Source organism: Prinia subflava, chromosome Z (assembly GCF_021018805.1).
Source record: "Prinia subflava isolate CZ2003 ecotype Zambia chromosome Z, Cam_Psub_1.2, whole genome shotgun sequence".
NCBI classification, from domain to species: domain Eukaryota; kingdom Metazoa; phylum Chordata; class Aves; order Passeriformes; family Cisticolidae; genus Prinia; species Prinia subflava.
Window position 1 is genome coordinate 8,971,306 of NC_086283.1, and position 270,922 is coordinate 9,242,227.

The 270,922-nt window shown below is 38.8% G+C and overlaps 7 protein-coding genes and 6 long non-coding RNA genes across 18 annotated transcripts in view; 8 read left to right on the forward strand and 5 right to left on the reverse strand.

The window, feature by feature from the left end:
- LOC134564612 (uncharacterized) overlaps positions 1 to 10,233 on the forward strand; it is a 10,392-nt gene extending 159 nt beyond the window's left edge. The window contains exons 1-3 of one of the 2 annotated variants that reach the window (XR_010083582.1): positions 1 to 32; positions 4,614 to 4,688; positions 10,136 to 10,233. The exon at positions 1 to 32 is cut by the window's left edge and continues 138 nt beyond it. This is a non-coding gene — a long non-coding RNA (uncharacterized LOC134564612). The remainder of the gene's footprint in view (positions 33 to 4,613; positions 4,689 to 10,135) is intronic. The other variant, XR_010083583.1, reaches the window with a different exon arrangement.
- A 17,117-nt stretch (positions 10,234 to 27,350) lies between these two features.
- Positions 27,351 to 30,115, reverse strand: LOC134563651 (uncharacterized). The gene is made up of 3 exons (XR_010083403.1): positions 29,341 to 30,115; positions 28,491 to 28,553; positions 27,351 to 27,434 (listed from the first exon to the last, which is right to left on the reverse strand). It is a non-coding gene; the product is annotated as an uncharacterized LOC134563651 (long non-coding RNA).
- A 347-nt stretch (positions 30,116 to 30,462) lies between these two features.
- On the reverse strand, positions 30,463 to 51,861 carry LOC134564457 (uncharacterized). Of its 2 annotated transcripts, XR_010083568.1 has the most exons (5): positions 51,728 to 51,861; positions 51,458 to 51,531; positions 32,702 to 32,821; positions 32,168 to 32,259; positions 30,463 to 31,590 (listed from the first exon to the last, which is right to left on the reverse strand). It is a non-coding gene; the product is annotated as an uncharacterized LOC134564457 (long non-coding RNA). The 2 variants fall into 2 exon arrangements; XR_010083567.1 differs by lacking the exon at positions 51,728 to 51,861 and having other exon boundaries at positions 51,458 to 51,588.
- On the forward strand, positions 51,559 to 86,767 carry TACR3 (tachykinin receptor 3). The gene is made up of 5 exons (XM_063423318.1): positions 51,559 to 52,034; positions 63,919 to 64,107; positions 65,820 to 65,970; positions 83,316 to 83,512; positions 86,393 to 86,767. Exons 1-5 carry the CDS (start codon positions 51,559 to 51,561, stop codon positions 86,706 to 86,708), a joined length of 1,329 nt encoding a protein of 442 aa, XP_063279388.1. The 3' UTR covers positions 86,709 to 86,767.
- LOC134564458 (uncharacterized) lies at positions 51,893 to 130,068 on the reverse strand. 2 transcript variants are annotated; one of them, XR_010083570.1, is made up of 3 exons: positions 129,932 to 130,068; positions 65,796 to 65,903; positions 51,893 to 52,024 (listed from the first exon to the last, which is right to left on the reverse strand). It is a non-coding gene; the product is annotated as an uncharacterized LOC134564458 (long non-coding RNA). The 2 variants fall into 2 exon arrangements; XR_010083569.1 differs by having other exon boundaries at positions 129,908 to 130,068.
- Positions 130,069 to 130,870: 802 nt separating this feature from the next.
- On the forward strand, positions 130,871 to 138,155 carry LOC134564225 (radial spoke head protein 6 homolog A-like). The gene is made up of 6 exons (XM_063422957.1): positions 130,871 to 131,628; positions 132,093 to 132,327; positions 133,967 to 134,716; positions 135,885 to 136,026; positions 136,868 to 136,985; positions 137,592 to 138,155. The coding sequence occupies exons 1-6, from the start codon at positions 131,396 to 131,398 to the stop codon at positions 137,809 to 137,811; spliced, it is 1,698 nt and encodes a 565-aa protein (XP_063279027.1). The 5' UTR covers positions 130,871 to 131,395; the 3' UTR covers positions 137,812 to 138,155.
- Positions 138,156 to 138,875: 720 nt separating this feature from the next.
- CENPE (centromere protein E) lies at positions 138,876 to 176,162 on the forward strand. Its single transcript, XM_063424031.1, has 41 exons — positions 138,876 to 139,071; positions 139,223 to 139,314; positions 140,197 to 140,286; positions 140,368 to 140,486; positions 141,510 to 141,629; positions 142,565 to 142,646; positions 142,845 to 142,912; positions 142,994 to 143,065; positions 144,563 to 144,614; positions 145,393 to 145,480; positions 145,662 to 145,788; positions 146,436 to 146,555; positions 147,605 to 147,763; positions 148,134 to 148,278; positions 149,273 to 149,367; positions 149,681 to 149,737; positions 149,818 to 149,985; positions 151,911 to 151,985; positions 152,236 to 152,358; positions 152,706 to 152,840; positions 153,448 to 153,625; positions 154,087 to 154,241; positions 155,704 to 156,018; positions 156,811 to 157,122; positions 157,307 to 157,465; positions 157,946 to 158,155; positions 158,699 to 158,992; positions 159,099 to 159,257; positions 160,040 to 160,282; positions 161,150 to 161,350; positions 161,426 to 161,572; positions 164,128 to 164,340; positions 165,553 to 165,762; positions 166,263 to 166,472; positions 167,560 to 167,781; positions 168,424 to 168,627; positions 169,207 to 169,319; positions 169,820 to 169,917; positions 170,477 to 170,636; positions 171,045 to 171,307; positions 172,127 to 176,162. The coding sequence occupies exons 1-41, from the start codon at positions 139,016 to 139,018 to the stop codon at positions 172,222 to 172,224; spliced, it is 6,207 nt and encodes a 2,068-aa protein (XP_063280101.1). The 5' UTR covers positions 138,876 to 139,015; the 3' UTR covers positions 172,225 to 176,162.
- A 132-nt stretch (positions 176,163 to 176,294) lies between these two features.
- BDH2 (3-hydroxybutyrate dehydrogenase 2) lies at positions 176,295 to 189,503 on the forward strand. The gene is made up of 10 exons (XM_063424029.1): positions 176,295 to 176,407; positions 177,771 to 177,851; positions 179,322 to 179,400; positions 181,347 to 181,443; positions 181,980 to 182,088; positions 183,264 to 183,324; positions 183,992 to 184,105; positions 184,584 to 184,642; positions 185,349 to 185,441; positions 187,155 to 189,503. The coding sequence occupies exons 2-10, from the start codon at positions 177,780 to 177,782 to the stop codon at positions 187,206 to 187,208; spliced, it is 738 nt and encodes a 245-aa protein (XP_063280099.1). The 5' UTR covers positions 176,295 to 176,407; positions 177,771 to 177,779; the 3' UTR covers positions 187,209 to 189,503.
- LOC134564816 (uncharacterized) lies at positions 188,756 to 199,646 on the reverse strand. Its single transcript, XR_010083660.1, has 3 exons — positions 199,564 to 199,646; positions 199,410 to 199,478; positions 188,756 to 188,811 (listed from the first exon to the last, which is right to left on the reverse strand). It is a non-coding gene; the product is annotated as an uncharacterized LOC134564816 (long non-coding RNA).
- Positions 199,647 to 199,677: 31 nt separating this feature from the next.
- LOC134564812 (sodium/hydrogen exchanger 9B2-like) lies at positions 199,678 to 215,897 on the forward strand. 2 transcript variants are annotated; one of them, XM_063424026.1, is made up of 12 exons: positions 199,678 to 199,813; positions 201,282 to 201,381; positions 202,524 to 202,707; positions 204,058 to 204,228; positions 206,837 to 206,979; positions 208,733 to 208,860; positions 209,769 to 209,944; positions 210,475 to 210,581; positions 211,753 to 211,902; positions 214,135 to 214,243; positions 214,401 to 214,537; positions 215,493 to 215,897. In XM_063424026.1, exons 2-12 carry the CDS (start codon positions 201,292 to 201,294, stop codon positions 215,730 to 215,732), a joined length of 1,635 nt encoding a protein of 544 aa, XP_063280096.1. In that variant the 5' UTR covers positions 199,678 to 199,813; positions 201,282 to 201,291; the 3' UTR covers positions 215,733 to 215,897. The 2 variants fall into 2 exon arrangements, with proteins under 2 accessions (XP_063280096.1, XP_063280097.1); XM_063424027.1 differs by having other exon boundaries at positions 202,527 to 202,707.
- Positions 215,898 to 221,155: 5,258 nt separating this feature from the next.
- CISD2 (CDGSH iron sulfur domain 2) lies at positions 221,156 to 228,588 on the reverse strand. The gene is made up of 3 exons (XM_063424030.1): positions 228,414 to 228,588; positions 223,264 to 223,475; positions 221,156 to 222,236 (listed from the first exon to the last, which is right to left on the reverse strand). Exons 1-3 carry the CDS (start codon positions 228,514 to 228,516, stop codon positions 222,147 to 222,149), a joined length of 405 nt encoding a protein of 134 aa, XP_063280100.1. The 5' UTR covers positions 228,517 to 228,588; the 3' UTR covers positions 221,156 to 222,146.
- A 536-nt stretch (positions 228,589 to 229,124) lies between these two features.
- On the forward strand, positions 229,125 to 240,050 carry LOC134563832 (uncharacterized). Of its 2 annotated transcripts, none has more exons than XR_010083428.1 (4): positions 229,125 to 229,258; positions 229,703 to 229,769; positions 229,977 to 230,102; positions 234,741 to 240,050. It is a non-coding gene; the product is annotated as an uncharacterized LOC134563832 (long non-coding RNA). The 2 variants fall into 2 exon arrangements; XR_010083429.1 differs by lacking the exon at positions 234,741 to 240,050 and adding an exon at positions 231,605 to 231,846.
- Positions 240,051 to 242,629: 2,579 nt separating this feature from the next.
- Positions 242,630 to 265,035, forward strand: UBE2D3 (ubiquitin conjugating enzyme E2 D3). The gene is made up of 7 exons (XM_063422157.1): positions 242,630 to 243,306; positions 257,516 to 257,579; positions 257,665 to 257,696; positions 260,104 to 260,181; positions 261,017 to 261,122; positions 262,472 to 262,565; positions 264,159 to 265,035. The coding sequence occupies exons 1-7, from the start codon at positions 243,283 to 243,285 to the stop codon at positions 264,202 to 264,204; spliced, it is 444 nt and encodes a 147-aa protein (XP_063278227.1). The 5' UTR covers positions 242,630 to 243,282; the 3' UTR covers positions 264,205 to 265,035.
- Positions 265,036 to 270,922: the final 5,887 nt, after the last annotated feature.

Consider the following 270,922-nt stretch of genomic DNA (forward strand, 5'->3'; position numbering starts at 1 on the left):
TTCTGCCAAGAAGCCTAGAAACTTGCTAATCGGTTGGTATTAATGAGTGAAACGTGAGTAACACAAATTCAGATGTGTATGATTCTTCTTCCCCATCCATTCTTGCTTTTGCATTGAAACAGTGACCTTATGCAGGTTCTACCTTCCCAGCTTTTCTTTATCCATGCTGAGACAACAGGTACTTTTTAAAACATTTCCTGAAGTTTATTGTCATTAAGTTACCAGCAGAAGCACCTACCAAAATGTGGCACTGCAAGCTAACACCTCAAAGAACACTCCACAGGTTATGAAAGAAGTGAAACAAGTATGCAGTGACATTTAAAGAACAGTAACACTTTCCCCCCACACTTTTTGCACCATCCTTTGCATGATGAAATATACTTTGAGCCTGAAGAAGTCTACGACACAGCTCTGAGACCTACCATATATGATTTCCTGTGATCATAATTTCGTCTAGGTATACAAAGGTGTTATAAACGTTTAGCCAATTCCAAATTAATAAATGATTTTATTAATTTTCAAGAATTGACAAACAAAATTTAGGTTCAGCCAACACTCAGAAGTTCAGTGTCGAGTCCTGGGATTGGCACTGGGTGAACCTTAGCTATGACCTCTAGCGCACTGTAACTCCCCCGTTCACAAATTCAGTCTTTTTCTTAATCTGCCCAACCCCTCCAAAGGTGTTTCATCCCTTCCCTGACATTCATTGAATGCTTTACTAATGTTCTGGCCTCTCGGTACTGCTTCGCTTATACCTTGTATCACAATGTTTCTTAAATCACTCATATTTCGTGGATTATCCTCAGTCTGGGCACTCCAATCTCGGTTTTGACTGGGCCATTTTATACTTCCTGGTGAGGCCTGGGGATTTTGGCACTCCCATTCCCTTATCCCAGCCTGTCTGATCAACTCCCTTTCCTCATGGTTGAATAATGATCATAAGATTGCCGTTATATCATCATAGGTATAGACACTTGTGCCCAGGAATTCATCAAGCCTATCCGCGACTCCCAAGGGATCGTTCATCATTCTTCCCATTTCTTTCTTAAAAGCTCTTACATCTGCAGTATTAACGGGCACGTTCACGTACACAATAATGCCGGGGGCAGTTGGCACTTCCCTTAAGGGAAGTAGGTTGTTGTGCCAGTCTTCCTCATTCTCGCTTTCTTCCTCACTAGCTTTCTTCCCTTTTTGCCGTGACCTCCTGACTGGGGATGTGGCAGCTGGTTTAGATGAGTCAGTGCATGTGCGTGGGCTGGGGCTGGGAAGAGAGGCCAAGTCCCTCTCGGGAGGCGGTTCTTCTGAGGGTGGGAGAGTTCCGGGCTGTGGAGGGGGCATTAGCAGAGTTTGGAATTCCACTTGTGGAATCTGACTCTCAAGCAGCGGCACCGAGGCTGCCATTGGAGGAGCCTTTGCTGCCTGCAAGGATCGGGGTGGGTCTCCTGCAGATGCAGGGGTGTTGCAGTGCAGATTTGGGGGGGTCCTCGGGGGGTTTCCCCGGGGGGCCCCCCCAGGCCCTATGTTCACTGGTATTTGCATGCAGACAGGCAAGGAGACTTCAGATGGCTGGTGAGGTGCTGTTTAGATGAGGATTTAATTGGAGTCAGACTCTAGGAAGGCAGCATGGTTACTCAGGGAGAGGGGGAAGGAGGGGGAGAGAGGGAAGGAGAGAGGGAAGGGGAGAGCGGCAGAGCCTCCAGAGGCCTGCGGAGCAAGAGGGAAAGCCCCCTCCTTCTGCACCCTTAACAGGGAGATTGGAAGTGGGCGCGGATTGATTCTCGGGCCAATGGGATTAGAGATACACGATATTGCAGGGGAGGTTACAGACTTGGGATAAACCATACACTTTCCAGGCGTGAGACAGAGCAAACCATTTCAATAAAATGCAATTCCACACCGGGAGAGGGACTGGGGTTTTTGCAGGTGAGGGTGTGAGTATTGAGTATGGTGGAGGGAAGTTATCTAAGGGATCCCATGTGTCCCCCTGGGTAGTTTCCATCGGGTACAGCCTAATGTTTGTGCTCTCCCATATCTGGGCATACTCATACTCCTTGTACTCCCTCTTTTCTTTGTTCTTCACATATGCACATGAAGCCTGACAAGTCCATTGCTCAAATGTACAGAACACAGACCAAGTTACATGCTTCCTTATTTCCTTCCCTCCCCAGACCTCCATGCAAAAATGTGTCATCTTTTCCTCAGATTTTCTCTTCCTTGCAGGACACTCCTGCCAACACTCCAGCAACCATCCCAGTGGACTTCCCCATGGGATCTCAGGAATGCCCTCATTAGTGGTTTCTCCCAAGGGATTTTCCTGAACCTTACTTTGGTAGAACCCCATTTCACCTATTCTGCTGTGAAGAGGGTTCATTCCTGTCTTGAATGAAACTATATTTTATTCAGTATCCTATTTTCCCAAGTCGCAACTTGGTATTGCCGGATTACTAGCCCAGCAGGGGACCGACCATTGGGGTTTTGTCTGGCTATGGGCTCTCAATTTCCTAGTGTTTCCTGGACCTTACCTGGTCTCAGGCTAAAAGGTTTATCAGTCCTGAACTCCTAAGGACATTCCCTTCCCTTTTAGCCTCCAGGGACCGATTTACCCAACCCACCAAGGTTCGGCGTTTCACATGAACAGACAGCACTCACTTCTCCTTCAGCCTACCACGTTCCTCACAGAACAATGGAACTGCGACCCAGGGTCCCCACTTGTGATAATATCACGTCTCATTCACACCTGGTCTCTCCCCACTCAACCACACAGCACTCACAGTTCCTCTTTTCTTGTGTGGATTCTTCGTGCACATAGAATTTTACAAGTGAAAATTTACCGCGGTTTCCCGAAGATCCCTTCCCTGGGTCTTCTCTGAGTTCCTGAGAGCCCCCCAAGCTAGCTTTTATCCTAACCCCTTTGATTGTGGCTTAGATTTGATTAGTTCGGTGGCCAGTTGGTCTTGTGAATTCTCCCCATTCCGCCAAGCCGCTGAATCAGTGGGGTGCCTCCTGGATGGAAAAAGGGGGACCACAGACCCCAAAAACTGGCCTCACGTTGGGCACCAAAATTGTTATAAATGTTTAGCCAATTCCAAATTAATAAATGATTCCAAATTAATTTTGAAGAATTGACAAACAATATTTAGGGTCAGCCAACAATCCAAAGTTCAGTGTCGAGTCCCAGGATTGGCACTGGATGAACGGGGGAGTTACAGTGCACTAGAGGTCATAGCTAAGGTTCACCCAGTGCCAATCCCGGGACTCGACACTGAACTTCCAATTGTTGGCTGAACCTAAATTTTGTTTGTCAGTTCTTGAAAATTAATAAAATCATTTAGTAATTTGGAATTATTTAAACATTTATAACAAAGGCAACTTGTCATTGATAAATTACATGTAAGCATTTCTGTTAATTACTATATGATCCTTGCACAAATAAAAAGAACAAAACCAAAAATAAAACAAAGTCAGTCTCCTCTCTTCTCCAGCACATTCCTATCCAGATGTGTCTAGATTTTCTGTGCTTCTGTTTCACATGATATAAGAGGGCCTTTGTTAAAGAGAAACTTCCAGCAAAACAGCAGTTCCTATCTTGTACTATGCCTCTCTGCCCTTCTCCACACTGCCACTGGATCAAAGCAAGTCACTTAGTTTTGGATTACTTTCAAAAACAAGACAGGTCTTTACTGATATCCTTCTCAAGTATTGTTTGCTTGCTCCCCAGGTTTAACTGTTACTTCCACTCCCCTCCATCCTCTCACACCCCCAGGGTGCCAGTATAAAGGGTCACCATGGAAACAGCTCACAGGGAGATGCTTGTGCTAATTGTCAAAGATATCCTGATTTTTATTAATCTCACACAATCATTTGGCACTTCAAAATTTATCAGCAACACACTACCCTACAGCAATAACTCCAGTTTGTACTCCCATAGCGCCAGCATCCTCAGGACATATGCTGATTTGGTTTTGAAGAGCTGGGGACACTTTGGCAGTTGAGGAGTCACCACCAGTGAGAGAAATGCTGAGATAAATGAACTGACAAGAGCTCTGTATGGCTGCCTGTCTCTCAGACAGCAAATTAAATCTGGATTGGGACAAACAAGATCTCAACACTCAGCATGTTCTACTTTGTGTTTGAGCTACTTCTTCAGCAGAGGAGCCTAACCTTACTCTTGATACAGCAATTTGATATGCTAATTTTTAGCCATATATTTCCCCTTAAAAGAGAAGAAAATAGACGTTTACATGATGTTAGATACAAAGAAAAAATGAGAGCAAAATTCAGTGTTTTTCTACCTATAATTCCAATTTACCCTTCCACATTCACTCATTTTATACCAGTAGCTGACAAATACAGAACAACATGGTGACTGTTTTATTTGTTGTAGACTTTCACAGTGATGGACAGCCACACCAAGTACATGGGGGACAAAAATGACAGCCTAAGGATGCTCTAATACTGCACTGAAAACAGTGTGTAAAAGTTATCTTCCACCTACTATTTGTTCTCTATTTGCTTCTACATACAATCAGTGGTTCCCAAGAATTTTTAATTTCTTGTAAAAGCAACTTATTAATTAACAGTATCATTTTAAAATGACATCTCTGTGCTTCCAGATGTTCTGGCCACATGACAAGAAAAGCTCTGGGTGTCAGAAGGCCATGTTCTGATTGCAGACCAACACACCACACGTGAGCATATTCCAATCATTCAAATTTTTGCCAATTTGTTTTTCCTCAGACATAATGGAAATCCTAACTGATCACTTATCATTTCAAAATTATTCTATGTATTATGTATGATTTAGGTTTTGAATAAATGGGAATTAAATGTCATAAGATCAACTATCACTCCTCATTTAGAAACCAGTAAAAATTCATTTTGCCCTTTTCTGAAATTAAAAGTAGGTTCCCTTCAACTCATCACCATTGTGCAGTTTTCAAAGTCTGTTTCTCTTCTTTTTGTTTTTGATTTGTTATTATGTACTGATGGTGGCACTAAGAGATGTTGCAGGCTGAAAGTCCATTGTCATTTATCTTGCGCACTGCTTGGAGACAGCTACATTTCTTACTGAACTAGTGAGTATAAATGGCACTATAAATAGACAGCAAATCCTTCAAATATTTTACTGCTTTGGGGCAGTCTAATAGAAAGTCAAATGCTTTTGTTCTTTTTGTCATTTCACTGTTGATGTAGGAATCTTTTCCATCAGATCATGCAGTAACTGTCACAGAGGGGAAATATTGTCTTCAAATATTTTAATATCATGATTATAATGATAATGAGCTGCAATCCCTACATAAATCTTTATCCAAAGAAATGGGAATATTACATACTTATTTTCTGTAAAGAGAAAGTCAAATCTACACATAGTTTGTCCCATTTTTCTCACAAGTATGAGCACAGCTATATATCTGACTACTTGGTGAAGCAGTTTGCACCTGCTTTATAGTCACAGCATGGTAAAGATGGATTTACTCACCTTTTGTAACTGCTTGTTGTCAGAGCTGTTTGTTGTCAGAGCTAGCTTTCTGTCCGGGAGGGCAGACCTGCTCATCATATTCTAGATCCACTCCCACTGGCAGGAGAAGGGACAGTTAGTTTTAACATGTTTCAGCTGTGAAGGAAATGAATGTCTAGGCTCATGCATGAATCTGTCCTTCCAGCATCCACCCAAGAAAGATGGAAATTTTATTGCTGTTGTCAGATCTGTTCCACACCAGCTGCTCTCAGCTCTGTGCACAGCCCAAATGCAACATGGCTCTGAGTGGAGCCTGCAGGTTAGTCTTATTTGCCTCTTGCCCAGTGCTCCTGCAACACTTTATTCCACTCTGTTACTGTCCCTCTGGCCATCTCCTCCTCCTTCCACTGCCCAGAGGCTGGGGAGCAACTTGTAACTCTCATTTGTCAGGAGGAGGAAGCTTTTCCTGAGAAAGACAGGCAGAGGTTGTCTCCAGGAAACAACAAGGTGCAACACACTAATTTAGTGAATGGAATTGCAAATAGAAGGGATGGCAGAGGAGACCATTCAGGTGAAGATTACCAGGGAGCAATGACAGGCCTTGCCTGGCTGATAAGTACTTAATTGATTTGCATATACACTGATGTTACTATTATTACACTACTATTACTGATATCTTCTGAATGAAAAAATACTAGAGTTAGGAATTCAGCAATTGAGAAATTTCAAGAGTTAGTTTTGAGAGCTCTTCTACTAATAGTGTAATAATCCTAACAATGACACTTACAAATTCTATAGGTTCTAACAATGCTGACTGTTATCTTTATTTATAAGAGATATGAACTGAAATAATAAAATCGGAGCATGAGGTTTAGCTTATATTTGAAGTAAAGGCTCCAGGTGACTGCAAATGAAGCAAGAAACAGAAGTGTTCCACAACAGGTTATAGCAAAACAAGGAAAAAACTCCAGACCCCTGAGAAAAGCTCCCTCCCCTCTTGTGCTCTTTATTTAGACTGGTAAATTCTCACTCAAGCTCTCTGTTCCCTCTAAGTTGGCCACAAACATTCACCAGGTTTAGTGGGAGTAGAATCCATTTCAGCTTCCCAGTCAAACAGGTGACCCTTTTTACTGTGTCCTGTGCTTGGGACCTGCAGGTACTATTGGAAAACACACTGAAAAAGTGGGTGAATATACTGTTATCCATAATGGGGGGCCAAGACATAAAAGAAGCTTAAGCAGCTACCAAAGAACACAATACATATTTAATTGGGACACCACCAGCAGTCCAGTCAGCAACAAGGACAGCTTTTCAAAACTCCTGTAGGTTAGTGGTCCATTTTCCTTCATAGTTACATAAACCATAGTGATTTAATCCCATACAATCAAGTAAAAACCTATTTTATTTTTTTCTCACTAAGGAAGAGGTTAAAATTAAGCTCTTTTGGTGGATGTCAAAGAGCAACTAAAAAGTACACAATCTTATTTTTTCATCATCAAAATGTGACGATGGTTATGATTACTAATTGGCAATATTTCGTGTTGTTATGGGATAAAAACCTGTTTTATCACCACTTTATTCCCATTTATATTTAGCAACTTTATAGAAAAATGCTCCCATTCCCCAGAAATTTAAGCTCTCATACTTGGGGGAGCAATTGTTATAAGTTTCACTGGTTATCAGTATTTCTGAGGTTAAAGATGTTAAGCAGAACTCTATTTTGACATTTCTATATTATTATCCTTATGCAACTTTATGTAAAAAACACAAGTTACCTCTAGAGGAGGAACTGTAAAGCTACTTCTTCTATTCCTTGCAAGTATGGTAAAAGCCTTTTTTTCTTTAGGAATGGTACAGCCTGCTCTCACTAACATACTTGTTGAATAAGTAATTTTCAGCTCAAGGAGAACAAGTGAAAGCAATTTCAACTCAGGCAGCCACACTATGGTAAAATACACTCATGTGGCTAGTGTATCACAAGGACTGAAAAGATTACAGCTGTTCTTGAATAGTTAGGAGACTTGGGTATCAGTTTGGACTTGTCTGTCTGAGACATTTAGGGTATATTTAGGGGTTTTTTAATTGAATGGGGGTAGTGCAGAGACAAGATGCAGAGCAGCCTCATCTCTTGCCACTTGCAAATTAAACTTCTCTAGGAAAAATTGCAGGGGAGGATTTGACCTCAGAGAATTTGTACCAAAAAATAAACAGGAAAATCCTGAGCTGAGTGTAACCTTACTTTTTTTCAGAACAGTTCACACAGTTGTGTAGTTGGGGTCTGCTTTCACACACACGAAAAACAAGAATTTCTGTGTTTGCCCTCCTCTTGTGTTTGCAATGGACAATTTAATATAACCCCTAAATAAAACCATATAAGAGTGAGAAAAACTACCTTACAACACCTTAGTCATTACATATCAGAAATCTACTAGAGTATATATTTAAAAGGACATTTACTTTAGACATTAAAGGAAGAAAATATAGTGGGGAATGTATAACATTGATTTAAAAAGTTGACTGATAATGTTAACCAAATTTCAATTAAATAAGCATTGAAAATACAGAACTCCACATATAAATAAAAAATACTGGAGTCATTAGGTATTATCCACTGTTTTGTAAGTAGTACTTCTCAAAGCTGTTTTACCACATGTGGTGAGGAATGAAACTGGATTTGACAACTAAATTTATATTCTGAGACAACATTATTGATAACAGATAAGATTGGCACATTATGTATCTTCACAAGAAAAGGACAAGAAAATATATTCAAAAGTTTAAGCAAGGAAAATTCTGCCTACATAAATGGAAAAACAAAATTCATTTTGTTGATGGTCAGACTCTGGATTACAGCCCAGAGAAACTGCATTCAAAACTCAACTAGACAAAGCACTGGGCACTTCCCTTGTAATTTAAAGTTTATTGGATTGCACAGGGGGTTAGACTAGATGCTTAAAAATTTCTAATCTTCCAAAGTATGTCCTAGTGCTAAATATTAATGTTTACATTCGGAAAAACTACTTAGTGTTTCTTTACATCTACACCCACGTACACAATTTCACAGTCCTATCCCAGAGACTGACAAGTTAAATTATAAATGCAAATACTAATGTTTATATTTGGAAACATATCCATACAAATTTAAAAGATCAGTGTGGCAAAAACTACACAGGATTAATTAGTTCTGTCTTTACATAACTATTTGGTTTAAATCCAGTGTTTTTCTTCCTAGATTAAGAAAAGTAAGACCTGAGGAAACACAAAACAGCACATTATATTTCAATATTTTTCTTTCTGCCTTTTCTAATTCACAATTATTATTACAAAAGTCATAGAAGAAGATAAAAGAACTACAGACAAGAAAAAGAATTTCTTCAAGGTCTGAATATTTTAAAGTAAAGCAAAACAAACCAGGAGGGAACACAAATAAGGCATTTGCAAATAAGTCATTTACAGTGTCTTTTAGATCTTTCCACGGAAAGTTTTTAGAATGGGCTCTCTCTCTGAGGTAATGTCAGCTGAGCAGAAGCCCTCCTTTCTAGACAGCCTTACACTGAAATTAATTATTTCCTAAACCGTCTAAAACAACAAAACCAAACTCCTCCCTTCATTGGACATCAATAAATCTGCTGCTTAGGTGGAAGTAAGTTTTCATGGGAATAACAGATACTCCTGAGTAAGGATGTGGCCATGCGGTTTAGTTCCTCATGTAAACCACAGTAAAGATTTATTGCTGTGGTAGCTATAGGTGTTTAAAAATCAGCACAAGCAGCAAAACCTAGTTTGGAAATTGTATGACATGTTAAAAAAATTCTCCCAGGGTAAAGAATAGTAAAAAGATTACATTATACATGGCAGAATGGACCAACACAAGGGAAGGCGGAAAGAAGGAAGTAGCTGCAAATTAAAGCTACATCACACAGAAAATTAATCTTCCCTTTTCTTATGAGCAGCTTTCATGTTTACAGCTACAGATGCAAAATGAAAGACAAAAGCAAACAATTTCTAGAAAATTAAATAGCCAACATGAAAACAGTCCACAAGTATTTATGAATGTTTATATAAATAATACATGAAATGGCAAAGCAGGTGATAAGAATGATTAATAGCACAATCAACTAATTAAAACAAATCACCTGTAGTTTTGGCCCTCTCATTTACATTCATCATTAGAACAACTGAAATAATATTGCTTTCAAAAATAATGCAAGAATATAGTCTGAATTATCTCTGAATGAGGTATGTGTTTTATTACTTTAAAAAATTTTTAAAATTAAATCATGTACATGGTATATAAATCACTTGAGTTATTATTTTAAAAAGGGAAGGTATTATACTTTTTCAGTGAAGAATTGTTCTCACATTCTAGACCTTCTTATATTACCCAGAATGCATAATCTTGCTAATAGGTCTTGCTACTGTATATCTCTCCATTCAACATTTAAAGTTCCACAATCAAAAAAAACCCTTTGGTATTACCTAAATAAGTATTATGCACATGACTGAGTTCTTGCAAGACTAGGACAATACAACAAACTTGAGCAATGAGGTAGAAGATTCCCTTCTGTAGAAGGGAATCCCTTCTACAGGAATACAAACAGTACTATGTATTTGAGTCCAGTCCCTGCGTGAATGTTGCTATTTCCAAAGATGCTCATTGAAATTCTCTGGAATCAGACTGGAGCAACAGGATCCTCTTGAGGATGATTCAGCATCATTGAAGCACCACAGCCTGGAAGTGCTAACTCTCATTTGGCTGCACAGAGAGCTTAGACGACCAATTCGGATGTAGAAATCCACCTTTCAGGTACCTGAAATCAAATGAGATTATCTTTGCTGGCCACAGCTACATAAATAAGCAGACGATCTCTTTACATCTTATTTTGTAACAGGCAATTTTGGTTTTTACCCATGCATATGTAAGATTCCACATGAGTAAGGTACTTCCCCTCTCCTGTGCTACATGACCTGCATTAAGCAAGCATTCTTGAGAGACACTTCTGCTACCAGCTAGCTCTGTGATTGTTTAATTTTTGATGGAAAATTGGCTATTGGTATTGACACCTGGCACCACATGACTTATGCTTAATAGGTCACAGAGAAAAAGTAAGGAAAGCATTAATATAAAGTTTAGCACCTGAATCACTGACAGTACTCAAGATATCACTCTATTAAAGTGTTAAGAACCAGCTGAATGCAGCTTAAGCCTCTGGTCATATCAATTCTTTTACTCTCACCACACAGATCTTGTCAGTCATTCCGTACTCTGCCCCATTTTCCAACCAGGCATAAAGGAAAAGCATGAAGAAACCACCAGAAGAAACAAAACCAGCCACTATCAAATATCTCCAATTTTGCTTTCCTGCTAAACTCCCTTATGCCCCTCCCTAGATTATCTATTTGCTGTTGCATGGGTGAATTGCACTGCAGAGCTGATGAGGACAAAAAGTCTTAATATGGCATTGTGTACAGTTTGTCTCCTACAGTTTTCAAGCAGCTGGAAAGGACTGACCAGAGTGTTTATGCATGATTAGCAAAGTATTTTCATGTCAATGTGTGCTGCAATGTTTGCATAAACATTTTACCTCTCAAAAGTATAAGAAGGTAAGCCCCTTTTCAGCATGAGCACGGTTGTGTTTGCACACGATATTTTCAATTGCAGGGACTGCGCAGAAACAATTCATGAACTTACTATGAAATTCAGTTTTAGTAACTAAATTCATGACTAAAAGTTTACTTCTGTTTAGGAACTAGACACATATTATTTCTGTTTGAATTGGATAAAGGCAAGGTTGGAACTGGACAATCTTCCAGAACCCTTCCAACCCAAACCATTCTGTAATTCTAGCAAATATTTCAACAGCAGAAATATTTCACAGTATTTTTATTTTTTCCTTTTAGGAAATAAAAATGCTATAAACATTTGAAATTAATTCCCCCCACAGGATGTAGAAAACAGGACATCATCCTGTAAGTTGTTAAAATAAAAGTTACTTTTCCATAGATTATAATGCAATTGTGCTTGTTTCATGCTTTATGGAACAATGGTTCATATAATAGTATGTGCAGTGAAGAGATGACTTCTTTTTAGTATCCAGTTGATCTAGAGATACTGCAGATGAATTAAACTGGTTTAGATTTACACCAAAATAATAAAGGAGCTTACATGGATTCAGTATTATAAAAGCTCCAGCCATTATTTCTGGTGTTAATTAGACACAATCAGTTAAATACACCATTGTAATTACATCTAAAATTAGCTCAAACCCTGCAGGGAGTCTTGTAAACTTGTCATTGTGTCGAGTTGAAAGCATTTACAGCATTCAGAATTTCATTCAAATCTTCTTGACTATTTTAGGAATGTAAAACTGAATGCAAGAGCAGAATGGATTCAATCCAAACACCAGCCAAACTTCAGTTCTCAAGATCTTCATTGATATAAAAAATTGCTTTAAAAATAGTTCAGAATATCAAGCAGACAGGATATTTCGTCCTTCAAATAACTCTGCAATGGATCTAATTTTAAGGTAAGCGATACCTACTGGAGACCCATACACTGAAATAACGTTACAATTCCATTTATCTGAAATGTTTGGAAGGTACATGGGCATTGTTAGAAATCACTTTAGACTACCCCTGCCAGCTGGCAAGAGAAGAGAGTACAGTGTTGATCAGACCACGTGAAACTTTGTTCAATACACCCTTAAACTTTGTTTTTTGAAGTGCAGATGCTAGAGACTGGCAGCACATTAGGGAAAAGTATTTAAAACGAGTTCTCTTACTTTTAGCAATAACTCCACAGTTATTCATACATGAATACATATAAGCAGGTAAATAGAGTGTATTTGCAACAGCAGCTTCAACCTTAAGAAAAAAATAAAAGGTGTGTGCAGAAAAGAGAACTGATAAGTGATTTTATTATTATTTATTCATATTACAGTATGTTTTTCTTCATGCCTAATACCAAGGTCAACTGTGTTGTTGAAATGTGTGCAGCATTTAAAGAACTGTTTACGTCTATAGATCCAAGATAGCCAGGACATTCTCCTGGGACAAAATATAAATGTCACTTTAGTTAGACAGCTTTCTCGCCCTCAGTACTTTTTCATTTTCTAATGCAGATGAATAGTGGTGAATAACTGAACTCTTCTTAAAAACAGTGTATTATATTAAAGGAAAAAAAATTGACATAATTTAATCTCAATTTTAACATTGATTTCCTGAGGAAATTATAAAATTTGTATCTACAATATAAATGAAAAAGGGGGACAAATTACATATATCTGAAAAATGGTTTCATGAAATGCTCTGTACATGCAAAACCCAAATGGCCTCTGGCATTAGTGGAAATTAAATGCAGAGATCTCGGTTTCTCTTCCATTTTTCACTGTACCATCTACTTTTGTAGCAACCCAATCCTGCAGACGGGTTTCATCCTGCAGGCATGATTGCACATAACTCTCAGAAATGGAGTGTGGCGTACATTTTACAGCAGGTAACAGAAAAAGGAGAGGGGCAAGATAAGCTATTTAGAAATCATAAGACGACCAAAATTTGTGTGACAAGTGTTCATCTGAGTTATCTAATTCCCTCCACCATGTTGGTTCAAGAAATGTATCTTTACTTGATGTAAAAATATGCAAGGCAGTTTGAAATTAAACAATTTCCTGTTCCTTTGCACAGAAATAGAAACAGGAGGAAAAACTTCTTAATTCAAAGCTAGCAAGTGCTCTCAGCATTGCAACTTAGTCAAGTTTAGAAGAAATGTAACACCTAGAGTATCAACAGCACTGCTAAGGTATAGGTGCTAAGCAATTTTTCTAACAGGAAGAAAAGTAACAATCAGTTCAGCAGAAATCAAAACCAGATTTATCCAATAATTAGCTGGAAAGCTGGTAGGTGTCAGTATGTGGTTTATTACTTTGTAACTGAGGACATTGCATGTCTAATAAATACATTGAATTAAAAGTTCATCAAAATATTTGTCTATGTAAAACCGGAAGATGCTAACCTTAGAGACTTCAGGCAGAAATTTTACTGGCAGCTTTTTAGAATCTTGACACGTGAATGAATTCAAACCAGAGGAAAAACAACAGCTGAGCTTTCTGTTTAAGCAGCAGCAAGCTTACTGACCTTGTAAAATGTCAGTAAGTGCAGAGATTACTTCATGCACTAGTAGTCCCATAATTTTGTTTTCACTCCCATCTTGTAAAGTTCACATCTCCTCTTAATGCTCTCCCAAGATCCCACATGCATGATCTAAGGGCCTGCAGACACGGACGTGCCAGGACAGAACTACAGCAACAACCATGTCAAAGATCATGGAAACTACAGTGAATATTCTCATTACATTTGTTACAGTCTAGAGATCTGAGTTACCACAAGAAATCTGTATCAAGGGAAGGCCTTGGGAAGGCCAAGGGAAGGCCACTTGCACAGTGATAGCCTCACCCAACATTCAGCTATTCTGACAGCAGGCAACAGCAAATGCCTAAGAAAGATCGTAAGGAAACAAAGGTATTTATCCTTCTCCATATAGTCATCTGGTCACATAAATCACTTGTAGTGCAAGAAATTCATACAGTCATGGAAAGACTTTGGTTGGAAGGGACCTGAAAGATCATCTAGTGAACTTCATTCATAAATTCTGGGGTTTGAGGTAATATCTTTATCATTTATCAGCTCTTGACATCAGGTCAACAGCTCTTTTTCATCTACAAAGCTTTCTACTTGTTTTTCTGCATCCACATAAATATTGGTATTTACAACACGTTGCAGCAGAGCTCTCCAGTTTCACTATATAAGGCAAAAAGAAATTTCCCTGCTTTTTTTAGTCAATCACTTTGTAATTTCATTTTATAATCCTGATTCCTTGGAAGCAAAACTAATACTTGAATGACAAACCATAAAGTAATTAATTATTCCCTCTTCATCTCTTCCATGCATTCTTATCACCTTTCCCTTCTGTTTTCCCTTTCCAGACAGAAAATTCCTGGCCTTTTGCTCTTCTCTCATTCCTGTGGTCCTTAATGGTCTTTGTATCCCAGACACATGGAGTGAGGAGGTCCTATCTGTATCGCAGCACAGGATCCTTAGTTAAAATGGTAAGCTCAGAAGAAATTAGGCACAATTTCACTAGCACCCCATGTCCATTTGTTGGAAGTATCCCTAGGGTGTAACTATTAATTGTTTGCTCAAATAGAAGTTTTTTGATTAAGCAAACACTGGGCCTGCAGCACCTTCAGGGCCGGATAGTGTCTTTATCTGCCATGCAGGGTAAATTGTAACTTTTCAGCACAGACAGAACAAACATTTATGAATGGCAGGTAACCATCTAACAGCAGTGCTGCTTGTTCACCTTCCATGATTGTCATTTCATGGAGTTATCATCCTGAGACCAGTGGTAAAGGAAAATGCTTGGGGTGATATTTATTCCTAAGCTTAAAGAAACTAGACAGTCTTCATTTTCCCTCTTACATATTCAGCTCTTCCCTGTGCTCCACCCTTTTTCAAATCAGTGCACAGTTCACTCCCCACTGAGGAATCCACTCCTCTGTACTCAGCAGGACCGACCTCCTGGGTCACTCACAGCGGGCATTCACACGCAGTTACCTTGGCAAGGGAGGGAGGAAAGGGTCTGACAAGGAACAGAAAGAATCATTTCCTCTAACAGCTCAGCTTTCGGCAGCTTAAGTGTGCTTTCTGATCACTAGGAATTTTTAATGAAATATACAACTCATGGAATACAGAGCATATTCTCTACTGGCTACTACTGCTGAGTAGATTGGAAAGCTACAGACAGAACATACCCACAACATTCAGGCAGATCTCTTGGTTGTCTGACCAGAGTGGACTGTCCTTGAAAAATCAATTGGGTCTTTAGGGATTTTATTCCAATCTCCCCATGGATCTTTAATGGACACTTGAGATATCTTTAGAGATTTGGACTCCATCAGAGAAACAATTCTCCCTCCTTTCCCCATACACCCAGTCTTTGTTTGAAACACCCGATTGTAGAGACTTATTTTTGCAGTGTTTCAGAGGATTGGAATGTCACAAACTCTGCTCCAGTACACAGCAATAAGGAGGTGGAAGTGTGGAATGCCAGATCAGAATATTGATCCCTCTAAACCTCTGCTCCTTCTCTGATTAACAGCAGATTTTTGTTTGTCTGTGTGAAAACTTCCCTACATGGGTAGAAATGGGTTTTTTATCCACTAACTGGAAAGTGAGATATACCCTAATCAAATGCTGCCTACAGCTAACAAAAATATTTTCACCCTCAACTTTTTCAACCTTCTCACTACTGGACTGATTTTTAAATACATGTTGTGTTTGACACTAATATTCATTAATTTTCTGTACACATACTTCATTCTAGATTTCACCTAAATTTAATTGCAGAGTATCATATAAAAAGAGAATACTAATTTTTTCTTGATGATTCTGGAAGTAATCTTACATCTAAGCTATTAAAAATTAGTGAATCTTCTGTTCAAATAAAACTTAACCTCATAATAGTAAACAGTTGAATTTTTCTCTTAAACCAAAAGTATACTGAGGCAATCACTGTTTCAGCAAAGTTTTCATTTCAGGAAATTCAGTCTGATTATCAATGAAAATATAGCCGATCACAGCCCTTTATTCCCACTCCAGTAAAACCTTTTCATTCTTTCCATTTCAAAAAAAACCAGAAGCTTTGCAAACACACAACAGTTCATGCTAAGAGATTTGAGAAAACACACACACAAGAGGACAAGAAATTTTAGCACAGAATTTACAGTCTATCATTTGAACCACTGAGTGTGCCATTTCTATCAGATGAGTCACCACTTAGTGTTCAGCTCACTTTAGCGCAGTTAATTTTTGTAAATGAAGATCATATTATATTAAGAAACTAGGACATGTACAATAATATTTCACATCATTTTAGGAAGGACCACCAGAGTTAACCTGAATTTTACCAGCTTTGTTTTTTGTTTTGAAAGTCCTAGGGACATAATGCCACAAGGTTTTCTCACTGTAGCAATACAGACGGATTTGATGAAAAATAAGCTTATGAACTGCAACAAAGCACTGTGCCATAATTCTGCCAAAGAATAAAGGACACTTGTGCTGTTACACAGGACTAAAAAGAAATTAGTTTTCCTAGGATATTGTCTATATCACATGCTTTTAAGTTCATCCAAAAAAGTAGAATGTTCTTTGCATGACAAGAATTGATAGGCATTCATCACAGCTATGCTATTTCATTCAAAATAAAGCATACTATTCCTCAAGCAATATTAAGAGCCCATAAACCATGAGCTTTTTTCCAAGTTTAATAATTCACAGAATCACTAGGTTGGAAGAGACCTTTAAGGTCATCAAGCCCAACTCATGCCCTAACACCTCAACTAAACCACAGCACAGAGTGCCACTTGCAATATTCTTTTAAACACATCGAGGGATGATGACTCAACCACCTCCCTGGGCAGACTATTCCAGTACTTTATTACTCTTTCCATGAAAAAGCTTTTCCCAATATCCAACCTGTATTTCCCTTGGCACAGCTTGAGGCTGTGTCCTCTCGTTCTGTCAGCTGCTGCCTGGAGAAAGACACCAACCCCCACCTGGCTACAGCCACCTTTCAGGAAGTTGTAGAGTGATAAGGTCATCTCTGAGTTTCCTTTTCTCCAGGCTAAACAACCCCAGCTCCCTCAGCCGTTCCTCACAGGATTTGTGTTCCAAGCCCCTCACCAGCCTCATTGCCACCTCTGGATGTGCTCAAGCATCTCAACGTCCTCCCCAGACTGAGGCCCAGAAATGGACACAGCACTCACCAGTGCTGCGTACAGGGGAAGAATGACCTCCCTGTCAGAGAACCCATCTGCAGTAGGACTCCTGAAGGTAGAAGAGCAACGAGTACCTGTTGCCACCTCGACAGTGCATCGCCGGCAGTATCGAACGAATCGAGATGCTGTGATCCCCATCCACAAGTTGATTCAAGAGTTAGAGAGCCAAGGGGTGGTCAGCAAAACCCACTCACCCTTCAACAGTCCCATCTGGCCTGTGCGTAAATCTGAAGGAGAATGGAGATTGACCGTGGATTACCGTGCTTTGAATGAAGTGACTCCACTGCTGAGCGCCGCTGTGCCAGACATGCTGGAACTCCAGTACGAGCTGGAGTCCAAAGCAGCGAAGTGGTACGCCACAATCAACATCGCTAATGTGTTTTTCTCCATTCCTCTGGCTGCAGAATGCAGGCCTCAGTTTGCTTTCACCTGGAGGGGCGTGCAGTACACCTGGAACCGACTGCCCCAGGGTTGGCAGCACAGTCCCACCATCTGCCATGGACTGATCCAGGCTGCACTGGAAAAGGGTGAGACTCTGGAACACCTACAGTACATTGATGACATCATTGTGTGGGGGAACACGGCAAGGGAAGTGTTTGAGAAAGAAGAGAAGATCATCCAGATTCTCCTGGAAGCTGGTTTTGCCATCAAAAAGAGCAAAGTCAAGGGACCTGCCAAGGAGATCCAGTTCCTGGGAGTAAAGCGGGAAGGTGGGAGGCGTCAGATTCCCATTGAGGTCATCAATAAGATCACTGCGATGTCTCCACCGACCAGCAAGAAAGAAACGCAAGCTTTCCTGGGTGCCATAGGCTTTTGGAGAACGCACATTCCTGAGTACAGCCAGATTGTGAGCAGGCAGAGGCAGACCCATCTGTGGGATTGTTTTTGCTCAAGGACCCAGTTATACTTGGTGGGTAATGCAGAAAGATGGAGAAATCTGTTGTGTGCCACAGGGAAACATAATCTTAAGTGAGAATTGTGTATAAGGTTTCATTGTGTATGTATCTATATATATATATAGTTTATTGATTTGGATATGGTACAGATGATAATAGAATAAGGGGTGGATAATGTCTTGGGTTGAAAAATGTAATCAAAAATGTGTATTCTATTTTCATCTGTTGAAATCCATTGGGAGCTATTGCTCTTCTCTCCTGCTCCAGCCATCCTACTCCCCCAGCCATCCTCCTCCAAGGGACATCACCTGTGAATGGGCCATTTAAGGCCTCTCACATGACTGACAACATTACCTCATTCCATTGTGAGATGCTCCAGTCAGTGGGAGGAGCCAAAGCCTTTTCACCAGCATAAAACCTGCAATCCCAAACACTAATTCAGCCGGTTTTCTACTGAATTCTTGGAGGAAGACTAGACCCATCTCACCAGGACCATCTCTATTCCACAGAACAACATCTGTTACTCCAGGAAGACTTATTTGGGCTTCCAACACCCTGACAACAGGGTGTCAGGTCGTATCTCTGACTCTGTCAGGGTTTTCCAGGACTTTTGTTTGTTTGCTTACTAGGGTTTTTTTGTTTGTTTGTTTGTTTGGGTTGTTTTTTGTTTTTGTTTGTTTGTTTGTTTGTTTGTTTTGTTCTACTGTATTTGTATTTTTCTTTTTTTTAAATATTCCTAGTAATGAACTGTTTTTCCTATTCCCATATTTTTGCCTGAAAGCTCCTAATTGCAAAATTGCAATAATTTGGAGGGAGGGGGTTTTTACATTCTCCATTCCAAGGGAAACTTCAGTTTTCCCTGACAGATACCTGTCTTTCCAAACCATTTAACAAAAAATTGGTGTCTGTTACATCCCCCTGGGGAAATGGTTTCTTCTCCCTCAGGGACCCCTGGAACTCCTGTCATGTAGTCTGACCCTTCCTTCCCCTTCTGACCCCATTGGCTGTGTGCCAGCTCGCCCCTCCCTCAGAAATCCTGAGAAAAAGGACCCCTGTCCCCCGGGAGCTCTCTCTCTCTCCTGGGACACCAACCTGGAATAAAGCAGCAAAAAGGGTGAGAGCCTCTTTTGAATCCTTTTCCTGTCTTTCTTGATATAATCCTCCTAGGCCTGAGAAGGGCTGAGCCAGCTGAGACCCTTTGAGGGAAATAGGTTTGTATCAGTTGACGCCCAAGTGGGTGTAAATATAGAAACCCATGCGGAGCTGGAGACCTTTCAGGGTCTTATAAGCTTTTTGGGAAGTTCAATTACCCTAGCCACTTTGGCCACATGTTGTTGCTATAGGTGGGTAGGGATAAGCTCGTAGCTTGTGGTTGCCCAGCCACGAGTGAGCTAAAAGACAGGACCTTCAGTTGCTTCTGACTCAGCATATGATACCACGGACCAGGTAAAGACCTCCGTTTGATCGGTACCGCAAACTGGGGGGGCGTAATTTTACCTTTGCTAGTAGCAGCGGGTGGATTTTAGGACCCTGCGGCGGGGATTTTTTTTCTTTTTTTTTTCTTTCGTTTCTGATTGCCGCAGCCCGCGGACCCGTGGGGCGGCTCCGCACAAGGAGCCCTGCTTTTCGGGGAAACCCCGGCCCGGGCACGTATCCCATCGGCCAAGCAAGGCTGCGGGGACCCCCCGGTGCCACCGGGGCTGGAGAAACGGCGCGAATACGCGACCACAGCCCCCGAGTTTTCCCCGCCTGTTCTCTCTGGTTATAGGAGACACAGGAGTTACATACAGCTGACTGTAGCAGCTGGAGGCTGGATTTTGAGCTAATAGCTTTCAATAATATCGAATCATGGGCATACAGCTATCAGCTCCTCAAAAGAGTATATTAAAACAACTCCAGGACCTTTTAATTAACGTTAAAATTTCCAAAAGGCTGCAAAAACGTTTCGTTCACTGGTTAGAACATGAATTTACTGAAGCTGAATTGCTGCAGATAGATACAGTTCCCTTTTGGGATCACGTGGGTACTGTGATCACAAATAAAGTCCAAAATAATGATCACGCCGCTTCTGTATTTATCCCAATATTTTTGCAAGCTCGTAAACATCTTGTAGAGTTAAGCAAACCCAGCCAGGAGCAAAAACTTACCCCATGTAATCCCCCCTCTGATCCACCTTTATACCCGGGTTTACCTTTGTCCCGGGATCCTTTTAACAAAGCCAGTTTCTCTCCCCATGATCTCGGCGGGGGGGCAGGGGCGGCCCGGGACTTCTGCGAGGCTGCAGAGCCCCTGGGAGACCCTCTCCACGTGGCAGATAATAATGGCGGCTGCCATGTGCCCCGACCATCCCCCCACAACCCCTTCTCCCCCCTACCCCCTCCCCCTGCCCCCGCCCCCACCCCATACCCCTGTGCCAACCCCTGCTGGTCTCCGGCAGCCCCACCCCACCCCTCCTCCCCCTGCCTCCCTCCCGGCTGTTGCGGCGGCTCAGAGGGGGCCGGCCCCTCCTCCCCATGCCTCCCCGGCAGCAGGGAGAGGGCCGCCCCCCCCACCCTGCACGGCCACGGCGGGGGGTATGATTGCCACACGGCGGGGGGAGGGGGACAGCCTGGGTTGCCCAGCCAGCACGGACAGAGCATGCCTTTCCTTCCCCACCCCCAAGGGACTGCAAACGCTGTAACCCCGGTGTCCCCAGACACGGGGGGACTGGCAGCAGTTTCCAGACCCTTGGCAAATGCAGACGAACACATTTTCTCTGTCGCTCCGGTTACATATGTAGGTAGGAGGCAAGGTTCTAGGCAATACCAGCCACTCTCCTACCAAGACAAGAAAGAGCTATGCAAAGTACAACGTGAGTTTGGCAGGGACACCCCCATCTTTAAAGGGATGTTTAGAGCCACATTTGATTCTAATGAAATGGTCCCTAATGATATTAAAGACTTATTCAGATGTCTGTTATCTCCCTCAGAGTATGATCTGTGGGACAATATGTGGAAAAGAGCTTTAAGAACACTTTTACAGGAGCTTCAGCAAAACCCTAATATGGCTAAGGACACTGAAAATAATGATATTACATTTGAACATCTGTGTGGTGAAGGTGCCTGGGCTTGCCCCGAAAAACAAACCCGAGTATTATCCAAACCAATTTTACTTAGGATTAGCAATGTTGCAGAGAAAATGTTTTATCAGCTACCATCCAGGGAAGGGAAAGGAAGTTATGTCAATATTAAACAATTTGCTACGGAGAATTTCTTACAGTTTGTTGATCGTCTGAGGACACAGGTGGAACACCAAATACCAGATCCCGTGGTGCAGGCAGAGCTGATCAAAGAGATGGCTCAAAGAAATGCTAATGAGACCTGTCGTAGAATTATCCTCACTCTACCCTTGGACCCTCCACCTACTCTGTCCCAGATGATAGAAGCTTGTTCCAGACGGGCAGAAATGTTCTGCACATCTGAAAGACATCCTGGAACAACACACCCACAGCATACAGCCCCTGCTGGACCACACCCCAGCAGGCAACAGATGCCACCAGACCAGCTGCAGCGCATCATCTGCCTCCGCTGCAGGAAACCAGGACACTTCACCAGATCCTGCCCCCAGACGCAGAAGCAGAAGAAATCCCACAAACAAAAAAACTGAATTTACAGCGCGTGCCCGCTGTTGATGCTACAACGCGCAAAGATATAAATATAGCGGGACTCACATTGGCAAAAGCTTCTCTCTTAAAGAAAAAGAGGGGGGAGGGCAGGTCACGGGGTGTGGAGGTGCAGAAAAATGTAAATGTTAAATGCTCAACTAACAAGGTTTGGCAGCCACTTGGCCGTTTTAGACTTGTAACTACCAAAGGTTTCCATTTCAGATCTACTGAGTGGATGGTTATAACAGTTGACCTGTCTAACATCTCACAGGACCTGACGGTTTACCACATGGGATTGGACAGTGAGTATTTTGTTATTGGGGACACGGCACACACACCCTTGGAAATTGAGATAGCTCCCATGACCATAAAAGGAAAAATAATAGGCCTCATGTTGTTGGCTCGTTGTACACACCCACCCTTTTATCTGGTAGCGGGGCAAATTCTTGCCCAAGCCATACCGGTTCCAGCAGAAATCACAGCAGACGGTAAATCACCAGAGGTCTACTGGACAGAGGTGGTGGGGGAACCTAAACCCTCTATGATGTGCAACATTACTTGTGGGTCAGAGCGCCTCCTAGTGGCAGGAGTGCTCGACACGGGAGCTCAGGTTACCGTACTGCCACAAAGCATGTGGCCTTCGAACTGGGAATTAGAGCCGGTGGCAGGCAAACTTCAGGGCATAGGAGGAATCTCAATGGCAAGGATTTCGAAAAACGTGGTGCAAATTGAGGGACCTGATGGAAAGGTGGCGAATGTCCGTCCTTTCGTAGCAGATTATAACGCCCCACTGTGGGGGAGGGACACCATGTCTCAGTGGGGAGTCCAATTGGTCATTCCTAAAACACCCCAGGATTTTTGCAAGTAGCCACTGTGGAGCGCCCTACCCATAAGTGGTTGGAAAACACCCCCAGATGGGTAGCACAGTGGCCTTTGAGTAAAGAAAAGCTCAAGGCGCTGGAAAAGCTCGTGGAAGAGCAATTGGCTCAGGGACATATTGTGGAGACAACAAGCCCCTGGAATTTCCCGATCTTTGTGATAAAGAAACCGGGAAAGGACAAGTGGAGGTTGCTCCATGATCTAAGAGAAATTAATAAAATAGTAGAAGACATGGGACCCCTCCAACCAGGGATGCCCACTCCAACAATGCTCCCCCGAGATTGGAAATTGGCTGTCTTAGACATCAAGGACTGTTTTTTCCAAATTCCATTGCACCCTGAAGATGCCCCTAGGTTTGCCTTCTCAGTTCCCACTGTCAATAGACAGGCCCCAATGAAACGTTATCACTGGAGGGTCCTTCCCCAGGGTCTCAAATCGAGTCCTTTCATATGCCAACAATATGTAGCCTCATTACTGTCTCCAATACGCGCACAGAGAAAAGAAGCCATCATCCTTCACTACATGGATGATGTGCTAGTGTGTGGCCCCAATGACTCTATACTCCAACACACGCTTGACCTAGTGGTTAAAGTTTTAACCTCTGCTGGATTTCAATTACAGGAGGACAAGGTTCAAAGGATGCCACCTTGGAAATACCTGGGCTTGCAAATCAGTGCAAGGACTGTTGTTCCACAGAGCTTAGAAATTGGTTGCAATCCAAAAACTCTAGCAGATCTCCACTCCCTGTGTGGGTCTTTGAATTGGGTAAGACCCTGGCTAGGCCTCACAAATCAAGATCTAGAACCCCTCTTCAATTTATTGAAGGGGGAGAAGGAGCTGACGTCTCCCAGGGAGCTGACCCCAGAGGCGAAGACAGCAATCGAAAAGGTACAAAAAGCCTTGTCAGAGAGACAGGCTCACCGGTGTGAGCCAAAGGTGCCTTTCCAGTTCATTGTTCTAGGAAAACTGCCACACCTGCATGGTTTGATCTTTCAATGGATCGAGGAAGAGAGAGATTCACTGTTGATAATAGAGTGGGTTTTCCTCTCCCACCAAAGATCCAAGACCATCACAGAGCCACAGGAGCTGATAGCGCAGCTGATTCGGAAGGCCAGGGTAAGATTGTGTGAATTGGCAGGTTGTGACTTTGCATGCATTCACCTCCCGGTCAGACTTTCAGAGGAGGGAAAGAACTCTCCTGAGAGATTGACCAAAGAGATGTTTGAGCATTTGCTGCAGAGCAATGCCAGTCTCCAACTATCTCTGGACAGCTACAGGGGACAAATAGCAGTCCATGCCCCGTCCCACAAGTTGTTCAATGAGGAATTCCACCTCATTCCTCATGAGAAAAGGAGTCGGAGACCACTCAAAGCTCTCACAGTCTTCACAGACGCATCGGGGGCTTCGAACAAGTCCGTCATGACTTGGAGGAACCCACGGACTCAGCATTGGGAAGCTGATGTTGAGTTTGTGGAGGGATCCCCCCAAGTGGCTGAACTGGCCGCAGTGGTAAGAGCTTTTGAGAAGTTCTCAGAACCAATCAATTTGGTAACTGACTCTGCCTATGTGGTGGGAGTAGTGTCCAGAGCGGAGCAGGCTGTGCTCAAAGAAATAGAGAATGAACATCTCTTCAGGTTGCTTTCAAAGCTAATCTATTTGGTTTCTCATCGACAGCACCCGTTTTACGTGATGCATGTGAGGTCACACACTGATTTGCCAGGTGAGATCGCAGAGGGGAATCGCCAGGCAGACTCCCTTGCTGCACCAGTTGAAAAGGCACAACTCCCTGATGTCTTCCAGCAGGCAAAACTGAGTCACCAACATTACCATCAAAATGTGCCAGCCCTGATCCGACAATTCCAGCTAACACGGAGCCAGGCTCGAGCCATTGTAGGTACCTGTCCGAACTGCCAGCTCCAGGTCATGCCATCGATAGGCATGGGGGTTAACCCCAGAGGCCTGGGCAGCTGTGAGGTATGGCAAACAGACATCACACACATTCCTAGTTTTGGTCGCCTCAAATATGTTCATGTGAGCATTGACACATATTCAGGTGCAGTGTATGCCTCTGCCCACGCAGGAGAAAAATCCATACATGCGAAGCAGCACCTAGTGCAAGCCTTTGCAGTGTTGGGAATTCCAAAAACAATCAAAACTGATAACGGCCCAGGGTATGTGTCCAAGGAGTTCCTAGAATTTGTCCAGCAGTGGGGAGTGGAGCATAAAACTGGCATCCCTCACTCCCCCACAGGTCAAGCTGTGATCGAGCGTGCACACCAGACGCTCAAACAGGTTCTGGCTAGGCAGAACTCCTCGGTTTCGTGGATGACACCACAGCAGAAGCTCTGCAAAGCCATGTTCACCATCAATTTTCTGAACTGTTCATTTGAAAACATGAGTCCACCTGTGGTACATCATTTTAATAGTGGTGATCAGTTTAAATTGTCTCAGCGTCCACCGGTTTTGATTAGGGATCCTGAAACTTGGGAAACCAGAGGTCCCTATGAGCTGGTGACCTGGGGTCGTGGCTATGCATGTGTGGCTACTCCCTCAGGCCCTCGGTGGATTCCCCAGAAGTGGGTGAAACCTTTTGTCCCCAAAAATCCAGCTCCAGCAGAAGGGGACGAGAAGCAAGTGACTGATGCTTCGAAGAGAAGACGCCGCCGGATGGAAGAGAAAGAACCTCCTTAGAGGTGGATTCCTTCTGGCAGAAACAGGAACCTTTTAACATGTTTTAAAAATGTTTATTTTTCCCTTCCAGAGAAAACCTACCTCCCACTCAACCCTATGATGAACCCCATCCAAGTTGTCATCCTGCTAATGCTGAACAGTCTGGCAGCTGCATGGATCATCCCTCAACCACGTCAGAACGTCTGGGTAACCCTGGCACAGACGCTTCAGCAGGAAAACATATGTTTGTCCACTGCAGCAGCTAAGAACCCTATGTCTACCTGTCTGGTAGGAATTCCTTTGCAGGCTGGAGAATTTCCAGCAGGCTTGGACAAATACAAGTCTAACGAAATTCCAGAGGCACACACCCCACAACCAGACAAAGATCATCAGAAGCAAGGTGTGTTCGCCATGAACCCCTTAGCGGAATGGGTGCAGGGTTTGCCCAGGGTAGCTCATGAACCCCAGGAGTTAGAACTATTGGGTTCCTCCCCTGCCACATACTGCATCCATTTCTCTATCATCCCAATACCCCGTAACACTGACGAGTACCACCTTATAAAGCAGTTCCGGGGAGAATTTACTGCAAAGAGGTGGTGTCATAATATAAGCCACATTGCACCAGACAACCCATCCCACTCCAAACCCAGAAGCCTCCCTAGAGGATTGTTCTTGGTTTGTGGGGATCGGGCATGGGCAGGAATTCCATCCTGGCTTTTCGGAGGGCCATGTACCATAGGGCGATTGTCCGTGTTGACACCCAACCAAACTTTAATTCGTGAATGGACACACAAAAACAAATCGGCTGACAAAATTCAAAAAAGGAGTGCTGACAATTTGGACCCAAATTGTAATTCAGACATTTTTCATTGGGCAAAGTCAAAAAGAGTTGCTGTATCCCTGTTTCTTCCGTGGGTAGCAGCAGCCAAAGCTCTAGGTGAATTGGGCCACCTAGAGTGCTGGGTGGTCAAGCAGGCTAATTTAACATCCATCGCCATCAGCTCCCTCCTAGAAGACGAGGAGATTACCAGACAGGCCACCATCCAGAACCGTGCTGCGATCGATTATCTCTTGCTATTGCATGGACATGAATGCCAGGAATTTGAAGGACTCTGTTGCATGAATTTGTCCTCAAAGGCTCCAAACATCCATGCTGCCCTCCGAAGCATGAACAACATGATCAGACAAGTGAAGCAAGAATCAGAAGATTGGATCAAGGAACTGTTCAAGGGCTGGGGATTCACTGGGTGGTGGATTTCTGTAGTCAAAACAATTTTGTTACTTTTTGTTATCCTTTTCCTTGTAACCATAGCATTCGGGATCCTACGCTGTTTGATTTTCAAGGCTATTAATGGCCTCATATCTTCTACCTCAGAAGTCAACCATATAGAGTTGGCAAATCTAAAGCGGTCCGGTCTCCCTACCAACCATAAGTGGTGGGAAACCCACACTCCGTGTTAAACAGAATTTGAGAATTTCTCTCTGTATCTTTTTAAACAAAAAAAAGGAGGAGATGTTACATCCCCCTGGGGAAATGGTTTCTTCTCCCTCAGGGACCCCTGGAACTCCTGTCATGTAGTCTGACCCTTCCTTCCCCTTCTGACCCCATTGGCTGTGTGCCAGCTCGCCCCTCCCTCAGAAATCCTGAGAAAAAGGACCCCTGTCCCCCGGGAGCTCTCTCTCTCTCCTGGGACACCAACCTGGAATAAAGCAGCAAAAAGGGTGAGAGCCTCTTTTGAATCCTTTTCCTGTCTTTCTTGATATAATCCTCCTAGGCCTGAGAAGGGCTGAGCTAGCTGAGACCCTTTGAGGGAAATAGGTTTATATCAGGTGTCTAATTGTTTTATGGACTACATGGACTCTGTAACCACTTCTGTGAACCCTGGGAGGTAAAGAGGAAGATTTGCAATGGTGAGCATCACTTACTGAGTTTAGATAAAGTGTGCCTTCAGGTTTAAGAAGGTTTAGTGAGAAAATGGAACTAACCATAAAATGTCAGACAAAAGGTCTGTCTAGGTGAGTATACTGTACTTAGTAACACCAGTAGAGGATTCCTAGGGAAAAATAGAAAGAAAATGAGAATTTTATTTCCCAAGAATTGACACCTAGCTTTTAGTTTTTTAATTCTTAAATTTCCTGACCACAGTTGACATCTTTCTTTTAATAGCCCAGATTATTTTTTCTTCTATTAATGTATCCAATCAGTTCTGAACACCAAAAAACTTCAGTATCTGCAATAGCCTGTGGCAAGGAATTACATAGCTTAGCTCTGTATATGGGATCTTTTTCCTTTGTTTATTTTCAACCTGCCATAAGCAATTTCAACACATGTACATCAGTATTAGAGTAGCTATGCAGAACAGTCCTGACAGCTTAATTTTTTTTTTGCCAAAATTCTCAAAATTCACCCCTATTTTATGCACTTTTGAATTTACCAGCACAAAATGGAGTGGCACTGAATGGTTTCCAGAGACTTTGAAGTGCCTATATTTTGTTATGTCTCTGATAATAAATTGTTCTGTGTTGTCACATCAGTGCCGTACAAAGAGTTCCCTACCCTAGATGCTGTTGGATGGTACATCAGCTTTGAGTGGGTTATCTGTGCAGCATCTCTGTAAGCCATCATTTCCTACCACGTTTCTGTCCACTGAGATCTCCTTTGTTAAAACACTTTTCATGTGAGTCTCTTCCCACTTGCATATGTGAGTTTTATGTAAAGCATTGCTGAGATCCTCCTCAGCTATATAAATTGCGTCCTCTTTTGTTTTTGCTGACATTCACCTTTTTCTTATCAATTTGTGTTTTCCTAAAATTAACATTTTATTATCTGCTTCAACTAATGTGAGCACCTCTTTCATCAATTCAGTAATACCTTCAGATTTCATTAAGCTATTATCAATACACTCTCTGAGTGCTTACAGAAGGAACATTTAATAAAACTGTTCCTAATACTAATTTCCAGGCAGATTGATGTCTCTTGCTGCCTGTTACATTAACTGCTCTAGCAAGCTTATTACTACAGCCCTATTCAAGCTAGTTCATACTCAGTTTCAGCTAAGATTTTATAGGAATTTCAATAAAATACCAAGCACTGAATGTTTTATCCCTACCTTCTGTCCATCTTTTATAATTTTGTCAAGAAGTAATAGAATTTCTATTGGCAAGGTACAATCCTGTGTATGAAAGGATGCAAAACAATGGTTATTTTCAGTTTACAGAAGAACTATTAGACATATTGAGTGCGATATTTTTCACATGCTGAAACACACGGAAAAGCAGTACCTCAGAAAATCTGTTGAAGGGTAACATATCATTCCTGTCTAGATCTTGAAATGTCTTGCCTAAGCCTAAATGTTAGACCAACTAAACCTAAAACAGCCTTAAAGCTAATTTAGTTTAATCAATATACACAATTGACTAACAGCCTTATGCATCAATTGCACATGAACTGCAATTTCACATTTATCTCTTAACAAATAAACTGATACAGAACAGCATTGAACCATAATAGGTGACTCGTGTAGCTATGAACCTATGTCATGACAATACTTTAAAATTCTGCTATAATTGTAATAACATTGTCAGCTACTCTTTGCCCTTTCTCATCTCTATTGTGCATACATATCTAATCCTTCCCTTCCTTTCCTAGGATCAACCATCTGATTTGTGCACTCCTGGGTCAGACACACCCCAGCTGCCTGATGTCCATTCATCTGAGTTCTCTTCTTTCATGGCAGATTAATTCCATCAACCCGTTTAGTGGAAGAGAACCCATTACCACTCATAAACCAACTAGTTTTCTTGTCAGTTTTGATCTCATATATCAGATTCCACTGTCTTGCAATACCTAGTTTCCTCATTTGTACGTAACCATATAAAACCTCTTTCTACCTTCAGAGTGAATGTTCACATAAAGAGGAATTATCTACAGGAAATTTTGTGTAAAAAGGTTCCACTCACTCTTGATAGCTCAGAAGTCCTCAGGTCCCTTCAGAGCATCAAATTGATGATCCAGTGGAGATCCATGGAGATTTGAGTCCATCCAATAGGGTGAGATGGAGATTGCAGACCACTTCAGTTAGGCTTCAACCCTTATCTCTAACCCTACCCTCCACACTAGTCCCTCAGTCCAATTCTCTTCACTAATCCCAGAAGCAAGCCCCCTACATCTTGTAATTCCTGAATCGTATTCTCATGCACTAACCTCCTGGCTATGACCCAATTCTGTAACTCAAAATCATGTCTGTTTGGCCATTTGGAGGCGGAATAAGTGCATGGATTTTGAGATCACGGGGAAATCCCTGCTGCCCAATTAATTTTTACACAAAATGGCCTTACTCTCTTTGGGTGTGTGAATTGTGATGTAGGGCTCAGGTCACTTTTCCTACATTGCAGAAGAAGTGGGATCCCAGAATTTAATTTCTCAAACCGAAGTAAATGTTTCCAGATCTTAGCTTTCAGTCTGTCACATGGGATTATACTATCTCTACTTATTCTATGTTGATGGAAAAGAAGGCATGACTGAGTTCAGTGTTACAGAAAAAAGCAATATGTTCGGGAAACATAGCTGCTAATCCCACTATAATACACTCAGCTTGCAGTCAGTGATTAACACAGATGTGGATGAAGTGATATATGAAGTGGATAATGTTATATGTGAAATTCATATGGCTTATTTTAATTTTTTTATATAGTCTGGCTTGTGATGTGAAATAATTATAAAGAACTAGTTGTTCTTTCCAAAACTCTGCATCTACTTCATTGCCAAAAAATATTCTTTCCCCCTTCTAAAGGATTTGAACTTCAAAGTATAATTTGAAATAAAATTATATAGTGTAAAAATGTGTAATAAAATAAAATACGTAAAAAATATAACAGTTAATGGACAGTGCTCTTAACATAGGGAGCTACCTAAGTCAAGAAATAGCCCAGTCATGGGACATCTGCCAAGAGAGTGGATCAAGAGTCCTCATAGAAAATTGATTGTCTTGTTATTTAAAGTAATAAGCAAACTTTGTGGGTTTTTTTTTTCTTTTAAATCCACTGGCTCATTAATCCAAGAAGAATTTCTAATACTGCTCCTGTAACTCTAAGTTTATGTTCTTTCAGTGGCTACAACTTTAAAAGACAAGAAAAATCTGAAGGGGCATATAGGAGATATGCAGATATGGTGCTTAGGGACATGGTTTAGTGGCAAAACTGGAAGGTCTGATTAAAGGGTTAGATTCAATGATCTTAGAGGTCTTTTCCAACCTCAACAATTCTATGTTCTCACTAGCAAAGTTAGATCATTTTCGCAGTAACTTTCATATTGATTTTGAGAGTTACAGGGCTCACAGGGGAAATTTTCAAATGTTTTGCAGAAGATGGCTTTGGAAAATATGTCATTTTGCCTAAGCTGTTTACTCAAAATCTCTAGAATTTCATGATGCAGAACAATGCCGTGAAATTCGGCAGCATTTGTGGCTGTCTATAGCTTCTTAGGGTCCCAGGTCCCACATGCTCCTTAAACATTTGACTGAATTTGACAATGAATGTATCCAAATATTGTCCCAGAACTTTTCAGTTGTTACTCCTGGCTGCATCAAATTACTGAGACTGATAATACAATATCTTAGAAGAAAGCTCTCATTCCTCATATAGGAATCAACATAATACAAATGCAAATGAGCCATACAAGTAGAAGAGGCAATTGGACAGATGGAAATCAGGCCACAAATCACAGAAGAATCAAGGATTTCAGTCTGAAAGGACGGAAGTCATTAAAATGTTTGAAAAACAGTGCATAGGCTTTGAGAAGGGTAACAAAAGAGGCAACAGTTTGATCGGGCAGGGAACAAAAGCAAGGGCAAAACAGGGACATTAAGAGGGATGTTGTGGATTTAACAATCTCACAGATGACTTGTTGGTGGAGGATACTACAAACTGCAATCCTGACTGGAAGACAAGAACAGACTTTTTTGAGGGGGTATACCTAGGTAACGGGACCACCAGTAGGAGTGGTCAATGGAACAAATATCTGTAGTAGGTTACAGAGGATGTAGTTGCAGTTACTGGAGTGAAACTGAATATTTTTCAAAAAAATGTAGTCCTGTCTTGGAGAGAGCTCATCTCCTTTCTTGAATAAATTCCTGGGTAGAACTCAGTCATTTGAGATACTCTGAAGAAGAACAGAACAGTTAATCACAACTCTTCCATCTGGCCTCCTGGCTATTAGGAGAAAAAAAAAAAAAAAAAGAGTATGAATAGTGCCAATAAGAATTAAATGTTTTTTCCAAAGCATTACAAGGAACAGCAAAAGGCTGAAACATACTTAGAAAGCAAAAAAATCTTGTAAATGGTTCATTGGGAAACATCAATTAACACCACCCTTTGAACATACTTTGGCTGTATTTATAAAAGTATCAGCAATTAGATTTTAACAGCAATATGGACTATTACCAAAATATTAACATCTAATAAGTACTGATCACAGCAGGAATTTTCTGTTGCCGTAATTACTCAAGTAAAGATTATTAGCGCTGCTTCCTCCCAGCTAAAACATCAAAGCATCTTTTACTTAATTTCATTTGCTTCATACACTAGTAAGTGTCAGCATCTTAATTAATTTTAATTTATCCATTTCTTTGTCCAATTTTTAATTTTTAAATTGCTCTTTCTTTCTTTCCACAAATTTATGCCATATCATCCCAACTACACATGTTGTTAAATCTCAGAACAGCAATGCATGCAGCTACAGAGTGCTAAAGACAGAAAGTGTGAGAAAATATGAAAATTTCATTCTTACTCAGTCTCTCTGGGCCACCTGTCAACCACTGCAATTTTCCCCTCTTATATCAGGTCAGTTTTAGATCCAAAGATTGTTTTGGTTCTTGAAGTCTGAAAGGCACAAATATGTAGTTAACGTCATGGACTGATGATTGAATTGAAACTGTAGTTTATTTGGCCTCTGGGTGAGGGCAAAATTTTTTTTGTAAAAAACCTTTTTTTTTTCACTCTGCTGAAGGTGGTGGTGTTAGTTTACTTCAGGAACAACCATTTAAATATTTTTTGAGCTCTTCAGCAAGTGACATCTTTGGAGGAATTATTCTCTGTGTGAGATGTTTCAGTCTTGACACTTGCAAGGGTTCAGTTGCATGCTTACTTAAAAGAAAGAAAAATCCATAGTGCTGCTACAGACCAGGACAGATGCAGGGGGAAAAAAAAAGGATTATTCAATAATGGCACTCATTTTTTCCTTCTTATTCTAACACAAACTCATTTATTAAAAAAAAAAAAAAAAAAAAAAGTTGGTTCAAAATCTGTTATCAAATCTAAATACCTGAAATTGCATGTGAAAATGCAGGAAATGTCAGAAATGCTGCTAGTCTTTCTGGGGTTGTCAAGGGTGGTGAAGACTTACTCTTCTCAGTGGTCAAGTAGAATGAATCACTGTCTGCAGCTGGGATTATACAAAATAAAACAAGATATAAGCTAACTTTTTTGATTTGAAAGAAAATCAATTCTAACAAAAAATTAGTTCTCACATGTAGGCAGCATGGCAAATACAAGGTGAGCGGTGTCATTTATTTAGAATGGGAATTTATGAATTCCTCAAAATATTTTTTGTCTTCATGGTAATGATCATGCACAGTAATTCCTTGAGAACACACATAAAGCACAAGAACAAGAAGGTGTCAGAAGAAATTAGGTGCATCTTTCATGAGTTTGCATAGCTTTCTGTGCATCCACATCACTTTCTGGGACATCAGTCCTCAATTTTGCACAGAAATATGTATGTAACTGGGTATTTTATCAAATCTTATAATATATTTTCCTTCCTGCTCAATCATGTTCCAGTCCTAGGGAGCAAACACTTCAAAAGGTGTATTCTCCAGCTACCAAAATATATATTCAATACATCCAGGGCTGACCATTCTCTTTCAAGACCTCAACACATACTAAGACACTAACCTGTTGCATTTCAACTTCTTCCATCCCAACCAACACTTCTTTCTGTGATACATATTAAACTGAGCATTGAATGAAACACAGAGGTGAACACTGAGGTGTCTGATACAGATCGTTCAAACAAGTGCTCTTATCTCTGGGTCACAGGCTCATCCTGTTCCAGGTTTGCTTTTTCTTCAGTTCTTTAGTGGACACTGGCCCAGTTTCAACAGAAGAAGTGGAAGTCCAGAGCAGCATCATGATCCAGACTTTTAGAAAGCTGGAGACAGGCTTAATTCACCACAGCTCCCAGGAAGATACAGGATTTCACAGCAATTGCACACTGTGTAGATTAGGACTCTTAGCCAGCTGGCTAGTACGTGATCAGCACTAACAGCAATGACACTGACTGAAAAGCATAAATTCTGCTACTGAAATAGAAATTAGAAACATTGCTTATCATACACTAGCTCTCAGGATAATATTTTGGGTTGTAGATCCAAGTAGAAAAGGTTATTTCTCTGATGTTATAAAGTAGTTGTATAATGTCTACAGAGACACAACTCCATACACTCCCTACTTACAACTCTTAGAATTACTTTTGTGCCCTCCCTGCTCTTATTAAGAACTTTCAAGACCTATTTGTACTTTTAACCACAAATCACATTTGCACTTGATGCAAATGATATTTGCATCATGTAGCTGCTTTTGTTGACCCTTGCAATAGTGTCATGGAAATGCACAACAAATCTTTAAAATCATATTTGCAATAATTTTGGACTAGCTAGAGTAGGAACCTTCAATTCTTCTCGACTGGAGAAGTAGATGAAATAACCACCTTATTTTTACTTGTATAAAGAGCATTACAAATGCAGTACCTTTTGTTACTGAAACTATTTCTAAATCTAGTCGTTTGAATATCAAAGCATTGTATAAATTACCAGACACACTCACTTTAAAAAGCTCACCATCCATTGCCTTTGACCCTTCAAAAATGAGTAAATAAAACTGAGATGCAGAGGCAGGCATAAATTAAGAGACCAATTAAATTTTTACAGCACCCAAAAGGTAAAAAGGGATGAATTGAATACCCTCTGAATGGAAAATAAAAATGTTCCCATTAAGGGAATATATACATTCAGTATTTTTTAAGAATAAAAACCACAGCTAATCATCATAAATAGAATAACAAGATATTATAAAGTAAACTGAACAGAAAGGTCTCAGCACCAGAAAGGAGACACTTCTGGTGGGATTTTTGCAGAAAAATCTGTAGAATAAGAAAGGATTCAGTTAATCAATTATATTTAAATTTCACATAGTTTTTCCCTTTAAGAGACAAAAATGCAAGCACTGTGCAGCTATCACACAAAACCAGCTAGTGCATGTGAGCATTTATTTCATGCAGAGAATGACTTTTGTCTGCAGCAGGCATGGGAGTAGAGTGCACATCACACTCTGTTCTAGGAATTGTTACAATAGAGCCTTCATGCTCTCCCTTGAAAGGAAACCAAGACACAAGAAGAGATGGTGCTGATGTAACTCTTTTAACAGAATACTTCAGGAATAGTGGGAGGTTTGGGGGTTTGTTTGTTTGTTAGTTCAGCTTTGATACTGAGCATAGACAAAAAAAATGTCCAAGAGAAGTAACTGCAAATGGTGAAGTTTTCAATACTACACTGGACTCCCAATGTAGTCAACAAATTTGAGACCACTCTATTCTTACATACTTGCTTAATGTGGATTGCTTATACTCTTTCCCCTCTTCTTGAACATCAAGCTGCTCAGCAGGTACCCATTTACTTACCTGGCAGCTCTTACATTGCTCACCCTTTTCCATTTCCTTACCTCCAGACCAGAGCTAAGGACCTATCACCTTCCACTGACAAAAGCAGCAAAACTCATCCTGATCTTTGCCAGAATAAGGGCTGGATGCAAATTAACAGACAGTTATTCAGCTGTAGTTCATTCCAAAGGAACTGCATGAAAAATGGTAGTGAACAGAAAAGGGACCTGGTCTCATAATAACAGTGTACTCTCAGGAGCTTAGTAGGGCACTTAGGAATCAGAAGACCACTGATTGCAGCTTTTTCTTTTCACTTATCCCTCACAACCGTCTTTTATCCATCCTTATGGCTGTTCACAAGGCTGTGGTGTAGTGTGGATTGGTGGTAAGGGTTAAGCAGGATGCCTAAGGTAGCACCTCTGAATTATCTCCAGGCTGTGATTCCTTAACTCCTTAGCAGCACCGACAGCTGTCTTGTGCTGTGCTTCAAATTCCCCTGTTCCTTTTTCAACTTATTTACTGGGAACTTCTCAGCCAATCAACTCAAGGAATGAAAGCCTGTCACTTCAGCCATAACTGCAACACACTGTGTTGTTTCCTTTGGCTAACAATGACAGGGACGGAAATTATTTTAAATTCAGTTTATCTCTTAAATTATAAAAAGGTATTTTATTGCCATTTCCACTTCCATTCCAAGTTTCCAAATCCTACCTCAGCATTTGTTGTTAGTTGTATTTCTCTAAACAAGTCTTACAAAAATTTCTGCAAGTAGATGCATAAGCTGTGTTTGCACAGATCCCCACCCAACAAACACAAGTGATCATCTTTGGAGCTGAAATAAGGGCCAATTCTAGCAATGTATTTGATGACTTATAACCACAGCATGGCAGAAACAAGGTGAAGAGCTACCATCATTTCATCCCCTCAAAGAAAAAGAGCTTCATAAATCATTCTTCAACTCTGTCTTCAAACCAGGAAATTTTAATAATTTATACAGCTATGTGTGGTAGCCACAGTTGGCAGTTCAGCATGACTTCATTTGCATTAGTTACCAAATATTAAATATAATTTTTTCTGTCCAGTAGTTTAACTCATTGCTTTTCTGCACTGCCCTCTATTTCTCCTTAATTATGTATCTGTGGAGACAGAAACGCAGCTCTCATTTGATCCTGTGATAGCCTGTATTTGGTCTGTAATGTGTGGCTTCAAATGCAAGACACAAGCTCTTTTCTTTAAATACAATAGTATCTTCTGAAATTTTTTGTCTTGAACATGAAAGGGAGCAAAACCATTGCCCAGGCAGTGATTGCTAAAAGTCTAAGTTCCTGTTATCTTGATTGGACACGTATATGGACAGCTGCTATTCCAAGAAAGATATTTCTTTCCAAAAATCTTGAAAGTTTCTGTATTCCAAAAACTTGCAAGAATTCTTTAAATGTACAGTGAACTGCAAATATTTTTAGTCTGTAAGAAATCATTGTAACTTTTAAAAATTCATGCTTTAAAAAAAAGGGGTTTACTTTAATTTCCTGCCATTTTCTGTGATTAATTTAAGAAAATGTAAAGTTTGACACTACTTATTCAGTGTCAAACTTTTTATGGCCCTGAAATTTAAGGGAGTTTAGTGTTCTTCCATTATCTTTGTTTAGAGCAAACTGAAGTAAAAACTAGGCTTCACAAACAATAGAAATAGAAGTGATCAGAGATCAACGATTCAGATACTGTAGGGATCTCATAATCGGAATTTTATGCCTTTCATGTCGTGTACAGAGATGTGGAGAGAGGCCTTAGGAGAGATAAATGCATTGTACAATAAAAGTTAAAATCAAATTTCTATCACTATTGCCACCAGCCTAGGTCTGAGCTTTCCAAGCTGAGGTTTCTGTCTAGTCTCCCCATGGTGCTCTAACATGGGGCTGTTCCAGCCACATTGGTAAAAGAAAGGTGAGCAAAGGACAGACTTCAACACTCTACCTGACAAAACATGTCAGATAAATAACTTCAGACAAGCAAGGCAAATGTTCCCATGTGCACACAAAGATTCTTTGCTCAGCCCACACACCCAAATTTCCTGTTCAGTCCCACAAGTTTCACAGAAAGGCTTTGGGTGCTCACTGATATTGCTGTCTTTGAGTAAAACAGGCAGCTGAATATTCTTAATACTCCCTCATGGTAACACCATGAGGGCAAAAGACACCCCATGCTCTTGAAGCACAAGTCTAGGTCACAACCATTTTGTGTGGCTTTGACATAAGAACTAATGCTTTGACACTGGAACTAATGCTATTAAACTTTCTTGTATATGACTACTAAAAATGCTGGAACTAAGAGACATCTGACTGATGGCATATCTATACAGGAAAAATTATCTCTGCTAAGAAAATTACAGAGGAAGAAGGAAATTACATAGCACAGTGATATCTAGGAAATCTAAATAAGAAGTTGCTGCACATAACAGACTGGCCAAGTCACAGAGGCACTCTGCTAACCTTGATAGAACAAACACACCAGAACACAACACCTTAAAAAGCCTCTTTAAAGCGGTGATTTTTTTATCAAACATTAAATGTGGGGTGATAAAAATTCTGAAACATAGTGACTAAAATGGAATGGATTGGGATGAAATGAGAAGCAGTGAAATGGACCAAACCTTGCCAAATTGATCCTCATTGAAGTCACAAGATGTCATTTTCTTTCATGAAATGAAGGCTTTCCTTTCATGAAAGGAAATGAAACCTTGAAATCAGAGAAGAAAATCTAACAAGCACTCTGGAAAGGAGACATGATGAAATAAAATGCAATTTTAAAAAAAAGAAAATTGTGAAAAGGAGTGACTACAACCAAATGGATTGCCATGAAAGGAGCTTCAATGAAAAGAACCAACACTTGCCAAATTATACTTATTGAAATCTTGAAATCAGGGGACAAAGTCAAACGAAAAAACAGGAGAAGAAATTGATGAAAGGAAATGCTGGGGGAAAAAAATATGCACTGAAATGGAAACAGTAAAAGGGAAAGGGGTGACATGAAGTGCAGGGAAATGGACCCTTGCTGAATTGATCCTCATTTAAATGGCAAGATTTTACTCCCTTTCATGAAAGGAAATAAAATCTTGAAATCAGGGAACAAAGTCAAATGAAAAGACAGAAGAAGAAATTGATGAAAGGAAATTGTTTTTAAAAACCCCCATACAAGTAACATCCAACTGGGCTTACTCTATCAGTAGCTACTCCAGGCAGTCTGAGTAAAATGGATGATTTAAGAACTTAGTATTTTCTCTTTGTTAAAGTCAGTTTCCTTAAATATTTCTTCAGTGATCCATTTTCTCTCACTCACTTCCAGCATGTATTAAAATTTCTTTAGTCATGATGCTTAGAATGGTTCTGTGTTACAGTCTGTTCTGTACTATTACAACAGCTGGCAGAAGAGATGAGCAACAAAGCTCTGTTAGAGTAAGTTTCCATAGCAGTATTTCTCACAACAGGAACAGATGAGAAATGGGATGATGCAGGCTCCATATGCTTCCCTTTAAGCAGAACTGGAAATGGAGATAGGTAAGAAATTGTAACCAAAAGTCCCAAATTGCAGGGATTTCTATTCAGCCTCTATCAAGAAGCAACGGCTGTCAAAACGATTATTTCAGTACTCTGAAGCAACAATGTGAACTGGCTGATGAATTTACCTTTGAGCAGACATTGTGACTCCCAAGCTATTCGTCTGTATTAGAAAGTCTGGCCTTTCAGCCATTTTTCCAAGACAACAAGATTATTTGTACCATTTTAACAATTAATACTTACGGAAACTGCTATTACTCATAAAGAAAAAATTCACAGGGTTTCTATTATAGTCTCTCTATATAATGAAAATATTGGGAAAAAGAATTGGTTTTCCTCCCTAAATGACATGGAAAAGTCGTTAGCCTGAAGAAAATGAATCCTACGAAACCCAGTGTGAGATGGGTTGGGTCCATGCCTGAGACAAGTCATTGCTTTTGTTAATACAATGATTCATGTGTAATAATAACAGTGAGCACTTGCACACTGTTTATATCCATATTTTCCAAAAAGCTTTGTAAACATTAGTCACTTATGTTACAGAACAAGCATCCAAAGGAAGTAATTATTAGATAAATGCCTGAAGAACACAACCTAGAGGTATTTTCTTTAACCTTTTCTCATGCTTTGACTTTCAGATACTTCTAACATAAATCTCTGCTGGAAAATCATTCAGATAATTACTGTGAATTACTGTTTACAAGTTTATTTTTTTACTTCAGCTGCAGAAGTGAGCCATTTAAAAGACAGTCTGTCTTACTCCTTTCCAAAAAATCTTCCTATGAACTAGTCGTTGCATTTAAACACCGTGAAAGGACAAGTAATGTGTGGCTTTTTGAAAGGTGGCTGTTCTTCATTCAGAATGCTGTTGCTGTCCTAGATGGCCTGTACACCATGGTAAACTTCATTAAAAACAAAACAGCTTGTTTCTGCTCTGTATTTCTCACAGCTTTCAGGCAGCTATTTTGAAAATAATTGTATTTAGAGAAAATTAATATTGCCAGCTTTTACAAAAGAGAATAAGTACCTTGACTAACATTTAATAAAAGTCTGACTTATATGAATAAGAGCTTGGTGGTGGAAGGTCCTTCTTTGAAATTAATTCTGCTATTTTTGCAGAGATTTGCTTTACTGGACAACAGCTATACAGTGAGCTCTGTCCTTCGTGCTTCTATATATCCGTCAGCTTCCTCCTAAAGCCTAGAACCTTTACATTTCCTTCTCTCTAATTAACACCATTCTTACAGGTGTCTGGGAAGAGCTGGAAGTGCCGCCTGCAGCAAGGGTGTGCCACACACAAGTCACTGTAAGAGCAACAGTGAGCCCTCCTAGACTGCATGACTTACTCATGGATGTCCATATCAGAGGCTTTGAAAGGAAGGCCTAGGGTGTGTTTTCCCAAGGTGTAAAAACAGACTAAAAAACCCAGAATATTTCATCACTAAAAATGCAATACTCAGTCTTCTAAGACCCTGTACCTCAACTTAGATGCTTTTGAGATTATCTGAATCACTGCTAATGATTTTGTTAATTCCAGGCAAGGGCTCCAGAGCAGTTCCTTACACATGTTTGTTAGCTTCCACTGGACTAGCTGGGCTGATAAAGGGCTCACTTCAGTTGCTCTAAATCAAAATTCAGACCCAAATGCCTGAAATGAATGCCATTACTGAACTGCAAATACTGCCACTCTTTTGAAAATATCACTAGCTCTTCTTAGTGTTTGAAAATACATCATTTCCTCTCTTCAGTGTTTTCCATTGACTCCCCCAACATCTCTTGCAAAATGTCAGCATTCTTCTTCAATGACAGTGTATATTTTTTACAGTGTTTGATGTCTTATTGCTGTATTACTTAATTGATTGTTTTCTTAAAAAGAAACTGTATTGACCTTTAAGAATTAGGTATGACAGACATAAATGTAAACAGCCTCCTGCCCTTCTGAAGCAAATGCTATTTTTTGCCCTTGTCATTTAGGCTGCCTTCAGTTTTCTTTTGTCAGTATAATTCTTAGATTCTTATCCAAAGAGAATAACAGTTACGCTGTCAGGCTGGCACAGACTTTATTTCGCAGATACAAGGCAAATTAAAAGATTAAATTAATCAACCAGCTTGATTATCATAGAATCATAAAATTAGAAAATATCTCTAATACCAAGTCCAGTTGTTAACCTAGCACCACTAAGTTACCAGTAAGCCATGTCCCTAAGTGCCACATCTACCTGTCTTGCAAATACTTACAGAGTTAGCAGTTAGGGATTCCACCATTTCCCTGGGCAACCCGTACCAATGCTTGAAGAAATTTTTCTTAATATCAAACCTAAACCTCCGCTTCTTCAAGTTGAGACCATGTCCTCTTGTCAGGTTGCTTGTTACTTGGGAGAAGATAATGACCCCCACCCATCTACAACCTCTTTCAGGCAGCTGTAGAGTGACACAACTCATTCTCTCTAGGCTAAACACACCTCCAGCTCCCTCAGCCAGTCCTCCCAGGACTTGTGCTCCAGACCCTTCCCCAGCTCCATTGCCTTTCTCTGGACATGCTTCAGCCCCTCAGTGCCCTTGTAGTCAGGACATATATACACATACATATATATATATGTGTGTGTATATATATATATATATATATGTATGCATGGTAGCACATTTACATGGGATTTGGAGCTAGGGGTGGTAACAATTTATAATGACAAAATACATCTCAAATGTACCTAGGAGTCTATGATTCCACCACAGACAAAAGCCACAGAGTATATATAGCAGAAAAGATGATGTCAGTTTTCTGTGCTGGGAGATGATTTCCTGGATTAGATGATTAATTGCATTAGGAAAGCATCTTGCAAAAAGACAAAGCCTGTGGGACAAAGAGCCATTCTGACAGGAAAGAGCTCTGCACAAAGGTGACAACATACATTGATTAGCATATCAATATGAATTTGTCAGTCATATAAACCTGCAGTGCCAGGTTGCGCTTTGCTTTACAAAAAGAACAGTTTGCTCTTTTCAAACAAGAGGTGACAGCAGTGAATAACACAGTTGATGCTCCAGATTGATGGCAGTTGTGGTGCAGGAGTTGCAACTGGATAAAGAAAATCCCTTTTTTATGTCCATATTATCAAAATACTATTTCCTGACATTATGACTTTGGGCTGCTGGTAAAGAGATGCCACAAGCTGGATGGTATGCAAAAAAACCAGCCTCCGGTGTACAGCCATGAAAAATTCCAATCTGTACTCTGGTCCTGAATCAAGACAAAAATATCAACACAGAGCTGGAGATTTTTTTCCCACATGGAAATTCTCAAAAGTTTAGATTAAAAAAAAATCAAAACCAAACAATAAAAACCCCACCCTAATGCAAAATGCTTTGCAGTATTTCATAAAAGAAAAAAATTTCAGAGTCTGCAAATCGAATGCTTTCATTTGAAGTCTGGAGACATGAGAAGCATCTGGACTTTGTGTTAATGGAGGATGAATAAAATTCTGCTGCTGAAAGACAGGGGTCTAAACAAGGCTGCTCTGTGGTGACAGATAAAACTGCATCCATCGCTAGGGGTGCCTGTCGAAATCCATCATTATACAAGCCTTAATATAACCACAGAAAAAAGCAGTGTTTCAGTCTTTCCTCCTCTCCCTCATCCCCCAAACAATTTGGTTCAATTTCCTATTATCTTCAATGCTTTCCTTCCAGTCACCTATTCCAATCTGCTATTCAGTGATTTTTCTATAACTCTTTAGTCCTTCCTTTGGATTCTTTTTCTCCAGTTTTCTCTCTTTTTGTAGTGAATGTAAATTGGTTGTAGTGGCTGTCATTGTCTGTTTCCACAGGCTCAGACCCCAATTGCCCCTTACTTTTCCTTTCTGGGCATCCCACACACTAACTCAGTAAGGAATAAGAACATGAAGGAAAAACACTGCTTTGCAGCAGGGAACATTAATTCATCTTTCTAAGACAGCAATATTTCATTAGGGCAATGCTGGAATTTGTATGCCAGCCCAAGATTTCTCTATCTTTATCATCCATAAAAGAAAATGCGTGTTCTACAGCCCCTTTCTACACCAGATAAATCTGGAAATGAATCCATTAGATAACACTCTGAATACATGAAGCCCGACAAAAGAAATTAGTTTCTTCAGCCTACAAATGCTACCTCTGCACATAATTCCTACCACTACAAATTCTATTTGATAAAATTAGATTATTTGAACAATTTAGGGAGACAACAAACATTTTATCAACACCCACCATCTGGTTTTAAAGGAGCAGAAGATTTATAAAATAGTTCCAATCCCCAGTGCTTGCTACATGAGAACAAATTATTTTCCAACAATAGCCTGAAGGGAATGTAAGAGATTTAATCGAATTTTTTTTTTCTGTCTGCCTTAGGAAAGGTAAGGAAGACTTATATTTTAATTTTTACAATTCCAGTTCCCTGACCTGCTTTCACAGTCTTTTCATCAGCTACTCTGTTATAACAGCCAGTGCATCAGGCAAGTGTAGCTGCATCTGTCTTCTACAGTGAGGCTCAGTTTGTAAGTTTGTAATTCCATAGAACTCATTTTCATTTGTCACTTTTTGGAGTCAAACATCTTGTTCAACCATAAGACACAAAAATTATCTTCAAAACATCCTTTGTCTGTATTTGTTCACATGAAAAGGGGTGTGCACATGTGTGAAAAATTCAGGCTGTGAACATCTTCCTTTGCTGTTTACCTAGACAGGGAAAGCTGTTCATCTTTGAAAGAAATCCAGTAAAGCTAGAAAGCATTTTTAGCAAGATATTGCTAGCTGCTGCCAACCCTAAATGAACGGTATTTTTTAAAGAGAAAAGTGTTGTTGCCATATTAATATGGTTCGAGAAATCGCCAGAGGATCAAATACTATCACTGTTAACACAATGACACATCACAGGTGTAGACACACTGTCAATCCACCTGCCTTGAATCTGGGATCAGGAAAGCAGTAGCAAGGCTATCTGCTAGTTTTTTTATCATTTCCACATAAAAGCTGTTTTTTAGTTCCAAAACCAGCAACGAGAATCAGGAGTGGCTTGTTACTCGAGAATTAATAAAAATAATCTTAAAAGAACAGGACAATAGAAATGATCATAAAGAACAAGATAAAAATCTAAGCACCTTCTATGATGTTAAAAATTTATTAGTCATCAAATCTAAATGCTAATTCTTGGAGCCAAATTAATAAGACACATTCTTTATAAATTATATTTAGTTACTACATTTTGCTTTCATGCCTTTCCCTCCCTCTTTGCTACTGCTTGTTCAAAACTCATCTAGTGATATATGTCATATCCACAAAAAATAAATTAGCCTAAGTAATTTCACCTCAGAAAATTAATTGCCTTCTTTTCTGTTGCCTTACAATACCTCTGGAACTTGCTGAATTATTGAGAAAGGTTAGGTCACTTGAACTCTTGTTCTCACTTAAATAATTGCTTTCAATATGAATATAGAAAATCGAATTAATAGGAACTTCTTTGTAAATATATGTCATAGCAGAAATAAAATAGTGCAATGGTTTACAGAAAAGGTGCAAGAGACTGAATGACTTCTTGAAGCCACAAATTGAATTTCACTGATATGGCAGTAGTTGCTTTTCCTTTCATTCCAATTCCAAAGGAAGAAGAAAGGTCACATGACAGAGAAACAGAATCTTAATATTAGTGAGAAGAAAAAAAAAATGCTTTGCAACAGATAACCTTTCACTAAAAAATACTAGTTCTTAAGACACGATAATTTCAGTAATAGGGCCTCAAAAAGTTTACATAGGTGATTCATAGGGGATTTTGGACTAATGAATGAATTATTTCACTGAACACCAACTAAGTAGCAGAACTTTTGGCTTAAGAAACTGTATAGATTAGAAATAGAAGGTCTGTGATTAAATGTCATAAGAACACCATAATCCTTGTGCATCAGTTTTGACCGTCATTTCTTTTCCACTGACAGTCACACAGGCAAATGCACAAGACATGACAAAACATTCTCACCATTTAGGCCTCAACAGTGGTTTAGGACGTGGAAAAGCCAAGATCAGCTCTCCTTTCCACTTTTATCTCAGACGAAAAAAGTGGATTCTAAAAAAGGCAGGGCACAAATCAGATTACAACATGTAGAACAGGACACAAGTGGTTTTGCACATTTGAGAGAACAGCTGAGAATATTTTCATTTTATCCTTTATTTCCCATGCAAAATATATATATTTCAAGACAAAAGTTTGGTATGTTGTCAAAGGCTCCCTCCTATATTTATTACACATTGGCAGATACAGCTTTTCTAAATTATCATGAGCCGACCACAAAAGCAATTGCAAAATCCACTTTACACTGATCCTGCTCTAGTACATAGAATGTCAAATAATTTTTGGTCAAAAGTCATAAGAACATAGTAACATCACATGTAAATTTGTACTTTTTTCCTTTTTTTATTGTACAACAAAGAGCAGACAACTATTTCTATGCTGACAGAATACAATTTCATACAAACATTTCAATTAGTCTTCTAAAGTAGATGAGATGATATTTTTTAGAAATACTGTCTAGATAGTGTTTTAAATCTGTGAATTACGTGTAGTGCTTTATATGAAGACCAAGCCATAAAAAATTTATTTTAGTTAAGGAAAAAAAAAATAGAGAATATTCTCTTAATTCCACAATGATAAGATAATATGTCCTGTTATTAAAAAGCCAAGTCAAAAAGCCTATCTGTTTTACTTTTCAGGTAACAGTGAAACACAGATGCGTCACTGATGCTCTATAAATAACATGGGTAGAGCTATTGGAAAATCTTATTTTCTGATTTTCCTCAGCACTGAATTACTGCAGTTCCATTCATGCCTTGCTCGAGACCTCAAAACATGCATTTTATTATGTAAGAGTATGTATGTAAATTTATTATATGCAATATATGTGTACAACTGAGCTTCAAGAGTCAGAAAAGTCACCAATAAAATCCCTCTTAATTTGGATGTTTGTAAGGAAACAAGTTGCTGGAAAGAGCCCCATAGGAGAAAGAGGAAATGGTTTTGCCAGTAGGTGTCTTTTTGATTGACTTCACTGGACTTGCAATTTCAGGTGGCTACAGCAGCTACCCATTAATTTCAAGGCTGTAGGTTCTGAATCTTCAAGATCCAATTGAACGCATTATGACTTATGTATAATTCTGTGGTTAAATGTAACTTTTAAAGAGGTTATTAAAGCAATGGGCAAATGTATTCAGTGCACACAGAGAAGTCAGTTGCTAATTCAGCTCACCTATAACACTAGACAGGCACTTGAGAGGTTGGAGAAAGATGAAAAGGAAGAGGTGCCTGGATTTACAATTGCAAATAAATTGTCTCCCACAAGAGAAAATAGAGAACTTACAGCACCTAGGAAAAAAAGTATCAGTGAAAGTTCCCCACTAATTTGTGTCAAGGACTGTCACAAAGAATGCAGGAGAAAACAATAACAGCAAGAAAGATGACTAATCACAATAACCCAAGAAAATGTTTATTATACCATGGTCCATTTCACTTTGCCTTTATCTCCTCTGCAGGTATACTGCTGTCAGGTAGAAGAAGCCCTTGAATCAATCACTTCATTTCTTCCACAAAAATTGCTAGTATCACACTTTGTATAATGTATTTTCCTCTCAAAGTCCTAGCTGACCAGGAAAGCAAATGAATAAGAATTACTTTTCACAGAATGACTGTGCCCTACAAATTACATTTTGGCACAGGCACCTCACCATGCCAGCAATTTAGCACCTTCAGTCATGTCCTATGTGTAGCAGCTAAAGAACAGAGCCATAAGATATGCTGATGACAATGGAAAACACATAAAATCTAGACCTTCAGGAGGATCAGAAGATCAAACTCTCGACGGCTGAAGAAATCCTTCACTGAAAAAGAAAAACATTTTCTTATACAACATAATTTGCGAGTATTATCCGAAATTCAAAACAGTCATAATTTCTATTTACTGCTTGTTTCTCACAACTCATCTCTAGATACATTGCATTTTAGTTTATTTTAAAACTAGTTCCAGTGAAGTTGCATCTCAGCATCATATTCCAGAAGAAAACTTGTCTCTAATCAGTTCTTTGGCTCTGATTTTCCTCACCCTTTTGTCCCCTCTAGCCCTGATGAAGAGCCACACACTATATTTCTGGTTTTGGTCTTTCCCCTTTTCTGCAACATTACTTGCATGATTTTGAAGGCTGCTAAATATCCTACTGTGTAATTAGCAGTTGGTGACAGGAATAAGACTTTTGCACTGATAGACAATTATCAGAAAACAAGTTCAAACGGAGTTTTCCAGCTGTGTTTTAAGCTCCACAAATAAAAGCTAATTGTTCAGAATCTAGGTGTTTTGGCACTGTCATGACAGCAGCACAGTGTAAACATACAGCCATGACAAATAGGACAGTGCTGAGCATCTTTACACTGCATAAATTCTGCTGCCCTAGCTAAACCTTTTCATGACTGACTGATGAATGGGAGCTATCAAAGCTGAAGAATAGAAAGAGCTCTGGCTGAAGGATCATTTCCAGCTGGGCACTGGAGGAAGAAGGCAGGGAAAGAGGTTATTAGGCTAAGGCTAGAGGATCGGCCTTATGAAAGATCTCTATGATGCAGTTATTGCTTATACTAAATAGAGATACTATCTATGCAGGCTGCTATTTTATCACAAATCCCGCTTGTCCAATAATGATGATATTGTCTCTCATTCCCATAGCACACAGAAAAATTTATTGGAAGAACAATTTCCAACAAAAACCTCAAGTGCACCAGAACATCTGTAGAAAATTAAATCATAATCTCATAAATAGCTAAGAAAAAAATAACTTCTAAATTTACCTTCTAGTCAAGATGCTAAGTCAGGAGCTTAGCTTCTGCTCTGGCTAAGTAGGAGCCAGCTAAGATGGAACTGTGAAAAAATAGCTTCAAACTATATAACACAAAGGAAGAAGTAGAGACAGTCACAGTTACTTTTCTGTTCACACTTCGAATATTTCTTTTAGATTTCCCAGTGTTTCTGTAAAGCTGAGAATGGGGAGCTGCTAACAGTGACAAGTTTAACTACAGTTTAAAAGTACAACATGATTTTACACAAGCACAAAGTAGCAGTCAGTGGAAAAACAAAGGAGCAAATGAGCATCAGGAAATAGCAGATGACCAGAAGTCACTCTACAATTGGGTAGCCTTACAGAGTGGAAAATTAAACATTCCCACTGCAAATATGCATAAGCTGGAATGGCCAAAGGTTAACATAAGAAATCACAGACCTGTAACAGTTCTGGAAGAGAACACCATCAGAGTTACCCTCTATTGTCTATAAAAGACTGAGACAGATCTTTGTCTTTTGTACTCCTTTGCATGAGGTACATCCTAGTCAGGCAGATTATGCTGCTCAGAAGTTATTAATACAAATGTTTTCACCAAAATTTCGGTGGAACTTTTTTGAGAAACTCAATGCTGATGGCCTTCAGCTGATTAAACTTCAATCAGTACATGTGTGGTCAATACAAATTTTGATGGAGAAACACAGCTAACATCACTATATATGTGAATTTCCTCTATAGATAAGATCCAATTAGTGACTGGCTACCTAATATCTTTTCTTATTTAGTTAAGTTAAATGCTAGCAAGGCAGATCACCCCATATTTTTTGCTGTAGCCCGTCTTTGGATGTAGGAGAATTTGGTTTTGTTCCAGCCGATTGTACCAAACTACTTCTCTGTGGTTTCAGTAAGAATGAAAGCAAGAACACAGAGAATTTATTCTAGCAAATTTTTACAGTCATCTCCAAAAGGAGTCATAAATATTCTCCACAGGAGACTCATCCAGCTGGCCAACACGTGTCCTGTGCTGTTCAGTTTCCCACTTCTCAAAACAAAACAACTCCAGATACTCAGCCACCTCTTCTGCCAGTTTCAGATACATGCTGTAGGCTGATACCATCCACCTTATTGAGCAAATGACTAATAAAAAATCTAAGTTGTCCTTTTTTGCTAATAGTACGCCACAGTTTTTCTTCTCATGTAGGGGGGAGAGGGGCTGGGGAAGACCATAATGTATAAAAATTTCCCTAGAGGGATGGCTTATTTCCTCAGGGCACCTCTGAGTAAGACAGTAAGTAAGACACAATCAATGGCAGCTTGATTTCTATTCTGCAAAGCTGACACTCCTATGTTGGTGGCCTGGCTGACATTTCACAAACACAGACTACAAAAAACTTCCTGTTTTGTGTTTAAAGTAAGTCTGAAGGACTCAGTTCACCTACACTTCTGCAAGAATAAGTAGATGTTGCCTTGTACTATCTTCTCATATTGTGACTACAAATGAGACTAGAATTGAGAACAAATTCCCCTGGGGGCACGTAGATGATTAGAGAAAGACACATGGGAGTGGTCTCTCCTGAACACCTGGCGTGCAATGGCAAACGATTTTTCATGACAAAGCTAAAACAAGCTTCATTCTAGAACAAGAACTTAGACTTTTGCTTTCAAACTCAAAATCCAGCCCCTAGTTTGCAGTACTACTGGATATTGCACATTTTTCAGGGAAATCTGAGACAGAATTTACACATGTAACCAGAATGCTATTCTATGAACTATTGCAAGTGGTTCAAACACAGATACTTTATACATATATATATATATATGTATATATATATATATATGTATAAAACTTCCCCCTATACAGGGGAAGTTACTACAGTGCTCTACAGGACTCTGCTCCTGTTTGTTTGCACTCTACTGCACACTTGTCAGTAGTGTGTGCTAGAAATAAGATACCTGTGTCTCTGCTGAAATGAAGGAAAAAGAATAATAGACCTGAGGCTGGGAGAGCTGGATGGAAGCAAGTAGGTGGGACACTTGCGCAACTGGTGTGGAAATGTAAAAAACACATCAACTTAGTAAAAGGATAAAATCTGGAGTTCCTAGTTTGGGAACAAAGGTGGAAAGGTATAGGGGACAGGGCTGGGTTTGTATTCTCTGGCTTACGGGCATATAAAAATCTTGAGGGAACTACTGCAATCAAAAGTTGAGTATCCACCTCTTCACTATAACTAGTCAGTCCATTGTTCCTTGCTCTTTGGTACCACCATTTGGATTTTTTTTATCTCTCAAACCCACAGAGGTTGTCTACCATGCCCTTCTTCAGGCTCGTGTCTCAGGAAGAGGAAGAAAGAGGAGGCAGGTAGAAGACTTAGAATTCAAAATGGAACAGTGGGATTATCTCCAGTGACTTTCCTGTTACAAGTATCTGCAGTGCATGAGTGGGTTCTAGACATGCTATAACACCAGGTGATTTACAGCAAAGCTTCTGTTGTTTTGAGCAAAGCTTCTAAGCCTGATGTGGGCAGCTGCTCAAGCTAGGGTAAGTTGGTAAAAGGTCATATAGAAACAGCCACAATTACGGTCATTCGAATTAAAACTGCAGTGAAGACCTGACAACTAAAGTGCAGGCACTGCTTCCATTGGGTAAATACATCAGGGAAGAAGAGTACACAGGAATATTTGATTTTTGTTTGAAGCTTTTGTTTAAAAAGTACTGACTGTGTCATTGCTGATAGGGACATTGAATAGCTCCCACTGCTGTGATACAATTGAAACCTCTGCTGATGACAAGTACTAGCTCTAAATTGTTGAAACATGAAAGATTGGCACTAAAATACATTTTACCCCTTAAGACTACAGCCTATTGAATAACAAAGGTTTGTTAGTTGAAGTCCCTTGCAATCAATCCTTGCATAAAACATGCATTCCTAATGCCAGCTGTTGTTAACATATTAACAAGAAAACTGATTTTGGATGTGAAGACTTCGAGTGTTAAATTTCCTCATTTACCCTTTTGTACCATTATAGAAATCACTGCATATTAAAATATTGGTTGCTCAGAATAATAATACTACTACCCGTGAAATAAATGCAAATCAGGAAGAAGAACTAAAATACTTTTTTCAAAGACACAAAGAAAACAAACCCCTAATATTTTGTCCATAACTAGGGACATGAATGTTTAGGGCTGCATACTGTTTCAGTAAAAATCAGTAACTGCTGAATGTGCAAATGGCTTTATAAATGTTTCTTGATATCAATTACATATTACAGAATGAAAAGTGAAATTAGAGAGCAGCAGAATGTATTTGTTTGTCTGAAAGAGTCACTATTCTAATGCTGTAGGTAACAGAATGGTTTAAAGGAAAGTGTCTACTAAATGAGAAGAGAGAAGCAGAAAAAGCAACTCAGAATTGATCCAGAATAAATTCATCTGGAATGAGCTTCAATAAAAAAGGCAGCCTCAGTCCTGGGAATTTCAACTAAGCCAGCTGATTAGCCCTGCAAACACAGGGCAAAAAGACAATTTAAAAAAGGAAGCACAACAATGAAACTTAAAGACAACACAAAACAAATCTCTCAACATAAATGAGATGAGAATTCATCTTTCCTGTGATGCTTTCCACAGCTCCTGAAAGTGCCTGCTGCTGGCAACGAATGAAAAACAAGGGGAGGGAGAGCAGAGGAAAAGAGGTGTTAGCTTACCAGCCGATGGAGCTTATCGCTCCACTCCCTTTGTGACGCTGGGAACTCACAAGCCTATAAAATGTGCCTTGGCTCTCAGTCCCCTTCTCCTTGAGCAAAATCAAAAGCAAGAGGCTGTACAGAGGAGAAATAGGATGCTGTTCTGCTCCGAGGTACCTCTCCTGACATGTCTGTTAGAGCATTTCTAACAGTTTGAACAGCATAGCCAAAGATTTTTTTTCTAACAGAGTTCCCCTTCCCAGTACCTGCTGTGCTGCCTTACCTCCCCTTTTATTCCTATCTGTTGCTGGGGATTTTGGAGGGTTGGGAGAGGGAGGTGGGAGAAGTACATCATTCCTGGAAGAGAGGAGAGAAACACCCAAGATGACTTCGGTCCCCACAGCCAAGTGGAACATAAGCATGAGCAGCAGGTGGAATATGAGCCTTGCTGAAGCAGGCGATCCCTGGGGACAAGCTCTGGAAGCACCAGCTGCAAATGCTTCTGCCCCTGTAGCCTCCTCAGCAGGCAACTTCTCCAATCAGTTCGTACAACCTTCCTGGCGCATTGCCCTGTGGTCTCTGGCTTATGGTGGTGTGGTGGCAGTGGCTGTTTTTGGAAATCTTATTGTCATCTGGATTATCCTGGCTCACAAGCGCATGAGGACAGTGACAAATTACTTCCTGGTGAATCTGGCCTTCTCTGATGCCTCCATGGCTGCTTTCAATACTCTCATCAATTTCATCTATGCGCTGCACAGTGAGTGGTACTTTGGAGAGGCTTACTGCCGCTTCCACAACTTCTTCCCAATCACAGCTGTCTTCGCCAGCATCTACTCCATGACAGCGATCGCTGTGGACAGGTGAGAAAAGAGAAAAGTTTAGGGGTGAGAGATTCAGATCAGATTCTCTGCCAAAATAGAAATACAAAGACAACATTCATAGTGATGAAAGGCAAAAACCTCAGTAATTCATTCATTGTGCTCCTCTGCAGTTCTTTAGGATCTCTCCCTAACACACTTTTTCTCCTAGTCTTTGGTCTTTCTCCTTCAGTTTTCCATTGTTTTTATTCTTCTGCTTTCTTTTATAACAAACATTTCCTCTCTCTATTTGACTTCAGCTGCTATCTGTGCTCCATCTTTCAATAGTTATTCTGTACCAGCAACTCAGGCTTTTGCCTCCCACTGTGAAAACAGGCTCTCTCTCAGCCAGTCCTCTAATACATATTCATAAGAAGTTGTAGAGAGTGTATGTAAAGGGAGTGAATTTCAAATTTCCCTCTTCTCTGTATTTCTGCAGATGGCAGAGGCATTTGCCTCCTCTTCAGAAATCACTTCAGACCCTGTTTTTAATAGCTTTTCTCACAGTCAGCTCTGAGATGCTTTGTTCCTGCTGATTTTAACTAATGAGACTACTCATATTGCCATCTGTGCATATCTGGAGGTCTAGTAAGAACATAGTTTCAAAGTGCTCAGATTATTTCTGATTTCTTGAAGCAAAATAAAGCTTTGTGACTGTCAACGAAAAAAAGGTCAGGGAACAACTTTACTTTTGTACTCCTGACAATAATGGAATAGGACAGATGTAGCATCCGTACAGCAAAGAGGAGATGTAGGTGCTGGGTTTCCTACACAGATGCATTGACGGACTCTGTTTCTCAGAGAGCGCTGTGAGTATCCCCTGGAAAATGTTTCTTTCTTTATTATTGTTTTCACGTTTGCTGTGCTGGAGAGATAACTTACAGATTTTTTTTTAGAAATAAAGACTGATTCGTATTTCAGATCTTTTATGCCTTTTATCAATGCACTCTCTAAATTCCTTATCAAATTACTCACTAAATTCCTTTCTACATATTCAAATCCCCGTATACATCTTTGCTGAATTGACTTGTCAGAACTGCAGTATTTTTAAGCGATGGTAGTTAAGATTTTATAAGGTTCAATCCACCTTCTGAATTGTTATTTCTCATTTCCAGATACAAAGATTGGGAAATCTTGTGCCTTTTGTGCTTGTGGACAAGTTCATAATACTACTTTTCTGTTTGCCCTACTAATTGCAAATTTTTGGTGGCATTCTCAGCTAGGTGCATTTCTGTTCTGTAAAGCTAGAAATGAAAGAGCAAATGAGATTCTTGGCAACTCTTGTACTTTTCTGCTCCGTGGATGGGAGAAGACATGAGGAAATCAGGACATTTTCCTCCTGCCAGTGATGTATCTCCTCAACTGTTAATCCCCATTAAAAATTGAGAAGATAATGTAACACCAGTGCTACTACCTTTGACCAGGCAAAGACTTTTTTATTGTCTTTTTGAGTTTCACTAAGATTCTCATCTAGCTTGAGAATTTCAGAAACATAAAGGAGCTTTTGTTGAAGTCTTTAACAGCGCTGCGTATTTAATAATTAACAAGTCATTAGCTGAGCAGTTAATTGGATGCCCTGAGTAATGTTTTATTTCATTTTTCCTGACAAAATTAGGCACAGAGATGTAATACTACTTTGGCAGTTTCTAAATTTATGCTAGGAAACTGGGAACAAAAGTGAATACAGTTCCTTAGGAATCCAAACTGCATTTCCAGAGTGAGAGAAAATAGCTCTGCTCCACACTGACTGAAGTGCAATGGACAGATACATATTGGAAATGTATGTATCTTGGTTTAGCAATGCAAAATGTTGGTGCTCAGAAGTGAGTAAATAACTACTGTTATTCACTCTGATCTAGTTCTTGGCTGAAAATCCCCTGAAGAAATCACAATTTGCACCCTATCACAATCCTCCAAGTTCACCTGCCTCTAAAGGCAAATTAAAATCTTCCCAATGAACAATGCCATGGCTGTGTTTAGGTGAGCTCTCTGTAATATCATACAGCATCATGTAAAATAAATGAAAGACCAGTCTATCCCTCCTTCCCTATTCTCACTGCTGTTCCTTTTCCTTTTATACCAAATCACACCTGATGCATTCAGTGCCTTTAAACATTCCCTGGCTACCTCTGCAAAACATTTCTACCAAGCTGAGGAAACCTAAGAGTCAAAATAGATCCCAAGGGATGTATAGACTGCGCTATTTCAGAGCAAAGATCTGCCGGGTATTTTGAAACTTTGGTGCCCATTTGCCTTTCATAAAAGTTCAGCCATTTTAACCTAGTAAACTCATTCTTTAAATTAAAAAACAAACAAACAAACAAACAAGCAGAAAAAAAAAAAAACCAAAAAACCACACCACCACCAACAAAAGCTACAAATTAGGATAAAGTTGCTGAGGGGACTGGAATGATGGGATCAGATGATTTTCCTTTAGAAATAGTTACCATCCCAAAATACTAAAGGTCATGGGCTGTAAGTTACTAAAAAGTATGCTGCAATATGCTCCACTGGTTGCTTTAGAGCATCCAAGTGTTCATAGAACATATATGCATGACTGTGAACCTGAGCAGTGGTCATGGGCAATACATGTTTCCTTTCACATCTGATTCTGTAGGACATTCTAAGTTGTGTGAACTGTGAGATTACTGGACTGACACAGAGTTTTGTGCACTAGGCACTCACTGCAGTGAGGGTGAGCTGCATCTGGAGCTGAGGATGAAAGTATCTGAGACTGGATATGCTGGTCATTGAACACAGACTCAAATTTATGTGGGTTTATTCAACTTCTGACCATCCCTTCCTGGTGCTTTTTGTTGTTTGGGGTTTTCTTTCCCCTTGCTTCATCGGCATTCATTTCTGCATTCTCCTGTAGCTTGTGCTGCACAGTTCCACAGTTACATTGCTTCCAGTGCAACAATTCCTTTAGCTATGTGACGGGCATAAACTGGTAAATGCTCCAGGATAAACTGAATAGGAGATAATTATGGAGCCAATATGCCCTTGCCACTGACCAGTGCATGACCATAAAGGGTCCATCCATGATCATAAACTCCATCTGTGATCATGGCAGTAGAGTGTGTGACTGCAGTACAGTTCTTGGACATATTAATGAGAGTAAATTACGCAGAATTTATGACACACAGACAGTGATGTCCTTTCCTATCAGACCTTCACATGCAAAGAAGGTGGTTAAGATATGCCAGTACTTAATTGCTTTGGTCCACTGCCCTGCCCTCCTTGTCATCCCATTCACTTCTATCGTTTTCACTTGATTTCGAAATTTTTCGGTTTTTATCTTTACGATTTTGTTTCTTTATTTTCTTCTCCTCTTTACTTACATTTCTTCCCTGATTTCAGGATTTGAATTTGAGTAGTTTTGGCAAGGTTTGGTCCTTTTCACTGCCCCTCATTTCATCTCAGTCTATTTGGTTGTAATCATATGCACAGGTTATGACCCTGCTGTAGTCATATGTTAGCAGTGTCAGCAGAAGATGCAGATCAAGAAGGTCTGTTGGTAGTTGTACCCTTGAACATGAGCTTGGCACCAAGTGTTTTGTGCTTGGCTCGTCTGTGAATGCAGGAGGCTGAAGCAGTGAGAGACGGGAAACCTGCATAGCCTAGCCAGCTGCCAAACCTGGCACAGAGCTCAGCTCAAACAGAACTGCAGCCTTTGGCCCCGCTCTCATTCCTTTTCCCTCACATGTAGATGTCCCAAAGAAAATAGTTTTCAAGTAAAAGAAGTCAGAATTTGCACTGAAGACTTGTGAGAGAGAGATGAATATCAGAAGAAAAAACAAAAAAGGAGATGGAGTCTTTTCAGGTTTCTTGTGCTTCACAGCCTAGAGGCCTCCCCCTCATACCTAAGAATATTTTCACTAGAAGAAATAAATAGCATTTATGTCTGCTTTTTTTTTCCATAAGATGCCACTTTACTGTTAGCTGGCTTTTCCTAAAGCATCTGGTACCTCATAACCACAGAAAACACTACCTCCCATACCCCTACTACCACACTGAAGTGCAATACAGTGTTTTTTTCAAACTAATGGATGACTTCAAAATCACAGCTTCGGGAATCAGCCTTGGTCGCTGCATATCACGAAGGGAAAAAATGCAAGATATGCTTTAAGAAATTATCACTATTTCTATTCTTACTTTGCCAGTCAAACTATAGAATTCAAAGAGGAAATCCCTTCCCCATTTCTCCATCTTCCTCAGAGAGTATTTGAAGATGAAGCACATCTTATTTGTGGGTTCCAGCATCTGGGCTGGCCCTCTGAAAAGTACTAGTTGTCCGAAGTGGAGAGGAAGTTCAACAGGAGGGCATTAAGGGTTCAAATATCAAGAGCTGAAACACAAAGGACTATATCATCTGGGGTTCTAAAGATATTTTTTGGATTTGACAATTCTCTTTCTTTCTCTCTTAGTCAAGAGGTGAAATAGTTTCTACAGAACATTTTGATGCAATAGCTACACGATTCAGCATGCAGAGGCCTAGGAAAAATAATCTTTTTCTTGCAATGGTACAATTTGATAGTGATTGGGCAACAAGACAGGACTTTTTTGCAGTATTGGTCAAAATCCATGTCAGAGTTACATTATTAATAATATACTGGGACAGTCTGGGAAAAAATACAGGCATAACAGTTATTTTTTCCTTTTTGTTTTGTACTGAGTAAGTATCCTATTTAAAAAGCTACTTTCAAAAGGTGCTGTAAAAAAAAGAGGTTGATACACTGATACCTTGAGAAATATAAGCAACATTTACAATAGCAACAAGCCTCCAGACCTTTTGTTCCAGACAGGAAATATCCAGTAAGTTTGAACCTTATATTCAAACAAGAAGTTCATTTAGAGAGAGTCTTAGCCTTGAATACATACTCTTACTTACAATTTAATGAGTTTTTTGGGGAGAGAGGTTGGTTTTATTTTCTTAAATATTATTGCCTAAATGCATGATTTTCTGACTAGTTTACAAGCCAGGAGAGAAAGTTGTATTATTCATTTATTTGTGTTTCCCTAAAATAAAATTATTTCAAAATAACTGCAGAAACAAGAATGAAGCTATCTAGATGAGTCTAGCAGAAACATAGACACTAACAGTGGTTTTATGCAGCTGGAGCTGTTTCTACAGACTTTGCACTGATACTGGTCCTTGATAGCCCAGATAGATGATATTAAAAGAAAAAAAAGAAAAAAAAAAAAAAGAAAAGAAAAAAAAAAAAAAAAAAAAAAAAAAACAAAAAAAAAAAACAAAACAAAACAAAACAAAACAACAAACACACACCACCAGAAACCTTTCTGTCAGGGGAAGTCAGTTAGTCTATCATTTTATGAGACAGATCGAAGAAAAGTCTTATCCCTTTTCTATCAATATTTATAAGTATAGAATACATTGCATAAAATCAATTACATACTCATAAAAATCTAGCCCATTGTCAGTTCCTAGATCCTCCTTGCGTAGAAAGCACTGTTTATGAGAGCTCAGCCATCCTAAAGATTTTCAATACAACTGGTTTTAGGTTTTAGTTAAAAGGTACTTGTAAGCAAGGCATTGGAAGCTACTCCTGATTTCAGAAAAATGTCAGTGTTTCCTCCTGCTCAAAGCACAAATAGCCATTCACTCAGAGCAACACACAGTCTTCTAGGTAAATCAAGGCCAAGCTATACCATTGGGATATTGCCCACTGATCTCTCAAAGGTACCATGTGTTTATCTGTCATATTGTCACACACTTCCTTTACGGCTTTAGCTTTAAGGTGAACACTGCACCATGGACCCTTCAGGGCACCAAAACCAGTCTCTCTCAACAGTCAGTTATAGTCCTACAGAAATGCCCACAGCCACTCTTCCTGCAGAGAAAGTCAGACTAAATAAATTAATACAAACCAGTCCCACAAGAGAAGAAGGAGCCTTGCTCTAGTAGGTACCAGATAGAAATTAAAGAGTATAAAACTTAATGATTTGGTTTTCATCATTAAAAAAATGCCTTTAAAATCTCAGTTCATTCCATCACCTTTAGTCTACTCAGTATAGCTTACCTTTTGGAGGATTTTCCAGAGCAATGTTCTAAACAAGGGCAGGCAATCATAACTTAGGGAATTTCACTAAGTTTTTTAAATACCAGTTGATTCTAAATACAAAGTCTTACAATCAGCTTCTGTCTTGAGGGAATAACAGTTTCTGTGTATTGTTGAAGAAGCATGCTCTGTTGTCTCCTGTTGACAAGCCACTTACATGCAAGCACTACAATTTTTCTGTCAGTCTGTTCCTTTGTCAAGTTCCAATTTCCTGTTACAATCTGGGATGATTACATTTTGCCCCGTGTGAGTTTATAAACACATTGTAAACAGGTGAAACAAATCAGTTAGGATGATTAAAGGCTTCCAACTGTGTCTCCAGGTGTGCATTTGTAGGATCCAATTTTGAACATCATTTTTTTTTAATAACATCTTGTGTATTTTTGCCACAATTTTCTAAATGGTGTGTTAAAAATGAAAGGTTTTCCTGGCTGTATTAGCCAGTGTATGCTATTTTACAAAAAGCCAAATTAGGTTTATTTTTTTATTTTTCTATTGTTGAGGCCATAATGCAAACACTTTGTAAGCTTTTATAATATGTAGCAGTTATTTGGCTCATATCACTTGAAAACTGTAAGAGAGATACACGATTATGCTGCCATTAAAACTACTGGCTTAAAGAGTTTATCAGTGTTATTTAAAAAAGGACTGTCTCTATTTTTGTTTCAGAGAAAACAGGTTTTCTTGATCTGGTGAACCTAAGACACGAGAAGAAAAGAGTCTAAATTGTAGACTCCAGACAAACAGAGCAGTTCAAAATGGAACTGGATCTATTCTGACCCCAGCAGCTAAGAAAAGAGTGCAGCAGCAAGTACACCATGGTGCACCAGCCATTATATCATGCAGCCTGAATGATTTCTCATCAAGCTCAGTGGAAAGACTTGCTGACTTCAGTAACAATCAGTTAGGGACAAAGATTAACACAAGATAAAGCTGTAAGAGAAGTGATGACAGAGGGATGTCATATGGTCACAAACCCCAAAATCATGTGCTAATGATGTGCATATGAGACTGAAGTGCTACCTAAAAATGCTTTAGAGTCATACACAGAAGAACATGGTGCAGTTGCTGAGCAATCCACATTCTTGGAAGTGCTGGCTTAAGTGTCTACCTACTCATATTTCCATTCCTGCACTTCTAAATGTGCATATTCCATCTTATAATTATCTTCCAAGTATAAATGTTTTATTGGGTGGGGTAATCAGGATTTTTGCTTTTGATAATTTAGTATAATGAGTTCATTCTTTTCAGCTGTATATTTTTTACATTTCAGATGTATATTTTACATCCCTGCCTTGTTGTGTGGAATTAGCTATCTGTGGCACTATCAGCAGCTCCCACTAGAGTGAGAAAGCATTAGAAGCCCCATCTTTAAATCAAACCACCTCAGTGGGAGTTCAGAGCCCTTTATTCAGCAGGGAGTCACACTGCTCAAGCCTAGTAACAGACTAAACAGTGAATGTCCAAAGACTGTAAAGCAAATTGGCACAGCACCCCACTGAAGAAATGTCTGTGTGGCTCCAGAATGCTTTTCAGGAGTGTAACAAGCCTTCAGCTGCTTGTAGCCATTAGAAATCCTTCTTCAGCTCAAATGCCTACCATCTTTTACTGTCCCTGGAGATGAGGTATATAAGGTCTGTGTATAAATATCACAGAAAATGGTGAACCTATGAGAGCTTCCACATTTCTCACTGGCTTCAGAACAACTGCATAAATTTTGGGCACTACAACATTAAAAAGGCAGTAATCTATCTAGAGAGCATCTAGAGGAGGATCACAAGGCTGGTGAAGGGTCTGGAAGGGAAGCTTTATGAGGAGTGGCTGAGGTCACTTGGCTTGTTCAGCCTAGAGAAAATGAAACTGAGGGGAGACCTCACTGCAGTCTTTAACATCCTCATAAGGGAAAGCAGAAGGACAGGCAGTGATTTCTTCACTCTCCTGACCAGTGACAGGACAGTATGACCACGGGAACAGCATGAAGCTGAGTCAGGGGAGGTTTAGGTCAGGTATCAAGAAAAGATTTTTCACCCAGAAGGTGTCTGGGCATGGGAACAGGCTCCCCAAGGAAGAGGGCAGAGCACCACCCTGTCTCAGTTCATGAAGCGTTTGGGCAATGCTCTCAGGCACATGGCGTGATTCTTGGGATGTCCTGTGAAGGACCAGGAGTTGGACTCAATGATCTGTATAAGTCACTTCCAACTCAGCTTTTTCTATGATTCTATGATGAAATTCAGACCACTTGAAAGAACTGTGGAACAGCAGAACAGGCTGTAAGACAGACCACATTGGAACATCCAAGAGGTCCTGCTGTTCCGCTTGCATCCTGTTTATGGTTGGCTGATTACAGAGAGAAAAACTCTCTAGGAATTCTCTCCCACAGACTTGCAGAGGCAGAAGAGCTTGCCACCACATAGCCACACTGCCAAAATATTCTGGTTTCATGCCAGTTCTACTTACTTTGGAGAATCTCTGGTACGCTTGGGCTGATTTTTGTCATGTCTTTTGCTCTTACATAACTCCCAGTTTCCTTTCTTAGTCTCCCCTCTCTCAACACAATTTCTATATGCTGTTATTCTACAATTCTCATTTCTTTGCTTCTCCTATTATTTTCTCATTTTTCTCTTTTCACTTCTATTTCTTCATTCAGCAAACTCCTTCCCAGTCTCAGCTCTTTTACTAGATCCTGTATCTCATCATGCTCCCTTTCACTCCTGGCCTACTCAGACATTCTTGTTATTTCTACACCATGTTCAGCACCATTCAGTGCACAATTCAGACAACATGTCTACTCTTCCCCCTTGTAACTGGCGTTTTGCCATGCTTAATATATGTAAGGATATCACACAGAGTAAAAATATCAGCCATAATGACAGAGCTACACCATGAAACATGATAGACAGTTGTCAGCCATGGGGAATTGTAATATACAGGGGCAATATGCTCATCATACAATATCCCACCCTTAGACTCCTTACGTCACTGATTTTCTGAGCACCACCTAAGCATGGAACCTCTAGCCTGTGCTAGCAGGAGCTTTCATTCCTGCTGGAAACACCCTTGCTGAATTGAGAGAGATCAAAAGCCAGAGCAAATTGAAAAATTAGCTACTGCTACTTCAGATTGAGCCTAAAGAGATAGACAAACTATCCTTTGATACTTGTAATGGCATGATAACATTTACAGCAAACAAAATCATAAGCAGGAGCGTGTCTGTCTCCTTTGCAAATGACAGCTAACAGTGCAGGAGGAACTCAACTATTTTCAAGACTTCTTTTCACTACAGAGATATCATCAAGATTGTGTTCAAATATGGAGGTGGTTTTTGACCTGCAACGAAGGGTCATTCTACATTTTCTACTTTACTTACTTGTGGCAATGACAGCTTCTCTAAGAAAATGCTACCAAACATGTATGACAAATCTGAGTGAATGTAATGATTGCAGTTATAAAGCAATCTCTCACTATGTTAATTAAGCAATTTTATTTCTAAGAAAAGCCACTTAGAGAACTTATGCAACATACTGTAATTATTAGTGTACTGGCAAAGTAGAATAAATTAGATTTGTTATCAAAGGCTCTGTAACAGAGCTGTCAATAGTCTCTTCAGCTAAATCTATCTTGCACAAAGGTATTATTAAGGGAATAGTCAAAGTTCCTCTACTTCCTTCCCATTTTGCTTGTTAGAATGACTGCTTGCTACATATTTGCAATCGATCTTGTGCCATGGCTAAGCTGTTGGCTTATCACTCAAATTTGAGCTTGAAAGATAAATAGCCTGCTTTTCATCTGATCCTTGTCCCTTGACTTATCTTACTCAGACAATTGTTAAAATTTCCATCAGCACAGCTGTATGAGTCATTTCACCCAAACAATCCATGCCTTTAAAGGGCAGACGGGGAGATAAAACAACCAAATTTTATCTTAGGCAACAAGAGCTACTGTTGGTATCTACTGGGAGTAAGAATAATATAACTGGGAATAAGAATAATGTGAATGTAATAGAAATTTGACAATAGCACATAAAATAATAGCAATGTGCAAGCTGTAGAAAAGTAACAATTTGAAGGAATAATTCCAGGCTAGGAGGAGATGCCTTAAGAGTCTCACAAGCATGTGAAAATGATTATTTGTTTACAGCTCATCACTTACTACAAGTAAAGATCACCAAACCTTTGGACAGTGCTTGGCAGTCCACACAAGACAGCTCAATTTGAAAGAACTCATGACTACAAACTTGTCTTTACCAAGTGGTACTTACTCTTTGGAGGAGAAAGGAGCTAAGTGGTAGAGGGCAACAATCCAAGTGCTGTTCTCCAGAAACAGAAGACACCCAGCACTCAAATAAAACTATTTCATAATATGTAATACCAAAAGCACCACTTTAGCCAAAATAAAAAACCAAAAGGCACGTGACAGAGAGGGGAACTAATTCTTACTCTGTGAATAAAAAATATAGAAGTCCAGTAAAAACAAAAAAATGGACAAGCTTGAAATTCTAGATTTGAAAATTGATGATTCAGAACTGAGGCTGTTTTAGATCACTCCTTGTTTCTGATAACATTCAGATGTTTTAACATATTAGGGCAGTTATCATGTCAACTAGAGAAAACATAGCACTGTTATGACCAATGTTGGATTTGTCACATATTTATCATTAACTATAAACAGGGTTAGCTTTCTAAAACAAACATTTGTTCTGTAATTACTCATCTGTCAAGTATAAAATTTCAAAAAAAAATAAGACTATCTTGAGTGAAATTTGTGTACTACGGGTACATAAAGGTAAATAAGGATGAAGAAAACTCTTGAACAAATTCTTATCAGGAACATTATCTCACAAATATTGTCTCATGGCTAATGTCTGTACCTAAAAATCTTGGGCAAGTCTGCCAAGAACCTATATGTGTACTGTAACAATTAAAATATATCAGTCCTTCTTTAATTTGAAATTAGTACAAGTATTTCAATTGCAGCAAACACAATATATTCATCAAAAAATGATTGATAAAAATTTTGTCTCCCTTGTTCCTTTTCTCTATAACAGAGGTAAAAAGACAGAAAACAAGACTTATTTTTCTGTTACTGTCTGTCTAGATGCTTTCTCTCGTTGCTTTTTTTTTTTTTTCCCCCTAAGCTTTTACATGACTTAAACTTTTTGATTATTTTTTTGCATGTTCTTCTAAAGTTACCAGCATATATGAATTGGCAATGCAATGATGGGACAGCACAAAGAATGCTCTCCTACCTGGGAGCACGGGAACTGAAAAGGCAAATGAGATGTTTTCTTGCTTTGTGCCTCTATTTCCCTTGGTGCTTTTACCAATTCTAATCTGGCTCTTCTCTCAGTCTCTGCATGAATCAGTTGCTTTGGCGTTCCGAAATAAATGCATGTGGATTTATCAGGTTCTTGTACTTTGGGACAGATGACTAACAGTCCTGACAGCTTGGCTGTAAATTTTTCTATTAGAAATAAATGCTGTATTACCCAGCAGAGTAACAGATGATCCAACTGCATTGTTGCTTTTCAGTCAGGCCATACAGTAACAGAACTCTTAGCAAAATAGTTTCTCTACTGATATACATACGATTAACTGGGTGTCCCATGGCTGCAAAATAATACCCATTGAACCTTCTTCCAGCACTGCCTTCATTTGAGCTGAACCACACAAAGAGCACAGTGACATCACAACTGCAGGAAAACAAACATCTGCTTTTCTCCTTCTCTTTTATCCTAAGCTTTAGCTGATTCTAGATATATACGAATCCCTGAAGAGCTCTTACACAGAGGTTTTTGCTTTCTTTTACAGATATATGGCCATTATTGATCCCTTGAAACCTAGGCTCTCTGCAACTGCTACCAAGGTGGTCATTGTGAGCATATGGATTTTGGCATTCCTGTTGGCCTTTCCCCAGTGCCTATACTCCATAACCAAGGTGATGCCTGGGAGAACTCTGTGCTATGTAGCATGGCCAGGTGGTCCAAAACAGCATTTTACGTAAGCCTTTGTTCTTTTAAACTTGTGCATGGTGGTGTCTAGACTTGCAATGGACTCGGCAAAATCTCTAATGTTGTGCAGATACTCTACACACAGAATAACTAACAGCCTTAAACACTGAGAAATGAAGAGCCAGTTTTCCAAGTAAGGATGATAAAGATATTATTGTGATAAACAGAACAAATTTATTCTCTTCCACATCTCTGAGTGTGCTCCCTCCTGTGCTGCACATTGCTCCACCTAAGATGGCTACTTCGATACAGACAGAGATGGTCAGAAATGGGAACATAACACGCAATTCAAAGCAAGCTTCCTCTTTATCCTAGCCAGGAACATAAGGATTTCTAGTGTCTGCTTAGAAGTATTTAGGTTGGAAAAGACCTCTAAGGTCATCAAGTCTAACCACTAACCTTACACTACCAAGTACACTACTAAGCATCACATCTATATGTTTTAAATACATCTAGGGATGGTGAATGAATTGCTCCTCTGGGCAGCCTGTACCAATGCTTGACAACACTTCTCATGAAAAAGAATTCCTAATATTCAGTCTAAAAGTCCCCTGGCACAGGCTGAAGCCATTTCTTTGCTTGTTACTAGGAAAAAGAGACAAACACCCACCTCGCTACAATCTCCTTTCAGGTAATCGTACAGAATGAGAAGACCCTAAGCAGATATTTTTCTCTAGATCTCTTCGTGGGAGGGCTGGATTTTGTCACTTCATTCTGTTATACTACCACAATTACTTATGTTAGATATTAGTTCCAAAGAAAAAACTGGTTAACCTGCAACTAGTTCCACTTTCTGAAAGTAAGAATAGCAGTCAATTAAATTAAATATATCCTGTTCGTCCCTCTGGTAGAATTAGGTGTAAGTGGCTACTTAGACATCCATCCTTTCATGTCTTCACTGACATTTAAGAAAAACATTGTGTTCAAGGGTGAAAGCCTGTGTAACCATCTAGAATCCAACTTGACCTTTTGCTCTTTTTGAGGCAGGTGAAAGAAGTCCTGGTCATATGCAATTTTTATCACTTTAGGAGCTGCACACAGACATTTCTCTTTAGGGCAGGAAGGTCACACTTAGTGACAGCTAGAGATTCTTCACTGATCATTCCCCAGGATTTTATCTGAAGTTGGCATTTAACCAGGAACTAACAGGAGGCAAAAGAAATTATCTTTTTTCCCAGTGCTTACATCAGCAGTGGTGACTATACTGCACACAGACTAAAGATCTGTGTTTTCTATATGCAGCAAATCCGCCATATAAAGAACAGTGGGTGACAGGACTCTTATCAGGGTCTTTGCATCAATATATCATTAAAATACTTATTTTCCTCTTTCATTTACGGTCCAGACTAGAGCTCCAAATGCCTAGCTTGCCCTCATGATACATGGCTGTGCAATTAAATCAATTAATCAGCTAGTTATGGCCCTTATTCTGTAGTCACTAATCTTGGTTACTATAGAGTAAGTCATAATGTATACTAGTGCGGGTTCAGCATTAGACACCCCACAAAGCACATGTATTAAAATGTACATAAATTTACAGTGCAGTTTAAGACTTTCAAAAAGACAGTGAAAACACTAAGGACTAGCCAGTTAATATAAAACATACTTTGTGCTGAAGCAGCAATCTTGACTTCTAGTAGCCCATTCCATTGGTATAGCTCCTCTGAAAGCACTTACCTCTTTAATATCTTTTCATTGCAGGTATCATGTTATTGTGATTGTGCTGGTCTACTGCTTTCCACTGCTTGTCATGGGCATCACTTATTCCATGGTGGGAATTACCCTCTGGGGAGGAGAAATACCAGGTGACACATCCAACAAATATCATGAGCAGCTCAAAGCTAAGAGAAAGGTACTGTTCCAGTAAATCCTTCTAAGTGAATACTTATAAAATCATCTGCAATTGTGTTGCAATGTATCACAGTAAATCCTTTCAGAAACACCAAATCACTTGAAATAGCAGTAATGAGAGATGTGCTTCAAATATAAAATTTGATTAAGTTGACAAGTTGTCTTCTCTGTTCACTGGCTGTTCTTTTCATAACTTTAATGCTTGTCAGTAAATAAAGGAAACATTTAGGTTTTAACTTCTTACTCCACACGTAACAGCACTGCTATGTGGAGACTACAGCAAAAAGTTTAGCCTTCACACGAGTTAAGACACTGAGTTTTGAACAATGGGCTAGCAAACCACTAGCTCTTGTCAGGTAAGATTTTCATCCTACTGAAACAAAAGTGAATCTTGCTGTAATTTCCATGCATATTTGAGATAAGTACTGATTAGCCTGTTTGTAATAAATAAATTAGATTTTTAAACAAGAACTTTTTTGTGAGAAATGCAAACAAGTTTTCTCAGATATTTTCTTTCAATCTCTTTCACCGTAGGTATTGCTTAAATTAACTAGACTTGGGATTGCTTATGAACTGCATATTTGACTATCTCCAGTTCAGTTTTCCTAATGTTGCAGTGCAATGAAGGTTTCTTTCATATAACATTATTTTTCTTAACCTAACTTTTCTTATTTAATAAGGCAGGCTTCTGCTTTTATTTCTGACATTTTTTACACTAAAATGTATTTAACCTTTCAGATTTGAAAAAAATGATACCCTAATATGAACTTCTAATTCACAATGATGAGCACATTTTCAATTGCTCAGTTTGCTTCCTGATAGTATGTTTGAAGAGTGGAATATGCTACTGTGCTGCAGCAATAGCAGAGTGGGGCATTTTGGGTCCTAACACAACATGGCATCTACTGCAAACTCTGGAGAACACTAACATCTCCATTTCTTTCAGGACACTACAGAAATCACTTTCTGTAACAGACACAATTTGCAAAAACAAATGTGGAAGGAAAATAATTGAATTATTGCAGAACCAGAACATGCCAGAACCTCAGGACCTGTTATCATAATGACTAAGTAAAATAACCATTTTGTGACATAGAAACTAGAAGTCTCTGAAGAGAAAATCTGGCTTTTACTATATGAAATAGAGGGCCCAATTAAATCCTTGAATACTTCAAAAATAGTACCTGTTTAGAATTCTAAATATATACAACAGACAAGGAAGAGCATCCTTAATTAAAGGATTTTAAATGTGAGAGTACAGGAATGCATACCATCAAGACATGCAACAAGGGAATTAAATTATGTGCAGATATATTATAACTGCGTCAGTGACTTTATGGTTAGAGTACCATGACAGCACTTTAGCTACACTGCTGTGCTCTCCAACGGGATTTATGAAATAACTGGTATTTAGAAAGATGAATCATAATTGGTTATTCATGGAGAGGAACTAACAGACTGGAATCCAAATAAAGCCATAACTCAGCCTGCCTCTGATAATAGAGCTAGTGCTTTGCCCTTTTCAGGCAAAGAAATAATCTGGTTTTCTTACTATTTAGTATATAGGTATCTAGACACATGGAAAATCTGTGCACTTATAATGAAGAAGAAATATAAAATAGCTGACTACGTTTCATATCGCACAATGTTACAGGGCAAAGGTGTCTGATTAGGGATGTTAGAAATGGTATTTAATATTAAGAAGGTAGTGAAAAGTCCTTGTAAGACCTTTAAAAGAAACAATGTTTGCCAACAAAAGATTTGAAGCTTGAGAAAGTTGTCAGTAGTTCAACAGATAGTCTCATAATTCCATATATATATGATTGGGCAATACAGTCCTGAATCCTCCTGTAAGCAACATTGAGGGACAAAGGATTCAAAGAATTTCACAATGGACACTGTAGGTTGGACAACACAAAGTCATGCTTAGTATCTTTAAGGTCAAAGACAAAATATTTATTTTTTTGGCAAACAGACAGCTAAAGTATCTCAGGGACTGATCCAGTGACCCATTTAAATCTGCCTGACACCAGTCTTTAGACCTTCTGAACATTTGCTGCATGTGGGGACTTTGCAGCTATTATCCCTTCTTCTTAAAGCTCCTGGCATAAGACTGACTGATGTTCAGCTGAACATCATTTATTCTCCAGCAATTCCTATTTGCACAATATGGAATTATAGTCTCAATGGTGTCATACATAAAAAGTTTATACAAGTTTCTCATGATGTTATTATAAGATTTATCAGGTCAAAACATTTTTTATATTCACTGCAAATATTTGCTTTCAGATGTTGTCTCCATACCCTGCTTTTGCTATCTAACAAGTCCCAATCACTCTTTCAGCTTTACTTAACCCATAAGAGGGAATAATCCTGTACTGCAAATAAAATCAGTTAGTATTATTTTTATCAAGAGATACAGTTTTGATACAACAGTTTTCTGAAAAAAAAGAACATTTATCTCAACAGAAAGAGCTATTGCCTGGCCACAATGGGAAGAATACAGAGAAATAAAAATGTTCTCCTTAACTTTTATATTTCCTTTACTGTTCCTTTTACTTATGCCTCTTAACTTCGTGATAATATGTCATCACGCATATCTTTCAGTAATTTTCATTCCTCCACACTTATGCTTCTGCCTGTATCTTCTGCTTCTCCTAACACAGCTTGAGGTGTCATCTCAACTTCATTTAGCAATGGAGATTGATTAAAAGTCACATTGTTTCAATTTTTTTCTCTCAAATTTGCATATAAAACAAGAAAAAAGCCCCATATGTTTGCTAGCGAATCACAGTCTCTGTGAGAACTCCTGTATGAACACTTAACACATATTTCTCTGGTTTGTTTTCTTTTTCTTTCCACTCCCTTTCATAGATCTAGAGAAGGTCCAAGTAAGGGCAGCTAAAAATGATCAAAGGACTTGTGAAGAAATTAAAATGGCCTGAACTTTTTAGTTTGGAGACAAGGAGACCAAGGGACAAGATGTCAGCGTTTAGAGAAAGGTGGTGGATAAAGTGACTGAAGAACTGTTGGTGACCAAATCCTGAAATACAAGAACTAATAGGAAAGCAGCACAAGGCTTCTGGAAGAGTGAGCACTTTAAGAAAGGGTAATTTAAAAGTCGTTAAAGGGCATCTGAGATGTTCTCCTGCCAGATGCTTATGATCTCAGAGGATTCAGAAAGGTTTTAGGCAAATTAACAATAAATTCATAAATTATAGAGATTTTAAGGTTGGAAAAGACCTCAAAGATCAACAAGTCCAAACTCTGACCGGTCTCCACTGTCAACTAGACCACAACACTAAGTGCCTTGTCCATTCATTTCTTGAAAACTTTCAGATTTAGTGATTCCATCACTTCCCTGGGCAGACTTTTCCAATGGCTGATAACCCTTTCAGTGAAGAAATGCTTCCTGCTGTCCAAAAATTCTCCCTAATGTCCAAATAGACACTGAAAGAATCAGAGATGCACTCCTCTCTAACACAATCTTGGATGCTGGGGCAGTAATAGTAAAATAGACGATGGAAAATGGCCAGGTTCATGGGATTTCCATAAACAGCAACTCCTACTGCCTCTGAGACAGAATAGTAGAATAGATGGGCAGCTGTCTGATTCAGAAGGAACTGTCCTATGTCTTTATGCTCCTGTTTTTACATAGCAGTACAGCTATAAAAATACTCCTGACTCCTCACTGGCTTTCAGTGCAACTAAAAATGCAGATTTTCCTTTTTTCCTTACCACACATGAACAAATGACATGAAAATACATTAATATATATTTTATACCACACTTTACAAAGCAAAGCACTAATTAGAAATAATGACCCTTTTGCTGTCATTAAAAGGGGTAGCCAAGCAGGTCAGACCAAAAAAAAAAATTAATTGTTTCACCATGGAGTCATTTATTGCAGAGCAGAGGCACAAAAAAAAAAAAAAAAAAAAAAAAAAAAAAAGGCAAGAGAGTCAAAGCCTGAAACATTCCAGTATGGCATCAAAATTCTTGAAATACCATATTAATTATCGGCTGACACAGATTTGAAAAAACAAGACTATACTCACAATATAAAGCTTATTCAACATAAATAGGTGATGAGAATATTACACTATGAACTTATGAACTCACGAATCAGACAATAACCAATAATTAACTCTGAAATCAAAGATACTTCTAGTTAACAAGCAACCACTAAGTCTAGACAAACTAGGGTTACAGATTGCTCCATTCATAAAACCTTTTGTGAAAGTTTGCGTCCAGCCATGTAAAACAAAATGTTTTGACACTCTAGGTTCAAGGGTTTGTCTTACATGTGACTTCCTACACCATCTTGAAACTTCACTTTTATCCTACATATTTATTCAGACTTCTTCAAGATTGAAAAGCAATTGCTTCCTCATGGGACTGCATAAAGACATGGTAAGTTTAAAATCTTCCCAGTTATTTAAGCAATCCACCTTCTCCTGGCTTATCCCAGCATGAGAACCAGCACTGCAATCTCCACTTTATTTATATACTATATGCCATTTTCAAAATGGCATAAGGGAATAGGAATTTAATACAGCAGAAAGTAAATATAACTTGATTGTCCTAAATTCAATTAAAACCACTCCCTGCAATCAACTACTCTACAAAAATTTGTACTTCAGACTTCAAGGGAAAGCCAAATATTCACAGTTCATGCCCTTACCTATACTGAATCACCACCTGTGACTTTGTTTTAACAAGTGAGACAGTATAAAAAACACAGAATTTTTTGGTCTTTTTTTCAGGTAATGGTTTGCCAAGGCAGCACATATGTCAAAATATTCACTAGACACATTTAGGTGTGCAAAGAGAACCAAATCGTGTATCACACTGTGTGCAGGGTGAAGGCATCTGAACCACAGATCACTCCAACCCCAACCTGCTATGCAACAGCAGACTGCTGAAGAGAACTTGTATTGCCACTGTGCCTTTCCCATTATTTATTTATTCATGGGGCATGAGCGTTTCCATCTTGAAGATTAGTTTGTGCTTGTGCACCACAGAAATGGCTGCCACGGTGGTGTCGGGGCACTTTGCTTGCACTGACCAGGTGTCCACTCCAGAATGGTGCAAACATACACAAAGGGCCATGGGCACTTTCCCCTGGGAAGGCACGTCTTCCCTTTAGCTGATCTTACATTTCTGGGGGTGATATCTGAAACAACCTGCCCATCCTGTTGTGCAGTAATGAGGTGCAGAAGCTCAGTTTTCTATGAATACTCCAGCCAAAAATAGGGGCCTGTATAATGTTTTGGTCCATTGATACTCATCTTCTGTAAATGGGTCTACTCTTCAAACTTGCGGAAACTGACAATGAAAACAAAATGTAAAACAGAATAAATACTGGAACAGAACTAACGTAGAAGATTAGGCTGGAGAAATAAACACTATTTTAAGAAGAGGTGATCTCACTGATCTAACAGTCAGAGCACTACGGCTTATATTTTAATGTGTGGGTGGCTGTATTGCTTGACTAGCTGAAATTTCATACAGCTAACAGCTAAATTATCATTTATCCAGAATGCTGATGCTTTGTGAGCACCTTGCTGGCCAAGGCTCTAGTGTGATTGAAAACCACAGATGTACTTCGGTGCAGCCACACTCACAAATTTAGCAACCATTGTTCAGCACATTGAAAAAGAAAAAAGACTTAGTCATACAAGGTTGGAGAACAACTTACGCTGGCTAGCACCACTTCTGTGCACTCCACTGCTCTGTTATCAGCCAACAATCAAGAGAAACAGAGATGCTTTTTAAAGAATTACATAGAAATGTCCTCTGATTAATTCCTCACGCAACTGAAGGTGTAACAAAAATACCAAAGTGGCAGCTTGCTATGCTCATACACTGTGTTTCCTCTATGTGAAATACAAAGAAGTGTCTGAAAGTTTCTGAAGTGATTAATCTGACTTTATGATTTCATACTTTTAATTCAGTCTCCTCTGAAGTTATAATTACGTAGTCATATATCTCAGAATTTGTGGAACTACTTTAGACATTAAATCTTTTTGAAAATTTTCATATCAATGAGTCACAGAAAGTTTTAAACATCAACTTTATCTGTGGTTGTGTTCGACAATGTCACATTTCTTACCTAATATAAAGAAAAAAATAGAAGAAGGAATTCTCAGATGGTTTTAAAGGCTCTTCAGAAACAAACTTGGTTGCCAGACAGTGGAAGATGTTGAACTGTGTCCAGTGCTTTCTCCACTTACTCACTGAGTGTCAGTTTGTGTCTTTCAATTTTAAAATATTAAATGAAAACAGGACAGGAACCAGCCTTCAGGCCTGTCACCACAGATACAAGAGGAATTCTGTTAGAGTTATTATCTTAAACCTCCATCTTCTAAAAAATCTCACCAATCCTAGAGTTCAGTTTTCCAGGCTAAATTTCTTTATAGACAGCTCTATCTATTATTTTCAGTGAGCTTAATTAATTACTTCACATGTCTCACTGGCATCACCTCTACAGATGTTTTTATGTCCATTTCTTCTTTCAGTCTTTGTTTCCATTTGTTACATAAATGAGACAAGTGCTTCTGATCTTCTTTTACATAACACCTTTATATAACATCTTTATGCAACAAGTGACCAAAACCAGACAAGGAATGCCAGCAATGTAGTGTCATCATGGTCCTTCACAGGGTTAACTCCCTGTTCTCACTGAGAATGCTGCATCTGGAACATACTAATATCTCATTTTTTTCTTCAATTAAACAATGACCTGGTCATGCTAAAATGAGTCAATAACATCTGCCTCCTCTTCATTTGTTCACAACAGGCAAACAGATTCACAGCAGATAATTTTATTAGTCCTTATCTGAGCAAACAGCAGAATTTTTCTGAGTATGATCCTACCTATGGAAGTGCAGTATAAAACAACCCATCAAAACTACACAGTACCAGTCCAGCAGTTCCTATCTGCTCTGTGATATCTGTCACTGCCACCTCCCCATCTAGGGACAGAACCACTACTGGTACCATATAAAGTATACGGCCAGCACTGTGAAACTGCATTTGTGCTCCCACAGTTGTTCCACATTCCCGTTCTTTCTCTGCATTGCTTCTAGAGCAGCTCAGAAGTGTCTTGTCATCAAACTTATCTGACATACCTTTATTCTGCTGTGAAAAACTCCTCAGCAAATACACTAAATGAGGCAGATCTCAAGACTGATACTTAGAGAATACATGCCAGATTGTAGGAAGATTAGTATTAAATACTTTCTAATAAAAATATTTTTTCTCTCAACTACCTTTCCAGTGCAAAGTGTTTCCCAAATCATGCTCAGCAGTGAAACGTAACAGGTAAGATCACTTACAAAAATTAATAAATAAAGATAGGTTTCCTCCCATTCTTCTTCAGGGTACCTCTTACTATGATATCCTTAACTCTGACTATTTATGGGAAATATAAAATAGCCTTGTTAATACGGTAGGTGCAAACCAATCCTAATGAAGCTAGAGCCTGACTTCACAAACTGCTACACGTGCCTAAAATTGGGGTTGTAACCCTGTAGATGGAGTTAGTTACATAAGGAGATGTGGCATGATGCTAGTACACTTCCCACAGAGCACAGATGTGCACTTACCCTGCCTGCTGCTCTTCTGCACGGCTCTGCATGTGTGAGTGTGAGTCAGGACTGGCCATTAAGAAGGTTACTGGACCAGACTGCAGATGTTAGCGCTCCACTAACATTGTGAGCAGGTATTCCACAACCATAAAGACAAATACCCTGCCAGACTCACCCAATTGCTGTTAACACAGCATACAAAGTTTCTACCTGCAAGTAATTGCTGTTACAGCTAAAAGTTTGCAGAATAGGATTTTTTTAAGCTTATTTTTCTCTTAAGTTTAAGAAAAACCTCAGAAGGGTAATGAGGGTCAGGGTAGCATATGAGTATCTTTCTGGTGAAAATACCAGCAGAATAAGATACATTTCCTATTTTGATCAGTAATACATGCCCATAGTTATCAAAAATCTCCACAAGAATGCAAAGTACTGACTGGAAAGACTGATTTGGGAATTTTCATTTGCCATTAATTAAGTTCTTGCACAATCATCACTTTAATTACAATGTATGAGCCCCTCCCTAAGCGCATAGACACAAAGAGGCACCTTTTTTCCAGTAGGATTAGACAGAATAACCAATCATCTTTGGTTTTAAGTTTTTAAAAGTTCTGTTAAACTCTATTACTGAGTATAAGGACTGAAAACTGACTGAAAAGATATGGAATGAGCAATTACTAATAAGTAATTACTAACGTTGTGAATAATGATTTTTATTTCACAGTCTCACTCTTCACATGCTTAGAAATTGCCTATGGAAAGATTGGGGCAAGAGGTACAGGGGAATTACTGTCATTGCATGTTAAATCAAAAATATTTTTTACAGAGCTATCTTATCATCTTAGAACTTCAGAAAAGAAAGGAATCACCTATCTTCCTTTTCAGGATTATTTTTATAGCAATTTGTTGTCTTTTTAATGATCTCCATAATTTTGAACAAGATTTCCTACTGAAGTAAAAATAAAGTCAGATCTCCTCCTGATCATTCTCTGAATATGACTGACACAGTGAAATATAACAAAATCACTGGAAGCTGCTCTTCTCTGCTCTCTATCTCCAAATAGCTACAGAACACTCAGCAGCAGTACCAGCTTCCATTCATTGCCTCAAGTTCCTAAAACTCAGCTATGAACTGTGAACAAACACATCTTTCCACACCCATCGTCCACGCTTCAAGCTGCAATCACAGGGAAGTAAAAGAAGAGTAAATACTAAAAATGGCTTAATACTGTGCATAAACCTTGCCAGTTTAAGTATTTACTGACTAACTGATGGAAGATTTCTCGTCAATAGTTTTTTACAGAACAGCTAGCAACATCTCCAGGTCAGGTACGAATTTAAGAGACTGGTTCTGCATGGTCAGGGATCGGGCTCAGAACTGTGCACTTACAGTTGCTGTGATGTTTTTCCTTGTTGTTTTTAAATTTCTGGTCATAGTTGGCAGAAAATTGATATGAAACACAAAATACAGGCACATTCCTAGGGCAAAAATCTCTGCTTACTATTGCCTCATATTTTTAAGAATGGAAGTAACATTAGGTTAACAGACAAAAAATTTCAACAGTGCTTCACTCCATTGTTAGTGAGTTCAGTCAGTGTGTTTCAAATTCATTGATGAACTCAACTATACATGTTCATTAATAATAAAATCAAGATACCTACAAGAAAGACAAATAAAAGCCAAGTGTCTCTTTTTTAACATTTAGATTTTCAGCATGGAGATTATTATCTCTATGTTTTAAACTATGGAGTTGGGTTTTTTAAGACAGACTTCATTTTCTCTGTGCAGTTCTCCCCAAGTTCAGTTTTGGGACCTGACCCTCCAGACCGATAACCTTAAAATCCCACATTCAGGAAAAAGTGTGTTAAGTTGTATGCAAATTTTTTTACCAGAATATAAAGAAACATTGGAAACTTCAAAAGGTCTTTTGGTGTATCATCTGATTTGCAGTCAAAGTTATCCCATTACATATTCTAAATTATGATCACATGAATAGTCCTGTGTGTGCATGGGTGTGTAAATATATATATGTGTGTGTGTATATATATATATATACACACATACATATATACACAGATAGGAGAGAGTGCATAAGAAGCCCCTTCCTCCTTGAATCCCTCTAGGGAAGTCATGAACAAATTAATTTTAGCATGAGTTTCCAGTTTGCTGAGCTTTCTGGAATACTGCCAAGCATCCATGTGGTGAAAAGCCCAGGAAATCTGATGCAGATCACTCATTTTGGAAGACTGCAAAGCCAAGACCTGTATATTCAGCAGAACAGAACTGCAGTTCCAGTATTACACTTTAACACACTTTTGCATTTATTATAGGCTGCTTTTCAAGTCAAAACACAGCTTCAGCACAGCTTTTTTCTGAGTTAAAGCAGAAATCTACAAACTGATATACAGAGGTGTGTCTATGTTATGTCTATTAATGCCTTCATCTAACAAATCTAATCCTTTAACTCAAGCATCTAATTCCTTAGAAGTTCTTGTATTGCAACACTGTAAATAACCTATTCAAAGCACCTTTATTTCATTACTCACTTTCTGGGGCGGATAGAAGTAGAGTTTTTTTTTTCCAGGTTTTAAAGCAGGTTTCCTAGGAAACAGTTTCAGCCACCCTGGCATGGGTCAGCTTATACCTCATTCCATGAATTAGGATATCACAGGAGCATCAAGCCAGTGCAATAATGACCAATGTGCTGACCATTATGGCCAAGTCATGTGGATACTTTAATACTTGACGAAATGCCTGTCTGTACAAAAGTAGAGGCTGCAAGGAGAATGACACTCCTGATACTTTTCATCAATAACTGACCAGAGCATGTACCACTTTTTATCGACCAAGTATTTCCAAAATGTTCTGTATGTGAATTACAAGTCTGCTTCTAATAAATTCACAACCTTGTACAGTCCTTTGAAGAATGACAAAAAAGATGTAGGTGCATGAAATGCAAAATATAAACCTCAGCATCACTGACTACAGCAGTTTCCTTTGATATCAATTTAAATGAAAATAGACTGGGAACAATATTGAAAATTTTTGCCTTTTTTTTTTTCTTAGGTGGTAATAAACATTTTTTCTTCAAACTTTGAAAGGGAAGATGCTACTACCACTGCAAATGAATAATTATGATGCCAATTTAAAAATAGCTTTAACTGTGGTTTTTTTTTTTTTCAGAATTTAGCCATGCAATTTAAACAAGTACAGTCCAGAAATAATTCATAGTTCTTTTCTTATCAACAGAAAAGAGAAGAAAGAAGTTTTCAAAATATGTAGTAAACAATCTGCACTCTTTCCCATTATTTTCTTATGCCAAAATTCTAGAGAAATATGGTAAACATTCAAATGGCTTCTAATTATATAAATCACTTATTTAATTCCCCTAGGTGAATAAGCTGGAAATGAAACATTTCAAAAAGTAGTGTTTCCATGTGAAATAAGAGCCTGTGCTCCTATTTTGAAGATAACCAAAGGTACCTCTCTCATTTTAGGTTCAGGAGGACAGTTCTCATTATAAGGAGCCCACGTAAAGTAAAACACAGCTAGGATGGTATGCAACTTTAGCATAATTCATCATAGCATTAGTTGTTTATTGCAGTGTGCAATATATACGATCTATTTTTCAAAAGAGAACATTCACTAATGCCATTCCTTCAGAAGTCTTATATGGAAAATGAATTTAAACATTGAAAATGAATTTAAACAATCCTATAACCAGGATTAAAGGTTCCAGAACACTTTCAGAATTGTGTCAGAAAGTGGACTTCAGATTTAATGTCCCTTATTAGCAAAACGAAAGAAGATATATTATTTTATTTCTCCACACACCAAATCTCATATTGGTTGGGGGCATGGAAATGAATTATGCCCCATCATTCATTCCAAGTAACAAAGGAAAGTATTATAAAATAAGTGGTGGTATGAATCCTAAGTATAAAAGCACTAGATCAGCTTTTTCACTTTTTTTCAGAACTAGATCTCAGGTGGATAATCATGCCCAGTAATGCCAATCCCACAACAGCCATTCAGAGTCATTTTCTAAAGAACAAATTTCTTATGCTACTCAATGCTTAAGAGCAAGACAATGACACAAGGCCACCTACCTTTACTCATCCAGCTTATAGAAAAAACCTCTTAGTCTGGGCAGAAGACACCAGCATACTACCTAATATCCAACAATCTCTTGTGAGAAATCTCTTCTTAGGTAAAGTAACATAAAATTTGTGGAAACTTTTCCTCGTTGTCCCCAGTCAGATGCCTATGAAATGATACATTCTCAAGGAAAATAAAACTTGGAGCAAAATATTTACCCATTTTTGCAATGGAACAGATATTTCTTGACATGTTGAGAGAAACTCAAAGTCACTGTCAAACCTGTCTTCTATGCAACTTTGGGGAAACATCATTTAAAAATGGCAGTAGCCAAGATCACTCATAAAAAATGTCAGAATTGCTTTGGTTTGAGGGGAGCTTCACATTTTAGTATTTGGAAGAAACAAACTAATTAAAAACTACTTCACACTAGAAGATAATATATTTTTGAACTTTAGAGCTTAACTAACAAAGCAAATTATTATGAATTCTATTTGCAACAAGAGATTATGCAAGCCAAAATGAAAAACAATTTCTTTCAAATAACTGAGAAAAACTGATGGAAAGTGTAAATCAGAAGACTAAAATTATCTGGAGCATTGGAATTGGCAAATATCTTACCTGGCTGAAAGACTTCCAAGCTCTCTCATACCTTCTCCTCCTAAATGTGCATCTCCTTCAACTATTAAGAATCTATCCCTTCCTATGGGCTGAAAGAATATGGAAAATCCCTGAGTTTGTCAACTCAGGCACTTGGTACCCTAGAAGTCCATTCTGTCTCTGTACTATTGCCAGTAGAATTACCTTTGAATCTTAATTTTCTTGCAGAAGAGAGACGGTTTACTCCAGATAAGCATTGTGGAGGAACAAAGTCATATTGGTGTTCCTTTCTCTCTGGTGCTTCATGCATAAGTATGTCTCCAGGACTCAGAAGTAGATTTACTGGCTGCATCCTAACATGCTGGGAGGAACACTTTCTGAAATGTTAGTGTGGCATTTTACTTTTCCCAAAAGAGCACAGAGCAAAAGTTATGATTTCAGGGATTATCTGTAAACTGGGTTTGAGCTGTATTCGTGAATAAATAACATCCAGGAGAGGGTAAACAAAGACATTCTTACACTCCGTGGGTTCTTAAATCATTTGCTTCTCATTTATTTCTGCATAACACCCAGGAGTAAAAGTTCTGCAAGTAATTAAATTGTTCCGTGTGATATAAGTGCAAATGAAATCAAAAGCCAAATTCCTGTACTTGCAGAAGCAGCAGTATCAAAGATGACTTAGAAAAGCAACAAGGAACTGCAGAGAAGATTGAAAAGGAAATGATTGCATGGTCCAAGTCTTAGGTATTGCTGGCGAATCAATGTCTTGCAATTTGAATTGCTATATTCCTCCAGCAGCAACTGAGTCTCTCAGAAAAGTATGTTATTCCCAAACTTTCAAGAGCTGCTCTCAATGCTACATCTTAAATCAGACCACTTTTCTAGCTATTCTTCATGCAAAATAAAAACAGGATGGAAAAATAAATGTACTTGGTGGTTTTTCTGAGTGTAGCAGAATCTGTTAGCTCCTTTTCACTTTTACTGTTCCAAATGTTTCACAGTAAATTTGCAAACTCCAATTCCAGTGAATTTACATCGGTTTTAAATAATTTTATTTTCTCATTATATCCATTAATGAAAGAATGCCTCTTATTCAGACAGAAGAGGATTTAATGGAATGGACAAGACCATGAAACACATAAATTAACTTTCTTTACTAGACATAGTTTTTCTTAGGCATAGGCAGCACTGTATCAATATCAGCAGAACAGGTTGATGAAAATCAATGTATAAAATAAATACTTTGATTTTCCATTTACATATCTAGCCTCAAGGTTGATATCTTGCATGAAGGCTGCACAACTGGGAGACTCAGTGCAACTCATTTAACAAAAATACTGCCTAGAACAGAAAAACCCTCTTTCCTCCAGACATGCTGCCTACAATACACACAGAGGGAGATTGAACAGAACACCAGGGGAAGACGGTGCCTGCCACTGAGATAAAAGATTTTCACTGCAATTCACATTTTGGAAAGCTCATGGTGAAATGGTGGCAGGAACAGAGCTAGACTTTAAGCTAAGCAACTGAATTCACTTTCTTGCTTTAGAAATGTTTCCTAATACACAAGAGCAAGCCCTCATTAATGAATTCTATGCAACTTAGAACAGAAAGAAAAGCAACTGAAAAATGGTAGTAACTCAAAAAAGTCAAATAGAATAAATTTATCAAAAATAACTTTTTTTCAGTCACAGGCTTAAGTAGTCAAAAAACAACCCCAACACTGAAGCTGTCATTTATACTCTGCAGTTGGACCTCTAAAGTGTCACTGGGGTTTCTTTAGTGAAACATCACAATGTACTGGGAAAAGACAATCATGTTTTTATGGTAAATTCATACTGGGCATTTTTCATTTATTTTCTCTGTTCTTTACAGGCACTTGTTCATCAGAATTTATTCCAAGTAAATTCAAGGTACCCTGGGTTTATAGGTCTTGAAGTCACTTTCTGTTCATAGTTACTGATATAATCAAGAAATGAAACTTTATACTGTAAAGACCAACATTACAGACAAGAACCACAGATATGAACTGCAAGCTATGGCCTTGCATAGTGCGTGCCTCTCTCTGAAAGGAAAAAGGACATTGGGAATAATCTTCCTTTTCCTCTGAGTCTTTTTTTTTCCTCCATTTCTGCCAGCACAGTCTTTGTTAGATGATGAAATGAGAACAGATGAGGTCTTTTTGATTCCTCTCATGACTTCTGCATTTGACTTCAAATTTAACCTTAATTACCCTGTGTTTCCAATAATTTTACACCACGTAGACTTGCAATATCTCACTTATCTTCTCCTAGGAAATATTTCAATAAGTGCACTGTACTATATAAATACTCAAAATGACATGCAAATATGAATGATTAAGAATGTAATGTGCATCACTGTCTGTCATTCAAGTGACTTGTTACTTTACAAATTAAATCAAACACTAATGTCCATCTAAAATCACCTGTAGCTTGTTGTCTAGTTTGACTATTTGCTTCAGAAATTTCTGCTTTCAGGATGATGATGACTTAATATTTAATCATAGACTTCCAGAGAGACATAGCAACAAAAAAATAGCTTATACTAATATCACTCTTTTAAAAGATGAGTATTTTGTTTTAAATAGGAGTAATCTTGCAGGAACAGATGCAGTTCTCTGGAGGTGATTTGGTATTTTTCGTTTCAAAACATAAAAAAAGTCAAACCATTCAAAATTAGAATTGAATTGCCTGAAATTTTGACAAGAAAAATGGTAGATTTTCTTTGCAAGGTAGAAGCTAGTTTCGGATTTCTGGTCCTTTGAACAAAACCTGAAATATTGTATTTAATAGTAATTTAAACTGAAATTTCATTCCTTCAGGGTTAATTTTTGCAGCAGCTGAACTCCAAAACCTATTTTTTGTACAGCTTGTAAAGGTTTACTATCTTTAGGAGACCTTTAAGTAGACTGGCAGCACTGCTTGCTTTGCCTTTCAAGATAGAACAGAAAACTAGACAATGAGCATTTGGATGTCAGAAAAAAGACAGGCAATATTCTTTTGGAAAAAAATTAACAAAATTGAGTATACCAAACCGGCAACCCGGACTCTTTCTGTGATTTCCAGCATCTCTGGGGCCTGAGTGACACGGTGTTCAACCAGATTAAGCTACATTAGTTGCTGGGAAGCTCTACTATTTTGGTCCTTAAGCTCTGAACAGATTAAATGTACACTGTAAATACAGATTTACCTGTTAACACTTTGAAAATCTGGAAAAAAACCCCTTTCACTCAGTACCTATGATATTCCAGTGATGACTAATTCTAGGAACAATTTCTCATGCACAGCTGGTACTGCAAGACTTGCTAATTAAATATGACGGTAAGTAATTAGACTCTCAAGTGTTCTGAAATTACAGAAGTCCTGAAAGGTGCTAAGGTAACGCTTATCATTCCTGACAGATCTATAAAAACACAGCAACAAGCAAAGTGCACCTGTAAATCAATGACAGGAGCTTAACTACCATAGTAAAACTATGGAGTTAAGGCTTCTATCTATACAATGTGTGGGAGATAGAGGTGTAAGTCCCCAGCAGAACAGTGGACCTTATGTCGAAAGCAGTGAAATAGTGATGCCATTTACTCAAAGACTGTGATTTGACAACATATTTTTCTGCATCACTTCACATACATAGTTTAGTCCAGAAGTGTCTGTCCACATAAAATCATAACCTCTTCACCCCACTCCAAAATAAAAGCATATATATAGTCCCATAAACTTTTATATATGCCCAGATGTACATGTGAAAGGTAAAAGTGATACTGTTTTTGGTGTGTTGCCTTCCTTTATAATTATACTGCTCTTCCTGATCACAGGATGATTTATAGTTAACTGATAAAAAGTGCTTCAGAAGAACTAACTATTATTAATGTTGTATATGTGGCCAGATGCCTCTTTTTTACCTTTAAGTGATGATCAGTGTATATGTATCAGCAATAGTAAGTATTCTTATAAACAAATCCTTGAACATTACAGTCCCATCCAGCAGAAAAGATTGCTGCCGGCTACTAAATGAAAAATTGTTTTACGTTTCCCATAGGAAGATGTAATGCAAATTAAGGAGGACACCATAACATTTATATGTTAAATGATTTAATCATGTTAGTTGGAATTTATAAAAACATTAACCAAAGACATGTAAATATGGCAAATTTCAGCTCTTTTCCAGGGATTTTCCCCCTGGTAACAGTATGAAATGGCACCTTGTACAGAGAAAATAAAGGAACTATTCATAGAGATCCCTGTTATTCCTCAGTATTCACAAGTACAAATGAACAAGAGACTTCCAACATAGATCTATCATGTCTAGTTTCACTTTAGCTACCAAGGGAAAACCTGTGGTGTACACATGTGATGTGTTGTGCTGAAAATGGTAGCTGGACTAGTATTTGACATAGTTGAAAAGAGAAAGATGGGAGTGAAAATTTTGCATGAGTTGCAAGGTTTCTTCAAGGTTGTCTTTGGAGCACAAAGCAGAGCTCCTCTTTATTTGTACTTACTGGAAATGATAGTAGCTAACAGATGTTGTGATGCCTGCAGAAAACAACAAATAAGGATCACCAGCCAAGGGAATTGTTAGACTCTGAAATCATATAGGATGCTGCAGTTGTTCATTTCCTACAACCTAGGGTTACTCAAATCACATCTAAAAACACTTGCAGACTACAGTAAAAGTAGAAACCAAGGTCAATAAAATGAGGTGTCCAAATAAAACACTCTGTAACCTTGTGCCATGATTAGATGTACAGAAATGAAGGGATATTTTAGATAGCCAAACATAAGTAATCAAATACATTATTTGCAAAGATCATTACAAATAAAGTCAGGGAAAATTTTCATGCTATTTTTCTTAGGAAAAAGATGGTCTCCAGTCAAGATAGAAATAACTAAGAGAGTCAGATTAAAAGGAAAAACTACATAAAAGCATATTCAGTTTTCCTTTGACTAACCGTAAAAGTTAATTACAAGAAAGTTATTAATGGATGGTGAAATGCTAGTCCAAATAAAAAAGGCTAAATATCATTATTACTTCTTTCAGGTGGTAAAAATGATGATTGTGGTTGTGCTGACGTTTGCTATCTGCTGGCTGCCCTACCACATTTACTTCATAGTTACTGGGATCTATCAACAATTAAATCGGTGGAAATACATCCAGCAAATCTATTTAGCCAGCTTTTGGCTTGCCATGAGCTCTACAATGTACAATCCCATTATCTACTGCTGTCTTAATAAGAGGTAAGAGCTGGTCATGAAATGAGGTGCGTAACTACACCAAGAACATAAATTGCTTAAATGGAAAAAAGGAAGACATAGAATTTTTACTTAAATAATTTTCAGTTAGTGGGAAAGAAAACAAAATGTAAACAAACAAACAAACCACAAAAAGCAAACAACAACAAAAAAACACCAAAAAAGCCCCACAAACCCTTTCTTTAGTACTTGAAAAAAATCCCCCAAACCCTAAAGGTCAACTTACAGTAAATATTTTGGTCTACTTAAAATTTCAGAGCAAAATTCAGTTTTCAGAAACCAGTCCTTCCCATGTCCACCTGCAAAATTTAAAAAACTATAGCATTTTAATGTTTTCTAGTTTGCAAAATATTAAAATAAAGAAGTTAGTAATTAGTGATATAGACTGCAAGCTGTATGTTCAGTAATTGTAGCCCCAATTTTGTTTTGCTGGAAGAACGTAATATAAAATGTGATTTACTGTGTTTTGTATATCTCAGTATTAAATTTCTACTGTGCTCCAAGATCTGCAACAGGCTGATAAATACTATACAAATGTTTATATTCTCATTACCTAATACTAAATTACAGTATTGTTATACATTATGCTCTGAATTTCAAAGGCTCTGCATCTATTGAGTTTGGTGATATTTTACAGATACTTGCTAGTTTGAGACTACTGCATTGCAGAATGGACTCAGGTCTTTAATTTCAACTCACAGGGCCAGGATCTAAACAAACATCATCCTGGCCATCCTATTTGCCAGTATTTCTTCTAGCATATTGAATAAAGATCACCAAGAACAATCAATTACTTCACAAACTCAGTCAGTATGAATCAGTATTGAATAAGTAATCTTAAATATTATTTCAAATCTCTTTTGACTCAGCAGCCAGTGCCAAGTGTCATTACTACAAAACTTCATACCAACAGTGAAAGGTATTTCCAAACCCCCACCAAAGATCATGCAGTACCTGACAAAAGGAGCCTAATCAAAAGTGAAGTGAACAAATCCTAACGAGTTTTTATTGGTGTGAAAACACTGGCGTCTTCCTCCTTGATGAGGATAACTTATGACAATTAACATTCATGATCTTTTCAAAAGACAAGGTAATGGCTAAACTCATAGACCCTTCTGCCTCTTTTCATCATTTACAACTGTTTAAAGATGAGGTAAAGTTTTAGCATGCCAGAACAAAACCATAACTCAAATGGCAAATTTTCCATTAATTTCAATGGAAACCAGATTTCAGTAAGTGTCCAGTGTCTGCAAAATCAGAGGCAATGAAGAACGAGGCTTCATATTTTTCAATTACCACCATTAAACTTCTAAACCAATCCCATTTTCTTCAAAAACTTTTTATGGCACAGTTACAAAAGTCTTCATAAAAAATAATATCTCTGATGTGGCTTACGTTGACATTTGCAAACTGCAAAATTAAATATGTGGATTAAAGAATACAGACAAAGAAAAATTAGTATTTTGAGACATGCTAAAGGTCACCTTGTTCAGAATTTGATGTAAGAATGAAAGCCTGAGTTTTCTTATAATTAACTTCCATATTGAAATGAAGATACCAGAATGTCTGCTTCCTTTTCATTAAGTAGGAAAATAGAGCTGGTTGCTGGGAGTCAGATCAATTCATGCCTCTGCTGGATCTAGTATCAGACAGAGTTAGAACATCTATCCCCAGCCTCATCTTCCAGGCTAATTAGGATTATACATATCTACACAAAGAAAGCATTATTTCAAGATGAAGAAAATACATGCTCTGAATTAAAAGAGGATGGAAGGTGCCAAGAAAAGTAATTGAGTTTAAAGATATTTTGGTTTTACTGTTCCTATGACTAAATTCATTTCCATCAGAGGTACTTTCAGTATTTTTCCAAAATATGGACTGTATGTAAACAGAATGCTGAATAGCAACCTACCTGCTTGGTCATCATTGTGTGAGAACTCCATGGCAAACTTAAACATTTGAGGAAGGAAAAGTCACTATTTTGAGATTCATTAACTTTAACTGAACATGTTATCTGAATTTTTACCTGCACTCATCACTGTGGTAGTTGATTGCTCCAAAAAATTTACAGACAGGATAAACAACAGAGCTGATTTTTAAAATAAAACAAGAGAAGCAAGACAAGTGAGAAAGTCAGGTAAGCTTTAGGTCTAGGAAAAAAGGTGTTCTTTTTCCAGCTATACACAGATACATAGGGAATTGCTTTTCTAATATATTAAACTTCTATTCTGAAAATGCAAACACACAAAAATTAACAATGGCCTTTATGGTGAATCCCTGCTTCCGTATGAGTATTTCAAATACTGATGCTCTAAAGCTTCAAAATGCCTTTTTGTATATTGCTTGCATTCAGATTTCAACTTTCTAAAATCCTCTTAATTATTAAAAAATATTTTTCCAAATATTTTACATGAACAATTAGTCATTATATCATTCCTGTATAAGCATCTCTGTTGGAGAGAAACACAGAAGGGATACTGAAATTTGGAAACTGGGGTGGTATTTTAGAGAGAAGAATGTTGCAAAGTTTGTTGCTGAAAGAAGATGAAAATACAGGTGCAGATGTTATTAGAGGTCAAATCAAAACAATTTCTATGAAGATATTTCTATGAAAGGTGATGTTTGTTTACTTTGCACAGGCAAAGGACAGGAAATTCATTAAAAGGAAAATACCACTGTTAAAATGCAGGGAAAGCATATAGAAAATGAGAAGTCAAAATGAGTTCATTTTGGCTGACTTCATTACATCCAGGCCTAGGGACAGGATAATTGGCCACGTCAGTGTCCTGCCAGCACTGTGTATGTTTTCAGATGAAGGCCTGGCTCTCTCAAGCACAGGCTTTCACCAGGCGTTTTTCCTCCTAGGTTCCGAGCTGGCTTCAAGCGAGCTTTCCGCTGGTGCCCCTTCATTGAGGTGTCCAGTTACGACGAGCTGGAGCTGAAGGCAGCCAGGTTTCACCCCACCCGGCAAAGCAGCCTCTATGCTGTGTCCAGGATGGACTCCAGCATGACAGTGGTGCTCGACACTAATGATGGAGACAGCCTGCACGCCAGCCAGAAGAAAAGAGCACCTCCAAGGGACCTGAACTTCAATGGTTGTTCACAGAGGAATTCCAAGACTGTCTCCACAGCCTCAAGCCTCATCAGTTCACTGCACACATCAGCAGATGTTTATTCCTAAACATTTTGCACTGCTAGACGGGCAACACTGGACAATATTCCCCTACTTTGGAATTTAGTATTCATACCACAGGAAAGCAAAAAAAATTCCACTAACAGACCCTAGCTATAAATATTGTGAGACTTGGGGATCTCTTACTTCTTTTGCTTTGGAGAGAAAGAGAAATTTGAAGACATATTTATGTCTCAGTCCAAAAGCATAGCTGCACCTTATGCACAACAATGTTTGTAGGGATTATCCAAAATAAACCAATGGCATAAACAACTTTGTTTCGGTTGTCTCTGACCTATGGCATTTATGTTTGACTTACTTAAATGTAACAGGCTCCTTTACTTATTGAAGCAGAAATGTACAGTGATTTCCATTATGAGTGTATTAATTCTACAGTAATAAAATTACATGAGATTTGATTATAAAAATGCATTTATAATGAACATCTAAATGAGCCCCAAGTCTATTAAGCTGTTTTATAATTTAGCCACATTCCCAGACAAATAGATAAAATTAAGTTCACGTGACTTCAGTTCAGCTCTGTCTGCAAATATATATGAAAACAGGAGAACATGACAAAGAGACTAAGTTAAATTCTAAAATTTGCATATTAGTAAACATTAGACTCTAATGGGATCTGTACTTCCAGGGGAATATATTGCATTGATGAATGTCTCATAGCTTTGCCTCTTAGTACTAAGCGTAAGGTCTGTCTCTAGTGACCTTAACAGAACCTTTCTGATTGACTTCAGAAAGGCCAAAAGATTTTAGAGTGTAGATTGTTACATGAAAAAAATACCACTGTGGCAATGGACTCCTCTCTGTAGAAGATAACAAAACAAGATTCATGATGAAAAACTTCCACTTGAAAAAAGATTGGGGCTCTTTTCACAAATTTTCCATAGCTTGATATATATAAAAATACTCCTGGTGCCTGCCTCTGAAAATATGCTAGGCATTCTTACACAGACATGTTCCAACTGAATTCAGACAAAATCCACTGTTGCAGAGAAAGCTGAATGTAACAAAAAAAAAGACCCAGAGAGCAGCCTTTGTTTTAGTTAAATGACTGTGTCAGTTGCACAGATAGACTGATTATATGAATGTTTGTTGCCAAACAGTTAAAAACACAAGAAAAAGAGTGTGAATGTCTTCCTAAGTTAGCCAAACCAGCACAGGACAGTTTATATCTGGCTGAACCCAACACAGTACCAAAGTTGAGCAAATGATAAAGCGATGTTTGAAGAGAGAGAGGCTTGAGCAGGCTTAATCCATGTTCCTTCCCAATAACTGGAGATCAGCATTGTGACTGTGAGTATATAAAATTAGTCTAGTAAAACAAGAATCATAGTTGTATTGTGATTTATGTAGTCAATTGTTATGTTCTGCTAAGTGTAACTTGTACTTGTATAGTGATTTCAGTGTGCTGTGGTATCAGTTACTAAATCAAAATCCTGCATAAGATAAAACATCCTCAAATACACAAACCTGATACATTAAACTCTCCATGTATGAAATAACTAAAGAACCTGGTCATAGAGTATTGTATTTTTATAAAAATGTATCACAATTCCAGACTCACACTTTTTCTATCTATGGCCTGATCTTAAATCCACTGAAACAAAGAGCTCCATTCATTAAAGACTTTCCTTTTAAATGTCAGTCTATGCCTGTCAACAGTCTGTTTCTCTAAAAAAACAGGTGTTTTCCAGCATTGTAATTGTTATACTCTCACTTCTCCTTGTTTGTTTTTGTTAAAAAGAGTGTAGTAATCCAGCAAGTGACATGCAATGCCTATAAAATACTTCTAAATTTTTTTCCACTGATATACTCTGTTTTAAGAACTTAAAAATCATCACAGGTTTTCAACAACTCTGTTGAGAAGATTGAAACTTCTTGGAGTCTGAGCCCAGACTCTCAGACCCCTTTGAGTTTCCTTGGGACTCTGGCCTGATGGCAACTTAATTGGAGAGAGACAGCTTTGATCCATTGTCTGAAAAGTAAATTTAATAATACAAAAATAACAAAAAATGATGTGTCCACTGTATTGCAGTGAACTGAATCAAAGCAGTACAAGGGGCAAAAGGCATGAGGCCAAAGGTAGAGTCTAGGGTCAGACAGGGGTACTTATGCACCCAGTGTGGGTGGGGAGTTAAGGTGGGTCTGAGGAAAAGGTCCAATGGGGGACAACCATTAAGAATATTAAAATTCTTGCACCAAAAATCAACATATGATAACACAGAGAACTGAGAATTTTTTAGTAACAATTTGCATAGAGAGCATGTCAATAAGCCTTTTGCTTATGGTACTGAGAACGGGATTTCCTAAGGCATTTTCCCAGGGTTTTCTTTTTTCCTGGGGAAACTGCCCTCTACAGAAGAACCAGGATAGCCACACACAAACAAAAAATGACTCTAAGTATATTTGTCTGATAGTGATGCACTACAAACACATACTGTGAAGTCCTCTGTCTGCTCGTGTACAACTTCTGAGAAACATACATAGAGAAAATGTATAGTTGTTAAATAAACAGTCTTTTCTAACTATGGCTATTACAAAATAAGTGTTGATATATTTATTGTTTTTAAATGTAGAGTATAAATTTGAAAAAGCTGTATCTGAAAATACAGTAGCATAAATGTATAAAATATCTTCATGTAACTTTTAGGATTCTTGACTGACAAATATCAAGAAAGCAATGGTGGCTTCCTCACACTAATACCTCTAGTGAAACAATTTCACTTTAAGTGTTTTATGATATGACCTCCTGGACAAGTAATTCATTGATAATATCTATATTTTGGTCGGCTAGAGGTATCTAAAACACCTTTACCATTCCTGTAGCTCTTCTTTGAAGTTACAGGATTTTCCTGTATAACAAATGAAGAAATCTGTGCCTGTAATCACAGCATTGCTTTAATAAAACATTACAATGATAGATAGTGCAAATCCACCTCTGTGTCTCTGCTCCCAAGAACATGCAGGGTTACACAGTTTAGTTGCACATCAAAAACTGTGACTGACAGCAGCTTCTATATGAATTTATGAACAAACATTTTCAGCAAGTGGCCTGGTCACTATAAAATTCCTTATAGGCCTCCTGACACCCCTCACTGAGGGTAGAGGAAATCAGGTCACCCTCAGTTTGTGTCAATAAGACTGCTCAAAGTAGTAGCAGGCATGCCGAGCATGTGCTCTTGTGTGATTGCTGGTGCAGCACTGTGGCTGTCTCCTGTCTGCAACCTTCAACCCACATTCTTTAATTCTGCTAGGAGTGAGTTAAGGAAAACAGACAGATACAGAGCTAGCTTCTTACTGAGAAGGGTACAATAATACTCCAAAACAGCTGCAATTAAACAGCATCAGGATAGGTCTTCCGATCTTGAAATCTTCTGAAATGTTATTCCTTTTCAGTATAACAGTTCGGAGTACTTCAGCCCAGGCTCCTGATGGAGTCTGCCTCTAAAACATATGTGTAATGAAGAGATATCATTGCTCCCTGAACTGCCATTTTGCAGGGAGTTTTCCTTGGTAGAGAACAGGTTTAACTTCCTCATCACCAAAGACAGGATAATCAGCATCAGTTTACTCTGTCATTCCCATTCCCTTAACATTGGCTAAACTTGCAAAAAAAAAAAAAGAACAAAACAAAACCACAAACCGACCAACCAACCAAAACCCACCAAAAAAAACAAAACAAAACAAAACAAAACAAAAAAAACCTCAAAAAAACCCAAACAAAAAAAAAGCCAAACAAAAAAACCAACAAAAACAAACAAAAAAAAACCCACGAAAAAAAAACCAAACAAAACACCACAAAGAAACCAACTTATAAAGCTAAACACAACTCTTTAAACAATGAAAAAAAGCCCTTCAATTCTTGTCTCAAGTCTCTGTGGCGATGGCATTCTCCTCCCAACACTCTTCCTTGGAACCACTCTACAACCTCAGGAACCACCACTGGGCCTTGGCCTTTGTGTGTTGAGTTGGGTGGTCAAGTTTCCCTCAACCATAAGGGAACTCTTGCACGGTTAAGCTGGGAACATCTCTGGGATGAAGGACAAGAGCACAGTCTCAGTCCCCCACTTACAGTCTTAGAACTTTCCCTGAACCATAACCCAAGACGAATAATACCATTATGGCTCGAGTTTTGAAAACAATTTGAAATTGTATTAGAAACAATTTGGAATGGTTTTGGAAACTGCAGTGATTACTGAACTGAGGACAGCCCTTTTACAAATTACATCTTGCTACCCTAAAAATGGGAGTCCTAAATGAGGCCCTTCGAGCTTCCCTGGCCTTCAGTGGGATGTGCCAGAATCTCCCTTTAGTAGGATGGTTCTCAGAGCTTGCAAACTCTCATGTTTGTGAGAAAGCTGATGACAGGACATAGGCTAATAAAGTTTTATTCCTTGAGCTTCAACCCTCATCTGCTGAGAAAAGCCAAGGCACTCGGCACAGGTATTTGACTGAAATCAGAGGGAATTTTTCTCATGTACTTCTGTACACACATTGTGTCTTCATTGTGTCTGTGTGCGTGCAGGTTTGTGAATTGATTAAATTGATTTATCTATAGCAAGTATAGCATAAATACTTAAATCTCAGAATGATAATTAAGTAACTGCTACAATTTTAGTCAATTTTATTGAATTACTTTATAAATGCTGAATTAGTCAATTGATTAAGTACTACTTAAATCCTTTAAACATGAAAAGTTGATCAGGTCTAAGGCTAAGTTTGTTAATGGGGTCCACTCTGAACCTTGTGACTCTATGGGAAGATCTTTCTTACCCTTTGCATCCTTATCACTTGCATCCCTGGTCTCCATGTGAATCATTCCAGTGATTTTATGCCAATATTCTTTTGTATGCTTCATTTACATAGTAAATAATAGAGCAAACGCTGCCACTGAACTTTGTTGCACTTTCACTTTCACTATTAAAACTTCTGTCAATACCTGTGACAGTGATTCTTTAAACTACCTAAACCACCCAATTGTGACAAATTAGCATAGTCAGCAGAAGAGTAAATCAGGATTTGCGACAGTCTTCAACATAAAAGCATGATCTTGAGAGGAAAAATGAAATCCAAGCAAGCTCAGGGTACTCAGACAGGATGCATTTAGGAGACTGCAGCCTGGATCTGTTTGGCAGGAATCCCTTGACAGCCTTCCTTCCAGTTCACATACAACACATTGTCAAGGTTGGAAGGCATTGGCAGACCTGCACAGCCTGAGCTATTTAGAGCGTGTTTACATCTAGTAACTAAATGTGTCACTGAGGAAGGTCATTGATCAATACCAACATATATTTTCAGAAATAATGTACAGAATGAACTGATAAAGAAAAGGAGAGCAAACTAGGGTTTAGAAGTTGATGCTTTTTTATCTAAATAAAAGCATCCTGGTATTTTGGAAGTGAGTGTTTCTCCTTTAATACCGGGGAATTCTTTTCACACCAGTGAAGAAGAACCTATTTCACTGATACAAATTTCACAACCTTTCAGGCTGTGCCCACCAGGATACAGAATTTAGAGAAACTCTTGTTCCTTCTGCATTTATTTCATGGCTTTTGAAGTGCCTATTTCAAGTAGAAATTTACTCCTGAACTTTTTCCTCTAATTCAAGATCAGTTTAAATTTAGAATCCCAAATACTATGGGCTGTTTGTTAAAGAATACCTCCAAAGATTGCTTCAGAAGATGCAGGAGATACTGCTAAGGATATACCACTGTTTACACATGTCTTGCAAGTTCACTGTATTAAATAATGCATTCAGTTCAATTTCTGTCTTCCTATTCGTGAGCAGATTCAAGCGGTTCTACGTGCATAAATCAAAACAATCTGTTGAGACTAGTCAAAGATAATTCTTTAACAGCCCATGAGCCATTGCTGTGGGTATTTAAATACAAATTGTATTTAGATGGTTTCATATATTACATGAGATATAGTAACTGGCTAATTGAATGGCTTCTCTCCCATCTACAAAACTGAAACATGCCATTGTATTACAACTGGAATCAGATTTCCCAAAGCAAAGGGTTAAGCTTACCTTTGGAACAATACCTGTGACAGTGATTCTTTAAGCTACCTAAACCACTCAATTGTGACAAATTAGCATAGTCAGGAGAACACAAGGATATATTGCTGAAACACACACTTCTAAGTCAGGTGTTAAAGCACACCCTAATGTTACTCAATAAGGACTAAAAAATGAAGCACTACATACCACAGTGTCACATACATAACCAAACCTGTCTGTTATGAATACTCTCTAACAGCCTCTGGAATCACTATTCCTAAGTTTCACAACAATGAGTGATGCAAACAGAAAAAGGGACACCAGGAATAACTGCATGAACTGTACTTCACAAGCACTTACTATGAAAATTCAAGCTGCCCAGCTTGCTTGGATTTACATGCTTTAGATTTAAAAAAACCCCAAACAAACAAACAACGTATTCAGTAGGCATTCAGCAATTAAATCCTAAAAATCTGCCAACACTTGAAATGCTCAGCAGCTCTTCTACAATACTGCCCACAAATTCATATGCAAATGAAAGTAACAAATCAAGCCTGTAGATACTATATGCATCAATACTTCAGGACTTCAGGCAAGCTCCTTCTTGAATGCAAGGGGAAATCTTCCTGGACAGCATCTCCAGATTTGCAGAGATTCTGCCAGATGAGGTCTGACCAAGGACAGGGAAATGTTCCAGCATCAAAGGACTTGACAGAGGAGTCCAGCCAGCAGCTCTTTTCCTGTTTGTAGTACTGAAGTCTGTATCTTGTATGAGAACTGAAAAACTTACAGCAGACAGCAACACCTCTAAGACCAAAGCTTAGCCTTGACCTGAAGCTCTACTCAGTAGGACCTTACACTAGGCAAAGTAAGCTTTTATTCAAAAGTGTGTTCGAACACTTCCACAGCCTTCCTTCATTTGGTTGAGTTTGGAACCTTGAAAATATTTAGACAAATGCATCATCAAGAAGGCATGGGCCAGGTGAGGTGGCCCACCCGGAGCAGCTCTCCTGAGGATTGGCAACTTCAACAAGGCAGAAAAGTGATCATAGAAGCATTATGATCCTCACTTCCAATCCAATGCATGCCCTGCACCACAGCACCCTCACGGCTACCAAGTCATGAGACTGCTGTTACCCAGCCACAGGCTAATGTGTATGGCCTAGCAGGACCAGTACTAACAGAGGAAGGAGAAAGCAGCCAAACAGCTTGCCCCTGGTCCCAAAACTTTTTATAGCTTGTTAGACATGTAATCACCCTAAAACTACTAGGATGTAGACATACTTCAGAACTAGCAGAAGATAAGCTTAGGTACGAAAAAGAGCACAGACATATCACTGCTGCAAAACAAGTAGCTCACTTCATAGGCAGTAATAAATATTTCAAGACAGCTTTGGTCAAGCATGCTATAAAGGGGAAGAAATTGCACAGGTAAGGAATTTTATCCCTACAAAGACTTGTCTGTATTTGCTCCTTTAGAAGCCAGGAAAACTATTCTTGTTGAAATACGCACTTCTGCTAAGTCAGATGTTAAAGCACACCCTTATGTTACTCAGTAAGGACATGAAAAATGAAACACTCCATACCACAGACTGAAACTGTCCTTTATGTCCAGTCTTCAGGCTTTCCTATGCTACTATACAGCTTTGTGCTTAGTTGTATATGCAACAAAAGCACTTGGTACATCTTTCCACATGAAAATCATTAAGAACTGCATTGAGAAACAGGCAAATATGCACAAACATAAGAAGCACTACAGAAATCCTAGAAAAATCAGCTACCTGCATATTCCCAGACTACATTCCAATACAGAGAAAATATCAGAAGCAGTTCTGGAGCAGAAATGAAAGAAGAAAGTCAGAATTTGTGATCTGGTGTCAGTGTTTTCCACGAATTAACTGGCTGCCTCTCTGTAGTAGAAATGCAATTTGTTTACAACAAAAAGAAAAAAGAAAGCTATTCATGTCTTATGGTTACTGGGGAGGAAAGTGGGAATATAAATGATCTTTCTAGTTACTGCAACCAATTCAATATAGTCTATAGAGCATTTTTAATTTGTTTTTTAAGGTTCATATGAAGATTTTACAACCTTCTGCTTGCCTGGATGAATATGTAGTCCAGTTTGCAAAAGGAGATTAATTTTTTTTCCCAAACAGATTGTTAACAAGAATATATTTACTCTTCCATATGCTTTTCTTATCTAGTTTTCAGCTATTAGAAAAAATTAATTAATTTAAAAATGGCAACTTATTATACTACCAAAATAACAGAAAAACAACCATTAGCTAGTCCACAAAAATCCATTAGCTAGTCCACAAAGAACACCAGAAAGCCCTAAACAGAGGCAAAATACTAAACTGTTTTGCATTTTTTTTCTCCATCTGCATTCACTTTTTTGCTTAAATTTAAAGTGGATCTTGAGCCAGCAAAAATTAAGATGATTCTTTCTCCAGTGACTTTCTGTCAAAAACACTAACCATCCGAAACATTTGAAAGTTTAATTTCATAAAGATTCTTTTGCTATTCCAATCGTACCAAGAAGACCTATATGGCATTACCTGAAAAAATATAAACAGAGCAGCTGGCTAGCATAATTTATATGACACATATTCAATAGCAATAATGATTCTTTTACAAAACAAGTTTATCATATTTCAAGTATTATCTCTCATGCTTTTGGAATTTCACTCCATTTTCCCCCAATATGTCTCCATAGATGGAATTTAGAGATTCCATATCTGTGGCAGTGCATTTAATAGGTTTATTTGATTTCCTACATTTGTTGTAATAAACCCAGTTCTATGTACCCTACCCCCCCCTAATTAATATTCCTTTGTCTCCCTCAGTTGCCTTAATTTATGCGTGCACCTATTACATTATGTAACTTTCAGTTATCTGTCTATCACCTTTCCCGCCTTATGTAAACCCATCCCACATATTCTGGATGGGTCTCTGTTATCTTTACCTACTGATGTAATACCCTAGATACAAACCCTAATTAGGTTTGCTGTAGCTTTACCACTCCCTTTATCCCTCCCCTAAGCTTGCTGTACAAAACCCACTGCCAGAGCCCTAATCTTGGTTCTTGGGGTCTTGCCTTTCAGTTGCCAATATCCTTAATAAACCTCTTTAGCTTACCCCAAGACCCGTCTCGTCTCCACTCCATCTCTGCACCCGAGATAGACACTGCAAGAACTTTGGAGTCCCTGGGTGGGGAGGTGAGAGCTCCCCAGGGGGAAGGTGTCGCACCCCTTGCTGCTGTGCGCCCTGGGACAGAGAAGAATCACACACTGCGACACATATCACTGTTCTAAAAGATCAGATTTTCTATCAGTTTCAGTTTCTTGTTGATTCAAACATTCTGTTAATGGTAAACAGAATGGTAGAATAATAAGGAATTCCAAGTATGGCTGTGATAGTAGGAAAAGGTGTAAGGCTGATGTGAGAGCAATATCTTGGCAGTTTTGACCCTGAATGTACAGCATTTGCATAAAATGGGACTCAGAATAAGTAATAACTGCAGTCACAATAGAGCAGAAATTCTGTAAAATCATAACTATGTTGAAGAGGGAGAAAATACTCCGACACACAAAAAAGGAGGAGCTGGTTCCTACTGAATGCATAGCATTCAAGATAAGAGAGACTGTGAGGACACAAAGGAATTTCTATTCAATTCTCAGCTTGAGGAACAATTTCAGCAAACAATTCACCATATGTTTGTGAAAAAGTATTTCCCTGTCTCCCCAGAGAATGTGAGTGCCTGTGTGTAACCAAGTCTCTACATCTTTACACAGTGGACAGTAATGATTCTTGGTTCCCATTTCCAGACTTGTGATACACAATACTCTTGTATCCTGATTAACAAATTAATAAGATGCAGTGCAAGATATCTTTGAAGATCTAGATAACACATTTTCAAAACAAATAGAAAGAAAACTTTTCAAATACTGCCACAGGAATGACTGACAAACTTTTTTAGAAAGTAATTTTACTACCAAATAAAAAATGCTTGAGAACAGTTACAAGAAACCTACACAGCAGTAGTGGCTACAGGACAAAAAAAACGGTAACTCTCAACCAAGAAATAACTTGTGTCATTCACAGCATATTTAGCATTCACACATGTTTAGCTTGCACTTAAGCATGTATATAGCAAAAAAAAAAAAAAAAAAAAAGAAAAAGAGAGTTCTGTCCATAGATACTTTTGTTGCTGGCAGGAAGGTTTGTGAAGGTATCTTCCAAAACTGTAGTACTAGAGAACTGATTGGAATGGAAAAGAACAAAAAAAAAAAAAAAAAAACAAACCACCAAACAAACAAACAAACAAACCACCACAATTAATTGAGCAGGATTTGTTCTCCAAAGAGAGGATTCAATCATTGCCAAAAGATTAGTTCAGTTAATGAGGAGGTGAGGGAATGGAGATAAGCATAAAAGCCATGGAGCAGCAAACACAAGGTTAAGACAGTTCAAATAGCTCTGTTGTCCAAGGTCAAATTAATAGTTCCCAAGTCACTGCTCCTGTCAGCCTGGGATAGCCACTGTCTGAATCTTCTCATAGTTACATTCTAAGTTCCATTAAATCCCAAGGATTTTCTTTCTCCCAATTAAAGAAACATCTTTCAGACATGAGAGACAGAACAAGTCATCTTTTATACGTAAATCTGGTGTTTGCCCTAGTCATTCAATTGAGTGCACTTTTTTTCCTGCATGGTTATTAAAAATGTCCCCTCTCTATATTTCTTGTATCATCTTTAAACATGGATTTCTACTTCAGAGGTTACTTGCCTCTTGGTCAGTTTGGTAGGCTTTTGTGCACTAACCACTGAAAAAGAGTACAACGTAGAAAATAATTTTGGTAAGTCAGTTCACTGCATGAGTAGTAACCAGTGCTGTGAATGTCATTCTCAGACTCACTGGCTACTTATTTATTCTTGACAACCTGCTTGCTTTTGACAACCAAAAGCTGGACTATTTTTAAAAACCAATTAATTGTCTGCTAGAAAACCCTGTTGGTGTGCCAGTGCTATACATAACCCTGTTTGTTCCTAGATCTCTCAGTTCAGCATGTAAGGCCTCCATAGGGCTTATACCCCTCAAAAACATAGTATGGAGAAAAGATAGCAGATTTAGAGCACAGGCAGGACTACAGTGAGATCAAGAGCTACCTACCAGGAGCTGGCAGAGCAGAAATGGGTAAAAGATGAGGAAATGGGATTGGAATGGAGATTGCTGGTGAATGGCACTGTATGAGTGCACAGGTATATCACAAATTACATAAGAAAACTGCAGCAGGAGTTGACAAGCACAGCCGGAGCAGCTGAGCGCTGCCAGGACACACGGGGCAAATGTTCCTTGAGCTCTTGCTCATCAGTGCAAGATACAATTTGTGTTGCCAAGCACCGAGGCTTTGCAGTGCCTTGAGTTACTGTGGTATCTGCTTCTGTCACCACAAACCACACACGGAACACAGGAAGAGGTTGCTGCCTTCTGGCATCACACGAGGCTGGCACTGCAGCTCCCTGTCAGCACTGTGCTGATATTACAGCGACGCACAGAACAAAACCCGTAATATCGTTTTGCAATCCTTACATGCCACTTGGCTTCACAAAACCCATCCTGTTTACATTTCCTTAGAGAACAGTTTGTAAGCTGGTGACACTCCCATCTTCCTTACACAAAACCTATTTTGATGTATTTGAGCACTGAATTTGACCTGTACCCTTGTCTCAGGCTACTTTTTTCTTTACAAAATTTCAGTAACTACTTTACTAGGTCTGTTCCACATCATAGCACAATCTGCCTACGTGTTTCTTGTCTGCTTCACAGCTTAGTTCCTGGATTAAACTTCCTAGAGAACTAAACAAAAGGGGGTTTTTTTTTCCCTCTTATGACCTGATAGAAGTATTTACATTGCAGACTTATGCATGCTCAAGGAATCAGTATTGGTATATTATTATTCTGAATGAATACAGACATTTACAGCAGAGATAGATGTTCAGCAATTTGTCTGCAAAAAGATTCTAAGAAAGAAAAACAGTAAAGAAATTACTTTATATGACTTCTGAATAATGCACAGGAAAAAGAATGCTATAAAACATCTCCATGAAAATAAATAATTTCCATAGCTTTAAAGCCACTTTTCAGGAAAAACACATTTTCACTGACAAAAAATTATCAAGTTCTGTCCTGTCCTTGTTCTAGAATCCCCGTGGCACCAAAAAATGGAACAAATGCATTAACTTAAGAAAAATTTCTCCAGGAAACACCATCTTCCAGCACTGAAAAGGCAGAATTTAGTTGCAATGCTTTTATAATTTAAATGATGAAGAAATCTGAACCTCCACTAGGCTGGTAAAAGAGATAAAGTTTCAAATATTGAAGTCAACATGAAGTCAAAAATTAAGTCTGCCTTTAGGCTCATCATAGCACAGCACAAGAGATAAAGATTTTTTTTTTTTGTCAAAAAGTCTGCTTAAACAGAGACTGCACTAAGAAAATTGTGCTTTCACCAGTTGCTACATCAAGTCTTCCAGACAAAGGAGCAGAGGATAATTGCAAAAGTAAAAACAACAGAAACCTCTTCCTCTCAACAGACTGCAGAAAAGATCCTGGCAACAAACATGATAAAATTTCACATGGAATAATTGAATATAGCATAAATAATGAGCTGAAAATTAAAATGCACCTTACGTGAGGAGCCCATAGTAGTATACTCCAAAGAGGAAGATTACTTGCTCTGCATTCTGCAATACTGAAAAATCCTTCTGTAAGTGATGCTCATCAAAATAGAAGCCATCTTCAATTAACACAAAGACTCCCTGTTACTATAAAAATATCATTGTTTCACCCTCAGAAATAACAAAGTGGTAGTGCTGTAGACACATCTGTTTCAGGATTCTGTGAGTGTGCAATCTGGCCACAAAGGAATGCATATATCTAAAGTCTGTAAGATTCTTGGTACAATAACATAAACATAGTGCAACTTCTTATTTTACACTGGAGAACAATGCACTATTCTCCAGCAAATTTCCACTTATAACCAAATCACTACAATGAAAACTCCCACACACAGCAATGGATGGACTACATGATCTTAGGGAACTTCTCCAACTTAAATTATTCTATGATTCTATATCAATTTTTAATCAAAACCTCCTGATAGTTCCATTCTGTTGATTCTAATGAGATAACAAGGGTTCTATTTTACTATTCCCTGGACAATTATGTAATACAGTCTAAATCAATAGATGCTTTGAAAAGAGACACTATCATCACACTCTGTTATCCCTGGAAGCCACTTCTGGGTAGACACAGTTTTATGTTAGCATTAAAGGGGGCAAGGAAAACTTGACTTAAATACACCATTGCTAAATAAAGAAGAAAACTACTCTGTCTTCTGGAATATGAGCTCCTCTCCTTCTCAGGGGAGATTTTAAGATTGCCACTAAATTAGATCAGTTGGTAACTCAGCTACTCGAATTAAGATATTATCATTCTGCCTTCTTCCTGATTAATTCTGGTGAGATCTGAAAAAACTTTGTTTGAACAGCCATAATTTTCTTTGCATACATTACCTTTGAAAATCATTCAGCACAGTTGCTTATGAACAATTTAAATCTCACCTCCAGACTATAATTTTAAATTTGATGATTAAAAAAATCTTACCTTTAATCCTTTTGATTAATTTACTGTCAAGTTGAGTTTTATTATTCAAAATATAATTTTCAGCTTTGATGAATTAGTGTCTAAAGGCTGAATTGATACACTTCTATTCAAAAGCAGTTCAGAAAAAAAATTCCTATCCAACAGCAGTAAAACTGTTGCTATTATACTATCCAAAATCTGTAGCCTGCCTCTCAGCTTTATGAGGATTTTATCTATTCCCACTTTCTTACATGCTCAATCTTTCTTAGTTCTTACAGATGCAAATAAAACAAAAAGCTTCACTTTTTGTTCTATTTGCATTGTAAGAACTCACTACAATTTCTCATGAACTCACTGCCATTTCTTATGAAGGGACTCCTTGCTGAAGTTAATCAGTGTCTCCTGAGCAGTTACTGTGTTACCAGTGTAGACTTCAACCAGCCCACCATGTTCTCTTCTATGCTGAAGTAACCTGAAGAATAAAATTAAAGCAGAAGTGGGTGTACAAGTGCAAGAAAAATTAAAGAAAGAAGAAAAGGCTTTTTGTATTAAGCTAGTTATTAATAAATATTAATAATTATTAATACATAGTAATACAATTCTCCTCAATGGATTTGAGATGTGAGCAGGCTCTGTATTTATTTTGAAAGTCTATAGGCCACATGCCTTCTGTTAGGATCCACATACAGGCACTAATTCAAACCTCTGTCTATAAAGATAGTTGATCTCCCAGCCTTTCCTTGTATTTACACTCAGTTAAATGAATTCTTTTCACAGACTAAATTTATTGCCAGTGGGAAGCAATGCTGCCTGTACTACTAGCAACGCTCCTGTTGCCCAGTTAGGCAGCAACAATAAATCACATAACATAACTCTACTCATAATTACTAAGCTTTAGCAGGTAAAGTTCATTGACAAGGTAAAATTTGGTGCTACTGTGAGTTTCAGCTAAGCCGCTGTACTATCAGTCCAAGAACTGTCCTTACTCAGTGGAAAAGCTAGAAGAACAAACAATAACTCAGGGTGAAATTTGACATAAATCAGCAAGTAGACCTTAAGACACAAAGCTGTATTTTAAAGAGACCTTCAAATGTCAGTACAAATGACCAGAGTCTTGGCTTCTAAGGATTTGACTAACAGGGCTGCAAACAGTGGAATAATCATTAGCTTTTGTGTTTCAGCACCTGCTCCTTGTAGACCTGGTAACAAAAAAAAGGTCTATTCCTTCACAAATATGTTGAGCAAGAGTCAATTAGAAGATGATAACCCCGGATATCATCACTTGAGCTGCCAAACTAAGAATTAATTACAATTGTACATCTGTTTTGAACTCAAGAAAAGCAGAGCATTCAAAAGTCTCTCATTTAATGACTTTAACTCAAGCCCTTTTTTCATTGTAAAAGGTGAAAATAAGAAATGGGATTCCCTTCGGCTTCATATGGAGTGCTGCAAGAAAACTCTCCTTAGATATTTTGTAAATCTGCAATATTATCAGTCCTGTACTGTCCAGTAAATTAGCAGTAATTAAGCAGCTACACTAGTCCTAGAGGCTGACATGTCACTAAGGCTGTAATTGAGCACCTTCTATCATGAAGCCATTGTTTAATAGTTACAGATTCAGGCAGAGAATATTACACCAGTGACTCACATCCTGAAGAATTATGCCTAATCACAAGGATCAGACAGTTGTTTAAATAAAGACTACACTCATCAAAAAATATCCACTTACGTGGAATAGAATGTAATAATTCATTTAGCAATAATTCATTTAGCAATTTTGTCCTTTTGCATTCAAACACTCCATTACATCTTGAATTAGAATGGACAGTTGTTCTTCGTACGCAGTAGAACTATGGTATTTTAACTGTACGGCTAAGCTTTCAGCCCTCGCTCCAGCCTTCATGAAAGAAAAGTAGCTTGATAGACAGGCATGAAACTTTTCCTTAACACAATGGCACCCAAACTACCTAAAAGGAAAAAATGTATGCATGCAATATCAAAAACCATGAGAAGGAAAGGAGATTTAACATTTCTTGAGACAGTAGATACAAAGAAAAATGTTTCTTAAGCATCGTCCCTCTCCCCCTCCTCAAACCCAAGTTCAGGGAATTCTAATGACAAGAAAATGCACATTTCCCTTTCTTTGTGCATTCTTTCAAGTTTTAATGCTGGGAGAATATATGTGCTAAAGCTTTTTCTTCAGAAGTAAAGAAGAAATAATGGACAAATAGATGCAGAAAGACAGCAGAGAACCAACCAGTTGGCTATAATCTATGTCCTTGCATGTGATACCATGCTGGGGCATTTAGTTAAGGATTTAGATCAAGGCTGTCTTTATCCAGAAGAAAGGCCAAATTCCTACCCAGAATGCTCAGGCATGAGGAATTGTAGCATTTCTTTCATTTTAATTTTATGTTCTTCTAAATCACCTGTCTTTTATAAATGTTCTGCCTCAAACTGTCAGCATTACATTGCAGCAAAAATAAAGTGACTTGTTACTGACCTGTTATCTTTGAAGTTCCAGAATGTCAAGAAGGGCTGAAAAATGGATTTTATGACATCCATTTCCCTTCTGTGAGAACAGATCAGACTCCTCTGATTTATTGATTCTTTTTTCCAACAAACCAATCATCATCTAACTTATCTGCTCATAAATCAGTTCATGACTGTTTCACATTACTATCCACATATGAGGAAAAATGTCTTTTAAGAAATAATAACAAAAATAATTTAAAATGTGTATCGCACAAACCACAAAACTGTTTAGCTGAAGAAAAGTAGAAACTGAGTAAGAACAGAATAAAGAAAAAAACCAACTAGGAATTAATTTATATATGCAAACCCCAGAAAAACAGATTTCAACTCTAAATCAAAATGACAAATCTGAATTATTTCTATGTTGATATAAACTTTAACTACTGAATCTTAGGTATTTAAATGGCAACTCAATATAACATAACTTCAACCATAGCTTGTTGCTGTTGAGATTGAGTAGTTCATTCTACACAGCAGCATAGGGAACACCAGACAGCTTGAGCTTACAAGGGTTTTTCCAGGTGACTAGTGACAATTTGCTAATCTTTTTTGATAAGTAACCCTTCATCGGTTACATGTAGTGCATTTGAGAATAATTGAGATGACTAAGGTTCACAGTGTTTAAAAACCCAGCAACAGGTCTAGACTAAAACTATTTTTTTTGTTTCAATTTTCATACTTGCATTCATCTGATAAATTTTGCAAAAGTTCATTACATAGCTCAAAGAAATTCCTCCTTACTCTCAAAAGGTTTCACAGTTTCACTTGTGACAACCATTACTTTGCCAGCTTTGCATGTGACAGCAAGGTTCCCTGCATGATCATATTTTTCAGGATTTTAGTTGCTCTGTTACCTAGATGGGCCTTTTCAATAGTAGAACATTACAGTTTGCCCAAAGTTTTAATTACTCTGGTACTGTTAATTGAATTATTGAATCCCCAGGCATTCCACAAAGCCAGGCTCCATTTTCACCACCCTATTCCATCAATCTTTTTAATAATCTCTTCTATCTGGATTACTTTTTCCATTTTGCCATTTCCTCTGTCATCTTACTTTACTCTCACATCACTGTAATTTTTCACCCTATCATCAGTACTGGTAATATCATTGTCATTTATAAACATTACAGGAATAAAAATTACTCCTCATCTCGTGCTGAGACTGCTGCTTATTTTCCATTGTTATTACCTTATGATATTTAAAAAAAATCTTATGATGACAGTCATGATTAGGCCTTACCATTATAAATGAGTTGTCTAGAACTTTATCACAACTTAATTTTACACTTTATACCCAACTGACATGAATAATTAGCTCATCATTCAAGGAACATGGTCCGCAGTGTCCAAGGGAAGTAAGTGCCAAGAAAGCAAACCTCAGCTGTCATCACAAACCATGAAACCCAACATTATACATTATGCTTTTAACTTTTCTAATCCAGATTCCTTTTGTATACTATTACCCTGTTCCTACTTTAATGAATTTCTGCATTAATTGTCACAGTGCAATATTGTGCTGTTTGTGTCTCAAAACTCAAGTTCACACAGAGACATACGTCTCAAAGCAATATTAAGTAAGTTTGCTGATAACACTAAATTGGGAGGAGCTGTTGACTGTCTTAAGAGAGGAGAGACCCTGCAGAACAACCTTGAGAAATTAGAGAGATGGACAACCAGCAAGTGTTTGAGGTTTAAAAAGGGCAAATGTCAGATTCTGCAGCTGGGACAGGGCAACCCTGGTGGTGTGTATAGACAGAGGAAGGAGAGGCTGGAGAGCAGTGCCGCAGAAAGGGACCTGGCAGTCCTGGTTGGTGGAGTACTGAACATGAGTCATTGTGCCCTGGCAGTCAGGAGAGCCAAGCAGGCTCTGCAGGGATCAGACACAGCACTGCCAGCCAGGCAAGGGAAGGGATTGCCCCGCTCTGCTCTGCACTGGAGCAGCCTCACCTTCAGAACTGTGTGCAGTTTGGGGCTCCACAACATAAAGAAAGATACTAAACTATGAGAGAGCCTACAAAGAAGGGCCATAAGGAGGGTGAAGGGTTTGGAGGGGAAGCCATATGAGGAGCAGCTGGGGTCACTTGGCTTGTTCGGCCAGGAGGAGACTGAGGGGAAGTAGAGGGGCAGACACTGATCTCTTAAGTCTTGTGACCAGGGACAGGACCTGAGGGAATGGCCTGAAGCTGTGTCAGGGGAGTTTTAGGTCACATATCAGGAAAAGATCCTTCACTCACAGGGTGATTGGGCACTGAATCAGCCTCCCTAGGGAAGTAGGCACAGCCTGTCCAAGTTCAAGATGTGTTTGGATAATGCTCCCAGCCACATGGCGTGACTCTTGGAGTGTCCTGTGCAGGGCTAGGAGTGGGACTCGATCTTGTGGGCACCTTCCAACTCTGCATATTCTGTGTTTCTATGGTGAGTTGCACTGGAGTCTTTATCCACTTTCTTTTCCATAGCAATGCTCACGCTAATTTTATATGCAAAATCTATGTTCTGTCTTTTCTGTAAGAAAAATATCAATCGAAGAGAATGGCCTCTCCAGTAAGTAATATGCAATTAGCCCAAACACACCCAATGCCTCTGTTAAAAGGTTGTAGTAATATACATCAGATATTGCTTCATTGCATTTCATTAGAATATTGCATTTCATTAAAAGATTACTTCCATTGAGGTATTTACTTACACTCAGTATGTGAAGATAAACATAGACCAAGCTGCTAGAACACATCATTGACAGAATGATTGCTTCAATCATTAGTTTAGTTCACAGACTCCATAGCTTCAGGCTAGAAGTTCCTTCTCATTACACCTGTGTTCATAACAAATCAGAAAATATTTACCCCTACACTTCCACAGGAAATATTAGTTTACACTACATGAACAAAATTTGTAGCAAGTAAGTTCATTACCATAGATTCAGACTGGAATTAGAAAATTGTCTAGCAACATTTCCCACAAAACAATATTCTGCAATGCAGAAGAGAAGTGCTCTTTGCCTTTAATTACTATTCCATGGGGTTACGTTGCTACCTGCTTTTTTATTGGCCTGTCCACAAAGTATAAACTATAGACAGGGAAGAAAATATTCCTCTTCCCTCAATGTCACACAATGCACCCGGCAGCATTCACAACACTGCTATACAGTTAGCATGCAGCAGCAGCCAACCAGGTATAAGAAGCTTTTCTGGTAACCATTTAGACAGTCTTTGAGCTACATGGACATGTTGGCAATCCAGAAACTGATGCATTTTTTCTTTCTCTCTATACACAGCTTTATATGTATTGACATCAATTACCCATTCCAGGAAATGCAGGATAAGACCACTGCAATGGATCTATCATATGTCAGGTCTTTTTTCACTCTGGCAAGCAACTGACAACGCTTCGTATAAATCCAGGTTTATTGTAAAAAGTGTGTTAGCCACTGATGAAAAACTTGGACTGCAATTAAAGTTTCTTCTATCCTTTCAAGATGGACTCTTGACTACTCATCTTCAATTGTTGCTTCATATCATGGTTGGTTTTCAACAGTTTTTCTCCTAGTAATTTATTTCTCCTAGTATTTATTATTTCTCCTACTATCCTAGTGAGGAACATCTAGAGAGCTGTCAACACTAAGTGCTGAAGAAGCAGCAAGCCTAAAGCCAGATCCTGTGCTTTGTCTGTAGGATGATATGAACAATCTTCAGCAACAGAATTTGAAAAGTGACCATAAGCCTACTACACAAAGGTAGGGATGGGCAGGGTTTCATTCCAAGAAATAGGGCTTGTGGAAAACAATTTATCCTTTTTTCTTGCAAACAAATAGTCAAGAGGTTAAAGGGAAGTGGCAAAAAAGGATTAATTCTTTTTTTTGCTTACTTAATCTCCTTCAGTCTACTGACCAGCTTCTGTATACTCTTCATGAAGAACTTGGATCTGCTCCAGGTTAAAAGAGACTAAAGGCATATAAAGTTAATACAAATCAGATAATTTCATTCAGAACTAACCAAAGCAAGAGACAAACAAGGAGCCTTAAAAGTTTTGATCATTACCTAATAAACACTTAGCTTCAGGTTTCAATAATTTAGTGTACTTGGTATCAAGGTGATGGACCCAGAAGTTAATGGGACTTAGAAAAAGGAATCCATTGGCTAGGTGGGACACAAGTTCAAGTTTTAGACTTCTTAGGACTTCTTTTTTGCCTTTGAACAAGTAATTTCTGATTTTACCCTTCGCTGGTATTTAAAAGCAAAAATTCTAACAGGAACTTGAAATGCTTCAGAGGACTAACAAAAGCTGAGACTTCTCAGCCAGTGTCCAAAATTACAGCATTCTATCTGTTATCTGTAAACAGAGGAGGACTGAGCTTGTCTACTTTGTAGCTCAAATGTCAGCTCAAGGTTTTTCCAGTACCACATGGCTTGGTGCGATCTGTTTAGAGTATTGTTACTCTTATTTTTTTGGTTGGGTGTGAGAAATTAATGACTGAGAAGTAAAAGAATCTGAATTTCATTTCATGTTCTCCAGCCATACAAGAAAGACCTGCATCCATAATTATTACAGGGAATATATATGTCTATATCCCCAGTACATTTTTATCAAAGAAATTATTTCTTAAGAAAAAAAGGCAACAAAATAAACATTTCAGGGAAGAAGACACACAACAGGTGCTACATATAAAATCATGACATTTTCCTTTCAAAGATCTAAATTCTACATTCATATATATATAATTTGGGAAATGGTAGCATTCAACAGAACATATCAATTTAGGCAATGACATCTCAAAATAAATGTTACAGATGTAAGATTGCTACAGCTATTTGGAGGAATAGCCATCGAAAGACCAAAGTGTGCCTTTAGGACTCAGGAGATCTTGTTATAATTCCCTCTTTAGTCAGAGGCTCTCTGTAAACAGATATGTAAAATTATTTAGATAATCAAAATTAATAGAATGAAGACATTTAAAAGCATCTCAGCTTCAGTGCCTCATTTTTTCAGTGCTCTGTCTGTCATCTAAGCATTTTCCTATTTCACCAGTGTCGGGAAGGAATAAATATATCGGAGTGAAAAGTGTTCATATCATTGTGAATGCATTATTTTTATGTATAATAGTAGGAATACACATTATAAATAATTTGGAGTCTAATACATATTTCAGTGCAGAGGAAATAGCAATTAGAGCCTTACTGTGAAACACTGTAGGCAGACAAATCACAACATGGTTCTCTATTAAAGAGCTCACGGTGCCACATGCTGATCCTACCATTGGTTATGCACAGCCATAACTCTAAGAACATAAGTAGCCCATTGACTGATTTATGACTCCAATAAGTGTTTCTGCAATCAAACCCAAACTATTTGATGACAGGCAACAAGTGGATTACCATCCAGACATGGAAAAATAATTTCTGAATCATTTCTGAGCTGAAGCACATGAATAAAATCCCCTTTAAAACGTTTTAATTTGGATTTCCCAAAAGACTACAAAGTATCTATGCACCCACATTTTGATTTAACAGGATTCTAGTAACTAACAGTCTCAAAAATGCAATCACACAACTTTCTAGCACAGAAGCTAATTATCAAAAATATTGCTAATTGTGACTCTTATGCTATGCAGTCAAAAAGAGTTCTAATGATTTGTATTGCTTTGTCTGCACAGAAGCAATGAAGGAAAGAAGATGCCATGTTGCATCTATGAGTATGAAAGGAGAACTACAGCACTCCCAGCTATTCATCCATAGACAAGCTCTGCTCTCCAGGACATAATGCTTCATAGGGACTTGTCTGCTGACACTTTGTTGACACCAATATAACCTTTATGCTCCCTAGCTGATGCTCAGATATCAAAGCCTAGCAGATCTCATAATGAGGGAAGAGGCTAGGAGTTTCTTTAGTAAGTTACTGCTCTGTAGTCATTAAAATGGTGCAATCCCTAATTTTCAGAGATAGCTTTTTCAGTAAGACCATTCTAAAACTAAAATACGTTCACATCATATAAACTACAGTCAGTTATTTTTCATAAAATTTTAAATGCCTAGATGTTTTAGCACTTGTCACAGGGAAGTATTAGTGTATTTGTTCTGTGTCTGATAATGCTTCAGAGACAACACAAGAAATTCCATAACACACAATTATCGAGTAGTATCCATGTACAGATGCTTACTTCAGGTTAGTTTATGTCATCAAGCATTAGGTTTTGAATTTAAACCAATTCAACTGGTCTTCCTACAGCTTTTCATTACCAGCCCCATATGACTCACTTTCTCCACCTTTTCAAAATAGCGTTTACACAAAGCCTTAACTCAGCCTATCACATTGAGCCATTTCCTTGCTTTCCTTCCTGTCTTTCAAGTCAGCATTTAATAGTAATTCATTCAAAATACATCCTTATTTTTTGTTCCACTGAACAGAACAGAACTACCCCAAAAATAAGACTTCCAGACCTACATCTTCAAATCTGGTACTTTTGAAATAAAAGCTTACTCAACTTCTGTTGCAAGATGAAACCAGTTTGTGTATAAGATGACCCATTGAAGATGCTTTCATTTATAATTTTCATACAGCTGCTGTTTTTTGTGTAGACCATTATTCTTCTGTTCCTATAGTATTTACTTCCCAAATTACCTCTTCTCAATTAAAAAAAGTTACTGAGCTATAAGGAACCAGGGATGGAGAATCATCATACATCTGAATATACTACTTTAAGGGTGCATTTCTATAAAAAATAAGAGAACAATTAAATGTAAATAGCTTACTTCAGAGTTGTTAAGTGCCTTGACAACATGAACACACCAAGCCTTCCTTTTCCTATATTATCCCTCTCCCTGTTCGGCAATTTTAATCTACAGACAGCTACAGAACCACATCAATGTGCAGTGTAGTCACTGGGGTGGCTGCTTAGGCCAGTAGAGAGGATCCCAGAGCTTTGGCTTCAGGAGTCTCAGATGATTCAGGACGAACCTCCCTGGAGTTCATTCTCATGGCTTATGCTACACCAAGAGCTGCAGCTCAGTGAATCCAGTGTCTGCTTTACTGGGACACCAATTAAGCACAATCCTTTACTTACCCAAACCTTGCTGGGACTGACATGTTTGTTCTGTTACCCATATCAAAAACAGGGCTGAGATCTTTGAGTGCCTGTGGCTAACAGCCCCTCAGATTCCCTAGCAGGATGCTTAAGTTGAGGAAAATACTGCCATATGCAGAGCACAGAATTTTAGGGCACTCAGCAGAGGGAGTGTAGTTAGGAATGGGGCTCCACATCTCTGAAAGAAATTCAGCATGGAGAACCCTGCAGCTGCCTTAGGATTGATAAAAGACTAGAAACTCATGGAGAGACCATTCTCTTTCAACCTCAGGTTAAAAAAATCTTTATGCATTTAAGTGGCAACAACTTAAATGTTGCTATGTTTTAATATGTTAAAATAATTACACCCAATAGCATCAAATGTATATAAGATTGATAAGACAGCAAGTTTACCACTTCAAAAGTATTCACAATAGTTTTTCCAAAGAACTTTCTTGAAGACATTATGAATTAAATATGTTTACAGATGAAAAGTGTCAGAAAGCAAAATCGAACAGAAAGATTATAAAATAAATAGCAAAATAAAGTTCTACCAAGTACAGCTAATGGAATCTCATTATTTATTGCATAATTTTTATCAGATTTTTGAGCTTTCTAGAGGGCAAACAGAAACCACTATCAGATCTGCATGTTTCAGAGAGCTCATTGTTTAATTCAGAGCTGATTTCTACTACTTGTAATTATTCCATCCAAAAACCTCAGTAACATGTACATTTTCTGGAAATACTGAGTTCTTAATATGCTTCCCCCTCTTCCAGGCAGGAAGAAAACCATGAGCTTCAGTAATGATTTATGTGTAATGATCTTGCTCCATTTCAAATTTACTCCTTGCAATTAGCTCTAATAAACCTTGCCTTCCAGTAAGATCAAACCATGGTCAGCTCCAATTTCTGTCTGCTATCCAACCTCCCTTAGTGTGAACACTTAAAATTCCAGAAACACTTAAAATTCCATCCCTGCTCAGTGACCAAGTGAGAAATGGGTTATACAAGGCCACAAAAACTGTAACTGAAAAGTAATTCAGTACTAACATTGCCAAATAATAACTTACAAAGACCAACACAAAACTTCCACCTTGTTTTATCCATGGTCAAATACAAATAAACACAGAAATATATTTTAGCTGCCTGCTGGCACACCACAGTCAATAACATACCACTGTGCATAACATTCAACACATACTCTGGAGAAAACAGTGCCAAGCTCCACCCAAGTACTTGGCATAATCTGAGTGCTGTGTTGTTCAAGCTGAACTGAGACTTAAAAATGTGAGAGAAAAGTCTGCTAGTTTTTAAACACTTCATTTTCTTTGCATATTTATTAAAGTCAAGATGTGTTAGGTAGTCATTCAAATGTGGAAATGAAATATGCAAGAAAACCTGAGCAGCAGAGTAGGTGAACTCTGCTTTGACATGCCCTTGTCTTAGAACACATCATGCTGAGAAATGCAGATTGCTTTTATTTAGCTCAAAACTGATAAATCTGGTAAATAGGGGATGCAATTCCCATTTCTTACACAAAGTAAGACTAAATTGAAAAAAATCACAGGCCAAAATTGTGTATTAGCTTTATGTTCATGCTTCAAAGCATAATACAACCTGAAGCTGACAGTGCTTATTTGACATACTGTTAATGTGTCCAGGGGAGCACAGAAAAATATATTATTATATTGATTTTTCAAAATATGGTAAATATCTGCCCACTCTGAAAAACTTAAATTCATGTGGCATTTTAAGTGCTGGAAAACAGTGTTCTGCTCTCTCCCCCTCATTACTGCAAGGGACTTCACAAAGACAACATAAAGGAAAAGACTAACCTTTCATGAGTCTAGGTCAAAGCTTACTAAACTCTCACAATCTTTTACTGCAAACTCCACAGGGATATCTTTAGAAAGCCAAGAAACAGCAATAAAGCCATTTTCCCAAGTCACTGATAGTCAAACACAACAGCATTGTGAAAGAAAACAGAAAATCAGACTCTCTGGCTGAATAGAAATGCCTGAGTTTAACACCACTTTAGCACAACTACTGACATCTCTTATTCTTTGCTTTCAGTGGCATGCAATATTTTAAAGAACCTGAGCCAAGGATAATGACAAAATGCTGTCACACCAATCACATCTTGGCAGGAAGTCTTCACACCTTTTCTTATCAACTTAGCCCAAATTCTTGGCATCCTTTCTCACAGGCTCTTTTATATTACACTTTTCAGCTTGTCCACTATAATTATAAAGAACCATCACAGCTACAAGCTCCAGCTGAAGGTCTCATTTAGATCTATTTGATTTACACCACCACTGGACATGAATTCACTAATAGCAGAGATGAGAAAGCAGCTCATGTTGATTACATGTTTGTAATCATCAGTACTAACTGTATCTTGCAATACTTCCATGTTCCAAGGCAAGTTAACACCACAGATACGACTTAGCAACACTTTTATCATGTGTGGAGCCCAAAAATACATAGCTATGAGAAAGCAGCAAAGCAACACTTTTGCTTCTAAGCTACATGTATAGAGAAGAAAGTACTAATAAATTTTAAAGGTTCTAATCTACAGACAACAACAACAACAACAACAACAACAACAACAAAAAAACCAAAAAAACAAAAAAACCAAAAAAAAACCCCCCAAAAAAACCAAAAAAAAAACACACAACAAAAAAAAACCCAAAACACACAACACAACCCCTCCAAACCCCTGTTGTGTATGTATGTGTTCTTTTGATAAGATGCATTTCTAAACTTGAAGTTTTGATCAAATATCCTGTCAGCTTTACACAAGATTATTCGGCAAGTACAGAGCCTGAAAGCTGACAGTAGATAAAAAAATATCAGCATTATTTCATATTTTACTGCACTTCTGAGAAAACTCAATTTGTATCTTCCTTGCCTGCAAACTACCAAAACCTACAAGCTTTTTCAGGAGACTCAGCCTGGGAAAGAAAATATTCTTTTTTAGAGTAGTAGTATACTTTGGTGGTGGGGCAGGGAAGAAAGTGATTATAAGTGTGTTATTTTGAAGGTTTTTTATTCCTACCTAAATTCTAGTCAAAACTAGGTTCCAATTTGCTAGCAATTAGGAAATTTAGGATATTTTTTCCTTCCCTTTCTTCCTCCCCAAGACACTATGTGGCTAGTTTTCTTCATGCTTCCAAGTCCTCAGCTGGGTGACTATGCTATGCCAAGTAAACTGCACATACACATTTTATGCAACTCAAAAGCAGGGAGGTGACATATCTTCCCTATTCTGTAGGATAAAATTAAATACAATGTATAGCGTATAATGGATAACTAGTAAAATTTCCCTACAGCATTTCTATCACAACACAAGGAACAACAAAAACAACGATCAAGAATTGACCACAACTCCTGGTAACACAGGAAATATGTTACTTTAGGCCTTATTTGGATAGGTAAACTAGCAACCAAATACTGTTTACATTTTTTGAAGAATAAGCAGTTTCAGCAAAAGGGCTGGTTTATTTACAAAAGGGAAGGAAAGAGTAAAAGCTACACAAACAAAATGAGGCAGTCACTGGAGAATGACCTTATTTGGTCTAGTGTTCTTCATGACCACGCTAGTGAAACACTCAAAACCTATATTCATGGTGGTACATTATCCATTCATTGCAGCACACTGCTTCAGTGGAATTATTTTCATGCTTAAATCTGAGTGAGGAGATGTCTGACTGAACTCTCATTAGCTGACATTCTACCTGCTCTCTGGACAGTTCTGCTCACATTCAGCCGATTGTGGTATGTGTAGCTGTGTGGCTGCTGTTTCCAACCATAGGCTGTGTATTCCTGAATGAGGGTTGTTAGCTCAGACTCAGAGCCACACTCATTGAAGGATACTGCTTTGGACAGCTTGAAGGGCACATGGGGTGAGATTATATCTGCAGGTAAATAACACCATGGACAGAGTATTATGTTAGATTAAGACCAGAGATCTGGCAGATCGAAACTCTAGTTTTCATACTTCTTGCCCCACAGGCAAAACTGTACATACATCTAGAATTTATAGATGTATAGCCTTCCTTAGGAGTCTTGGAAAGTTACTGATCACTCTTAGGACAAAACTCATGATGGTCTTAACTTTCTTGTTGGAAATACTAACCAACTCTTTGGCTATAATTTATACTTTTTGAAATTGCTACCTATCAGTTAGTGTTCAGTGCTGCTCCGTGTTATCAGAACTGCAGCCTTAGCCTATGAGGAGCATTACAACAGAGATATATAACCTAATGTATCTCATATTGGAGATACATTAAGGAGAGCTCATATAAGGAGAGCTGCCAGAAGAATGATAAGCTTATGAACTGTTTGACTAAACAATCACCATGATCCACCACCACTAAAAAACTGCTTATGTAGTTTAGAGTGAATTTGAACCTGGAAGGATCTGCCACAACACTTCATCTAAATTAAGGAGACAACATAATGCACACATGCAAAGATTCTGGCATTAGGAAAAAAAAAAGTCAAGAGGTTTAATTTAGCAAAAATTTTGAAATCATACAGCAATTAATCAAGATAATTAAGGAACTGAAAGACTGCATTTGTGAATCTCAGGAAAACTTAAAAAATTAGTTTCTTTCAGCTGGCATTCTAAGAAATCCAGTGCATTCATAAAGAAAGTCCGGATCCACAATATAAAAAGAACATGTCCAAGAAAAAGGCTCAGAAGTAGAGTGTGCAGAGAAAGAAGTTAAATTATAGGTGTAAAAAAAATCACAGCAGCCACCTAATGATGCTAGTGCCATTTCTTGGTGTGACTTTTAGGTTAATGTCCCACACGTGCAGAGAACTGAGAAAAGCAGTTCAAAACGTACCTTGTACCAAGCCCAAGCAATAACTGTGCTTTTTTCCACCTCTGAAATTCCCCGTGAAGTCTCATGGGGACTTCTCATGACAGAGAAAAGAAGATACATTAAATAGATTTTTAATTATAGGGAGAGGGTGCTTTCTTCTATACTGATCTTCTGTCAGTGTTCTTTCATTCTACACCAATTCAGAATCAGAATCAGTTCTTGGCCATGCCAGAGCTGACTGTAAGGAATACAAATTGAATTCATTGCTGAGATTCATAGGCACAGATGGGGCCTGACATTTTAAAGGCAAAATGAAAGTTAAGTGCGTTCAAGTGTAAAGGCTTCAGGACAAGCTTAGATTTCACCTTAGACCCCAAACACCCATGAAAGATACAGCAAAAACCTCTTCTCTGCAGCTGGGCTTGGGCTCTAAACTGTGCTGAGAGACTGACACAGATAACAGAAAATAACCACATCATTCAAACTCAAAGCAATTGAAAATGTTAAAAGCCAGATATTATCTAAGCAGAGGACAGCTGTGGACCAAAGAAAGGAAGACCAAGATGGAATCATCAAATGAATTCTCACATAATAGTGGTACAAATAAATAACATCTGGCCACCCACATCTCTAAGTTTTGTGGACGAAAAACATTTTCTGTTGTGGTGTGGGTTTTTGCTTTGAGTTTCCAGGCCAGCTTTCTATTTCATTTGTTTGATATGATTTAAATTATGCTTTGTGACATGCAGCTTGTCTCACCTAGACTCATGCTCCCCCATTCCTAGAGACAGGCACTGTCCTTCATTTGTATCAGTTTGTTCTATTTTTAGGTTCCATACCTTAATTATTATGCATACTGTTATATGTCAATACTTTTACTTGTCAGCTGGCCACTCCCTAGAAGTCTCCCCATTGGCCCTCAAGCATTTATCCCTTCCCTAATTCCCTCCTTTCCCAGTTGTCAATCCCCTGTAGCCCTGCCCCTGTTTCTAGAACCTTCCCTGCCAATTTCCATTTTGCTTGATATATCATTTGCTGTCCTGTATTGTTCCCCTCCCTTTGTTATCCCCATTGGATCTAGTTCTGTATTCCCCGCCTTAGACTCCTCCCTACATGTACCCTCATTGGTTGTTTGCTTTGTTTCGCCCCTTCTATAAAACCCACAGCCAGAGCCCTAATCTTGGTTCTTGGGGTTCAGCTCTTAGGCTTTGTTCTTCAGTTGCTCACACCTTTAATAAACCTCCTCAGTTTACCCCAAGACCCATCTCATCTCTGCTTCATCTCTGCGCCCCAGAAGCGATCGCTGAGAGCATCGGAGTCCCTGGGTGGGGAGGTGAGAGCTCCCCAGGGGGAAGGTGTCGCACCCCTTGCTGCTGTGCGCCCTGGGACACATCAGAAGCACACACAGCAACAATTTTCTTCCCCAGTACTCTCCCCAGAAAGAATAGGGTTCATATCTTTTAATGCTTCTTTTATGTTCTGTGACAGTATTCAATACTTGTACAGACAAACCCAAGGATCCTCAATATTGGATTAAGGGATTTTGTGCAGTGGGTTTTGCAACTAGTTTCATTTTCTCATTCCTATTATACCAGTATTTGCCAAGCTGAAGTGGGCTGGAGGCAAGTTCGATTTCCATCTCTGTTCAGGGGAGTGATTAAATTTAGTTGATGCTGAGAAAACGAAATTCAGTGTGATGAACGTAGCAAGACTTGGCTTGCAAGCCTGTGAGACAGGATTAGTACCACAAGGAAAGCATAGTTACCGAAATACCTGCAGAAAATACTGGGACTTACACTTATAAATAGAGAGGAAAAAAGCAGGAAGGAAATGAAAATTTAATTTTTTTGAAAAACCCAAAACAAAAAAATACAACAGCAAAACCAAAACACTATCACCTCAAGACTTACGCACATTAAACGCGATTTTGTATTTCAATACCAAAGAACATTCCAGTAAAATTTTAGTTTCATGAGAATCCCCTTTAATTTTGAGACGGTTTGGAATTCATTTTGAGGTTTGGATTGTGTGGCTACTATGCACCTTTTAACAGAAGTGAAATGAAACCTAAGTGAGTTCCACTGATTCAGCACCAAACACAGGATTGATTTACTCCTGGCAATAAGACTTCAAATGGCTGCCTCTGTTAGGAAGAACTATTCAAACATTTGCATGTGGCAAACTGGAATAATGTTTCCTAGAAACTGACACCTTCTCACCAACTGAAACAGCAGGCATCTCTTCCCTCAAGGAGATCAATGAACACTTCAAAATTAACCGTTGCACAAAAAGGACAGTTTCTATTCATACAGCCAATTGAACACCTTATTTGGGAGTTTTATATTAGTTACATATATATATATATATATATATGTATGTATTTCGTCACTTAATTAGATCAACTGAGAGCACCACATTGTCAAGACTGGCAAAAAATGTATTGACCCCATACAGTTGTGCTTATATAGTACAGCACAACTATATTCCAAAGTTTTCACTATTTTTACTATTTAGAAAGAGTATGGTGTCATCATAGGAACATACTATTATCCTTCCTGTCAGAATGAAGGATCAGAATGTACTTTCCAAAACTGAATCAAACATATGGAAAGAAGGGATTTTTTAAATCCTGCTTTTCCTCAAGAAGGAAAACACAAAGGTGTTTTGGGATTTTTTTTGGCTTTTTTCTTTTTTAAGAAAGCAAGCAGATCCTCTAGTGTTAAAGTCTGTTACTTTGAGTAAAAGCTAAGGAATAAAACAGGTCCAAAACTATTTGATTCAATTTTCATTAACTGTTAATTTTGAAAGCCTTTTCAATTTTGAATTAGGAAAAAATATAATAACAATAATATTAAAATTCTATAATATATAACTATATTTTAATTAAGCTGAACTACTCATAACAACTATGTCAGATACCAGCATATTAATATCAAGAAAATAACCATGTTCATCACAAACTGCACAGAACCATTTCTATTTAAAAGCATGTTAATTTGATAAATTACCATCCACAATATGTGTGTGGATTCATGTGTGCTTTAAAGAATGATCATATCCACAACTAATTTATTAGTTTACTGGTTTAAGTAATTTGACTAGTAAAACTGCACTCCTGCATGGCCCACCTACCTAAAGCAGCATTACGTTTTGTCTTTTCATTTACTCATTATAGCAAATTCTCTTGGTATGGGAAAAAACAATTAGCAGAGAAAAGAGTTCAGTTCAGCTGCTCTTTCCAGATGGTTAATGTTAATATCAGCACATTGATGTTATCTGCTCTTCACATAAGACTCAAGACTTAGACTTGAAGGTGCTCGAAACATTGACCATCAATCAACCATAAATCAATTCTTGCTACCATTTTGAGAATCTCGCACTCAAGATTAAACCCATTTCACCTGAAACTAACAGATGAGTGACAGAAATCATACCTATCAAATATATAAATACTTATATATATAAATACATATATAAAATATCTTCTACAACAGAAGTCATATTAAGCGATTTCCTGCCATAATTACACAACTACAATTCAAGAAAATGCCCCATGCTAACACACATGCCAGTTGGCCCAGCAGCTGTTGTAAGAATGAATTCCTACCTTCTAGAGATAAAATGTGGGCTGGTGTTCCTATCTGTGGGCAAATTACCATCAAAAAATAAAGCAAACTCACCTCTAATCACAAGATAAAACTACTTAATGACAAAAGGATAAGAGCTCCTTGGATTTGCACACACAGAGTCATCTGAGAAATAATGTTTGTTCTTGTAGCTCCCCAAAAAGCTACAGAGTTTTCCTAACTGCCCTCTATATGAAGTTCAGAAGTACATCTCTGAACAAATGTCTTTAATTTCTACAATTCATCCTATTGGAAAAGAATAAAATATTTCAACAGTGAATTCTTTAATTATAAACAGCACCACCACTCAGATCTTTCTCTCCTTATTTTGTCTCACCTGTGTCTCATCAGATGGAATATAGATTTGTTGGGGGTTAGATTTGGGGTTTTTTTCTTCTCACAGAATTTTTTCCCGTAAGTTTCCAAGAAGCCTTGATGACTACTTAGTCAGAACAAAAGGAGTACTTGAGGGATATGGCAGCACAAGGCTACACCTATTGTTTTTGAGTCCCTGGGAGTGTCCCTCAGAGGGGAGAGATGATGAGCTTTGGGAAAGGCAAAAAGACAGATCTGGGGGAGGGGGAGGCACTCTTGCTCTCAGCGCCGAGGAGGACGGTCAGGCTGCCCTCTACCTCTGTCTCATACTGGGAAATCTATCGTCATCTGCTCCTGTACCCGGGAATCCTGAACTCGCTTTCTCCAGCCTCCCCCCACCGCCGCTGATTCTTTGGAGCTTTGAAGCTCTCCTGCTACTCTGTAGCCCTGCACTGCCCAGCCCTGCCGGGACACCCCTGCTGCTCCAGCTGCCAGCGCAGAGCTCCTCATCTCATCCACCAGCCCGGGACTTTCCTTCCTTCCAGCTCGGCCTCTCGGAGCCCTGCAGGGGCACCCAGATCAAACTGCTCTGGGCTTTTGTAAAAGAAAGCCCTCAAGGTTCTTGGTTCTGTTTATTATTGATGCTGTAGTTGTTGTTTGTTTGTCGTTTTGTCATATATACTAGTAAAGAACTGTTATTCCTACCCCCATACCTCTGTCTGAAAGCTCCTTTAATTTTTTTTTAATTGGAATAATTTGGAGGGAGGGGATTTGAATTCTCCATCTCTAGGGAGGTCCTGCCCCCTTCCTAGCAGATATCTGTCTTTCAAACCAAGACAGATTATATGCCATAAATAATGTCTCAGGTAACATAAAGAAGTCTCTTCTGCTTTTCCCAAGAGATTGAGTGAAGTGTCCACTGGTGACGTTTTTACAGCACAAGCATTTGTGACATTGAACTAGACAGTGAGCAGATGCTGCCCTGGTGACCACTATTTACAAGTTGGTGAAGGACAGAAAACATTTAATTTCAGATTTGCTTTCAAGTTACAAAACTCATTCAGTCAGAGTAGAATCAGACAACGTTTTGAATTCTAGAACTAGAGCTAAGTCTTCTACAAGGCTTCACTCTGTTTGGAGATGCAAATCTCTTGGCTAAAAATCTAGACTAAATAAAAACTGATATGTAAAAAGCTATAAAATAAAGGCTGACATAATATCCATAACAAGTAAACATTCTCACACATAGCTATTCCCTGTTATATTTACTCCTGTGGATATTAAATGAAGATTGAATACTTCCAAGCAGCTGATTTGTGGGGTTTGAGTTTTGGGAATCAAATAATTTATTTACTGTGCATTTGTTAAAATATTTTCCACTCTTTCCCTAAAGGTATTAGCAGAAAAGTCTTTCAAGATTTTCCTTTCAAAGGTCCTTCTTCATAGATGAGATGTAAAAGCTCCTTTAGGACAAGTATTTGCTACACAGAAACTAATGAACTATTATTTAACTTCATCCTAAGTGTCAGAAGCCTAAAGCAACAAGGCTTAATTAAGATGATGTGTGCCTCAAGTCTTCTCTCAGAAAACTGGTGAATCACAGCAGATTCTCCTCATTGCCAGATATATGCACAGAACCATCTGAACACATCTGTTATAAATACATGAATGGCATGAAGTCTCCTGCTGTTAATTCAAATTGATTACTTGTTAAACACATTTAATTGAGGCAGAAAGGAGCTTAACTGATGTTTACATAAATATATTTAAAATAATGGAGAAAAAGTACTTGTGGCATTTAAGGAGAGATTGAAGAACTGTTTGAACAACAGATCTTATATGTGTTCAAATGCAACACATGAAATAACCATAAGAAAATTAATGTTTCCTTTTATCTTCTACTCTTGTGTACCTAATGATTTAACAGATTTCAAGGTTTGAATAATATAAACTAGACATGGTAGATCCTTTATTGTTTCTGACAACAAATAAATTATATTCCTTCATCAAGCAATGACTGCTTCTAAACCCTATTACTTTACTCTACAGGCTGTTTACAGAAACAAATGCATTACTGGACAAAACTTATGCTCCTGAAAGTACATTACACCTAACCAGAGAAATGTTTTCTATAAATTTTATGTTCTGTGTTCATTGCCTTCTATTGAATCTCAGAACCAGAAGGACTCTAGCCAGCTGAAACTGGAAGACTGCAAACGTTCAGCAAGAGTCAAATGAGGTCTTTTTTAATTTTTGTAATCTCACCGTGATTTTGCCTTGATCCCTCTGAGCTAGATCATGGGAAACCTACCAGAAAAGTCTCAGCTTCCTCTCTGGTAATTGTTTATGCAGAAAACTCTGATTGAGGAAATCCATTTTAGGCACACAGCTATTGTCACTGCAACCCCAACCACTTTCAGGAATGTCACCTCTACAAGCAAAATAACTATTGCCTTTATCTGCTGACTTTAGGCATGGCATTTCAATGTCTTCTGGAATATTATTAGTCAAATCTGTTTGCCTTCCCTGAGACTTAATCTACTTGTTGATTAGTAAAAACACCCATCACCTTGACACTTTAATCTCATCTGCTCATCTCAAAACACTCTTGATCCTTCACTTTGGAATTAAAATAGATAGAGGAAGTTGTAAGGGAAAAAGATAGCAAGATAGTATTAAGAATTCCATAGATACCACAAGAGAGATTTTCATCTACCAATGGGATTTTATGGATTGAAATAGAGTTGTTGTGATTCAAACCTGTTGAAAATAGCCTTCTAATTACAATTGTGTCCATTTAGAAATTATTATGGCTATTTCTCTGCCTCTCACTATCTTTGTCCAAAATAAAATGTAAAAATTCATTTCAGTTACAAATTATTTAAATACAGTATCTTCAAACAGTGGCACATCTACTCTTTTTTGCTAAAAAGTGCTCTTCTTTTGTCCCCATAATTCAGGTAGCAATTTCTTTATAACTAAACTAGAATGAAAACAGCCAAACTCTCTGAATGATTTTTCTATTAACACTGGACCAAAAATCTCAAATCAGGGCAAAAGGTAATTTGTGACCTTACTGCACTTACTACAAGAAGAGATGAAAGAGGACAAACTCTATAACACAGTAACTGAGCTCTCCCTAGCAGGAAATTAATTATTAAACTTCCATTCCTCTCCCGACACACCCCAGGTGAATAGACCCGAAGTTACATGCTCTCAGACTCACTCAAGGGCAAGTTCCACAATTAGGAAGAGGAGATGGAAGATAGTTATTGGTAAATGAATTTATAGCACATGCTCAGGGGAAATGAACAGCGTATCAGCTGCAGATGGAAGATACACCTAAGTCAATATAAGCAGCTTTCAAGAAATGCCTAGGACCACAACTGGAAAAGGGAGCAGAGGTAAGGCTTGGGAAGGAAATACAACTTCTGGAAGAGATCCAGAATTTTAGAAACTACACTGTTTCCCAAAAATAAGATACATGTCAAGTTTTGCCATTGCTGTGTCTCGATCCTTATTATATTTGGATTTCCATGTTTCTCATAATACAGCCAGAAACCTGCAAAAATGTTAGGATTAAGAGACATAAAATTCGAAGCACTAATACTTGTATTTAGAAGTCTTTTTCACCCCATTTTTGCTGTACTTCAGTATTAAGCGAACAAAGAGAAAGGCAACATGAACTATACAATTTCAAACTGGACCTGATTTTCTTTTTGAAGCACAATGTCAAAATAATCTAATTCTGTTATTGCTTAGTTATCAAATGTTAACTTTCTGATCACAAAATTATTTAATACACAGAGTGAAAGGCTGATTAAGAATATATGGCAAGAATTGCTCAATTAATAATCATACAGAGATCAATAAAAAATCCGTACCTCATTCAAATAAGTTTTGAACTCTGGACTACTTATTAAAAGAAACTTTAAGTCCCTAAGATCTCAGGCTGAGGAAATGCCTCTTAAAAACAGGTAGAGCACTCACAAACCTGGTAATGAAACCAATTGGATGCTATTTTAATCTCCACAGAAAGAAGAATATTAATACACTGTGTCTTCAGGTGCTGAGTAAGCTAATTCAGAGTCATATGGTGCATAATGAAACCTGTTAACTCAGAATTCCACAGCCATGATATTATTCTGAATACAAATAATGAAGTGTCTAAACCTATTCACAAAGGTTTTGATGCTTGCCTCAAAGCAGCAGGTAAAGCAGTACCTCACAACACTCAGTAGTACTTATTAAAAATAATCTCAACCTAAATCACCAATTATCATGAATTGTCAAGAACAATGGAAATGGAACGCAGGTAGCAGGCATGTTAAAACTACTGGAAGTTTTCCTGTTATGATTTCTTTTCATCTGTAAATACACCACCTTGTAATTAAGAGGCTTGGTTTTCATCTTTTAAACTCTAAGCATTATTCTTATTGCTTCACACTTATTTGTAACTGTGCAAAAAGTAAGGGTTTTTTTAAATGCATGAGCTTAGTATTTCCTTCTGTGAAATACTATAAATGAGAAAAATGTAACACAGATTCAGCCAAGATTTTGAGCCATAACTATCTCTCTGAGATAACCAAATAACTCTACAAGGCAGATTGGCCCTCTGGATGAAATCATGGTCACTTCAGGAAGCAAACCACTGTAGGACTAAGAGATGGTGTGACTAAGAGATGGTGCTTGGACCAAAATTCCTTACAGAGAAGTATAAGCTCTATTGTGAATTATTTTAGTGCCTGGACTTTTTGCTCTCTGTGTTTTCTCCTTACAGTTATGACTGTATCCTGGAGAACCACTGTTGGCTGTGAAGTATTAGCACTCATTGTTTTCATCTTTTCACTAACGGAACTGGGATTGCATATGAAGACACTCATACCTGTAGCCCAAGGTCATGGTTTTGCTTTATCAAAGATGAAGAGAAAAACTTAGAATATTAAGCTAGGAAAAGGATACCAGAATTTTGTAGTGTACATAGGTCCCCTCAGACAGATTCAGCTCCCTTGTTCAGACGAGAGGAATATGGGTTGAGTCTTAGCCTGAAGGGAGTTGAATTCAGATCTCTCCCCTACTGAGATCTACCCAGGGAAATATAACGGGTTTGTGCCCCAGCATCTGTTCTTCAGGAAACAAGCCCTACTCATTTCTTTGGATAGTAAAGGAAAAGGCAAAAAGTTGCCTTCTCCTTCAGTAGATCAATAAATTTGGAGTCTGAAACAGATAATCATGACTCCTCTTAGTTATAAATGTTAAAACCTGAAGAGGTGCATAATTTATAGCATATGATGACAGAATTTCCCAATCATTCTCCTAAGCAAGCCTTGCTCAATGCATGGGTTGTAATGTCTTTTTAAATTCCAAACATTTTACCCCATGCACATTTACTCCAAGCATCAGAGTTCTCAATCTTACTCCAGACAGCTATAAGTGAAATACTGAAGCTTAATACTTAGTACATACGTATGGGCACATTTTCAGATACTCTTAACATTTTCTTACCTAGAAACAATTTTTTTTTCATATTTTGACAAAGGAATGCAAAAAAAGATTATGGTTTAATATGAATGCTTTGAACACTTATTAACTCTGACAGCTGAAGAAGCTGTTTTCATCAACAAAGCATAGATGGAAACAAGTTTCAAATGCAGGTGAGCAAGATACTGTCTAGAATTGTTCTATAGATATTTTGTAAGAAAAGCACAGACTAATTGAGTCTGTTGTACTATCTAAAGTCACATTATATGTAAAACAAGATGGAAAGTCAAGATATTGCAAAGTTAATACTTAAGTAAGGAGAAACATCTCTGAGACACTTCATAGGTAGTCCCATTTACTTCCCTTAAACATAGTATTTTGAATGGTGATGCAAACTTTTGCTTTGTTTATCTTGTGCTTTTCATAGAGGAGAAAAAGGACATGGTGACTAAGCAACTAACTACAAATAAGAGCTCTATTCAACACAATAACAAGGAAAAGAAATAAGAAAACAAAATCAGTTTTCAAGTAATCATGTTTGTTACTAGGAGAAGATTGTTTACAGGAAGTGCTATAAGTCTGGAAAAAAGAAAATGGGACTATATTGTCTGCAACAATGTATACTGATCATAGACATCAAATTTACAATGAAAGAGTGCTTGAACTTGTAGAAAGTATTTCCAGATGAAATGACTGATCTAATGGCATTTCATGAAAGCTCAAGTAGAGAGATGGATTTTTCTTTATTGGAAATCAAAGTGAACTTTATAGGTTTACTTCCCCTTTACGCTTAGAGAATTATTTCCAGTTAAGAATGCAGTTGCATTATTAACTCAGTGGATACAATTTAAACACACTATTTTGAGTATACTATCCTCAAACATGTCCATTATTACATATCACACAGTCAAAACACCATAATATAGGACAGCTTGATTGGGTGGTGCTGAAAAACAACCTGGCCTGAAAACCTGAATTTTGTACAAGTCATATTCAGTAGCATGAATTTCATTGCAGAACTGAAATATCAAAATGGATTTTTGAGTAGAATTTCATATTCATGGAGTCTAACATGGCAAGCTCCCCCTGTACAGAATTAGGTTGAACTTACATATACGACTAATACTAGCAAGACACTTAAACCTCTTCTATATGTCCCTAAATTCCACAAAACTCCATAGCCACTCCCAGTTTCTAATGGAAACAATCTACACTTTTGAAGGATTTTGATTTTAGAATATTTGTTTGATAAATAGCAAAGAATATTCTTCTATCCTTCTCCTAACTATTTGAAAGGGGACAGTGTCAGGACTGTATAGGATTATCTATTTCTGCACGTTTTAGTTTTGGTAAAATACTGCTGAATCATTATACCCGGTTTTACACTGCTGCTGCAGACCAGAGGGCTTACCATAGTAGGGGGGAAAATGAAAGAATCCATTCTCTCTACAATGAAAGTGCTGTGACACACACAGCTAGGGAAACCCAAAATAAGGACTGAAACGTTTAATCATCTTCAAGTACTTGCACTTGCTCAGCTTCATGTAAAAATAAAACCTTTATATATATATAATCATGTGAATCGAATGCAGTAGCTAATAAATATAAAAGATGACCCTCAGAAATACAGCAAAAGTTCCAGATCTGCAAAGTAAAAAAGCGAACCTCACTTCTAGTAATGACAATAAATCATTGCTCCATTTTAACTGCTATTTCATTGACTCTTCACTGAAACAAAATCCCCAAGAATTTCTACAATGAAGAAAACCTCTGCTAACCCATCCCCCCAAAAAGGAGAAATTTACATGCACGGCCAGGAGAAAACAAGCCTGGTAGGGTTTCACAAGCCTTCAACCAGCCCGAGCAGAGGAGGGTATTTGACCCTAATTCTACCACACCACTGCTGCCAGGAAACTCTGCTGCAGCAAAGATCCTATACTCCCGTAGTCCGGTTTTGCACTGTTGAAACTCAACAATCAGGATCTATACTGCTCTGAGGAACAGATTTGGTGGCTTCAACATGACCCACAGGTTCAGTTGATGAGAATAGTGCTGCAACACACAATTATGCATAGTCAGAACTTTTTGTGGGAAGACCCCATCCCACCAAGACATTCAGATTCCTCTGCACACCAGTTGCCGAAAACATGTAGCAGAAGCTGAGTTTGCTGTATGTGGATCCAAAACAGGTCCATTTGAACCTTGTATCACATCTTTAATGTGCTAGCAAGAATCACTCTACCTTTCTTCCGAGCCCAGAAAGTGTCACACAACTCCAAAATCTGCAGTTGTGATCTAAGAGACTTGTAGGATATGGATAGTTCTGAGCACCAGCACAAAGCACCTCAGCTGGCAGTGGCTAAACTCAGCATTTACTTAAAAGGCACACAGCTGCCACATCCTCTTGGCCAGAAAATTCAGCTTTTTTCTTTTAAGTATCAAATGCCTCTGATAGTATTGGCAGGTAAGAAATGATATATCAACATCAATGAAAAATATTATAAATTAGAGATACAGCACCCAGGAAGCACTAATCCTGCTGTCATGTGCAATTTTGAGCCAGTTACACAGTGACCAAAGCCAGAGAAATACCATCACCTCCAGTAATGGAAATCACACACACAAAGACATTACATTCCAGAGTCTAAAAAATGATTAGCTTCAATTTTCTGTGCTTCTCCTAACAAACATACCATGTCACTGTAGTAACATAGTTTGAACAAAAGCTTAGTTTACAATAAAGCTTTAGAACTCAGATTACCAGGTGATAAAAAAACTTCTCCCCCTTGAAACTTTACTGGTCCATGCCAATGCTACTGCCACTGCACCATTACCTGTAACTCACGGTGATTTTCTGAACTCAGGGAATATAAAATACCGAATTTGCACATCAGGATGCAAAGTCATGCTCCACATTAACCACAGAAACTCTCCACCATAAGTCAGAATTAAAACCAGTTTGTCTCCCAGCATATATCCTTGCATACGTCAAAACATGAAAATGAAATGACAAAGGACCTAACCTCACTTTCACAGAAGTCAGTAGCAAAGCTCCTGCTGACTTCAATAAGAGCAAAAGACAGCACTAGATCTCTAAATATCATTATTATTTCCTTCAGAGCACCAAACACATTTCCTATCAGTCCCCTGCAGAAGGATGATGGTCTCTCAGCTTTCCAATAATATTGCCACATACAGAAAAGCATCTCAGACTGCCAGTGCTAATCTAATGTCTATGACCACCTGAGGAATACAGTTTGACTTCAGCATACAGCCCAAAGAAGAGGAAAGAATCAATCTCCCTAAGGGAGAAGAAAAATGCCTGCAGTAATGACTCAGTGAAAACTTTGAAACCGACAGAAAAAACTCTGCCATATTTTCAAAACATGTATGACTATCTCTTCTTCTCTGCACAATAAACAGTGGAGACTCAGGAAACAATTTTTGCTTTTATATAAACAGTAACTTCCTTAGATGTTTAGCAGGAAATCACTATCAGAAGTTACATATAAAGAAGAGCCTTTGACCAGATGGAAAGGTATTTCATGAAAATGATGCAGAAATACATTTTTATCCTCTTTGGGTTTAAAAAATTAATAAAAGTGGAAACCCCACTACACAATTAAAAACACTTACTGTATGTTTAACCAACCATAGAAACTGCATGAGGTATTTTTGGAACTGCAGAAGAACTGAATGTTGCTGGCTTCTGAACTGAATATATTTATGAAAAAGAGATTTAAAAGTATTTATGTAGTTAATAGTCTTTTAACAAGAATTAACAATGGTAGCATGACAAAATCTGTACGTTTCAAGTATCTTTCCTTTTGAAGTCATTTGGAGGCAGTCAGAGCAAGCATTAAGTATTTAATCCATAAACACAATGTAAAGGAAAAGCTAAAGATTATCTTCAGACCCTCAGGAACTGAAGTCTTGACCTCAGCATACAGTTTGAAACCATAGCCATAGGAAATCCAACGAGAACCTAGTGCTTATGCCCTCCTCTTAAGAGAGCTGCCAGCACACCTGCAACTACTTGATGGAACAAGCTCTGAGCAGAAAGCAACAACAGCTGCTTCCTATTGTATAGGCTGAAATTAAGTTAAATTTGCCTTTCCAGCTACACAGGAGAGACCAGCTTCACCTCATTAGTTACAGGTGCTACTTAACTGGTCTAAAGATGAAGGCATTCTTCTAGGAAGACACACATGAGACCTGAATCTGTGCTTTCCAATTCAATACTTGTTTGCAAAGAAATCAATAGAGCACAGAAGGATTATCAGCTGGAAAGGGAAGCTTTCTTCATGTTGCCTTCCCAGTGCAAAACTCACATGTTCAAAATTCACAAATGAACTTGTATAGAAGTGCAACAGGTGTCCAGTTCTGTATGCAACATTTTATATCATCTTTGGATCTCCAGTTCAAAGCCAGCAACAGGTAGTTCAGTTAAAAATGAAAAAAAAAATCATAATAAAAAGCTACTGAAAAGTAGACCTGATTCCACAGGACAAGAAACAATTCACAGCAGAGACAAGGCAAACCTCCTTTGAAAGGTAAAACATTAATACTTTAGTTACTGTTCAGCTTATTAACCCATGTTACTGGGAACGATCAGAGTATGATTATGCTGCAATATTGCACATATCCATTTCCTACTTTGATGATCATAGCACCTTGGTGAAGCATCCTTCTGCACTGACGTATTATTTGTCCTGAGCCCTTGCACATTTTACGTGTGTGTTAACTTAACTGCAATATAGGTGCCTCCAGTTTTCTCTCTTTGCTGAATAAAATTGAAAAGACAAAGCACTTGCCCTTTTGCCTCGAGCAGCTACTTCACTCAACACACAAGCAGAAAGTTAACTTAGTTCATACAGTTTTAATGGAAATGAATTACTAAACAAGCAATTTTCCCTCCAAATATGAGATACAGAAATCAAATGAAAGGGAATCCACAAGTAATTTGCAAGTACTGTATCGCCCTCTGCAGTCAATGGGTAAGTTCTGCAAAATTAACCTGGGCACATTCCTGGGAAAGATCAATACAAAAACCCCTACAAGTAGAAACCCAGCAGAAATAACATATTTTATGATAATGTCTTATTGTTGGAATTATAGGAACATAATGCAGAAACTTTTTAGTTCTTGATATAAATGCTCCACCTATTTAGGATGTGGAAAAGTATGTTCTGCTGCTCTTTCACAATGGGTGAGATTCCTCAACGATACTTCTAGCATTTACTCTCTTGGAATGTGACAGAAGGTTGTCACAGCTATTTCATAATTTTTTCTGGTTGCTTCTGCAAGATATCCAAAATAAACCACACTTTTAAAAGGTACATTAATGATTCATCAAGGACAGAGAATTATATTTTACAGTTCAGGTATTGCACTACTTTATTTTACACAGCTTATAACTTCAACAGGGCATTTTGCTGAGATTTTTACAGCATTGTACTAGTTTCACCCTGGCTGGATGCCAGGTGCCCCCCAAAGTCAATTTTCTACCACTCCCTCTTTGAACTGGAGAGGGTAGAAAAAATACAACAGGTCAAGATAAGAGCACAAAGATCATTCACCTATTACTGTCACAGGAAAAACAGACTTTGAGAAATAGAGCAAATCCTTTACCAAGGAAATCAGAGTAGGATAATGGGAAATAACACCAAATCTTTAAACAATGTAGTGTTTGAATACCTTTGCAAATGAAAGTTAACTCACATCATGGCCACCTGTCTCCTTAATTCTTCACTTTCTCGTCCTGTGACAGGACTCGAGGAAACAGCATGAACCTGAGTCAGGGGAGGTTTAGGTCAGCTAACAAGAACAGGTTTTCCACCCAGAGGGTGGTTGGGCACTGGAACAAGCTCCCCGGGGAAGTGATCACAACACTGACTCTGAGTTCACAAAGCATTTGGACAATGCTCTGGGGCACATGGTGTGACTCTTGGGGCGTCCTGTGCCAAGAGCTGGACTAAGTGATCCTCATGGGTCGCTTCCACCTCAGCAGATTCTGTAATTCTCATATTAACACTGATTGTGCTGCATGACAAAACTGCTTTCTATCCAAGCACCTTCATTCCAACTTAACTTATAACTGCTTGGGTTTTTTTTCCCCTTGAATCCATGAACATAATCTTTTTAAGCAAATACCAGACTTTACAGTGTTTTTCTTTTCTTAAAAGAAAAACCTTTGTACATTATGAACAGCATATCACCACTAAAATCACACAAAAGCAATGAAGGCAAATTAACAGTATTTTAAAACAAGACTAAACTTTTGAAGACCCACTCTTTTGCTCTCATTAACCCACTCATTTTGCTCTCAGCAGACGGCTGAAAGACTCATACCACAAACGTCCAAGGGAAAGTGTTAACAGTATTTCATGGTTTCACAGAACAGGACTGCTTTGGGTTGGAAGGGACATTGGGCATCACCTACTTCTCACCTGATGCCATAATCAGGGGTGCCATTCAGTGGACCAGGCTGCTCAGGACCCCGTACAGACCAGCCCCAACCACTTTCCTTTCACCACCACCCCTGGGTCCCGCTGAAAGTCATACAGCAGGGCTCAGGAGCCCCTCAGGGAAGGGGAGTGGCCCCTGGGGCGGGTCACTCGGGCTGCCCTCCCGCCCTCCCTCCCTGCCCGCGTCCGCGTTCCCCCGGCGACGCCCCGCCCGCCGCCGCCGTTGCTGCCCAGGCCCCGCGCGGTGTCCCCAGGCCGGGCCGGGCCGCACCCCGGGCCCGCAACGAGCCCCCGGCCCAGGCCGGGAAGGGCAGGAGCGAGCCCGCCCGTGGCCCGGACACAGCGCCCACGCTGCTCACCCGGCCCAGCGGGGCCCCGGGCAGCCGCCCCGTGAGACCCTCATCAGCCCCAGGCGACGGAAACGGGAGCGGCTCCCTGGGAATACCAGGAGATAAGGCGAGGGTCTCAGAGCCACGAGGACGGAGGGAAAGCGTCTCTCAGGCGCGCCAGGACCCCCACCGAGCACAGGACCAAAGGGAAGTGCCGGCCAGCCCCGTGCAGCAGGACAAGCACGGTGTCGGTCACGGAGCGCAGTTCCCCGCCGCGGCCGCGCAGGGCCCGCAGCGCCGGCCGCTGACCCGCTGCAGGTGCCGCAGCCGAGCGTCAGCCAGAGACGCGCCGGGACAAGGCTCCCGAGGCAGCGGGGGCAAGGCACAGCATGGCTGAGTCGCCAGAATTAGACCCTTCACAGGAACCAAAAAGCGCCGACACACAAAACGGCTGCGAACGTGGCCATGGCCCTTACCAGCCACACGAACCGGGTTATGGTCTTGACGAGCCCGGATACAGCCCATATGAGGATGTGATTCCCGATCCCGAAGCTCGGATGCTGGCAATCAAGAATGCAAAAGCCTATTTACTGAAGGCCAGCACGAAATCTGGCCTGAACTTGTAAGTCTGAAATAGGATCACAATCAAAAAGGGTAGGAAGTATTGAGTGTAGAGAAAGGTAAAAGGACAAAGGGAGGTACATCTAGAACGGGATAATGTTACACATGCAGTATTTCATCACTGGTGATACTTGCATGTGTCCAACGTCTTGCAGAACCAAAATTCCTAACGGAATTTTATAGGGAGTTCAAAAAGAAATTCATATGATAGAGGGCAAGTTTAAATTCAGATTCAGCTCATAGATAGATGTGGTATATACTAGAAATGGAAGATGGGAATGCTCTTAAGTATAATCAGACTAGTTTTAACTCTAATTTGCCTTAACGCTCCATGATTCCCTTTCTTCTAACTATTCCAGTGATTTTTCCAACGATCCAGATGATTAGCCTTTACTTTTCTTATTAAAATAATAATATTCTAGACTTTTGTATAGTAAGCCAACAATATTTATATTTATATGACAGATATGATCATTTTGCTAATATACTAACAAACATCCTGGATGAACAGCCTACAAATACAGTAGACATAATTGAGGATATCAGCAAGGATGTGAAGTGGGCTCAGTTTCGGAAAAAAATGGACACTCTTCGAGACGAACATCTGATTTCTTCAACATTTGAAGCTGCACAAAATTGTAAAGCTTTGTTCGTCAAAGAAGGTGGAGAAGAAGAACATGAAGAAATAGAAGAAGAGATGGTGAGTTATTATCGGAGTGAAACAGGTACCAAATATACCAGGGAAGGGGTGGGCGGATGGTGGGAAGGGAAAGGGGAAAGGGAGAAAGTTGCGGTCTCTTCTGTAGTGCCGCCTCTCGTGACCGTACAAATAATTGCAGTCACAGCACCATGTACCCTCTTCACAGCTGAGCTCCTCCCATGTCTGGTTCCGAAGAAAAAAACCCATCTGGTTACTTAGTTGAGAAATTTTTTTTTCTGTAGTAAATCTAATATCTTGAGCCTTCATAATCAGGGATGTTCTAGAGGTGATAAACAGAAAGTAAGGTTTATAATGTCTCCTGTATGCCAGTTCAGCACGGAATATTGCATACAAGTTTATTTTCTTTATATGAAAGGGACGTTTCCTTACTGAAGTGCCCATAATTCTTGATACAGTTAGACAATATTGTGCATAGCTGCTACTGTAAAATAGCAGAATGCAGAATTTTGTGATTCTTGCAGCTCCTGGTGTAGTTCCAGTCTGTCCTTCTCCAACTGAAACAAAATATGGTTTTAATGAAGAACTAATACAATTGAAAAGCCACTTCTTAAAACAGGATTTTAATTATTCAGTTGCTTATATGCAGAAGCATTTTTACCCAAGGAAAAATGAGAATTCTTTTAATGAGAAATATAGGAATATAAATGAGATTTATAATAGCCAAAGGAAATCATTCAACTAGATGTTGATTTTCATATGAAGTTAACCAGCACATATTCAAATTAATTACCACTGCATAGTACAAATACCAACCACAGAAGAGATGGTCTTTCATCGTTTCCATAGCTTGTTATATATCTTACATTAACAGTATGGGATGCTGAAAATGGAAAAAAAGGTAGGGTATTTCAGGAAGGAATTCTGAATTTTTCATACTCCTGTCAATCTTGCTTTGATATAAGAAACCTATCAGATCCAAAGAAATTCCATATGAAACTAGCACTAATTCTTCCAAATTCCCTACCCTGCCATGTCCAACTTATATGAAGTCTGTCTGTGTTATATGATCACCTATTCCCATTAAATGAGAGATGGGTGGTAGACCAATGGTGGTAGACCAAGACTTAATTATTGGCCTAGTTCTGCTTCCACTGAAGCCAGATGGAGTCTTACAGTGGACTTTGATAAGAGCAGGGGGCAATATTTTAGAAACTGCAGGGGAGCTGTACGTGTAGCTCACCCCAGAGAAATGTTGTTGGCCCAGTGCCTAAATATATAAAATCTGTATTACCTAACACAAGGCAACACAGTGTCACTGTTTGCAGGCATAAAGGCCTCTTAGCTGACATATCCTAGCACTGAATCCCTTGTAGATCTTGTGTAAGAATGCTGACTTTCATTATTTTGCAGTAATTAGTAGTTTGAATTTTGAAACCCTGTGTTCTAAAAGCTGCAGTTCATCTGTGTTCTCTTCTTTACCACTAAAAGACTTTTAATTTTTCTAAATGATAGTAAAAAGAAATAGTGAATGAATAGCAGTCAGAGTCTGGAAAGCACTTTGAGATAATGAGTGGCTTGACAGGAAAGTGAAGTATAATGTTCAGTAGATAACATGTTCAATTATTAAAATAGATAATTATCCTATTCTTTAGCTCTAACTCTGAATCTTCTTTCCTAGGGACATCACACTCTACCAAATGTGATGGAAACAGCCTTTTATTTTGAACAGGCTGGAATTGGCTTGAGCAAAGATGAATCCTATTGCATATTCCTTGCTCTTAAAAACCTAATTAACGTTCAGCCAATCCAGACCTGTCGCTTCTGGGGCAAAATTTTGGGCCTGGAAATGAACTACATTATAGCTGAAGTACAGTTACAGGAAGGGGAAGGGGAGGAAGAAACAGGAGAGGAAGGAGAGGGAACTACTGCAGAAGGAGAGAAAGAGATGGGTGAGGCTGAAGAAGAAGATGAGCAGAAACAAAAAGAAGCTGAACCACCAAAGTCCACCTATAAACCCCCACCTGAGATCCCAAAAGAAGCAAATGGGACTGGGACTAATAAATACGTCTACTTTGTCTGTAATGAGCCAGGCAAACCCTGGGTGAAGTTGCCTCCAGTGACACCAGCCCAGATTGTCTGTGCCAGGAAAATCAAGAAGTTCTTCACTGGTCGACTGGATACTCCTGTTATGAGCTTTCCTCCTTTTCCTGGAAATGAGGCCAATTACCTGCGCGCACAGATAGCTCGAATCTCAGCAGGAACCCATGTCTCTCCCACTGGATTTTACCAGTTTCCAGATGAGGATGAAGAAGATGAAGAAGGAGCAGATACATATGAAGAAAACCCTGAGTTTGAGCCTCGTCCTGTGGCTGAAATGGTGGAGTCCCTCACCTTGTGGGCACACCATGTCAAGGGCATTCTAAAGCAGGTGTGTGCCAGTATAGCTCGCATGGACCTTGGGCACGACTCACACTGAGTGCTTGGAGGGTTACAGAATGTGAATGACACTCCTCACCTGCACATGCAAACTAGTCACAGAAATGTTATTGGATTGAAAGATGTTTGTGTGGAAAATACATTTTATATTGTGTACAATATCAGAATAACTTACACATGAAACATGTATTTTATATGGTATATGTATGTGTGTGTATATATATATATATATATATATATTTAGGAACCCTTTAGTTTTAGTACTTTTTGCAGTGATGTGCTCTTGAGACTGAAACCTATCTTTAAATAACAGTATGGATCTATGCCGTGATAGATAACAAGTATTTCTTGCAATCTTCTGTATTAGGTTTTCTGCTTTGAGATCCTTATTTAACAAAAACATTTAAAATTCTCTTTTCTTGGGTAGGATGCTAAAAAGCAGATAGCTTATGGCTGTATGCTAAATGGAACTTATTTGGTGTTTTCTTTGGGTAATTTTTTGTTTTATACTTTCTTCTGTGAAACATTCAAATGAAAAAACTTAAAAACATGTTCTATCAGACTAGTGCTCGAAAGAGGTATTATTAATTTGGTTTTCATTGTGGGATGGTTTGATGGCCAGTCTACCAATGCAAGAATGCTAGTGTAAAATAACAGCAAATGATAGGAAATAAGGTTTAAACTTAATACCAGCAAAACAATAGTTGCAAAAATAAAATCTATATGCATTAGACTCCTAAGAACATTCTGTTATGTTCCTCTGACTGGTAACTAAGTAACAAGGCAGATTTTAAAAAGAAGGGATAAGTCCATAGTTTGCAGTAACTGATAACCTAGCAATGATATAAACCAGGAACTGGCCAGGAACTGAAGAATACAAAATAACAAAAAGCTGATGACAGAGGTATAAGGTTATTCTCAAAAAGTAAACAGGAGTGAATAAGGGGCAGAATGAGAGGAACATTCTGCCACGAGGATACAATATTCTGTTAACAATATACCAGTTACAGAATATGTATTTTTCTTCTCCCCATCCTTTAACTCTGTGTGTGTCTCTGTGTGTGCGTGTGTATGTGTGAGCCAATATTTTTAACTAGTTTTAACTTGCATTCTTTCAATGATTGTTACATGTATTTATTACTTTTCCCTATCAATTATAGGGTCGCTGTGTTTGGATTAATCCTTCTCAAAAATTAGAGGAAAATGAAGAAGAAGAAGATGAAGAGGAGGAAGAGGATGAGGAGGAAGAGCAACAGGAAGAAAGAGGACCACCCCTTCTTACTCTAATCTCTGAAGATGAAGGTATTCTTCATGGAATATGAAGTTTTTGATGGAGAGTCACTAGGAATGTTGTCATATAGCAGTAAATATTTGAAGTTATAGAGATCTGATTTTTTGGAGCAATGTACTTTGCCTCTGTAGGGTAAACACATTCTTTTACAAAATCAGTCAAAAGCAAAATGATTAACAGAATTGACATTAAAACTGAAATAATCAGGTTTACTGGGTAACCATCTCATTGAGATTAAAAGGAAAAAGTAACTTAGACTTGTCAGGTTATTTCAAGTTCAAAACAGCTCACTACATTAAATACATTTGGCTTTTTTATCTCACCTTTCTAGGAAAAAAGAAAAGTGTGTATGTATGTGTAATATAAATAATAACATAAATAATAAATAGAATAATTAATATGCACTGATATACATTATTTGTATGAGAATTTAGATCTTCTAGCATATCACTGCAGCAAATCATGGGAATAAGGGAGCCTGAATATTAGGTTATGTCAATATTTGATTATTTTCCTACTCTCCATTCTTTAATCAAGGTGAAATATAGCTATACAATTTATCCATAAGTGATGAAAAGTCCTTGACTAGAGAACCAGAGGGGAGTACTACTGATTTTTTTCTGTACATGGGGGGACTATCAGCGTTCCTGTGCTGCCTACCCATACATGCAAACCACATGTTTGAAAACAGTGCCTACACTTACTGTTTCTCTCTTCTGGCTTGCTCTGTTGTGCAACTTAATATAAACCTTGCTTGAATTCTGTGCAAATCTTGTAGCACAGTCTTAAATATTTTGCAGAGGCTCACCAAGTCCATTTATTCATAGACAGTGTGTGTTTGGCTGTCTCCAGGCATGAAAGACATCCCTGCTTGGACAGCTCAGGCTTCTACAAACCTGATCCCGGAATATTCTGTTGCAATCCTGCAGTCTAACCGATGGCCTGGAGCTTATGCCTTTGCATCTGGCGGGTGAGAGTCCACCTGACATGGTTACAACACTGACTGTAGTGCTGCACACAGGTGCCTCTCTAATACAGGCAGAGTTACTTTATTATTAATTCATTGACTGAGCTCTAACTATTCCAGAGACTGATGGAGAAGGCCACTTAAATGTGCACAACAACAGAAAATATGTATTTAAGACTGAAAACAAATAATCATTGGAAAAGCTGGCATAAAGTTAATGGATATAAACACCATGTTAGTATTTGAGCACAGTCCTTGATTTAAAATGCATATTCTTGTGTCTGTGGGACTTTTTACAAAACCAGCTACATTGTGTGGTTCTAATTTCATTTGTTTCCACTACACATGGTTATTACCTCCATGTATATTTCCATTACACAGTCACTCCACTACACTGTACTGCAGTGCAGTGACACTTCAACATTTTAAATAGAAGATGTATTATAACCATTAGAGCAGTTAAAAAGAGGTGCCATGTTTAAAATTCTTCTGCTATAGGATATCTGCACCACAGGGACTTCTCTTGCAGCAGAGTAAGGATGACTGAGAGTGTCTCTGCAAATATTTTGTCAGGGGATGAATGTGTGATCTTTCACTTCTCTTCCTCAGGAAATTTGAAAACATCTACTTTGGCTGGGGTCACAAATACAGTCCAGAAAGCCACACTCCTGAACTGCCCCCACCAGCCCAAGAAGAATACCCCACCGGGCCAGAAATCACTGAGACAGTAGACCCCACTGTGGAAGAGGAAGCGGCTTTCAAGGCTGCGCAGGAAGAAGCCTTAGCCGAAGCTGAGGAAGAGGAAGAGGAAGAAGAGGAGGATGATTAAAATATGGAAGAAAACAGATTGTTTTAAAAGTTTGGATATAAACAGCATTTTCATAAAGTAGTCATTTGCTGATCTCAAAAGAAATGCATTTGGAGCGTGCCCTTTTTTAATTTCCGTAGGCTTTTCTTTGCAGCTATCTTCCTCTCCTTTCCCACCAGTCAAACCTACCCACACTGGCAGCAAGGCTTTCTTCTGTTTGTTTGACTAAGCAAACATACTCTGCTTCCTAAATTGATACTGCTTTGAACTAAGAAATATTACCCACAAAATGTTCACTACTGTCTTTCTAGCCCTTATGTCAATACATATATACATTTTACTGAAATAATTTTTTTTTAAAATCTCATGACTGTCACTTTTATGTGTAAAAGCGTACTATTCTGGTTCAGTAGGCAGCTTATTGAGGTACAGGTTGAGTGATACGGGTACGGGCAGTGATCATCGGCACTCAGGGGCTGCACCTCCAATCCCGTGCTCAGTTTTGGGCCCCTCACTGCAGAAGACATGGAGATGCTGGAGCACATCCAGAGAAGGGCAGTGGAGTTGGAGCTCCATTTTGTCCGGAGCACAAGTCCTGTGAGGAGCGGCTGAGAGAGCTGGGGGTGTTCAGCCTGGAGAAAAGGAGGCTCGGAGGACATCTTATCCCTCTCTACAACTCCCTGTCAGGAGGGTGTAGCCAGGTGGGGGTTGGCCTCTTCTCCTCAGTTACAAGCGACATGACAAGAGGAAAGAGCCTCAGGCTGCGCCAGGGGAGGTTCACAAGGCATAATAGGAAAAAATCCTTAATTGAAAGAGTTGTCAGCCTTGAACGGCTACCCCGAAGCGGTGCAGTGACGACGCTTGGGGGTGTTTTAAACTTCTGCAGCTGCGGACAGCAGGACATCGTTTGATTCCCGGACCGCTACCATCTGGGCGCTGCCGGTAGACGGCGGGGGGGAAGGTGCCGCGGGAGAGCTCAGGGGCTGCTCCGCCGTTTGTTCCTGACCCCTCCCCCACCCCCCCACACCTCCCCGCCAGCTTGTGCGAGTGGTGCGTTCCACGCACGGCGTGCGTCCCTCGCGGGCCAATAGGGAGCGACTGCGGGAGAAGTTCAAACTGCGGCGGCGGTTGGGGCGGACGCTCCGTGCTCCCGGCACTCCCGGTCCCCTCGGTCCCGCCGAGCCCGTCCCGTGTCCCTGTTCCCCTCCTCCTGGCCCGGGCGGCTATGGCGGACGAGAGCGCCGTCACGGTGTGCGTGCGTGTGCGGCCGCTCATCGCCAGGTGAGCAGCCCGCACCGGGGGCAGGGAGGCGGATGGAGGGATCGGGAGCGAGGGGCTGGCGAGAGCCGGGGAAGGGGCGCGCGGTAAGGGGCCTGCGTTTTGGGAGCAGAGTCTTCGCACAATGAAGGTAACAGGGTGTCTCTTGTTTTAGAGAAAATGCCTCAGGAGATAAAGTGTCCCTGCACTGGAGAAGTCAGAATAATACTGTTTCCGACGTGAATGGTACCAAAATATTTAGTTACGGTAAGAATGTGAAAGCAATTGCTTTACTTGGATGCTTACGAGGAACTTTGCTACTGTACTCTTGAGCGTGTCGATTGTGGTGAATGCCCCGGGCTTCTTGAAATGTCCCCCAACCTTCCCTACTTTGTAATTCCGAAGGAGTGTTATTGGGATTTTGAGTACGGGCAGCATTGGGATGTGCTTTTGAGGTCAGCTTCCTGATGGACGTTGCCTTCTCTGTTCTGGCTCATGCCCTAGTGGCTTTGGAACGCATTTTTTTTTATCTGAAATCTAGTTACAAATGGGCTAAGCAAGGGCTAGTCCAGAGCATTTAGGGAGAAGGGTATGAGAGAACACAATGCCAAAAGTGACTAGTGTGAATATCGGATCCTCATAACTAACTGGCTGCCTTTGAGACTTTTCCTGCTGATCGGCTCTACTTGTTAGTAGGAACGTAGCCGCTGCAAATATTTTCCCCAAAATACGGATTCGGTAAAAGCATGCACCAGCTAGGAGCTTAACAATTAACCTGTCTTGTCAGGCTTACTATCTTCGTAGATAAATTAGTCAGGTTTTTTTAGGATTAAATAGGATGACTGTTTAACTGTGTTCATTATTCTTAGGGGTTTTTTTTACTTTTCTATCATTCGTGCATTGTGTCTTTCCTGATTTTGTGTTTAATATTTATTTTAAAACAAAAATTTAAAAGCTTGCATTACTGGTGTTACAATTATGTTTATATTTGAATTAACCTGCAAATGATTATCCAAATTTACTGGATTTAAAATGAGCAATACTAAATGACAGCTTGTTTTGACTTGCAATGGAGTGGATTCATATGCTTTTTTTTGTTTTGTTTTGTTTGTTTGTTTGTTTTTTGTTTTGTTTTTGTTTTGTTTAAAGATCGTGTCTTTCACTCAAGCGACAGCACTCAGCAGTTGTATGATGGTGTAGCTGTTCCAATTATACAGTCAGCTGTGCAAGGCTATAATGGTACGTTTTAAAACTCTGTTTAAATCCTTTTTGTATCTCTGTATTTCAGAGATAATTGGTAAAACTTAACCATCTTTCTAGGCACAATTTTTGCTTACGGACAGACTGCTTCAGGGAAGACTTACACAATGATGGGAAATGAAGATTCCATGGGCATTATCCCTACGGCAATTCAACATGTGTTCAGAATTATTTGTGAGGTGAGCAATTCTGTTAAACTGAAGTGACTGAAAGGACTAGTAATATTTGTGACAGTTACATAAAAGTTAATTTTAATATCAAGAGTCGTATGAAGGAAGTTACTTTATATTGAACTATATGTTGCAGTTACTTTGCTAGCCTAGTAAAGATGAGTGTTTCAAACAAAAAGCTAATGGGACTCTATTAGTTGAAATCAAATCAGAACAAAACTGAGGAGGTTTCTTAACCTTCCAAATACATTAAACTGATTACAAATAAAAACAGGTACTCACTTGATAAAGTGAAGCTTTGTGTTTATTCTGCTATTGTAAAAGTCTAAAAAGTTAACAATTAAAGACTTTTTTTTTAGTGGAAGAATATGACACTATTTACTTATTTCTGGCTTACAAAAGAATTGCTAGTTGCTCAATATTAATAAAAATAAGGAGAAAGTGTACATTAAAACAGTGATGTCCAAAACATGATTTGCAGAGTGCTTGCTTCTGCCTTGAGGGCTTCAGCTAATTATTACCAGTGAAGTGAAATGTTCACTGCTCCTTTAAGGAGGTGCAGAATACTGTTAGAGGGTTTATAGAAGTAACTAAAGGCAAGAAGATTTTCCTCGAGTCCATTGTGCAGCTGTTCCTCACTCCAATGTTCTCTGCCAAGGAGGCGGGGGGAGAAACAGCAGAGTAAATCCAAGCAAGCAAAGAGAGAAGACAAGGTATACAGAAAGGAAAGAGCCTAAGCAGGAGGCAATTGGTTATGGAAATGGCATTGAAGTAGGACAACTGTTGTCATGCTTCTGTAGGACAGCTATCTTAATTTTATGGCCTCTTAGAAGTGGTATACCCTTACTGCAGCTGAACAGAGGTGGGAAATAAAAAAATGGTAAATGCTAATGTACAGAAAGGATGAAGGAAAGGAAATCTGTGGAATAATATCCAAACCTTTATCTCCAATTTAAGAATACTTGTATTAAAAGATGTCCATCAGTTAGTCTGTTTTTGTTTGGGTTTTTTTTTTCTTCCTTTCAACATTAGATTCCAGATAGAGAATTCCTGCTAAGAGTTTCTTACATGGAAATCTACAATGAAACAATTACTGATTTGCTTTGTGACAATAGGAAAAAGAAACCTCTGGGAATTCGTGAGGATGTTAATGTAAGTGGATTTTATGTATTATAAGTATTATATCTGCTTGGAGTAAAAGAAGTTGGGAAAAAACATCTTCAGAAGCATCCAATGAAAAACTTTTCTGGGACAAATTTTGTAATTGTGTCTTCAGCATTAGCAGGATACTTGATGTATAGAATAACTGTAGTGACTTTGCGCTTGCTATTTCTAGTTCATCTTTATAAATCTTTATAAAAGTAGACTTAATCTTCAGTTTAAGGATTAAAGTTTTCCAGGATGGTATATTTTATTTAACTTTGTCAGTAAAGACTCAAGAATCGTTTAGCTAATGACACTTTTACAAACGTGACCTTAAGCTCCATGTGTTACAAGTTTCTGACAGATATACAAAGTTAATATCATCTTCATATCATTCTATCAAATAGATACACTTTTCTTCCACTGTGACCAGAGAATAACCATGAGACTAGAACTATTCTGTAAGATGATTACTATAGAAAAAAAATCTTTATTAACACCATCTTCAGTTTCTTTATATTAAATTTTGTAGGAAATAATAAAAATTGTTGGTTTGGGGTTTGGGGCAGGTTTTTTTTTCCTTTGGTTGCCTTAAATGATCGTGGGTTTGGAACATAGGAAGAAGAGAAATTTAGCAGTTGTATGACTATGTCCTTGTAAGAGTTACTGAGAAATATACTCCTAAATTCCCTGAGAAAAATGTCAAGAAGGATATTTCACTCAGCAGTTCTGTTTTTAGGAAATTTTCTAAATCTGTTGTTTGGTTCTTGTGCCCTTAGGCCACAATTTTGGTCAAAGTCTAAACTTTACCCATCCCTTGTATTTGGAGTAAAAAGACATTCAGCTGTTGAATAAATACCATAATAATTGCTGGTAATATCAACTTCATATATTGAAGTGTGTTTTGGAGTTCAGTAAAATTTATTATTGTGTTTATTCTGTAGAGGAATACATATGTAGAAGATCTGATTGAAGAAGTTGTGGTTGCCCCAGAACAAGTTATGGAATGGATCAGAAAAGGAGAAAGTAGGTATTTAGACAGTGTCAGCTGATAGCTTTAAAAAGTGTTGGTTAATCAGGTATATTTAGAACCATGGGGTATCCCTTTGGGTTTATATTCATAAACTGAAATTTTTCAGGAAGTTTTAAAATTGTGCTTTTAGTCTGCTTATCTCCAGTTTATCAGATTATAAGCAGAAGTATTCTAATATTGTTTTTTGACAGGAAATCGCCACTATGGAGAAACAAAAATGAATGAACACAGCAGCCGTTCTCACACTATCTTCAGAATGGTAAAAACTGTTTCACTACTGGGAGTGGTTTTATTGTTTTCAGAGTAACAAAAACTTCATTGCACTTCATTGCATTTCTAGATCATTGAAAGCAGAGAACGAAGTGACCCTGCAAATTCAAACTGTGATGGAGCTGTCATGGTTTCCCATTTGGTAAATGTCTGTTTAATACCTTCTTGGAGTACAGGTTAAGGAGAGAATTTACTGTTACTGCTTGTTTGAGAGACTACTGGTACTTCATAATGCATTACACGAATTCTTTGTTGTTAACTCTGACAGATGTCTCTTTAGTATAGAGGGAGACTCTTGTGGCGTTATCTAGAGATGTTCCCACCAGAGGGAATTCTCCATGAGAGTTATTCATGCTGGATTGGGGAGTGTTAGTACCTTGTAAGGGACTACGTCAGAGTGCTCTTGCATTTTGTTAACTGTATCTTCCCTACAGCTGTTTCTGATCACTGACAATCCAGTGAAATAACTTGTAAAATGGGTAACCTTAAGCCTTCCCTTATCCTCAAATTTAGTTGTTGTTAAAAGAACGTATGGTCTGTATCTGCAATTGCTAAAAGATTAATTTTTTTTTCAGAAGTAACCCCACTTAGTATCTCTTTGGTGGATTACTGGTATATGAAGTACCATAAACTGTGGGGAATACCACTGGACATCTCTAGGGAAATGTTAAGGTTTCAGAAGCCTTTTCTACAGCCTTTTACTGATTCTCAGAAAATTATTTGAAACAACTGCAGGAATGGAACCAATGTGAAGCCTGATAAAATCTGATGAGCACTCCTAGTCAGAATTGGAAGTAGCATTAAGTTAATCACATGCATTGTGGAAAGAGCTTTCTGTTCTGGCTTCACATGAAAAAGCTTTGGGGTCTGAATGTAAACACTGCTCATGCAGTATCTCAGCAAACGAATACCTACTTTTTGTGCTTCCCATAATTTAGAGTATCCACTCTTCCTGCACCCCCTCCCTCTGCCCCATCTTAGCTCCAACTGACTTTAGAGCTACCACAAGTAACAGTGGTGAGGGGAGAGGGATTTCGGCCCTCTTGGTCTCTGCTGCTGGGTGGAGTTTGTACAGGATTTTACTCCTCTGAAGCAAAAATCAACTAAAGGGAGGGCTACTTGCTCAGGCAAATCATTATGGGATGCCATAATGTTCTAGTTGGCTTTGAAGCAGGTTCAGAGTGAGGCTTTTCCTCTAGTAGTTCATATCTTCTCCTTATCTCCACAATGACAGGCCAGGAGCAACGTACAGCCAGCTTAGGACAGGACATTAGATAATCTCACCTAAACTCTTTCACATGAAAGATTCCTACAGCTGGAATTAGTGTTAACTACTAATTCTGTACTGAGAAACTGTGTTTGTCTTTTTGTGACTGAGGGTAGAGGTTGTTGCACTGCAGGTTTGAAACACTGTTTAGGGTGGAATAACAGAGTTCATGCAGACTTACTCCTTATTTACATTTGAAAGTATTGGTTGTGTGTAGTAGCTATGCATTAATTCCAGTAATAAGAGACCCCTTTAAGGTTTTTTTTGAAGATTAATTTTAGTTTATGAAATTCTTAGCAGAGATTTAGAATTATAAGGACTTATAGTAAATTTCCTCAGAACTAACCTGTGAAATATTTAATGAATTTGCAGAATTTGGTAGATCTGGCAGGCAGTGAAAGAGCTAGTCAAACAGGATCTGAAGGTGAGTGTTAAATGAGGCTCCACTGACAACAACTTCTTCTAATTAACCTTTACCAGAACCTGTGATAGAAAGGAAATTATTTGGTCCATGTGCTATTGTGTTATTTATTGATTATAAATAAGGCCTTTTCCTCTTGGTAGGACAGGATCTACTGAGGAAAATATTGTAAATGCTGTAAAGTGCAAACAATTAGGAAGTAATATGCCTTCTCTAGAATTGCAGGCCCAACAACAGTCCTGCACTGAATGAATAGAATGGAGATGACTCAGTGAAGATGCACCTGTAATAACAAAATCACAAGAAGCTTTTTAGAGACTTGTGTGTAAAGGTGAAGAGTAGATGGCTCACTCTTCAGTTCAGAAGTTTGTCTGTTAACAGTGACAGCATTAAGCTGCACAAAAATGCCTTTATCAGAGAGACACACAAGTAGTAGTCTCTCTTACAAAGAATGGCTAACCTAGAACTTGTATCCAAGACTGGTTTGCTATATGTGTAAATGTGGGCATTTGCAAAATGGTAGTTCTTATGGCCCCAGATGCTTACTATGTAAAGATTCTAAATGTTTATTTTTGATCCCTGTTTTATTTCAATGCATTTTGGCTATTATTAAGGACTGGGTACTGCCTGCTGATGAGTCAATAGTGCACTGTGGCACTTAAGGTTTAACTCTTGGAAAATCGATCCCTCTGAGCGTAACATAGCACAAAAGCTTGACAGGTTGAAAATATATCTTAATACTGTTTTAAAATAATGATAATAATAAAATGTGTGTACCTAGGTGTTCGACTGAAAGAAGGCTGCAATATAAATCGGAGTTTGTTCATTCTGGGTCAAGTTATCAAAAAACTTTGTGATGACCCTTCTGGGTAAGCAACTGTTTGTATACCTGTTATAAGATAGGGCACTGCTGAACTAAGAAATTAAAATCCTTTATCTATAATCTTATGTAGATAACTGTTTCAAATAAACTATTACCTCTAGAAAATATATTTCTTGTGTTTATGCAGGAATCTGAATTTTTTTTTGTTGTTGCTCCTTTTTTATTAGCTTCATAAATTATAGAGACAGCAAGCTGACTCGAATTCTGCAGAACTCCCTTGGAGGAAATGCTAAAACGGTTATTATATGTACAATTACTCCTGTTTCTTTTGATGAGACACTCAGCACTCTTCAGGTAAAGCTTCTCACCTCTTCTCCAGCACTAGTCATTGTAGACAGGTTTAGGGGTGGAAAATGTAATCTGCTGTATCTTTAATGACTTGGATCTTCTGACTTGCCTCTGTAAATTCAGAACTTGAAATATTTTTTTGTACACAGCATCTTTTCCCAGTCATTTTGTGCTAGGTTTTCTACCTAGAGCTTTTTGGAAGTTGGAACAAAGCTCCTCTCACTTTGCAGGCAGGAGATAACGACTCTGATCACATTTGCCTTTTCCAAACATAGTTAGAGAAGTCTTTGCTAGCGCAAGATGTTAGGCACTTCAGGAATTGAACTGTTAATGAACAGTATATATTCTTTAAGTAGGATTGTCTCCCTTTTTGACCATCTTTAGAGCTTTTTATTAAATGAAAAATAACTTGTGATATTCTTACTTAAATGTTATGCTTCACATTTTAGGTATTAATGTCAAGCAAGGGAAATTTAAGCTTTTCAAAGCTAAGAATACATTAAAAATAAACTAATTCAAATATTTGCATTCTGTTATATGCTGCTCTTTATGTAATAAACTCTCCCTTTAATTCTGTTGGGAAGTAGGGGACAAAGTAAGTCTTTTTAGATATTTGTTCTTCAACTGTTGCCCATGAAAGACTGTTCTTCCAGTTTGCCCATACAGCAAAAGGAATGAAGAATACACCAAAAGTGAATGAAGTACTTGATGATGATGCCCTCCTGAAGAGATACCGCAAAGAAATTCTGGATTTGAAGAGGCAGCTGGAGGAAGTATGTAATAAACTCAAATAAATCAATGCTTAGTACTGATAGCTATTTGGAGACTACCTGTTTTAAACCAAAAGCAGTTAAATTTGCAGGGGTAGGTGAACTCTTTAAAGTAGTATCTACCATTTTTATTGAGAGAATAGAAATTGAATAGGTGATGAATAGTCTAGAACAACTAATGATAGTCAACATCTCTGTGTGCAAGCTAAGGCTGAATGCGATCAACTGACAGAATTGTTAACTGGTTTCAGTTAATCAGTAGATTAACATAATTAAGAAATAGAAATTTGTGATGCCTTATATCACACTTTAACTGATCAAAAGAAACAGTTAACATAATTAATTAATCTAAGAAGTGACTGAATGTCTGTTAAAGATCCAACTTCGAATTTCCTCCCTTACTGATGTCTACTTCAGTTTGAGTTACAGGAAGTTGCAACTTCATGAATATCCCTGGCAAAACTTAGGTCATGTATAGGTGAAGTTGCAATAGTAACTTCTCACCAAACAATATACTGTCTGATATTTTTCCTTCTCTAAGAGAGCTGTGGAACAATCTTGCCAGTTTGACGGGAAAGCAAAAGCACAGGAAAATAACAACGCTGAGCACCCTGTTCTAGTGCATTAAATCAAAGAAGGCACATTTTTTATTTCAAATTATAAATATTGTTGGACAAAATTTTTAGAAAAATTTTCTTATTTTTAATAGTAATGAATTCCCAACAGGAACTTGCAAGTCTGTTTACTATCTTCTGTGACGACAGGTAGATAGGAATTCAGATTCTATTTATGTTGAAGAATGGGGGATTTTGTACCTAGAAAAATCTGGGGCTGTATTGTTTCTGGGAATTTTAACCACTTTTAACTACTAAGTCTGCATTCAAATTGTAGTCTAAATTGTCAGTTTCATTACTAAGGATTGAAGATTTCTCTTACAGACTTAAAAGAGTATATGTGTGTAGTTGTTTTTAAGTATTGGTAATTGTCTAGATTCTGTAGGAGTGGTTTCTGCTCTTAAAATGTCAGTTTGATTAATATTCTCTTTGTGGAAGGTGTCTTCAAAAACTCAGATTCATGCAATGGAAAAGGACCAGTTGGCCCAGCTGTTGGAAGAAAAAAATTCCCTTCAAAAAGTACAGGAGGACAGAATACGAAACTTAACTGAGATGCTGGTGACTTCTGCTTCCTTTGCCTCAAAACAGAATGTTAAAGTAAGCACCTGTTCCATATCTTACCTTATAACTCTGAAACCTGATAACTGAAATACTTTGCAAAAGGTAACATTAAATACAGAGGTCTATACTGATAATGAAGAGTAAGTAAGATGGGTAATTTTCACTTTTTTTTTTCGTATTTTTAAAGGGATAACTTTTAAATTAACTTCTGACTGTCAATTCAATGTTGTTTTGTGGTGAACAGACTGCAGGGACATTTTGCTTTCCAACTAATTTTGAGGAAACTGCAAAATACTGTCTAGTTAACTGCTGATACAGGTACTGATACAGAACTAGCCTGAGGCAACATTTACTCTCTTCCTAGTGGTTTGGTTTTATAACTTTTTCTGTAAATACTTTTTTAAAGGCCAAGAGAAGAAGAAGAGTTACTTGGGCTCCTGGTAAAATAAACCAGGAAAAAGTGAGCTTTTTTGAAGACTTGGAAAATACCATGCCGACTCAGACAAAAAAAATGAAGTTGTCTCTGCCAGCAGTACCAGATGTGGAGGATTGTAAGTAACTAGATGGTCTCTGTGGTCCTTTCCAACTCAGACCATTCTATGGTCTATTCCATTTTCTGTGAAATTGCTGATAAATAGCTTGCAAGCATTGCATTACCTTTCCCAAAGGGAATAAGTTATCCTTTGATAGCACAAGTTAACGAGACTCCAAGTGTTCTTGTACACAGTTTTCAATGAAAAGTGCTTCTACCATCCCAACTTCCCTGGATATTGAGCTTTCAATTTCTTGAAACCAAAGGGGAGAGCTGTGAGGTAATGGCAGGGTCTACGAACACTTGCCATGCAGCCTACCCACATCCCCTAGTTTTTTGGGCAAGTGCTTTAACACATACTATTCATTTCAAACCATGTTCTCTCCCCAGAAATGGAGAAGTTTGTGTGTGTGTAAAATCCCCAAATCCTCAACAAGAATAGGAAGTCATTACTCAAAGATCAGACTGAGACAGAGAAATTCAAAGATTCCTGAGAGGAGTGAACTGAAAATTGAAAAAGAAATTTTATAAGCAAATTGAACAGAAGACTAGAGGACAGTTTAGCAGTACTGTTACTGTTAGAAGTTAGAAGTACATCTTAGATCCTTTTTAGATCTCCTGTCAAACGTAGTTGCTTGTAAGTGGATTGTTCTGGGTTTGGGTTTTTTTTCTGTATGGGACTAGGATGCTTTTTTTCTTTAAATCTTGCAGGTTACTGTTGAGTGGTTCTTTCCTTGAAACTCAAACTTTTTCTAGTCTGTAGTTACGTATATCATCTGGATTTGGTTTAGACCCTAACTTGTGATAAGATGGTCAACATAAGTATAGGTATTGGACTATAGTGGTGTTCCCTTTCATAACAGAAAATCATGAGAGTTAGAAGTCTTACTCAGTGTGCTGTGGTTTTGCCATTGAATGGTTGTTTCCAATGTGGTAAAATTATTTTATGAGAAAGTTCTTGATGCTCAGTTTAAAATCTACTGATACTTTTGTTAATACACCTTTCTTTTCAGCTACCTTAGAGAATTCTGAGTATGACAGCCCTTGCCTGATGGCTTCTGATCGAATTTCAGAAGCAGAATGGATTGCTGGTCCCAACATGAACTGGGTAACATCATAATCTGTTTTGACTTTCTGGTACTGTGCATATGCATAGCATGCTTCTCAGTAAGATCAGCCTCACTCTTCTGTATAACACCAGTATTCTATGTCTGCAGAATTATTGGAACTGGTTAGAAAGTCTCTTGGACATATCTGTGAAGCTGTAGTATGGTTCTGTGCTTCTGTGAGTTTGTAGCAAATGATCCAGTCAGCTTTGGTCTTTAAACAGGACTAGCTGTGAAAAGACAAGCAACAAGGAATAGAATACTCAACTGGCTTGATCTTGTAGATCTGCTAACTGAGAGTGTTTCTTTTTCCAGATCCATAAAGACTTTGAAGAATCTGTGCAACTCTGTGAAGCATTAGCACTAGAAAAGGTATGTCTGTTCTGAGTTTTCTAGAAGTAAGGCTGACATTGCAGCAACAGCTTCTGAAGTTTATTATGCCACTTCTTCAGGATATCGCTGTAAATGAAGTCAACATCCTGCAAGCTAACTTCAACAACCTAGTGCTGGAAAATGAGCAGTTGAAATCAGAAATAAATGAAATGAAAGAGAGACTGAAGGAAAAAACAGAAATAGATGAATTCGAAGCACTGGAAAAGCAAACACAAAAAGATCATGAGGTAAGGTGCATTGAAATAGAGAGATATGAATTCTCTATGCTCAGACACTTTTAAAGTTTACTCAGTGTACCTAGCTTTGAATGTGGATTCACAAATAGATGCTGTTATAACAACATTCAGCAACAGAATGAACGAACCCAGGATTTAAACTGGATTTACTTGGAGTGTAGAAATTTTTGGAGAGTTGGATACTGAAGCCTGGCTAAACATGTATTTATGTGTATATGTATCTATATGTTATTTTTATAACTGTGTGATTTGAACTTCACTCTAGACTTCTGAGAGGCAGTTGTTTTGCAGCTTAAATACATTTTAGAACTGTTTTGAAGGTAAAGTATGGTTTGGCAACCATAGTTGTTGTTGTGTGAAACATCTTGCATTCCAAGATAGATGGATTTGGTAATCCATGGACTTACATAAGCATGGACTTTTAATATATTATTTGACTTTGTCATGAAATTATTTTAAAATAATAGTAATAGTAAAATCAAAACATTGTATTTTGTGCCAGGAAGTCACAAAAATATGAAGTTATCTACTGGATAACTTCAAATACAGGAAATGCTGACTTTGAGTTCTCTTCACCTCTTTGTGTGGTTACTGGAGATGTTCCTTGCTTGTCCAAATGTTTATGCTCTGATACTGTAGTCTAAAATCCTTATTACTTGTATTAGGTTCTACCTGCCTAAAGGCTGGACTATGAAATAAGTTATGGCAACAAAACCACCCCAAACTAAAACAGTAACTTGAGGTATTGAGACATGGATGTAATTCCATTTCTTTCTGGATTCCTTTATTGGACATTACTTGCGCAAGTTAGTCTGTGTAACATCTTCTGATCATGATGCTATTGTTACATCCTTTTGCATTTTTATTTCAGGTTACAATTTAACAATGTCACTGCTGATTTGCATTGTGTTCCCTACAATGATTTGTGGATCTTAAAGGAAATGGCGCCATAAAATATTACCATTTAGCTTGTATTTAAGATTCTTTTTAAAAAAACCTTTGTATGCTAGACTGAATGTGCTTTCTTCCTTAGCTTATGTTTAACAAATCCTAAGTTACAGTTTTCCCTGCAATGTTTTTGGGTATCTAATAACAGATATAATGTCTAAAGTAGTTTCCATTGCAAGAATTGCTTTTTGAATAATTTGTTTTCAGATATCTGAAGACAGTCCATAAAATTTAAGCATTTATTGATATCCATGTAGTAGATTAATTATAGCAATACTGAAAAGCCACATACTTCACCAAATACATTAGATTAAATATATCAGTTTATATACTGGTAAACTACATAGCAATACTTACAGGAGAATGCTTGTTTTAAAGCTTTTTCACTGGCCTTAAATTTCCAGATTGCATTTTCTTACATTTGCTTGTGGCTATACATAAGTACTTATAGATGAGTGCTTATTGTAAAACCCTTCTAACAAAAGACCAAAAGAAAGAAATTGAAAAAGCTCCTATCTGGTCTTCTGCCTGTGACTTATTTTAGAGAATGGCATTATATGTGTTCATGGCTTGTATTACTTCCATTTTGGCACCTTCTCATTCCTATTAATGAATAGATGAAATCATAAATATCTGCATTGTGTCATAAAATGCTTAGCATGACTAGAGTTTGAAGTGTCATATCTGTACATTTTCTGCAATAATTGCTTTGATCACATTGCTCTTGCTTGTCAAACTATTGCAGATTAAATTGTACTTGAATCCTTTCTAATTACTGGGAAGCTAAAGCAGAGCTTAGAGTATGCAGCACCTTGCTTTGTAGCTGTTTAAGTAGATGTGTGAGTATATACTAATAAAAAAGAAAACACAAGATAGACCTGGCTTGTTTTCATGGTGTTGGCAGCTAAAACTACTGGTGTGGGTGCTTTCTAACATCCTCTGCAATTTTGCTTTAATTTGCTCCACAGATTCAGCTAATGCATGAAATTACCAGCTTAAAGAGTCTAATTTCAAATGCTGAAGTGTACAATGAGGAACTTGAGGTGAGCCTCTCCATGAATTTACAGGTAGTAAGACTTGTATGAAATATGCTTGGTTTGTTTAGCTTGAAATACCGTATCTGCTGAGGACAAGGTGTACAGCATTGTGCTTGGCTTAATCTTACCAGCTATAAGGAGGATATGTCTAAAAACCATTGTTGCTTTCTGTGTAGGATTTGATAAATTCTGACCTGAAAAACCAAACTGAGCACTAGAATCTTCTTTCTCCTTTTTTTTTTTCTCCTGCTTTTAGGCAGAAGTAAATTCCAAACTGGAACAGCTAAAAGAGAAAGAGAACAAAATAAAGATATTACAGAACCGTGTGGAGGAATTACAAAAAGCAGGAGTGGAAAAAAAGGAGGCTTCTTTTTCAGTGGTAAACTTGAGTCTTCTACTGGGCTGAGAGATTACTTTGTTTTTTCTCAGTTGGATTAAATTAGGTTTAGCCTTGGTTTGATGAACATCTGCTTCCCTACAGATCTTGGGAAAGTTTGTTTTACAAAGCTTAAAATGCTGATTACATAGAGCAGTACTCTGGGGAAGTCAAACTATGAGATATGCTGCTGTTTATCCCATCTCTCAAATAACCTGCTACTCTTCCTCTTAAAGTAAACTTACTGAGTTTTCTTAGCCTGCATTTACATTTCAACCACATTAAAATGAACACATTTGCTTTATTATAGCTCTATAGTTTTTTCTTTCTTAAAGTGTTGTCTTTTTCAGGGAGATTCTGATAAACTAATTGAAGAAATTCAGCAGCTGAATAAATCCCTCTTAGACAGCGAAGCCATAGCCTTGGATGCCAAAAAGGAATCTGCTTTTCTCAGAAGTGAAAATTTGGATTTGAAGGAGAAAATGGCAAGTACTTATTGAACTGCATTTATAGCTGTATCAAATGCTGTCTAAAGGGCCTGTCTGCTTCGAGACTAGTGAAGTCAGCCATCGCTGTGGTGGAGCTTTCTCATAATCATTAGCTTTCTCCAAATGTTCTTAGTAATACATTTATTATGCAATTTGTGGAAAATGGGTCTTCAGAAAAGAGATAAAAAGAAAGTAAAGGCTTTTTCCATAGGAGTGGGTGGTTAGTTTTAGGTTTACTAGGAGAGAGAGAGAGAGAGCAAAGAAGCAGTCTTTAGGGCGTTATTAGGACATAAGGCTTTATGCCTAATTTTACCAGAGAACAAAGGAGAGTAAGAGATGTAGACTCGGAAGTGGGATGGAGCTTACTTTGAGCTTTGAAACAGTAAAGATAAAATAGTAGCAGCAGTTATGGCCCTGACCTCTAAGGCATGTTTTGTTAGAGGACTCTGAAAGGAATGCAGTTCCTAAGTTGTGTCTTATTCTGCCACATTTATCAAAGCTAGTCAGAGTGACAACAGAAAATGTACCAGATGCATTATTTAAATGTCAAGTACATAGACTTTTATTCTGTGTGTGACTCGCATGTTGTATTGTTTTCCTGAAGAATGAACTCTTAAATAACCACAACCAAATGCAAAAGGATGTTCAATTATATCAGAAGCAAATAGAAGCGGGAAAAGCCAGTTACCAAAAAATGCAAAGTGACTTGCAGAGAGAGCTCCAATCTTTATTTCAAGAAAACACAAGACTAACTTCACTGATGGAGGGTAAAGTTCCAAAAGGTACTGTTCCAGGTGGTGCCTTTTCCCCGCCTCCTCTCTCCTCCCTTTTCCCTGTGATAGTGGGAAAATAGGCAAGGCTTTGGCTCTTGTCTTCCTCAATATCTGGAGATGCTGTCAGTATAAAGCTACTAGAGTATCTGGTGTTGCTGGCATGGAGTAACTACTTGAGCAATTTCTTGAACATTCTGGAAAACTGGAGCTTCCAGAATATTTTGCATTTTGCACAGTCAAGTCAATGAATATTGTTGGAGAGAATCTAAAATAAACTGAATATCAGCCTAACAAGTGCTGACAGAGTTCAGACCAGCAGCTTACTCTTCTGATTGTTTGCAACAGTAAAATGTACTTTTCTAGAATTACAACAATATGACATCCGGAATGCATTATAAATCTTCTGCTTAGTTTAAAATATGCCTTTTTTTTACTTGCACTCACTCATTAGTCTAAACCTAATTTTCTAGATTTGCTTTCTCATGTGGAGCTGGAAAAGAAGGCAGCTAATTTAAAAGGAGAACTAGAAAATGCTTTGAAAGAAAAGGCACTACTACAAAAACAAGTAAATGAGCTAGCAGAATTTCAATCTCTGCCAAATACTGTTGAGATGCAAAAGAAAGAGGTAACAAAAAAATCTAACCTTTTTTTTCTTGATTTTCTATTGTACTTCACTGGTAATGTACTAATAGAGATCTATTGGAGATGAAGTTTTAAAGCCAAAAGTTGTCATGAGTCAACCTGCAATTTTACAGTTAAGTTTGTTAAATTGTTGCTTCTCAGACATTTAATACTTGTACGTAGGAATAAGTTTGTTTAGTTTTATATGTTTAGTCACTGCTTACTATAATTAATCATGATTTTCTAGTCTGACATTTGCATGTCTATTTGCTTTGGTCACCACTGACAACTGAATGTATAGATATAATGATGTTTGGTCCTGGACACTATTCTAAAACTAATTTTTTTTAATCTAACTGTGCAAAGAGAAAATGTTAAGGTCTCTTAGTAGAAATTCCGCTTGAGAAGTGCGAAATTTACCTTGCAAATTCTGGAAAACTTGTTAGCAAACGTTCTTATTTCCTGGCAAGTAAGGAGTTAGTAGATTAAGTATGCTGCAAATCTTTTAAAGGGTTTGTTTGCAAATACTTTCTAGCTTTCTTTGTTGTAAGAACCACTTGCTACTAAGTATGTGCAGTGAAAATTATTCAGGGCAAGGAATCTACAAACTCCTTAATGCTTTGCAAAAAGTTCCAAACCCTCTAAGGATCTACTTGCACTAATGAACAAAATGTAATTAAATGTTAAAAACTTCATCTCTGTATTGATGCCTTAAGTTTTTAGCTTTTATGTTTTTCAGAATCTGTACTGCATTAGTGTATAACTCTGAACTCTATATAAAATTTTAGTTAGCTTTCTTCACGTTTTGGTCAGACCAAACAATCCTTCTGGGCCTGGGAACCAAGGTCACACCATTTGCCTCAGGCCTTAAAAAGTATAAACAAAAGTGAATTGATAGGAGAAGCAACCCCGGGGAATGTGACTTCATTACCTGAAACTATAATTGGACAATTCACCTCTGATATGCAAATAGACCAGACTTAGAACCCTCAGAACTTGTGACTGTTACCCATCTTGGGTGTTGCCTCTGCCAGGCTTTTGCACTGCCTAAGGTGTATCCTTTGAAGACCTTTAATAAGTACCTACTTTATTCTCTAACTCTCTCTAGCCTCTGTTCTAGGCGTCAGTATCATGAAGTCCAAGGCATCAGTATCATGTGAAAGTATTGATACATGTAAATATCCAGTTTAGGAGTCTAGTTTTAGCTCAAACATAGGAAATAGAAGGTATTAAAGAATATCTGAAGAGTTAGAAGAGAGATTTCAGGACTTAGGAAGTGTTTGACTGTCTTCCTTCTCTTTTAAAGATTCTTTGCTAGACAGTTCCCTCCCAACACAGCAAAACCCAGTGTATGTTTGCCTGTACTTTATTTCCTATATCTTCACACGTACCTGTTTTTTATTAGTAGTTCTGACAAATACTGATTTAGAAACCAGTATATATTAATATTGTTTTTCTGTTGGCAGATTCTTGAAAAATGTGAGGAGTTACGCTTATTAAAACTGGAAAATGAAAAGCTGCTTTCTGAAGTAGCTGATAATGAAATGAGACTTAAACATATGTCTGAAGAAATTGAAAAATCAAAAGACAATCTCACAGATGCACAACTGAAATATGTGAAGTCTGATGAGAAGTATGTAGCACTTAAACAGGTCCATGAAGAAATAGAACAAAAATACATAGCTGCATCAGAAACCAATGAACAAATGAAGCTCCAAATAGAATGCCTATCTAAAGAAGCACAAGAGTCTAAAACAATTTTGGATGAAGTGAAATTAGAGGTCAGTGTCAGCTTGCTCCTTTCTCCCTATGAGACTTGAGGAACTAACTCATTGTGCTAAAAAATTATTTTGGAGAAATACTCTTAAAGTTATAAATTACAATATCATTGACTTCCTCTGGCATGAGTGGGTATTATTCTGTGCCAGAAGTATACTGAAGGATTAGTCAGCTCAATGGGCTCTTTTTGTAGACAAAGAAATACGTGTTGCTGCAGATTCTTCTGTAATTGGCTTTTTAATTCTTTTTTCCCCATTCTTAAGTAATATCTTTATTATGTAATTTTTTTTCTATCAATGCTGCTCTCACCTACTCTGTATAATGTTACAGAAACAAAGTTTCCTCATTGGGAAACTTGGAGACCTCATTGGAGACCTTTTAGAACACACATTTGTTCAAACCAGAGAGAATCGCCACAGAAATTGGCTGTTAGAATGGAAAAATAAATATAAAAATTTTAAAAGAAAGGAAGTTCAACATACATATTTTTGACAAAGCTTTGGGCACTGCTCTGGCTGTCATATTTCAGCTATGGTTTTGATAATTCCTAAGCTATGCTGCAGCTTCATGTGTATGTTTTAGTAAGACTTTTGCTGCTAAGGAGCCATCACACGAAGGTTCCATAAACAAAAGCTTATTTATTGTGGGCAAGAGTCTTAAAGAGAAATTATGAACTTGCTAGCTAACATCTTTCATCCTTTCTAAGCTCATAAAAGAATCTGTGAGAACATGTACATATAATGGAGTTTTGCATTACAGTGAAAGGGTCTGTCCTTTTCCTTTTCAACCTAAAGCTCTCTAGCAAAATGAAAGAACTGGAAGAAAAAACATCAGAGCAAAAACAACTTCTTGAGCTAAGAGAAAATCTTACTCGAACTCAGCAGAAGTTAAATGAAATGGAGCAATTAAAAGAGGAAGAAAGAATTAGTGAAGTGAGATTGGAGGCCAAAGATTTGGAGATCCAAGCAGTCTTGCAGCAGCTTGCAGAATGTCAGGAAGAAATAAAAACTCTAACACAGGAAAGAGATGACCTGAAGCAAAAAGGGGAGTCTCTCCAAGCTGAGACCGAGCAACTCAAAGGGGATATAGAGGACACTGTTTCAATGGTATGAATTTTGCATTTTAAGAAACAGATCATACATATTAGGAGAAAGACTTATAAACTATATTAAAATATTTAGGAGCATATAGGAGTGGGAGTTTGTATGGTTGTTGTTAATCAAGGAATGCTTTCTAATATTACAAAATATGTGTTTTTTCTGTGTGGATTTTTTCTCTTGTATTCTAAAGAACATTTTGGCTCATGAAGATCTGAGAAATACACAAAATTCTTTGAAGGAATCCCAGAACACTGTCAAGAAGTTGGAAAAAAGTATTTCTGAAAAAGAATCTCAGATTCTGAGTGTTGAAGAGACACTAGGAAAAACCATTAAAGAACTTCAAATGCGGGTAAAACTTTCTGCAATAATTAGAACAAGTCCAGTTAATCTGCTTTTGTAGGTGCTTTTGCATGTCCTTAAAAAATTTCTAGGCTCTTGGCAGCAACTGGGTAAGGAAACACTACTGCCTAATCTAAATCTTTACCACCTGCTGCAGTTTCTGTGGAACTTCAAGGTGTAATGTAATTTGCTTAACTTGTGTGCCCCATGGTTGTGGATTTGAGTAGTGGCATTGGATAAGAAATGGAAGAGGAGATGAGGGTTACTTAACTGTCAAAATGAGGATGATTTATATTTAAAATATAAAAAATTTCATTATTTACAACAGTTCCACTGAGAAGTGAACACATGATTGTCAATGGCAGCCCAGATCCCAATGTACTCCAAAAGGCTGCTATAAATACTGAAGCAGAGTGAATCAAACAAAACTTTGGCATTTAATTTAATATTGAATTGATGAAACTGCTGTCTTTGCATATTTTTTTACTAGATCTCAGAAATGACAGAAGAAATGAAAATCCTCACCTCAGAGAGAGATCAGCTTGCTCAGGAGAAATCAGAACGTAATAGCTGTAAAGAAAGTGATCAGCTTCAGGTGCAGAAGGAACAAATAACTTTCCTTACACAAGAGAACCGTTCATTGCAGGAGAAGCTGGAGAGTTTACTTTTGAAAAAAGAGGAGTGCTGGGAAGGAACTTTGGTAATTATGTTAAAGCTGTAATGGGAAGCTTACTTATATAAACTTGCACTTGAGTGAAATAATTGCAAAAAACACTGCAGAAAAGGGTAGTGGTACTCAACTGCACCTTGTTAAACTCCAAGTTTATTATGGTTTACTTGAGATAGAGGCCACCCGTAATGTTTATATAAATATATCTGTGTCTGAATATATGTATATATATGTGGATGTCTAGTAGGAGAATGATTATAACTAAAACATTATATTGATACAGGATAGTAACGATCTGCAAAGCAAATGTTCTGTAATTAAGTAGATGAAGCTAATAACTGCTCATCTAAAGAGGGTGGTTTGGCTGTTTTAAAGTATAGGCAGAACTGACTTTTTTCTGGCACTGAAAGGGACATTGCAAGCAACACTTCCTGTAATTATATGTACTGATTGCACTTTTGTGTGTGTGTTTTTATAGCAGTATTGCTGTCTGTTGTATATAATCAAATTGTCAGATATGTTTTTCCTAAAGCTGCTTCCTAAATCTGTTGAATCGTATCTCTTCCAAAATAGATACCACAGATCCAAGGACAATCTATGGAGCAAGAGTTGTCTCTTCTGAGAGAAGAGCTGAGCAAGGCAAAAAAGAAATTGCATGAAATGGAGGAAGCAAAGGCCAGTGAGCATCAAGGAGAATCTGAAAAAACAGGGAAAACAGATGTTATTTTGAAACCATATAATTGCCAAGAAATAAGTAGCCAGACAGAAAGAGATGATGATGATGATGAAGATTTTAAAATGCAATTGGAAGATCTCCAGAATGAGAGAGACCAGCTAAGAGAAACTCTACAGGAGACAATTAGCAAGGTAATAAAAGTAGTCTCCTTCCTGTAGGAGAACAGCTTTAGTGGATTTCTGTCTTAGATTTTGGAAGTGTTGTTCAGGTGTTAATGTACTTTAATTGTGTCCAAAGAACTGCGAGGTGCAGGAGGAGTTGAGATGTACTCGTGAATCTCTTGGACAACATCAGGAGATGATTGTGGAGCTGAAAGGAAGTATTTCAGAGAAAGAAAATCAGCTCTTGAAGGCGCAAGAGGCATTGAAGGAAAAAACCGATGAACTGCAGCAGAAGGTCAGAAGCAGTTTTGTCAAAAAACCCAAAAGTGTTCTGGGGCGCGGCAGCCCGTATCTTCTGCAAACTTCAGTTTGTAGGGCTGCAGTAGACGTAATAGAGAATCCCATTATTTATAACTGAATATGTCCTGGTGCTGAATGACTGAATATTATTTGGAATCAACAACTGCACTTTGATCTCTGTCCATTTTCCCAGTCTTAAATTTTTTACAGTCCAGTAACGTAAATTAGCTAAGTAATTCTGAAGATCCTTGAGCAACTTTAGGACAGCTTAGCTCATTCTTTAATTTATTACACTATTATAAATTTGTTCTCTACTTTTTGTTTGCATGTCTGAAGCCAGTGTGGATTGTAGGCTTCATTTTTAGCTCTCAGTAATGTCTCCTGTCAGCAATTGAGATGCTTTTATGGATTTAGAATGTCTTGCGTGTTTTTTTCACATGTTTATTTTTGCCTAACATGGAGACAGAAGCACTGACATCTGATTGGCTTTTAAGCAAAATCAGGGGGGTTGGTGGTTTTTTTTTTACTTAACTCTAGCAGGAAACCATTGGGGATGTCTTCCTTAAAATAATCCTTTGATAACAACCCATATGTACAGGCAATGCTTCTGAATGATGACTCTTCCATCCAAACCTCATTGCTGGGAGAAGAAAATTTAGGAACTTAGAATGTTACTGGTTGTTTGTTTTTTTTTTTTTCTCCAGAGTACCAAAGTACTTTTGCCCAGGCAAGACATGATTATAAATACCAGTACTGGTTTTGATTTTTTCTTTGCAGCTCACTGAAGTCACTGAAAACCTGACTCGTGTCTCAGCTGAGTATGGCAACCTCCTGGCAGAAAAGGAACAAACTGAAAGGGCAATGAATGAGCAAGTGTGTCAGCAGCTTGAGAAAATCACTTCACTTAACAAGGAGAAAGAGGAGCTACAGCAAATGGTAGAGGCTTGTAAAGAAAGGGAAGAACATTTGTTAAAGGTTCAGAGGCAGACAGAGATTTTGAAGGACAGCCTAACAAGCAAGGTGAGGACTTTTGGTATTTAATCACTATTTTGTATTCTGATGTTTTGTTACTGATGTGCTAAACATTTGCACAAACAATTTAATTTTTATTCTTAGTCCATTTTTATGGTTGCTGAACAAATATGGACATGGACAAAGGATTTTGTCTAAGCTTCTTTACTGACATTTGGTAATGACATCCTCAGTTTGTCTCAGCTTTGTAACCCATTGGATTGGTCTGTCTGGAATGAATGTGAATTTATCATACATGTGGATGTTTAATACAACGATCGGTACTTGGACATGTATTCCAGCTTTTTAAAAGGCACTGTGTAGACAGTATGAACTTAACTGGTTTTTGAATCCTTGGTGCCTTTCACGCTTTCTGAATACCAGACAATCTTTAAAAGTCTTGCACTCAGTTCTTTCCAACTCATTCTTTTTATAATGTGTGCTTTTTAGCTTTTCACCTGTCAAATTCTTCCTTTGTAGATAAAAGAGTATAATTGAGGGTTGCTGCAGTTTAACAAGTATTACTCTTCAGTAGAGAAAATATAAAGACATTGGGGTTTTTTTATGCTCATTTTCTATTTTTTTTTTTGTGATATTGACATAGGTTGATTGCCTTTTTCTTTGATTCCTCTTGCTTTACAGAAGACCAAGTTTGACTGTTGTAGACTTTTTTGGGTGTCATGCTCTTCCTCTTTCTTGTAATTCTTTTTTTCTGTGTTATTAGAACACTAAAATTTTTTTTAACTTTTCTGCTAGTGTGAATTTTATAAATCAAAAACTGTGATTTTGACGCAACTGATTTGACTACTTTAGAGGATACCTAAACACTACACCCACCAAAATGTGATTTGTGTTTTTCTCCTCTGTTCATTGTAGATTCAACAGTTAACGGAGACACTAAATAGTGTATCATGTGAGAAGAACCAGTTATTAGCTGAAAGAACTAGTTACTCTTTACAATTTAAAGAACAAATCTCATCAGTTAATCGAGAAAAAGATGAGCTACAAAAACTTCTTCAGGATGTCAGATCTGAGCGGGACCAGCTCAAGACAGAAATGCAAAGAAATTCTGAGCTGGTGAGTGTTGCAATTTGCATACCTGAGTTACTCATAATCTTGAATGGTACTTAGATATGTATGCTTTTATTTTAGTGTGTTGAAACAAAGGCAAAACTGGAAGATGCTTTAGAACAACTGAAGCAGAGAAACCTGAATAATATGTCCATTCAGGTAAACACAGTGGATATTGCAGAGGGGGTGGCTGATGACATCTTGAAAGAAAAAACCTTGAAAATTAAGGTAAGCTTATTTTTCTGCTTGTTTTATGAATGCACATATGAACTTAATGACACTGGGTTTTGAGCATAAGCTTTTTGTGCATTATGTATAAAATGGTTTGCATATCTTGCTAAGATGCTCCATACCATGGGATCACTCGATTTGCTGTTGTTCAGTGATTGCACACATCATGTCAACTGAGAAGTTCAATTTAATGTTCACAGAGCATCTCACTTGCTTTCATTACTATCCAGCCACCCCTATGAAAATAACTAGTCATGTAGGATCATAGAATCATTTAGGTTGGAAAAGACCTTCAGACTACAGATTTCAACCCTTAAACCAGCACTGGCAGAATCACAGCTAAACGTTGTCCCTAAGTGCCAGATGTACACATCTTTGAAATAGCTCCAGGGATGCTGATTCCACCACTTCTCTGCACAGCCTGTTCAGTACCTGACAGCCTTTTCAATTGAGAATTCTTTCCTAATTACCAGTCTAAACCTCTCCCTCTAATGAAAGGGCAACTTAACATATGTTACTAGAGACAAGAGACTGACCCCACCTGGCTCCACCCTCCTTTCAGGCAGTTGTCGAGAGGTGAGGTCTTCCCGCAGTCTCCTTTTCTCCAGGCTAAACACCCCCACTCCCTCAGCTGCTCCTCACAGGACCTGTGCTCCAGCTCTTTTGCCCTTCTCTGGACACTCCCCAGCACCACACTGTTCTTGTCGTGAGGGGCCCAGACCTGAACACAGGATTTGAGATGTGGCTGTGCTAGTGCCGATCCCTTTCATAGTCCTGCTGGCCACACTATTCCTGACACAATCCAGGAAGCCATTGGCCTTCTTGGCTGCTGGGGCACACACTGGCTCACATTCTACCAGCTGTTGACCAGTACCCCCAGGTTCTTTCCTGCTGGGAGGCTTTCCAGACACTATTTTCCCAGCCTGTAGCACTGCATGGGGAGTGTTGTGACCCAGCAGTTCCCCTTGTTGAACCTCAAATAGAAGCACTCTTCCACTTCAGTTCTTTAAAATACCCCCAGATCCTCCTGTTCATTATTCCCCATCAAATACTAAATCGGTGTCAAACAAATTAATTTCATTCAAGTGCTTCTGCCCTCAAAGTAGGAATTCCTCAAACCTTTTGTTAGTTAGCTATCCTGAGTATATTTTCACACAGATATAAGAAGTGCTAGTAACCTACCAAAAGCTAAAATAAACCAGGATTTATGAATGTGTATTGTTGCATACAGGTAAAGCCTTATAAAATAAGGGCCTTGTTACCCTTGTAAAATCATGGCTCAGGCCTGCTGCTTTGGCTAAGCAGAAGAGCTATGGGAGAGTGACTCAGCTGGGATAGTGGTGGAGAGATGTGAGAGATGAGCTGCGTGGCTGCCACATGTCCACGTCATGTCCACATCACGGTGTGTGCTGGTTGGTTGACTTGGGCCTCTCGTGCAGTAAAACTGTGTAAACTGATCACCAGCTAACTGCTGAAAGAGGTCTGCTTTTTGCAGTAGAGGGCTCTCCTTTGCGCTGCCTGGGGACTCTGTCTCACTCTGCATTGTCACATCTGGCACCCAAACAAGAAATTAAATTACAATGAAAAAGTAAACTACCACCAATAACAAAGCCCTGCAAACCTGAAACACCAAAATTCCAAATTACAGTGAAGAAATAAACTATAACTCAACAAAACAAACTTTTAAGACCCTCAAACTACAAACAAAGAGCTGAGCTCAAACCCTACTACAACATAGGACTTTCTTTACGAACCACAATCCAGTGGAAAACAAAATACCAGCACAACTAATAAAGTTAAGTCATAATGAATCAAGTTAACATCAGCTGTTCCCTTTTAAGAGCATTTTCCCCTTCTGACTTACATAATAGATGGGATCTGGTCTGCCTCTTCCCAATGTTCCACTGTTTTTACTATGAGTTGAAAAGTTAAGAAAACTGGTGAATCTTGGTTTTTCAACTAAGAACCAATGATGGAGGGAGTATGTCAGCGGAGTTTTATACTTATTTTGAAATGTGTGACATAGAGATAATTAAACATGATACTGGGGTTGCAGTTTACTGGGTCTTCAAGCCTGTAGCACTACTGAGCCTGCTCACTGCTTGTTCACAGCTTCCTTTTCATGGCAGAGTGCTAGGACCCATTTCAAGAGCTCTTTCCTTCAAGAAAGGAGAAGCAGATATAAACCTGGGAAGTCCATTCTGATGGAAGGCCAGCTTGCCTTCTTGTGAACAAGCAATAATTATTTTCATGCCTGATTTACACGTCTTGATGTGGCCAGGCAATCTAAACCACAAAGACAAATTGAGTTTGTGAAATGACTTGCTGGAAAACTAAGGAATTATCTGGGTTTGTGTCTGGATTAGTGTTTTTGTCACATCCCTGTGGCAAATCAAAACTGAAGTCTTAATCATAATAACTTTTCCTGTTATAAAACCAGTACATACTGTAGGGGTTCATCCTGGAGTCAGGTAATTTATTTTGTGTTTCTTTTTATAGCTATTCACACTTTCCTTATTGTTAACAAATTACTTTGTTTCACTTGCATTTAGGAGCTTCTTGAGAAATTCCCAAATATGGAGAAGAGATACGAGTGTCTCTCTACAGTGTCTCTTAAGCTAAAGAGTGAACTGAATAGTCAGAAAGCACTGATAGCTGTGATACTGCCTCAGCTTACGTTGGAGCAGAGTAAACAAGTCAAAACACTTCAAACTCAAAATGAGGAAATGAACTCTCGTTTCCAGAAGTTACTGACCAAATTGAAGGTATCAACTTAAAATGTTGAATAAGTGGATGCTTTGTATCTCTTGGATTTGGGTTTTGGTGTTTTTTAATAAGCTCTCAATGGTAACAGCTAGGATTTTATATATTCTAGCTTTGGGTTTTGAGAATCCATACATTGGACAAAATAAGTTGATAGTAATTGCTTTACAGTCTTAGAAAACTGGAACAGCTTAGTTGTGTAAATCAGTTTTAGTTTTTAACTGTAGTTCAGCTGCTTTGCACAGAATTATTTCATTAATATTATTCCATTTTAATTGGAAAATGAAATTTTCTTTCTATACTCTATAAATCAAATAATAGATGACTAAGCATGTATTTCTCTGCGGGGGAAAGAGACATACAAGATGTCTTGGAAAGGCTTTTTGCTTACTCTGCCAAACTACCCAAGTACTTTGATGATTTTACAGCCTTGCAGATCTTCCCCAGTTTGTAATCAGTTTCTCCATTGGATTAAAATTATCAGCAAAAAGGTTAAGGGTAGTTGGAAAGAATTCCTGTTAGCATTTGCAGAAGTACATTAAATGATAAAGTTTTTTCTGTTTCTTTATTTACCATGAAATATTAAGGGCTGGGATTTTTTTGCTTGAAGTGTGGAAACATGCATAGGCCTGGAGAGAGGGGTGAGGTTCTTAAGAGTCAGTCATGTCTATAAATATCCATTAACTTGGAAGCTGAACTAATGTTACAAAGAGCCTCATTTTATAACTTGATGCAGCCATTTTAGGTTTAATTTTTTCCATAGATGGCTTTTAACTTTCATGGTTAAAGATGTTTAAGGTTCAACTAGCGAGCACTGCTAGAATAAAGTTTTAAGTCAGCGTGGTGATATTCTCATAGATCCACCTGCACCTTTCACAACTCCCAAGAGAAAATAAATATAGCAAAGAACACTTTACTTAGTTTTTCAAAGTTTAGATTTGTGGAAGACTGTCTAGAACCTTTTAGACTCCTTGGCTTTTTTTTGGAGTCTACAAAAAATAGCATATTGGAAAAGTGCTGTCTCAGGTAAAAGGCTTACGTGCCATTACTATAATGCACTTGTGAACCTGATTTTCTTAGTCATGTGTTAGTTATCCTGGACAATTAGAGGCTCAGGGAGCAAACAGATTGGATTATAAAGTACTGTATTTTAGCTGGATGCAAGGTACCATTTTAAAACAGGCTCACTGATACATCGTGTGCTTTTGCAACAGCTTCTGTTCCGTTCTGTTTGCACAAAGAAAAGAGAATATCACACTACTGTTCACAAGTATGAAATGGAATTGCTTGAGGAAAGGAGAAAACAAGATCAGCTACAATCCCAGATTCACTATCTCAGGAAGATTAATTTGAAGCAGAGTGAAGTATCATCTCAAGAGTTAAATGGCAATGAAGGGCTGCAGAGTTTCCACTTGGATGCAGAGGTAATATTTGAAAAAAAAAAAAAAAATGAAGACCAATTCCAAGGCATGGGGTCATGTGGTGGTAGCAATCTAATGGCATTGGGTTTATCTGTTAAAACTTCACTTAAAGGGAGTGAAGGAATAAAGTTGTTTTTTATGCTACTAAATCCATAATAAGATGATTTTGTTTTGTAAAGCAGCTTAAAATAAAATTAATAGGTTAGAAAATAGCAGGCATGTTATTTACTTCTTTGTCCTCTACAATACATACTGTCCAATACCAAGATGACTTGTTCTAAAACAATGGAATAAACTTTTGCTAATAAGGACTTTTTTTCCACCTGCCACAGGAATGTAATTGTCTTCTTGCTTTCCCAATAGGGTGTAATTTTAAGTCTTGAAAAACTCCTTTTAGATGATAATTAGATGCTAAAACATACTTCCTCCTATACTGATAGAAGGTATATTTAGACATGTGATAATCAAACCAGTATTTAAGTTTTAATTCCTTTTTTTTAAAGAGCATTCTCAAAGATGTATCAGAAATGGAACATGAACTTCTCTGCATAGAAGCAGAATTACAGCAGGAAGAAAGTGCTAGAAAAGAAACAATACAGTTCTTGGAAGCTTGTTCAGGAACTCACTGGGATTCAGAGGAACTGAAAGAAGAACTAAAGAAAGATAATGAAAGACTCTTGCAAGTCTTTAAATTCTGGAGTCCTAAAGTAAAGGTAAAATTAAATGTTAGAGGATCAGAAATGTATTTTGTGTAAGCACTCTGCAAATGCCTATGATTGAAAACAAAAGACAAAAAAAGGCTCTTAATGATCATTTGTTTATTATCAGCACTTACTCATATTTTAACTGTAAGACATTTGAATACTTAAAAGATTTTTAAAGATTCCTCATGCATCCAAACTTGGAAACTTGCTTTCTAAAAGGCTCTCTAGGTAATAAATGGAAGGGTGTGTGAGGTTATTTATTTGGGGTTTTATTAGTCTGAATTCTGGAAAATGTTGCTTTTCTAGCCAAAATTTATCAAAACTACTATAGCCATTTTTAAAACTCAGGTTAATTTATATTTACACTCCTTTCTTTCTTATGCTTACCTCTTGCCTCTTTTGGAAACCTCAACAGCACTTTTCAGGGTTTACTGCATCATGAACAGGATTTCATCTTTCTGATTAAATCTTAAGTTTAGCCTATTTGTAAAAGTTTCCTTTGTAGAGTCAATAGTCAGTCTTGACTTCTTTGGGATTTCAGAGTGTTGGCAAGGTTTTTGGAAGAATTCCCTGATCCTAATATTATGTCAAAGCTTTTAACAAACAAATAAAAAATCTAGCAAACATTGTCATTTCCTGATTATTGTGACAGTTTTATTTATCTGACATGTTAAACGTGGCTTTCTAGAATAGTCCAATGTGTAGGTTTAATTTCCTTTAGTCGGTGAATACATTCTTGTAAAAAATTCTGTGAATAGTTATGGTTTTCTGTGGCTGACATTCAAGAAGTCTTCTCAATATAATTCCTTTGCTTCTCTAATATTAGAGTTTGAGTTATCCAGAAATACTGGTAAAGCTACAATACACTATCATCTTCTCTTGTGCCTCTTCCTGCCTTCCTCTCTTCTGGGAATGAAGCTGTTCTTTTGAGTGATAATGGTACTATTTCTGACAGCAAGCATTTTCAAATGGGGTGCTGAAACAAGAATGTGAAAATAACACAGGCTAAGGTACTTCGTGTTTCTTCATTTGCCATATTTCTAGCAGATTAAAAAAACTATTAAAAATTATTCTGTATGATGTTACTGATTTTCAGATACTCCTTGAACTTTCTTCAGAGCTGGATGCCAGAACTGCCAATTACAGTAAAAAGGCTGATGTTGAATTAAAACAGAGAAAAGAGAAAAATGAAGAGTTGCTTCAGGATCTAAACACTCTAAAAGCAAAACTGGCCCCTGGTGGCTCTGCCAGTCTGGCATTAGAAGAAGAAAATTATAGGCTTCATAATAAATTAAAGGCTGCAGAGCAAGATAAAAAGGTAACCAATACTTGTTTCTAAGGAAAACTTTGATGCTTGCTCTCTAAGGGAGAGTACTCCAAACTGAAAATAAGGATTGATGGCTACTGTAAATCTATGCAACCACAATACATACAGAGTACACTTTATTTCAGTAGCTCTTGTATTTCCAAAGTGGAATTTTGAGCTCTTGCCTGTAGCATGAGTATTTTAATTGCCTGATTTCTGTACACAAATAGATTTCAGTTTAGAAATTCATATGAACGGTTTTTATGTGCTTTTGAAATATTGGCTTTAATAAGGTGATACTCTTGATGCTTCCTGTAAGTATATGATACTCACTATGTCAGAAATGAAGCTGGAGAAAAAATCTCTATTTAATCACAGGAATTGAGAACTCATTTTCTCTCTTCTATTTTTTTGTCACATTTACCCTTCTCCAAAGCACTTTTTCTTCTTAGACTTGACTGTTCTAGACTATTAAAAGGTGACACAAACCAGTGACCTGGATATGAAGAATTGCCATAGAGCCTGTACTGTTGGATTTTTTTGTGGGGGTGGGTTGGGTTTTAGCCAGTTTTTGCCAAGAATATGACCATGTGCTGTTACTACCTTTAGACATAACTGCTTATAACTGATTTATTAATTGATATGTCTCAATAGGCTATGGAAGTAAAAATGCTGAAGTTAAAAAATGTAATAAATGAAGTAGAAGAAAGTGTCAAAGAGAAAGATGACAAGATAAGCAAGTTACAAGTACAGATAAGATTAAGAACAGACACAAGTGAGCTCACCCAACTGCAAGCCAAACTGAATGAGATGGATGATTGCCTCAGGACCACCTTAACAGAGAAGCAGAGTCTTCAGGTATGAGCAAAATACTTCACTCTTCTCTTTCTCCTCTAATGAAAGACACAAAGCATGCTTGACAACAGTAGTCAGTGAAACTTAGCTCTCTCTAGACATTGTATTTGTTTTGTATGGCATTCTTAAGTAAAACACTCCACATGCCTGTTTAGCAGGCAGTTTTACACTCTACCAGTGCAACCTTCAGTGGCAACATTTAGAAACCTTATTACAACACTAGGAACTAAACATGTCACTTATGTGTGATGCATTTCTGAAACATTTTTAAACACTTTTAAACTGAAGCATGAGGTATTTACTCAATGTGATATACTTGCATGCTACTTTAAAAATCCCAGATTTGTATCTGCACAGAAGTCAGCAGAACTTGCTAAAATATGATTGCATGTAATAGACAGAGTAGGACACCAACTAATACCGTAGTGCTACTTGGTAATGTGAGCCACCTTAGTGAAAAATAACTTCCCACTCCTTGTCTTGTCCTGCAAAATCTAGTCATAGCAAAGATACAAGGGAAACAACTCTTAATTTCATTGCTAAGCAACAAGCCCATATTTGTACTAAATATTTTATTTTCAGGCAAAATTAGATAAAGGTGCTGAGCTGTACAAAGAAGAAATTGACCATCTCAAAACGCAATTGGTAAAATGTGATCTGGAAAGAATGAAACAGTCCAACTCCTTTGAAGTGAAGTAAGTTGAAATTTTATCTTCTTACAATTCTCACTACCTTATTCTTAGCTTCTACTTCCCTCTTTATTTTTCCCATATAATAAGAGGTAAGCATTCAGCTTGAGGTGTTTTAAGTTCTTATGGTAGTTAGAGAAAGTAAAATCTATATGCACCTTGGATTGCTTACAAAAGTTTTTCCCTATACACCCACCAAAATTTCTTAACCAACCATGTTCCGCCATAAATTAAAAAACTGCTCTGACAAAAGAAGGCAAGTGAAAAGCAATAACTGAAGCATTCTCTAATTCACTGGAGAGAAGGGATACACCAAAAATAATTAGTCCAGCTTTTGGGTGCACTTCACCTAAAATTTAACTGACAGCCAGGTTTATGTAGTTTTTCTTGTAAAACGTGGCTGTGTCTTGTTTTTGATAGCTCATTGAAATACAACTGAGACTGCAATAACTATTAAACTGAGGTTTTCTGATTTTTTTTTTCCCATTCCTTCCTGCCTCATATAGACTTGCTAATTATAAGGCCCTTGCAGAACACCGAGAACAACAGTTAACGAAGCTAAAAGAAGAACTGAGAAGAGCACACCAAGAGCAAGATATTACTGGTAAATTCAAGATAAATAGAAGGGACTCGTTCATGTTAAACATTGAGTTTTGAGGTTATATAGGTAAAGACTAGACTGAGATGCAGGCCTTGTACTCAAAGGAGTACAAGGAGATTTTGGTGGACTGGAAGACGAGATGAAAAGTAGATTACATTAGCTATATATGAATTGCATTAGAATCACAGTAGTTCCTGTGTTTTTCTCCAACCACATATGCCCTTGTGGAGGGATAAGCAGTGGTGGTAGCTCATGTTGCCACTTTTTCCTTGACTTACGAATACTTAGCTCTAATCAAAGCTATGACATACCTGGAACAATAACCATTTAACCTCTAAATGGACCAGTGAAGAATGCCATGTTTCTTAATATCTCCCTGGCAGTGTGAATACTGGGAGGTGTATTTTGTGTAGAGAAAAAGAGTAACTGTTGTAATGGCACTTGTAACCCAGTGAGGTTTCATATTTAAGTTCACAAGAAGGAATAGGCTAAAAAATGTATTGGTTTGGTTTTGAACACTCTCCAAATAATGCACACATACATATGTATAAATCTTTTCTAGTGTTGAAAGAAGCAGATCCTCAGCAATCCCAAATACCCCTTACTTGTGGTGGTGGCAGTGGTATTGTGCAGAGCACACAAATACTTGTTCTAAAATCTGAACAAGCTAAGCTACAGAAAGAGAACTTGCAGCTGAAGAAACAAAATGACCTTCTACTGAGGTAAGTGGACAACTGACTAGCAACATGTCAAATCATTTGTTGTATTTATGTACATCATTAGTATTTCTTTCTGGGAGACCTATGGAAGTGAGTAACCATTGATTTTAGATTTCACATCATAAATTTTTATTTAAAGTTAGTGGCTTAAAAAGTCATAAAGGCCTTTTGAACTTTAAACTGCTTGCTTTCTTAAGAATCTTAAATGCTAAACGATACACTTGAATTGTAGGTTGGAAGGAATTTCAGCTTAAAAAATATCCTCTGAAACCAAGGCACACAGCTATTGTCTTGCCATGTGCATGACATGTCACCTGAAAATACAGGAACTGTCTGTTCTTCAGGATTTTTTCCTTAAAGAAACTGCTTTAAACTTTTCTTAATTGAATGCTGGGGTTCTTTTCTTTGCAGTGATGAACTTGAACTAAAAGAGGAACTCAAGAAATGGAAAGAAAGAGCACTAAAATGGAGAGAACGATCCTTAAGAGAAACTACTCGAGAGACGGTACCGAAGTCTCCTAAGAAAGCAGCGTCATATTTCTTTAAAGAGCAAATGCCTTCACCTTCCAAGGAAACTGTTTCTCAGGACATAGTGACTCAGGACCTACCAAAGCCTCTGCCTCTGACTTGTCCAACGAATTTCTTTGATAATTCCAACTTGGGTGTGCTAACAGGTATGTAACACAGTAGTAGTGTCCTATAAGATTTGAAGATGCAAAATGTAAGGGATGGCCTGAGATCTGAAACTTGCATGATAACAGTTTTCCTGAGTGGTTTGTCATCTGACTGTTGAAAAGCTGACCATCTGAGCTGTGAAGCTTCTGTATGCTCTACAGAATCAAAACACCAAAATGAATCCTTCACCCAATGAAGACCATACAAACTTTTTTTTTTTCCTTTTCTGCAGTGGAAGTAGGGATGAGTGACTTTTAAAAGTGAATCAGCAAAATATTGTTACTAGATAGCTGGTGCTTTAAAATGTTTTGCTTTTTAACTTTACATTGGTTAAGCACAAATTTCTGGTAAAACTATATAAAGTTAACTGCTGGTTGACTTTTTAATGAAGTTTTTCAAGATGGTAGACTTTAGGTTTTGATGTTGGATCTGCTACTCTGCCTGGCTCCAGCTGCAATAATAGCTGTTTTGATAACTTCTGTTCCTCAGCCTCACTTCAAATTTCTTATATCTAGCCTGCCGACTTTTAGTGACCTTCTGCCCTCATATTTCTCACAGCTTTCAGAAGGCCCCAGCAGGCATGTTGAAGAGTAGCCAGTTTTTGAGGTATTAGTAGCAGAACTTCCAGAAAGAACATGACTCCATAGCTGGCTTTGTGACGGCCAACTTGGTAATTGCAGAGCTTTCCTCACAACACACAGCTCCTCAGAGGGAAGCTTTCACAGCTGATGTACAAAACACTAATGAAGGTTAAATCACTGTATTCTTTGCTGCTTGTCTAACTGAGAAAGGCTTTAACGTTCTTGTCTTATGTACAGATACACGATCTGCAGGCACAGAGTCCACAGAAGAACATCTTAAGCGCTTGTTTGGGACTTCAGACAAAGATAAAGCCCCTGATTGTAGCACCCAATAAAGATGTTCTTTCAAAAGCTCCTCTTACAGTGGCCACAGCCAGGATCTGCATATACAAAAGAAAATTGCTTCAGGTTAAAAAGCATCAGCATGTTCCATCTTTGCTGTCTTGGAGTTTCTACTTCCCACAACTGAGAAAGCTGGAATATGAGGACAAAAATGGAAAACCAGATGATGCACCACAATTTGCTAATCTGCTGGTGTTCTACTTTGGAGTTTTGATGTGCATTTTTTTAATGGCAAAGAGAAGCTAATGAATGTATTGAAGAAAAAAATGGAGAAAGGAATGGATCACAAACCAGTCTACTGTGAAACATCTCAGTCTCAAACTTTACACTGTCATTCCTAAAACAGCCCTTTTTTGGGGTGTTGGTATTTTTATCTTCAGAGTGCTGTTGACTTGACAAGAAATATACTTTTTCTTTCTTAGTATGTGGTTTTTATACCATGTTTTCTTTAAGCCAACAGAAACTGCATTTCACCACAATCTTGACCTCTTCGGACACTGAAACTGAAGTTACTGATCTTCTGTTTGTAAAGCACACAATCAAGGGCTCTTTCTAAACTTCTTAAAAGTTCCTGCAGATCACCCAATTATGGTACCATGAGTAACTTTGAATTTTGCATCATTTTTCAATATACCTGTCTGAAGTTGTGTATGGGACTTTTTAAATAGTAAGTGTGATAAATGCCAATCACTTCCTTTTTGAAATTTATGAAATTTTAATAAAGAATAAAAATTGGTTACAAAAATTAATACAATAATAAAAGTTTAAAAAGGTTTTCAGAGACAGGACAAATAATGAGACAAATAAGAGCAAAGAAGGTAGCCCGGGTCTACCGTCCCCCCTCCCTCTCAGACAAAGGCTGTGAAGGAGAAGGGCCTCCTTCGGGAGGAATGTCCCCTTTTTGAAGACCAAAATTTCAAAATTATGCAATCTTTATCTTAAGACAGACCCGTTTGCCCAGAGTCCCCCTTCTAATCCTGGGTGTCCAGGAGTTGGGCTTGACCAGGTGGTTCGTGTGGATTCAGTCTGGGTTGACCAGGTGGCTTCTGTGGATGCAGGGAGATATGCATCTTGTCTTCTGAAAGTCCTAAGGGGGGGTTCTCTTCTTCTTGTTGTAACTGTTATCTCTGTTGAGAAACACCTCTGGGCCTCTCCCTTTTTGTTGTTTTTTTTTGTTTTGTTTTGGTTTTTTTTTTTTTTTTTTCTTCTTGAGCTAAAGAAAATATCTTACACACAATTCTTTTATTACTAAAACTTAATGCTAAAAATTACATTTACTATATTATTCAAATGTCAATACAGCATAACTTTTCTACCTAGCATTATTGTATATAGTAAATATCTGCATAGAGCCACACACACAACAAGCCTTTTTCACAGTAAGCAATGGACTTAACACTCTTCTGCCTCAAATGAGATCACTGGGGCAAGAGGGACTCTCTTATTAACCTACTTATCTGCATTTTTTATGTTTTATATAAGAAGTTTTGACTGTGGTGGCACAGGTTTTGCTTCTTTATAAAATAACTTTTATGTGAGTTTTCTCTACAATGATTTGTTCTATGTACCCCCATTTTACCTTACCACTGTTTTGCCCCTGGAATTCCCCTAGTCACAGTTAACTGTCAGTCCCTTCTCCCTCCTTCCCTGGAGCCTGCCTGTCACCTGGGGCCCTGCCTTAGGACTAGAAAGTTCTGGGAGTGGTAGGCCAGGTCCAGAGGAGGTCCCTTTCTCTCCCTTGTGTTTGGTCCTCCCAATCCGCGCCCAGGCTCATCCCTGTTCCTCACCACCCCTGGCACCTCCCCTCAATAAAAGAGGCTGTCACAGAGCTGGGAGCGGCTCGGCCTGAGCAGTTGCTAGGTGGTGAGGAGGGTATTTTGGGTCTCCAATAAACTCTTTGGATTTACTTGGCTGGCTCCTCCCGTTATTCCTCCGCCACTGTCTGCCAGTGACCAGCGTGTTCTCCACACTGTTGGAACCAAGAGCCACAGGATGGGCTCGGCCTGCGCTGCCTGCCAGCCGTGCCTGCTGTCTGCCGTGGTGCCTGAGCCGGCAGGTCAGGAACTGTGCTCCTAGAGGCATCGCAACACCCAACAATAAAGTTTCATTAAATGTGTAAAATGGGTTTTGCTGTTCACTTGTGCTATGATCCAGGGATACTGATTACAACATTCAGTGGCTAAATGTTACCAAATTACTATCTTCTATATTGACTTCATCATTTCCATCATTATTTTGCTTATTGTTTCTGTCCTCTATAACCTTCTGCAGCAGTTACTTGTGAAAAAATTTCCTGTTGTCAGATTTTTATTATGTCTTTGAGTCTGTCAAAAGTGGTTGAAGTCTAAAACATAGATCCTCCTCCTTTTCCTCCCCTCCATGCCATTCACTGCCAACTAAATAGAAATAGGGCACTCTGAACCTGAGATTAACTCCATTAAGGATGAAATCATCATCGTGAGATGAGAAAGTCATGCCTAAGAAACCTGCATCAAAAGCATCATCCTTATTTTAGAGGAATAAATCTCTCAGTGATTAGGTCCTCTTTGGGTCACCAAAACTGACAAGCAAAAGGCTTGTCAAAAATACTGAGATGTTCCTGAGCATTCAGCAGTCTCTTGAATTGGGGGAGTCACACAAGGATTTTTTACCTGATGGAGGTGATACTTTAATAAAGAACCAACCTTCTATTTAGTTTGAACTGCTCAAAACTGCCAACCACTGTACCTGCTAGGAAGCTGCAAGGATTTAACTCAATCTCTGGCCTGGAATGTGTTTTGGGAAGCTTTTAAGGGCACGACAAGCCAAAAATATACAGGTTCTAAATAGCATTACAGAGTTGGGCACTGCAATGTCTAGAGCCACAGGTATTTATTTTCTGACAAGGATAAATGCAAAGTGCTGGTGTGTTTGTGGTGGGAGTTTTTTGGGTGTTTTTTTGGGGTTGTTTGTTTTATGTTGGTTGGAAGTTTTTTGGTTTTTTTGGTTTGGTTTTGGTTTTTTGGGGTTTTTTTTTTGGTTGTGGGGTTTTTTTTGTTGTGGTTTTTTTGATTTTTTGGTTTGGTTGTGGGTTTTTTGGGTGGGTTTTTTTTGGTTTTTTGGGGGTTTTTTTTGTGTTTGGGTTTTTTTTCAGTTTGGTTTGTTACTTTTTATATTTCCCACTATGATTAAAGAGATTTCCCTTGGCTACCAGCATTTTGGTGTTCTAATAAATGAATTAGACTGACTTATTTTTCTTCCAGAATTGGGAAAGAAGGTGTATATATAGATCTACCTCTTCCATATGCAATTTCCAGTGGTTTGGTTTGGGTTTTTTTTATTATTATTACTTGATTGGAACTAGATTTGGTCATTTTTTCTGGTGATTGAACTAAAAAAAGCAGAAATCAATTGTAACAGGTCTGTGGCTGAATTCGGGTGGCAAAAGCTTAGGAGCAGAAGAATACATGCTTTTAGCAAATTAAGTCATTAAAATTTCGTTTACTGGGGAGCTGATTTAGAAAGCTTTAAAAGCTATCATAGTTCAGCAAAAAGAGAGGATAAACTGAACTTCCGTGTATGTGTGTCTCAGTTTATCCACAGAAGTGGCTTTTCTGAGAACAAACTAACTGAAGTTTAGGTAGGACACCAAATTCTTAATAATCTGATCACGTAGTTTTAAGTCTGGTGTGAGCTTATAGCTAAATTAGTTTGTCCTAAAATTTTTCAGTCTAATGTTAATTCTGCTTTAACATATGCAAGTTAAAATACTAGAAACAAAATATGCATTGGTAAATCACCAGTTTAACAACAACAACAACAAAAATCATGTAAGTTTTGTCCTGGTTTGGAATTTAATAGTTTATACTGCAAAAAAACATTGCTTGGAAAAACATGGTTGTGGCGTTTTGGTGGGAATCCTACTGATCTCTTGAATTCCCATTGTAAGAGAGTCAGCTAATGCTGGTGATACTTTAGTGTCATTTCCTGTGCAGGAGAAAAATCACCCTTTTTTAAAATCCCGAGTTTCACTAGATGGCAGCATCTCAGTGTTTCAACAGGAAATTACGTTCGTATAGAGAAACTTAGCAGTTGGACTACAAATCCCAACAAGCACAGTTAAAAAAAAAAAAACCCTGTAGAACTTCCTTTCATACAAGGGTCAGTAAATATAACAAAGCTGTTTGAGATCTCTTGGTGAGTGACTATATTAATATTTCTTTGCAAATGCTTCATAGAATCGGTATGACAAACGTTCATTAAACCTGATTGTTAGACTGATAAATGTATTTATAATGCGTTTTGCTTCCCACGTGTTAAGGTGTTTTGGGGAAGTACTTAAACTGATCCAGGTAGCTTTTGGAAAGAAAATAATATTTCCATTATGTTGCTTCAGAGGCCTAATTTGTTGAATCTGTAACCTTCAAGAAAACAGTTTTGCTGCAACTTTTGTCAGGAAAACCATCTAACAAAAAAGAATTTCTGATTCAAATAAGAGAAAAGAATAATCGATTCAAAAAGTAAAGTACGACACTAAATTTGACTCAGTAACCAAAGTCACGGCATGGATTTGAGCATCTCTAGAGGACAGCATTGGCTGTTAACACAGGGAAGATTATGGCACCATTATTTTAGTTTCCCAGTTAAGTACTTGGTGTGTTGGATTTATGTGTATATTTAAAGACTTTGTTCTTATGACACCTTTCTATACTCATATCTACATAGACAAAGTTGCTTGGAGGATTATGAAAATGCAAGGGTTTTGCTTATGGGGAACCCAATTAACAAACTCCAGATACTACACTGTGACTAGAACTCAGTAACCTCATTTTTAGGAAGTCCTTTGATACTTGGCATTTGTTTTTACTTGTTTGTCTGCATTTTTGCATGCTGTATTTCATCAAAACTAACGCAGCACGTGAACAGGGCTGTCTTTTGTCTTTTGGCTGCTCCATCCAGACTACGGTAGCAGCTCCTAGAGGTTCTCTACTGCCCCAAGCATGGTCAGTGTTCCTTGAGAACAGGGAACAAGAGGCAAGACTGGCAGCTTCACTCCTCCTGCTTCATTGGGGCTGGAAGATTCCCAAGATAACTGAGGGCAGATACCAAGGCCAGGGCATTGTATGGAATTCACAGCAGTCTAGGAAGTTGAAGCGTTTGCAGTTTGAGAGAAACAAGACAGACCTGCTTTCTGAGAATACCATGGAGATTGGAAACATTAGATTACAAACTACTGTACTGCAGTTTCAGCTGGGCTTTTTTTTGCCTGTTGAAGAAAAAAATCCAATTTCTGTTATAATGAAACTTAACTTCTGAGCTCAAATGCCTTTTGTATCCTTGAGGTCCTTATGTATAAGTGAAAAAAACCCCAAGGTTGAGGCAGCCCGGCCTCTCAGAACCCTGGATAAGTGAGGGTCACACGGCAGCCAAACAGGACAATTGTGATTGCAGAGATACACCCTGGATCATGTCTAATTTTGGGAATATATTTGCATCTGATCCCCAGGGGTGGTGTTGGTTTATCTTTGTTAAATTTCTGTGCCATGTTGTGCCTGCACAGGTCAGCACCATGGGGCGGCTGGACGGGAAGATCATCCTGTTGTCTGCGGCAGCACAGGGCATTGGCCGAGCAGCTGCTATTGTAAGTTGGAAAACGTTTGTTCTGCTGTGCCTGTGCAAAGTCTCTCATTCTAGCTTGTCCAATAACATTTGCACCTAACCATTTCTTGAATTAATAAACCATAGATGAGACCAGAACTACACAGCGAAAAAATCAGGGAATAATGTAGTCACTATGTTGTATCATGCAGGCTGTGTGCTGTTTGAATTTATGAAAATCTTCAGCTCTTGAGTGAAGATGTTCGATAAGGATAAGAGCAAGATTTGAGGACAGATGCAACTGCTTTTCTAACAATATATGGATGGCACTGTCTGTGCCTTTTATCCAATATCTCTGTTGCTTTGTTCTGGGAGAAAATAGAGATGAGAGAGGGAATATTTTCTGGTCTAAGGCTGCATACTGTGAGGATACTCTACAGTAAAGCCAAGGTATTCTACTTATATTCATAACTGACATAACCAGGTTCACATGATACTTTGCTCCCAATGAGCAACTGTAAGAAATCCTTTACAAATTTTGTTTGATTTCTGTTAAACAGAATTCAAGGTACATATTAACTTTCCAGTTAGCTTGTAACTCCTTTTGACCAGTTCTTCTCCTGCTACTTCCCTTTCCCGTGGCAAATAAAAAACCCAGTAGAGTTATCTCGTTATCTCTTTAATGTAATCAACAACTCAGGAAAAACTCCTGTAGCATTTTTAGCAGACTGGTTAGTTTCTCATGAATGTGGTTGGGAACATAGAAGACCGCTGATCTTGGCTCTTACATAAATCAGTCGGTCCAAGGAGCAGGTAATCTTCCTGAATGGTTTCGCTTTCTAAATACCCAACAAGCCAGGGAAGACTGGTATGTTTAATGTTACTATCCTCTTAAGCTGCACTTAGGACGTTTATTTTAAAGATTAGGGGCTACGGTCCAAGATGTCAGAATACTTTTGATAGACTTTGTTAGCTGTTGATTTATCAGTAATCACAATAAAAAGAAAGTCTTTTGAGGAGACTGTCAAGAATGAAGCAATGTCTCTGGTTAAATGTCAAGTCATGCTGCTTTTAATATTGTTCTATTCCAATTATTTGGATACAAAGGATTTTGTTAAAAATAAAAAAATCCTAGTTTACGACTTCTGCCTTTACCTGTCAAATTTCATAACTTCATTTAAATCTAACAATACAGACAATTCTAGCCCTATTGCTTACTAGTGCAGCTAATAAGGGCAATAATAATATCCATTATCTTAGTCTAGTTAATGCTCTTCTACTTCATTTATGGATTTCTTCCTTTAGGGAAAACCCCTTAAATCTGTCTTATCACACAAAGTTACATAGTTGTGTGCAACTCCCTGATATGCCCAGAATGAAAACTGAGAGATCAGCACCCTTCAGCTTGGCTTGGCTTGGCTTGAATTTCAAGCCAAAAAGCACCTGAAAAGAAAACCTATTTTATTTCTGATATGATCTGGATATAAATCTAAACTTCTCTTATGTTCTCCAGGCTTTTGCTAAAGAAGGAGCCAAAGTCATTGCTACAGACATCAATGAGTCTAAACTGCAAGAACTGGGGAAATATCCAGGTAAATTGCCCTACAGCAGGCATTAGTTCAGATCTTGCAAGTTTTGTGTAGGCTGTCTGAGATACATACTGAGGATAGGAAAGCTTGAAAAAGACAGAAAAAAGGAAAATATCCAGATGAATTCTTTCAATGTTTGCATTGCTTTATTCTGTGGTGTGAAATAGCAGAGATCTGGCATGTAAATATTGCAACATCAGCGTATCAGAGTTCTATTCCAGACATGTGGAATAACTGATTTTCTTGTGTCACAGAGGAAGTTGATATTCATTTGCTAGAACAGCACCCATTTCAGTTACCTTTTGGCATCACTAGGCTAATTATCAAGTGCATCAATCTGGAAGCCATGGAATGCTTTTCTCTGATCAAGAGAACATCCCACTATACAAAATGGTAGATCTAGTGTTTCCCATTTCTATGGTCCATACTTGGCCTATCCTTTTAATGCATTCCTTACTGTCTTGTAGATTCCATATGTTTTCAGAAATTTAATTCTAGCAACACTAGATACACCTATTCTGTTTATACAAATGTTCAGGCCTGAAGGCTGTTTTTCTACTGACACCACAGGAACATCCTTGAAGGAGCAAGTTTTGAACAGAAGTGTTTCTAATCACAAGTGACACAAGTGGTAGATATTAAAAAGTATTTTTTCAATATTGAAATAAAAAATTAGATTTGGATGTAGCTTACAGCTGAAAGTGCCTCTAACTTGATTTGAGAGAAGAAAGTGGACTTAATGAATTCCTACTAAAGGCTGACAGTAAAATACACAAAACCACACCTGGCATAGCTTTTAGCATGAATTTCAGTCTCTGCCAGCTGGAGTTCACCACAAGCAAACAAGCAATCCCTTTGCAATTGTTTAGGAACTTGAGGGCTTTTCATGTTCCTTCTGAGAGTGTTTGGGAAAGTGTTACATTTTTTCTCTCTGTTAGTATGCTCACAAGGAAAGAAATAATTTCCCATATACTCAGAGCCATTTCCATCCTTCAGACATATGATTAGTTAATCTATATTTAATCAAGACGTGGCACATTGAAGTCTTTGAATTTTATCCAGGAGAGGTAATTCCAATATGGTGTTAATCACCAGCCTGTAGTTTGATCAAATACACAAATCTCTTCAAAAGTGTCTCTATCATTTAACTAAAGCACAGAAAGACTATTCATGGGCTTGTTGCTTTGGTCTAAAAAAAAACCCAGTTTTTTTATCCATTTAAATTTGATTTTATTAATCAAATTTAAATCAAATCTCCCAAAAGTCAGACAACACTCTGATGCTTTAGAGACAGCTTTACAGCATTTCATGGAATTGTATCTGCTGGGTGAGACTTCTGGAGGCCATGTAGTTCCATCTAGTGCTCTAAGTGGCACTGGTTAGAGCAGGTTGCACAGGTTTGTCTTTAGTCAAGTTTTGAGCATCTCTAAGGATGGAATTTCCTCAAAAACCTCTGCAGGAACCTGTTCCAGTGTGGCTGCCCTCATGATTTTAGTAATTTATGCACAATCATTTTTCCTTATCAATTAAATTATATAAAGCTCATTCTTGATATCGTCAACTACACGAGAATGTGGCATTAATGGCACTATACAACACATGTAACTAGTTCCAAGTGTTATTCTAGAGCATGAAAGTTCATTATGATTATATAGGTTCTATAATTCTTCTGTGTGAGAATATAGTGGAATTCAAATTTATTTGGAATGTTTTTGTGGTAAATTAAACTAGCTCATCTGCTTGTGTTATGCTGTATAACAATTTAAACCATTGATAATTTTAGTTCTCTCCTGAAATTTTAAATAGCATGATACGCTTTCCCAGATTAACTGTTTTACTAACTTAATCATTGAGTGAATTGAATTGTAAGTGCTATCCTCAGCACATCAGAAAAATAATCAGCTAATCCGTAGTCAAATACATTGAAACAAATGCCATGGTTTTTTTAGGCATTCAAACATGGGTTCTGGATGTCACCAAAAAGGAGCAGATAGAAAATCTGGCCAAGGAGATTGAAAAGATTGATGTCCTCTGTAACATTGCTGGGTAATTGTATTCTCTTTGCTACTGTTATTTTTCCAGTTTTCCCTGTCTTCCGGAACTACTTTCTATTACTTGAATGCATTTTATTTGTTCCATTTTAATGGATTTTATACTCTTAATACAAACCCTTGTGTGTTTCCGTCAACCCTGAACTTTTTTTTGCACAGCCACATAACCCAGGCCAAGGTCGAACAGCTCTGGAACTCATGTGTTCATCACTCTGTGGGTACCCTGTAATGATGGCTTCGGCCCTTCTAGTACAGCCATGAACAAAGCCTGACACTCTGCTAGTGCTTGCGTTTTTTTGTTTTTTTGGGTTTTGTTTTGTTTTGTTTTGTTTTTTCTTTTTTCTTTTTTCTTTTTTTTTTCTTTTTTTTTCATTCCTTCTATTGGCAATCATTTTGTTCCACATATTGACTCTGCTTTGTGTCCTTTAAAGGTGCTCTTATCCCACTCTTTTCAAGGTTAGAAAAGTTAATTACTACAAAATAGTGGTGGAAAAATTACAGACAGTAATCCAGTTTGTGCACTCATTCTAGGTTTGTTCATCATGGAACCATTCTGGAGTGTGAGGAGCAAGACTGGGACTTTACCATGAACCTCAATGTTCGCAGCATGTATCTAATGATCAAGACATTCCTTCCAAAGGCAAGGTTTAGCTGCCCATGACTTTCAGTCTCTGCTGCATTGTTTGAAGTGTGACAGATCAGAGTTGTTGCCACTGTGACAATATACAAAATACAAGTGTGCAACACTGGATAGGAGAGCCCGTAGATTACAGTGATCCTCTTGTGAAACATTCTCTGCATTGCATAATATTTCAGGTAGACAATTTATCTAAAGGATATGGTAGAGCAGATTTATTCAAGGAGTTGGCCTATGTAAACTAGTTAAAACACTTCAGACTTTATGCAAAGCAGTGACTGAGCCATTGCAATACTGTGCTAACATATTATACTACAGCACACAGCTGCACAATCCCACTGCTACAAAATGTTTATAAATAATGTATATTAACATGAATTTTATACAACTCTGGAGACTAGCTTATGATGAAATTCAGGGATGCTGATGCTAACATGCTTATTAGAGCACAACAATTCCATGAATGTAGCAACTCAAAAATTCTTCTTAGTTTTACATAATCGTAGGTTTGGGCCTACAAAAACTTGTGGACTGAATAAAGTGTGTGCAGATGCAGAGGACAGACTTGAAAGCTGTAACCATGACTGCGTGACAACTTCTTTTTCAGTATTGTTCCAGTTCTTTTTGCTTGGTTGGTCTGGTTTTTAGTTTGTTTGGGGGTGGGTTTTTTCCTTAAAAAGTTAAGCTGAACTTAATTTTCAGAGTTTGGGGCTTTTTAGCAACTTCAGGCATATCAGGTTTTAGGACTCCTAAAAAGGTAATAAGATAAATAAAATTAGCTACAATTCATAGATGCTAGACTGTTGTGCTTTATTCTTCTCCAAAACGTGAAGAGTTTGAGTGGGATCAGTGAGTTGCTGCATTGGTAGATGGTATGAGCAGATGTCTGTGAGGTGTAACTTAAGTGACAAGAGGGCAATGACTGAGAGGTGGTAACCTAGGGAAAAAACCTTCCCTGGCATAGTTTTCAATGCTGACATGGCTCAGGGGAACTGAGTGAGAATTTCAGACTCAGCTTTACTGCTTCAGTCAGTGGCACCTACCCATGCCAATTAAGCTTTGCTGTCCTGTGTATCAAGTGTGTGCAGGGCTATTCTGTGAGTTGCTGTGGGCTGTTGTGCTGAACCTGCAGATGACAAAATAGTTTTCATTTGGGTGACATAAGTACTCTTTTGCAGATGCTTAAACAGAAATCTGGAAATATTATAAATATGTCTTCTGTGGCATCCAGCATTAAAGGTCAGTAGCTTGCTAGAGTTCCTTATATAAATCTTTAAGATCATAAATATACAATATAAATGTTGTGCAACTTTGAACTTAGAGGACATTCTAAATTTAAAGCTATTTCCAAATCCTGTGGAGGCATCAGTTAGGAAAAAAAAGTGAACACATTCAACTCAAACATGAATGCAAGGACCCAGATGGAAAATTGTAGAAACTCCAAAATCCTTACCTCTGAGCTTTTTCAATGTTTTGTAGTATCCTTTTTACCAGTATTTATTAACTAAAAAGGAATTGCTTCCACTGATAACTTGGTACATACATTCTTCAGAGATATCATGAAAAAATGACAATTACGTAAGTGCTATAACTAAGCTTTCAAAAGAAGCTTGATCATGACTAACAGATGGATTTCTGCTGTTCCTAAATCTTTGCTGCTTGTTACATTTTCTTGACTAGTACCCAGACTTATGCAATTGAAAGACTGTGTGCTTTCCTCTGGTGTATACCTGAGTAGAATTCTGGCAGTTGGCATTCCAGCTAGCCTGCCCTTATGGAGAGGCTACAGCTGCTACAGGAAAATGCTGGAGGTCCAGAAGCAGGTGCATACTGAACAGTCTTGGCTCTGTTTTTTTTTCTTCTTCTCCTCTTTAACTATGTTTGTGCTGCCTTAACCTTCTGTTAGGAGTTGTGAACAGGTGTGTCTACAGTACTTCAAAGGCTGCAGTTATTGGGCTAACAAAGGCTGTGGCTGCTGATTTCATTGAACAAGGCATCAGATGCAACTGCATATGTCCTGGTAAGTGTTCTTACATTATTCTGTGAACTAGGAGCAAATGCTAGAAGGACAGATTGAGTTTGGCTTTTCAAACAAAGAATATACACTTGCAAGTGGTAACTAAAGCTACCAGCAGTCTACAAGAACAGAGCATGCTTGAAAGGCTTAATATAGGAAGTGGTTATTTTGTGGTTAAACTGGACTTTCAGCTGTTTAACCTAGTATCTGCCCTTTATACATACATTACACAATATTTGAATGGTTGTTTTCAGTGAATGGCTAACAGTGTTAAATCATCCAAAAATTTCTGAATTCTCAAAACTCTTGCCTTCTACTGAAATTTAAAATTCTCTGCTCTGTTGGTAGCTTTGCAGTCTTTCTCCTGAATTATATTTCAAAGTTACATATAGGTGTTAAGACATACAAATAGAACAAATAAACTTTTGTCATGATTGCTGATGCAGTTGATTTTTAACACCAAATTTAAAATTTTGCTTAGGAACTGTTGACACACCATCTTTACAGGAAAGAATCCAAGCCCGGCCTAACCCAGAACAGGTGAGAAAGCAATACCTTGGTCACATGTGTATGTATGTTTAACTCTCTTTAAAAAAAGAATATATAGCTGCACTTCCGCCCATATTTAAAAATGTCCTCAATCTCAGAGTACTGTGGATAATTTAACATTGCTGTCTCCTTTGAAAGTGTGGTCAGCTTGAACTTGAGACAGAAACCTTATGGCCAGACCAGAACTGAAGCCTCAGAAGGATAATATTGCTTAGTGAATGTAGAGGATATCATCCATGGAAGCAACTCCAAGTGCTGGTTACAGTATCCAGTGCAAAAGCAGAGGACGTTTTCTAGTGTGGCATGTGTCAGCCATGAGGTAGTCCAAAATCAATACAGACAGGGCATTCTGGCCTATGCATTGCAATGTTACTTGGGATGCTTAACCATCCTTATTAGATAATGGCACATTCTCATTTGAAGAACATGGGAATATCTATCACCAAAGGAAGAAGGATTTTATGTTGGCTTTATTCTGAAACCAGACATTTAGCTGTTTTCTAAAAGTCTCCAAATTCTTTTGAACCTGAAATTCACATCCCTGTTAATCTTATGTTTTTCCAGCTTTAATTCCCTACTTAGTGCTCTAAAGGAAGTTATTACTAGAGGCCTGTTTCCAGTATTGCTTTGTACATGTCAAGAGGTTAAAATAATTGCTTTTTTATTTTTGATATACCAAATGCTCTTGTATATCCAGGCATTGAAAGACTTTCTAGCCAGACAGAAGACTGGCAGGATGGCTACTGCTGAAGAAGTCGCCCATCTCTTTGTGTACTTGGCCTCTGATGAAGTAAGTTTAGACAATAAAATGTCCTGTCACAGAATCCCATGCTACTTTGCTGCTTCCCAGTAGAGAAGGTATTTGTTTTGAGACAATTTATACTCCCTTTGAGCTGCATCGTTACAAAAATAAAAACCAAACCATCTTCTTTTACTGAGTTCATCCTGCAATGCAAAAAGTTCTGAACGTTGACAGTGATTGCAAGGCATTATATATTTGGTGCATAAAGCCTGGTGGTTTCATGTCACCTGAGCAAATTGGCTGCCCCCAGTCATTCTGAATGACAAAGAGAAATGAACTTGTCAGCTGTACCAAGGCTGCACCATGACTAAATCCTGTTTTAAGGAGATAGCATTAGTAGAGTTGCTGGAGATTTTAGCTAATGCCCAGGGTGAATTTGCCATTCCAGCATAAAGAAAACGACAGACCCCCTGTGGTTGTTACACACCATGATGATCATTGCAAACAGCACCAACATTAATGAACACACACCAATGTTATTCAGCTGCTATAAATTTACTGAGACTAAAAACTTGACTGGTGTAAGAATGCACTCCCACATTTGAGCAGGTGCTTCTATATAAAAAAAATAGTTTCTCTTTACCTTAGAACATGTAAGGAAGTTAAACTAAAACTTTCCATAGCTTTCTCACTGTAATTGGCCCAGTGCCAGCACAGGAGCACTGACTGGGCCTTGGAAGTGTACCTCAAAGCCTGTTGCCAATTTCATTGGGCAAGGTGCCAAACCTGGACTATCGAGTACTAAAGGGACTGCATAGGGAGGCTCAAGTGCTTTTTTAGACTGCCATACAGTTGTAAGAGTGTTCTCTACACGGTGTTCGACTTGTATTTATTTGTTCTATGATGTTTATTATTTTTGTCATTATCAAAACCTTTTATTTTACAAAGTATGCCCAGAGAAGTTGTCTCACTACTATTAAGCCATTCGGAGAAGTGCTGGACACCCTCAGAGACTTGATAAATGTTCAGGTAGCTTATTCCATTCTGGCCATGTGCAAGACTTTATCAGAATGGATTTGTCTGGACATGTCCATCAGTCCTGATGTGCATACCAAAATACTTCAGTGGATTTAGTCTACTATTGATGTTGCTATCTATCAATAGTCTGTTTCTCAATTTCATCTTGGTTTTAGTATTTCCATAATGATAATAATTTTTTCCAGTCTGCTCACAGGGTTTTCAACCATGTGTAAACAGAATTCCATTTTTTCAATATATTCAGTGTGTTTCAGCACTGATGCAGGGAACAATGTCAAGAGCTCAGTTGCTTACCCCCCACCATCTGTATAATAGTTTTTAGTTAGATCCCATTATAATTATTGGCTAACCTGGTCAGATTCTGCTCAGCTAGACAGACCTAATAACATCATAGTGAGAGGAATTTATTCCTGCAGGTAAGATATCTGAAGTCTAGCTTTTGTAAATTTGTACTCTCAGGATGCATTCTCATCTTAATGCCTCAAATAATACTTTTGCCAAGCTTCCTTGAATTAAGTAAAAAGCTTTAAGTTCTGTGTTTGTTTCTATTTAGATATCATATTACTTATTCAGGTATTTTTGTAAAACAAAAAAAATATGTATAAAAAGAAAGCAGATTTTTCAAAGGAAAAAAAAAATTCTTTTTTAAAGAAAAAGTGTTTCCCTGTAATTAACAAGCATGAAAAATTACTTGAAATCGTTGTTTATTTTATGTAATTTCAGTCTGCCTATGTGACTGGTAATGAACTAATCATCGATGGAGGATGGAGCTTGTGATTGACTCTACCTGCAAATGGAAATTCGTACTATGATGGGCAAAAAATGAGGATGGTGTTTCTTGCAAACATTAAGATCATGCATGTGATGTCTTTCCAAACAAATTTGCTGCTATCTCTCTCTAGATTGATCTTACTGATTAACTTTTCCTTAAATAGAGTAACACTGAAGTAAAACATACTTCAGGTGGCTTCAATTTATGGCAACTCCAAAAATATGAAAGAAGAGCAGGTTAATGTTTAAGATTTCAGGAGGCCAAAAATGTTATTTATGTTACAAAATCTGAGTCGTGTTTTAAGCAAAATCTGAGTGAAAGGAATTAACTATTATCTTTATTCTCCTCTTACAAGGTATTTGGAAATTAATACAATTAAATTTTCATGTAAAGGAAACTCTATGTAAGGGCAGTACTCTAGCAGGTATGGATGAGGGCATATGTAAGGGGGATTCTCAAATCCGTGACTGGTTCTTCATGAATATGCTTGACTTGCAGCACAAAAGCAAAAGGAGTGGATTTTACCACTCTAGATAGAGCAAATATATTCCTCTCCAAAATTATGTACTAATACTGGACAAATTAAGAGTAAAATCTGTTGCTAGGTGCTACACTTTGGTGCTCTACACCTTATTCTCAAGTACCAATACAGTTCATACTAAAGCACAAGGCAAAATTTCTCTGAAAAGGACTGTTTCTACATGAGTATGTGCTGATGTTTTTTATTGTGATAGCACATGGTAGCTTTGATTCATTAAATAAAAACCTATTGTTGTCAAGTTTCATACCCTGGGAAAAACATAGATCCTGACCCAGAGATGTAAGGCAATGAATAACCTGAGTTCACAAAGCATTTGTTTTACTAAGATACTGCTTAAAACCAACATGGGTGACTGCCTATAAATATGATTACCTTTAACATAGCTCCATTTATCTAGTTCATAAATGAAACTCTATGTAATTTAATACATATCTTAATATACATTATATACATAGATATGTGAGGAATTAAGGACTAAATGCTACTAAATATGATTCATCATTAATCAAAGCACAGGAAAAATATACAGTATTGTGTGTTTCTGTAACAACTGCCATGTTTATAAAGTTGTTGTTTAAGCTTTTCAGTATCAGCTGAAGCATTAATATAAATTATTTCATTTCAAAGATAATGAAACACATCTAGTTAAAATCTGGTCTCTTATTTTAAAATAATTGAATATAAATGTAAATTTTACAAATGAGAGAAATATTCTGGATGTTGACTTCACTGGGCACATTTATGGGTTTAACATTTACCTTTAATCATGGTTAGAGCATTCTGACCTTGTAGTTTGTTTATGGGGTTTTAGAGAATCTAGTATTTCAATCAAGTGACCCTGGCAGCCAAGCAGGATCAAGCTGGGGCACAAATCCAGACTTATCCAAAATGCCTTGAAAAATGTTCACTGACATAAATTCAAATATTAAAAATTGAGGCTGGCAGGACATGGTTTCAGAGTTTAATATGAGGGCCAAAGTCCTTTGTTTGTAGTACGTGAAGAAGGCTTACCTTGAAAAGAGAAAATTTCCCCACTGCAGTAACACAAGGATTATATACTGTGTATTCTGAAAATAAAATCAAGAATCAGAGAGAAAATGCATTCTACTTATTGCACGTTGACCATCATTACTTAGCGTTTCCAAGCTCATATGAAGTGATTATAGTACACAGTTGCTGCTCAAAAATGGCTGCTGCTGTTGTTCTTGTCAAAGCACTTGTGCAAGAAGATAAGTACCACCTGCCTTTAAATTGCAGTAAGGGCTTTTTTAGTGGTAGTCCAAGAATCTGGTGAACCAGAAATGTAAAAATCAGCAGAGCTTGCTGCCTCTTGCCTTATTAGCAGTGCTTTTCATGAGGTGTTAACAGTTGCAACTCTAAAATGAGTTTCAATGTCATGAGGCTTTTCAGCAGACTTGCAGGAATTATTAAAGGAAAATGCTTCTTAATGCTCTTGTGACCTAATTCCCTGGTCTGTTTTTAATGGAACTGGGTAATTCTCTTTGTTTTCCTTCCACCCCAGTGATAATATAAAGAGGCTTTTTGACTTTTCAGATTCTAGGTCAAACTTTTCTCTTGTGGGGGAGGGAGGAATAGACTTCCCTGATTCTGAGTTGTTCTGGAAAAATTATTCTGATAAAAAATGTTTTCATTTTCTCTTGGATTTTTGGTGAGCTTAGTTCTGTGTGATGACACCAGGAGCAAAATAGCAACATGTGGCATTTGACTCTGCTGTTGCATGCACTCAAGTGCAGCTTGCAAATTTAGGGTTGAGAAAAAGAGAAGGTCTGTCTCATTACCTCATGTGCACTTACAAATGAGGTGGATGAACTTGCTTTATCTTTAAGAAGTAGAAATGCTGGGATGGGAACAACATAAATATGCAAGTTATGTTTATTTTGGGGTGGTTTTGGGGATTGGTTGGTCGGGTTTGTTTTTGGTGGTTTTTTTAATTCTCCTGTCTGCCTCAGTGCAATTTATCTGTGTGCATCCAGAAAGATTGAGCAATAGCTCCTCACCCTTTCCTTGCACCAAATCTCCAACCCTCCAGTGCTGTAGTCTGGGTTAAAGGATTGCGTGCAGCTTCCCCGTGCGTCTTCCCACAGCCATGAGAAAGGCAGCACGGAAAGCCTTTTTCGTCCGTACCAGATGCACGGAATGTCATGAGGGACTGGCTATGAAAGACACAAAAATCTTCCCCCTGGGTGCCCTGACGGGTATCCAGAGCCTCGGATGGCTCAGGTCTGTGATAAATGCCAATCACTCGTTTTTTTTGAAATTTATGAATATTTAATATAGAATAAAAATTGGTTACAAAAATATTAATACAATAATAAAAGTTTAAAAAAAGTTTTCAGAGACAGGACAAATAATGAGACAAATAAGAGCAAAGAAGGCAGCCCGGGCTTTTGTCCCCCCTCCCTCCCAGACAAAGGCTAGGAAGGAGAAGGGCCCCGAACAAAGAGAAGTCTTCTTTTTTAAGCCTTCAGTTTATGACTATTCATATCTTACGTAAAACGAGTAATTTTCAGCTGTTTCTTGTCACAAAAGTTTTCTGTTAATTAAAAGAACGCATGAGAGCATACGTCCTTGAGAAAGTTAGGTTCTGTGGATAAGAGGCCATAAATTCTTCTTCACTAGAAGGTTTAGAGGCCTCTGTAAGGTTTAGGGGCCTCTGTGAATGTTATCTCTGTGCTGAGGAATTTCTCTTCTTGAGCAAAAAAATATAACACACATACACAGCTTCTATTGTACTATAACTTACTGTTAATTACAAAACTACATTCACTATATTATTCTAATGTTAATATAGTATAACTTTTCTATCTATCAGATTACATATAGTAAATATCTGCGTAGAGCCACATATACAATATGCCTTTTTCACAATCTCTCCTCTTTCTTGTTATAATACATTGGCTCGAGCGGATATTTACTGCTCTCTTGCATCTCTTCTATGTTTATTTTCTTCATAAATCAGTCTAGCTTTTTGGAGGGGGTCTTCTACTTTATTTTGTTTCTTTAATACTATAATCTTTTGCACTGTTTTTTTTTTGTTGTATCTATCTTTTGATCTAAGGTTACTAATTGCATACCTTGAACTACACTAGTGATTAATCTAATAAAACAAGGGATCAAGCAAGGAAAGAATATTAAACTAGCTGTAGCACATAAGAGGAAAAAGCCTTGTTTCTTTCACCATTCTACTCTTAACACATTATCTCACCAGCTGGTACTTAGCATGGATTCTCACTTCTGAACTGGTACATGGGTGATTTTTCTGATATCATTGATTATATCTAGGATAGTATCTCTATTATCATCTATTTTTAAACAACAATCTGATGTATTGAATTTTCCACAAACGCCCCCTTCTTCAGCTAATAGGTAATCTAGTGCTAATCTGTTTTGATACACAGCGGCTCTGATTTGAGTTTGTTGCCTGGATGTTAATTCTATTGCTAGACCAGTTTTGTTTGTTATTATTTTTACGACTGCTTGAAGCCTTATGATACAATTTAACATATAAATGGGAGTTCGATATCTCTAACTCCCGTCTTGTGCTCAGGTGGCTGGCCCATATGTTGCCAGTATGCGTTCAGGGGGCCACTCATCTTCTCCCCAATTTTTTTATAATCTTCTAATTATATCTCTCTTGCTTCTTTTTAGATCTTTATAACTAGTATTCTTAAGTGATCGCCTTCAGGTCTAGGCAAAAGAAAAAAATCTTGGTTGTATGACACCCAGAGTACAGCTCCCTTTCCACTTGTGGGGGGAGTTTTGGGCCAAATCCTTTGCTTTACTCTCAGTAATGTGGGTGAAACACATCTATTTGTCCCCTTTTGCACATTCACTTCCCCTTAAATTTTCCGCAATCTAATACTTTTTCTTATTGTGTATGCAGTTTCCTAGTTTGGAGGGGTTATAACAGTGACTGTTGATATGAGTGTGAGAAATAAAGAAGGAGCCTCGGTGTCTTTTCTATATACAGTTTTTGGTAACACTTGTAGCATGGCTGGGTCGACATCCCAAAAGGGAAGAGCCAGAAAATGAGTGACAGAACCAGGAGAGGTCCAGTATGGCTTATACTCCTACCTTTCATGCCTATGGGGTTGCAGCCCACAGCAGGTGTATGTGATCTTCTCGGTGGCGATTATAGAGGCTAATCTGGTCTTGCCCTCTCCTCTATTGTCACTTTCTCTTAGCTAATTTCTAGGCAAATCGTTCTTGACACTCCTTAACTGTGGTCTCTCACTTTTCCTCAGCCACCTCTCGTTCAACAGGCACTAATAATTCTCATCCACACAACAAAGTTATTATTTTAGTTGTTTCAAATTCTGCTTGGATAGGGGGCTCAGGTGACACTCTACACTTCATGCAACGAGAGTGTCGTTTGGGTGAACTACAGTACTAATTTTTCCTACAGCTCAAACACATTTAAACCAACTAGCATGTCTAGTATTTGGGTGAATCAAACAGGGTATTTGGCTTGGCAATATATGAGGTTGTAATTCCCCCTCCTCTTTATATAAATTACAGGCTAAGGCAAAAACACAGGGGTTTTCTGTCTGAAACAATCTCGATCCTCCTGTCTGTGGTGGAAGTATTCCTCCCCATGGAGGGTACTGGAGGTGTCTTAAAGTTTTCTCAGGTGGTATTTGAAACTACTGATGCAAAACTCAGTCTAAGTTTTCAGTCAGGTGTGATCCTGCGTATGTTTCCTGGATCATGTGGATCTCCCCAGTTCATTACTACTCATTCCCGTTTAAGAGTTAATTTTGTATCACTCGGTTCTGGTGATATTGTCCACTCCTTAGGCTTTTCCACAGGTCCTTTTGCTCTGCTGGTGAATTCATCTTCATTCCTTGATCTGGATTGCCGCCTCAGTCAGCAATACCTGAAAAGGACTTTCTCATTTTGGAGTTAGAGATATTAATCACAACAATTTTGATATGGTGCAATTTATAATTCCTTTGAATTGCATTTTGGCACAACATAATCTATCTGTGTGTGCACTATATAGCTGACAGAAATGGCAGCATATTAACTTGATCATAGGTTTTAACAAAATCTTGGAATACAAGCTGCACAATGCTAAAATACTGTTATAAATATCACACCTAAGTTTTATAGGATAACTAAAAAAATGGTCCTGTCTTAGTCTGAAAGACAGGTATCTGCCACAGAAAAGCTGGAGCCACCCTTGTAATGAAGAATTCAAATTCTCTCCCTCTGAATTATTGTAATTTTGAAAATTAGGGGCCTCTCAGGCGAAGATCTGGGACTATAATAATAGTTCTTTTCTGGTGTGTATACACAGGTTAACAAACAACACTAACTCCAGCATTATTGACAAACAGAAGCAGAACTTAGGAACACTTCCCTAAGGACACCCTGGGGCTTCTGGGATTTCTCTCTTGGGGACAAAGATATTCATTCTCTTCTTAGACTCCAATGCTCAGAGGGGCCTAAGGTCAGGGGGGTCCTGGTACAGCTGCCTCACAGCTTCTGTTAGGGTTTTCTTACAAAGCCAGAGCTGCTGGGCCTGGGGTCCCCAAAGCTTGAATTAATTGTTGTAACACTTTTGATGTAAAGTGTGTTCCTCTGTCTGAATCTATTTTATTAACCATCTCACATCTTGGAATAATTTGTTTCAAAAGGGTTTTACTTACTACATTAGCAGTAGCCTTGGCAGTGGGAACTGCCTCCACTCAATGAGTTAAATGGTCTGTTATTACTAATATATATTTCCATCGTTGAACTTGAGAAAGTTCTGTAAAATTTACTTGGATACTTTGAAATGGTCTAAAGGTTAATTCTTTACTTTCTAGTGTAGTTCTCCTCATTATCTTTTTATTTTATCCTTTGACAAGTTATACATCTTTCAGTTATCTTCTCTGTTATCTTACAAATCTCAATGTATTCATAGTTTCTTAGGAAATAATCACACAAAGCTTGGGTACCTCAGTGAGTTTTCTGATGCATGTCTTTTAATATTTTTCTAGTAAGTACTTTATTAAGTAATTGCCTTCTATCAAGAAGTTTCTGTTTCTTTGATTCATCTGGTTTACCTCTTATTTCTTTCAATTCTTTTTCCTCTATTTCACTAAATTCTGGAATTTTTAATTTTCCTTATTTGGAGTTAATATTAACATGAACCTTTTAGCTTCATTCTCTGCTGCACCTTAGCTTCCTGGTCTGCCAAATTATTTCATTTTTTGGAGCCACTCTTATTTCTAATTTCACTTGTAATTCTCATCTTAACAAATTACTCCTTGTTCTTGGGACTAACTAAACATCTCCTATCTAAATTCTGGTATCTTTCTATATCACCACATCCCTGATGACAGGCAAAAGTCTCTTCTTGCTCCTGCACTCCATCACATCTTTACTTACACCATGCTTCTCTGAAATATCTACCAAACAAATTCTTCTTGCTTTTGTACCTTCCACAAATTCTAACTCTTCCTCCTGTCTGCATCTTCTAAAATATAACATAGACTAAGCAAATAATCTAGTGAACACTAATACTTCTCTTTCTTCACTCCTCTTCCTTCAACTTTCACACACATTCATTTATCAACTGTAGAAGAGACACTTAGAAAGCACTAAACACTGACTTCACATGGCCAAGCTCTCTCTCACTAAGTGAAAAACGCTTGAAAAAAAAATGTTAGCACATCAAGCAGCAGTCATTTAAAAAAGCACAGCTTCAGACACTGTCTCCTTTCTTCTCAAAAAAAAAAAAAAAAAAACTTACAAGTCTTTCCTAAAACATCCCAGAACACATGCACGCTGTCTGAATTTTACAGGCTACTGATTTAAAAGAAATTGAAGGCTAGCGCATGAGAAACACTGAAAAAATCTTTAAAACTTCTATGACCCGAGTCTCTCAGTCATAAGGAAAAGGGCAGCTGCGGGCGCTGATAAGCGAGCTGGAGGAGGGGCGGGCAGGGAGCTGCGCGTCCTACGCGCGGCTCGGCGCCGCCGCCTCCACCGGGCAGCCCCTCTGCCATGGCACGGCTGTGCGGCCGCCCGTCTCCCTTTCTTCCTGAGATGATCTGCATTGACTGCGGTTTCCAAGGGAACGGCTTCCCCAACAGGAAGTGGGGAGCTCTGGAGGACTGATCACTGAGTTTTTGGTCCTCCAAGGACGGGGCATGGGCGGGGTCTGCCACTGGAATTCCCGAAGGGGAAGCAATTTCCGGTCTCCTCCATGCGGCCGCGCTTTCCGCATGGCTTACGCTGGCGGGTCCAGCCGCCTCCGGCAGTCAACGCCCAGCACCACTGGAGCTGGAATCGCTATTGAGGCAGCTAGGGACCGGACCAACCCGCCACACGCCGACAGCGGAGGAACTGCCGCCGGGAAGGGGGGAAGGGGGGGGGGGGGGGAGCCCGCTGCCCCGCCGCCGCCGCCGCCGCCGCCGCGAACGGGAGGGGGGTGACGGGGAACCCGCCGCCGCCGCTGGGGGGGAGGAGAAGGAACCAGCCGCCCTGCCGCCGCCGTGTCGCAAGCGGAGGGGGGCTCGCCGCCGCTGGGGGGGGGAGGGGAGAGGGAAAAGCCCCCCCCCCCCCCTCGCGCCGCAAGCGGAGGGGGACTCACCGCCGCTGCTGGGGGGAGGAGGGAGGGGAACTGGCCGCTCTGCCGCCACCGCCGCCGTGGGGGGGGGGGGGGACCCTCCAGGGTCGGCTAAGCCACCACGCGGCCACCCCCCCGCGTGGCTCATGGCGACCGTACTCGCCGCTTCCAACAAAAGCAAGGCAGTGGCGGCAACGCTCAGCGCTGCCAAAACAAACTAGCAAACAAACAAAATACTGGGAATGAGGCTGAAAAAGCCTTTGCGGGAAAATAGCGAGAGGGACCGGGGTGGGGGCCGGGTACCGACTGAGCCGCCGCTGCGAACAGCGAGGGGGGGGGGAGGGGAGAAACCGGCTGGGCTGCCGCTGCGAACAGCGGACTCTTGCCTGGGACGGAAACGGGCAGAAACAAGCGACAAGCCAGAACCTGGGGCAAGCACTGGGACTGAGACAGGCACCAACACCGGAGCCGGCAATGCAGCTCCCAGGGGACGATCTTAGGGTGGTATCTCTGTTGATGATTTCTCTCCACTGGACTTCTATCCCTTTTCTTTCAAAATTTTCTCTATTCTACCCATCCCTGTCTCTGTTCACTTTCCTTTTTTCCCCCCACAAAAAAAAACCTACTTTTCTCCTTTCTCCCACATTATTTCTTAATACAATTTACTTTCTCTGAGGAACTATAATAAAGCTTAAAATAAAAAATCTACACTTTCTATACTTTCATTCGTCCACATTCACTCTACTCTATTTTTCACTTAATCTCACACACAACAAAACAATCACAACTACAAGGTACCTTTTACTTTCCACACACTTTTACACTCTTTAACCTGGCCAGACAATGCACTTCACAAACCCTCAATCTGACAGTGTTGGGGGGTTCTCCCTTCCCAACCCCAGGTGCTCTTGGGTTTATTTCTTAGATTCTGCAGAATTTAACATAACCCTGGATGTCTCGGAATTGCTTCCTCCAATCCAGCTGGTTATCAATGCCCTTCACAAACCCTCAATCTGACAGTGTTGGGGGGTTCTCCCTTCCCAACCTCAGGTGCTCTTGGGTTTATTTCCTAGATTCTGCAGAATTTAACATAACCCTGGATGTCTCGGAATTGCTTCCTCCAATCCAGCTGGTTATCAAAACCCTCAATCTGACAGTGTTGGGGGGTTCTCCCTTCCCAACCTCAGGTGCTCTTGGGTTTATTTCCTAGATTCTGCAGAATTTAACATAACCCTGGATGTCTCGGAATTGCTTCCTCCAATCCAGCTGGTTATCAAAACCCTCAATCTGACAGTGTTGGGGGGTTCTCCCTTCCCAACCTCAGGTGCTCTTGGGTTTATTTCCTAGATTCTGCAGAATTTAACATAACCTTGGATGTCTCGGAATTGCTTCCTCCAATCCAGCTGGTTATCAAAACCCTCAATCTGACAGTGTTGGGGGGTTCTCCCTTCCCAACCTCAGGTGCTCTTGGGTTTATTTCCTAGATTCTGCAGAATTTAACATAACCCTGGATGTCTCGGAATTGCTTCCTCCAATCCAGCTGGTTATCAAAACCCTCAATCTGACAGTGTTGGGGGGTTCTCCCTTCCCAACCTCAGGTGCTCTTGGGTTTATTTCCTAGATTCTGCAGAATTTAACATAACCCTGGATGTCTCGGAATTGCTTCCTCCAATCCAGCTGGTTATCAAAACCCTCAATCTGACAGTGTTGGGGGGTTCTCCCTTCCCAACCTCAGGTGCTCTTGGGTTTATTTCCTAGATTCTGCAGAATTTAACATAACCCTGGATGTCTCGGAATTGCTTCCTCCAATCCAGCTGGTTATCAAAACCCTCAATCTGACAGTGTTGGGGGGTTCTCCCTTCCCAACCTCAGGTGCTCTTGGGTTTATTTCCTAGATTCTGCAGAATTTAACATAACCCTGGATGTCTCGGAATTGCTTCCTCCAATCCAGCTGGTTATCAAAACCCTCAATCTGACAGTGTTGGGGGGTTCTCCCTTCCCAACCTCAGGTGCTCTTGGGTTTATTTTTTTTTTTATTTTTTTTTTTTTTTTTTTTTTAGGGTCCCCTTTTTCACACACTTTACCTTTTTCCTGGGGGGTTTCTCTCACTCCTTTTTATCATTCACTTTCGTCCCGGTGCTGGCCGCCTCCCTCGCGGGACAACGGAACCGCAGCGTAGGGGACTCCGCTCTCGCTTGGAAGGTCTGGGTGTTACCCCAGCCCGCCTCTCAGGCACACACACTTTCAGCCCCCGTTCCGCGCCAAGCGCTGCCCCCCCCAGTCCCAGCAATTCTTACCACTCCGTTGTCCTTGGGTCTTTATTCTTCGTGTACACTTTGATGTTAGGAGCTGGTTACCGCGGTTTTTAGGGAATTCTTTCCCTTCTCTTTGCCTTATTGTCTCCCTTTGTCCTTGGATCTTACCCCTTTCTGGGGTACTCTGCGAGGACCAGAGCCGGGGCCGCCTAATGCAGGCGGGACGCGTCTCCCTGGTCTCTAATCCTCCCACAGCACCCGCAGTGGGGTATTTTAAACCATCCTCTGCTACCAAATTGTGATAAATGCCAATCACTCGTTTTTTTTGAAATTTATGAATATTTAATATAGAATAAAAATTGGTTACAAAAATATTAATACAATAATAAAAGTTTAAAAAAAGTTTTCAGAGACAGGACAAATAATGAGACAAATAAGAGCAAAGAAGGCAGCCCGGGCTTTTGTCCCCCCTCCCTCCCAGACAAAGGCTAGGAAGGAGAAGGGCCCCGAACAAAGAGAAGTCTTCTTTTTTAAGCCTTCAGTTTATGACTATTCATATCTTACGTAAAACGAGTAATTTTCAGCTGTTTCTTGTCACAAAAGTTTTCTGTTAATTAAAAGAACGCATGAGAGCATACGTCCTTGAGAAAGTTAGGTTCTGTGGATAAGAGGCCATAAATTCTTCTTCACTAGAAGGTTTAGAGGCCTCTGTAAGGTTTAGGGGCCTCTGTGAATGTTATCTCTGTGCTGAGGAATTTCTCTTCTTGAGCAAAAAAATATAACACACATACACAGCTTCTATTGTACTATAACTTACTGTTAATTACAAAACTACATTCACTATATTATTCTAATGTTAATATAGTATAACTTTTCTATCTATCAGATTACATATAGTAAATATCTGCGTAGAGCCACATATACAATATGCCTTTTTCACAGGTCTGGTCCATGGCCCCCGCCAAGCTGGCAGCTGGGACCACGGCCAGCTGCCGCCTTTCCCGCGGTGACCCACTCCGCAAGGCAGGCGGAGGCGCTGCGGCACTCCCGGCTGCAGGCCCGGGAGGGCCGTGGCTGTGCAGGAGGGCCTGTAGCGCCAGCAGCAGCAGCGGGGGAGGAGCAGCCGGAGCCGATCCCGCGGAGCTCCCGGCGCTGCCCTCCCGGTCCCCGGCTCCAGCTGCGCGGGGAGCGCGTCCCTCGCTCTGGGCCCCGCCGCGCCCCAGGTGAGTTTTCTGCCCCTTTCGTCTCCTTGCATCCCCATCCCCTGCAGCAGGAGCGGTGACGGGAGCTGAGAGCAGGCGTGGCAGGCAGGAGGCTGCTCCCGGGTTTACTTGGCGCCTTTTTGTGGATAATGATGGTTTGGGTGTTTTAATGGTTATGTATTCTGAGTGCCGGTTGCTCTGCTCTGGTGGTGTTTGTGGTATTTCATTTGCATTGCTTTCTGTACCTTCTGAGTGCAAGGCAGAATGCTGAGAGGACCCAGGCAGCAGAGGTCAGTCATGCCTTCGGCATGCACATGCTGCCCCTGTCAGTCAGCTCTCCCTCTCCACCCATTCAAAAACAACAGAAATGAGAGGATCTAATACAAACCTTTCTGCTTTTAAAACGGGAAAAGTGTATTTTACAGGGAGGTACTAAAATGGCTGGTTTCCATGGGCTAGGCCTTAACCGTGAGGTATAAATTCCACTCAGTGATTTCTCAATCACCGATTTTTGTTGGCATAGAACATGAAACTGAAAAACCAAAACAACCCTGTCTCCCCTCAAAAAAATCCCAAAACCTGTGAACTTCCAAAAGACCCATGCTGACATAAGTACACTAACTACTCACTTTGGTCCCGTTGATCCAAGGGACAGTTCTTGAAAGTAGGTTCTTGATCCTGGCCAACACAGTGAAGACCTGCCACAAAACAGATAACAACAGTTAGATTCCTCATTCACTCCCTGAAACCATTCCTGTTAAACAGAATATTCAATATCCCTACTTAGTCAATGTTTCCTGTCCCACAGGCTGCTGTGAACAGGGCTTTCAAGAGCTGAAGCTGTGGCGAGGTGGCCTTGCCTTTCTCAGAAGTGTTAATGTATTTTGTGTCAACAGCTACATGACTGATCTGGACAAAGCTGGATGGAGAACAATATCCTTCAGTCCTTTGCTTGCACACAAACCAAGTGCAAAATTAAGCACCTAAATCCACCCTGGGAAAGTGGTCAGTGAAGCAAAGGAGGAAGGCACTGGTAAGTTGCTGATACTTTCTGTTACAGTTAGGAAGACTGGCATTTGTGAATTCCCAGTCGCAATGAAAGAATAAAACAACAACAACACCAACAACAACAACGCCCCACCCAAAAGTATCACAGGTGTCATTAAAAAAAAACCCTAAAACCACAACTATTTCTACAAGTACTAATTAAAAATACAGAAAAGTACTGCAAATGGAGTAAATAAACACCTTTAAAAAGGAAAGGAAAAAAAAGCAAAACTGTTAACTTAAAACACACTGAAGGTGTTTTTCTATGGCTCTGTATTCTTCTATGCCTTGGTCATGGCTCAGGCCGGTTTCATATCAGAACAGCTCAAACAAAACCTCATAGGTGTTAGAATGGCCCTTCTTTATGGTATCAGCCATTCCCAAATATCAAATATTTCATTTTGAACCTGAGGCTTGATAATTGTGAGAATCAGCTCTGACTTACTTCCAACCATCTAGCAAGGAAGGAATTTCTTGGCTCAGAAGTTCCTACTTAACTTCACTGGTACTTTATATGACCAGAACAATGTAAAAGACTTGAAAGAAATTTAGCTGATAGAGAATGTATGCCAGCCTTTGCTGTAAGAGAGAACACTGCCAAGCCTTGTCTCCAGATACATGCCTGCCTCCCTTGATGGCTCACACTTCTGAAATTCCAGTAAATATGTGCACCAAAAAATATCTGACATACAAAACAAGTACACTGCCATATCTCGTTTAGAATCTGTGGGACAAAAAGTGGACCAGTTAGAGTGAGCAAATACAGTGTTAATTATCCACAAATGACTTGGCTCTTATTTCCCATTCTGAGAAGTGTCTCCACTCAGTGTATCCATGGGATATAATCAGAGCAATGTTTAATCAGGCTGCAAGCTCTGAAAAGTCCTGATCTTTATTCAAACAGGCCTCTTCATTTCATAGATACTCAATGTGTTTGTAACTAGTAACATGTAACAGACACACGATCTTTAAATTCCTCAGAAAATCAACCTGGATCAGTCAGGTGTAAGTTTGGGGGAAAGTGTCCCCTCCTGAAGCTTCAGACACCTCTTAGAGTTTTAGAAACTATAGTGGTTCTAACTTTATTAAATGGTCACTTGCACTGACATGTACACAGGGCCTGTGACACTTCCAGAACTAATGGTCCTGCTAAATGGTGCTGACAGCAAATAACCTTTATTATGTGCTGAAAGGAGGCACAAATAGATAAAAATGTATTACAGCCATACTTTAAAGAAAGAATGAAGAGGTCAGCACAGATATCTAAAACTCAGATTTTTTTTTTTCTGTGCTTGAATTTCTAAGCTTAAAAAAACATTAATCTTGAAATTGGGCTGAGAGGATTTTTCCAGCTGATTTGTAGGGAAAAGACAACATCACTGAGAAGTCATCCATTTGGTAAATAGTGGTTATTTGCTTCTCTTTGACTTTTTCACCTTTATTTCTTTGTTTAGGTTTGCAGCAATGGTAAAGGAAGATGTAAATGACACTGAAGATTCTGAACCATCAGTATGTGAGAGAAATGGCATGATTCCCATGCATGAGCAAAGTGAGGTAATTAACTAGGATCTCAAAGTATTGTTCTAATCAGAGAGAACCCTCCTTTTCCTTTTTCCTTTAAGAATAAAGTTCTTAATGTAAAAGGCACTTAAAAGTAAGCATAAAATATTGAGTGTATCTCATGTCTGTATGGCACATCTTTACTCACGTGGTGATCATGAAATCATGGGGTGAACAAGTAACTCCATGCTGAAAGCTCACGAGATCTGTGTTCCAATCATGACTATGAGTAAGGAATATGTATATATATTTTCTGAAAAATAATCAGAAATGTGGAACTATTACTGGAGGAGGGCCAAACCACATTATAAGCAGAATTCCATGTCTACATTATGACAATATGCTGACATGAATAATCATACAGGAAGGCAGATGATTAACTTGTCAAAAATAATGCTAAAATTAAGTGGGACATATCCAAAAATGGTCAAAAAGTGCTTTGGTTATGAATATGGATAAGTAGATATACCAGTATAAGAGAACAGCTTCAAGGAACTTCAAGGGTAGTATTTACTACTCCCAGTAGTAAACTCTGAGGGTAGTGTTTCTCCATCTCTACCTTGACTTACCAGCTTGAGCCTTCCAGCAATGCATCATGTGAGTAAATCTTGTGCTGGCCAGCTGTGCTTTTTCTTTTATCTTTGTTTTGTTATTTTGGTTCAAGGCTTTGCAATATAAGTTATTTAGGAGTTTGATTAAAAGCACTATCTCCCTGGATTGATGCTAATGATTAACTGTATTGTGAAATCCAGTCTGGAAGCAGGACCTTATCAAATTGTAGAAAATATTAATAAATGTTTAGTTTTGTATGCAAGACAAGCTGAGCCTGGCCTGCTTCTTCATCAAATATGCAAATATTGTTATTGCACAGGTGCTGTGTCTATTGGGATAGGAGCCGTCAGTTGCAGATATAAAGCAAATGTGCTGCAGTTTCTCACATGCAGTTCTTTGTGCCATGCGAAAAACAAACACAGGGCCAAAATTGTAAAAGTGTATTAAAACTGGACATTCTTGTAGTGGTTGTTTAGGTAACGTAGTCGTCTGTAGCCAGTGCATCTCAGCTGACTTCAGGAGTTGCCCACTGCTTCAAATACATGCAGTGCCACTTCTGAGGGAGCCTCCTTGTTTGCATTCAGCAGGGACCAACAGCAGATGCCAAAGGTACTGATGGGAATGTACAAACAGAAGAAACTGCTCTCTTGAATCACTGCTCTCAGCAACCTCCAGAACCAACAGCAGGGTCTTCATTACCTGCAAGAACATGGAGGCAAATATTTGCTTGTCCTCCTCAGGGTTTATTGGCCCAAACAGTGACAAATGGTAGGTAAGAGAGACAGAGTTTAAATAAAATGTGAAATGGCAAATGTTACTCTGAATGGGATGATATCTGTCCACTGTCCTTGAAAATAATGAATGGAAATAGCTGTGTTTTACTTATCACAAAGTTGTTTGAATGGTTTAGCCAGAGGAAAAAAAAATCAGACAAAGGTTTGAATGTACAGTTTTTGTTCCTCCAGTCTCATGTATTTACTATGGTAAGGGTGTGTTTTTGCAGTGCAAACTATTTTTATTAGAAGAAAGACCTCCTAATTTTTGTTTGGATAGTTTGTCCTTAATACCACAGGCTTGGAAAGCCAAGAGTTCTCACTACAAGGCAAATGGATCTGTTTTGTTTAGAATTTGTCCTAAACTGAAAACTCCCAAAAGAAGTGCCTAGCTAGCCAATTATTTAAGCTTTTTCCTAACAAAAGACATTTCATGTGTCTTTGCTTCCACAGCCACTTGGAATTCTTAGGCTTTTAATATTTGGAAATCTACTGATCTTCCTTTGCCCCCTGTCACCCTCAAGTAAGATTAAGGAAACTCCAGTCTGAAAATGCAGGACATTTACTCAACGCATTTTTTTCTTCCTCTTCAGTCTTCTGTTTTATTTGTATGCATGCCTGTTCTCATTAAACAACTGTAGGAAGAGATATGTCAACCTTGAAAAAGCATAATGTTTTCACATATTTTATAATACTTTCACACACTATTCTCATAATATTTTTCAGGGATTTTTTTCCCCTCTGTATTATCCTGTTTTGATTGCTGTATCAAGGGAAGTATTTGTATTCCAAATGTCCAGAGATGTGACCCTCTTCAGAATATTTTTCCCAGGGATAACAATGTATTGCACTACACATTCAGCCAAAAAATTATGTTCAATAATTCAATTAATTTTAAAATTTAGACTGGAGCTGCAGTCATCAGCTTGAAGATATGCTGGGCTGCTCAGCAGTAGATTTTGCTGTGGTTCTGAAGTAGCTGAAGAAAGATAAGCAAATTCAAGATAAGTTAGTGAAAGTCTTTGCTTTAAGTTTGGAACCTGAGAAGTGTTTTTCACAGCAGACCAATGCTCCCTATATTTATTTTGATATTTAATGACGTTCCTGTTACCAATTTGAAAGTATTTTAGCATCTATAAAATCAGAACAGCAGTTTAGGGACCCTCAAAGATTAACTGCATTGTTGCAATTAAACTAATTTTTAAGGTAAGTATTTTCATTTCTAAAAGTAATTTAATTTCTAGAAGTCATAACTTTTTTCTTTAATAGCAAAACAAATGTGATCTAACAGCAAAGTTATTTCTGAGAAATGATTAAATAGTAATTGTTTTTCGTTTTGTTCCAGTTGCATTTGTGGTCCTGGTTTGGGCTGTGGTTTGGTCCATAACTGGGGCTGAGTGTCTCCCAGGTGGAAATCTCTTTGGAATTTTGTTTCTTTATTTCTTTGCTGTCATCGGAGGTAAAATTTTTGGATTAATTAAAATACGAACACTACCCCCTCTCCCTGCTCTCCTGGGTAAGATATCCTTCCTTCTTTTCTTCCTGCGTATTTTGTTTTGTTTAAACCATCAAGTAGTATCTGTATGGCAGAGATGTTTGGATTGGTAACAAATAAACTGTGTCACATTCAAAATCTGTAGCTTTTCCAAATGACTTTTTCTGGTCCTCTCTGAAAAGGTGCAAGATTTCCCAGACTGGCTCAGGTAAAATTAACTAAGGCTCTCTTCTTAATTCTTGTGGGTCAGAGAACTCTATGCCTAGAGACTCAAAGTTTATTGTTCTTCAGACCCTTCTGTCACAGTTACTTAAAAACTGGGTTTAATAATACCAAACAGGAATCTTAATCCAGACATCATCTTACAGTAGAATAGTAATCTCTTTGCAAAATTATTGCTCAGTTGTTTCTTTAGTAGCTCACACAATGAAAACATTTTCCAAAGAAAACATGACAGCAATTCCCTACTACTGGTAGTCCAAAGGATTTCTTTTTTCTCCTTCTTTTATCTCAAGATAATTGAAATCTGAGAAAATAAATTCATAACAAGGAGTAATTCTTCTGCCGAGAGTTTTTCTGATTCAATCATAACTTTTTTTTTCACATCAACATCCTATTTTATTTTACATAAAAATGCAAAACAGAAATGGGAGATGAAAATAATGGTAATTCTGACATCTTTAAAATCTTTTCAGGTTTCTTTCCTAGAGGAGGTTTTATACTTGCTTAGATGAGTACAATATTTGGAAGTGCTGTGATGTCAGTGAAAGTGGAAATGCAGCTCCAGGTTCTTCTCACCAGCTGTATCCTGTCCCCTTGCTATGTTTAGTGCATAAATGAGTAAAGCTGTTGACTGACAGTAAAACTCCTTGGCAGAGTGGCCTTGCAGTGCCCAGGTGTGATCCTGTTTGCCTGCACAGCTGGTGTTGTGCCTCATGCAGGAGCTCTGCACACAGCTCTGTCCAGGCACTGTGTGCACTCTTGTGCTGCTTAATTTCACCAGAGGAAAAAAATTCAAATGAGAGGCAGAGAGGTTTTGCATATCGCATGCATGCCTGCAATATGACAACAGAATGTCACACGCAGGGAGTCTGCCCTTTCTAAGTAAACATCCCTCTTAAACAAATAAAAGTATTTCTGGCCATTTGGATTCTGATTGTTTGGGAGTTTTTTAATTACATCTGTATCTAAAAGTTGTGAGTTGAGCATGAAACTGCTAGTGAGACAAATAATACTGGACAACAGAAACTTCAGCATGACAGCACATGTCTCTAGAGTTGTTTAGGACAGAGTTCATTGTTCTGATCCCCAGTCTTTGAGGAAAATTGGAGAAATCTATGACTCAGTAGATGAGATAGACAATGTCTGTGAATATTCTGTTTAGCACCTTATTTGTGAGCCTCTCAGGATAAAAAGGACTGAAACAACCACATAATATATTTTAGGTGCACATTGCAGAGAGGTTTCTGCAGCAGGAAACAGTGCAAATCAGTGAAGATACCCTTTGAGATGGACATTTTTACTTTGTTAAGTAGATTTCTAGATCAGGGTAGTTTCAGTGATCTCATGCAAACATTGCAAAGAGCATGTGATCACAGTGCCAACCTGATATAATTGTCATGAGGTACCACAGATTAATTATGACACTGTTTTTTTTTCCAGGAGGTGGTAGAAACAGTTTCTAAAAGTTTAGAGTGTTCAGGACAAATGAAGTTCACAGTCAAGGTTGACACTGAGCTGCGACCAACCTGAGCACACTGATTTGTTTACTTTTTGTCCTTTTTTAGTTTCCTGTTTCTAAACATGACTAATACAAAAATAGATACACAAGAGTGTATCTTTGAATCATCAAGACTAACAATGAATCTCTGCAGATCCATATTTAAAGTCAACTTTTCCTGTACTTTTCCATACCCTTCCAGAGCTGTGGCTTTGACAGCTTTGCAGGAAGTCTCTGGACAGCTTTACTAATATTTGTAAAACGTATCTTGCAAGTAGCTCAAACAGAGGATAAGACAAAGTTTCTGATTTCTCTTCCCCTTTTCGTCCCCTCTTCATGTAAGAGTTTCATTGCCAGAGCACTTTAAAATGTTTAAGTTAGTCCATGGTGAACTGGTTTAGATTATATTTCCTAATGAATGCAGCATTATGGTTCCTGTGATACCTGCATTTCTTACACTTAGGAGGACTTTTAACAATTCCCAATTTCTGAGGTAAATACACAATATTAGAAGATCTTCCTATTTTTGTATTAAAACAAGCTAACAAGAAAAAATCTTCTAAGGATGCAGAGGTGTCTTTTTTTAGGTAAGTATGACCTGCACCTGGTCAACAAAGCTGCATTCTTTTGACTCAGACTAAAGCTGTGTATCAGCATCCTGCTGATTTATTCACTGGTGACATGCTGTGTTCTTAGGCCACTTTCACTGCTTCAGATATGTTTATCTCTTCTCATGCCTCAGTTCCATTGTTAACACATGGCTAATAATTCAGAATATAAATGGTTTCTTTTTCTCTCATTATAACATTATATGGTGTCTGTTTTTAAGAGTGCTGTGCAAGCTATCCAAGCTTTTCTTGTGCTATAAAAAAAAATCATTTGACAGGAGCTTATTTGTTTTGACTTAAGGGATGCTACTTGCTGGTTTCCTAATCCGAAATACCCCATTCATCAGTGACTTTGTCCAGATAAACCTACGCTGGTCTGCAGTACTGAGGAATATTGCTCTTTCCATTATCTTGACCCGAGCAGGACTTGGCCTGGATCCAAAGGTATGGCACCAGCTGTTTCTGGGTGGCAGACTATACAATAGTAAACAAAAAAAACTGAGTAACTGGTTCCATTAAAAATATTGAACTGCTCAGTCTTGGAGCATCTGCAGATTAGATCATTACAGAAAGCATAGTTTCTGTTGTATAATTATATTTATGTTAATACTGGCAGTTAGATTTGTACAGTAGGCAAGCAATCAAAAAAAAAAAAAAAACGCCTGAAGAAAACCGATATTATGATTATTTTCATTTCCTGAATTTTGGGAGCAGAACAAATTGAGGATATGCGCGCCGTCATGGTCTGTCAGGAAGAGTTTACACTCCCTGACAAACTCACTGTTGGTTTTACTGATAATTTGAAGTAATAGAAGGGATCCCCAGTCCTTGAAAGAGAATGTTTTTGTGTGGCCAGAAATCCAAGAGACCCAACCAACCAAAAAAAGTGTGATTTTTTAAACTTTTTTTTTGAGTCATTGCCATTTTAATGCAAATATTTTAATTGCAAAGATGAATCCTGCTGTGCTATTGAAACAATGATTCTCATCATAATGAAGCCCATAACAGTCCTGTGAACAAAAAATAGTCTCTGCACCCTAAGAAACATGGTATTTCATAAATTGATGAAGGCAGAGTTTTGTTTATTCAAAATGAGCTGGCTGAAGTAAAGCTGTACCAGATTGGCCCCTGTCTGCTGAAGGAACCACTCAGAGTTTTATATAAAACTTAGGTAAAGTATGAGTAGTTTAGAACATCTAAACAGATTTTTCTTAATCAAGAAAAACTAGACAGTTGCCAGTGCTTCAGTTATTTAGGCAAATAAGGTTTTGTCAGTATTGAAAATGTCTGTTTTCCTATGTTACCATCACCTTATTTTCTAAGACATTGAAGCTTGTATGAGCTTGTGTGTTGGTAGAAACAACTTGGATGTCCAGTTCTGTGAGACTGCATTTCTTTCTATTTCATGACAATTTTTTTTTTTTTGCTGAGGGAACTTCCTTTTTGACTCATTTTTCTTCCTTGTGGCAATGAAACTGTCATTTGGACTCTGTGTGTGGCAATGCTTTGATGCAGTGAAAATTGTTCCTCTTGTAATTCTGAGTTAAAATTGTTCCTCATATAATTCCCTTGATTATGCTGGGATAAACTGGACTGGTAAAAAGTGGAACTCGCTGGTTTTTTGGTTTTATTTTGTTCTGTTTTGTTTTAATTCTGTGTCAAAATTAGAGACCTGTCCTAGCAGATTCACATTTATGACTAACTATTAAAGACAACTGTTACAAGAAAATATGCCAGTTTAGAAATTTTTTTTAAGTTGCTGAGCCAAAAGGAGCTTAATCTCCGCGTATCAGGGGAAAGACAGCTGAAAGATGCTTCGCTCCTTGTGCCAAGTTGATGTAGTTCTACAACTTTTTATAATTTGTTGATAGATTTTGGGGCAATTTTTGGGGTTGCTCATGCAGCTTCTGGGATTATAGTAAAATATTTTGTGGATGGAGCAAATGACAAGAAGCTGAACAGAATTTTCTCTCACTCCTTCCCATGACATTCAGGAATCTTGTCAAAACTAGATTAACTGCCATGCTTGAAATTTTATATCCAAATCTGATTTGGCTTGGCCCAATCTCTAGTTTAGGCCATGTCATGTCCTATAGTGCAGCTCAGGACAGGATTCTTTAACAAGCCAGATCAGGTTGTTAATGTTTTTCCTCTCTGTAAAGCCAAGGGTACTGACACTATTGTGCCTGTATTGCAGGCTCTTAAGAAGCTCAAAGCTGTCTGTTTACGGCTTGCTTTCGGACCGTGCCTCTCAGAAACAAGCACAGCTGCTGTCCTTGCCTACTTGTTCCTGCATTTGCCGTGGCAATGGGGATTTATATTAGGGTAATGTACTGCCTTTTCTCCTGTATGACAAAAGTGCTGGTTTTCAGGCTGCAGCTAAATGATCCAAGTGTTGTTAGTTCTCTGTGCCAAGCAGAGACCTCAGTTCAATGCCAGTTGGGAAGCTGTGCTTAGCCCCTGTGGGTCTTTTCCTTACCATTCGTGTCTGGCTCTGTGGCTAATTTAAAGGTCATATTTTCAGGCTGCAGAGGAGTACTTGCATCATTACTCTTCTGTATTTGTGACCTAAGTACTTGAAGAAGGAAGAAGGATAGTGCAATCCCTGAGTCTTGAACCACAACACAGGGTGGTTTTTAGGGACAGAAGATTATACCACAGTTTGGAAAATGTTCATACTGGAATTCAGAACTTCCATGCAGAGAAATGCACATAGAGAGATGTCTTCCTGTTACAAGTCAAGGATAAGGTTATGGCATGGTATATTCCAGAGTAAAACCCTTCAAGAGAAGACCTTTTCCATCTAGTCCTATCTAAATTGGTGGACTTGGGCCAGACCCATACACTAGAACAAGATGGGTGAACTCCTTCTCTCACACACACTGAATTGTGTGAGAAGGAACTGGGCTACAGAGTCATAAGCACATCTGAACCAGGTTTCCAAATGGGACAATCAAGGCATCTATCGGGGAGCGCAACTGGCCTGCAGTGGATACTCCAGTTTTAGTCTGTGGAGCCCTTTGCTTTTAATGTTACTGAGTTGGGCAGAAAGTAAGAGCTGATTGGAGATCTGCATAGAAACATCCCTGCTTGTAATTAGAGGGGAAAGGTTAGGAAAATACTTTACGTAAAGGTCTGCTTGTTTATACTTCAAAAGAATTAAGGTCAGAACATTTTGAAGCTTTTTTAGTTCAGTGCTTCCTTTTTGAGATGCTGAACTTAGATGTTTTCAGTTTTGTTCTAGGTGCAGTCTCCCCTGCTGTGGTGGTTCCCTCCATGCTGATTTTACAAGCTGAAGGATATGGGGTGGAGAAAGGTGTCCCAACTTTGCTAATGGCAGCTGGCAGCATCGATGACATTCTGGCTATCACAGGCTTCAACACTTGCCTTGGGATGGCTTTCTCCTCTGGTATGCTGGTTAATCTGTTCATGATGAAATGCAGAACAGTGACACTATGGAGAATGTGTGCTCTGTTACGGCTTACTGGTTTGTAAATTCATGGCATCTCATTATAAAATTCATGTATAGCCTTAAATACTGAGAAATTACCCATGTTCAAAAGCTAGTGTAACATTGTCAGCTCTGAGTTGTGGGTCACAATAACTTTCAGAGAACATTTTTTCCTGACTGCTCCCTTAGCTGCCAAGTCTGGGCCCTACATGCCCAACATAATGCTTTGAAATTTCACTGGGTTTGGCAATGTTCTTACAGTGACTATTTCTTTCTCACTTCTCTTGCACACTTTCTTGGCATGAGCTTTCAGAGAAAGAAAGTTGCACCATCCATTTCCTCCAGGCCCATAGGTTCCCTCCTGAACTCCTTTGCCCCAAATAATTTAAAGCAGACACTGTCCTGGAATCACCCTCATAGGTCTAGAGCATGATTTGAGTGAAGGTCTGTGTATGGCTTACTGAGCATGTTTTTCTTTTGCGAAATAGGTTCTACTCTGTACAATGTGCTCCGTGGAGTGCTGGAGGTTGCTGTTGGCATAGCAGCTGGGGGAATTCTGGGAATGTTTATTCGGTATTTCCCAAGCCATGATCAGGTAAAAACCTAGTTAAAAAACAACAACAACAAAAAATATAATTAAGTGATTCTTTGCTAAGGGATTCTTTTCTTTAGTTATTATTTAGTTATTAATTTACAAGCTTCATGTGAAGCTGCTTTGGGTAAAGCTTTTTACAGTGCTAGCAGCTTCCAGATTGCAAAACCTGTCAAGTGAGGATGTGTTTTAAAGGTGACTATTTATTTACTGCACCAATAATAATGTATGATCTCACAGTCCTTCCTGATGGAAGTTCAGAATCCAGCTCACCATCCTGCTCTCATTGAAGGTAGTGGAAATGGAGGAAAGGTCTGATACCCTGATTTCAGGCAGTCAATAATAATTAATTAGATTGATACAGGACACATATACTTATTTAAGATGTATCCAGTAGGCCTAAGATTAAAAATTAATAAAGCAGATGTATTAGAGGTTTTAAGGGATTGATCATATCATTAGTATTAATTAGGATGTGTTACTTTCCATAAAAATTACATTTATAGAAAGTGGTAGATGAATTTTCTATCAAGGGATAATTAAATGAACACAAAATTGTAGAAGAATGTAGATGTGCTCTGGACTACCAAAGTCATCAGAGGAGTATACCAAAGTATTCAGAGCATCTGTTGCCCTCAGTGGCTTCAAATTTTCTTATTAAATAATGTAAGAAGTGTGAGTGTTTACAAGAGGTAAACAGCTAGATAGAATTGAGGAACAATGATAGGTAACTGTTTGATGTAAGATTGAATGAAATAAAACTAGATTATTCCTGGCAAATGTTTGACTTGTCCTTAAAAACACCTGGTGGCAAAGATTTCGCCTTTCCTTGGATGAACTGTTGGAATACTTGGCTACACAGGTAGAAAATCCTGCTGTTGCAGAGTTAAGGCACAGCTGCTGAAACAGAGAATCATGTTCCTTGTGATAAAAATAGCCTAGTGGCAATTTGGATGGGCAGAGGAAAAATTACATTCTCAAAATTTGTATTCTTAGGAATTTATGTCTGAAAAAAGTCCTCAATCGAACTGAGCAGTTCAAGTCTCACTTGAAAGCTTTGATTCATTCAAAATTGTTAATTTTTAATTTTCTTTTCAAAATTAACAGGAGTAACCTTTTCTCCCCATTTCTGAAAGAAATTCACTTTTTTGTTTGTCTCTTTCCTCGGCTGCAGGCATCTTTGGCATGGAAGAGATCATGTTTTGTACTTGGACTGTCTGTGTTTGCTGTTTTTGGCAGCATCTACTTTGGCTTCCCTGGATCAGGAGGGCTCTGCACATTAGTCTTAGCTTTTGTTGCAGGTGTGGGATGGTCTGATGAAAAGGTGAATATTTACATAAGAAGCACACCATATCCAAAGTCTGGTGAATATACAACCTGGCAGGAGCCTGTATTTCTGTCAGGAGTGGTAATGGTATATTTGTGAAACATTAGTAGTGTATAGATTTTTTAAAACAAACAAACAAAACCCCCCCATCAAACCAAGCTGCACATTCTACATTTGTTTTGGAAGTTTTTAGTATTTTCCATGCCAGAAAGTTAGCATGTATTGTCAGCAGAGCAATATGTATGCCAATACAGAGCCTGGTGTACTGACTGAGAAATGCTTAGCGTTTCTTAGACATCTTAAGCCATATGAAGGAGACTTAGTTGTGAAGGCACTTGACAGTAGCAATCCAAAGCTTTAATTCCCAGCTGTGTGAGTGTCTGTACACAGTCCCTTTACAGTAAAATTTACAGATGGGTGTCCAAGATCCAATTGTGGACAGGGCCTGAGTATTCTGAGGGTTTGTTCTCTGTGGTTTGGAGGGGGTGAAATGAAAAGCGGTGATTAGCTATCCTCTTTCATGTTTCCCAAATCCCAGACAGTGTAATTTGGTTAACTTGAAGAGCAGGGTGCACACAATAAATGATGATGTGAGGCCATACAAAAACCATACAAAAGACTGCTTTTTCTTAGGTACTAGCCTACTTCATCTTACTGCTGCTTCCCCAATTTCTGTACCTTGCTATGTCTGACTGCCTCTTTTGCTTGACACCGTCTACATTTAATGTTTTGAGGGCATCTTTCTCTCCACCACTATAGCTTTGTGAAATTCAGTAGGAGAAGGGGAAGAAAAAGGAAATAGGATTAGATATAGTAGAGTCCATGTTATTATCTCCATCTTGACCCTGGCTTTACTAAGATATCAAGATTTGTTAGAACAATGAAAAGAAACTAAGATTGTACAACTTTAAAGGATGAAAAACTCTTCTTGAGACTTAACTAATTAAGGACATTACAACTGATCAAGGTCTCTACTGAAAAGCTTCTAAACCATTTCAGGAGAAAGGAATTTAAAAGAGTATATGCAGTCTGTAAAGGTTTAGTTCAACTTACTTTGATCTGTAAATGGAGCTTCATGGCCTTAAGTATATTGATGTCAAATGCCTTAGCTCTTTTTTTCTCAGATAGAGATAGAGGTGTCTGTGTACTCAATATATTACCAAGGTTCCTGCTGAGCTTCTCCAAGGCCACTGCCTCGCATTGTCCATGGACTTGACAAACACTGTCTGCAGAGAACAATGAACATTTCAACCTCTTCCTGGACAGTCAAATGGGCGGTAAATAGGCTGAAATGTTTAGATATATATATTTCCACCTCATTTTCTTTAAGGTTACATAAGTTTTTGTATTACTGTAACCTACCATTCCTTTGACGGAAGAGCAAGAAGTGTTGCAGGATCAGTCCCAAAGAGAATACCAAGGATGGGACATGTCTAGGCCCTGGACTGATTATTAAGTGACAGAGCACTGCACTTATACTTTCCACACACGCCAGCCTGAAGGTTCATTTGCTATTGTAGAACCCACTTAATTAAAAGACAAGTGCTATTTGATATGTTATGTGTACCTTTTCATGTAAGTGGAATATTCCCGTTTATCCTGGCAGCAGTTGTTTTAGGAAAACTGTGTCAACTTCAAACATGAGGAAAAAATATGGTTTTGTTTGAATACACTGTATTGCAGTGGAAAGTTCAGCACTTGTTCCTGGTATGTGATTTCAGACTTGCTCAGACTGACTTTGCTCCTGCTGCCATGGAGAGAGGCCTCTGACTGAGTGCAGCACGAACAGAGTTAGGTCAGGACTGAGACTTGGGAGAGTCTGACTCTGCTCAGCTACAAATGGAAGAACATGTTTAGTCATGCAGTTCCCAAAGGCTCAGAAACTTCATGGCAAAGCTGTTGAAATGCCATCTTTCTAAATACTGAAAATCAGCAGTGCTTTCTTTTTATCCTCTTGTCTGGAAACTGCTCTGTTACTGTTCAAACGCCAGTGCTTTTTAATTCTCCTCTCAAGACATCACATATTTATGTACTAAGACAGCTAAATGCAGTCTGACCTTCAAAAGGTGTACAACTGATTTTGAATATTTTAGTATTAGGTCGAAGAAAAAGGAGCAATTTTGGACAATCTGTATGAAACATTATCACTTTGTCCTATGATTACTTAACTGTTGTGGCTGCTTGGCCATCTTTTTGTGAATTTACAGATTACTTTTGTTTTTATTGCAGAGGGAAATAGAAAAAATTGTGGCAGTTGCATGGAATATCTTTCAACCTTTTCTTTTTGGTTTAATTGGAGCAGAAGTATCTGTTACATCTCTCAGGCCTGAAACTGTTGGTAAGGTCATTCACAAATTGTCCAGCTTTCATTATGAGCTTCAAAAAAACTCTATAAAGATACCTAAACCAAAACAGACTATAGCTAACCCAAAACAAAATTAAAAAACCCAAAGCACCCATGCACAGAAGTACTGAGAAGTGTTTGTCTCTTGCAGGGCTCTGTGTTGCTATATTAGGCATTGCCCTAGTTGTGCGAATCATAGCAACGTTCCTGATGGTGTCTTTTGCTGGGTTTAATTTCAAGGAGAAGGTATTTGTCTCACTGGCATGGATTCCCAAAGCCACTGTCCAGGTAAACAATCCACATCACTTTAATTCCAGGCTAAATCTGTTTTCTTTAGCAAAGCTCCCTGTAACTAGCACAGCAGTAAGCAGGGAAAGGTTCAGGCTCAATGACAGCTGACTGTTCATACTCTAAAACACACTAGATGCTTGAAAAGTGTGTGGAGAACTTTCTGTGTGCCGGTGTTCTGCTTGCATCCTGGGTTTACTCTTAATAATGGCAGTGAATTGTACATATACCCCAGGAAATGTAACAATTTCTCAGCCATTACTGATTATCGTGTCTTCACATACAGATTCTGAGAACTCTCAAAGGTAAAAGCATTTCCCTCTCACACATGAAGTGTCTGCAAGGACAGTCACATCAGGACTCAGAATGGGTTTCAGTTTGTGACTATTTTGGTAAGGAGTAGTCTGAGAGCCATATTAATAGACATTCCTCTGGCTGGCAACATTCCTGCTCCTTTATTTCAGTGATTGTAAAGTCAGTTAGACTTTGCATAGCATGATTACTTGCAAACAAAATTAATAATCAAAACAGGCAAGGTTTATTAGATGATCAGTGAATTAAATTTTCAGAAGCTGCCACTGATTGACTATTATGAGGATACATTCTCCAAGTATGGCATTTTAACAGCTGCAATACACAATATACTGGCCTATTTCATTAATCATAAATTCTCCAGAAATGTGGAAAAAATGGCAGCTAAGCAGTGTTCTTCACAGGAGGAAACCACACAGATAAATTCATTAGCTTAGGAAATTTGAAGCATAGTCAAGTGAAAGTTGTTCTCATAGGTGTAATATAATGTTTACTTTGCTATGTACAGCCTAGAAACAAATGGTTTGAATGTACTAAAAATGTCAAATTTATGTGAAATGTTGACTAAGGATAGGTTCCCTTTTTTCCTCATTCAGTGCTAAAGATTACTTGCCACACCTCAACAATGTTTTCTTCCCTGCAGGCTGCAATAGGTTCTCTTGCCCTGGATACTGCAAGACAACATCAAGATGAGCAACTGGAAAAGTATGGAATGGATGTACTGACAGTGGCTTTCTTGGCTATCTTGATCACTGCTCCAGTTGGAGCCCTGGTTATCGGCTTGGCAGGACCCAGACTTTTGCAGAAGGCTCAGACAAATAGCAAGGAGGATGAGGAAGGTGCAGAGATTGGAGAAGAGGCAGAGGCCTGTGAACCTTCTTAAGATAGACAACTACAACTACAGCAGACTTGTCCTTCAACCATGGCACTTTTGTTGAGTAAAGATGGCATGTCTCTGATCTTGCTAGAGGAACCTAAAACTATCAGTTACCCCTGCTATTTTTAAAGCAGCCCTAGTGGAGTTCTATAAAACATTGTTATTTGATGATGGTGCCTTCAGATGAAGTAGCTGAACATACAGTGAATGAGATGACCTTATTCATCATCTCAGTGAGTTAGTTACTGAGAAGTTAGGAGTCAAGAGTTACTTGAAATGTGTGGGTGGTGAGAGGAGAGGACCCAGGGAGAGGGTCAGAACTGTTGAGACATGGAGTGGAGTCATGAGGTAGAATATAAACAGAAAAAATTGGAGACTAATGTGAATAACTTCTTGATGGTTGAAACTGGGGTGTGAGATGACAAGTTCCACAACTCAAAGAAAAAAACTTCTAGGTAGGAGATTACTGACACATAGTGAACAAGTCCTGCCATGGGTTGGTGATTCCCTCTCCTTCCTCATTTGCATTCCAAAACTTGCCTTCTCCTATTGCTGTTCTTCCTCACAGCTGAGGCACTCCTTTGTGCCTTCCAGGACTGTCAGCTTTTGTCGTAACAAGGAACAGCAAGTGGTACTTACATGCTCAAAGAGACAGTTGGGGCCATCATAGACTGTAGTAATAGAGATGTTGTTGCTGACAGAAGAAAGAACAGAGCCTGAAAATGAGATGAGGGTTATGGGAGGGTTGTATGGGATTGGGATGGCTGCTTCTTCACCTGTGCACCACAGCTTTCACACAATATGATGTAAAGGAGGAGATGCTGTCCTACAGCAAGGAGTGACCTCTGTTGATCAAAATCCTGCTCTTGCCATTTAGGTCTGGTGCCATTTGACAGATACCAGCAAATCTGTCTGCCTCTGCTAAATTTTGTACAAGTAACTAGCTCCAAGTAAGTTGTTGGTAAATCCATTCTGAGGCATGGGGTCAGTACAGCATTGCTCAGAAACTGGAATTTACTTTGTTATTTTTTTTGAAGGGCTACTAGATTGTGCCTGTAACTGAGGTGGACAACAGCCTCCTGCAGATTTCTACACTACAGTTCACTGAACTCATTCTGCAGGATACTGTGCAGAATACATTTGATGGTGTCTAGATTTTGGCATTAGTAAGGACTAATAATTTCTACTTTAGCATTTAAATTTTTACTACACACAACAAAAAATTTACAATAATACTTTTAACTACTTAAATACTTCTAATGTTGACACTGTACTATTTGCAGAGAGTCATATGCCATACAGATGAGCTGTATACAGCTCAATATGCATGCGTTTGAATAAGACTCTCTAAGCAAAAAGACAGCTTCCTGAGACATACTTAGATTGCATAGCCTGCAGTTCCAGCACAATGATAAAAACACCAGCAAATTCTTTGGTAAGTTTTCCCTTAACAGTTGTCAAGTACATTATTTTTTCTAACTATGCACACTGCTCTTCCCTCTGCTTCCTCGAGAATGTACCATCTTCAGTTTGTTTCCTGACCTGGAAGGAAGATCCTTTCAAACTGCACCGGATGGGTTTGAAGCTGGAGCAATTGTTAAGAGTGCTGTGCTTGGTCATTATTTAGTATACCTGGACTCCTGTGCCTGTTCTGCCTACTTCACATGCACTCCTGGTGTCCCCCTGGCCCAGTCCTGTTCAGTGTCTTTACTGACGATCTGCATGAGGGGATTGAGAGCACCCCCAGTAAATCCATGGACAGCACCAAGTTGGGTGGCAATGTTGATCTGCTGGAGGGTAGGAAGGCTCTGCAGGGCACCTGGACAGGCTGGATCGATGGGCTGAGACCAATGGAATGAGGTTCAGCAGGGCCAAGTCCTGCCCTTGGGTCACAGCAACCGCAGGCAGTGCCACAGGCTGGGGACAGAGTGGCTGGGAAGCTGCCCAGTGGAAAAGGACCTGGGGGTGCTGGTGACAACAGCTGAACGTGAGCCCGCTGTGCCCAGGGGCCAGGGAGGCCAAGGGCGTCCTGGCCTGTATCAGCCACAGTGCGGCCAGCAGGAGCAGGGCAGGGATTGTCCCCCTGTGCTCTGCACCTCAAGAGCTGTGTCCAGTCCTGGGCCCCTCACTACGAGAAGGGCATTGAGGGGCTGGAGCGTGTCCAGAGAAGGGAACAGAGCTGGGGAAAGGTCTGGAGCTCAGCTCTGGTGAGAGGCAGCTGAGGGAGCTGGGCATGTTTAGCCTGGAGAAGAGGAGGCTCAGGGGTCACCTTAGTGCTCTTCAACTCCCTGAGAGGAGGTGTAGCCAGCTGGGGGTCAGCCTCTTCTCATCACAGAAAGTGACAGGATGAGAGGCTAGAGTCTTAAGCCTTACTAGGGGAGGTTTAATTTGGATATTAGGAGGAATTTCTTCACAGAAGGAGTTGTTAAAACAGTGAAATGGACTGCTCAGGAAGGTGGTGGAATCATCTCCCCTGGAGGTGTTAAGTAAAGACTGGACATGACACTGACATGGTGGTCATAGGTTGGATCCAGTTATCTCAGAGGTCTTTTCCAACCTCATTGATTCTATGATTTTGTGAAATACGTGTAGTTTTAATAAGAGGTTAAGTATTTGGAAATTGTGATGTTGGTAAAGCTGACAAGATGAGAAAATACAGTGTTCATTTCATCAGTGACTGTCTATAAAATAGTTCTACTTGAGTAAAATTTACAGGAGTTCACTTCTTTGTGAAGTTTTATAAGAAGTAGAATCCTGCCACAGGGATCACAATGCCAAATTTGGAATGTGTTCAGTAACAGAAGTGTAATGTTGTAATGATTACAGCCCTTTAAATTTGGACACAACCTTAAGTACAAAAGCAAACCTCTGATGAAGAGCTCTTGTTTGTGATAGCCTCTAATACTTCCTCACCAGCAAAACAGCATCTCAGAAATCGGATTTACCTGTTCCTTTAACCTCAGTGTGCTCTCAGTTATGCATTGGATCTCTTCCACAATTCTGAATAATACCATATACCAATGAACACTTGTCATCTTTTTTGGTAATCCAAGTCAGATTGAATCAATTTTTCTTTCCCTGCCATTTTATGTGTGTATTTCTCATGAGACCCCTTTCCCCCACCTTTTATTAAATCTTCAAAAAGTATCAGGCTGGAGCTATAACATACACTGCAGATCTAAAATTAAAAGCTTTAATGCTTTATAATGTTCCCTTTCCTTGTCTTCTACAAAGGAAGAAAACACTTGCATCTTTTCATTAAATGATTTATCAGGACTAAGTACTTAAGAGAATGGGGTTTTTTAGTAAGTGTCATGACAATTTCAGTTGCTTTTAAATAGCAACTAACTTTGAGAGATTCGGTTTCAGTTTTTATCAGAGTACGGGTGAAGCATGACATTAAAGACCACCTCCCTTTTAACAGAATGCCATGAAAATCATTAGTGAATAAGGCATAAATTCAAGCCAGTGTAATCATTGTGCCATGGTAGTCTCTTATTTGCGGGAAATAAAATCAGAGCACAGTGTGCAGTAACTGATAACCAGAGAGTCCTGCTGTCATGCAGACATAATCACAGGCATAGTGTGAGGAACTCTGAGTGTGCTGTTCCAGAGGGTTCAGAAGAACCTCTGCAGCAGAATGGTCTGACAGCAGAAAGCATTCCCAGCAGCCAGCATCCGGCACTTACAGCAGGCAGAATATGGGAAAAGACAGAACTGTGTATCTGCAAACAGGGAGTTGCACAGGCCAGGGGATGTGATGTTGATGTGATTATACTCAGTGCTTACTCTTTTTCAGCCAAACTGAGCTTTTTATGCAATTTAAACTGAAGCCTAAAATTAACTGTGAAACAGTCATGGTGTAATACAGCCACAAAATGGATGATAGTTTTTGCATCTTGCTTTTTAAATAAAGAGTGCAAGAGATCAGATTTTTAGTCAATTGCACTTCAGTTACATTAACTTTGTCTAGTAGTTGTCCCAAGTCGGACACCTTTCTCTAAAACTGTTTTACAAGTTTATTTGTAGTCTGTTATAACCATGTTCAAATTAATTACGAAAAGAAAGGAAAACATTACTGTTCTTGTAAAAAGGTGTCACAATATGCTGATTTCAGTTTCCCCAGACTTTCCATCAAGACTGAAGACCTGGTCCTAACCTTAGTTCTGGTCTTTATTGGAATGTAGGGCAAATTTACTTCTGTCTGTGGAGCTTCCCAATTAGATTAGAAAAGTCAGGTAACTGGTACAACTTCTCAGTTGCTGGTGAGATACAGAGCTCTTTAGCTCTTAGCTGTCTATCTCTGCAGACTTTAGACAGAACAGATTAGTAAATTCTTTGAGATTTTCTATAGAAAGTGCTGTGGACATGAGACGGAATTACCTTGACAGATTTTGAAATGCAAGGAAATTATGATTTATCTTGCTTCTGATTCTCATTATACTATTAGCTTGTGGAAATTACTAAAATGTTCTTTCTGCAAAAGAACTGTGACTTGCTCTTGCAACACTACAAATTTGTTCCATTCCCTTACAGATACAAGCACAAATAAACAAACTGTCCTTGTTTATCCTATAGCCATATTTGTAGATTGCTGCTAAATTATCTCTTTTAAGAGCAAATAGGGAGAAAAAAATAATTACTTAATCAGGCTGTGTTAAAGACGGAGTGAAGAGGTTAAACCTTACACTGTTCTTCTCTTCAAGGAGCTTTTTGGGAGAAACAAAACCATGTTGCTGTATCACTCACTTTAACAAGGTTTGTCTTAATTTAACAGGTTTGATTGTGATTTCAGAGGAAACCAAACTGTCCAAATACAGAAGTATCCTGATAAAAGCTGGAAGCACACACAGGCCTCTGTCTAATAAGTCTGCTACAGCAGACTGTGGTTTTTGAACCCTGAAAAACGATGTCCAAGACAGCGCTTTGTATTTCACAGTAATTTCTTCACCAAACCCAAGAACTGGGGTTTGGTATTCTATATACATTTGTAAATGAAAATTGAGTATAAGACACTTACCTTTATATATTTTTCTCCATTATAAATGTTTATATCCTAATACATTTATGGTTGCTCATCCATTAAGGTAAGACCACGATGAAACATTTAAACAATAAACATTATACCATGGTTCTGTTACACACTTTGTAAAAGCAGGCATTTAACACATAGCCACATCCAAATCTGCCATCGCTTGCCGAAGGCAAGAGGTTTTGGAACCTAGAACTACAACTGTCACGAATGGATCAGGAATGATCTACCTTAATTCTGCTGCTGCTGCAACAGCCCTTATGTGAGGACAGCTTTCTGTTTCAGCACTGTGGTGATCAGCTTTGGCAACAGCTCTGGGGCTTCCCACCTAACAATGGGTCAAATGAAATGCTGTTAAGGAATGGGTGAGATCTGTCATGATACCATTGTCTGAAACTATAGCATGGACCAAATTTTTATTTTTAAACTGATAGATACACCATTTCATGACAGAATGAAGCACTTTAGAACAATTAATTAGAAATCTAGCAGTTAGGTAAGTAGTAATTATCTGCATCTGAAATTAAGCCTCACCACAGCAATGTTCTGACTTGCCTAAATAATAATTCTGAACGGGTAACAAGCCAAGAGAACAGCTCAGCTCTGCATCCTCCATTCTGTCTCTTAACCCATTCATCCCCTGAAAATTCCCATTGCAAAAAATAGTGACTACAGTGCAAGTGAACTTGCAGGAGGCAAATTTTGTTTCCTTATCATCACCACAGGGCCCAAAATACAGGAGTAATGTTTGTGGCTGACCTGCTCAATAGTTTGGTTTATATATGGCTGGAACTGCCAGCACTCCACCTGGGATGCTGTGTGAAACTTTCCAGCAGTGTGGGGTTTGTCTGAGCTGGGCTGCTTTGTGTAAGACCAACGAACTGCCCACTCAGGCACCACGCAGGCCAGACCTTCAGCTTGCATGGCTTAACACTGATCTGCTGCCTGAATATATATACACAAAGGAGGTATCTTTTTCTCCCTCACTTAAGTACATTTAAATTTGTTCCTGAAAAGCAAAGTAAAACATGATTTCTCAGCAGAACAAACTCAACAGAAAAGTGCATTTAACATCACTTGAATTAATGGCAGTTTTATAATTGTATGGTTATACAAAAAAGGCATAATTGTAGAAAGTCAATTTATTCTTGAAATAAATGACTTATTTACAGAGATAGGTACTTTACAGTTTTACAAAGCAGGCAAAATTCTTCTGAATAATGTACCAAAACAGTGACAAATTCATCACTGTCTAAATGCAGTTTATTCCAAAAAGAAATCTACAGCAATCATGAAACTGAATCATATCAATCACATAAAACGCTGCCCCTTGCAACTACAACAGTATAAAAGACTTTTTATCAGTCGTGATGTAGATGAAGTATCTGCTATACTTCTTTCTTCTTGAGTATTAGTGGACCTACATTATCTCCTGTTAATTCATTGTGCTTGTTGTGGGAGCCATCACAGACAGGGAACTGAAAAAAAAAAATAAAGCACAAGTAATTAGCATAATTCTGTACAGCAGTTGCATGGTGATTTCTGTATTTCCTCTAAGCCCTGAGCACTCTGATAATGTTGCTAGTTCCTCCTGTGATGTCCTGGTTAAATGTCAAACTCCCTGCCTCCTATCAGACATAGGACACTAAGGAAAACAAACACTGTTAATGGGTAGCTAAGTTTGTGAGATCCTAAAATAGCTGTTCTTAGACATAAAGTTGGGGACAAAGCCTTTTCCATGAAAGAGCAGCAAACAAAGCAGCCATCACAGCTACTAATGGATTTATTGTGGAACTAGTAAAACTGCTCTTAATAGATTTAGTCATTTGCAACCAGAAAATACTTTTTAAAGAAATGCTGAAATTCTTGGTTGAAGTGATTAGTGCAAAGTGAGAATAGCTGAGTAAGCTTCTTCAGGGCAAACATTTTGTTTTTATTAAAAAAGAAAGCATTTGGTCCAGAGAGAATAAAACCAGAGTGTGGTAAGGACATTCAAAATTGAATCAGGAAATGAAAATTGAGGCTAGATGAAATATACTCCTTTACATCTAGTTGATTTGAGGGATATGTAATATCCCAACCAGTCATCTCACTGCTCTGGACCAGATGGGAATCTCCCTCACCAACACAGGCCCAGCCTTATTTTCATTCTAGTATGAACAACTTTCTAAGCATTGTTTTTTGCAAAATAAGAGTAGTTGCCTTTTAATTAGTTGCACTGTATTTCCAAATAGTAAAACAGGTTTGCCTGGTTTATTCTACTCGCTCTATTTAGGGAGTGTGGTCACTCTCTAAATGTTTCTAGAAAAACCCTACTGTGTTTCTTTCAAGTTTCTACAGTTGCTTTCTTCATGTAGATAGGTTTGTGCCATTCTATAACGTTCAGGAACATGTTCCAACTCCAGACAAAAAGGCAACAGCTCAACACAGAGCAATCCACTACCAAAACACTGATAAAAATGTGCAAGTTTCAATCTCTAATCCTACAGTAGCACCATGTCTTACCGTCTTTGAACGCCAACACCTGCAGTAAGCTTTAGTGAGGCACAGATCTTCAATGTTTATCTCATTCACTACTTTGGGATTTTCCTTCTGTATCTTGAGGTTAATCAAGCTATCCTTCTGCTGTTTCTTCTTGGGGAGGAAGGGACGAACAGCAAGGTAACCGAGCAAGGCCAGCACGCCCAGGAAAGGCAGTAACCGCAGCCATTCTGAAACTAAAGATAAGGTGGGATTTAGGGTGGCTCTCCACAGCACGCCGGGATGGTGCAACATCAGCTACTTTCAAATGGCTTAGGCTGAGGGTATGGAACGAGACTGCTAAGTCAACAGCCCTCAGGGCAAACAAGATTCCACTGGTGAGTCTCAAGGAAAAAAAGAAAAGACATAGATTAAGCCCTAGGATTTACTCCAGCCAAAGTAAAAACCTGACTCCTAGCATTTAATATGAAATTGAATTTTATCACTCTAGAAGATGATTCAATGGAAGATAATAAATACAAAACAAATAAAAGATTTACTGAAATGGGCAACCCTAAAGCACTGGCAAAATCTTCATCAATCTTTTTGGTTTTATTTTTTAGACCTCTGTTTGTTCAGAGATCTGCAACCAGTTTCTACAACACAGAGAAAGAAAGACACCTAAGATCAGTAGGTCAAGTCACAGAAAATTGCTTTTTACAAGGTAAGGAACTTCTTTCAAGTACAAGTGAAAAAAAGTATCTCCTGCAGATCTGGATGCCCTGCTACATCATTATATATCTTGTAGACATACTGGTGAGAGAAGACTTACTGGACTTTCTAAGAAATGCGTCGGTAATTGGCATTTATATATATATATATATATATATATACTATATATACATATAAGGTGGATACACTTTTCCAGCAAAACATGCAATGACAATACTTCAGTGCAATTTAAATACCAGGGTGCACTAAAGGTTGAGAGAATTTTTCTAAATTTCTGGAAAATGTGTTAAGGCTAAACACTCATACAGAAGGGAGTTTAAAAATATTTTAGAAGAAAAAGAAAAAAGCATAACAAGCTGGAGCACAAACAGCTGCACAAGCACTGTTGGCAAAAATGTGGATCTCTACAAATCTACTCCTCTGAACTCCAAGACAGAGCAGACATTCCAAGAGGCACACCAGGACCAGAGCATCTGTCAAGTGTGTGGTGATTGTAACTGGGCTAAGATTGACACACAAAAAGGACACGTCTCACACTCTGATACAGCATCACAATCAAAACAGTGGTCATGTCTGTGGATGACTCACAGCCAGTTGGGTTCATTCAAGTGGAAGGAGAACATGATAGCTATAACCTCTGAGAAAGGAAATTAGAAATAAACATAAATAGGATGTACAAGGCTATTATTTAGGATGGCTATTATGTAATATTTATACCAAGGTAAATAAATACTTTTGTCCTCACTAGCCAGTAAATTCTGTGTTTACTTCTAATCTGGGAGTCTCTGGAAAGTCCCCAGTTACATTCATGTGCACACTAATCATAAACTGGCTTGTTATTGCCAAAAGACTTCCTGAAGCTCCTACATTTAAACTGGAAAATCTGATCATGTTCTAAGGCATGAGATACAAGACCCTGTCAGAGATCATTAGGCTGAGTGAGCAGGAATAGGAAAAACCCTTCATCTAAACTAATGCAATGATGTCTTCCTACAAGGGTAGACTGCTCTGGTTTTGAAGCCATTCATACCTTTCTGAAGCAGATGTAGGGCAATTCACAAGACTATTTTCACAGCTGACAACTCAACCATTACACTGATTCTGGAGATTCCTTATCGGTTCTGCTGCATGGGGAGAAGCAGACTTTGGAGACAGAAATGAAGAGTAGTGTATGGAACAGGTCAGTCTTCAGACTTGTGTGAGATAGAGACCAATCCCAAAGATAAGTCCTGGAAAAGTATTGCAAACCAGAGAATTCCAAGAAGCTGAGGCCACGGGTATTTTCAAGGAAAGGTTGTCTTAAGTTTTAGTCTAACAGTAACACGTCCAAAAACAAAAGAAACACACTATGAACAAAGGTACAGACCAGCCGCTGAGAGGACAATCAAAGCAGGTATTCCCTGCTTGTCTTCCATCAGCTGCTCCTTTGGTATCTTTGACTTATGTTTCAGCTATTTTTTGTGGAGATAACCCTATGCAGACCCAAAGCAGCTTCTTACAGTAACAGTTCAACTGCAAACCAAAATTTTAACAAGTATTAACTACCAGTCAAAAGGAATATTGGAACTGTACTTGTATAGTCTCTGAACTGATGACATTCTTCACGCAGATTCAAAGTACTTACTAATTACATTCTCTTTAGAACTAATAAGCAGATCTACCCTGGTTTTGGTTGTTTGCTATTTTGAGGTGAATGTCTATGCCATATTAATGACATCTTCCAGGACAAAAAGCAATGCTGGCATGAGACAACACTGTCCATTTCACTGAACTTGAGAAGGGAAGGCTAAAGAAGCAATGACGAGACACCGAAAGAGGCTGCTGAGCAGCACAGCTTGGTAATTTAGATAGCCACCTTCAAACCCAAGGTCAAACATTCTTTCCTTCCTGCCTCACTGCTTTTACCTTCAGGAGGTGTGCACTGGATGTTAACAGACTTTCTCCTCAAACAAGCAGTTTTTCATTCTGGTTTCGCAAGCTCACAACAGACAACAGGTGTCCAGATCTTTAACCAGCACACTATACAACATCCTATACAAAAACCAAGGCGTTCCATGTACTTTTGGTCTGTTGTTTCTACAACCGATGCACAGCAGGAGCTGAAGCTGCATCTGCCTGCAAGCTAATGAGAGCTCACAGAAGCAATAGAAGAGTTAAGAAAAGAGCGCGCTGTTCCAAATCTGGATCATGGCCTGCATTTTCAAACAAGGTCTGTGCTGCCCAGTGTTTCATAGTGCTGGTCCCTGACAAAATTCAATAGATGCCACCAAAGGGCAAATATTAATGCACTTTAAATGTTCTTAGACCAATGTTACTTCTCACATTCCAATGCCAACTGCCAAAGAATATACTTCGTAATTTGTAATACTAGCAAACACAAAAGGGAATGTTAATTTTCTCTGTTGTTTAATAGTCTTTCCCTAATGATAATTCACTGCAAAATAACCCCAGGACTGGGAGACCCCTGCTCTTAGAAGATTGTAACTTTAGGACAGGACAAAGACCACAACAACACAGAAGAGGCAGCACTTGCTCAAGCAATCATTTTCTCAAATGAAACTTAAGACTGACAGCAGCTCTGCGTGCAAGTAAGCACACGACTCTTCAATGAGCAATGACGTTTCAATGACTTTCAATAACCTTTACACACTAAGAGGTGGTAATTTTTTAATTTAGGTGCCTAGGATGCAGTGTCCTACAATATCCTTCTCATAAGTCTCATTGTGTTACATTTACCCTATGCCATAATTTGAAGCTCCTGTACAATTTTGCTTTTTTCCCTCCATTTTCATTTACATTCACCCTGGGAGGAAGATGTATAAGCACGGCAGCAGATACTAGTGTAGCCTGCTATTGAAAAAAAATTTTAAATGTAAAAATGTTCTCTCTAGAGCCATGTATTTTTAAATATACCTTTGTCTCCCATTTTTAAAGTTCATCAAAAAAAAATCACTAGGAACTAGAGGCAGTGGATTTTTCAGGCATGCTCATTAAATCCTACCAGTTCTCAAAAAGAGTTTCTGACTCAGTTCCTTCTTTTACTTTTGTTTAATATTTTTGGGACTGACATTTCACATGTTTGGTTTATACTTAAGAAGTCAGTTGTTCACTTATTGCCCTCTCTCCAAATTCGAGGAAGTACCTTGAAGTCAACGGGGTAAAAAATGTGACAACAAAACAGTTCTCCCCCACTGATCACATTATGTGAAAACCCCAAAGTCCTGATTTTGGTCTACAGACCAGACCTTTCAGAGGTTTTCAGAATCAATCGCATTACTACTATGCATTATGAGAGACTGTACAAATAAAATCCTGTTACAGAAAAACATGGTTAGACAAGTGAAGCGGTCGGATACTAAAATATTACTAAGCTTAAGAAATTTTAAGTCAGGTTGTGGTTACAAGGGCAATTGGCTTCATTAGGAAACTGCCAAATACTAGAAATAGGAGAAGATGTGTTGTTCTACAGTTTATGCTCCCCTACCTCCCAACTTTGTAGCAGCTGAATTTCTCTATTTGGTAAGTACAATTAACAGCTTTTTCATATGAGAGAGTAGTTGTGGAAGACGCATAGTTAATTTAGAAGAGATTTGCTTGTCCCTGAGGAAGATAATGAGACTTGCAGTTCACAAGCAGCATAAACATGCTGGAAAAAAGAAGTGGTCAAAGCCAGCTTTAAATAAACTGTGCCTGTTCTAAATTTAACAATTTTCCAACACTACTACAGTCGTGGTGTTAGTGCTGCAAGATATAAGGTTGATTCTACAGTTCGATAACTTTTTCTAATTCTACGTTCTGTGGGGAATATTCCTTCCTTCTTGTCACTGAACTAATCCCATCACTTGACACTGCTTGAGGGCCCGCCTGTGTTGTCAGCGCCGAGCCTGGGCACCCAGAGCCTCATTGTGCTCTGAGCACCCACAGAAATCGTCACGACTCACTTTTCTTTCTTGCTCATTCTGTGACAGGTCTACAATCAATGAACTGGTGTTTCTACTTCCTCACGCAGAAAATACTTACAAAAATAACTAAATTAAAAAACTACCCTAACTTTATATAGGTGGCTGGTTCCCAGAAAGCCATTTCTTTGGTTTAACTCGGTATAGATGCTGTCTTTGACCTGTGAAGCAGAGGAAGAGGCTGTGCTTTAGGCCTCTGGTTAATCCCAATCCATCTCGGCGCACGGCCTTTGGCTCCCCGGCATCGATTCCCAGAGGAATTTCAGACGCGAACGTTTTACTCTGTCCCTGCACTTCATCCGGACAGCTCCCCCTGCCCCACACGGCACCGCCACCTCCTGTCGGGTCATTCCCCTGCTGCACCGGTTCAAGGTTCGGGTTTCCCGTTCTGTGACGCGGCCGGGAGACACCGGGCGATGCCTGCAGCGAGGGGTCAGAGCCGCATCCCAGGAAGGACTGACCGCGCCGCCGGGGCAGGAAGGGGGTCCCGCTCCCCGCGCCTACCTGTGAGGCGGATGAAGCCGCCGACGCTCTCGGGCAGAGGCAGGCGCTTGAGGTAGGCGGGCAGCTGGACCTTGACGATGCGGGCCAGAGTCTCCAGCACCATTGCCAGCCTCTGCCGCCGTCCCCCCGCGCGCCGACCCGGGATGCGCCCGCCACGCACGCGCGGCGGGGCGGGGCCGCGCACGCGCCCAGGCGGCCGGGCCCCTGCCCCCGCGCGCGCCACCCGGGCCGCGCTTCCCGCCGGCGCCGCTAGGGGGCGCTGCCGCCGGCGCGGAGGCGGGGGAGGGGGTGGGCGCGCTCCCGCCGCCAGGGGGCGCGCGGGCGGGGAAGGGGAGGGAAGGAGCGGGAAGGTGCGGGAAGGTGCGGGAAGGTGCGGGAAGGTGCGGGAAGGTGCGGGAAGGTGCGGGAAGGGAAGGTGCGGGAAGGTGCGGGAGGGTGCGGGAAGGTGCGGAAGGGAAGGTGCGGGAAGGGAAGGTGCGGGAAGGGAAGGTGCGGGAAGGTGCGGGAAGGTGCGGGAAGGGAAGAAGGGAAGGGAAGGGAAGGGAAGGGAAGGGAAGGGAAGGGAAGGGAAGGGAAGGGAAGGGAAGGGAAGGGAAGGGAAGGGAAGGGAAGGGAAGGGAAGGGAAGGGAAGGGAAGGGAAGGGAAGGGAAGGGAAGGGAAGGGAAGGGAAGGGAAGGGAAGGGACAGCTGGGGACGTCAAGGACCATATTTAATAATACGTGGCTTATGCTTTATAGGTTTTAGGTAATTGCCTGTCATCCTATTGCATTCAAGTTGTATTCCATGTTGATGGTCTTATAAAATTGAAGTAAAAAGATTGAAAGCTTTTCTTCATGTGAATGAGGTAGGATAATGTGAGTGCTGAGAAGTTTAAAATTACAGGGAAAGGCCCATCCTATTACCCGTGTTTGGCAGTAATTTGCACTGAACAAGACCTATCACATATGAGGTTGGTTTGTTTGTTTGTTTTCACTTTATTTTATTATGTCTAGGAGACTGGTCATTTTTTGTCACAGAAAATCCTCTGTACAGGCAGATGAAAAAGTGGGAAGCATGTAGCCATTATGGGTCAATTTAGACAATCCATCCAGACCTGGAGACTAACATTAATCTCTTGGTCATGACAACACCATTTGGTTCAAGGTGCTTTGCTACCATAAGTGAATCTACCAGGTGCTAGCATATAGCACAGAGCATGAGCAGGAAAGCTGAAGCAGGGCAGTCCTAGAAGACCAGTCTCCTTCCTTACATGATCCTGACTGAAGCACAGTTCTCTCTCCTCTCTCAGCGTACTAAAATCCCACCATATCTGCCCAAATCAACTGTGTACTTTTCCTGATGAAAAATACTGGAAGGTACGTTTAGGATAAAACTGCTTTATTTGTACTTCTGGCCTATTACTTTTCTACCTGTGACCCTACATTAACATTTCCTGATGAATCATAATCTTTAGCTAGTGGGAATATTCCTGTGATCTCAGAGTATCTAAGTTCCCCACCTCACCTAAATTTATCCACATAGTAACTGTTCCTGATGTCCTAAAATGATTCCTTCTTGTCTAGGCAGATGCTGGCTATTAAACAAGATAATGAGAGAGTAAAACACTTGGTTATTCCTGTAAAAAATGGATCATTGGATGTCATGATGTGACCTCCTTTGTGAGACTTTCCGAGGGAAGAACACATAAGGTAAATACTCAAGGCCTAAATCAAACAACTTCACACTGAAGTTGAGAACCTCTGTCCTACCCTCCGCCTCCCCACATTCTTCTGCTCTTCCAGCCTTCTCTGGATGCTGGGAGCACAGCTGACATTTCAGGGACGCTCCTGAGCCCTGCTTTTCTGCCACTGATCAGTGCTGCACTCAGCACACTGCAAGTCCATCTGCAAATGTTGCAGAGAATTTGCTCTCCCTGTGCCCCTCCTGTTGCATAGGGATCAGCTGACATGAGTCACAAATCGGTTTGGTATATCAAAGTCTGAAAGTCATAGATTATGGCAGACCTATAAAGAAAAGAAAACCTGAATGAGATTCTTGACCAAAGCAGAAACAAATAGTGGTCTTTAGAAATCCAGTTTGAACTGGAGCAGGGGAGGTGCATGTTCACCCTGTAATCTGGCTGCAGACTTCCTGTTTGCTTTAAGATGGAAAAAGAAAAGTGGAAAAAAGTATTTATTTAACAAACAAAGTGCCCACAAGCATAAAAAATGAATAATATGAAACAATAAAACCTCTTGCTGCTCTGAAGAGAGATGGCAAAATTGATTAAGTCCTTGCCGTGGGTGTAGCTCGGCTCACTCAGTCTCTTATCAGGCCCTCCGGCGCTGGGAAAATGCCGAGCTCCAGGGCACAGTGGGCTACAGGTGCAAGCTCCCTGTGCACTTCGGGGTTTCAGTCCAGAGCAGGTTTAAACAGTCCCAAGATAAAGAAAAAAAAACAGTCCAGGGAACTTCTCTGCCTCAGCCAGCTAAACTAACTAAAAGCAAAGGAGATCTCTGTCCCACTGTCTGTCCATGCTGCAGACAACACAGTCCAGGAGCAGAATGCGGAGGAGTGAGTGCTGTTTCTCAAAACAAACTCGGCGCTTCTCTTCCTCCCCCTTTGCTGTTGGAACGAGTCTTAAGGTACAGAACACAATATCCAACAGAAACAGAACAGACTCTGGGGATACAAGCATCATAAAGTCACCATAGGACACACATTAATCCACCTTCAGGGACCATATTATAGGTTCAGAATTTAAGATTAGTCAACACCAGGAGATTTGGCAGGCAGGTGTGACATCTTCCTTGTGTTAAACATGTTTAACACCCTACGTGGACATTCTTATTCCAGAGGCAGATTGCTTCTTCAGGATTTTTTCAGTGTGTTTTTCAACTCAAATATCAATATTGTTTGGTATCTGGAAAATTCTCTCACTTTATTGCAACAAATCATTCTTGTATATTTAGTTTCAGTCTTTGAGCTGTTAAAAAATAGAGATTTCCTCTTTGTGTTTCATGCTAAATTTGGGCACTGAAACCCTGGTATTGGGAGGATATGTAGAAGTTGCTGATATAAAAGAGCAGCACAAAAAACCCAAACATAGATACTTGTTCTGATCTAGAACCTAGATCAGACCTAGGTGAAAGATGAATAGGTCAATAGAACCTAGATCACCTAGGTATTGAAAGATGAATATTTCTTTCAGCATTAGGTATCCTCTATCATTGGGATTTTTCATCTAACAAGAACATTACAGATAAAATGGAGCATGGAGCCCACGTGAAGAGATCTCCATCGGTAGCGCTAGCTCAGGTCTTTGACATGGAATTCCCCAAGCATCGCCCAAATGACAACCAGCCCATGCTTTGATAAGAATGGTAGAGAAGTTTGTGGTGCAGATGATGTTTGGCAGAATTTGTTCTTGTCACAACAACCTACCTGCACTGGTCCAGCTCACAGCAGAAATAGGAGCTGCCTTCAGCATTCACAACCTGGATGGTCCTGGTCCAACAGACTGAGGACAGATGAAAAGAATCTTTGTGTTCCTCCTTATGTTACCCTTTAAAAATAGTGCTGTTTTCCTCTGCCCTTAATTCAGCTTAAAAATGAGATAATACTTACTGGACTGTCTAGAACACGTGAGGTTTGCAAAGGAGAAGAACATTTATAAATTATATATATTTTTTTTATTTTACTAAGTACATAAGAGTAAGGATAAAAGATAAAAGCTTCTGAGGCAGCAGACGCACTGTTCTTACATCAGTAAAACAAGCCTAAGTAGCACAGTAATTTGCTCAGTACTTTTTCATGGTAATGAGCTTTTCTATCAAGACGATGTCTGGTGTTGTTTCAACCCTTTTCTTGGAATTGGTATTGCCATTTTCCAAACTGACCGCCTGGAATAATCTCTGCAGCAGGCCAAAGTACTACTGCTAACTAAAACTACACTGCCACTGAAGGGCTGGCTTCTGTGATCAGCAAACACAAGTCTCCTGTCGAGAAGGAAGCTAGATCTCTCCCTTTGTATTCGAATCATTTCACAATGGGGTGTGAAATGCTGTTCCTCTCTCTCTCTCTTCCACTTCCCCAAAAGCAAGCAAAATCATTACACCCCAGAAGAGCTGTAGGAACCGAGATTCACTTAATGCAATGTCTCCATCAGCTACCTATTCAGCACTGTCAACATCCAACTGTTAAATAATTGAATCTCAAAAACTAAGCAGATTGGCTTAAAATTGGATATAAGACCACGTAGATACAGTTACTTTCCTGTATTTTCTGCATAAGAACATTGGGAACAAGCGCCAATTGTACCACACACAGGTTAGGTTTTTATTTCAGATTTATTGCATCCAGAGGTTTATTTGCCCAGAGAAGGCTGAGAGAGTTGTGCTTTCACTTGATTCTGAGACCTGGCACCTTGAGTGGCTTCTGCTGGTGTCTATTGAAAATAGCTACGTGTCCATGGTGGGGAAATTGTTTGAGAGAAAAATAAGTTAAGGAAACAAATCACATGTATAACAAAATCAGTGGTGTGTTTGTGTGATAGCATAATGTTCATATTATAAAATTACTACTAAAATGAGCATGGTGTTACTTTCCAATCTAGCTAATGTCCAAGAATTTTACAATGTAACCATTATGTTTTGAAAGGAGGTGCTATCATAATTGCCTAAGTAAATGCAGTGTCCTGCTAACAGCATATAGTATTGTTGAATTTTAAAAATCCCCATTCCTTAGAATGGCACTTATTGTTAGAGATTGTAGAGAATTAATTTTTAAAATAATGAAAACAAGAATGTAAAGAAAAATGGCAAGATTTCTAGGAATCGCATCAGTTTCCAACACGGCAACTTTGTGCACGAGAGAACAGAATAGTAGACATTGTTTTGTTTATTCAAGAAAAATGCCACACGTTGATCTCTCAGCCATGGGTTTAACACTTTAATTACTTTCTCTCTCACTACTGCTGGGGAGTGGTAAATGTTACCCATGAGTTGGATATAAAACAAAGTTGAATAAATCCCCAGGTCAAGAAAAAATAAGTGTATTCAGAGCTAACGTCCCAGATATCCCCAGCCGACATTCAGTTACTTTCTGCATATCTTGTATGGGTTTTTCCAAGATGGAGCTGTCTTTTTATGAAGTTGTATTAGGAGTGGTTTCTACAGCCACTCTAACAGTTGCAGTAATAGCACAAGATGAAACTGTAAATAACCACTCCATTACCCTAAGTTGAAATTGCATTTATTTAAAGCACAGAAAGCAACAAGTTATATGACATGAAACTGTTGTAAAAAAATCAGTCAAGTAACACTAACAATGCACAAGAAAATACACAGTAAATTTAATATTGCAATGAGTTTTAAATTTTGGCCCATTACACGAATCACCCAGTTTTTCCATCCGTATGAGGTAGCTAATCCAGTATGTACTGCTCATGAGGATCCAGAATAATCTGACGACATACAGACTTACATAGATTTGGGACTTCATTGCCTTCCAGGGAGCTGCTATTTCACAAGTTTTACTCAAATCAGAACAAGTATCCTTAGGATTCACTAGTATGTTCATAAGACACCAGATATGTTATTGATTTGTAGTGGGTTCTGCCTGGTTTGTTGCAATAAACCAGACTGCAAAATCCCCAGATTGTCCCCTGGGAGGAAGCTGCAGTGATGGAAAGCAGATACATCCTCCCCTTCACTAAAGGACCTGCAGAGGACAAAACTGACATAATCTGGGAAGTACACACTGTTAAATGAACAGATGTGAAGTAAAACCACTATCAAAACACTACAAGCTGTGCTCATGACGGGAATTCTGGGGACAAGAAGCTCTCTCTCTATATATATGTCAGTATATTCTCAGCAGCAGACCACTCGCCTTTCTTTTTTAAACTGCGTTAATGAGTGAAGACTGTCTATTCTTGACCAAATATATGAGGATATATTTTTTCCATTAATACTTTACTCCCTTGGCATAAGAGCTGTCACTGAAAGATATTTCCTTCATTTTGGAAGGCAAAGGTGAGAGTGCCACAAGATTAATTCCTGTGACATAATGTGCATTCTCTGGCACTGGCTAATTATAGCACAGAAAACTAACAGCTTCCCTGCTGAGCACAGAGAGGATGACCTCTGCTGTAGGAAGGCACTGTGCTCTTAAGTTTTTCCTGTGTCACAATGCCCAGTGACACTGCAGTGAAACTGCAGTTTTTCATCCCTTAGACGGCTGGGCAACAACAGCGCTGAGGACATTTCTGAACTTGGCTCCCCTTTTCAAGGTTAGCCAGGTCTGGCACTGACTGTAACCCATACTCATTCTCTGTCATCTCACAGGAATAAAGAGGAGTAAAGGAAAACCCTCAACCCCAAAACACCATGCCTCTTTAATTTAGAGAAGTGTATGTGCAACAGATGGAGATGAAAGCAAGGAAAAAGTGTCTATCTTGATTTCAAAGCAATGACATGGATTAGTATTACAGTTGCTAAATAAACTTAATACAGCCTCACTTATGCCTATCTTACTAATGCTTTTTCTTCTTTTTTTTTAATGCTTTTTCTTCCTTTTTTTTTCCATACATTCCCCATCCTCTGGACCATAATTCAGTTGTAGTACAGTGCACTTCTAGATCTACACAGTTGGCTATTCCCTAGATTTTTAAGTTACTTCCTCATTTACTTTTCAAGATATTGCCAGAAATTTATACAAATTCTGTATTTCACCACAATGCACAGCTGTATGGTCTGTAATTTTTTTTTTTTTAGTAAGATGGTTTCTCTGCTGATTCAAAGGGGAAAGAAGTAACTAACACAAAATGTAAGATATAAACATATCACCCCCAAATTTACAGAACTTACTTTACATGAAATATAATCCTAATGGCTGTGAAAGGTACATGATAATTAAGAGGCATTCATGTTGAACAACATGCTAGGAGAGTGCTTCTGGAAACTATGAAAAGATCCTCATGCCCCTTTTTATTAGAACAGATAGTCTTTTATCAAAAGCTAATTTTGTAGTAGTGTCTGTAGTTAATTTATTTAAACACTTGAGAATGGTTTAAACTGACTTCCCAAGAGGAATTAAATTATTTCTGTTTAGTGGTTTGGGGTTTTTGGGTTTTTTTTTTTACTTTTGTGTGAGTTATTTTGACAGTTTCAGGGACAGAAATGTTTTGATTATTCAGGAAACAAGTATAGTAGAAACCACTGATGCACATAGTCCCTCAAATTGCCTGTCCAAAGTGATTTGATACTGTCAAATATTCTGAATGATGAATGGGTAAGGGTATCATTTAGTCTCCAAGTACCTGAGTCCTCCGTTTCTACTGTAGCAGTGCTTTTCTTCTATGGCAGCTAAACGGAGATCATAAAATCATTTAAGATAAGCTATCAAGTAGTCAGGAAGGAAATTATCTTTTTTGCTGTTATTTTGAATTTAAATTCTATGACTGAGAAAATTAGTATGTTGGATTCCACTACCAACTCCTTAAGTAAGTATTTTTCAGGGGGTATTTTTTTAACAAGGTGTTATGCCATTTTCCAAAGAAAAACAAAGCAGAACATTTGTAGTCCTCATTGTCTTTATAAAAAACAGATTCACATTTATTGCTTAAAAAAGTTACAATACATGTAGTATTTCTTGAAAAACTGACAAGCGTGCTTGCCCTTGAAGAATGAAAGTCAGCAGGAGTATAGATTTGCTTTATGATTTGCAAAATTTTCAGCAACTTAAGAATACCTGGCATACTTCATTACTACCATGTCTGTCACAACCCACCTTCTCAGAAATACTGTCCTGGTCCATCACCTTAACCATAATGATGAAATAACTGGCTAATTTCAGTATTGGTGACTTAGAGACATCAACAACATTGGCCAAATTACAGTAAGACACCAAACAAGAATAATATGCCATCCTTCTAAGAGGTATATTTGGCTGTAATTACCTGTATATTTGAGGTCTAAGTAAGCTCTTGGATACGTTGTGGTTAACTGGAACATACCAAAGAAAAGATCAGGCATATCTTTAAAGATGAGCTTGTTCAAAAGGACAGAAAGAACAGTAAAATTACTCCTCGTTTCAATGATAGTTAGCTAGTTAAATCCCTTGTCTAAATAAACCGCATATATTTCTGTCAGGTCAAAGACAAATAAACCAACCAACCAAACAAAAAGCCCTGAAGTATTTCTGTGGACTTTATTTTCTTAAATCATTAAATTAAGTCAATACACCATCAAACAATTAAAACACAGCACTCTACAAGACTTTGTAATAATTTCCCCAGAGAAACATAGCATCATTCTATATAAAACACAATGGGGGAAAATAAAAGAGAAAGAAAGAATGTTCAAGAAAAAAATCCTCTAAATGAAGAGTGACAGCAAGTGAACCTGCTGCCTCTGCTGTAGTGTAATGTTTATTTCGCTACAAATATGCGAACAATTCACCAGCAGGACTGCCTCAGAAGAAGGAGACAAGGGCAGGAGAAGTAGTTTCCTGCAGGCCATCTGTGACATCAATGGTACTAGGGCTCCTAGCTCAGTGAGGTTCCCTGCCCCAGGTCTTCTGGAAACACTGGCTGATCTCTGCAGGGAAACCTACTGAGATAAAAGGCGGTTTATACTTCAGTGTATGAAGTACACTATCAGCATCCTGATTAGCTCAGGCTAACTAATTCCCTGTACCTTTAGTCAAACAGTGAAAATTGTACTTTGCATGTAGCTGAGCAGGTGAATGGAAGCCTACACTTCAATCAGCTTGAGGCCTGTTGTGACCCCTGAACAGCTGTGCCCATCCTGGGGAGCATGTGAAACCCCTTAACTGGCCTGTTTGAGTAACTACCTTTAAGAATTGACATTTCATCTGAACTAGCAACTTTTAAAGCCTACTAGGTACACTGGTCAAATTCTTTCTTAAACACAAACACTCCTCAAAGGTTGTGGTTTGCTTGGTACATTTGCATCCTGGAACAAGCACTGAAGTAGCAACTGAACTAGGATGGTCCAAATCTGGCTAGTAATCAATTACATCAAAGTAATAAAAATAGACATATCTTGAAAGCGCTCCAGAGAATCCTTTGATGTCTCCTTTAGTAAACACAATAGGTCAAATTACCTACTGCTGAAAACTGCTGTTAACAGCTTGGTCATTTTCAGTAACAGTGTAACCCATACAGACTTAGCTTGCAGTCTGAACGCAGCCTGAGGGCACAAAAAACAGGAATAACAAGGAAAACCAACCATCTCCAAAGGGATGGGGTAAAGTAGGTCACCATTAAACACCATTTTGACAAGGTTACGGATGTTCCAACCAATATACCCTGGCCTCCTGAAACTGATTAAACTCCTGAGTTGCTCCAGAGAGGAGTTCTGCCCGCTGAATTCAGCCTGTGTTACCTTATTTTAGCAACAGTGGATAATTGCCTAGCCCTTCACACCCCTGCTGTTTTGCCATGTATGTTTATGTTATCTATGTTTCTTCAGGCATGAAAAGAATTCATACAAAAGAAGGAAACAGAGGTAGTTAGTAACTGCACAACAACAAAAATTTTTGGTTTTCTAATCTGGCATCATAATTGCACCATGCACATGCTCATCTGACTTTCATGCTTCAATATCCATTGAGCTAAATCAGCACAGAAAATGAACATTCTTGTTGACAAAAACTGCTGGTGACTTGACAGGGATATATTTTTCATCTAGATCAAATGGTAGTTTTGCTGGGACAGAAAAAAAAAAAAAAAGAAAAAAAAAAAAGAATACTCTGTATCCATACTAATAAATACCCTGTAGTGATTTTCAGAGATTCTGTTGCTTAGGTCTGTGAAAAGAGCCTAAAGAATTTTATGTTGTCACATGTTTATTCTTGTAAAATAGTTCTTATTTTCTGGAAGGATTTCAAGAGAAGAGAAAAATCTTTAACTAAAAGGAAATGATGTTGTCATTTGAACATGAAGATAAAAAAGTGCCAAGCAATGAAGTGCTAAACAAAGTCCTGAGGATGAGAGGATTTTGTGGGAGACTTCAGTGTCTTTATCTTTGTGTAAGTTACTGAAGTGTTCTATGCTCTTGTGAATCCCACATGACTGTGCAAGCCATGAAAACTTAGCATATCATTATTCAACAAAGCACTCCAGGTTTTCACTGGGAGTCATATGTAAACTTAGACACTAGGTTTTCCAACTTGCTACACAAAGCTGCAGCAACTTAAAATGGATTGATGTAAGGACTCAGCATTTTGCTCCATGACCTAGAAGTGAGATTAAAAGCACTTCTAATTCAAAGGAAATGTGGATTAGCTTGGGAATTGTTTCAGTGAAAATGTTAGACAAGCTGTTGAAGAAACAGTGGAAAATGAACAATTGGCCAAGTTGGAATATCAGGAAAGTTACTTTTTATCCAGTATTTCTTAAAAAGCTAACTCCTGCCTAACACACTGACCTTGGCCTTCACTCCAGCTGTAAAAGGGGTTTGCTACCTCTTCTTCCTAACAGAAGGAGACATAATGGTCCCAGATGCAACAGCCAGGGAACTGAGCATGCACTACAAAGTCTGTAAGTGTGACCTAGTCATCCTTATTGAAGGGGAGCAGCCCCCAGCTACACAGAAAGGCCTGCTGATCTTTGGAATTTGAAACAGATCAAGTGGAACCCAATGGCATCCCCAAACCTGTTTTTTCCACTGTCTTGTAATGCCACTTGGCAAACTGAACCCTTTTTGTTGTTTTTGTGTTTAAAAAAAGGCCAATGGAACAATCTTATTTTATGAGCTTTCTCCTATGATCTTATTCTTTGTAGTATCCACTGAATCAAAAGGGTCCTCAACAAGATGAGTTTTGCTCAGATTAACAAAGGATTTGGCTGCAAGCTTGATTTACAGTAATTAAAGGAAAAACAAGTTGGACAGGATGCTGAAGAGAAAATTGAGGCCTGGTAATATATGCAAACAGGGAGAAGCTGTTGTTGTTGTTGATCTTAGTGCTTTATTTTCCGGCAGCATGAGCTGAAGTGTTCCAAACAGGAACTAATAGTAATCTGTTGGATGGACTAGATAGATATCTTGCTTTTGCTGAAGTAATTTTTTTTTCTCTCCTAAAATGGCAAATCTCTTTGGAGAACATTTGCATCTTGTTTCCCCTTTTCCTCTCAGATATATGAAGCATCCTGTATGGAATGCTGCTTGGTGGTCAGGATGCTTGGTTGTTCCACCTGTTTTGAAGGCACGTAGAATAGCATGCTCCAAAAATAAAACTGGCTGGTCTCAGGCAAGCGGAAGTGAAAAACCAGCACTGATGTACAAGTAACCTGTGTTAACCTTTAAACTGAAAGGCTGGGCTGCTTTTCCCTCAAGTCCCCGAGGGGCAGTGCTATACCAGCCAAACAAGGCAAACTCTATTCATGGCTGGACCATCCATTCCTCTGTTGGTCCATCAGGAAGCAGCTGAAATGGACTGGTGAATGCAGCCTTTGGAGACTGTTGATCACTTGGCCACACAGGGCTCTGGAACACTACTATACTTGAGAAAACAAAACCCAAAGACAGGGTTCACGACAGCTGCTCTGCTCTCAGTATTTTTGTGCAATGTGTTTATTACCAGGCCAAATCTTCTGAGCTATTTTGCATAATAAACCTCTAAAAGTCTAACCCGACCCCACTACTGTGGAGGATTAGACATGGTAATACTGCTCTACAGCCACTTCTGAGGATTAGCTTCAAAAATCAAATTAAAATGAAGCAAACACAATAAGTTGCAACACCCTTATTCAGTAATCATCTTCTCCACCTCTTGCATGTTATATTACCATATGAGGAACCTATGCAAAAGAATATACATGCTGCGTGTGGCAAAGCTGAGGAATTCTCTGTATAGGCACATCAACATATTCAGGTTTTGAGGCCTTGCGTGCCCAAGTATTCCTAGTGAAGTAAAAAGATTATTTAGTTTTATTTATTTCGAAATACTGAGGAGAAAAGACATTATTTTTACCTCACAATTTGAAGAAAAAGGAGGTGAGAGTAAAAAGGATAATGTTCTCCAAGCAGAACTGTATGCTGTAACTTGCAGAACTGGTCACAGAACTATGACTACATGTCTTGTTTTTCATTCCTACAAAAGCCAAAATTTTTTATTCTTTTTCTGAAGTGTATTTAAAGGTCATTATTTAAATGGGCAGATTTGTTTTTTAAAAATGACCAGCAAGTGCAATAAAGTGTTTGCCTAAATAAGTATACTAAACTAAAATTTGCAAATCGGTTTCTGAGCAACGTCTATAGACAAGAGCTATCCAATAAATTTTAAATACTCTTTGGGGTCAAATGCTAATAGAGATATTGAATTTAACATGTAACAAAACTTGATTTACCAGAGTAACAATTCCTGTTGTCTTAAATTAGCAGGGAAAATAACACACTGTCAACACTATGTTTGTGCTGTTCTTAATTTCTTTGATTATACAGAAAATGTGAATCACACGTCTGATCAAAAATGTTAATATAAAGTCATATTAGACGTCATTAATCTCAAATAATAATTACAAAATGTAGAACTGAAATACTGCCAAGTATGTAAATCTCCTGAGATGACAAACAATAATGAAGCTCAGAAAGTTTCTGAGCAATATACAAGGCTGAGGAACATGTCTGTAGTACAAAGATAGACACGTTGGTGATTTGGAGCAGTTTAATAGCATCTGTAATCCAAAGCAGGAACAGCAAGGTGTTCTTTAGCAATATCCTTGACTAAGATGATAAGAATGAAAATCAAATAGTTTGGAATTACACTTCCTGACCATGCTGTTCAGTACAATTAAAAGAATAAGCATAAAATGAAGACTACATAAGGAAGTTGCTAGGATTGGTTTAGGAGATCACAGCAAGATAAGTGGACTTTACAAGTACAAGGCATTATTTTCTCTTTAGCCTGTAAATATCAGTGTTAAGAAACTATGGCAGTCCTACTACAGTCCTATTTTTAAAAGTAATAAAAACCCCCCACTGCTCTCATAATCCACTACTGCCTATTGTCAAGCTTCGTACTGAAAATGTTGTTACACAGTAAGCTTTTCTGAATATTGTGCCTTCTCCAGACCAGTAATAATTAGTACGTTAGACAGCAAGACAACTAACACTATGGCACTATAACAAACGCAAACTGAGTCCAGTGCAATTATGAGGACATCCCCCGTGGACAGCAAATGCCATGTTTGCCACTCTAATACATCCCATCATTACAGCAGAAGGGCAGTCAGGCAATCTTTCTCTTCTTGTTTCACAGAAACGGAGTAGGAGTCCTTCCCCATGTAGAGAAGTATGCATAAACCTGCACTATGTATTACTGCTAGAAAAAAACACCTGGCTGAGAGTGATCTGTTGGCCCTTGCTGCACAAAATAAAAAGCCTCCAAGGAGCTGGAAGTGTCACTGTGGTATCACTGTGAATAATTATTGCTCATCACTCTCTAGAACTACCTAAAAAGGTTGTCATGAGGTGGGTGTCAGTCTCTTCTAGACTGCCTGCTGTGAGGGGACTAGAGGAAATGGCGTTAAGGTGAGACAGGGTAGCTTCAAATTAGATATTAGATTTTTTTTTCAATGTTCAGGCGGTCAGGCATAGGAATAAGTTGCCCAGGAAGGTGGTAGAGTCACCACTCCTGGAGATGCTTAAAAGGTGTCTGTAACTGGCGCTGGCGCATAGGGTTTAGGGGTTACAGTGCTAATGCCATGTGATAGCTGCACTTTATGATTTTAAAGGTCACTTCCAATTCTGATGATTATATGATTCTCTTTGATGCGTCTGGCCCTTGTACTGACAGCCCACATCACTATATCTTCCCTTTGGTGATGTTTTTTCGCCTATACTGAGACACTTGGTTTGGTATCCTCGTGTGTGTCGATATGCCACTAAAAGGAAGTATCCAGGCCCCTTACCCTCAGACCAGGCCCGTGCTCTTCCTGGGCAAGAGCAGAGCTTTAGCTTCGTCACTCGCACCGCGGCGAACGGTGCAAATCCCATCGAGCCGGGGCTCCCGCGACAGCCGTGCCCATGGGAGCGCAGGTTCCTCCCAGGCGCCAGGACGGCCGAGCCCCGCTCCAGCCACTCGGGCGCCGGGGCGAGCGAGGGTGCCGCGTTCCCGCCGGGCGGTGACCCCTCCGCGGCGCTAACAGACAGCTGACGCGCGGAGGAACACCGCGCCCGCGTCAGCCGGCGGACCTAGATCCGGCCGCTGCCGCCATTTCGCGGGGAGGAGGGACCCGCCGTCAGGGGTGCGCGCCCGCCGCCGAGCTCCGGAGCCCGCCTCGACCCTCAGGAGCCGCGGGCAGGAAGAGGCGCACAGCGCTCCCGAGGCGGCGGCGCCCGCAGGCAACCCCAGAACCTTCCCTCCCTTCCCTGCCCCGCCCGTTCCCCCTTGGCCCCTCCTTTCGGCCCTCGGCCCCGCCCCCTGGAGCCGTTGGCGGCGGCGTGCCGGGCCCGGCCCCGCCTCCCTCCCTCCCGCGGCGTCCGGGCCTGGCCAGCGGCGGCAGCGCGGGGCTCTCTCGCCCTTCCTCTCTCGCTCTCCCCTGGGCGGGCGGCGCCTCTCGGCTCTTCCCGCACCTCGCACCCTCTCCCGGCCGTGACGGGCGGCGGCGGGCGGAGCGCTCTCCCGGCAGCCTCACGGCCCCGCTGCCCGCAGGCAGGCAGGACTTCGGGCGGCCGGCCGGTCGGGCGCCCCCCCGGCTGTTTCCGGAGGAAGGAGAAGAGCAGCTGCCCCCTCCCCCCTCTCCGCCTTCCTCCCCGTTCTCCTCCTCCTCCTTCTCCTCCTCCTCCTCCCTCCCGGCCCCCCGAGCGGAGCGCGCAGTCACCCCGGCGCGTAGACGGGCCCGGCACTCGCACACACACAATGGCGCTGAAACGCATCAACAAGGTGAGTGAGCGCCGCGGCTCCTCCTCCTCCCCCGTTCCCCCCCCCCCCCCCCCCCCTTCACCGCTTCGCCCTTCTTTTTATTGTTATTTTTTGAGTGTTTTTTCCTCCCCTTCCTCCATCGCCTTTCCCCCCCCGGCTCGCCCCTAGAGGAGACGGGCGGCGGGGGGAGAGGCGGGGGCTTGAGAGGCCGGGAAGCGGCGGCTCCTTCCGGCGGGGCCGCGGCGCGGCTGTGGCGGCGAGGCCGCTCTCTCCGGGCCTGAGCTCAGAGCTCGGCCCTGGCCCCTTCCTGAGGGCGGCGGCTGGGGGCCGTCGGAGAGAGGCAGTTCTCGGGGCTGCTCGGATGTCAGCACAGCCCGGGGTCGCTGCCTCTGCCCTTCCGCCGAAGCCGGCCCGGATGGTGCCGGCCCATGTGTGGCGGGGGTTTCGGCGGTATGGCGGCGCTGCCCGGGGCAGCAGCTGGGCCCCTCGGCCGGCTTCTCCCCTCTGCTGTGCAACTTCTCTCCCGCATTGTAAGATGGCGGCGGGTCCGCCTGGCCCGGGCGCTTTCCGGGATCCTTCGCGTTCCGCAATAACGCGGCACGGACGCACGGAGCGGCCACCGCGGTGCTGCCCTCGCCCCGCAGTTGCCCCTCTCCGCTGCCCCGGGGCCCTCCGGAGCCCCGGGGATCCGTTGCCCGTCCGGGAATCGCTTTCCCCCGCGCCCGGCGGGAGCGCGCTGCTCGCCGCCGCCTCCCCCCCGGTTGCACAATCGGAGCCGGGTGGAGCAACTTCGCGGCGGCTAACTCGGAAAAAATGCCGAGGTGATGAAAGTTTGTTGGTTTAGTTTTGGTGGTTTTTTTCTTCCCCTCTTCCCTCTTTTCGGTCTTTTGTTTCTGTTTTGGGTTTTTTTTGATGGTGGTGGTTGTTTTTTTTTTTAATCTCTCCCAAGGTAAGAAGGCTCCTGGCGTGAAGTTCCCCCTAGGCAGGTTTAGGTTTTCTCGGCAGGTTTGAGAATTGGTGGGATGTAATGGCAAAACGCAATGAGAGCGCAGCGGCGTTACCGGGAAGTCGCTGTTGGTCTGTGCTCCTTCTTACGCGAGCTACGTGGAGCATTTACGTGCTTCAAGAGCTCAGAGGAGTTTCTTGGTCATCTCATAGCCTGCTAAGATGGCAGAACGTCAGTGTGTCCTGAAATCGGTGAATTTCGGTGCACAAAATATCTTTTGTAGACAGTGTGTAAACTTTATGCCGCCTGCTAGTCTCGCTTTAATTTCACGCAGTGCTTGTGGTCATAGTTTAGACAAAACGAGCAGTTTTGTAATGTTTCTAGTGAATGGATAGTACTGTTATCCTCGAAAATATTAAATCCATTCTAAGTAGCTTGCTGAATGGTTTGTCTTTGAATTATGGCTATGCTCTGGCAAGAATTTCAAAACAATTCCTTTTGAATCTGCCATCAGAACTTGTTCCCTGTATTAGTGGATGATATCACTTGAGTTGAAACACAGCTACTCCCTGGTATGCTTTGTCATCAACTCATGCTTATGAAACACGTTCAGGCGCTGCAGGTAAGAATTTATTGTCAAGTGTAAACCAAGACAAACCCTCACTTATGTAGTAATCTGGTGGTCAGAACCTGAGAACGATTCAGCGTGACTCTCGAACCAGTAAGTCATCTCTCTGACTTCAGCGTTTTGGCCTGTTGTGTACAGCCTCTTGTCCTGTATTGGTCCTTACGCTCTATTGCACTGTGTAGTAACAAGGTTCTCCCTTTACCCAGTGCAAGGGTTTAGGAATGGGAAGATAGTTGAGTTAGGGTTTTTTTCTTTCTGCTTTTTTCTGTGTGTGTGTTTGGATTTTTCTAATCAGTTTAATCACACCACACTACAAGATACATTTCCAAATTCACATGGAGTTTGTAGTTTGGATTTTTATATTTCCAAGCTTGGAAAGTGAACTTTTATTTGTGGAAAGAAACCATTCTTTGCACGTTTCTTTCTTTCCTCTACTGGTCTTCAGTACAAATGTTTACAGGGGCTGATGCTGCATAAAAAAATAGCAGGGCCAGTTCTGTAACAAAATGGCTGTGAATATAATTTTAGTATTTTTAACCAGTAAAGCCCAGAGAGAACAGCATTGTCACTGGTAAGCTGGGATTCCATGTCTTGTAATTGTAAGATCACAGATCAGACCTTGGAACTCTGCCTCCTTGTAGTATGTCTTTGGCAGTAGACGAGAACAGACTGAAGAAAAACCAGGACCTCAGAACACTGTAATCACACATAGCTGATTTAGTTTGTGTTATTACTTGTCAGGACAAGAATTCATTGTCTCCTGCAGCAGATGACATCCTGAATGTACCCGTGAAGATACTTTCAGTCTGTTTGGCTAACTTCCTCTTTCTAGACTTGACCTATCAAGCAAAATAATGTTTTTCATTATGTTGAGTAAACTAGACTTTGAGACTCTGTGTGTGTGTGTGTGTGTGTGTGTGTATCTTTAATCTGAAGTCTGTTAACACATTCAGAATACAACCAGTCTTAAGACATAACTGGCCAATTCTACTTCTGATTTGAAAATGAAAGTAAACGAGTATTTATGTGTTGGGTTTATGTGTCTGCTTCTGGAATACCCTGTATAAAGCGCTCCCCAAAACTGAAGTAGTTGTCAAGTACACAGCCAGTTCCAGAGAGATTATTGTTATGCTGGAGTTTGTCATGACATCAGTGCCATCTGCTCTGGGGGCAGCTTGTGTTCAGTTGGCAAAACTCTGTCCTTGATATGGCTTGCTTTGCAGTTGTTTTATGATAACAAGCAAGTTCTCTTCCCATGGCATAACGTGAACCTGCGTCTTAAAATTGAGTGTTTTATTTCCTGAGGATGAAATTTTTCCCCTTTTTTTTTCCTCCCCAGAATTATCAAGAAATTTGTGTTGATTTATGAGCATGTATCTAAATGCTTGGTGCATGCTGTGGCACATTGTCTTGGTCTGAAGTGTCAGCGGTGCCTGCTAAAAACACATCCTGTATTTGCTGCAGCATGCTGGAGCTTCCGCTTCAAAGGATGTTGATCTGGTAGCAGGGAAGCATTTATGTAGGAGTAGGGAATCAGGAATGTAAAATTTGGAAAACTTGGAAATGTTACATCATCGGTACACGTCCATTTTATCACTGCTGTATGCATCCGTTAAAGTGAGGTGATATAAGTGGCCTAAGTGATCTTGATAGGTTAAAAATAGAATTAATACAGGAGATGTATGCATGAAATGTCTTGTCTGTGTAATCTTCAAGAAAGCTTGTACCTGCTGTGTTTTATGACTGATTAAGAATAGCACAAGCTAGCATCATTATACTGGAATAATTTATTAGAAAATTTTAAGTGGAGTTTGCAGACTGGAAGCTAAAGGCTGAAGGTGGCAAAACCATTTATTGCTACTTAAGTACAGATAGATGGCTTCCTTTGACACCGGTGGAGACTGCATAACCATTTTCTCTGGCTATAGCCTCCAGCACTGTTCCTAGATGTACAATAAATTGCAACTTAAACCCCCCTTCTCCAGATGCTCATACTAAGAAATGCTGCTAACCCTGGAAATACAGTATTTTTCAGAGATGAGGTGTGATGTGCATCAGTGAGGACTGCATGGAAATCTGCATTAGTTTAACCTACAATGAAGGGTTACAAAGCCTGCTTATTACTTTATTTTTAAACGGCTTCTTTTTTCTTTTGAACTTGGTTTGAATTTTAAAAAAACCTGTAATAAAGCTGGTTGGAATTAAGTTTTCTTCTCTGGATGAAACCCACAACACTTTCGCAGGCAGTCTTGGATTTTGTTTGCTGGGCTTATTCAAAATAGTTGAATAACTAGAAGTTATGTGATTGAACTCATGCTTTGAATGAATGTCTAGAAATAAGTCTGGATTTGTGTGTTTAGGATCTCAGAAAGTTAAGATAGCTAGTTAGCTAACAAAATTGAGTTGGTATGCTTTAAACCTTTGTAATTGCTTTCTCAATGTACTGAATTACCTTTTTTACTGTAATTTCACCTTAACTATTGTGAATATCCAGGGCTAGACTAAGCCCTGCCTTGGGTGAGTAATTCAGCACAACTATTGCACTCAGTGGTAGGAAGGGTCACATTGGGCCAGAAGGCAGTGGTTGGTTTTTAAATCATGATGCTGCAGTAATGGAGTTTGGGAGGCCCTAGTATTGAAGAACTTAAATGTTTTTTTAAGTCAGAATAAAATATTTAGCATTAGATGAAAGCTTTCATCTCCTAAATTTTCTTCACGATTTAGCTTATCCAAATAGAAATTACATTTCTACTATGAAATAATTTTCATTAAAGTGAAAATAATGGTTTTTTTAATTGGGTAGGTCTGGTACTCTGTATTTAAGACCAGCATTTATTAATAAAGTATTGGATGTATTTTAAGAGCTGGTCATTTTTTTATGAGAGAGGAAAACTGATGCTTCCTCAGCTAGAAAGTTTGGACTGCGATAACTTAAAGATTTCTCTTATTAATTGAACACAGTGGTTGTGAAGTAAGTTCCCAGTCAGCATGGAACTTTAAATGTGTGCATTGGAGTGGGAAGAGAAAAGGGATTGTTATCTCACTTAAGTGAATTACAGAACTTCAGAGATCATTATTCCATTAGATGGGTACTTCTTGCATACTTTCAAAGATTCCTCCAGTGTATCAGGAATTTAGGTGGCATAATGTATACAGAGTAAAAAAGTTGGCCAGCTCTTATGATCTTTATGATCATTCCAGCTTTTAGCAGTCTGGTTTTGAAAGTAAGTCTGTGCTTTTGCTGTTATTCCTAGTGTGAGTTTCTTCTACAGAAGGCCTGATGTGGAACTCCATGGAACAAGCTCCCTTCAGCTTCCTGCCCAGTCTGTAACTAGTCGTCTGAGGCTTTTCTCTGAGCTCGTGGTTAACGAGTAACAGAGTGGAGAAGGATGTATAAACAGCTGTAAGCAGCAGCTGTGGGGTACTGAGCACGGAACTGTCTCTTGCCAACAGCATCTCTGTAGTCCTCGTGGAGCCCAGTTCCAGCCTGGTGTTATCCCCTATCTATTGATGAGTTCTCTGCATCCACTGGGTTGAACTGTTGGAGGAGAGAGAGGATGTAGGTTCTTAACCTTCCCTGAGATGTCAAGTGACAGCTGGTAAGGAGGAGTGGGAAAAGGTTGAGCTTTTGTGGCATTCAGATTAGGGCATTGATATGTCATCTCTGAGAAATCTTTCTGTTGCAAATATGGTTTTGCCAGTTTAACTGTCTGCCCTCTGCTCTTTTGTAGATCCCTCCCCTGTGCATCAGAGCTGGCAGATGGGAACTTGTGGTCTGCACTGGAGCATTAGTTCTGATCTCTCAGAATAAGCTGAATTTTGTTGGTGGTTTTAGGCTAAGATGCTATAGCTTACATTGGAAGGGCTGAGTTACAGACATTCTTTGCTGTGATTCATTTGATGTAGTAACCTGACAGTAAAATATGCAGGAAAAAATAATTAAGAAATGAAAGCAGCAATGTGAATGTGTGTGTGTATATATAACTGCAGTCAGTAGTGCATTTTTAAATGTGGTTGCTTTTTGTCAAGTCGTTTTTATCAGAATAGAGTCTTAAATTTTTGAGTTGCAAATACTTGACAGTTTTGTAAACTTTGGAATATACATTTAATGCCTCAAACTCTAAATGGAAAATGTTGGAGATTTAAAAGAACAACCAACAAAACCAGTTTCTCTTCACTGGTCTTCTATAGAGCACTGATCTGATTAAATGTGGTATAGTTGTGTTGGGGAAACTTTGCAAAAAAAAATTAGTTAAAATTATGTTCATAAGTTTAAATTAGTGTTTATGCCTTTGGCAACTCTTTGTGAAATACTTGAATGTATACAAGGTTTAATACTGAAAAATGGAGCATTGCAGGATTCAGGACTGAAAGCTAAATAGATTTGGGGATTTTTACCAACAGTAAACTTCAGTATTCAATCTTTGTGTAAAGGAAGCCTTTGCTCTGAACATCATCGCTTTGAGACGTGTGATACACCAGACATCTTCATGATCTCCTGTAGTTTTTTGTACTGTGATTGTGATGGGTTTTTATTACGGTCTTAAGGAAGCAAGATAAGAGGATTGTGGTGTGTTTTGCAAATTTTACAGCCCAGTAGAAAAAGGTGACCAACATTTAAGTCTTTTCACAAGCATCTGGACACCAGAGTTGCAAGCTGAACTGAGTGCAGATACTGAAGTGCTTTAGGTCTTTCTGATGGGAAGGCATGAAGATTGTATTAAATGTTCAGTTAACTTTTTAGTGGGCTTTCTCTGTAACCTAGACTTATGTTGGCCAGGTATTCATCACCTCTGTGAGCCCTTCTAAGTTTCTGATAAATACAAATACTGTTTAAAGGCAGTACTTCTCAACCTTTGTTGGCCTGTTTGAGAAGTAATGCCACAAAATTCTCTTAAAAATTCTCTTAAATGAGATAAAGGCAAAGGTTGTTTTTTCTTTTAATCTTAACTTTAATTTTTTCTTGCCTTGAATAATATAGGAGGATCTCCTGAATTACTGTTTGCTACATGAACAAGACCCCCTTCCACTCCCCTACTGCAGGATGCAGTCTGCTCATAAAGATGCTTTGAAACTTTTTATTTTTTAAAAAAGTACCTCATTTATTTTTTAAGATCCATCTGTACATCGCTGTTCTCTAGATAGCTAAGATGGAACTCAGCTGTAAGAGCAGTTGTACTCCAGATAGTTTGTGCTTTGCTTTGTGGTGGTTGGTTTAGTTTTTTACACTGTTGTCTTGTGTGAGTTTGTTTTGTCTGTAATTGTACCTAATCTCATAGACTGGCCCTTAGAGCGATTATGAAGGGTACTTACAGAAATAGCATCATATGATAGGGTAACTGTACGCTGTGTACAGGCAGTGTAGTCAGTCCCACACAGTTGTGTCCATAGCATACACCTTTGTGGTATATTGTAATAACTTTCACATGCATCTTTGTATTCATACAAAATATGGACTGGTGAAAGTCAAGACAGTTTTTTAAAAAGGAGAGCTGATTTTCAGTGTTTGTTAGGTTAATTAATACATTTCAGAATAATATATCAAGCTACTGCTGAACAGTGAAGTCACCGTGCTGATTACAGATATGGTGTTACTTGTTAGAATACTAATTTGGTAACTTTCTGTTACACCTTCCTTGTTTTTTTGAGAATGTAGAGAATTCTTGTAGCTTTTCAGGAAGTGCAGAATGACTGATGTTATGCCCCACTGAGACCACTTGTCATTTCTGCAGAACTTTTCCTGCACACTGCCAGTCTCCAAAGTTGTTGTTTGTGCAGTCTTGGCAAGTGCTGGGAGTCTTCTGTCACGTGGAGCGCAGAGTGTACAGGTGCCACTTCTGGTTATGTGTCAGATGTTGGTGGCTGAGGTTCTGCTCTAAGTTACTATGCCCTCAACAAGCCGAAGGGCAGCATGTTGGGAGATCCTTGCATAATGCTGACAAATTCCGGCATCTAAGGAGTATTAAGCCAGCATTTGTGTGAAAATGTCTAGCACAGTGCTCAAATCGCATTTCTGAAAGGCAGCCATCAGGACAGAGTGCCTTACTTTGAGTATAAACCTCTTTCCAGCTGCATCAGTTTGCATTTGTCTGTACTGAATTTCATCAGTCCCTGTGTTTCCCAGTCAGTCTGTTTAACTTAGCAAGGTGCGTCTTGGTGTTTCTCGTGTGGCCTTGTTTATACTAGTTGTCCCCTTCTTTGAGGGGGCAGCATTGTAGTCCTGGGTTAGAGAACCAAAGATTACTGTGTCTCTTGCAGGAAAAAACTCCCAAGGGAAAAAGCATGCTAAGTTTCAGTGTTGGATATTCAAAAGCTTGGAAATGGCAGAATTAAAATACCCAGCCATCACTGAAAGACTCGATATTTAACCAGTGCTTCACTTCACACTTGCCCCTTCAATGTACTTCAGCCAATGTATATGTAGCCAGTGTACTTTAGCCAATGTAGAACGAGGACTGCCTCATTCTACATTGAGCATAGGAGTGTTCTAATAAACTCTGCTGTTTTCAGAGTATGGTAATTGTTATAATACCTCAGAATTCATGTGTGTTAAGCATCAGATTTTCCTCATCTTGAGTAAGACAGCTTCTGTGGTTTGGGTTACTTTAGGGGAAGCAAACTGTACTTGTGAGTTCAAAGCTCAGCTACAGGTGTGTAGTTGCCTCCTTTTTTTTTTTAAGTTTGTTCTGAAAGCCTATTTAGGGAGTGACCAGGAAAGCAAAGTCTGTGACTGCATTCCTTTTCCAGTTGGATCTATCCGATCTACTCAGCAAAACATTGGAATAAATAGAGAGCCATTTTAGTTGCAGTAACTCTGAAATGTCCCAAAAACCATTACCTGCATTGTATACTTTCCAGATTTCAGAACAGATGAGAACAGCTGTAGACAATACTCTCATTCACAAAGGGCTTGTGTACTGAAAGCTAGGTTTTTTGAAGAGATAGTAGATAGTCACCTGAGTAGTTTGTATCACAGTCCAAGTACACAGAGTGATTTAATTACAGTGGCACAGCAGTCTGGCATTTCCTTCCTTGAGTGCGAGGCTTAAAACATGAATATTTCAATGTTTGTCTTTTATTATACCATGATGATATTATGGCTAGACACTGCACAAACAGGCTGAAAAATCCATTACTAAGGACTGGAGGGAGAACCATGAAAAATAGAAGCAGAATAATCAAAATGGGGAGAATCACAACTGTTACATTCCTACGTGTGTTTTGGGTTTCTTAAAAACTTTTCAGTAACTGCTTTTCATGTGTTTTCTCTGCGTAGTTGCTCTAATGTCCTTTTTTTAATCAAGAGGAACCTACATCTTTCTGTATTTTGCACTGCCATTACACATTGCTTTTATCGATTTATTATTTGCCAAAAGGCCAGCTTGTTTGAAACTGATAATTTTCTGCTGGTAACATCTGTTTTGTCATGTCTTTCCATTGCTTTCTTACTCAGCTTAGAAATCCACATTCAGTGTCCTTACAAACTGTTATTTTCTGTTTCCAGGTGTAATTAATTTCCATGCTGAAATGTACGTTTCTAATGCAGGTGTGTGGGATGAGGCAGTAGTTCTTTGCTGCTTGACACTTCTTAATCTTCAAACAGGCTTAAACGTTCTTCCCCTCTCTTTATAGCTGCTTCCAATCCTTCCTTTTTTTAAAGCTGTTTTCACCTGTGAGCTAATGAGTAAGACTAATGCAGTGATGAATTTCTGGTTGCCTAGAGTTTGAAATACCCTGTTTTACACATCATTAGACTAGCAGTCAAGGTAATAAATGTTGATTTTTTTTTTGATTGGCTTAAGTATTCTTTTTTCTCTTTGTCCTTTGGGGGGTGGAGGGGGGTGGGGTTTGTATGTGTGTGTGTGCACTGTTGTTTGGTGGGTTTTTGTGTTGTGGTTTGTTGATTTATTTTTTAACTTCTGATTTAATGTGTATTATCTTTCATGTCTTCCAAGTTATTTTCTGTTAATGTAAAGCAAAATAACCCCTCTATGCTTTCTTGAGTACAAATCAGAAAGCTGCAATGTGTAATTTTAACAAATACTTGTCTTATGAACCACTATTAAATGTAACTGTGAGTTAAGGCCTGTGGAGGACAATCTTCAGTCATTCTGGTAGGAGTGATCTTCTGTCACTGTGTTTAAGTCAGCTGTTACTATCATTACAAGTAAGGCCTGGTTATTTCCAGCTTAAACTAAAAGAATGTAGTAGTGCCACAGGGAGTATGGAATCTGACGAATGGGGAGGAACTGGTGCAGATCCTGCAGTGCTTGGTACCTTGCAAGAAGGCAGCTTGGTAGGCACCAGGCTGTCATTTCTTACAGAATTTTCTGGGACCTGAAAACTCCTGTTTTCTTGTTCATGCATATTTGGATGAGATATCCTTTGTCAGTCTTTAAAGTTTCTTCATTCTTTAAATGGCTTCTGTAATCTTTTAAATAGCTGGTAGGGGGTACTTGTTTAAGGGGGGTTTTTTAGCAGCTTCTGTCAAGAAGAAGAAAGATACTTCTGGTTTTATTATAGGATCATAGTCCTGCATTTGCACTCACATGTCAACGTTTCAAATCTTCACTTGCAGCATAAGCGATATTTTGTATGTTAGTTATGATTAAGTTGCTGCAAAACAAGCAGGTTAGTTAGCTTTTTTATAACCATTCTTCTGGAAAGTACTGGTGTGTATTTTTTTGTTAGCTTTCTGATAAATGTATAGTGAAAGAGAAGGGAGCAGACAAAAAATGGAATTCAGTGAAACTGGATCTTGCTAGAAAGCTAATGTGAAACTGGCAGAAGACAAGGGGGCTGAATTTGTCTTAGACCAGATCTGTCTGTCGCAGTGATGGGTATTGGTGCGTGCTTTCTATTGACCTCCGTTTTCTGAAACTCTCTTGCAGAACTGCACATGTATTCCTTGTCTGTGTTACACTGCTGTTATCCTCTGACAGTAGCATTGGTGCTTACACTTTTAACAGTGTTCTAGTCTATAAAATGCTGAGTGATTAACTGTCCATAAGGAGAGGTAGGGACTATCACACTTTATATTTGGAAACTGGGACACACAGTGTCATGCTGGAGCTGCACCGGAAGCCTCTGGCAGTGACAGAGACTGCTGGTCACTGTTGTAATTCAAGACTAAGACTTTCCAATAGGTGCATAATGTGTCACTCCTTACCAAATTCGGTTTATTGTTTCTATATAAAGTCACATTTGCTGCTTGGGAATTTTGTTTTGGTTTTTCTATTCAGCCATGTCTGAAGTGAAAAACTGTAACAACCAATTTCAGGAAAATGTGAGTTCCAATTTGAGGATTTTTAAGAAAATTTGGAATGTAGGTTAATATGCCTTGAGAAAGGGAAAGCACTACTGAAACCATGTTAACAAAAAGAAGCAAAGTTGGAGAAGTACGTATGGCAAAATGAATATGAGAAGCAGAAAGCTCTTACATGTAAAAACATTAGATTAAATACTAATTTGTTACAGAATTGTTACCCTTGATTGCTAAGCTGAGAAAGTAGATTTGTATTTATATTGCTGAGTGGGAAGCTTTAAAAAAAAAAGCTCCTTCCTTTCCTTGAACAAAATGCTTCAACTGCACTCCAGATCTCACAGCCCACGTGCCTCTGCTTGTTCAATTTCCAGTTATTCCAGTTTGCCTGTTGTGTTCAGTAGAGTTGTAGCTTTCAGAAGGAGGTACTTTCTAAAGTTACTAAGAACTTTCCACTCCCTTGTTGGAAGAAGCCTCCCCCCTTTGTGTAGGTAGATATGAAGTGTCACACAACAGAGAGATTAAGTCAGTCTGGTGTTACTGTGAACCTGGGCTTGCTTCATGTTTGCCCAAATTCTTCTACAGCCCTTCACACTCTCCTGAAGCAAACAGCTTTATTACAGACTTTTCTGACTGTAGTACCCTGGAGAAGCAAATAAAAGAGAATGTGCCACCTCAGCTTTCTTCCCCCAAATTTAGTGGGTGAATTACTTGCTCTGTGGGTGAAATGCTAGCTGGTGTATCATTTGTTCCCAGAATTATCCGTATATTGAACTCCTTTGATTAGTGCAATTAGGGTGGGGTTTTTTTAACTGAAGTGTTTTAGACTAGACAAAACTTTAGTCCTTTTCATAATGAAGGTCACTGCTACTTTATTACCTTGACCAGTTCAAGTAGTGAAAAGGAGTATAGACATAAATTTTGAAATAATTTGAGTCTGGAATATTGAAACTCATTTGTTTCAGCTTTTAAATTACTTTTAGTATTACCAAAGGGGTTTTTGCACCAATATTTCACTGGAAATTACCAAATTTAATTTATGTCTTACATCTGCAATTACTTTTCCTGGTTGAGTTATTGATGTTGAATTACTAATTTTCCTGCTGTGGTAAAACACCTATTTTTATCTTGAGTACTGAATTCTTGTTTCTCTGAAAATAGTAGTACCTTTTGAAGACCTCTCTAGTCCAATGCACGTATCTCTGATGGTCCAATTTATGCTGATCTTTTCTCATCCTTGTCTTCATGCTACTCAGTTTTGCAATTTTCATAAATGGCATGAACTTTTCACAGTTCTTAGTCTCTGTTTAAAAAAACCTTGACGATCTAAATATACTTCCACTATTAAATAAATCCAGTAATAACTGTACAACTGCATTAAAACAATAACATTTCTGTCCTTCTGCTTATTCTATTGCTATAGCTTATTTCAAGGGACATGATATCTTTTTTCCTCTCAGATTTTGGAAATGATTGATCATTCTTAGAACTGGAAAATACATTTTGATGAGAAATAAGCCTGACTAACAAAACCTGCTGTATTTGTTAAATGGAAAAAACCCCCTAAGAATTAAAAAACCCCTTTCTATCTGAAGCTTCTTCTACATTTATTGTTTGCCTTTACATGGGTAACATAAATCTAAGTTAACAATTTTTTCTGGAGGATAATGAACAAGATATGGACCTAAGAAGTGATACTAAATGCAGAAATAAGTCTGTTACCAGGCCCCCCAGTAATATCTGGAGAGTGTAGCAAAATGCAGTCTAAATGCATTTACTGTGATGATCTGGAAAGAGCTGTTGCCACACTTCTTCGAACAGCAGCAGTGAAATGAGCCGTACTGTTAACTTCAAGACTGATAGGGTTTGATTTTGTAGAACAGTCAGATGCCAGTGCAAAATGGAAATAATATTATTATTATTAGTTGGAAAATTCATCAGAATTAACATATGTGGGAGTAAGAGGAAATGTGGGACTAAATTTTCTTGGTGCCTGGAGGGAAGGGGATTTTTGTCAGCATTGGGTGATGTGGTTTTCTTGTTTGGTGGGGGTGTGATTGGTTATTCAGTTGTAATTATTTTCTTTAATTTTATTTTATTTTATTTTTATTTTTTTAATTTTTTTTTAAAGCGTATGGACTTGCACGTGTTGAAATGGTGTTATTCTTTCTGTGTTTGCAGGAGCTATCATCTTACCAAAGAACAAGTGTTTATGTTACAAGAAACATAAGTTGGTTTTTTCCCTCATTTTGTGTTGGCTTATACTTAGTAAATTTTTCTGAAGTGCTGAATTTGTGAAACTTAAAGGATGTACATTAGGATCTTCCCAGGCAAGAGTTAGCTGTCAGGTCCAAATATGCCTGTTTCCAGCATAATAGGTATGCCTGGCTTTCTTAAATGCCTGACAATGTTCTTGGTTGAATGGCTTGCAGGAAGAAAAACCAACTTGAGTGAAACTGTTAATGTATGAAAGAGGGGCTGAATATTATGCCTTTTCTCAAGACTTCTAGATACCTTGACAAGTGCAGATTTATGTATAGAAGCTCTTAAAGACCTTTTCAGAATCAAGGGAGAGCAGGGGAGAAAGAAGGTGGTTGTTACATGCTTTATCTGAAAGTGTAAATTTAATTTTAAGACACTGTTCAAACAAATGACTTGTGGAGCATTAAGATAATTTAATGGAGAGCTTCTTGGTTTCCTCAGTATTGTTATTGCACAAGGAATCCTCCATCTGAAATATCTGTTTCCATTCCTCTGTAATGGGGGAGGGAGAGAACTCTTCCTGCAGTTCAGTAATTTTTAATTTTAAAGGCATAATTGTTTTAAATGTAAATTTTAAAATAAAAAATACAGATATTTTGCCTGATTACAGCACTTGTCAGCCTCTTGAATTTTCTTGTCTCTTTTGATCTTTGTGAGGTACGTCCGTGGTGCAGGTAGTGGGTAAAGTGAAACCAATTTTCTGTGGCCTTTTTTTCTTGCAGTTCTTAGTTCTGATGTCATATGTTGCATACAGAGTGCTTCTTGTTTCATGAAGACTCACCAACAGTTTTCTCTCACTTCAGACTTCCTCTAGCTAAGACTGAGTTCTTGTAAATCTCAGTCAAAAAGTGATCAGACTTTGCCAGCTTAAGGCTTTGTGTCCTGCTTCTTTATTCAGCAGGAGTGTTTTCACAGTAGTGACATGGGTAAATTTGGAAAGGCATAGTCGTTGTAGCTGTTTACCTTCATAGCTGGTTTTGGTGGTCCTTTGTCTATTGCCAACATTTTTGATACTGATCGAGTGGTTCTTGAGAGTTATTAATAGCACATTCTTCCTTGTTTGTATATGGAAAAACTGTTTAAGGTTTTTTTCTAGACATGAAGTGAAAATTACTGTTTTTGTTTTCTTAAGGAGCTTAGTGACTTAGCCCGTGATCCTCCAGCACAGTGTTCAGCAGGTCCCGTTGGAGATGACAGTAAGTAACTTCAAGTTTTATGTTTTGTTCTACTGACTCAAAGCTTATCATTCCTAGATAATAACGTGGAGTTTTTCTTTTGTAGTGTTTCATTGGCAAGCCACAATTATGGGACCTGTAAGTATTCTAATTCTTGTGATGTAATATTAAATGAGTAGTTTCTACTGAGCAGAAAACTGGTTGGTTTTTTTAAAAAAGGTTTATTTTTGTTAACTTTTCTTATCCAACCTAAGTTCTAGAGGTCTTCATTACAGTAAAGGAAAATGAGGGAGGAGAAAAAACATACCAATTGTTTTGTTTTTGTGGTATTTTTACAAGGACATGTATTTCAGCAGAAATAATCTCTAGAGCAATGTTAGGTATTAATACTTAATATCTAGAAACTTGCTTGCATTTAATTTTTTCTGAAGTTTTAATCTAGCACGAGCTTTGTACTAGGACCTGGTACTGCTGTTAGGAGTTAGTTGGAATGTTTTTCTGTGGATCTTAGAAGAGAATCCTTATTTGGTGGTGTTGTAATGCTGAGATCTTGAATACTTTAAGGAATAGAAGGGGCAATAATCACTGAAATTAGGGGTTTCAGTTATGACTGGAGAAAAAAGTCAGTGTTAACTGTTCAGTAAGCAGTTGAATCCTGAATGGGACTTCTTCCTCATTAAGGAAGCCAAAACTTTGCTTTTGTTGAAAATAGCCTGGAAGCAATTCACATCTGAAGTTTTCTGGTTATCTGTATTTAAAAGACAAAACCTTCCGTAACTTGTGAAAACAAGCCTTTGGTGAGGCTGTGAAATAGGAATTCAGTATCAGTGTTGCTGAATGACCCTGGTTTTATATATAGCTACAAGTGTGGTATTAGGAGGTGGCTATTAGAGGTTCACTGGACTGAAAAATGTGTCTTCATCCTGAAGTACCTGGTCATCACTGATTGTAACTAGGTACCTCAAAAAGTTATTCAGTAACTAGATTCATGCTTAAATGGCAAGGAGCGTGGGGCACTGCACTGGGTGTGATGATTCTAATGTGGCTGGTGTCTGCATGGTCACAAGGTATTAAGCATTGGTTGAATTTAAATTAGGATTATTATTTTTAGTTTTCCGTTGTGGTTTAATAATGTACAGCTCCTTTTTCCCCCATGGGGTTTTTGTGGTGTCAGAAGGTCTGCATTCCTGTTTCCAGGTAGGGCAGTATCCTGACAGAAATGTGTCAGTGTGGTGTTAGTAGTTCTAATGCTGCTGTGGTGCTGACTTTAGTATTAGATAGGGATTGTAGAACCAATCATCTCGTCTTCAACCTCTGCAACAGGATATTGTCATCTTCCTGGATAGGTGTATGAGAGTGTGCTTTGGTTTAACACATTTTAAGGAGGAGTTTCTGTAATTGATAAAATGTATCCCTAGAATATGTCCAGTGAAAGAGTTGGTATTTTTTGGCTCCTCAAGGCCTCATATGGTATCTGTTGGCCAAATACGAGAGATTGTATCTTGATCACTAGGTTTCATCCAATAGGATAGGGCATAACCTACATGTTGAGGGTTCGAGTCCCCTGTCTTGTGTTCTAAATTTTCATTTTCTAGTATTTTAGTAATACATAGTTACTTTCTTACATTGGTCAAATGTTTTTGCAGTTGAGAATTCAATTTACAGATAACACAGAAGAGTATTGTGTATGCCTCAAATTTTTCAGGTTAAACAATGAAAGTGTTAGCTCTCGTTCAGATATTTAGTTGTAATCTCGAGTAAAAACCTTTTGCTTCTTCCTTCTTGTAGCTACTAACTTATACAATCCCTGTTTAGTCACTCCAGTTTTTTCTTCTGCTCACTATCATCTTTTTTTACTTCCACACGTTGCTTTACTGCTTATAGTTGACACCTGAATGAATTATCCCACTAATTTTTTCTTGGAGCAGGGAAATGTAAAATACTCTCTCATACTAGATTACAGTGAATTTCTAATACAGAAAAAGAGGAAAAATTCACTTGAATTATGATTATTCTTTTGTCTGTTTGGTTGTGCTGGTAGGATGGGTGGTTGAGGTTTTTTGTTGGGGTTTTTTTAAAGGAACAAGGATCTAGCTGTGTACTGATAGGTTTTCTGCAGGGCTGAAGCTAAGGACAGAATTTAGGAGGGAATGGGAGTCTGTGGCCGCTCTAAACATGGGTGATCATAACAAATAAGCTCCAAACATAGAACTGGAGGGTTTTGAATGTCATGGGACCCCACTCTGTTAACAATACTTCTCGGGGCTATCTTAGAAGCATTGGAATGCTTTTGCCCTGTAGTCCTGAGTGGATTGTCAGAGCTGCTGGGTTTTATGATGCATTTGGAGAGGTCCACACAGAAAAATGACATGTATGTGTTCTGTATTACTTAAAACTAAGAATTGAATTTTAGTTATATCTCAATTGTATTAGTGGATTAAACATTTTGGTTTAAACAAATTTCCTTTCCATTTATTTAAAACCAAGATCTTCAGTGATATTTAGTCCTAAAGATGATTGAAGAATTATTTGTTTGCTTTGACAGAACGACAGTCCATATCAGGGTGGTGTATTCTTCTTGACAATTCACTTTCCCACAGACTACCCATTCAAACCACCTAAGGTAAGTATTGCTGTCTCATTTGTGAAATTTGTGCTTTTTAAAGAACTGAGTATAGGACAGAAATTGTCAGCCTCTCTACTGTAGTATTGTCAAGTTCTTACTTCTTTTCAGGTGTTCTTAGAAACTGTTAGATGTCTGGGTCCTGTTCTGACTACCATAGGAATAGGTGTGTTAGCATATTCTTTATGAGCAAATCCATGTATGTAAATTCTGAATGTCTTGAAATATTTGGGTTCATTTCTGTTCTTAATTGACAGGAAAACTTTTCATTAGGTTTGTGTTACTATAATAGAATTCTTGACAAGGGGACTGTCACGTACTAGTAAAGCTGTTTGGATTGGTCTGTAGGAATGTGACACTGGGAGTGGATTTACTTGCTGAGTGCGTAAAATCAAGTGAAGGGGTTATTTGTTAAAAGTTTGGCAGTAATTGCAAAATACGCTCTTTTGGTAGCTTTATCATGCACTAGCTTTTCTTCCAATTTTCAGTCAATATGAAGGCGTACCCTTGGAGTGACTGCAGTGTCAGAAGTTCCTTAGCTCTGTGACAGCAGCGTTACTGTGGTTTAGGCACTGCTATTGAGTGTCTTCATCAAAGGCAGCTGGGATTAACATGCTCATACTTGCCCTCTCTCTGTTTGAGATAATGCCTGGTAGTGGGAGACTCAGAGCTGCTGGCTTGGGTGCATTTCCCTGAATTTGAAATAAGCAGTTTAACTGCTTAATCCTTTCCTGTTAGAGTAAATTGAATTGACGGACAGCTTAACTGAGAAGAGCGGGTGCAGTTATTGTGATAGACCCAAACACACTCTTCATTTCTTTGTTTTTTGTTGCAGGTTGCATTTACAACAAGAATCTATCATCCAAATATTAACAGTAATGGCAGCATTTGTCTTGATATTCTAAGATCACAGTGGTCTCCTGCTTTAACTATTTCTAAAGGTAACTTTTGTGAATGAGAATTTTTTCCATCTTGTGTTGAATACTATGCTGTAGCTTTGATTAAGTTCTTGACCATCTCTGATTTCTCTTAACTTGCCTTGCCTACCTCATTCAAGCCTATGTATTGCCAGTTTGATAGTACTGCATTTTTAATGGATTTTTTTTCTAACATTTTCTCTTATGTGGCTGTTTAAGGCCTTATCTGGCAACTTACTTACTTCAGTATTCTTAGCAGAGTTTACCAACTTGGGCCCAGAGGAATTTGCAGGCATTTGGGTTGAAATAGGCCTGTGTTGGGGTGTTTGAGCTAAGGCTAAGAAACTGCTTGTGTGGAGCTGCCCATGCACATACACATTAATATTAAATGAAAGATTAATTAAAAGTCTGGTTTTAATACTGAAATTTACATCATTTTTTCCTCCTGCCTAGAGTTACATGCAAAGTTCTATTGGCATATCTGAATAACTGTGGTAGATGAATAAATCTGTTATTGATACATACTACTTTCTGCCACAGTGCACTGGCATTGCATTATATTACTTCACGAGCTAACTTTACTGATCCTACTTCATGATGAATTGATCTTGTGTTGCAAGAGAAGATTTGTGGCTTTCCTCATTTTACTACAGTAAATAACAGATAATTCTCAAATATTTTCAAGATGATCAAATTGTTTTGCCTCAAAACCACTGGTCATTGTGGCTTTAAGATCCCTCAAAGTGCTCTTTTGTCTATTTGTGTATCTGAACTTGTAATTCCTGTCTGTCCAAACAAGCAGTTTGTTATTTGAATGTGGATTCTCTATGTTTTAATGCTTCACTATTTTCTTCTAAGGTTTCTGTGAGAGTAGAAGATTCTCCTCATAGTTGCCTTACAGCAGTGTTACTGACTTTTTTACATGTGTGGTTTTATCAGTGTGGACCAGGATATTCTTGCCTTATGTACAAAAAATAAATAATTCAGTCTGATTTAAAAACTAAAAACATAAATTTGCAGATTTTCTAGTTTTAGTGGTAAGAATCATGAATATGTTGTTCATCAGAGTACATAATGTGCTTTTGTTGGCTGCTATGTTATATCATAGTGTAGGGGACAACAGTGCTGTTCTCGTGTGTGTACTGACAGCTGTAAGTATTGGGAAAGAGGAAGCAAGTAGTTCTTAGAAGGCTTTAAGTTAGTCTGGGCTTTTTACTTAAGAGTGAATTATGAATTTATATTGGCTCTTTATCAGGAAAATACTTCCTAGGTTCTGTCCTGTGACAACATTGAGCTAGTGTAAAGATCCTTGCTCCATTGTTTCTGAGACTGCCATTCCTCTTTTGCTATTGAGAATACTTCTTTTTCCACAGTTCTCCTATCCATTTGTTCACTGTTATGTGATCCAAATCCAGATGACCCACTAGTGCCAGAGATTGCACGTATCTATAAAACAGACAGAGACAAGTAAGTATGGAATTGTACAAGACTGGTATTTTAACAGACTGTAAGAGTGCATTGTCCGACAGCAGTTGTGTTCAGTGAGCCTTTTGTGAGGATCTGAGATATAGAAAACTTGTGTGTTAAAGAAGTGACTGTGCATAATTTAAAAACAAAGGAGCTTAGCATCTTTGAAGTTGTGGGTGAAAGAGATTTATCTTTTTCTCACATGCATGGAAGTATTTTACAATATTTATATTGCCTTTTTTTTTTGCTTACCATGCATAAATCTAGTTAGAGCTTCATAATGAGGAAAAATTTTGTTGTTTTGATGCCTTTGTTCAGCAGCAACTTGGACTTAAATTTTTGATTCTTCCCTTGAAAATGGGCAGCAGAACTTCTTTCCCCATCTGTGTTTCAACAACTTTATTTTCCTTGGGTATCTTTAACATTTTGCACAGATAGAATTACGTGAAGCAGATTTTGGGGGGTTTATATATATTAATGCTAAATATATTTGTTCAATTAGGTACAATAGGTTAGCAAGAGAGTGGACAGAGAAATACGCTATGCTGTAGGGTAAGAATATTTGCAAATTATGGTGCATTTAACAAAATTGAAATTTGTCAGCACTTGGGTGCTGCATGCTCTGAGGCATTGGATTAACTAACAGATAATGGATGCACCATTTACTGAACATGAAAATTTAACAGCTTGATCTGTGGTTAGTGTGTAATGTATTGGCTAGTCACTGTTTCTCACAGATACTACTCTTGCATGGCCAAAAAAGAAAAAAAGTTAGTATGAAGTAATTACTGAGTTCTGAGCTAGATTGTCAACTGGTTCTGGTAAGTATTCACCCAGATTTTGTCAGAATTTGGTTCAAAGTGCCCTCGTATACAGACATGAGTGAATTCAGACAATTCACATTCCAGTTATTTTTATTAGCAGTGTCTGTCTTGTGGGTATAAACTAGGAGGTGTATGGGGATTATGTTCTGCGTGTATAGTTAATAATTAACTTCTTACTGACAAGCATGGAGTTAAGTGTTAACTAATTGTCAGGTCAGTTCCTGTGGAGGTAGTGTACTTTAAATAGTCTTTTAATGTCCTTTTAAAATTTTGAGCAGTATATTCATGTGAAAAGAATATTCAGTGCAATGAGATATTTAGTGTTGATTTTCTTTAAAATTGGAAATTTGACATTTGTATCCAGTGATACTATTAACCAAATAAATAACCAAATAATCTTTACTTATGGCATAGGATATACTGTAATCTTAACCTAATCTTAATCTTAATCAAAATACTTGCCTTGTTTATTTCATCCCAGATAATCTCTATTCCTTCTCTTTCAGTCATTTTTTTCATAACAGACTTCTAGAAAACTTGCTTGTCTTGAATTTAAAGCTTTTCCTAAAAACTTGAGAATATCTATCCTAGTTTGTCTAGGGAGGGAATTGTTCCGTTTTTTTGAGTTCAGCTGTCTTGGTACTGAAAGAGACTTCTCACAGTGTAAAAAGAATAGAGAGATGGGGATAAAATCATATTTAATCATAAACTGCTTGGGAAATTTTAATTTTCATGCTGATATTAATTCAGTTCCTGGTTTTGTCTACAGGTACAACAGAATATCTCGGGAATGGACTCAGAAGTATGCCATGTGATGCTACCTTAAAGTCAGAATAACCTGCATTATAGCTGGAATAAACTTTAAATTACTGTTCCTTTTTTGATTTTCTTATCCGGCTGCTCCCCTATCAGACCTCATCTTTTTTATTTTTTTGTTTACCTCCTTCCATTCATGCACATGCTCATCTGAGAAGACATTAGTTCTTCCAGCTTTGGACAATAACTGCTTTTAGAATCTGTAAAGTAGTTACACAAGAACAATTGCCCAAGATTCAGAATTTTTTTTAATGGAGCATGTGTATTATGTGGCCAATGTCTTCATTCTAACTTGGTTATGAGATTAAAAACAAACAAACATTCCTCACTGCTCTAACAGATACCGAAGATACTACCTGAAGGGGGGAGGGGAGATGGATGTTCAATTTTCTCCCATCAAAGAAATAACATTTCTGTAGCAACATCCATCTTGTTCCAAACTTTCCAGTGTTAGAGAACTGAGGTTTTATTATATACTTTTGCTCATAACTGACGTGTCTGGAGAATTGGTACTGAATCTATAGCATCAGCAGAACAGAAAATGTGATGTATCTTATGCATGTCAATAAAGGAATGACCAGTTCTTGTTTTACAGAGAATGGAAATTGGAAGTCAAACATCCCTTGTATTCCAAAATAGGGTTTAAGAACATTTTTGTAATTCATTTAAATTTTGTTAGGAGGCTTGGAGCTATTAGTTAATCTGTCTTCCAAAACACTGTTTAATATAGCACTGAATAAATGATGCAAGTTGTCAATGGATGAGTGATCAACTAATAGCTCTACTAGTAATTGATTTATTTTCTTCAATAAAGTTGCATAAACCAATGAGTTAGCTGCCTGGATTAATCAATATGGGAAACAAAATCTTTTGTAAACGCAAAGCTGGTTTTTGTATATACTGTTGGCATTTGCCTCATTGTTTAACATCAAATAATGATGTAAAGTTCAGTAGAGTGACTCTTCTGCCATTTTCAGTTCTAATGCTCAGTCTGTTGCAGGTTGGCACATTGCTCGGCCTGGTGGATGCAGAATTAATAAGCTAACATAGTCGTGTAGCTGTAGTAGGGGGCTGCACTTGGTGCTGGGAACCCAGCGTTCAAGGATGGACTTGGGACCCAGCAGATCTGAAGTGGTGTGTTGTGGAGATACTTCCTGATGCACCTGTGTTTGCTGACTGAGAACCTTTTTCTTCACCTTGTACACTTGACAACTGAAAGATCTTAATGTGGGGGGTAATGATGAGGCAAAAAAGTTATAAAATAAAGTACTGTTTTGATGTGGGAATTGTCATGAGGCTGTGTTGAAGTGACTTTACTATGTGGGATGTTTGTTACCATTGAAAAGGACTTGTTCAGCCATGCTGCCATTTACATTGATGACTATTTTAATGCAACAGACACTTTCTTCATGTCAGGTGACAAAACGTGAATAAAGACTCATTGCTATTGGTTTTTGTTCTACAAGAAACATTGTCTTGTGCCATTAGTTTATCTTCCAGCAACAAGGGCATTATTAAACATCTGACTCTTTCCTCCCCTCTTCCTTCATATTTTTTCTTGGTTAGTCTTTTTGGTCTTCATTCTTAACATTCATAACTTCATTTTCTCTAGTCTTGTACTATCACTTTATTGTGCATCTGTGACTTCCCACTTTTGCACTGCTTATAGTTATGTACATTCTGATCCTTGTCCCCACATGGATGTGGAAAGCTAGATGTAAAATAAATGTTAAACCTTAATTTTTATAAAAATTTGAACATGTGGTTTGGACATGGTTTGTTCTGGTTCTAAAGTATGAGAGTGAACTGGAAATTTTCAAGTTTAGTTGGCTTGGAATTTAGAAACTTGGGCTCTTTAGCAGTACATGCTTCAGTGACTACTTTCTGAAATTTATTGATGAAGTTGCAGTTAATTTCTGCTTTGCTAACCAGCTTACACCATTTTGCTGGGAAATTGGAATACAAGTGCCGGTAGCATTACAACTGAGGTAAAAGTTTATGTTTTTAAGCTTACAGATGTACTGCTATCAGTTGTTTTTTTTGTTCTTGTGTTAATTTGATGCTTTGTTGTGGGAGTCACAGCCACTGAAATCACTTGAATGATCAATTAGGAAGATGTTTTGTGAGGTTTAAGGCAGCAGGTGTTAGAGAACACAAGGAGGTATGTGTTATGAAGGGTTAGGGAAGAAGGAAATAGTAAAATATTACATGGAAGATGGAAATCTTGTTTGGACCAGTATCTCTTTCGGTTTTGCATCTGTCATGTTCCCACTGTAATAATTTTTTGTAATTAGCAAGTGTGTATTTTGATAAAGAGGATGGATTGTAGATGAGCTAGATGCATGCCGAAGATCTGAAATGGGAAATTGCAGGTGTTTTGTCCTTGAAGCAGACTCAGTCCTGTCTGGTGCAGGCTTCCTGCAGGAGTCATAATTAGGGTTCCTGTTTAGCAGGGGCGTAAGGGGAGGAGCTTGTAGACAGGAGCTAATACAGACACTGAAGAATTCTAAGACTCATCCAAAAAAAGCTTTGGTGACTACCTTAGGGAGTACCTACCAAAACCACAGGTAGTCTAAAAACTACATAGTGGATCTTGGTTCTTTTGGAACATAGGGAGGGTGGAAAACTTTCCATTTAAACTTAATGTAAAAAGTGAAGGTTTTGGAAATGTTGAGTTGTTCTGTCCAGCTGTGGTAAAAGATTTTTTTTTGCCATGATAAATGCTGTAATTGTTTCAGAGGGCTCAGCTCCATAGTAGAAAATGTGGATTATACTAAATGATCTCTATTTTAATAACTTTTATTTGACAGTGAATATAGGGAACAAAATGTTAAGCTAAGACAAAACAGTGAAAGAAACTGCAGTGTTCTTTCTGCAATATTTTTTTTAAGATTATTTGCTATATTTAATTGGGGTTTGAATTTAACAACATGATTGCAGTCCGTTCATATTTCACTTGAAAACCTTGAGTGGTTTTAAGCACAAAGTCTTCAGGATACAGGAAAAACTTGATCTATAGTATTGGCTAGGGATTTTTCTGGTTTTTCTGTCTTTTGATGCACACAGCATCTGTATTTTTTCTGAGTATACACATGTTTTTGCATGCTTGAGTAAAAACATTCTACTCAGTCGCACTTTGCCATAGTTTTATATTAAGATTGCAGATGCTAACTTTTTCTGCAAAGTCTGGCTTTAGCAGACCACAGCAGCAAGCTTTGGTTGCTTTGGAGGCATGGAACTAAGTGGCAAATGAAAGACAAACAGTTAGTAGATGGGTGTGCAGATGTACACTACCGGTCCTGTTAGATTTGGTAGTTGCTTATGCAGAAAGGCGTTTGCATTAATCAGCAGACAACGTGAGGGTTTTTAAACACTCACAGCCAGAAATGTTGTAAATAACTCCATTGTATCATCTTTTGCAGTCTCCCTTCAATTTTTCTCTCTAATTATTTTATTTCAAACTCCTCTTTGCTATAAAAAGTAGTGATTTAACAGGTATTATCATCTGAAGCACATACCTCAGGTCCATTGAATATGGGTGGTGATTCAGAAGTCTTCAGTCTGCATATCCCCAGTAAAACTTAAAGCGTAGTTGAAATTCAGCTAAAGAGTTCTTGCTGCTTTTATAGCTGTTCAAAAAAAAAAAAAAGAAAAAAAAACTTTCCCTTATCATTTGTAGTTTCATACATGAAAATGAGGCTAAGACAAAACCCTCTAGTAGAATTAAACTGTTTAGCACTAGACTAATGGAATGAAGTAATGCGTGATCAATAAAGGATCTTAAGTTCTAAAGGTTATTTTTATATTTATTATAGTACACAGACTCTAGTAATTCCTCCAAATGTGAAAACAAAAAACAAGGTACTGATGGGGTTTATCTGCTTTCTGGTCTTTGATTCTCGGTGGTGTTGAATGGATGGTATTTTACCCCAGTGCCTTCAATATAGATATAAAGTAGGTATAAATTGAAGAACAGTTTGATTCAGATCATGATAGGCAATTGCATATTTTAAAAGGTAGATGGAATTGCAGCTAAAATACTCTAGGTATTAGGCTGAGGGCGTGTATTTTGGCAACAATGCAGGACCAATGCAGAGAAAGCTTGGGAACACAAGAAATAAAACTGGATAAATATATGATGTAAAGGGAAGGTACAGAAGGTAAAAATAAGCTGCCTGTATTACTGTGAAGTGGAAATGGGCTGCTGTCAATTCATGCATTCTAGTATAAAAGCAGCTGGTTTCAAAATAATTAGGAATAAGATAGTTGATAAATTATAATTTTAAATGTCTATCTTAGCCTGACAGAGAATAGCAATTCAGAATAACCCTTAACTGGAAAATCAGTTCAGAGTGCAGACAGATAAGCTCTTGCAGGCATGTGTGTTCAGTGTAAAACAGTTCCTAAATTGGTGTTTGTAATGGTTAAGTTGATGCCCACTGACTTAGCATTCTTGGTTAACGCAGCAGTAAATTCTGCAGTAGCTTTGGTCTGCCGTGCATGTAGAAGCAAGCACTGAGTTTTCTGCAGGGATAGTTAAAAGTTGTCTTTTTTCTGTCCTGCAGTGGTTTGTTTAATGTCAATCAGTTGTGGAGGAAAGAGTTCAGTGGCTTCCAAATAAGCAGGAATAAGGGCTGTAACTATTTCTTGAGTGGCTATCTGCCTTTGACAGGTTAGAAGAGGTGACCGGCATAATTTTCACAGTGATAGGTGCCAGAAGTGAAACAATGAATTTGATAGGACAACTTTGTGTAAAGTAATACTTGAAAATTTCTCTGGTAAACATCCTTATTTGGCCCAAATAGCTTTTGTTTGTTTGGGGTATTTTTGCTTGTGCATTAGAAGTACTGGTGAAACTTCATTATCTTCAATCAGTGAAGGATTTTCATTCATGATGGGACAAAGCTTTTTCAGGACACACAGTTGATCAGAATATATTGGTTTTCAACAACTTTTAATACTGATCTTTGATCTCTGGGGTTGTTCCTGTGCTCTGGAAGAGTAGGCTCCTCTCTAAATGGCTTCTGCTGAGATTGGTTCCCCTTCAGGAGCTTCAAGCAGAAATACTCAAGCTGTGTACTTAAGAGTTTGGCAGATTAGATAATTCCGGCTTTTGCCTAAACTTCATTAATCTTTGTATTAACTGTGCATTTTCCTGTCACAGACTTAAAGGGTAGAGTATTAGGAGTTGCTTAGGAGATGGTGATACAGCATTATCCTCATGGGAGGAATGCTAGCTGTAGAGCTGGGCAGCTGGCTTTGCTCCAGCTGCTTTGGCAGATGAGAGTTGTGGAGACAGAATTTCAAAATGCCTTTACTTTTATCAAGGATGGGAATTCTGACTCAAGTTTAGTCTCAGATGTGATCTCATGTTTCATCAGAGGGAATGCAAAAATTAGGCTGTTACCTGTGTTTTGAAGAGCTGCCTAACAAGTGATGTTCTCTTAGAAAGCATTTGTAGACACTCAATACGGTAGTTTCATGTATGCTGAGGAGAAGAGAAGCCTGTGCTAATTTGTAAATCAAGTCTGTTCTACTTTTTTCCCCCTCTGACCAGGTAAGCCTCGGCACTTATCTTACAGTCTTGAGTCCTGGGGTGTTTTGTTGTTGGTGTGGGGGTTTTTGTTTGTTTGTTTGTTTTATTTGTTTTGGTTTTCTTTTGTGGGGTATTGGGATTTTCTGGAGAATGTTCTGAAATACAACTTTCTACTGAACATGCAACTAATCCTCTTTGAGATCTGAAGGAGGAACTGCAATTTGCAACCTTACATAGAGAACTTAATGTGAGTCTATTAGCCCTTCTTCCTCACACATTATGAAGGAAAATAGTGAAGTTCTTCATAGCTCTGGCAAAGATCACTGTTCAGTGTGAAGCTGTTAATTCTTTGGGGAATGATACTCTTGCAAAAGCAAGGTTTGCAGATTATTTGCCATGGTGTTAATCGTGCTCTTACAGTGAATGCTGAAAATTAATTCACAGATACCTCAGTAACTGAAGAATCTATTCAATCTTTGATCTATTGGAAGGTTTGGAATGCTTTCGTTGAAGTAGGAAGTCTGGATCTCTTCATAAGGTTCTAGATTTTGTGCCTGTACTCAGAAAAACATTGAGGAGAGGATTATTGTTAGTGATTGTAGGAGTTCTCAGGTAACAAACTTAGTGGAACATGGTAATGGTATTTTTTTAGTATGGATTAGTGCTGGCTGAAGAATTGAATTTAGTATATGGGACTGGGGTGGTGTTCAGTCTGTGTCTGTGAAGAACTGAAGTACTGCACCTCTCAAGCATGTCTGTTTGGTCTAAGCTCTGTAACAAGCTGCCAGAGCACAGTGCAGATGATGAGTCTAACCAGCATTAAGAGGTAGAACTTTCATGTCAAATGAATTGTCATCCCTTGATTTTATTGGTTAGTTGTACTAACTGCTCGGTTTTTACAGTTTGAGTTGTATTTCATGAGGATATCTCTTAAGTACTTGCTTACAGCATGATTTATGTTTCCTGAGAATCCATTCCAAATTTATTGCTAGCAGCACTTCAAGGTATCATTCCACAATCACAAGCAATTGAATTATAGAGGAGGTAGGTCAATTGCTGCTTAACTTAGCTTCTTTTGTCCTCTCGTGCTTCATACATATTGCACTTCACACTCAGAATTACTGTTTCAGTGCAAAGGATGTGAATTTTCATAGCCTTAACTATTTATTTATAAACTGAGA

Excerpts from the sequence above, each read along its gene's own strand:
- TACR3 (XM_063423318.1), top strand. The coding sequence starts at position 51,559 with ATGACTTCGGTCCCCACAGCCAAGTGGAACATAAGCATGAGCAGCAGG. Across the intron at positions 64,108-65,819 it reads GGTCCAAAACAGCATTTTAC|GTATCATGTTATTGTGATTG; the intron begins GTAAGCCTTTGT and ends TTTTCATTGCAG. Across the intron at positions 65,971-83,315 it reads AGCTCAAAGCTAAGAGAAAG|GTGGTAAAAATGATGATTGT; the intron begins GTACTGTTCCAG and ends TACTTCTTTCAG.
- LOC134564225 (XM_063422957.1), top strand. The coding sequence starts at position 131,396 with ATGGCTGAGTCGCCAGAATTAGACCCTTCACAGGAACCAAAAAGCGCC. Across the intron at positions 131,629-132,092 it reads ACGAAATCTGGCCTGAACTT|ATATGATCATTTTGCTAATA; the intron begins GTAAGTCTGAAA and ends TTTATATGACAG. Across the intron at positions 136,027-136,867 it reads TCTAATCTCTGAAGATGAAG|GCATGAAAGACATCCCTGCT; the intron begins GTATTCTTCATG and ends GGCTGTCTCCAG.
- CENPE (XM_063424031.1), top strand. The coding sequence starts at position 139,016 with ATGGCGGACGAGAGCGCCGTCACGGTGTGCGTGCGTGTGCGGCCGCTC. Across the intron at positions 143,066-144,562 it reads CTGTCATGGTTTCCCATTTG|AATTTGGTAGATCTGGCAGG; the intron begins GTAAATGTCTGT and ends ATGAATTTGCAG. Across the intron at positions 147,764-148,133 it reads CCTCAAAACAGAATGTTAAA|GCCAAGAGAAGAAGAAGAGT; the intron begins GTAAGCACCTGT and ends ACTTTTTTAAAG.
- BDH2 (XM_063424029.1), top strand. The coding sequence starts at position 177,780 with ATGGGGCGGCTGGACGGGAAGATCATCCTGTTGTCTGCGGCAGCACAG. Across the intron at positions 182,089-183,263 it reads TCAAGACATTCCTTCCAAAG|ATGCTTAAACAGAAATCTGG; the intron begins GCAAGGTTTAGC and ends ACTCTTTTGCAG. Across the intron at positions 185,442-187,154 it reads TGTACTTGGCCTCTGATGAA|TCTGCCTATGTGACTGGTAA; the intron begins GTAAGTTTAGAC and ends ATGTAATTTCAG.
- LOC134564812 (XM_063424026.1), top strand. The coding sequence starts at position 201,292 with ATGGTAAAGGAAGATGTAAATGACACTGAAGATTCTGAACCATCAGTA. Across the intron at positions 201,382-202,523 it reads CCATGCATGAGCAAAGTGAG|CAGGGACCAACAGCAGATGC; the intron begins GTAATTAACTAG and ends GTTTGCATTCAG. Across the intron at positions 206,980-208,732 it reads GACTTGGCCTGGATCCAAAG|GCTCTTAAGAAGCTCAAAGC; the intron begins GTATGGCACCAG and ends CCTGTATTGCAG.
- CISD2 (XM_063424030.1), bottom strand. The coding sequence starts at position 228,516 with ATGGTGCTGGAGACTCTGGCCCGCATCGTCAAGGTCCAGCTGCCCGCC. Across the intron at positions 223,476-228,413 it reads CGGCTTCATCCGCCTCACAG|TTTCAGAATGGCTGCGGTTA; the intron begins GTAGGCGCGGGG and ends CCTTATCTTTAG. Across the intron at positions 222,237-223,263 it reads GGTGTTGGCGTTCAAAGACG|TTCCCTGTCTGTGATGGCTC; the intron begins GTAAGACATGGT and ends TTTTTTTTTCAG.
- UBE2D3 (XM_063422157.1), top strand. The coding sequence starts at position 243,283 with ATGGCGCTGAAACGCATCAACAAG. Across the intron at positions 260,182-261,016 it reads ACCCATTCAAACCACCTAAG|GTTGCATTTACAACAAGAAT; the intron begins GTAAGTATTGCT and ends TTTTTGTTGCAG. Across the intron at positions 261,123-262,471 it reads TGCTTTAACTATTTCTAAAG|TTCTCCTATCCATTTGTTCA; the intron begins GTAACTTTTGTG and ends CTTTTTCCACAG.